Here is a 288,358-nt window from a genome sequence, read left to right as displayed (position 1 = left end):
ACTGCCATGCTGCGATGTAAGCCCGGGATGCTTGGCCTGAAGGGCAACCAAATTAGACGTAGAATATCTCCGACGTACCGTTGTGCTGTAAGCACGCCGCAGATGGCAACCGAAAGCGTCGTGTTATGAAATGAAATAGCACCCCTGATCTTCATCCTGGTTGTCGGGCCGTATGGCGGGCGACAGTCATGCTGGCATCCCACCGCTGTCCAGTACGTCTACAGGAACGTCTTCGGCCTGGAATCACATTGACTTCAGTGATGAGTCACGCTTCGAATTGTGCCCCGATGACCAGCGACGACGTCCCACAATACTCCCCTGACAACGGCCAGTGGTGGTCTGGGTGCTATTTCTTTTCATAGCAGGATCTCTTTGGATGTCATCCGTGGTGTCCTTGTAGCACGTCGACTACCCTGAAATTGTAATAATTTATTTGTCAGCGTATGCACACCGCACCTGCCGATTTTCGTCCTATTACGATAATTGAATCGTGGTGCCTCGCCTTATTTCCCCACAGTGTATATTACAAGCTCATAGTCAGCGTTAAAATTATTTCTTGGAGTACTGTAGCACATATGGTACTGTTTGCTGTACCGTCAACCAGATATATTATTTTGACATTCGTAAATCGGTCGTACTGTCTATTAATAAAGAAGAAATTCAGTATTTAGTGTTTGTTCGGAAACAGACCAATTAAAGTGGAACTGGAGCGTGTCATTACTATAGTAGCACAGTGCAGGACGAGCATTTGTGTTGGCAGGCGGAGTGCGAGTGTGAAAGGCAGTCCATGTAGCGCTAGTAATCGAACACAGTCGAAACAATAGAATCAATGCTGTGGAGGCATCACTCATTGAAGCCTCTTGCTGTCAGAGTGGACGCAAGTTCATACAGAAATGGCCTGGTATCTGCAAGTGCGCCCTTCGGTTTCGTGGCAACATGTTGTAGATGCATGTTTGGCCATTACGACCTCCAATAAAAACCCATCCAAACACCATAGAAAGGGTAATATCACTTAGTACTCTACATAGGAATCTTCATGAAATCTGTGTGAGTTCTGAGAGACCAGCTACCGATGTATTTAATATTTCTGGAGACAGAATTTGCTTTGTCCGTCCAACGTGTGTACATAATGTTTGCCTTTAAAATACTTATCAGCGGCGTTGTTAAGAATTATGAACATGACTTCAAAACACTGGATTACTATACTCTAAAAAAAGTTTAACTTGGTCAGTGCGGTAAATACTTGGGATTGATGAGAAGCTAGAAACTATTTCCCTACTTTTAACATCCATGAGTCAGGTCATCTTGCAATGAAGCAGTTTTTGTGTGGGATGGTGAACACTTGCTCAGGTACTCACGAGTAAAGAATCTTGTACGAGCCAAAACTAACAACAGCTTGTCTCAGAAACATGATCAGTGTAGTATATTCGAAGCAGAAAAGTTATAGTATGGCTGTAGGGTTCCGCAAAAGCAAAAAACTCAACGTACTAAAAGTTATCTGCTGTCAATAGCTCAATTCTGCGAGAACATAGAGAGATTGTGAGGTGATGGATGAAGAGAATAAGTCAGAAACATAGCTATGAAGACAAGTTGCGGAAAAAGAGCTGTTAATAGTTAACACTCTGGACCGAAGTAGTGAACACGAAGGCAATTAGTTACATCGATACCCATGGTATCAGCTCGGATATTGTTACTGTACTGCGGCTAAATTTGATGTAAAATTTTATAATATGGCGCTATAGTGTCTGGTGGAGTACATGTCGGACGTGAAACTCCGAAATACCACCTCTCTCCGTCCATCATCTCAGTCCTCTCTCTCTCTCTCTATCTCTCTCTGCCCCCCTCGTCCTGTCACATCTATCTGTCAACTGCTCCTCCCCGCCCCATCTGCCAATCTGCTCCTTCCTTCTTTGTCCATCTCCTCCACTTCCAATACCACTTCCTCCTCACCATCTCCTTGTCGTTCTCCTCCCTCTCTCTGTCCACCACCACGACCACTATGTTTACCTCCTTCCCTTTCTGTGTCTATCACAACCTCTCTCTGTCCATTTCTCTCTCACCTATCTTCGTCCATCTCCTTCTGCAATATGTGTCTATCGCCTCCTCCCCCTTCCCTCCGAGCCGTCTGCATTTCTTCTCGTCTTCCTTTCTCTCTCCACGTTATCACACTCATACTAATAGAAAGCTGATGGTTATCACCTCAACAATATTCTTCCTAGATTGTAATTAATATGTTTATCGGATTTTTTTAATATCTGTCCTCAGAGTTTAGGTTGCCATCATATAAACTTGTCAAATATATTTCACACATTTTTAATACATTTCACCCTTATTTGTAAATATATTTGATCTCAATTTTTAGAAAATCTCGCCCTTCAGTTTTATTTGCAGTTAAGTCAATGTTTATTACGTTGAATCTCGTTGACTATGAGCTTTACAATGTTGTAATTGTGTAAGTACATCAATTGCTATATGTGCCTACTGCTGTGAAATGTATTGTCAACAGAGTTAGTGGTAAATAATTAATAAATTAAAACGTCATACTTCCTGTGGCAGTTTTCCTGCGTGAACGGCAAAAAAATAATAAGAAATAAACAATCTTCCTTTCACCACATGGTGCAGTCGTCACAGACATAAATTTCCGTAAAGGTTTGAAATAATGTGCAAAGATTTTTTGCAAATCCCTAAATCGTCTCGTTCTCATATATTGGATGACTAAAGTATGGTTATTCTCGCCTAGTGGCCTACACTGCTTTTTCACACACATCCTAACCACTTTCACAGATGGGTAGTTCTCACCTCCACAGTGATTCTTTGCAGACGGTAAATGATATGTGTACCAAGATTGACTGAAATCGGTACATTGGTTTAGGAGCAGATGTAGAACATACATACCGACAATATACACACATAGATATGTACACCATTTTTAAAATTTGTGTAGGTATGGAAACTGAACATACTAAAGTCGCCTTTGTTATGAAACGCCCATGTTAAAATCAATGAATATACTTCTCTTGATACAGAAGTAAAGCACAAGGAACACATTGTTGTTTGAATTCCGAAGACCAGCGTGTACTAAACCTTAGCTGTAGAAAAGATGCAGGCGACAGAGGCCCATAACCTATTTCGAGATACGACACTACTGATGTGAAACAGATATTTAGCAGTTTTTTATTGTGTTGTTATTCCTGGTGAGACATTTTGAAAGAGCGATGCTAGTAAGAAACAGATTTGCAATATGCTTGATATTTATGGACAACAAATTCCTGCCTCATCAGTGCAGATGTGTTTACATGAAAAATATTTCACAGTCGTCTGGGAATTTTCCACAGTCGAGTCTAACGCCGCGTATAGTTCAATATAGTTGTCGAAAACAGAAACTTACGAGATACATTGAAAGATGAAAACCACTGTATAGTTACTTCAAAGCATCATAGGACGGAATCAATCTAAAATGTTCAGTTACACCTTTCTCAGTCTCAGATTTGAATAAATTCAATAAACATATACAGTCATAATCCAGAACTTTATGACCACTGAGATTTAACGCAGCGTAGCGACTACATCGACCGGAAAGAGATTGTATAAGTGGAGCAGAGTCGAATGGGGAATCGTTCTAGCTGTGATACGGACCACAATGGAGGAATTCACTGTCTTTAACAACAGGTTCCTATGCCGTCTAATTCTGGTGGCAGATCTCATGACAGAGCACAATGGTGTTGCAGGCGAGAGTTTTCGGAGCACATCGGTAAATGCATATGGTTGAAAATGATACTCCATATCAGACGAACCCTACATGTTCCTTGTTGAGTGAATGAAATCGTCAGTTACGCTAGAAGTGGACACAAGATCATCGACAATAGGCATTGGACCAATAGACATGTATCACCTGGTGGAGTAAATCATATTTCCTATTACACCAGGTCGATGGTTCTCTCAAGATACTTTCATGGGACTTGTGATAGTAATCGAACTCAATATGACAGCTGAGGACTACGTGAACGTTATTGCGGACCACCCGCACTCTTAACCCTATGCCGATGACATATTCTATCAGGATGTCAATTTCCCAAGGCCAGAATCGTGCAGCAGTGGTCTGAGGAGCATAATAGTAAAACTGAAGTTGATGTTTATGTCACCAAATTCATGTGACCTGAACGTCATGTAACAAACGTGGCGCCCTTCTGAGATGCGGAAGTAATAGGAATTGAGTGAATTGTGCGTAGCTCTCTCGTGTTCCCTGGTAGGACTTGTATAGTCCGTGCCATGCAGATTCCATTCTTTACAGCATTACAGAGTTGGACCAATGCGCCATTAATATGGCGGTTGCAATGTTTTGACTCATCAGTGTGTAACGAGGTGCCAGTTTCGCTAAGTTATGTCAGACAATATGGTGTATATTTTCTCATATTCAGCTAATGTTTAACGTAACAAGTTACAGAATTATAACATTTTTTGGTATGGAACAACAAATTATTTTCTATGGGTCTCGAGTCTTCGAAGAGGACCAGTGTCATGAACTCCATCTGGCATTCGGTGGACTTTTTTTCAATAACAGATTGTTTCTGGGGACCACGAGATTCAGTTTCATTGGATGTTAAGGTCATTCGGTGATATCCTGGTGTTGCAGAAATGGTCAGGAAACTGAAATGGGAATTCTTGTACGAAATAGATCGTAATTCTGGCGAATCTGTATTCGAAAAACCCTGTAGGGCTGTTTTGCTACGGTCATATGAAAAGCATATCAGTAAGTGTGCGTTTGAACACTTATTCTAATTAGAACAGTAACGCAGTGTTCGTCTTGAGCTACGGCCACACTGATGCGTCGAGCAGTCCTCTGTTCGATATGACGAAGGAATACAACGTTGCGAATGGCATTTCCAATTGGAAGTTATGAAATGCCGGCCCATCGTACCCGCGCAGCATGAAGCCCGGGTCCCACGTTCTATTGCATATGCAAGGCACGTTGAGTGGCATGTCATAAATTATGATTGTGTACCCATTTTTATTCCTTCGATTCCAGCGTCGTCTGTGGAGAAATGAAGTCATAGCTTCTGACAAAACGTATGTAGATTTTGCTGCAAAATATTAATCTTCAGTAAAAGACGGAGGCTCCCATTGAAGATCTCAAAGTAGCTCCCCACCACCCACGCATGGGGTGGGGTAGAGGGGTCATATGTAGCATCACTGGACGTCCCCTTCCGAGAAAAACAATTTGGAATTCCAACTATTTTGATCCGATGTGCAATTCTCGAGACATTTAAAATGTCTTCAGTTAAATTGAACACCTGTGTATACGACTGTAGTAGTCTATCGTTACTATTGAGGAAAAATTAAGTCGCCAAACAAGTGCTATCATGTTAAATTATTTTTTTTTTTATCTTTATAGGATAATACTGATTGTTTCAAGACTTTACTTTGTTAGGAGAAGAAAATTCTGTTACTTTATTGCATTACTAAAAGTTCAAAAAATGGTTCAAATGGCTCTGAGCACTATGGAACTTAACATCTGTAGTCATCAGTCCCCTAGAACTTAGAACTACTTAAACCAAACTAACCTAAGGACATCACACACATCCATGCCCGAGGCAGGATTGGAACCTGCGACCGTAGCGGTCACGCGGTCCCAGACTGAAGCGCCTAGAACCGCAGGGCCACACCGGCCGGCTTACGAAATGTTCGAAGTGTAGTATCTTTCAAACAAACATTCAAACATAAAGATGGATTACATTTTATACACACGTATCTAGTACACTTCATTTGACATGTTTTGCACATTCAGTACACCTTCTTTGGGCGGTCTTCTTTACAGATGTTCCTGGGATTAGCGACACAAAGTGGTGCTGGGTTAGGGGTCAGGAATTATCACGATCAGCCGATTGCCTTCTGTTTGTGGTCGGTAACGAATCGCTAAGATCTCCTTGATGGGCTAAAGCTGAAAGATCAGATACTGAAATATTTCTTCCCGTTTCATTTTTACACGACACATGCGCGTTCAGCAGAGAGAAAAAAATGGTTCAAATGGCTCTGAGCACTATGAGACTCAACTGCTGAGGTCATTAGTCCCCTAGAACTTAGAACTAGTTAAACCTAACTAACCTAAGGACATCACAAACATCCATGCCCGAGGCAGGATTCGAACCAGCTTGCGGTTCCAGACTGCAGCGCCTTTAACCGCACGGCCACTTCGGCCGGCTCAGCAGAGATAGATCCATCAAATGAAAAGATACTTTTTTATAACATTTTATAGTTTTTCTTACACATTCTACTGAACTTAGCATCATGTTGACGACCCCAATAGCTTCAGTGCAGATTACGATGCAAACTGGTTTCCATTTTCCTTCATTTCTGCTTTTCTATTTTATCAGTCACTGTAATTTCTCTTTTATGAAGAGCTGAAAGCATCGTCATTTGCCACTTGTCTTGCCACTTGAGGGCAAAAATTTTATCATTGATTAAATTAATTCACCTATTTTTCGGTTTTTTGGTAAAGCAAGGATGCCTTACCAATTATTCTTACAGTTCCGCAAGCATTAGTCACTGTAATGGTGATAACAAAATAACGCCATATTAGTGCGCCAATTGTCAACACACAAATATTTTCAACATTCATGGTGACGGATTCACATACAAGCTAATCGGCATCACTGCCTGTCCGACAATAACCAGCTGCATTAAGCATAATGAAGACCTTGTCGTCACCTTCATTTAGAAGACTGAGTCAGCTAACATCATGTCACTTTATTCGAGAACACGGAAAACGTAAACAAGGTGAAATTACGATATAAATGACCTCTAAAGCGTATTAAGCATTCACTATGATATTGGGGTAATTCCTAGTACTCCAACAATTAGAACGCATAGCTGTGCAACAATCATCTCCGACTCGTTGGCCAGATTTAGCAGACGTTATACGTATCTATACGAATGTAGCAGATAACTGCTGTTAATATTTTTCATAGCAAGTCTTATGTGTACTCCTGGAGCATTGGAACGGTTAGCAGTGTAGCAGTGAAAGGGTTAAGCTTTACACACCATTGTGTAACTGTACTTCGCTAACGCGAGTTTGTTGGCGAGTAAAGGAAAACCCTTCGTACTTATGTGCACTGGTGCTCATTAAAAATGCAACACCTGGAAGGACGGCTACTACAGTTTTATCTTTTTGAATGTACACTAAAGCAGTCTGTAGAAACATTCGGGTAGAGGAACAAATATATTGGTGATATAAAATGATTAGATACTGTAAAGCAACCACGTCAATAATGTAACTTCGTATATACACATATTCATTAAAAAATTTGTTGTTTCGTATGTAAACATTCATATTATACATATGAGAATTAATATTTAAGCATATTACTTACACTGCTCTAATTCTTTTTATTAAATGTTGTCTCAAAGTTGTATCAGAAATCATTATCGACAAAGCAGTAATATGTTTTATATTATATCTCTATTCTTCTTCGTTGTGCACAGACTTGGCCGGAAGTGATGTGTAATAGACTGTCCAGGCGGAAGAGCTATTATAAATAGAGAAATGTGTTTTTGTAAACCTACTAGGAGCTGAGGTATTTTGCGTTGATATTCCAGTGTGTGCAAATATTAGTGAATATAATAGTTTCAAAGTTCAGAAACTTTATTTGATTAAAGAAGCACTGGAAACCCCCTGCATAATACATTTCATTTTTCCCGTTAATTTTCCTTCGTATCAAAAATCGGATGCGGGTTCAGCTTCATGTGCTACAGATGACAACGAGGCAAACAACGAAATAACAAGGGAAAAATATTTTCTGGCTCTAGAAGTGGATGAGGCATTCGAGGCAACCCACTTAAAGCAAATAACCAACCTCTCTTTATAAGAGTTATACTATTGAAACGTATTCCAGTTGCACATAAAAAAAGTCTCACTAAAACTGTGGTGCACATGTATTAAAGGACCATTCGCAATCATAGCATCTACATCAACATGTACGCCCGACAATTACCTTTAAAGTTCATAGCATAGAGTACTTCACATTGTGCACCATATTATGATTACCTCTCTACCTACATCTGCCTCAATATAAACATACTGAGGACCACTATGAAGTGTACGCCAAAGAGTTCCTTCTATTGTATGATGATCCAGTCTAGTGGGCAGCTTGAACTGAATAACAGCTTACTTCCTCTTGCGAGTGCGCTAATTCGTTTGATTTCTCTTCGCTGTTATTTACAAGGGCAAGGTCAAGTAGGTTGTAGCATATTCCTAGAGTTCTCTTTCAGTACAGTGTCTTCAAACTTAAAACGTAGGCTTTCATCGAATTGTTGGTGTCTTTCTTCAAGTGTCTCCCTGTTCAGTATTCTATGACTACCGCGCGTTAAAAATTCGGACACAAATGGAGAACGCTACTGTGTATATATTCATAATCAGTTTGCTATGGGTGCCATAAATGTGAGCAGTCCCTTGGGTTTGTCACACCAATTCGCTTTAACCAATCACCGTTTTCAAGAGGTTGTATTTTCCCAATTTTTTGCCAGTGAACCTAAGTATACCAATTATTTTACCTACAACTAAGCCTATGTGATCACTGAATTTCCTATCTCCATAAATAGCTACACGCAAATATTTGAATGATATTCCACCTTCACTGTATTTTGTTGATACTGAAGTTACAGGACATTAACCTTTTGCGATTTGTGAAGTGCACCATTTTGTGGTTGCCAATCTTTGCACCAATTTGAAACCATATTAAGATCTGACGTAACATCAGTTCAGATTTTGCAGACAGTAGGCATTTATTAATAACTGAATCATTTCCGAAAATTCTGAGGTTACAATTAATTTTGTCTTCCACGTCATTGATAAATAAGAAGAACAGCAAAAGTTACAACAAACTCTTCCTTCTACATTTGTAGTTGACTCTCCATTCGTTAAAAATAGTGCATTATAGCTACCAACAAATCCTTGTACCAATCACAAATTTTTGATAACGTACATGATCCTGTGGCTCAGCGATACAGGTGGCCGTAGCGTAGGTGCTGCTTAAACGAAGGGGTATCTGTTGACAGGCCAGACAAACGGTTCATTCCTGAAGAGAGGCAATAGCGTTTTCAGTTGTTGCAGGACCAACAGTTGGTTTATTTTGGTTTATTGCCTGATCTGGAATTGTAACATCAAGCAAAACGGCCTGTCTGTGCTGTTGATGCGAACAGTTGATAGGAAACAGCAACTACAACCTTAATTTTTCCCGACGGCATGCAGCTCTTTCTATAAGGCTAAATGAGGATGGTGTCTTGTCGGATCTCCAGGAGAGGACTACTCAGGGGAATATCGCCATCGGGAGAAACATATCGGTGCTTCCACGAGTCGGAATGTGTAATATTAAATCCCTTAATTGGGCAGGTAGATGAGAAGTTTAAAAGGGAAATGACTAGGCTGTAGTTGTTAGGGGAAACGATAATTTTAACTGTGATGGGAGACTGGATTTCGATAGCGGGATAAGGAAGAGAAGGAAAGATGTTAGGGGAATATCTACCTGGGGGAAGGAAATGAAAGACGAAGAGACCTGGTAGAGCTTCGCAAAGAGCATAATTTAATCACTGCAAACACATTGCTTAAGACTCATGGAGGAAGGTTTGTATGCCTGGAAGAGACATGGCGGCATCGTATTGTTTCATATTGGTTATATAATGGTAGCACAGAGATTATAGAATCATAATTTAAATTGCAAGCCATTACCAGGGACGGATGATGACTCTGCCCACAGTTCATTGGTTATGAACTGTAGATTAAAGTTGAAGGTTTTGATACCAGGTCGGAAATGTGACTTGGATAAGTTGAAAGTACCACAAGTTGTTGAGAGTTTCATAGATATCATTAGGCAACCACTGACTAGAATAGGGGAAAGAAATACAATAGAGGATGAATCGGTAGTTTAGAGAGATGAAATAGTGATGGGACCAGAAAAATAAATAGGTAAAAAGGAAGGCCTAGTATGAATAATTGGATAACACAGGAGATACTGAATTTAATTGGTGAAAGCAGAAAATGTAAAAATTCATCAAATTAACAGATGAAAAGGAATGCAAACGACTAAAAGGTGAAAGTGACAGCAAATGCAAAATGGATTAGGAGGAATGTCCATAGGACAAATGTAAGAATTTAGATGCATATTTCACTGAGAAAACATACATAATGCCTACAGAAAAATTATTAAGGAAGCTTTTGGAGAAACGAGAATCAGCTATATTAATATCAAGAGCTCAGATGGATGCTAAGGAAAGAAGGGAAAGCTGAAATATGGAAGTAGTAAATAGTCTATACAAGGGAAGTGAACTAGAATACAATGTTATAGAAAAGGAAGGGACCGTAGATCTATACTAAATGGGAGATATGATACTGCGAGAAGAATTTGATGGAGCACGGACAGATCTAAGTTGAAACAATGCCCAAGATGTAGACGACATTCCATCGGAGCTAATGAGAGCCTTGTGCAACATGTAGGACATAGGAGGAGCACCCTCAGACTTCAAGAAGAATATAGTGAGTCAACTGCCAAATAAAACATTTCCAGTCCGTTGTGTTACTGAACTATCAGTTGAATAAGTCAGGGTAGCAAATTACTAACACGAATTCTTTACAGAAGAATGGAAAAACTTCTAGAAGCCGATCTCGGGCAAGATCAGTTAGGATTCCGGAAAAATGTAGGAACACGCGAGACAATACTGCCAGTAAGATTTATCTGCGAAGATAGGTTAAGGAAACGCAAACCTTCATTTATAGCATTTGTAGACGTCGAGAATGCGTTTGACAATGCTGACTGGAATATCGTCTTTCAAATTCTGAAGGTAGCAGCGGTAAAATACAGCTAGCAAAAGGCTATTTACGACTTGTACAGAAACCAGATGGCAGTTATAAGAGTCTATGGGCTGGAATGGGATTCAGTGGTGAGAAGGGAGTGAGGCAGTACTGTATCCTATCCCCGATGTTACTAAGTTTCTACACTGAGCAGGAAATAAAGGGAAGCAAAGAAAAATTTGGAATTGGAATTAACTTCAGGAAGAAGAAATAAATACGATGAGGTTTTCCAGTGACATAATTTTACCAGAGACAGCGAAGGTCTCGGAAGAGCAGTTAAACGGAATGGACACAGTCTTGGAAGAAGGATATAAGATCAAAATCAACAAAAGTGGAACAATTATAATGGAATACAGCAGAATTAAAACAAATGACGCTGAGGGTATTCAATTAGGAAGTGAGACACTTAAAGTACTAGATGAGTTTTGCTGTTTGGGCAGCAAGGAAAAAAAACCTGATGATGTCGGAAGTTGAGAGAAAGGCAAGAAAAGCGTTTCTGTAGAAAAAATAGTTAGCACTGAATATCAACTTCAGTATTGGGAAGTCTTTCGTGAAAGTATTTATCTGAAGTGTTGCCATGCATGAAAGTGAAACATTAACGATATACTATTTAGGCAAGAAGAGAATAGAGGCTATTAAAATGTAATTCTACAGAAGAATGGTTAATATTAGAAGGGTGGATCACGTAGCTAATGAGGTTGTACTCAACAGAACTGGAGAGACAAGAAATTTATGGCAGAACTGGACTAAAAGAAGAAATCAGTTGACAGGATATATTCTGAGACTTCAAGGGATCACCAATTTGGTATTGAAGGAAAATGTTGGGGGTAAAAATCGTAGACGGAGATCAAGAGATGAATACAGCAAGCAGATTCAGAAAGATGCAGGTTGCAGTTGTTATTCAGATTTCAAGAGGCTTGTACAGTACAGGGTAACGTGGGGAGCTGCATGAGACCAGTCTTTGCACTCAGAACCGCAGCAACAAGAACTTTATCACACTTTCTTAACAGTCGTTGATTTGGTGCTCAGATAAATCATTTTGGAAGGAGGAAATACTGGATCAACCTTATGATTACTTGAAACCATGTATTTTCTAAATGCACGTAACATAAAGGCACCGTACGTGGACATCAGTCAGGATATTCATTAGGTATGCTTACTCAGGTAACTGATAAGGTTGAAGCGAAAATGGATACGTGGGTGCCCTCTAATTTTTGTTCCTTTGAATGACATTATGCAATACACCTGTATCTTTGTTCAAGAGTAAAGTGGTGCAAATGACAGTCTGGCCATGTTGATTCAGATTTACCATGATTTCCTAAGCTGCTTTAGGCAAATTCTGGGATGACGTCGCTGTCCACGGTACAGTAACATTCATACCTCCCATTTTCCGCAACCTTTGAGCATTGTCCACTAAGTAAGGCTAATAATTGATGTCAAAAGTAAATTAGGTTACACCGCACAAATGTCGCTAGCAATATCCTCTTTCGAGTCCCCTCTCCTAGCACTATGAAAAGCGTACAAAACATATGAAATTTTTTACTCTTTGCTTTTGACGCGCCGCTTTCTAATGTTAAGATAACATTCTACATAACCTTCAAACACGGAACATGCTGTACGTCGTCAAGCCTAGAACCTCAAATAAAAAATGACAGTTGGAAAATACACTTCAAGCAGTTTGCGTTACATCACGCCAAACGAAAACACCAAGAACTTAAGTACCAGCTTATTTAAGACAGGTAAAATCTGTCGTTATGGTAGTTTCCATACTTCAGTATTCCTCGCGTAGTATCCTACATTGGCACTGACCACATTACTGTTGATGCTATATGGCGTCCACTTGAGCTATTGACGATACTTGTCGAAGAACATCAAATCACAATAACAATTTTTTTTATTCTTCATTTAAATTTGTGTCACAGTTGCGTGTAATTTACTTCGTACATAGCCGTTTATTTTCAAACATGTCCTAACTGACACTAATTATCAAATCGAGATTCAACTGACTGTCCGTTGTCGTCTGCACAGAGAGGAAATGCTGAAGCAATAATTTTCGTGATCAGGCAGTCAGCCGTGAGGCCTTCCTCAAAATCATTTACGGAAGGTTTTACTATCACTGGCGAGTAAGAACTTAATTTTTTGCACAAAGATCAGACTGATACCTTAAGCACACGAAAAGTAATAAAATTCTATGTTACTCCACATCTTTTCTGTTCGTAGCGGTGGTCTCATGGAATGGTGCTTGCTAAGTATTCCGACACTCCCTGTTCAGTTTCACCCAAGTCACAAATTTTAACACGCATCAGTGCACGTCCCTCTGCCAGTGGGTAAGCCAAGCGAATATCGCAGGGATTCACTTTTTTTTCCTTTATTGAGTTTCAATTCCTCCCGAAGGGGGCGGGCTGGCAGCAGCTTAGTATGCTGCTCTACAGCCTACAGACTTTTATTTTAAAAACGGAAGAAGAAAAGAAACAAGAAAAAACAGGCGATAAAACGGTGACGTAAAGTGTAAAATGGTGGAAAAATGCGGAAAGTTAAAACAGAAAGCAAAAGGGGTTGGCAATGTTAATAAAAGACACAGGAATCAGACAAGTAACATAGTACACACACAATTAAAAAACACGGCGACAGTCTAGTTTCTGTTCGCAAGAGATAAAAAGCACACCTAGCGACAGTATGATGTCCGTTCGCAACACTTTCCAAAAAACACAACACGGAACACTCACTGTAAAACACTCACTGTAAATCACTGCACGAAAAGGGCGGCACAAAGATGACACTCCCGAGCCAAAGGCAGATGGGGGGAGGGGGGGGACCTGGAGGAGGGGGAAGAACAAGAAGGGAGCAAGGAAAAAAACGTAAAGGGGGGGGGGGGGGGGGAAGATTCACTTATATCCGGAAACCCTTTATAACGTGACTCCCGCTTTACACTGGGGTGAAATCGGTTTAGACTAGACCACGACAGAGACCGGTGCCATAGTGAACAAATACTCTTGAATGTTACCTGCAAACATATTTTGTGTCGTTGCCGAAAAAACAAACTTTTGTGGTTTTTCACCGCGGTTTCTTTTTCTGCACACAAGAATTCAATAACAGCACGGTGCTTGTAACGTGAATCGTATGGAGGCGCCACTGTGACACCGTACTATTGCTCTGCCATCTGCCAGAACGGTTCGAAAGTTCACCGGCATACAGAACAAAAGTCAAATATGAAGCATCAACAAGGACGTTTAACAATGTATATTAATGGCTTTTTAAAAAAAAATGTGGGGCACAATTTACTGAACGACCGTCGTCAAAAAGCAATATGAAAGGCCTCTGAAAAGAGAAATAGATTAATCCTGTGACATGCAACGAAAAAATTAGCAAATGGAGTCACTGTAACGACATCTCCCTGCAGCAACCTGGAACACACGCAATACAAACAAAACTTGTTATCAGACTCGTCGCCACTTGTCTTGGCTGTGCCTTCTTGCAATGTTTTGTGGTTCCTGGCTGGATGAGGAGAGAGTGGTACGATCGGTGGGTGGTTGGTTTCCTCTCACTACAACACAAAATGCACACGTGGGTAAAGTACTCTTTATTCCAGGAACTAATTGAGTACTTAATTTCAATAATATCCAGTCTGAAGTTCCACGGTTAACAGTAATCAAGTAACACGTACTAATTCTTGACTCTTGTCCATATCATAATTATATACAATGACTAAAGTTCCTCACACCTAGCTAAGGTATGACGCACGACAATCACGGTCTCACTTCTCAACTACTGCTTCCCTTTCGAGTCCCTGACTCTTTTGACTGATATCTGGTTTCTGAACACATTGTACTTGGCCATTCGCTTCCTGTGCTTTACCCCTGATTTTTGAAAGAGAGTACTCCAGTCAACATTGTCAAAATTGTTCTCTAAGTCTACAAATGCTGGAAACGTAGGTTTGCCTTTCCTTTATCTTTGATGAGTCGTAGGGTTAGTATTGACTAGTTTGTTCCCACATTTCTACGGAATCGAAACTGATCTTTCCCGAGGTCGGCTTCTACCAGTTTTTTTTCTGTAAAGAGTTCGTGCAAGTATATTGCAACCGTGACTAACTAAACTTATTGTTCGGTAATTTTCACACCTGTCACCACTTGCTGGCTACGGAATTACAATTATTATATTCATCTTGAAGTCTGAGGTCATTTCGCCTGTCTCATACGATGGGAGTGTTTTGTCACGGCTGCCTCATCCAAGTGTATCAGTGATTCTAACGGAATGTGGTCTACTCCCCGGACCTCGTTTCGACTTAGGCCTTTCAGTGCTCTGTCAGATTCTTCAGGCAGTATCGTATCTCCCATCTCATCTTCATCTACATCCTCTTCCAATTCCATAATATTGTCCTCAAGTACATCGCCCTTGTATATACGCTCTACATAACCCTTCCACCTTTCTGCTTTCCCTTCTTTGCTTAAGACGTGTTTTCCATCTGAGCTCTTGATAGTGATACATGTTGTCCTATTTTCTCCAAAGGCCTCTTTAATTTTCCTGTGAGCTACATCTCTCTTACCCCTAATGATATATGCTTCTACATCCTTATATGTGTCTAACTATTCCTGCTTAGCCATTTTGCCCTTCCTGTCGATTTCACTTTTGAGACGTTTGTATTCCATTTCGCCTGCTTCATTTACTGCATTTTTATATGTTCTCCTTTCACCAATTAATTTCAATATCTCCTGTGTTACCCAGGCCTTTATACTAGCATTGGTCTTTTTACGTACTTGATCCTCTTCTGCTTTGACTATTTCATCTCTTATCCTATCCATTCTTTTTCTACTGTATTCCTTACCTCTGATCTTATCAGTCATTCCATATTCTCCCTCTGACGCTCTCTACAACCTGTGGTTCCTTCAGTTGATACAGGTTCCATCTCCTTAATCTCCTACTTTTTTCCGTTTCTACAGCCTTAATCTGCAGTTCATAACCAACAGATAGTGACAGAGTCCACATGTGTCCCTGGAAATGATACACAATTCAAAACTTGGTTTGTAAGTCTCTTTCCAGCCATTAAGTAATCATTCCAAAACCTTTCAGTGTCTCCAGATCTCTTCCACGTACACAACCTTATTCAATGTTTCTTAACCCTTGCGTTAGCTATGATTAGGCTATGCTCTTTACAGAATTCTACCAGACTGCTTCCTCTTTCATTATTTACCTCCAGTTCATATGCACCTACTACTTTTCCTTCTCTTCCTTTTACTGTTATCGAACACCAGTCCCCCATGACAATTAAATTTTCGTCTCCCTTACCTATCTGACTAATTTTTATCACTTCATAATACAGTTTTTCAATATCTTCATCATCTACGGAACTAGCTGGCATATGAACTTGTACTACTTTGGTGGGCGTGAGCTCCATGTCTATCTTGGCTACAATAATGCGTTCACAATGCTGTTCTTAATAGCTTATCCGCTTTCCCATTTTCTTATTCATTATCTAACGTAATCCAGAATTACCCCAATCTGATCTGGTATTTATATCCCTGTATTTACTTTATTAGAATTCATGTTCCTCTTGTAATCGACCTCCACTAATATCCACTACAACTAAATATAACCTATACATTGCCCTTTTTATATTTTCTAATCTAACTGTCCGACTAAGGGATCAGACATTCCAAGCTCCGAACCCTAGACCGCCAGTTCTGTTTCTTCTGATAACGACGTTGTTCTGGGCAGAGCCCGCCCGGAGAGTCGAATGGGGACTACTTCACCTCCGGAATATTTTACCCAAGAGGCCGCCATCATCATTTAACCGCGCAGTAAAATTGCATGTCTTCGGTAAAAGTTATGGCTCTATTTTCCCCTTCCTTTCAGCCGTTCGCAACACGAGCACAATAACGCTGTTTTGGTTGATGTTACAACGCCCCTGCAACTACTGAAAAGGTCGCTTCAGGAACCACCCTTTTCTCTGGCCTCTTGATAGGTACCCCTCCGTTGTGGTTCTACCTACAGTATGGCTGCCTGTAACGCTGAGGCACGCAAGCCTCCCCATCAAAGGCAAGGTCCATTATTCATGGGGATCATTAATTAGGTATGACTTGGTATACATGTACATAAGGGCGTACATAAAGTCCGCGAACAATTTCAATTATTTATTGCGCAAGAACCAAACATAGTACAGATATTATACATATATTATTTTGAAGAGAAGTAAATGGCTCTGAGCACTATGAGACTCAACTTCTGAGGTTATCAGTCCCCTAGAACTCAGAACTACTTAAACCTAACTAACCTAAAGACATCACACACATCCTTGCCCGAAGCAGGGTTCGAACCTGCGACCGTAGCGGGCGCGCAGTTCCAGACTGTAACGCCTAGAACCGCTAGGCCATCCGGTCGGCTTTGAAGAGAAACCTTGAAAGTTTTTTTTCATAGCGTAGTATGGTAATTTACCGGTAGTCAGCTCTAGTCGCAAACATGATGTGTTCAGGTGCGGAGCGAGCTTTCTGTTTGCTGGAGTTCGACGAAAACAAGTGCGCTACAGTTGTTCCACGAATATTTAGAACCACATACGATAAGAAGCCGCCAGCAAGGAAGGCCATTTTCCACTGGCACAACAAATGCGTTACGACTTGTTGATTATGCCTGGCAGAGAGAAGCGGACGTCCCATTGTGAGTGAATTGAATGTGGAGCGCCTACGAGAGACATTCACAAGGAGTCCAAAGAAATCGGTGCGTCATGCATCCCGTGAACTCGAAATAGCTCCAATGACAGTGTGGAAAGTTATGCGACAGAATCTGTCTGTGAAACCACTCAAATTGGAGCTAGTGCAAAATCACGGTCGACGATGCCATGCTGGAACGAGTATGGCAAGAATTCGATTACCGTGTTCACGTCCGCCGGGTCACTCATGGTTTGCATATGGAATGTTTCTAAAAAAAACCTTTCAGAGTATCTCTGCAAGATGCAGTATGTATGACATCTGTACAAAGTATAGTTCTTGTGCAATAAACAATTCAAAGTGTTCCCAGACTTTATGCAGGGTGTTTCACCTCAAATGTTTCTGGACCACCAATAGATATTCAAGAGCGATTTTCACCAGCATGAACGCACGGTAGGGGCTTAGGAAACCAAATGCTAAGCGAATTTTTAAAACGTAAACAAATACTATTTTTAATAAAAACTTATGTATTTTTAAATGGACACCACGTATTATTTCGTATGAAATCTATAGTACGAAAAATCACAAATATAGTGGCGTTGGTTGCATCGCAATAATTCAATTACATCCCGAGAAATGAAAGAAGTGCACAGCTAGCGCACTTCCTGAGACTAAAGCATGCACCTCACGCCGTCGGTAATAGTGATGTAATCGATGTACTACGTAAGTGGAGTGTTAATGTATGATGTGGTGTTGTATGACGACACATCATCGGCCCACATTTCATTGATGGCACTGCTAAAGGGGATTGCTTAGCCCCTTCTTGAATTGTACTTCACCTGGACCGGCCCACCTCTTATAGTGTGTCAAATAATGAGGTATCATAATCATGGATGCCCTGTGCATAATGTTTATTGTTGGGAAATGACTACTAGAGGTACAATTAGTGGTGTCACACATGGTTACCCGTTTCTAAACCTCATAAGTTCTGAAATATGTGGCTTGGAAAGGATAGCAACGGCGTCACAGTTTCTGACGTGGTACATCACATGTAGTACTGTGCTCAGAGCAGGAGTTGAGAGTTTGCAATACTCTCTTAGGATGTAAAGGTTGACTACAGCGCTCATACACAAGCTCTGGAATCCAACATATTGTTTTCGCGCCTCGCAGCGCACGGAATAACTAGTGGCAGTTTGGAAGCCAGTGCAGGAGCCTGCCTGCTGTGGTGCGCACGTGTGTTGGGCGAGGGGTCGTTACCGAGGTGCCGTACTGCTTTGTCCGCCAGCAGCGACACAGGATTTGATATTTAGTTGATATGATTTATAATATGCAGCGCGCTTATTAATTTAAAGAAAAGGATTTTCGTATGTGCGTAGCAGCAGACGGTAATTTTGATAATGATAGGAGTTGAATTCTTAAGGGGAAACCATTGTTAGATTAAGTATTGATTTTTGTCATTGATTTCTTTTGAAATTGTCAGGGAATTATTTCACTATGTATTCAATTGAGAAGTATTCCAGTGTGTCTCAAGAGTTTGATTAATCTGTAATATTGCTTTTATGCCACTGGAGGCAGATTTACAAACGAAGCGATTGTTCAAAGAGCTTCTAGCGTTTTGTTAATTGAATGAGAAAGAATCGCTTTCAGAATATAGTTTTTTGTTTGGGTTATCATTTATCGAGTTTACATTTGACCAAGCCCTTACTCTTGAATTATATGTAGTTGTAGTAAGCAGCAGCAGCCGCAGCAGCAGCAGGAGCCACCATACAGAACATGCATTGCAATCTGCATGAATAATGGGTTTTTTATGTTTTTGTTAAATAATGGAATGCAGCAGATCATGCAGCAGAAAGACCAAGTAAGTTATATGTTGCGCACAGGACCAATAAAAAAAATAAAGTTTTGGCGATCTTTGTAATAGTGAAGTTAACAAGAGTACAAGCACGAGATTTTCAGTAGAAAACACCAGATAAGAAGATAGAGCTCGCGACTTTCACCTGTCGACATGCCTGCCAGGATACTTTTTCTTGGATGAGTCGTAGTTAGAGCTACATCTACATCTACATCATCACTCTGCAATTCACATTTAATTGTTTGGCAGAGGGTTCATCAAACCACAATCTCCCTACCATTCCACTCCCGAATTGGGAAAATAATAATCCGCGGCGTGACCGTAAACGCGTATGGAACTCGGACGTACCCCACGCGTACAGGGCGGAAGAAGATAGGCATCAACCGTATAACACAGATCATAGATGCCAGAAAAATTATTTTTATGATCATAAGAACTCTCAGTACAGTAACAGAGATCGCGGACCGCGAGAGCAAAGGCGTTATGGAAATGAAAATTAATTTAGAAGGAATGGTCGCGGTAGGGCCAACCGAAATTGGCGCGGACACACAAATTACAATTCGGAACGCGGTGTTCATGCAGCATACAGAGCATCGATCCCACGTGATACTTATGGTCATAACAATTATGACATCCAAAACAGTTATGATGAGGGGACAAATCAAAATTGGCAGGATCGCAGAAATTCCAATTTAGAGCGTGGGGACAATGTAGAAATCAGACCACCCAACCCAAGCAATTATTCGCGGCAATACGAGCTGGCGCAACTGCTGCTAGCAGCAACGACTACAAACGAACCGTTTGTAGCGGCGGAAAGCCGACACACAAAATATGTTAACTTTGTTGGACTGGAGGGCATTAGAGACACATTATTACAAGAAAATGATAACAGCGAAATAATCTATGCTCATCCAATTATAAAAATCTCGGTAGGAAATTTTCCACTTTCAGCTGTACTTGATTCTGGCAGCCCTGTGAATGTAATTAGTGAGACAATGTTTAAGAAGTGTGAACAGGCATATATTTGTCCGAACTTGACATTATTAAAGACCATATTGACGGGAGTCATTCAAGGGAAGCGTGTAGACGTACGCAATCAAACTTCGTTAGCTTCCAGGTGTCAAGGACACGAGTTCTCTGCAAATTTCTTAGTAGTGCCTTTTTTATGAACAGAAATGATTTTGGATGAGGAATTGCTACGTGAATGTAAAGAAATGTTACACTTATGTAATAATGAAGTCATGTTACGAGTAAATCAAATGCTAGTCACGCTTAAATTTCAAGGATGGCTAACAAAAGAGGATGAGGCAGTGAAGTATCTGCGTTTTCTATTTCCGCTTGAGGCACAACATTCACTGAATCTGTCTAATAGTTGCACAGATAACATCACTACGTTTTACTGTGTAACAGAACAACCCATTAGTACACAACAATTAGTTAAAAGGAAAGTTTACTGAGACGAAGTAGATCCTAATGCAGGCACTGATGAGTTATTTGAAATATTACAAACAAATTGTGAAGTTTTTTCTCAAAGGACAGGAATAATACGTAACTTTCTTTATGAATTCAAGGTCACCACCATACGTCATCCCATTGACATACAGAGACAAAGTCAAACAGGAAATACAATCCATGTTAGAGCAGGGAATCATCACCCATTACACGTGGTTAAGAAAAGACTGGTTCTTAACTCCAGACAAATTAACACAGTAATGCAACCTGAAACCGATAGACCACAGGCACTAGACGAACTATTGCAAAAATTCCGTGGAGTGAAGATGATGTCATCTTTGGATATACGAAGCTGTTTGTGGCAAATTGAATTAAATCGGAGGTGTAGGAAATACACAGCTTTCCTCTGTTCTGGAAACTGTTACCAATTTCGAAAATTGCCATTTGGTCTCAACGTTTCGTCAGCTGCATTTATCCTTGGATTGAATACAATATTACCAACACACTTAAAAGACAGGATCACCACTTATGTTGACGACATTTTGATCGCAGAAAATTCATGGACAAAACACAACCAAGTATTAAGTGAATTATTACAAGCATTTCGGTAACATGGCATTACAGTCAATTTAGAGAAATCGGACTTCGGTAGAACACAAGTCAAACTTCTTAGCCACATTGTTACAACAAAAGGCATTCTACCTGATCCAGAAAAATTAAATGCAATGAAAGAAATGCCCCTACCAACAAACAAGCGACAATTAAGAGGAATTTTGGGACTAATAAGTTTTTATCGTCGTTTTATTAGCATACAAAGCTTGTCAACACCTAGATTATGTCAACTAACAGGTAAGAACACAGTTTGGGACTGGGATTATGACGATTCCAGGTTCACCAAACACCATTGCTGAAGCGCTTTCACGAGCACCTGTTGGTTTAGCTCAAAGTAATGAGGAAGATTGCCTAGAAAATAATTACAGCTTACTCTACATGCAGAAGGTTGCTTTTGAAAACTTCATTTCATCCTCATTAAGTGACATTGCTCGTGAACAAGAAAAGGATTCGATTTGGAAGGATATAAAAAGGAAGTGGGAGAGTAAGTCACATCCTGCTGTAGGACAGTTTTATATCATACGTGATAACATCTTATTCAGACGCAGACGTCCTGACAGTCCTTGTTTGGTTTTATGCATACCAGACGAACTTGTAAATAAACTCATTTGTTACACACATCTCAGTTATGCACACTTTGGTGCGAAGAAATGTTTTCAAAAATTACGAGACACATGATATTTTTACAATATGGAAAAGAAAATCCGTAAAGTCCTGGCAAAATGCAAGTTAGGTCAGAAAGCAGAACCACCAACAGTGACACACAGATCACCACTATATCCAATCATCCCAGTCAAATTAAAAGAGATGGCTGCCGTGGACATCTTCGGACCAGTAATAAGATCTAAACAGGGCCATTCATATGTTCTCGTAGCTGGTGAGCTTACTTCGAAATTTGTGTCATTCACACCTTTACGAAAAGCTACAGCAAAATCAATTTCTACAGCATTCGTCAAGAATTTCTTGTAGGAAGTAGGGCACGTTGACAAGGTGATTTCTGACAATGGCCCACAACAGTTGGCAGAAAACCTTGCTACGCAGGAAAATTAAACCAATATTTATATCACGTTTTATGCCATCATGTTACCCATCAGAAAGTATCATGAAGGAGTTAGGTAAATTTGCAGATTGTACTGCCATCGCCAACATAGAAACTGGGACCTATATTTATCCGATTTCCAAAACATTATTAATGAACTACCTAATGATTCCACTACCCTGCCTCCACTGCTTGTGTTAAAAAATAAACAACCACCAGATAACATAAAACTATTAGTAGCCATCCCTGCACAGCGACGTTTAAGACACCATGAAGTGGAAAGTATAGCATTACAGAAGATCAACAAAGCAGCAGACAGAAGAAAGAAGCTGAATAATCCACGAGTCAACGTCAAGACTTTACAGGTAGGTCAAAAAGTATTGCTTGTATCACATCGACTATCTCATAAAGGAAAATATTTGAGTAGGAAGTTTTTCTTGGTGTATGAAGGACCCTTCCGTATACGACGCATTGCACACACAAACGCTGTGGATATTGAGACAATACGAACACATAAATCGCGAAGTCTTCATCACTTATCGCATTTTAAAATTTTCAAGGAAAAATGCCCTAGAGGGTTTACTGATCTTTTGTAGATATATGTTTAGCAAGCATAGATGCCCCAGCCGTTACAGTATACTCTTCCGATCTTAGTTTTCAGTACTGTTTCATAATCTTTGAATAACCTGTTTATCTATTAATCTTTTACTATCAATCTATCCCGTGTGAAAGACCAAGAATGAGTGATTATGAATGATTTGTATTATTTGAGAGAGTGAGAACTTTGCAAAGGACATTTCTGACGAGAGGATTATACCAGCTGTTGACATCTTACGATTGTTCACTGGAAGAATGAAATTTTTGTGACTTATTTGAAGGAAAATGCAAGAAATAACCATGTACGTTTTTAGGGAGAAATAACATGAAATAACAGAAACTGTTGACATTATCTTCCGGTAAAATATAGTGTATAAGTGGCTCTGAATTGAGAAGGTATATTTGATACGTAATAGTATAATTAGGAAACCTTCGAACTGACACTTGTTCTGATTTAGTTTGAAGAGTGATGATTTATGTGGATTTTTCGTGTTTATTAGTTTTCCAGGTAAGGCGTATTAGGATTTATGGACCACTCATGATTAGTATGACACAATGAGGGAGCACTTTGCAGACATTTATAGAACAAGAGAAGGTAAGAAAGATACACTTCTAAACGAAGACCCCCACAACGGTATTCTTTGAAAGAAGAAATAGCTTATACACATTTGCGTAAAATTTAAGTCACAGTAATGTTAAGGTAGAGTACACACTTAAATAAAATCTAAGTCACAGTAAAGTTAAGACATGGCTATGAGTCACGAAAGGGGTTCTGATACAAATACACAGCAAGGTGTTGAATTATGTGATGAATGAGTGCCAAGATTTTTTTTTTTTTTTTTGTTCTGTGCGATTGTGGAATGGTAAGAATGATAGTGTTGTTTCTCTTCTTATTGTTGTTGAGGTTGGCTTTATTGTATTTCTTAGAAAAAACATGATCGCAACGGAAGTTTTCTCCATTGCAGAAACGAAAGCACTTAACGTGACGTAATTTTGTGTAGTAGACGATACTTTCATATCGGAGCGTAGCACGCTTACCATTACGGGTCGCGAGAAGAAAGACGTTCCAGAAACAGTCGGCCGTGACAAAAACACTGAGCTATGACCTAGATAATTATGTCGTGCATTAAACGACGTCTCTTCTCTTTTCAGAGCGAAATGACTCTTACGCCAAGAGGCGAGAGTATCTGCCATATTTTATGAAAGTGTAAATAGTAGTGTAACATAAGTCAATTTAATATTTATCTTGTGTTTTTCTATTTCATGATTGTAATTTAGTGATGCAGTGCCGATTCCAGCACGAGGTTAAATGGAAGGTGATGATTTTTCTCTTGTCATGTCAAATTTATTACTTGTCACCTTGATGAATAAACCATTTCTTTCAGTTTCTACTGGACAGTTAGGGGGTTTTGTGTGTTATTTTGTACATAATATTTTATTATGTAGTTTGTAGGTTTTTTCTTATTCTTGTTCTTTGTGACCGTCCAAGGTATGGCCACTCAGATTCATACAAAGACTAGGGAGGCCTCCAAACAGAGACAATGAGAACTCCATATAAAAACGATTGAGACGCTATACCACAGACATTGACGTTTGACATCAGAAATATTGACAGTCATTACAGACTAATAATTATAAATTTGGTGTAACTTAGTAATTAGAATGTAAAAATTCTGACGCAAAGTCACGTAATTATTCACTAAATTTGTACATATTCATGAATTCATTTGGCAAGCCGTTGGCTAGAGTTTTTCTAAATAATTCTGTAACTTTTATTATATATAGTAGCATCACTATGGAATTACTTGTCTATTTGTAGCAGTATTTAAATATTTTATAACCAAAATGTTCTTAACAGTTATTGTAACAAATATTGTAACATTCTTTTTCAGCATCACTAGTAATGTAAAAGTAGTAGGTAATTAGAGTTCGACGGCACATGATTTATGCCTTGAAATTAAAATGATATTTTTTGTGGTGCCACATTTGTAATGATTTGTGGTCACAATCAAAACTTTGCCACTGTTATTGGCCAAACTAATCGTAAGAAAATTAACTTGCCACCGTGCGGTGAGGCTCATATTATTCATGACTTGAGATAAATGCCACAAATCTGTAATTGCTGCGGCAATAGAGTTAAAGAAAACATTTAAATGAGCTCAGAGCTAACATGCCTGTTTAAATGATGTAACATTATTCCTTGCTTAATTTCTGTAATTAGGTTAGAGATATCGTATTTTAAAGGGAGAATCTATTTTCTATAAAATATGACGTTTTCAGTATAGAGAAATACTCGACCGAGACCTGTACTACATAAGTTTGAGGAGGTACTTATGCAATAATGCAGTGACGTGTGATTGTCACTCGACAAGAGGTCCCTGTGTCTGGCAACACTGTCAAACTGTGTCATCCTGGGAGAATGGACGTTACACAAGGTCCCTGAGTCTGCCTACGTTTTCAAACTGTCTCACCAGAGGAAAGTTTGACTTCAGGTTGGTTTGTCAGTGGATATGAAGTCCCTGAGTCTGCTTACACCGTCAATTAACTGTTGTTGGAATATTAGTGTGGTTGTAAGTGGATATGAAGTCCCTGAGTCTGTTGCACTTAAAATATGTAGACCTGGTTTCTTTTGACCAGAAGGAACCGCGAGCATAAAAACATAAAATATCATGTAGTCAGACCACTACTGATTAATTTCATGGAAACGTAAGTGCCCAAGTGCAGAAAATAAAATATTATTTTTTACTGGTTATTCGGTTATATTAGCTTATTGAAGACTATTCCATGCTTAAGTAGTTACTGTTACACATGTCTTAAAACCTATATAATCTTTTTTATCTACTTATGTAAGAAACTTGTTATATTTCCTTTGATGTTTTCTTATTACATACATACTAGGCTAGCAGCATTTTCGTATTATTTTTGTAAAAGGAGCCATGTTTTCTCCTTTCCAATCAATTAGGCAAGCAACATTTCTGCCATCTGGTATAAAATTTTGACATTTTTCTCTTGCCTATATGCCATGCAAGAAAATTTTCGTCGTTTTGTAAAAAAAAATTTCACTTAGATGCTAAGCAAGAAATACTTTTAGTCATTGGATGTAAATTTTAACATTTTTTCTCTTTGCCTATATTTTCGTCGTTTTGTAAAAAAAATTTACTGTTTGTTCCTTGCCAATAGGTTAGGCAAGAATCACCCCGCAAAATTTTCAAAAATGAGGTTGGGGGTTTTGAGAGTTGGCAATACTCACTTAGGATGTAAGGGTTGGCTACAGCGCGCATACACAAGCTCTGTTGTCGCGCCTCGCAGCGCACGGATTACCTAGTGGCAGTTTTGAAGCCAGTGTAGGAGCACGTGTGTTGGGCGAGGGGTCGTCGCGGAGGTGCCGTACTGCTGTGTCCGCCAGCAGCGACACAGGATTTGGTAGTTAATTGATATTTTTTATAATTTGCAGCGCGCTTATTAATTTAAAGAAAAGGGTTTGTGTATGTGCGTAGCAGCAGACGGTAATTTTGATAATGATAGGAGTTGAATTCTTAAGGGGAAACCATTGTTAGATTAAGTATTGATGTTTGTCATTGATTTCTTTTGTAATTGTCAGGGAATTGTTTCACTATGTATTCAATTGAGAAGTATTTCAGTGTATCTCAAGAGTTTGATTAATTTGTAATATTGCTTTAATGCCACTGGAGGCAGATTTACAAACGAATCGATTGTTCAAAGAACTTCTAGCGTTTTGTTAATTGAATGAGAATGAATCGCTTTCAGAATATAGTTTTTTGTTTGGTTATCATTTATCGAGTTTAAATTTGACCAAACCCTTTCTCTTGAATTATATGTAGTTGTAGTTAGCAACAGCAGCCGCAGCAGCAGCAGGAGCCGCCATACAGAACATGAATTGCACTAAGCGTGAATAGTAGGTTATTTATGTTTTTGTTAAATAATGGAATGCAGCAGCTCAAGCAGTGGCAGCAGAAAGACCAAGTAAGTTATTTGTTGCGCACAGGACCAATAAAAATAAAAAATAGAATTTTGGCGATCTCTGTAATAGTAAACTTAACAAGAGTACAAGCACGAGATTTTCAGTAGAAAACACGAGATAAGAAGATAGAGCTCGCAACTTTCAGGGTTTCCTGCAATGGCGCCTGTATCCTGCCGTAAACATATTAGTATCATCACGGCACGCCATACCTTCAGCGTACTATTGTCTCCTAATGTGGTCCACTGAACATACGTTGCCACATTAAAACCTGTTTTATTGCGGTTGTTACATTTGCCGTCATCTAGTTGATATGCCGGCCTTCAGTAATGAAGAAAAACTAGATATTATTTTAAATTATGGCGAATGTTACAGAAATGCAACCGCAGCTGTGACAGCGTTGACTGAACGCTACCCAGATGGGCGGTGTCCGTCACGTCGAACCATTGGCAACATCTGCTAGACATTCACGGAAACAGGAAGCTGGGCTCCCACGAAAGGTGGACGTACAAAGCCAGCGACTGGAAATGTAAACGAAATTGCTGTTCTGGCTGCTGTAGCGCACAGTCCGCAGGTGGGTGTACGAGAAATTGCACGAGTTACAGGAATAAGTCACAGTAGTGTATGTGTGCATAATCTAGCATCGGCATCGGTTTCATCCGTTCCATATCTCACTGCACCAAGAACTGTACGGGAATGACTTTGAAACCCGCATTACATTCTGTCGTTTTGCACTTCAGCAGTTGAAAGGTAATACAGTATTCCTAATCAATAAGTTGTTTACGGACGGGGCTTCATTTACAACTCATGGTAATGTGAATCTGCGGAACATGCACTACTGGTCTGTGCAGGATGCCCATTGGATTCGCCAAGATGCTCATCAACGACAGTGGAGTGTCAATGTTTGGTGCGGTATCATTGCTAACTGTATGGTAGGTCCCTATTTTTACCGTGGAACATTGAACGGACAGCGATATGCATCATTTCTTCAACACACATTAGCGCTCCTCACGAAGGATCTAGGATTGAAAACTCGTCTATCAGTGTCGTTCCAACGTGACGGATGTCCCTCACATAGTGAAATAGTTGCCAGAGACGTTTTAGATGTGATATTTCCAAATAGGTGGATGGGTTGGGGAGGTACTGTGCGATGGCCAGCACGGTCACCCGACTGGGCGGCACTAGACTTCTTTCTCTGGGGCGCAGTGAGGGACAGAGTGTATCAAGAGCCGCCAATGACAGTAGAGGATATGCGACATCCAATTAGTGTGGCGTGTGCGGCAATATCTGTAGAAACTCTAAAATCGGTGCAAAACTCTATCGTTACTAGTCTGCAAACGTGTATTGATGCCAACGGAGGGCACTTCGAACATATGTTGACGTAACAAAGTTCTATTGGTCAAGATGTGGGTGCATTTTCTATGCTGGATGTAATTCACAATAATACAGTTTCTGTGGGCGACCTGGCACTAGAAAATATGTTTAGCAAAGTGAATTCAAGTGTGTTACCTTAATTGTAGCCACAGTTGTCATTTCGCTAGAATAAACATACATTTACAATTTGCAAAACGTAACTTTACGTTAGACGTGTAACTTGTTTATTTTTGTAGATTGTGCATACCTTCCCATTGTGTGAGCTTCTGACACAGGCAGCGTGAGGTGCACACTTGAGTCTCAGGACCTGCGCTAGCTGTGCGTTTCGTTTATTTGAAGCGTCAATTTGGCTTCGCAATTTCTCGGGATGTAATTGACGTATTGCAATGGAACCAACGCCATTATTCTAGTGATATTTCATGCTATTGATTGCATACGAAATAATAGGAGGTGCGTATTTAAAAATACACAAGTTTGTACTGAAAATAGTATTTGTTTACGTTTTAAAATTTCGCATAGTATTTGGTATCCTAAACCCCTGCCGTACGTTCATGCTGGTGAAAGATGTTTTTGTATATCTACTGTTATTCCATATATATATATATATATATATATATATATATATATATATATATATATATATATATATATATATATATATATATATAAGGGGCTGTCACTTGCACTCGAACATACTACTTGATTCATGTGACAAACATTACAATAGTGAAGAAAACATTAAAATCAGAGCAAGCCAAACATTAATTTTAGAACTTAATTCCCGGCTAAATGCACCATTCAATCTCATGACCCTAGGGCAAAACAACTTTACTTTAAAACCGACTGAAGGCCAATCACTTAAGACTGTAAATCAAGAATTTGAATTTTAAAAGGCAGAAGGCCTTATCATAAAATTACTTTAAATCAGGCTGAAGGCCAAACAGTCTCATGCCTTAAGTGCAGAACAACATTAATTTAAAAACCATAATGACCCATAAATAAACAAACAACAAGGACAAATAAGAAAAGGCAGCACATCAAACGGCGCTCAGAAGTTTCCAAGGGTAGGCCTGGAATTCAAACACTAACGCTCGCTTAGGAGTGACAGGCAGTCGGCCCAACAATTCTCAATCCGATGGCAACCCAACCGACAGACAGTCAACGGACCAAGCGACAGAATAACTTCCGCTCCACCTGACCAGCACACAACAGGAAGTTCAATGGAACAACGCAGAATATTTCGGCACCCAAAACTAATTACATACTCAGCTGTCAAACTACATGCCATGCTGGACAGCCACAACACGATGATGATGATACACTGCCTGAATTTACGTCAATGGACAGGGCAGGTATTCCGAACGTTAATTGCCACTAGGCAGAAGATTCCGATGGTGTACCTCAATTCAGAAATAATCAATTTAAGTCAAACTCCACAGGAAGGCGGCTGGAATTTCGCCAACTTGAAAATACACGTTGCTGCTCGCAGGAATATTCCAACAGCCTATATCGAAATCCAAACGACACAACATGGACAGTTGGGGCTGGCTGGTAGATTAAGTAAAGACTCAACTTTCGTGTCAGGGATCAGTGAGCCACAGACCTCGCAGCAGTGAGAACAGCCTCTCACACGCTGACCGCGTGGGGACGCCGCCTGTGGCCACGGCCAGACACGCGCCACGCAGACGTCCTTGCTGCTGCACACATACCGACCAACTGCCCGCACACGGCACACCTGGAAACTATCAGTGCGAGGCCAAAGATAGTACAAGGGTGTGAATATCGATACACGCTGCTGGTGCGACTCGCGGAGGGAGGGGATAGCAGCATAATCACAATAACAGTGGGAGACTAATCACAGAATAGCAACCAAGGTTTAATGCATAGCATAACACGAGACAGCCACGGGTCATATATATATATATATATATATATATATTTATTTATATAATGTATGTGTGTAAAAAAATCAAGGAGAATAATATTAATTGCATTGATACACGGTCCAGTGTCCTGGTGTCAAAAGCAGTGCGAGCCTCTGAAGACATCTCTGAAGACATAGAGGAAGAGAGTCAAATGTACTGGAAGGTACCGGCAGTGTGCGGAGCCATGAGACACAATGGCTTGGCCAGCTGCGTTATATTTCTTTCATGAGAGACCATGATATGATCTACCCAATGGAGGAGGTCCGAAGAATTCTCGTTTGGGGTATAAATCATAGGAGTCTGCTGGACAAGGGAGTACGGTAAAGTCATCCGAGTGCTCTTTGAAAAACGCAAGTACTCTGCGAGGTGTGTGATGCGTTGCATTGTCCTGCTGGTAGATGACATCGTATCAAGGAGAAGCAAGCTGCATATAGGAGTGGCCATGGACCCCAGCGATAGATGGATACTTGTATAGGTCCATTGTGCATTCTAGAAAGACGAGATCATCCAGAGAAAGCGCTGGAAACCTTCTCCATATCATAATTGTCCCTCTTTTCACTGGATCCTTCCGACTATTGTTTTCTTTCAAATCTTTTACTCCATACCGGCCAATGGCTATTCCTCTGATGGAAAGTGGAAAGTGAATCATCTGGAAAGGCCACATTTCGCCATTCGGTTGAAGTCCAATTGCTGCATTTGCAGGGAACTTCCAGCCTTTGTCACCGATGAACAGGATTCATCATGGCCACATGAACGAGGCACCTGTTGCAGGGGCCAACACACAGCAACGTTCGCTGGACGGTCGTTAGCGATACACTTTTGATAACCCCTTGGTTCATCTCGGCAGTATGTTGCTTAACAGTTGCACCTCTATTCATCCGTAAACATCTGCGCATCCGTCGTTCACCCTTGTTGTCCGTGGCATTGGTGTACCAGAGATGCCTCGGCGCCCGTTTTGTATAGCGTCGTTTTACAATGCAAGGCATACTTTAGCCACAGCTGCACGCCAAAAATTTACATACTTGTCCCTTTCGGAAACGTTCCGGCTTTGGCCGGAAAGCCTATGGCGATTCTGTTTCTGTCATCAGATGACTCGCTCCGTGTCCGTATTAGAATTACTGCACTGTTTTCACTTTCACCCGACACTCTTTATGTAACGTCCACTTCCAGTGTTGACACCTGCCGTCTGTGAGTAGTTATTGCGCTCTGATAACGAACATATGCGGAGGTTACATTCAAATAACTGTACTGGTATTAAGTCATGTTTTATTTTTCACGGTCATATTTGTAGAAGCTTTGGGTCATAAATCCTTGTATACTTCGCTGTTTTTCTGTCCTTAAAATCGAGGCCATGCTATTGGCGTCTGCATGAAGGGCATTGTCAGCAATGGCATCACAGCTTGCTTATATCTGTTTATAATTAATATACCATTTAAGCTGTTATGTCTACCATAAATATTAAAAACTAGTGGAGATAACAGTTCGGATGAAATCGCCACTTTCGAGAAAAGCAGCATCGACCAGTCACACCACACAGCTGTCGTCTCCTAGAACTGGAAAGAACTGGATAAAGGAAACTGCCTCGTCGTTGGTCCGAGCATAGTGTGGCCCTTTGGCCTCTACCGATTCGTAACGGAGTTTGTAAAGTGGGATTCTTCTAGTCTGCCCGACAATGATGTTTATAGCAGTTCAGATGGTTAGTGGTTTTCGTTTAGTCAAATATTACAAGGGAAATGTATCTTCTCTGAACGCACCTACGATGATTACACTAAACATAACATGTTTTGCATGTACACATCAGATGATGTCAACTTCGTCTTTCTGATTCTACAGTTCTGATTAACAGGTCCTTAGGGACCTTGAGAAACGGTTGGCTAATATACTCGAACTCTGTTATCTCCAGTCTTTCTACTGTCCATTGACTAACACTAAAACGACAGAAATGTAGAAAAGCATGCGTTAGTAGTGCAGAGCATAAAACTCTTTGGGAATACTAACTCTGCAGTTCGGTTTGTAAATCCGTGTTACGAACTCCACAACACGTCATACAAATATGCAAGCATAATGAAGAAAGTTATTACTGGCTGTGGTGCTCGGAGAAGACTCTTTTTCTTCCTCGTACTGCGGTAGAAGAAAATGAAATTTTAGGGACAATAGTTTTATTATACGATCTATATTTGAGCCTTAGGCCATTTTTTAAGTGTTAGAAAGGTCAAAAATCATCCGAATTGTGTGGAACACACGTCTGATGATTTTTGATATTTATTTGATGTTTGCAACTGTTGAAAATTTTCTAAGGCTGGAATATGGATTGTGGAATAAAGGATCTGGTACATTGTAAAATGTGAACTTTCACGGCCGGAAATGTCACAATTAATAAGGTATTACAAGTTATTATCCCGTGGCCGAATGGAATTCACTTCAAAATCCAAAGTTTAGTTCCCATCAGTGGGGGAGTGATGAGTTCTACTGAAACCTTCCCGTCTCCTCCGTATCTCTTTTGTCACGCAACCTTCCCCTCTACAATAACCTATGAAACCTTCCCTTAGGATTTCTATCTCTTGCTTAATAATAAAAAATGAAATCTTCCCTTTGAAATTAATTCTCTTTCTCAATCTTCGAATACAAATTTAATTGCTGCTTATTAAAAATGATTTTCTGATTATTTCGACGAAACCTAGAATGTGTCGTCGTCGTGGCCCTCAGTCGTTTCCTGCAATAACCCAAAACTGTTCCTTACGTTTTTTTACTGTTACTGGATCGCCATCGGACTGCTACATAGAAATGCGACATGAATATACTTACTCTGTTTCACTATACTTTATTAGCTGCTAGTGGGCTGTCATAATAAGTGGCTGTATTTATTAACAAAGCTGACATTATTCTTTGATAGCAAATCTGACGTCACTCTTTAATTAATTTGACTTAAGTTACGTAATTCATAGTTAAACTTTTTCTTGACAACAATAAAATTTTACAAAGTTTTATGTTGATGGTTTTTGGGATGGATTATAATCAGTAATGCAATATTGCTAGCAAAAATTAATTACATTCTGAATGAAATTAGTTTACAAACGTTCAAATGGGACTTACTTTTTACAGTAATCTTACAACTAGCATAGCGCAAACGTACCTTCAGTAGTCTTGAGTTTCTCAAAAAAATAATTCAATAATACTAGTTCCTCTTATGATAATAGTTAGCTGATGTCTCTGTACATCCGTTTAAATCTCTTCTAAACCATAGCTGGTGGCTGGCAGGCACACCGCTCCTCTCAACCTATCGCTTCAGACCTGCTACCGACTCGCAGCACATCTCGCTTACTACTGACTTTCTACGAACGCTAAAGTGCGGTCTCTCCCGCCAACATTGCTTTCTGGCGCAGAAAATCCTTGCTGCCATTACAAAATGTATCAATGCGCGGTCTTTCCCGCTCTTTACTTAAAATGTATCCATACGCGGTGCCTCCCGCCCTTTTTAAAATTACAATAATTTGGTGCAGAAATTCCCTGCTACCACAGATATTTCCAACATGACAAATATTAATTATTCCTACTAAACACTATTCATAAAATATAAACCTCTTTCATAAATTGTCGTTTGACAATAGACTATAGAAATATACAAGTCTTACGCTACGAACAGATGGATGGTGTCTCTATGGGGAGCCCTTTAAGCCCGTTAATAGCGAATTTCCTTATGGAAACATTAGAAGAGCAGGCACTGGAAACCGCGAATAAGAAGCCAAATATTTGGTTCCGATGCGTGGATGATACCTTTGTTTTGTGGCAGCATGGCACGGAGGAAGTGGATCGTTTTCACAAACATTCTCAAAGGGAACAGTTCGCAGCTTCAGTTTACCATGCAGGACTAGGTGGAAGACTGAATTTTCTAGATGTGCTACTTTTCAAGAAAGAAGATGGTAGCTTCCGACACACGTTTTACCTAAAAATCAAATGGCTCTGAGCACTATGGGACTTAATATCTAAGGTCATCAGTCCCCTAGAACTTAAAACTACTTAAACTTAACTAACCTAAGGATATCACAGACATCCACGCCCGAAGAAGGATTTGAACCTGCGGCCGTAGCGGTCGCGCGGTTACAGACTGAAGCGCCTAGAACCGCTCGGTCACACCGGCCGGATTTTACCTAAGGCCCACACTCCCAGACCATCACCTACGCCGGGTTTCGAACCACCATCCATAACAAAAGCGAGACATCATAAAAACGTCGGTGGATAGAGCAAGGAAAAATTAGCAGACCAGAATTGCTTGAAGCAGAATTAAAACATCTCAACAATGCGTTGCTCAGGAATGGTTATTTCTTCTCTGAGGTGAAAAGAGAATTAAAACCAGTCCATAGAAATCATAGCAACGCTCAGGCGAGTGTGAAATGGCAAGTTTCCCTGCCTTTCATTAACGACGTTACTGACCGCACAGGACAAATCCTGAAAAAGCGGAACATCGTGGTAGTACACAAACTCACTCAGAAGATGCATGATCTAAAATCGGCCAAGGACCCTCGCCTACCGTTGGAATTTACAGGATTTCGTGTTTTTGTGAAAAGGTATATGGGGATACTACAAAGAGAGCTGTTGAGAAACGACTCGAAGGGCACAAGTTAATCGCAGAAGAGGGTAGATTGACCGATCAGCAGTTGCGGAATGTGCTTTGCAGCCTGGAAACCATCACTTTCATTTTGACCGGACTGGCAACAACAAGTGTATATGCTGAAAGGTTCTACAGAGAGGGCGTAGAGATTGTAAAACACCCCAGAAATTTCAATAGGAAGGAGGAGACCATGAAATTAAATGACTTCTTGATTACAGTGCTAAATAAGATGTGTACCAGTCGTCCACGACGGGATGGTAACATTTGCGGACGAGGGCAGTCGACAGCAGCAAATTGCGCTCGCGCATTCAAATCATGTGACGTCACGCCAGTGCGTGGAGGCACGAAGCGGAATTTTACTGTAGTCAGTAACGAGCCAGGATGTGAATCGGACATTCAAAGTAACTACGGTCCTTATTCAAAATGTCCTCCGCAGATGGGGACGAAACGTTGGGCATTAAGGTGTAATCAGTTCGACCACGTCATAACAGCCCGGTTCATTTTATCAGTTGTGGCATATCGTACAGTAAAATGGCTGTTAAGCTTTCTGCAAATTCTTATTCATGCCTTAGGAATATTAAATCAGACAAACGTTTGTATTTTTTTATGTGCTCCAGCATCTGCTAAGTGAACATCACGTTTCGAAACAATCGTTTAATTCAATGCCAATATTACGCAACAGCTTCCATTACTTACATACGATGAAATTTTACAAATAGACACCTGAGCTTGTCTGCCGATAAAGCTATTATCCTACTAGGGTCTCTGTTTGGTGGTGGTCCTCAATGCATGACCGAACAATATGGGTTAACGTGTTAAAGTGGTTTCAGAATTAGAGCTTTTTATGGATTGCATTACATCAGTGGAATTAGCAAGGAATCAAAACCATTTTACTGTTGCCAAATACTCGCCTTGCGTATCAAAAATAAGATTTTGCATGATATAAAATTTTTAGCTTGCTCAAACTATTTTTTGTTTGGTGTTGTAATACGTTTCCATTCGATAATCGAGTATGAAATTATGTCACAACGTCCCAGCTGAGATGGATATCGGTACTCTTCATGTTTTTATGTAGGACCTAATGCGATCAGTAAAGATATGGGATGAAACCCTGTCACTTCGATATGCCACTCCGTTTTCAGAGGCCAGTGTGTCAGCTGCTGCTCTACGCCCCTGCCGTGCAAACACTCGAGTGAGAAGGCCTGTGCCCTCTTCTGCGTTGCTCCGCTGACAGCGTGCTCCACTTCCCTTGACCCTAATCGGATCTCGCTCTACGTCTGGACCTCCTACCTATATCTCTCTTTCCCTCTCCCTCTCCTTCTGTGCCCGATACACCATGACCTGCAGAGTGCTACGCGACGCTAGTGCTGAGAGCACCCGAGATCTGCCGACGCAGTTCTTTACGCTCCGTCGGAAATAGATATCAGACACAGGAGGCAGGAGACTCGATCACTGACACAGATACCGTGACGCAGCCTCAAGTTTTCTTCTTCACCGAAGCTCAGTAACCGAAACGTTCTTCAGAGGAGGACCATGCTGCACGAAAACGGATGACTTTGGCACCGAAGATAAATTTCTAGGCTCTGGAATCACCAGGTGTCGTTTTTGGGGCGTTATATCAGTGTTACTTTATGGCAACCTTAAGGAATATCATCATAGGTCAGTTAGTTCACCACTTTTTCCGTCTAAATTGTGCAGTGTTCTTCCAACACAAAGTCAATAATCATTCACAACCCAAAGACGCCTAAACCGAATAATCCATTCTTAGGTCTCTACTCTCTTCTGCAAGAAGGAAGTCAGTACCAAGACTAAGTTATCTGTGCACCGTTCGATCTTTCGACCAACTTTGTTGTATGGGAGCGAAAGCTGGGTGGTTTCAGGTTACCTTATCAACAAGGATGAGGTTACGGATATGAAAGTAGCTAGGATGATTGCAGGTACTAGTAGATGGGAACAATGGCAGGAGGGTGTCCACAATGAGGAAATCAGAGAAAAACTGGGAATGAACTCTATAGATGTAGCAGTCAGGGCTAACAGGCTTAGATGGTGGGGTCATGTTACACGCATGGGAGAAGCAAGGTTACCCAAGAGACTCATGGATTCAGCAGTAGAGGGTAGGAGGAGTCGGGGCAGGCCGAGGAGAAGGTACCTGGATTCGGTTAAGAATGATTTTGAAGTAATAGGTTTAACATCAGAAGAGGCACCAATGTTAGCACTGAATAGGGGATCATGGAGGAACTGTATAAGGGGGGCTATGCTCCAGACTAAACGCTGAAAGGCATAATCAGTCTTAAAAGATGATGATGATGATGATGATGAGGTCTTGAATTATAAATCTAATCTCAGTTATAGTTTTACTTCATTTAATCATTTTCACTTCTTTCGAAAGATAGCCACAATTCTCACGTACTGTTATTACTATTATACCTCGATTTTTCACAGCAGAGTTTATTCTCAGGTATATTCCAACGTTGTTGTTGTTGTAGTCTTCAGTCCAGAGACTGGTTTGATGCAGCTCTCCATGCTACTCAATCCTGTGAAAGCGTTTTCATCTCCCAGTACATACTGCAACCTACATCCTTCTGAATCTGCTTAGTGTATTCATCTCCAGGTCTCCCTCTACGATTTTTACCGTCCACGCTGCATTCCAACACTAAACTGGTGATCCCTTGATACCTCATAACATGTCCTACCAACCGATCCCTTCTTCTAGTAAAGTTGTGCCACAAATTTCTCTTCTCCCCAATTCTAGTCAATACCTCCTCATTAGTTACGTTATCTACCCATGTAATCTTCAGCATTCTTCTTCATCACCACATTTCGAAAGCTTCTATTCTCTTCTTGTCCAGACTATTTATCGTCCACGTTTCACTTCGATACATAGCTACACTCCAAACAAATACTTTCAGATACGAATCTTGACACTTAAATATATACTGGTTATTAACAAATTTCTCTTCTTCAGAAACGCATTCCTTGCCATTGCCAGTCTACATTTTATATCCTCTCTACTCCGAACATCATCAGTTATTTTGCTCCCCACATAGCAAAACTTCTTTACTACATTAAGTGTCTCATTTCCTAATCTAATTCCCTCCACATCGCCCGCCTTAATTGGACTTCATTCCATTATCCTCGTTCTGGTTTTATTGGTGTACATCTTATATCCTCCTTTCAAGATACTGTCAATTCCGTTCAACTGCTCTTCCAAGTCCCTTGCTGTTTCTGACAGAATTACAATGTCATCGGCGAACCTCAAAGATTTTATTTCTTCTCCATGGATTTTAATACCTACTCCGAAATTTGCTTTTGTTTCCTTTACTGATTGCTCAATATACAGATTGAATAACATCTGGGTGAGGCTACAACCCTGTCTCCCTCCCTTCCCAACCACTGCTTCCCTTTCATGTCCCTCGACTCTTATTACTGCCATCTGGTTTCTGTACAAATTGTAAATAGCCTTTCGCTCCCTGTATTTTACCCCTGCCACCTTTAGAATTTGAAAGAGAGTATTAAAGTCAACATAGTCAAAAGCTTTCTCTAAGTCTACAAATGCTAGAAAGGTAGGTTTGCCTTTCCTTAATCTTTCTTCTAAGATAAGTCGTAGGGTCAGTATTGCCTCACGTGTTCCAAAATTTCTACGGGATCCAAATTGATTTTCCCCGAGGTCGGCTTCTACCAGTTTTTCCATTCGTCTGTAAAGAATTCGCATAAGTATTTTGCTGCTGTGAATTATTAAACTGATAGTTCGGTAATTTTCACATCTGTCAACACCTGCTTTCTTTGGGATTGTAATTATTATATTCCTCTTGAATTCTGACGGGATTTCGCCTGTCTCATACATCTTGTTCACCAGATGGTAGAGTTTTGTCAGGACTGGCTCTCCCAAGACTGTCAGTAGTTCTAATGGAATGTTGTCTACTACTGGGGCCTTGTTTCGACTAAGGTCTTTCAACGCTCTGTTAAACTCTTCACGCTGTATCATATCTCCCATTTCATCTACATCCTCTTCCATTTCAATAATATTATCCTCAAGTACATCGCACTTGTATTGACCCTGTATATACTCCTTCCAACTTTCTGCTTTCCCTTCTTTGCTTTGAACTGGGTTTCCATCTGAGCTCTTGATATTCATACAAGTGGTTCTCTTTTCTCCTTAGGTCTCTTTAATATTCCTATAGGCAGTATCTGTCTTACCCCTAGTGATATAACCTCTACGGCCTTACATTTGTCCTCTAGCCATCCCTGCTTAGCCATTTTACACTTCCTGTCGATCTCATTTTCCAGAAGTTTGTATTCCTTTTTGCCTGCTTCGTTTAATGCATTTTTATATTTTCTCCTTTCATCATTTAAATTCAGCATTTCTTCTGCTACCCAAGGATTTCTACTAGGCCTCATCTTTTTACCAACATTATCCTCTGCTGCCTTCACTAATTCATTCCTCAAAACTACCCATTCGTCTTCTACTGTATTTCCTTCCCCCATTCCTTTCAGTTGTTCCCTTATGCTCTCCCTGAAACACTGTACAACTTCTGGTTTACTCAGATTATGCAGGTACCATCTCCTTACATTTCCAACTTTTCACAGTTTCTTCAGTTTGAATCTATAGTTCATAGCCAATAGATTGTGGTCATAGTTCACATTTGCCCACGGAAATATCTTACAATTTAAAACCTGGTCCCTAAATCTCTGTCTTACCATTATATAATCTATCTGAAACCTTCCAGTATCTCCAGACCTCTTCCATGTATACAACCTTCTATTTTAATTCTTGAACCAAGTGTTAACAATGATGAAGTTATGGTTCAAATGGTTCAAATGGCTCTGAGCACTATGGGACTTAATGTCTCAGGTCATTAGTCCCCTAGAACTTAGAACTACTTAAACCTAACTAACCTAAGGTCATCACACACATGCATGTCCGAGACAGGAATCGAACCTGCGACCGTAGCGGTCGCGTGGTTCCAGACTGAAGCGCCTAGAACCGCTCGGCTACACTGGCCGGCAAGCTATGCTCTCTGCAAAATTCTACCAGGCGGCTTCCTCTTTCATTTCTTACCCCCAATCCATATTCACCTACTACGTTTCCTTCTCTTCCTTTTCCTATTGTCGAATTCCAGTCACTCATGACAATGTAATTTTCGTCTCACTTCACTATCTGAATAATTTCTTTCATCTCATCATACATTTCATCAATCTCTTCTTCATCTGCAGAGATAGTTGGCATATAAACTTGTACTACTGAGTACGCGTGGGCTTCGTATATATCTTGGCCACAATAATGCGTTCACTGTGCTGTTTGTAGTACCTTTCCCGCACTCCTGTTTTTTTTTATTCATTATTAAACCTACTCCAGCATTTCCTCTATTCGAATTTGTATTTATAACAATGTATTCACCTGACCAGAATTCTTGTTCCTCCTGTCACCGAACTTCAGTAATTCCCACTATATCTAACTTTAGCCTATTCATTTCCTTTTTTTAAATATTCTAACCTACCTGTTCGATTAAGGGATCTGACATTTCACGCTCCGATCCGTAGAACGCAAGTTTTCTTTCTCCTGATAAAGATGTCCTCTTGAGTAGTTCCCGTCCGGAGATCCGAATGGGGACTATGTCACCTCAGGAATATTTTACCCAAGAGGACGCCATCATCATTTAACCGTACAGTAAAGATGCATACCCTCGGGAAAAATTACAGTGGTATTTTCCCCCTGCTTTCAGCTGTTTGCAGTACCAGCACAGCAAGGCCGTTTTGGTTAGTGTTACAAGGCCAGATCAGTCAATCATCCAGACTGTTGCCCCTGCAACTACTGAAAAGTCTGCTGCCCCTCTTCAGAAACCAGACGTTTGTCTGGCTTCTCAACAGATACCCCACCGCTGTGTTTGTACCTACGGTACGGCTATCTCTATCGCTGAGGCACTCAAGGCTCCCCACCAACGGCAAGGTCCATGGTTTATGGTGAGGGGGGAGGGGGTTTATTCCAACGTAAGCTATACAAAATGAGTAGCAAGGTCAAGTATACAGGACGGAAGTTGTATTAATTTACAGGCACGGCAGTGATTCTAGAGCTATAATTTTCTTCTTGCAGATTGACACATGTAAAAATATCGTTCACCAAACATTAAATTTATTTCAGGTACATTTTTTCGCTAATAACAGGGAAGTCCTTGAAAATAATTAAATACGGACTTTATCTACAAGTGTCTCGAATAAACGTCTACGAATGTACCCTATAAGACGTAATAAATTGTGGGAACTGTCTGACTAGGACCGGAATCCATCGATGTAATGTTTATATACAAACAAATGATTACAATTTAAAAAAGAAAATAAAACGTTAGATTATTTAATCTGAAGAAACAGCTTGAAAACTGAGTAAGTCCATAACGCGTTGGTTCACCTCTGGTCGTTATGCAAGCAGTTATTAACTTTCATACATGGCTATACTTGAAACATTTTCAAGAAAGACTTCCTAACTTTTAAATCTATATTCGATGTTAACAAATTTCTCTTCTTCAGCACCACTTTTCTTGCCACTGCCAGTCTACATTTTATATTCTCTCTACTTTGGTCACCATCAGTTAATTTTCTGGCCAAATAGCAAACATCACGAACTGCTTTGAGTTTCTCGTTGCCTAATCTAATCCCCACAGCATCTCTAAATTTAATCCGCCTACAATCAATTACTCTTGTTTTCCCTCCTTTCAAGACAGTGTCTGTTCCGTTCAACTGCTCCTCCGAGTCCTGTGTTGTCTCTGACAAAATTACAATGTCATCGTTAATGGCTCCTTTTACCGACCTCCCGACTCAGCAGCATTAGTGGCAGAACAACTGAGAGAAAATTTGGAATACATTTCACATAAATTTTCTCAGCATGTTATAGTCTTAGGTGGAGATTTCAATTTACCAGATATAGACTGGGACACTCAGATGTTTAGGACGGGTGGTAGGGACAGAGCATCGAGTGACATTATACTGAGTGCACTATCCGAAAATTACCTCGAGCAATTAAACAGAGAACCGACTCGTGGAGATAACATCTTGGACCTACTGATAACAAACAGACCCGAACTTTTCGACTCTGTATGTACAGAACAGGGAATCAGTGATCATAAGGCCTTTGCAGCATCCCTGAATAGTTAATAGGAATATAAAAAAGGGAGGAAGGTTTATCTGTTTAGCAAGAGTAATAGAAGGCAGATTTCAGAATACCTAACAGATCAAAACGAAAATTTCTGTTCCGACACTGACAATGTTGAGTGTTAATGGAAAAAGTTCAAGGCAATCGTAAAATGCGTTTTAGACAGGTGCGTGCCGAGTAAAACTGTGAGGGACGGGAAAAACCCACCGTGGTACAACAACAAAGTTAGGAAACTACTGCGAAAGCAAAGAGAGCTCCACTCCAAGTTTAAACGCAGCCAAAACCTCTCAGACAAATAGAAGCTAAACGATGTCAAAGTTAGCGTAAGGAGGGCTATGCGTGAAGCGTTCAGTGAATTCGAAAGTAAAATTCTATGTACCGACTTCACAGAAAATCCTAGGAAGTTCTGGTCTTACGTTAAATCAGTAAGTGGCTCGAAACAGCATATCCAGACACTACGGGATGATGATGGCATTGAAACAGAGGATGACACGCGTAAAGCTGAAATACTAAACACCTTTTTCCAAAACTGTTTCACAGAGGAAGACCGCACTGCAGTTCCTTCTCTAAATCCTCGCACAAACGAAAAAATAGCTGACATCGAAATAAGTGTCCAAGGAACAGAAAAGCAACTGGAATCACTCAATAGAGGAAAGTCCACTGGACCTGACGGATTACCAATTCGATTCTACACAGAGTACGCGAAACAACTTGCCCCCCTTCTAACAGCCGTGTACCACAAGTCTCTAGAGGAACGGAAGGTTCCAAATGATTGGAAAAGAGCACAGATAGTCCCAGTCTTCAAGAACGGTCGTCGGGTAGATGTGCAAAACTATAGACCTATATCTCTGACGTCGATCTGTTGTAGAATTTTAGGACATGTTTTTTGCTCGAGTGTCATGTCGTTTTTGGAAACCCAGAATCTACTCTGTGGGAATCAACATGGATTCCGGAAACAGCGATCGTGTGAGACCCAACTCGCTTTATTTGTTCATGGGACCCAGAAAATATTAGATACAGGCTCCCAGGTAGATGCTATTTATCTTGACTTCCGGAAGACGTTCGATACAGTTCCGCACTGTCGCCTGATAAACGAAGTAAGAGCCTACGGAATATCAGACCAGCTGTGTGGCTGGATTGAAGAGTTTTTAGCAAACAGAACACAGCATGTTGTTATCAATGGAGAGACGTCTACAGACGTTAAAGTAACCTCTGGCGTGCCACAGGGGAGTGTTATGGGACCATTGCTTTTCACAATATGTATAAATGACCTAGTAGATAGTGTCGGAAGTTCCATGCGGCTTTTCGGGGATGATGCTGTAGTATACAGAGAAGTTGCAGCATTAGAAAATTGTAGCGAAATGCAGGAAGATCTGCAGCGGATAGGCACTTGGTGCAGGGAGTGGCAACTGACCCTTAACATAGACAAATGTAGTGTATTGCGAATACATAGAAAGAAGGATCCTTTATTGTATGATTATATGATAGCGGAACAAACACTGGTAGCAGTTACTTCTGAAAAATATCTGGGAGTATGCGTGCGGAACGATTTGAAGTGGAATGATCATATAAAATTATTTGTTGGTAAGGCGGGTACCAGGTTGAGATTCATTGGGAGAGTGCTTAGAAAATGTAGTCCATCAACAAAGGAGGTGGCTTACAAAACACTCGTTCGACCTATACTTGAGTATTGCTCATCAATGTGGGATCCGTACCAGATCGGTCTGACGGAGGAGATAGAGAAGATCCAAAGAAGAGCGGCGCGTTTCGTCACAGGGTTATTTGGTAACCGTGATAGCGTTACGGAGATGTTTAGTATACTCAAGTGGCAGACTCTGCAAGAGAGGCGCTCTGCATCGCGGTGTAGCTTTCTCGCCAGGTTTCGAGAGGGTGCGTTTTTGGATGAGGTATCGAATATATTGCTTCCCCCTACTTATACCTCCCGAGGAGATCAAGAATGTAAAATTAGAGAAATTAGAGCGCGCACGGAGGCTTTCAGACAGTCGATCTTCCCGCGAACCATATGCAACTGGAACAGGAAAGGGAGGTAATGACAGTGGCACGTGAAGTGCCCTCCGCCACACACCATTGGGTGGCTTGCGGAGTATAAATGTAGATGTAGATGTAGAAAATTCAAAGATTTTATTTCTCTTCCCTGGACTTTAATTCATACTCCAAATTTTTCTTAGATTTCCTTTATTGCTTGTTCAACGTACAGATTGAATAACTCGGGAGAAGTCTCAATGCTGCTGCACTTCCTTTCCAACCACTGCTTCCCTTTCATGCCCCTTGACACATAACTGAAGTCTGGTTTCTGCAAAAGTTGTAAACAGACTTTCACTCCCTGCATTTTACCCCTTCTACCTTAAAAATTTCAAAGACAGTATGCCAGTCAACATTGTCAAAATCTTTCTCTAAGTCTGCAAATACCACAAAACTACGGTTTGCTTTCCATAACCTAACATCCAAGATAAGTCGTAGGATTAGTACTGTGTCATGTATCCCTACAGTTCTCCGGCGTCCAAATTGATTGTCCTCCAGGTCGGCTTTTACCTGTTTTTCATTTCTACTGTAAATAATTTGTGTTATTATTTTACAACAACCTCTTATTAAACTGATGGTTGGGTTATTTTATTACTTGTCAGAATCTGACTTCTTTGGAGAAGGAATTATACGTTCGCCTGCCTTATACACTCCTGGAAATTGAAATAAGAACACCGTGAATTCATTGTCCCAGGAAGGGGAAACTTTATTGACACATTCCTGGGGTCAGATAAATCACATGATCACACTGACAGAACCACAGGCACTTAGACACAGGCAACAGAGCATGCACAATGTCGGCATTAGTACAGTGTATATCCACCTTTCGCAGCAATGCAGGCTGCTATTCTCCCATGGAGACGATCGTAGAGATGCTGGATGCAGTCCTGTGGAACGGCTTGCCATGCCATTTCCACCTGGCGCCTCAGTTGGACCAGCGTTCGTGCTGGACGTGCAGACCGCGTGAGACGACGCTTCATCCAGTCCCAAACATGCTCAATGTGGGACAGATCCGGAGATCTTGCTGGCCAGGGTAGTTGACTTACACCTTCTAGAGCACGTTGGGTGGCACGGGATACATGCGGACGTGCATTGTCCTGTTGGAACAGCAAGTTCCCTTGCCGGTCTAGGAATGGTAGAACGATGGGTTCGATGACGGTTTGGATGTACCGTGCACTATTCAGTGTCCCCTCGACGATCACCAGTGGTGTACGGCCAGTGTAGGAGATCGCTCCCCACACCATGATGCCGGGTGTTGGCCCTGTGTGCCTCGGTCGTATGCAGTCCTGATTGTGAGCTCACCTGCACGGCGCCAAACACGCATACGACCATCATTGGCACCAAGGCAGAAGCGACTCTCATCGCTGAAGACGACACGTCCCCATTCGTCCCTCCATTCATGCTTGTCGCGACACCACTGGAGGCAGGCTGCACGATGTTGGGGCGTGAGCGGAAGACGGCCTAACGGTGTGCGGGACCATAGCCCAGCTTCATGGAGACAGTTGCGAATGGTCCTCGCCGATACCCCAGGAGCAACAGTGTCCCTAATTTGCTGGGAAGTGGCGGTGCGGTCCCCTACGGCACTGCGTAGGATCCTACGGTCTTGGCGTGCATCCGTGCGTCGCAGCGGTCCGGTCCCAGGTCGACGGGCACGTGCACCCTCCGCCGACCACTGGCGACAACATCGATGTACTGTGGAGACCTCACGCCCCACGTGTTGAGCAATTCGGCGGTACGTCCACCCGGCCTCCCGCATGCCCACTATACGCCCTCGCTCAAAGTCCGTCAACTGCACATACGGTTCATGTCCACGCTGTCGCGGCATGCTACCAGTGTTAAAGACTGCGATGGAGCTCCGTATGCCACGGCAAACTGGCTGACACTGACGGCGGCGGTGCACAAATGCTGCGCAGCTAGCGCCATTCGACGGCCAACACCGCGGTTCTTGGTGTATCCGCTGTGCCGTGCGTGTGATCATTGCTTGTACAGCCCTCTCGCAGTGTCCGGAGCAAGTATGGTGGGTCTAACACACCGGTGTCAATGTGTTCTCTTTTCCATTTCCAGGAGTGTATATCTTGAACACTATATGAAAGAGTTTTGTCATGGTTGGCCCTCCCAAGGCTATCAATAACTCTGGCGTAATATCGTCTATTCCACGAGCTTTGTTTCGACTTTACTCTTTCTGTGCTCTGCCAAATTTCGTCTCGCCGTATCATATCCTTTATCTCATCATCATCTACATCTTCAACCATTTCTATAATATTACATTCAAGTACGTCTTACTTCTACAGACCGTCTATATACTCCTCCCAACTTTCAGGTTTCGCTTCTGTGCGTAGGACTAGTTCTTCATCCGAGCTCTTAATATTCATACATTTACTTCTCCCCAAAGGCCTTCTTAATTTTTCTACAGGTGGTATCCATCTTTCCCTTAGTAAAATGAGCTTCTAAATCATTACATTTGTCCTCTGTCAATACTTACTTACCCGTTTAGCACTTTGCGTTCGTCTCATTTCTTTAACTTCTGTATAACCACTTCGTCTACTTCATTTGCTGCATTTTTATGTTTTCTCGCTTCACCAAATTCAGTATTTCTTGTGTTATCCAAATATTTATACTAACCTTTGTCTCTTTACCTACTTGATCCTCTGCTGCCTTCAGTATTTCATTTTTTAAAGGTACAGACTTGACTTCTTTTCACCTGTTCTAGTCAACAATTGCCTAACAGTCGCTCAGAAACTATCAGCAACCTCTAGTTCTTCAACTTATCCAACTCCCACTTCTTTAATTTCCTACCGTTTTGCAGTTTCATCAGTTTTAATCTACAGTTCATGATCAATATATTTTGGTCAGAGTCCACATGTACACCTGGAAATGTATTATAATTTACATCTGGTTCTTAAATCTATGTCTTGCAATTACTTAATCAATCCGAATCCTTCCGGTGTCTTCAGGTCTCCTCTACGTATACAGCCTTTCTTTAAGCTCCTTTAACCAAGTGTTGCCGATGATTCAAATATATTCTGCGCAAAATTCTACCAGACAGCGACAGCTTCCTCTTTCATTCCTTTTCCCTAAACCATATTCACCTACTATTTGTCCTTCTCTTCCTTATCTTTCTATCGAATTCCAGTCCCCCATCAGAATAAAATTTTCACCTCTGAATAATTTCCTTCATCTCATCGTACATTTATTCAATGTATTCATCATCTACGGAATAAGTAGGCAGATAAACTTTTATTACTGTGGCAGGCGTGGGCTAAGCGTCTATTTTGGCTACAGTAATGCGATCACATTGCTATTCATAGTAGCTAACCTGTATTCCTATATTCTTATTCGTTATTAAATCCTCTCCTGCATTTCCGTGATTTGATTTTATATTTATAACCCTGTATACAAAACTTCCTGGCAGATTTAAACTGTGTGCCCGACCGAGACTCGAACCCGGGACCTTTGCCTTTCGCGGGCAAGTGCTCTACCAACTGAGCTACCGAAGCACGACTCACGCCCGGTACTCACAGCTTTACTTCTGCCAGTACCTCGTCTCTTACTTTCCAAACTTTACAGAAGCTCTTCTGCGAACCTTGCAGAACTAGCACTCCTGAAAGAAAGGATACTGCGGAGGCATGGCTTAGCCACAGCCTGGGGGATGTTTCCAGAATGAGATTTTCACTCTGCAGCGGAGTGTGCGCTGATATGAAACTTCCTGGCAGATTAAAACTGTGTGCCCGACCGAGACTCGAACTCAGGACCTTTGCCTTTCGCGGGCAAGTGCTCTACCAACTGAGCTACCGAAGCACAACTCACGCCCGGTACTCACAGCTTTACTTCTGCCAGTACCTCGTCTCTTACTTTCCAAACTTTACAGAAGCTCTTCTGCGAACCTTGCAGAACTAGCACTCCTGAAAGAAAGGATACTGCGGAGACATGGCTTAGCCACAGCCTGGGGGATGTTTCCAGAATGAGATTTCCACTCTGCAGCGGAGTGTGCGCTGATATGAAACTTCCTGGCAGATTAAAATTGTGTGTGCCCGACCAAAACTCGAACTCGGGACCTTTGCCTTTCGCGGGCAAGTGCTCTACCAACTGAGCTACCGAAGCACGACTCACGCCCGGTACTCACAGCTTTACTTCTGCCAGTACCTCGTCTCCTACTTTCCAAACTTTACAGAAGCTCTTCTGCGAACCTTGCAGAACTAGCACTCCTGAAAGAAAGGATACTGCGGAGACATGGCTTAGCCACAGCCTGGTGGATGTTTCCAGAATGAGATTTTCACTCTGCAGCGGAGTGTGCGCTGATATGAAACTTCCTGGCAGATCAAAACTGTGTGCCCGACCGAGACTCGAACTCGGGACCTTTGCCTTTCGCGGGCAAATGCTCTACCAACTGAGCTACCGAAGCACGACTCACGCCCGGTACTCACAGCTGTACTTCTGCCAGTACCTCGTCTCCTACTTTCCAAACTTTACAGAAGCTCTTCTGCGAACCTCGCAGCACTAGCACTCCTGAAAGAAAGGATACTGCGGAGACATGGCTTAGCCACAGCCTGGGGGATGTTTCCAGAATGAGATTTTCTCTCTGCAGCGGAGTGTGCGCTGATATGAAACTTCCTGGCAGATTAAAACTGTGTGCCCGACCGAGACTCGAACTCGGGACCTTTGCCTTTCGCGGGCAAGTGCTCTACCAACTGAGCTACCGAAGCACGACTCACGCCCGGTACTCACAGCTTTATTTCTGCCAGTACCTCGTCTCCTACTTTCCAAAGTTTACAGAAGCTCTTCTGCGAACCTAGCAGAACTAGCACTCCTGAAAGAAAGGATACTGCGGAGACATGGCTTAGCCACAGCCTGGGGGATGTTTCCAGAATGAGATTTTCACTCTGCAGCGGAGTGTGCGCTGATATGAAACTTCCTGGCAGATTAAAACTGTGTGCCCGACCGAGACTCGAACTCGGGACCTTTGCCTTTCGCGGGCAAGTGCTCTACCAACTGAGCTACCGAAGCACGACTCACACCCGGTACTCACAGCTTTACTTCTGCCAGTACCTCGTCTCCTACTTTCCAAACTTTACAGAAGCTCTTCTGCGAAACTTGCAGAACTAGCACTCCTGAAAGAAAGGATACTGCGGAGACATGGCTTAGCCACAGCCTGGGGGATGTTTCCAGAATGAGATTTTCACTCTGCAGCGGAGTGTGCGCTGATATGAAACTTCCTGGCAGATTAAAACTGTGTGCCCGACCGAGACTCGAACTCGCGACCTTTGCCTTTCGCGGGCAAGTGCTCTACCAACTGAGCTACCGAAGCACGACTCACGCCCGGTACTCACAGCTTTACTTCTTTCAGGAGTGCTAGTTCTGCAAGGTTCGCAGAAGAGCTTCTGTAAAGTTTGGAAAGTAGGAGACGAGGTACTGGCAGAAGTAAAGCTGTGAGTACCGGGCGTGAGTCGTGCTTCGGTAGCTCAGTTGGTAGAGCACTTGCCCGCGAAAGGCAAAGGTCCCGAGTTCGAGTCTCGGTCGGGCACACAGTTTTAATCTGCCAGGAAGTTTCATATCAGCGCACACTCCGCTGCAGAGTGAAAATCTCATTCTGGAAACATCCCCCAGGCTGTGGCTAAGCCATGTCTCCGCAGTATCCTTTCTTTCAGGAGTGCTAGTTCTGCAAGATTCGCAGAAGAGCTTCTGTAAAGTTTGGAAAGTAGGAGACGAGGTACTGGCAGAAGTAAAGCTGTGGGTACCGGGCGTGAATCGTGCTTCGGTAGCTCAGTTGGTAGAGCACTTGCCCGCGAAAGGCAAAGAACCCGAGTTCGAGTCTCGGTCGGGCACACAGTTTTAATCTGCCAGGAAGTTTCATATCAGCGCACACTCCGCTGCAGAGTGAAAATCTCATTCTGGAAACATCCCCCAGGCTGTGGCTAAGCCATGTCTCCGCAGTATCCTTTCTTTCAGGAGTGCTAGTTCTGCAAGGTTCGCAGAAGAGCTTCTGTAAAGTTTGGAAAGTAGGAGACGAGGTACTGGCAGAAGTAAAGCTGTGTGTACCGGGCGTGAGTCGTGCTTCGGTATCTCAGTTGGTAGAGCACTTGCCCGCGAAAGGCAAAGGTCCCGAGTTCGAGTCTCGGTCGGGCACACAGTTTTAATCTGCCAGGAAGTTTCATATCAGCGCACACTCCGCTGCAGAGTGAAAATCTCATTCTGGAAACATCCCCCAGGCTGTGGCTAAGCCATGTCTCCGCAGTATCCTTTCTTTCAGGAGTGCTAGTTCTGCAAGGTTCGCAGAAGAGCTTCTGTAAAGTTTGGAAAGTAGGAGAAGAGGTACTGGCAGAAGTAAAGCTGTGAGTACCGGGCGTGAGTCGTGCTTCGGTAGGTCAGTTGGTAGAGCACTTGCCCGCGAAAGGCAAAGGTCCCGAGTTCGAGTCTCGGTCGGGCACACAATTTTAATCTGCCAGGAAGTTTCATATCAGCGCACACTCCGCTGCAGAGTGAAAATCTCATTCTGGAAACATCCCCCAGGCTGTGGCTAAGCCATGTCTCCGCAGTATCCTTTCTTTCAGGAGTGCTAGTTCTGCAAGGTTCGCAGAAGAGCTTCTGTAAAGTTTGGAAAGGAGGAGACGAGGTACTGCAGAAGTAAAGTTGTGAGTACCGGGCATGAGTCGTGCTTCGGTAGCTCAGTTGGTAGAGCACTTGCCCGCGAAAGGCAAAGGTCCCGTGTTCGAGTCTCGGTCGGGCACACAGTTTTAATCTGCCAGGAAGTTTCATATCAGCGCACACTCCGCTGCAGAGTGAAAATCTCATTCTGGAAACATCCCCCAGGCTGTGGCTAAGCCATGTCTCCGCAGTATCCTTTCTTTCAGGAGTGCTAGTTCTGCAAGGTTCGCAGAAGAGCTTCTGTAAAGTTTGGAAAGTAGGATGCGAGGTACTGGCAGAAGTAAAGCTGTGAGTACCGGGCGTGAGTCGTGCTTCGGTAGGTCAGTTGGTAGAGCACTTGCCCGCGAAAGGCAAAGGTCCCGAGTTCGAGTCTCGGTCGGGCACACAATTTTAATCTGCCAGGAAGTTTCATATCAGCGCACACTCCGCTGCAGAGTGAAAATCTCATTCTGGAAACATCCCCCAGGCTGTGGCTAAGCCATGTCTCCGCAGTATCCTTTCTTTCAGGAGTGCTAGTTCTGCAAGGTTCGCAGAAGAGCTTCTGTAAAGTTTGGAAAGGAGGAGACGAGGTACTGCAGAAGTAAAGTTGTGAGTACCGGGCGTGAGTCGTGCTTCGGTAGCTCAGTTGGTAGAGCACTTGCCCGCGAAAGGCAAAGGTCCCGTGTTCGAGTCTCGGTCGGGCACACAGTTTTAATCTGCCAGGAAGTTTCATATCAGCGCACACTCCGCTGCAGAGTGAAAATCTCATTCTGGAAACATCCCCCAGGCTGTGGCTAAGCCATGTCTCCGCAGTATCCTTTCTTTCAGGAGTGCTAGTTCTGCAAGGTTCGCAGAAGAGCTTCTGTAAAGTTTGGAAAGTAGGAGACGAGGCACTGGCAGAAGTAAAGCTGTGAGTACCGGGCGTGAGTCGTGCTTCGGTAGCTCAGTTGGTAGAGCACTTGCCCGCGAAAGGCAAAGGTCCCGAGTTCGAGTCTCGGTCGGGCACACAGTTTTAATCTGCCAGGAAGTTTCATATCAGTGCACACTCCGCTGCAGAGTGAAAATCTCATTCTGGAAACATCCCCCAGGCTGTGGCTAAGCCATGTCTCCGCAGTATCCTTTCTTTCAGGAGTGCTAGTTCTGCAAGGTTCGCAGAAGAGCTTCTGTAAAGTTTGGAAAGTAGGAGACGAGGTACTGGCAGAAGTAAAGCTGTGAGTACCGGGCGTGAGTCGTGCTTCGGTAGCTCAGTTGGTAGAGCACTTGCCCGCGAAAGGCAAAGGTCCCGAGTTCGAGTCTCGGTCGGGCACACAGTTTTAATCTGGCAGGAAGTTTCATATCAGCGCACACTCCGCTGCAGAGTGAAAATCTCATTCTGGAAACATCCCCCAGGCTGTGGCTAAGCCATGTCTCCGCAGTATCCTTCCTTTCAAGAGTGCTAGTTCTGCAAGGTTCGCAGAAGAGCTTCTGTAAAGTTTGGAAAGTAGGAGACGAGGTACTGGCAGAAGTAAAGCTGTGAGTACCGGGCGTGAGTCGTGCTTCGGTAGCTCAGTTGGTAGAGCACTTGCCCGCGAAAGGCAAAGGTCCCGAGTTCGAGTCTCGGTCGGGCACACAGTTTTAATCTGCCAGGAAGTTTCATATCAGCGCACACTCCGCTGCAGAGTGAAAATCTCATTCTGGAAACATCCCCCAGGCTGTGGCTAAGCCATGTCTCCGCAGTATCCTTTCTTTCAGGAGTGCTAGTTCTGCAAGGTTCGCAGAAGAGCTTCTGTAAAGTTTGGAAAGTAGGATGCGAGGTACTGGCAGAAGTAAAGCTGTGAGTACCGGGCGTGAGTCGTGCTTCGGTAGCTCAGTTGGTAGAGCACTTGCCCGCGAAAGGCAAAGGTCCCGAGTTCGAGTCTCGGTCGGGCACACAGTTTTAATCTGCCAGGAAGTTTCATATCAGCGCACACTCCGCTGCAGAGTGAAAATCTCATTCTGGAAACATCCCCCAGGCTGTGGCTAAGCCATGTCTCCGCAGTATCCTTTCTTTCAGGAGTGCTAGTTCTGCAAGGTTCGCAGAAGAGCTTCTGTAAAGTTTGGAAAGTAGGAGACGAGGTACTGGCAGAAGTAAAGCTGTGAGTACCGGGCGTGAGTCGTGCTTCGGTATCTCAGTTGGTAGAGCACTTGCCCGCGAAAGGCAAAGGTCCCGAGTTCGAGTCTCGGTCGGGCACACAGTTTTAATCTGCCAGGAAGTTTCATATCAGCGCACACTCCGCTGCAGAGTGAAAATCTCATTCTGAACCCTGTATACACTTTTCCAGAAGTCTTGCTCCTCCTGTCAGAGAAACACTAATTACCACCATATTTAACTTCATCTTTTCAATTTCCTTTTTAAATTTTCTGAATTAACTAGCATATTAAAGGATTTAACATTCCATTCTCCGATTCGAAGATGCAATCGTTGTTCCCCCTAACGTCATCATCCTCCTGAGTAGCCTCCGCCTGGAGATCTGAGTGGGGTAATATTTTACCTCCTGAATATTCTCTCAAAAGGACGTGGTCATTATTTAATCACACAGTAGAGCTGCATGCTCTTGGGACGAATTAAGGCCGTAGTTTCCCTTTGCTTTCAGCCGTTAGCAGTACCAGCACAGCAAGACCGTTTTCGTTCACGTTACAAGGCGAGATCACTACATGATACAGACTGTTACCTCTGAAACTACTGAAGAGGCTGCTTCTCTTCAGGTACTACATGTCTGTCTTTCATCTCAACAGATACTCCTCCGTTTTGGTCGCATCGGCGACGGAAGCCAACCCACCAATGACTAGGTCCATGTTTCATGGGCCAAAGTGTGGCTTTAGGGAAGATAAAGGCACCAGAGAGGCAATTCTAACATTGTGATTAATAATGGAAGCAAGGCTGAAAAGGTCAGGACAGATTCGTAGAATCTGTCGGCCTGGAAAAATGTTCAACAATGTTGAAGGGTGTAAAATATTTGAAATTTTCAGAAAAATTGAGGTAAGCTGTAGGGAAAGATGGATAATAGACCATAGGTACAAGAGTCAAGGGCGAATGAGAGTGGAAGACAAAGAACGAAGTGTTCGAATTGAAAAAAGATGTAAGACAGCTATGTAGTCTTTCGCCCCTACTGTTCGAAGAAGCAATGGCGGAAACAAAAGAAAAGTTCTAGAATGGAATGAAAATTCAGGGTGATAGAATAGGATATCAATGAGAAGAATTGCTGATAACATGACCGTCCTCGGTGAAAGTGAAGAATTATTACAGACTCTACTGAATGGAATGAACAGTCAAACGAGTACAGAATATGGGTTGAGAATGAGTCGAAGATAAATCGAAAGAGTAGTAGCAGAAACGAGGAAAACAAGAAACGTATCATCATGACTGGATCATGAATTAGATGAAGTTAAGGAGTTCTGCCACTAAGCAGCCAATAACTCATGATGGACAAAGCAAGGAGACCTAAAAAGCCGACTAACACGCTAAACGGGCGTTCCTGGCCAAATAAATCTGCAAGTATCAAATATTGATATTAATTTGAGGAAGACATTTCTGAGAATGTTCATTTGGAGAATATCATTTTCTGGTAGTGAAACATGAACTGTGGGTAAACCGGATCAGAGGAGAATAGAAGCATTTGAGATGTACTACAGAAGAATGTTGAAAATTAGGTAGACTGGTAAAGTAAGGAATGAGGAGGTTCACCAGAGACTCGGCGAGGAAAAGAATATACGGAATACACTGACAAAGAAACGGGACAGGATGGCAGGACATTTGTTAAGACGTCAGGGAAAAATCTCCATGGTAATAGAGGGAGCTGTTGAGGGCAAAAACTGTAGAGGAAGACAGAAAGTGGAATACATCCAGCAAATAATGTACGACGTAGGCCAGAAGTGATTCTCTGAGATGAAGAGGTTGGCACAGGAGAGGAAGATGTAGCGGGACGCATCAAACAATTCAGAAGTCTGATGCCTGGAAGAAAACAAAGTGAATTCCATTCTCGCATCCTATACTAACAGATCTCTAACAGCCCCGAGTGCACGTCATATAATTTATGGCTTTCATTGATCAAGGGAGTTGGTATGTTTCATACGATTTTCTGTAATATACTCGTATCTATTTCACAGTTGCATGTCTCCTCCGATTGGCATTCAATACTATTATTTTATTGAAGAGTAATATCGCAAAATGCACACGATATCTTCCTATAGCTATTGGCAGAAGACCATATTGCTGTATAGTAAAAGGCTAGTGTTGTGTGACAGTAACAATGAGTGTGGAGTGTTAATTTCACAGTCGATCCTCACTGGTCCGTATCCTATTACACGCATTGTGAACTATCAGCAGAGACCTCAGTCAGAAAAGGCACAGCTAGTGTTACACACAACAACTAAAGTAATCGCTATAATCCTGTCATACGACACTAAGTAGTGATCATTTCTTATGTCTACCACTGTTATGAAGGTACCAGCTCTATTCCATGAAAAAACGGATGTAGGTGAAGGGGGGCACCCCATGTGTTTTACTGTCACTGAAGACCTCTCTTGGAAAAACGGACGTTGCATACCATTCATTGTTGTTCAGGATATTGTACGGAAGTGCAATACGACTATCACAACAAATCACAGCAAATTATTCTCGAATTTTTAAGAAAAACGTGGTGAAAATTCAACTACATATACACAGAACTAGGAGATAGAAGAGATATCAGAATTTATGTAGTCGGAACAAGTTTCCTGAATCAGATATGTAAAAGCTCACGTTGACATTTGTATGAGGAAAAGTCATAGGCAGTTTACCTGTTCTGAACTGAGGCGGTAGAGTTAGTCCCGACAGAGGTTTGGGAATGTCTAAAATCATTAACAAATAAACTCAGTGGCTAAACAAGAAATATAATTCAGTTGGTAATATCCCTTTAAACTTCTGGACATGAAGGGTACAATTTGACGACGGCTGTTTATTTTTCAACATTTCATCAGAACAGCGTTATATAATATTTAGTTCTGCCATAATGTAGCAGAAGACGAATTCGGCATTAATCTAAATTTTTGTATACCACGGTATGTGTTCTCTCTCTCTCTCTCTCTCTGCTCTCGCAACACACTGACACACACACACACACACACACACACACACACACACACACACACACACACTAATAGAGCTGCTTCGGTGAACCAGGGATTTCTCTTTGGAAAGTTATGGCATATCTCACCTGAACAAGAATAGTGCCTCGCGGAACAACTTCGCTGAAAGCCATATTAGTATTCGCAGGACGTGGCGTCGTGCACACTTCGATCTACCGTAGATATTCATTGATGAGCCAAACGCCGGCCTCGGTGACTCAGTGGTTCTAGGCGCTTCATCTGGAAACGCGTGACCGCTACGGTCGCAGGTTCGAATCCTGCCTCGGGTATGGATGTGTGTGGTGTCCTTAGGTTAGTTAGGTTTAAGTAGTTCCAAGTTCTAGGGGACTGATGACCTCAGATGTTAGGTCCCATAGTGCTCGGAGCCATTTGAACCATTCTTGATTGAGCCATATCATTATCACCACCGGCTTAACGGCTTGTTTGTCTTGGAACGAAAACACTAATTCTGCGTATCAGGGATCCGACTGTTTTTCGTAGGTTTGTGGAGGTATGTGGCGTCAGATGCCTACGCACAGGTTATGTACCTCGCGTAAATAACGGTGCATTGATGTCGCCCCATGGCAGTTCACGTGGGTTCCATAGGATTTACATCAGGCGATTTCCGGCGCCCAGACATAATTAAGAGTTCAGTATAATGCTCCAGAAATCACTGTTGTATGGTTATGGCTCCGAGACACGGGCAGTTATACTGCTCAAAGATAACATCGATGTCGGGGAAGACATCAGGCATGAAGGGCAGCCAGTGGTTTGCAGCTACCAGCGTGTCTTCTATTACTACCACAAGTCCCATGCAAGCGCAGGAGAATGTCTCCCACAGCATAGCCTGTGTCCGTGGCGCGCTGCAAGTTTCGAGCAGCGGTTCATCTCGATCACTGAGTTTCTGGAGACTACCAGCGACGTAGTGTAGCAAAAATGTGATTCACCCGAAGAGCCGACAAGTTTCCGTTGATTGACGATTGAGTCCCGATGGTCTCTTACCCACAGCAATCATAATTGACGATGTAGTTGAGTCAACATGTGCACACGTAGGTGCGGCCTTTTGCGAAGCTCCTTGTTCAACCATGTACGAATAATGGTGTGCTAAGAAATACTTTTACGTGCACCAGCATTGTGCGTTTTCGGCAGAGATGTCACAAATCACCATCTATTCTACTCTACAGAGCAGATAAGCCTCCGAATCCCAGGTTCTGTGATGAGTTGTAGGCGTCCAAATACATATAGCTCCTAGTGGTAGGACCTAACTCTTTGCGTAGATGCTCACGACAGTATCAAGTGAACATTCGACCAGCTTCGCCGTTTTCGACATATGCGTTCACAGGCTCGGGGTAATAATAATCTCGTCTCGGTCAAAGTGACCTACCTCAATCGATTTCTCCATTTGCATCCCATATCTTCGCTAGGGTGATTACCGTCCGTGTCTGATCTACTTACATGCTTATGTTACAGCGTCACGTGCCCGCAAATCCACGCGGTGGCATCCAGCGTCGCCGTGGGCAGTAGTCATAATGTTTTGGCTTATCGGTGTAGACTGTGTGACGGTACGTCACATAAATGGGTATTTGGAGAAAGGGAAAAGAGGTTTTGGCTATGAGACGTGTGAAACATAAATTATCTAAAGACAAAGTACCTCTGCTCGATTTGTAACAAATAGTAAAAATCGTAAGTTATTATTATCAAAACACAAATATCGATGTAATTTACACAGTTTTGTGGTATAATCTCTGTGTAACATAGGACAGGAAGATCAGCGACAATGCTTTGATTGAACGGATTCTCCTGTTTTGTTTCGTCTAGCGGTAGGCCGCCATTTTAGTGCTGTCTGATAATTAACGTAAGTTTTATCTGTATTTTTGAGAAATATAATAGAAATTGTTATTAGAAAGTGTGTATTATTGACATAGTTGTCACCTCTCATAATCGCAACCATTAATTATAATTAACGAAATTTTTGCAGAACTTTGTAGTGCAGGGAGCTCATCTCCCCTAGCAGGATTTAGTCGGCCATTACGCTGACTGTATTATTTAATTAAAATTTCGTGTCATAATATTTAATGTAAACGCGAGAGACTTCTCAATTATGATCTTCCGTTAATTTCAGAGTTAAAAAGCGTAGTGATAAATTTCATTTACTAAAATTCACAGCACAGGGTGAGTTCAGTATGTTTCATTTTGGCCGCCTTACGGCAGATAAGAGTCTCTCCAGTTTTGCCTTGCAAATAATGAACAAGAAATATTGCAAATCATTACATTCCGCAATATCTCTGTTAATCTTTGTGTAGTTTGGTACATACATAACCAGTAGCCCCTCAGATCCATATTAATAATTACAGTTTGCGTAAGAATACGGATATTTTCTTTTCTATATAGCAGCACTCAAGCAAACTATTTATTAGAAGGCGGTGAGTCGCACGTTGTGTTTAAAAAATATCATATTGTACGTACTTCGGGGCAACCGATGTCCGTACGAGTGTTATGGAGGTATAAGTTAATTAAAATTCTCATGCTAGCCGACAATATTTAAACCCACCACAACCAAAATCATAAAATAAGTAATTATAAAAATAAAAATATATAATTGTCCCGTGATAAGTGGCACCACACACACACACACACACACACACACGCACACGCACATATGCACTTATACCGTTATAACTGGTTCGTGTGGCAGGAACTGATTCCATTACTAGTTGATGATGTCAGACGCAGCGAACATCGAGTGGGGCCAGTATCATGAGACTGCATTTTTCGCAGTATATTTCTGTCGTGTCTCAGTTATGCAATTCCCTGAGTATTAGTGTATTAGCTGCCTGAAGAAGTGTCGATTTGCATTTCACGCAATGTTAATTTCCGATTTATTTGCTCCTAAAATTTGTAGTTCTCCTGCACATACGAACTGGATACGTGTACACTACTGGCCATTAAAATTGTTACACCACGAAGATGACGGGCTACAGACGTGAAATATAACCGACAGAAAGTCGATGCTGTGATATGAAATGATTAGCTTTTCGGAGCACTCACACAAGGTTGGCGCCGGTTGCGACACCTACAACGTGGTAACATGAGGAAAGTTTCCAACCGATTTCTCATACACAAATAGCACTTGACCGGCGTTGCCTGGTGAAACGCTGTTGGATGCCTTGTGTAAGGAGGAGAAATGCGTACCGTCACGTTTCCGACTTTGATAAAGATCGGATTATAGCCTATCGCGATTACGGTTTATCATATCGCGACGTTGCTGCTTGCGTTGGTCGAAATCCAATGACCGTTAGCAGAATATGGAATCGGCGGGTTCAGGAGGGTAATACGGAACGCCGTGCTGGATCCCAACGGCCTCGTATCATTAACAGTCGACATGACAGCCATCTTATGCGCATGGCTGTAACGGATCGTGCAGCCACGTATCGATCATTGAGTCAACAGATGGGGACGTTTGCAAGACAACAACCATCTGCGCGAACAGTTCGATGACGTTCGCAGCAACATGGACTATCAGCCCGGAAACCATGGTTGCGGGTACCCTTGACGCTGCATCACAGAGAGGAGCGCCTGCGATGGTATATTGAACGATGAACCTGGGTGCACGAATGGCAAAACGTAATTTTTTTCGGGTGAGTCAGGTTCTGTTTACAGCATCATGATGGTCGCATCCGTGTTTGGCGACATAGCGGTGAACGCACATTAAGTTGTTGTGGCCATCAGTCCTGAGACTGGTTTGATGCAGCTCTCCATGCTACTCTATCCTGTGCAAGCTTCTTCATCTCCCAGTACTTACTGCAACCTACATCCTTCTGAATCTGCTTAGTGTATTCATCTCTTGGTCTCCCCCTACGACTTTTACATTCCACGCTGCCCTCCAATACTAAATTGGTGATCCCTTGATGTCTCAGAACATGTCCTACCAACCGATCCCTTCTTCTTGTCAAGTTGTGCCACGAACTTCTCTTCTCCCCAATCCTATTCAATACCTCCTCATTAGTTACGTGACCTACCTACCTTATCTTCAGCATTCTTCTGTAGCACCACATTTCGAAAGCTTCTATTCTCTTCTTGTCCAAACTAGTTATTGTCCGTGTTTCACTTCCATACATGGCTACACTCCATACAAATACTTTCAGAAACGACTTCCTGACACTTAAATCTATACTTAATGTTAACAAATATCTCTTCTTGAGAAACGCTTTCCTTGCCATTGCCAGTCCACATTTTATATCCTCTCTACTTCGACCATCATCGGTTATTTTACTCCCTAAATAGCAAAACTCCTTTACTACTTTAAGTGTCTCATTTCCTAATCTAATTCCCTCAGCATCACCCGACTTAATTCGACTACATTCCATTATCATCGTTTTGCTTTTGTTGATGTTCATCTTATATCCTCCTTTCAAGACGCTGTCCATTCCTGTTCTACTGCTCTTCCAAGTCCTTTGCTGTCTCTGACAGAATTACAATGTCATCGGCGAACCGCAAAATTTTTATTTCTTCTCCATGGATTTTAATACCTACTCCGAACTTTTCTTTTGTTTCCTTTATTGCTTGCTCAATATACAGATTGAATAACATCGGGGATAGGCTACAACCCTGTCTCACTCCCATCCCAACCACTGCTTCCATTTCATACCCCTCGACTCTTATCACTGCCATCTGCTTTCTGTACAAATTGTAAATAGTCTTTCGCCCCCTGTATTCTACCACTGCCACCTTCAGAATTCGAAAGAGAGTATTCCAGTCAACATTGTCAAAAGTTTTCTCCAAGTCTACAATTGCTAGAAACGTAGGTTTGCCTTTCCACATTTCATCTAAGATAAGTCGTGGGGTCAGAATTGCCTCACGTGTTCGAACGTTTCTATTCGTCTACAAAGAATTCGCGTTAGTATTTTGCAGCTCTGGCTTATTAAACTGATAGTTCGGTAATTTTCACTTCTGTCAACACCTGCTTTCTTTGGGATTGGAATTATTATATTCTTCTTGAAGTCTGACGGTATTTCGCCTGTCTCATACATCTTGCTCACAAGACGGTAGAGTTTTGTCAGGACTGTCTCTCCCAAGGCTGTCAGTAGTTCTGATGGAATGTTGTCTACTCCCGGGGCCTTGTTTCGACTCAGGGTTTTCAGTGCTCTGTCAAACTCTTCACGCAGTATCATATCTCCCATTTCATCTTCATCTACCTCGTCTTCCATTTCCATAATATTGTCCTCAAGTAAGTCGCCCTTGTATAGACCCTCTATATACTGCTTCCACCTTTCTTCTTTCCCTTCTTAGCTTAGAGTTGGGTTTCCATCAAAGCTATTGATATTAATGCAAGTGGTTCTCCTTTCTCCAAAGGTCTCTTTAATTTTCCTGTAATCAGTATCTATCTTACCCCTAGTGAGATAAGCCTCTACATCCTTACATTTGTCCTCTAGCCATCCCTGCTTAGCCATTTTTCACTTCCTGTCCATCTCATTTTTGAAACGTTTGTATTCCTTTTAGCCGGCTTCATTTACTGCATTTTTATATTTTCTCCTTTCGTCAATTAAATTCAATATTTCTTCTGTCACCCAAGGATTTCTACTAGTCCTCGCCTTTTTACCTAGTTGATCCTCTGCTGCCTTCACTACTTCATCCCTCAAAGCTAGCCATTCTTCTTCTACTGTATTTCTTTCGCCCATTCTTGTCAATTGTTCCCTTACGCTCTCCCTGAAACTCTGTACAACCTCTGGTTCTTTCAGTTTATCCTGGTCCCATCTCCTGAAATTCCCACCATTTTGCAGTTTCTTCAGTTTTAATCTACAGTTCATAACCAATAGATTGTGGTCAGAGTCCACATCTACCCCTGGAAAAGACTTACAATTTAAAACCTGGTACCTAAATCTCCATCTTACCATTATATAATCTATCCGATACCTTTTAGTATCTCCAGGGTTATTCCATGTGTACAACTTTCTTTCACGATTCTTGAACCAAGTGTTGGCTCTGATTAAGTTATGCTCTGCACAAAATTCTACCAGGCGGCTTCCTGTTTCATTTCTTAGCCCCAATCCATATTCACCTACTATGTTTCCTTCTCTCCCTTTTCCTACTGAGGAATTCCAATCACCCATGACTACTAAATTTTCGTCTCCCTTCACTGCCTGAATAATTTCCTTTCATCAATTTCTTCGTCATCTGCAGAGCTAGTTGGCATATAAACTTGTACTATTGTAGTAGGCGTGGGCTTCGTGTCTATCTTGGCCACAATAATGCGTTCACTATGCTGTTTGTAGTAGCTTACCCGTACTCCTATTTTTTATTCATTATTAAACCTACACCTGCTTTACCCCAATTTGATTTTGTATTTATAACCCTGTATTCACCTGACCAAAAGTCTTGTTCCTCCTGCCACCGAACTTCACTGATTCCCACTATATCTAACTTTAACCTATCGTTTTCCCATTTTTAAATTTTCTAACCTACCTGCCCGATTAGGGGATCTGACATTCCACGCTCCGATCCGTAGAACGCCAGTTTTCTTTCTCCTCATTGGAAGCGTGTATTCGTCATCGCCATAATGGAGTATCACCCGGCCTGCTTGTGAGGTGTGCCATTGGTTACACGTCTCGGTCACCTCTTGTTCGCATTAACGGCACTTCGAACAGTGGACGTTACATTTCAGATGTGTTACGACCCTTGGCTCTTCCCTTCATTCGATTCCTGTGAAACCATACACTACAGCAGGATAATGCACGACCGCATATTGCAGGTCCTATACGGGCCTTTCTATATACAGAAAATGTTCGACTGCTTCCCTGGCTAGCACATTCCCCAGGTCTCTCACTAATTGAAAGCGTCTGGTCAATGGTGGCCGAGCAACTGGCTCGTCACAATACGGCAGTCACTACTCATGTTGAACTGTGGTATCGTGTTGAAGCTGCATGGGCAGCTGTACCTGTACACGCCATCAAAGCTCTGTTTGACTCAGTGCGCTGGCGTATCAAGGCCGTTATTACGGCCAGAGGTGGTTGTTCTGGGTACCGATTTCTCAGGATCTAAGCACCCAAATTACGTGAAAATGTAATCACATGTCAGTTGTAGTTTAATATATTTGTCCAATGAATACCTGTCTATCATCTGCATTTCTTCTTGGTGTAGCAATTTTAATGGCTGGTAGTGTAGGATGCTCAGGTCAGTCTGTCGCCAAGTTTTTTAATCGAGGTGATGGACAGTTGACAGTAGTCCTACGTTCATATAATCAGAGAAAGTAATAGGTGATGCCATTCCAGACGAGAAATTTCTCCAAATTTGATTTGAGCATTGTGCAGTTCACGTGCGACAGGATGTGGTAAGTTCAGTTGTCATTTGAAGTAGTTCTTTGTACATGGTCAGCGTTGATCTTAAAATGTGGGACTCCTGTACCCTTGAATTTTCCTGTTATGTACTACGAATGTGTAAGCATCATTAGCTACAACATAATACTGAAATACACGTGGGCACCTATGACAAAAATCCTTGTCAAAGTCTTTCGAAGTCGACCTTATAGCGCACCGTCTTTATTTAGTATATTTTTAATATGATTCGTTTCTGGGATAAATGTACGCTGCCTTCACCTCTAAATATGGTGGTCAGTTCATAGCTGTATGTTGAACTATCTCAAACCTTTAATTATTAACGTCTAGCATTAACCGTTGTGCTACTGCGTATTTTAGATTTGAGTGCTGTCTGTTCTTACGGACGAGTCCGAAAGAAGAGACACCATTTTGATCCAGCAACCACTATGAATTGAGGCACAAAGGAATTACAGACACTGACTGCGAGCGAACATTGAATGAAATCAATGGGGAAAATTGAAAACGAGGAAAGTCGAAACCGGGGCTCCTGCTTAATAGGCAGATCTTCAGACCTTTAATTTTACTGGGCCCCATTCTCACCTCTCAGCCCATCCGCACGCTCACCTATACCATCTTTGTTTAGCTTCTTTGATTTATTTCTTTATGTATAAATTAATGTGCACGAAAAGAAATATCTGTGGTTGCATCACCGCATTATTTCCGTCTATCTGGGCGCAACCACCTGAATCGTCGTATTCGCCGTCATTGGTAAGTTCTTGGTTTCTCGCTGTTGTTTTTTTTTCTTTTGGTGTCTGTTTGTAATTTTCCCTTGCGATCAGCCAAGTTCGTCATCTCGGGCTTCCCTGTCCTCACTACAATATATTTCCGTTGTTTGTCCTGTTTCTTGTTTCTTCGCTTGCTTCATTCGTCTTCTGTAACCTTATGCTCTCCAGTTCGCTGGGAATCCATTATTGCCCTTATAATAAAGTTCGCGTACCAAACACTGTGAGATTCGTTGAAGTCGATGATGCTGAGTTTTCAGGTATGTCCAAAGTTCCAAACACAACATACCGTATTGAAGAGATTATACGATAACTTGTCCTTTCAACCTTCTCATTAGGGTAGAGGTCACCTTCCGGGAATATTAGACTATTACGTGTGATGCTGGAGAAATGCCAAGCGTTTTCCATATTTTATACGCAGTTCTACATATAAATTGGTGTTCATCTGCACCTTCCATGTGACAGGTTGCACAAGGGGTTCTGATGATAGTGCTGCTGCTGCTGCTGATGATGATGATGATGTCTGGTTTGTGGGGCGCTCAACTGGGCGGTTATCAGCGCCCGTACACATTCCTAACCTTTGTCCAGTCCGATCTCGTCACTTTCATGAAAGATGATGAAATGACAAGGGGTTCTGTGCCATTTGTATCGTATGCAAGCGCGAATTCGTGGGGAGTTTTCTGTTGATCGCATAATACTACAAGGCCATAGCACTAGTTGACAAATGTGGATGGTGGACACTTTGCCATATGGTGTTCCAATCGATTTCGTGGTATTTGTCTTCTGTATCTTTCTTGGAGTACGCCGTAACCCGATATTTGTACAATGCTCGGACTGTGACTAGCTTCGTCTCGGGCATCCCTTTGCTGATGTAGCTGTATTCAGTCAAAAAATATTTGCGATGTTGGAGGTCATTTGGTATGTGGTGAACGTCCACAGGCGCTTAAAGGTTGGACCTAGTAATGTGTCGTTCAATGAAAATGTAGTATTTTTTTTCGTACAATCCTTCCACGTTTTGTATGTGGAACCTATACACAGATCCCATGTCTTCGTATATACGTCGGTTTAGTCCTCCTACTGCATTTGGGAGAGTCAGCGTAGAATATTTGACCTTGGAAATGTGGCCGAAGGCTGCTAGTAATCTATTTGATACTGTGTGGGGTGTTGGGACAGTCGTGCCATATAGTTTACTTTAGATATGAGATATTCACCAACGCCACCCGTTGTAGTTCGTCCAGGGATGAGAGGTTATTTTGACAGATACAAATAAATGGTTCAAATGGCTCTGAGCACTATGGGATTTAACATCTGAGTTCATCAGTCCCCTAGATCTTATAACTACTTAAACCTAACTAACCTAAGGACATCACACACATCCATGCCCAAGGCAGGATTAGAACCTCCGACCGCAGCGATCGCGCGATTACAGACTGAAGCGCCTAGAACCGCTCGGCCACTAAGGCCGGCTGACAGATACAGGCAAGTACTTTATTAAGTAAATCCTTGTCAATGACCGCAACCGTGAATCTAATGTCTTCACTGAATTTCACTCCCAGGCACTTTATGAACGTGACCTCCTTTATCTGTCCTAGTATGGAAGGCCCTAGTCCGTGGCCGATCTTCAGAACCCCTGACATCATCACATTCATCTTAGACCCCGCCACCTTTTTATACTGTTCTTCTATGTTCATAGCAGTTTGTATCTAACTGGTGATTTTGACTAGAAAGGCCACGTCATCAGCGTGTCATGATTCCTTTGAGTCGTCTGTTTAACGCAGTTAACACTGGCTCGATGGCTTTTTTCAAGTAGTGCTACTGACATCAGACATCGTTTTCTGACTGCGCAACTGACTCATATCGGCCCCACCGGTCGATCCTCTACCAACATTGTGGACAGCGATTTTCGTAGAAGACATGCGATGATTATCAAGGAAAGTTGTCCGATGTTCATCACCTGAATGGTCTTAGTACGTACCCTTGTTTTACCCTTTCAAAGAATTTGTTGAAATCGAGGGCAACCATGGTGCACGAAATGCGACAGGCGACCGTTATATCGATTATGTTATAATAATTGCACAGAATATAGTGAATGTTTCGGTCTTTACTGACACAGGTCTTTTCTGGGGATGTGACTGTTCATTACCGGTTTCACATTCCCTTCTGTAATCCTAGAAAGTATCTTGCAGTCACTGTTTAAGAGGATTAACGGACGGTAATATTGCGTCAATTACCCCACTGCCGTCCTAGGAACCGGTATAATTACAACTTCGCTAATAAGTTTTGGGCTTCCTTTGTCCGGATCCATCGATTCCTGGCGTATTCACGGTAGTTTAGGTAACATCTGACGTTTAAATTTGAGGTAGAATTCCATCTGTATACTATCTGGTCCGAATAACTTGTTCTCAGGGCCCTTTTTCAGTGCGTCGTCCACTTCCTCTTGCGTGAGTTCAGACAGCGAAGTAATTTCCTCCTCCTGGTCGATTTTGCGAGTTATTCCCCACAGCACGTCTTCCATCGCCCCCCAGTCCACAAGGGTAGATGCGTAAAGCGTTTCATAATATCTGTTCAGCTCAGCTCTGACCTGATCTCTTGATGTAGTAGGAGCAGTTGTCCACCTGCAGTTCGTTATGCATTGGTGAGCTTCCTGTGGCTACCTATTCGGTCCTTAACCACCTCGTGTATGGAAGATTGTTCGTTTTGGTCAGCGTATCGAAGTCGCTCTCTACGCCGTCACCCTTCCTATTTTTTTCGGTATTAACTCCGTAATCATGGCCCTTACCAGTTGTATTGTATGTTGATTGTCGACGACAGGTGCGTCAGGCCGGAATAAGTCACGGGGGCCTGGATATAGAAGTTCATAGTGCGGCGTATCTAACGAGGGCCTACCCGACTGTCGGTACTGCACAATTTAACCACCTCATTACCACCGTGCCATATTGAGGAAACTTTCTTTCATAAGCAGCACCTGTCTTGTGAATTATTTCATATCATCCCAATTCGGCCAATTGCGAGACGTCCAGATTCCAGTATCCCCTCCCACGATTCGTCCCTTATCTTTGGAGGCTGATGTAGAAATTTTCGCCACGTGATAAGAAAAAATTGTCTGCCTTATCTCTGTCGGCAAGATTTTGTGACTCAAGCTTTTGTCACTTAAATGCAGTCAAGTCCTCTTCCAGAGTGGTTCGTCACGTGTAAAATCCCTGACCTATCGCCATTGACGTGTCCCCAAGTATCAATGAAACGCGGGTCCGCATTGTAGTGATTTAGTTCCGGGTAACTGTTTAAATGTGAACTCTGTTCCTTCGGTGATAGGAAGCTATAATGTGGTCGTAACTACCAGAGAATAATGGGACCATTACTTTTTTTGAAAAATAGTGCCCGTTGGCGTGTATTTCCAGAGCCTGAAGGGGCGTACACGTTACTGGACAATGTATCCTGTATCATGTACCCCAAGACTTTTGCCAATATTCCTTCCTTTGTAAGTACTGCTGTCCCAATGTCTTGTGCAGTTTGTGGATGAGTGAGACCTGTGTAGACACTAATCTTGTGGAGGTTGCTCTTCGACACTTCTTGCAGCAGGACAACACCTGACTTGGCGGTGCACTCCATCAGCGGTTGGCTGTCGATCCGTCGATTCAAGGGTGATTCTGTCGCCTTTTCCTGACCCGTGTCCATTGGGGTGACGTTTTTTTCCAGTAGCTATCATTTCTAGATCTTCTTCCTCGGCTTGTAGAAGCTCTATTCCCATTCCTGCAGCCGCTGCCGTGTAAGTCACCAACAGCGTCGACACCTGCTCCTCCCGCTGGTAATAGGGCCATCCACTTCTGCTTATGAACGCGAATCCCTAGATTTCTGCCGTCCCCCCCCCCCCCCCCCCGCCCCAAAATTCCCGTCATAATAGTCGACTTTATATCGTCCTCCCGTTGAGGCTATGACTCGTTTACAGCATTCTGTGGTAATGATCTTCACATACACGTGGCGGCTAACTATCGACAAGTCAATCCCGATCGTACCGTGAAACCTTAGTTTCACCACATCTCGCAAAAACATCTCTACTTCGACAGACTTTGGTCGTGTATACTGGTCGTCAAAAACAAATATCACAGCGTCTTTGCAGAACTCGAATGCCATCGTTACATCAATATGTACGACTTCTACTAGCATCCGCTCTTTCTACCACATTTACTCGGAACACGCCTCGGCGCTCAGTTCCGAGCGGTGGGGACGTAAACAGCGCAAGTCTGCGCAGGTCGCCTTCAACAAGCAGAGTGACCACTGCGCCATCTGGACACACCTATCAGCTCAACTGCACGGACTGCCCTAGCACGTCAGATGGGATTTCTCAGCCTATTCACACACTATAATTATCCTCATTACTCTCAACATCTCGCCGATTCCCGTGAGCGTTCGAGACTGGTGTGCATCTGCACTGAAGAGCCAACTGGCCATCTCGGCTTAATTATGTATGTGATGTCAGTTCTTTCGGACATGTCTGTTGATCCCGCATCAGGCTTGAATTCTTACGGGAATCGTTGAAACGCCGCGAGTAATGAGGACGATGAGCAAGGGGCGCTACATTAGTAGTGTGTGGATAAGTTTAGAATTTCGCTCTGACGGGAGGTGTGCAGTTGTGATGACCACTGTGCCCTGAGGCATTTGTGGTCAGAGCATCTAACTACTAAGCAGAAGACCAAGGTTCGAATCCTGGTCTGGCATAAACTTTCAACTTTCCCAATTGATTTCATTAAAAGCCCGCTCGTGCTCAATATCTGCCATTCCTCTGCGTCTTGTTTAATATTTTCTTTGTGAATTTTCCGCACAGTTGCTAATACTTTTTGAATGCATGGTTGTGGGAGTGCCTAAATTCTAATTTTCATTGTGGTCATAACCATTTGCCTACCCCAAATCTAATGCCTTTCTGTTTTTGTATCAAGAAGCATTCCCCTTTTATGTACAAATCTGGATACCGATTGTACACCTGCTTTTCAGCTCTTAGGTAAGTAAGTCGCAGTGTGGTGAAGTCACAGCTGGAGAGCAGAGACGCGCTCACATTAACTTCATTGTATATTCATGATTTAAAGATATCTCTTGTATAACGAGCACCATTGAAAGTTCTTAACTGTACAAGGTTTAACTGAAGAGCATTAAGGGCATAGACTCACATGAGTCAGATACAGAAATTAAATTACTGTAGAATTTTGAGGAAAGTGTTTTGTGGCCACTGTCCGTAGTGGTAATTAGATTGAAAATCGATTTATTACACGTAACAGTTCACTTTCAGTATCAACGAAGCAGGTATCCAGCAAGGTATGAAATGACTGTTACTACTGTGAATGGATTTAAAAAATGATTCTAGGGTACTATTGCTAAACAACTATCACTTCTCAAAAGCCGTTTTGAAAGCACTAATAAGAATTTGTCAAACCTATCGCCTATGAAAAAAATTTTTAAAGTCACAGAACTTTCCATCACCCACTAAATCAAATGTAGCAAGATAAAGCTGCTGCCCATAAGCAAGACCGGTCCAGTTTTACTATAAATTATAAACGCGAATATGCAACACTTTTTTCACATTAAACCCACTCCAACCTCAAATTAAAACATGCTTTTATGTTTGCTATAATAACCTGGAGCGAGAGAATCAATTTTCTTCAGACAATACGTGTAAAGTATGTACATGTACATTTCAGTATACAATATACTATTAACAGTGGAATGCTACTAGGGGTACACTTGCACCCCATTGCTTCCAAAAAGTGTTGCTAATGGCCAACAGCACTACAATTCTGCGCTTCCAGTAGTTTCATGCCTTGACAGGTCAGTACGGGTGATACCTTCTGAGAGTCCGCAGTGCTTATCCTCTTCATGTTAGTTAACGTTTGGGATGCAGGTTCTAAGAAATTCCAAGAGTAACATTCTTTATATCTGTAAGTATGGTGTCATGTATCGTATAAATGAGGAGCTACTGGACTGCAACTTGCTTCAACAGATTTTCTCGCATCGTTCTCCTCACCCTCATTCTGAACCCAAAGTAACATTTCACGTTAGAAGAAACTACAGTCCTTACTTATAACGTCAGCCCCAACATCTAAGGAACTGACTGACTTCTCATAAAACTGTACAGATAATACGAGTGTATGGTAGGACAAAAATTGTATAATTTTACCGTGACATACTGGCAGGAAAAGACTTAGGAAATTCACGGAGAACTTGAGAGTTTGTTACCTAAACAAGCACACACAGTGAAAATAAGAGAGTACCACCGAATAACTTTACAGAACACCGACTTTCAAATTTATGCGCGTCTCTTCAACAAGAAACAAAAAGAATTCAGAGTTCAGGTTTCAGGATTGTCCTGTCACAAAAGCATCAGTTACGTACAGTCCAATAATGGTCCAACCAACGTTTCGCAATCCAATGCTTCCGACGGTATACTCGCCTAATACCATGTGCATTCTCAACGGGTCGCCTAATGCATATTTCCTGAACCTTTCTGCTCAGCGACAAGAGTTCGCAAACCTGATTTCTCGAAGCCAGCGTAACGAAATCAGTTTCACATAAGCCTATCTGCACGACGACATTAGTGTGGACTTCAGCTTCGACGTTTTGTGATTGTCGGTGCAAGATAGTAGGATCTGAAATGAAAGTTGTGGCACTTAATGAATAGGAGCGAAATTCATAAATGTCTACTTGAAATCACCAAAAAAGAGAACGAATTAAATTGTTTGTATTCATAATTGGATAAAAGGAAGATTTCAGTTCGTATCCTCAGCTACCATGATTGAAATAAATTGTTTTGGAAAGGCCCAGGAGATTATTCAGTTACCTAATAATGATGTAATAAAAATGTATATTCCTCAACAAAGTTCACGGTACGAAAATCGAAGAAGGTAGTATAATGCACGAAACATTTTCCATTACTCTGAGATTGGTATATGTCTCTACATGTCCATTCGGGTTCCCGCACCCATGTTGCCAAATCAGTTCCACCTGCTTGGGAAGTTTCTTTCCTCCAACCTTGGGACATTAGAGCTTTCAATTTCACTCATACTAGCTTAAGGACGGGTATTTCCGCGATTAGCGCCGCATTCTGTTTGTTGGATAGCTTCCACATTGATTCAGTTGCGTTATTTCGTGCATCTATTGCCTCAAGCCGTCTACAGCATTTTATAAATGCAGAAACGCTTCTTTATTAATCGTGGACGAATGATTATTTCTTGTATTTCAATATTGTTTAGTAACTCTAACATGGTCAATACTTGGATGTTCATGTCGAAATGAAAAGTGCATGTCTGAGTAGCACATTGTTTTTGTAATAATTATAAACAACTTTCTCTGTTTCCGACATCATGCCACTATTATTGTAAAACTAGCTAACCTAAAAACATACGCAACTCGGTTCAAATGGCTCTGAGCACTATGGGACAACATCTGAGGTCATCAGTTCCCTAGAACTCAGGACTGCTTAAACCTAACTAACCTAAGGACATCACACACACATCCGTGCCCAAGGCAGGATTCGAACCTGCGACCATAGCAGCCGCGTGGTTCCGGACTGAAGCGCCTAGAACCTCTCGGTCACAAATGCCGGCACGTAGTTTATAGCAAGAGACTGAAATTGCTAATCATATTGTACTGAACAATCCAAATTGCAACACTAAAGCAAATTTCGAACTTAAACGTCAACCATTACAATAGAAAAATGTACATTTACTTAGTAAATCAAATGTACAATCAAATGCGTCGCTTCTGAATTCCAAAAACAGACACGCTTGATAATTGTTGATTACAGTGTCACCTACAACTTACCGAAAACAAAGGTTTGAGTAAACCATATGTATCTCTAAGCGTGAAATCCGAAAATGGAATAAAAATCAGGGTAGGGGGTGGTTTCCACTTGAAAAAAAGAAGTTGAACCCACCCACGCAGGACGGGTGGGTAGGAGATGGACAGATAAATCACCGATGTTCCCTTTCCTGATATTAACTTTCCACCTAGAAATTTTTTCAGTACGATACGTCGTTTTCAAGATATTCATTTGTCTCATGTTCAAACAAACACCAGTTAAATAAACAAAATAAAGTATGTACCAACTAATCACAAAGTACTTTTCACGTAGAACATTATTTTCGTATAATGAGTCATTACCGCAATATTTAGTTGTCCCATGTTGCAACAAACGCCGTCTACACTTAACGATTTATGCTCTTCTTTAGGACGCTATAACTGATTATTATGAAAAAAGCAGTATATAACCAACTAAATGGGGAAGGCCTGAAGATTACCGGGCTTTTACCATGGTCTACGAGAGAAATTGCGTAGTATGAGGTGCATTCAAGTTCTAAGGCCTCCGTTTTTTTTTTCTAATTAACTACTCACCCGATATCTATGAAACTGGCGTTACTTCTCGACGTAATCGCCCTGCAGACGTACACATTTTTCACAACGCTGACGCCATGATTCCATGGCAGCGGCGAAGGCTTATTTAGGAGTCTGTTTTGACCACTGGAAAATCGCTGAGGCAATAGCAGCACGGCTGGTGAATGTGCGGCCACGGAGAATGTCTTTCATTGTTGGAAAAAGCCAAAAGCCTCTAGGAGCCAGGTCAGGTGAGTAGGGAGCATGTGGAATCACTTCAAAGTTGTTATCACGAAGAAACTGTTGCGCAACGTTAGCTCGATGTGCGGGTGCGTTGTCTTCGTGAAACAGCACACGCACAGCCCTTCCCAGACGTTTTTGTAGCAGTGCAGGAAGGAATTTGTTCTTCAAAAAATTTTCGTAGGATGCACCTGTTACCGTAGTGCCCTTTGGAACGCAATGGGTAAGGATTACGCCCTCGCTGCCCCAGAACATGGACACCATCATTTTTTCAGCACTGGCTGTTCCCCGAAATTTTTTTGGTGGCGGTGAATCTGTGTGCTTCCATTGAGCTGACTGGCGCTTTGTTTCTGGATTGAAAAATGGCATCCATGTCACATCCATTGTCACAACCGACGAAAAGAAAGGCCCATTCATGCTGTCGTTACGCATCAACATTGCTTGGCAACATGCTACACGGGCAGTCATGTGGTCATCCGTCAGCATTCGTGGCACCCACCTGGATGACACTTTTCGCATTTTCAGGTCGTCGTGCAGGATTGTGTGCACAGAACCCACAGAAATGCCAACTCTGGAGGCGATCTGTTCTACAGTCATTCGGCGAACCCCCAAAACAATTCTCTCCACTTTCTCGATCATGTCGTCGGACGGGTTTTTGCGAGCCCGAGGTTGTTTGGGTTTATTGTCACACGATGTTCTGCCTTCATTAAACTGTCGCACCCACGAACGCACCTTCGACACATCCATAACTCCATCACCACATGTCTCCTTCAACTGTCGATGAATTTCAATTGGTTTCACACCACGCAAATTCAGAAAACGAATGATTCCACGCTGTTCAAGTAAGGAAATTGTTGCCATTTTAAGTATTTAAAACAGTTATCATGCTCGCCGCTGGCGGTAAAATTCCATCTGCCGTACGGTGCTGCCATCTCTGGGACGTGTTGACAATAAACGCGGCCTCATTTTACAACAATGCGCATGTTTCTATCTCTTTCCAGTCCGGAGAAATAAATCGGAGGCCTTAGAACTTGAATGCACCTCATAAGCAGACGCAATGGTCAACACTGATTTAGGTTTGGAAGGTGGGTTGTATATCTCCGTTTCGGGGACGCCTTTTCTATGGAAAGAGACGTAGAGCAGATAGACTAAACCGGAAAAGGTAACCAGCTAGCAGTGATCGACTGAAGACGCGTAATGACGCATGCTTCGAGATTTTATTATTCTGTGTTAACATCGGTGCAGTTTGTGGCTCTGAGCACTATGGGACTTAATATCTGAGGTCATCAGTCCCCTAGAACTTAGAACTACCTAAACCTAACGAACCTAAGGACATCACAAACATCCATGCCTGAGGCAGGATTCGAACCTGCGAACGTAGAAGTCGGGCGGTTCCGGACTGAAGCGCCTAGAACAGCTTGGCCACCGCGGCCGGCGCAGTTTATGGAAGGTGGCGGTAATTAGTACTTGAGCAACAGTAGAATATGTCATGTAAATTGTAGCTGTGGATGCAAGACACTTTCAGGATAAATTACGGTGTTGCAAGTATTATGTCGCCTTACTTCAAGAATAATTCCAAAAGGTAGACGTTTGGCATGTTTGGTCTCTCTACTTAGTATCAGACACGGAGAATCTATTGAAGCTTTTTTGCATCATCTTCGTAACTGAACTGCTTCTCATAGGGCAAGCTACCGATGGTTTAATTCCTTGCTATTTTTGTGAAGGAAGGCCACATTTGTATTAATATAAACTACGATGAAAAGTGCATTTGGATTATTATATCTACAGATTATCCGAAAAAGTTTTACCATCTTATTTGAATTATCTATCGCTTACTTACATAAAGCCTTATTAATGTTTTTATTAAGTAGAAAAATAGTTGTATTTAATGTCATATTTACATGGTTCATTAGCGTGAGTAATTGAAGACACGCGACTGTGATGGTGACATTGTAGCAGTACTTAATTAAATTCACTCTCTTATTTGCTAAAGTTCTGAAAGCTAAATCAAATTTAATATTATGATAATCAGTAGCCTGATTTTTCTTTGTAAAGTTCGTAAAGTAATGTTTGAGTAAGAAGTCATTTAAGATCTTGTTAATTTCATTGTGGTACTCAATACAATATTTATATTTATTCAGTTATAATAATTATTGAGAATATGTCTCTTGGAGAACAGAGTTTCTTTTTATTACTTAAAAATGAACGTGTTTTTTAATAATTCCGAATTTAATAGATATTTTTACTTCTAAAATTTGTCCCTTCGGGAATGGTGACAGGCAATAGGCAGACTTATCGATTTTCAGGAGGAAAGCTGTCTAGGCGAATTAGTGTTGGTTCCCCGCTCAGTGGTAAATAATCAAACAGAGCTTCATTGGGAAACTTTAAATATCTAAACGACAATTAGAGGTAAGATGTGAACTGGTGTATATACTTTGTTTCTGGAGTCAATGACTTCCTATTTTTCCAATAAACATTCCGGAGGAAATACGACGGGTACAAAGGCGATTATCATTTGTAAGAGAGTCCAGTTGGCCTTACAACAGTACGCAAAGGCTATGGCAAGGCCGAGCAGTTTAGCAAGCATGACGACTATCCACTCGTAATTAAAGACAGTAAGAGTAAGCAGTATTTCTCAATAGAGTAGAGGGCACAGGGACGATATATGCTAGTTGAAGCGTTGCCCGTTATGTTCTTCATATAATTCCACTACACTTCGTAAAACAGTTTTCGGCACATTCACTGATGAGTAACTCCTTTTGAACATACACTGTGAAGATTGTGTTTGTACCTCAAACATTTCCCTACTACAGCCTCCAAAAAATGAAGAATAACTTGTCTTCTTGTTTTGTGAAATATTCTTGTTTTTCAGTGTATCCAGCACGTGGTACGTAAATTAGTCTGCAGAACAAGATGCTACAATTACTTTCACTTTTATACTGATACACAAGCGTGGCCTAACACAGTTTCTTTCTGTATACCACGTGACGTATTTCGTTATTTAGGTATGAATTCTAGGACATCTGTAACACATGTAATTTTTAAGATGGATATAATTTCGAGTTCTAAATATTGTAACTACTCAGTAAAGGGAGGGATGGGGGGTCGGTTTCCACAATATACGAAGTAGCAGCAGAAATCCCATTTAAAAAATTAGGGAACCAAAACTTCCTTAATTAATCTAATTATGACAAGAGATTATAAGTCGCTTCGTTCAATGAAAACTCACAAACAACTTACGAATCTAGGTGAAAAAATATTTATGATAGTCAAACGATTTTAGAACAAATTGCATTTAACAGTTTAAATTAATCACTCTGTAAAGTCTCCAAGATGTACCTTGTCCTAGATCTGTATTATCATTGATGATTTCTTCCCGGGTTATCTGCAGTGGTGGCGTCATCTTGTCGCAACGTTTCAATGATAACCCAAGAAGAATTCATCTGTGGAATACGCCGAGAAAGACTGCAATCTGTTTTATCATTGTTTCGCAGTAATAAAACAAAAGAAAGACAACTAAACTTAAGTCATCCTGAAAAATCAGAGGAGCTAGGCGATTACAATCATCCCACTTAAAATTTGATGATGCTGCACGCTATATTAGACTTCTTGCATTCGTGTGGATTTTTCTGTCCTTTTAAATTTTTAGTTACACTGTTTGTCAGTTTATGTTGTCTTATTAGAACAAGGAAATGTTGAGATTGGTGAAATTCGCCAGTTAAAAAGCGTTTCTTTAAATATCATCCAACTTAGGAACAGACATCAATGAACCGTTTGGTTTGAACCTCACTTCTTGTTCTTCTACTCCCTGCCCTCTATTTCATCGCTTTACTGACCTCTTTTTCCATTCCTCTTTCCATCTTTCTATCCCTGCGTTTCTCGTACTTGCCAAATGGTTTCTGCTGCACCTGAAACTATATTTAATATTATTTAATGCTCTTGCTCTTTTACTCAACGACATAATGTCAATGACGTCCCTCTGCGTAAATAAATGTGGTTACGTGCGTGAGAGGCTGAACGTGTGCTATGGACGGCCGCTGTGAAATTCTGCCTCACAGAGGACTGAAGCCCTTGGCAATCACATTAGTGCTGCAGGGCACGACGGCCCTTGTGGGACTGGACTGATTTTGCTCGTCCGCCTGTAGGAGACGCTCATTCAATTATTGCTTAATTTCACTAATCGCATTCTGGTAACGGCGCTTACATAAAATGGAGACCTTCCTGGAAGCGTCCATTACCAGTCCAGCATCGTATAATGGCAGAATGATTGAGATCAGATCATACTTGGAAATTTAAATAAAAGTGGAATTCATTTGTGAAAATAAGTGGTAGGCTTGTCGTAAGTTCACAGTAACGAAATGAATCTGAAACTGTACGTGTTATGTTAAATCTCTAGCTACAAAAAAAGGTTTGTATTATATCAGCCTCCACTCACATATGATCGAAAAATGTAATTTTGTTCCTGTCGTCCACAGATCCTCACGTCTACAATCCACTCTTCACACCCCTTTCTGTCTCTCTGCCACTCTGCTTCTGTATGCCTTCACTCAAGATAAGAAACTATGTATTTTGTACGGTTGCACCACAAATTTAGCTTTTCGTTGCTAGTTTTGGGCAACATTGTTAAAAAGTTTCTTAGTTTTTAATTCTAACTGTGTACCAAAATTTTGGCTATTTATGACTAACGCGCTATTCAAAGTTCCCAAACGTGTCTCCCATCTTTCTGGTATAATATACAGCACTTAACATTGCTTTACCACTTTCTTATGCTAAATGGGATCATAGCACTAACTTAATTTTTATCACGTAGAAATTCGGAAGACTCAAAGAGGCGAAATGTGTAAATAAAGCTTCTGCCGTCATTTGCAACCTAGTCTGTTTTCTTGGCGAAAATATATTAAAATACGTAATTCTAGTAATATGAGGTAAAAGAATCATTAACCTTACCCGAAATTTTTTCTAAAACCCAATGAGAATAGACAATAGTAGAGCCCTGGGGTATAATAAAATGTACAGTTCAGCGACAACCTGGACAGACCGACAGAGTCGACAGCATCTCTTGTTACGTATGCAACGCGTAACGCTCTTGTCGTTGTGTTACTCTTGCTGTTGGCTTTTTGAAGATGGAAATAATTCAAAAACGGGTCATGCGTAAATCCGCTCCTGCTGTACGACGTTCTATGCCATCTATCCAGCTTAACTTTAGGTCTACGCTTATTTACTAGAATGGTCGCTAGCTTCCTACGGGAATGACAGAGTAATCATTTGTTAGCTAAGGTCACACAAGTCTCTCGGCAGCAACGTCTGCTTCAAAATGTCCCTGTCCCGATTCAGTCTTCCTCGTATTTCTACCACGGTGCACTGACTTGAAGGAAGCATCGGTTAGTGCTCCATGGGCTTGTGCTATCCGTCTGCAATTAGCAGGCTTGTCTCATGTTCGGAGACGAGTCCTCTCAGCTACAGTAAACCTAGTGCGGGCCTGCAGCGGTACCTCAAGCCGACAGAAAAGTTATCAGAATATCAGTCGTCGTCTTCAAACACAATACAAGTGCTGCTCTGTGTCATTGGCACTATTTGTATCAAGGCGGCAAGTTACGGTCCACCTCACTCCGAGTAACACTCCCTGAGAGGGCGGAATTGCGAAAGTGGCGCTCTGTAGTCCGGCCAGTGGGCCATGCTACGCCCTCTAGCGGGACGCCGTAGCACTCGTTGCTTGGTAACGTGGTTCAAAAACAGCACACAGGTAAGACCTCTGTCGATAATCGATCCGTGAGCCGATAAACGGCCTACGGACGGCGATAGCAACTCGAAGTAGGACAACATCTGCCTCTACATATGTACCGTACTGAGAAGTTTAAGACAAAGGCACACGGAGTGGCCGCGCGGTTGAAGGTGCCATGTTATGAATTGCGCAGCCCCTCCCGCCGGAGGTTCGAGTCCTCCCTTGGGTATGTGTGTGTGTGTGTGTGTGTGTGTGTGTGTGTGTGTGTGTGTGTGTGTGTGTGTTGTGTATGTTGTCCCTAGCGCAAGCTAGTTTAAGTAGTGTGTAAGGCTAGGGGCCGATGACTTCAGCAGTTTGGTTCCTTACGAATTCACACATACATTTTTCTTCAAGACAAGGAATGTATTCCATTGTTCCACATACCATTGTCGCATATGGTTGCAATCTCTTACTGGGCTTGCCGAAAATGATTCTTTCAATGTCACTGTGCGCACTATAATTAGTATGATGAGATATTTGTGATCCTTGGCAGTAACACATAGCTTTTTATAGAATGTTACTCGATTATTCACTTAAGGATGTTCTTTAAAATTTGATGAGTAAGGTTTCATTGGACAGTTGACGTCTGTCTTCAAGTTCCTACCGGATCATGTTATTCAAAATCTCCGTGATGCTCCCCCTTGAATAAAAAATAACCTGTGACCATTCGTGCTATCTTCCTGGATATTAGTTAGTCGTGTTTGGTGAAGGTACCACATTTTGGAATACTTTACTGTGTTTCGCACATTTTGCAAGCAGCATCGTTTGTAAACTGATTGTTATTATTATCTTAACCAATGAAGCGAAGTCGGCCTCCACCATGTATAACTTGACCCGCATGAGTATGACTCACTGATACTCGTAGGAATCAATACTTTGTGGGTCGGGAGGCGTACTAAATGTTGCATTTCTGGGTATTAAAATTTTTCCTCACACTTTACACCATTTCATATACTGTGAAATCTTACTGAATATCCGTACAACTATTTTCATACACAATAGACAGTATGTGATCAAAAGTATCCGGACACCTGACTCAAAATGACTTACAAGTTCGTGGTGCCCTCCACCGGTAATGCTGGAATTCAATATGGTGTTGGCCTTCACTTAACCTTGATCACAGCTTTCACTCTCACAGGCATACGTTCAGTCAGGTGTTGGAAGGTTTCTTGAGGAATGGCAGGCCATTCTTCACGGAGTGCTGCACTGAGGAGAGGTATCGATGTCGGTCGGAGAGGCTTGGCAAGAAGTCGACGTTCCAAAACATCCCAAAGGCGTTCTATAGGATTGAGGCCAATCCATTGCAGTGGTGTTATTGTCGTGTAACCACTTCGCCACAGGCCGTGCATTATGAACAAGTTGTCGACCGTGTTGATTGTGTTGAAAGATGCAATCGCCATCCCCGAATTTTCCTTCAAATATGAGAAGCAAGAAGGTGCTTTTAAAATATCAATGTAGGCCTGTGCTGTTATAGTGACATGCAAAATAACAAGGAGTGCATCTTCCCTCCACGAAAAACACGACCACACCATAAGACCACTGCCTCCGAATTTTACTGTTGGCACTACACACGCTGGCAGATAACGTTCACCTGGTATTCGCCATACCCACACCCTGCAATCGGATCGCCACATTGTGTGCCGTCATTCGTCACTCCACACAACGTTTTTCTACTGTTCATTCGTCCAATGCTTACGCTCCTTAGACCAAGCGCGGCGTCGTTTGGGCCTGCCACTGTTGTCAAGCGGTTCTAGGCGCTTCAGTCCGGAACTACTCGGCTGTTACAGTCGCAATTTCGAATCCTGCCTCGGGCATGGATGTGTGTGATGTCCTTAGGTTAGTTAGGCTTAAGTAGTTCTATTTCTGGGGGACGACCTCAGATGATAAGTCTCATAGTGCTTAGAGTCATTCGAACCATTTTTAAGCGTCGTTAGGCGTTTACCGGCGTGATGTGTGACTTGAGAGCAGCAGCTCGACTATGAAATCCAAGTTTTCTCACGTCCCGCCTACCTGTAATAGTAACTGAAGTGGATTCTGATGCAGTTCTGAATTTCTGTGTGATGGTCTGGATAGATGTCTACCTATTACACATTACGACCCCCATCAACAGTAGGCTGTTCAAATATGGTTCAAATGGCTCTGAGCACTACGGGAATCAATTTCTGAGGTCATCAGTCCCATAGAACTTAGAACTACGTAAACCTAACTAATCTAAGGACGTCACACACATCCATGCCCGAGGCAGGATTCGAACCTGCCACCGTAGCGGTCTCGCGGTTCCAGATTGTAGCGCCTAGAACCACACGGCCTCTCCGGCCGGCAACAGTAGGCCGTCTCATTCAGTGAACAGACGAGATCGGCCTTTACGCTTTTGTGCTGTATGTGTCCCTTCTTGTTTCCACTTCACTTTCACATCGGAAATAGTGGACCTAGGGATGTTTAGGACTGTGGAAATCTCGCGTACAGACGTATGACACAAGTGGCTCTCAAACACCAGACCACGTTCGAAGTCCATGAGTTCCACGGAGCGTCCCTTCTGCTCGCTCACGATGTCTAATGACTTCTGATGTCAATAATATGGAATACCTGGCAGTACGTGGCAGCACAATGCACCTATTATGAAAAATGTATGCTTTTGGAGGTGTTCGGATACTGTTGATCACATGGTGTAGATAGGTACGTATTCAAACGTATTTCCATTATCAAACATCCTTCTGTCGTTGATAGTGACCGGACGTCAGCGAACTAAAGAAATACGACTGCATTAATGACCTAAAATTTCTATAAATATAAAAATTTAAATACGACTTTATAAAGTCTTGTAGTTAGCTCTGATTCACAGCAGAGGATGAGGCACGACGTACCAACATCCGCTGAAAATAATGTAGTATTAAAGCGCGTAAAGCTATTTCATCCAATAAAAACCTTGGCTAAATCAATTGAACTCTCAAGTGGAAAATGGCCACTGCATCTTATATTGCGTTTTTGCACATTATGAAGATTTTATAAAGCTATATTTGAAAACATTTTTTGGTTTGTTTAAATACTATGTAATACAAAATTCACTTCTCAACAAACTGTGACTATTGTACATACTTTCCTCAGTTTTAGAACCTAACGAGCAATAATTTTTTAAATCTCGGCATGTGACTGGAAGAGAAACACCAAGTAGAGCAGAAAAACTATCATTCATCCAATCAATAAACCCTTATCATTACTGTTGTGCTCCACTTGTTTAAGATATTCCACATTAGTTAACACGCCTTGTCAATCTTCAGTTTCTATAGAATTCCATTGGATCACAAGATATTTTCTCAGGTTTTCCATTTTCAAAAATCTACGTTTATAGCTGAGGATAGTTTCGTACCTGGCAAAGCACCTCTCCACAGCACAGGACGTCGCAGGAGCGTGTTTGATGCACATTGAAAAATGCAGAACACTTTGCTGTCTCTTGATCGCTCTTTCAGCTACTTGAGCACGAACTCGACTCAACTCACGGTGCACGTGTTGCACAGTACCAGGGCGCCACGTCATTGAATACCAGCAGTTTCCAGTCGAGTGATTGCTTTGATACCACTGAAATGTGTAGATGTATCCCAGGTTTTCAGACTAGGTAAAAAAATTTTTCACAGTTTTCGTATCACTTGATTCATCACTATCAGGCTAATGAACGATACTCTCTCTTTTGATTTAGTGGGTGCAGTAATACTCAGCAGCACGAAGGCAGGAACACTATCGTGTAAGAGAAGGCTGAAGGGGGGGGATGAGGGGGGGGGGGAAGGGGAGTGGAAATGGGAGGGGTAGTGAAGGAACTTGTTCCTTTAATTTCTGCATCCGTACCGGAGCTTTCATATAGATTTTCTTGCCACAGGAAATTCATCTGTCCACATCAGGATAATTTGATTGCAACTCTTCTGCAATTATGGGTAATGCATGTGCAATGCAAGTGGTATGCTCCTTCATGGGGTAGAGAATCTGAAGCCTAGCGGCTGTTGCATCCATGTATGAAGCACCATCAGTTGGTAGCAACAAAAGTTTGTGTCTGTTTACGCCATCCGTCCACAGTAGCATCGTGTAGCTGTCATATAAAGTGATAGTTGTTGGGCTGTTTACTCCCTCGACAGTTTCACACGCTGGGGGAAACATTTCTCCAGGCCCATCATCTCTTAGAAGACCAATAAAAACTTATGCAACATAGAGCCCACCCACACTGCCACACTACAGGTTTCATCTACACACACACACACACACACACACACACACACCTTTTGTTTACTTGAGCACCTGTTTCTAATACACAGGGAAGTAGTTCTTTTTTAATGTAGATAAATACGGAAATGGAAGGATTGTGTACTTCTCCAAGAAGTGTCTCAGACGTACATTTTCCAGTTTCTGCAGTGGGACGCTGCAAGCCACCATCATCCTACCCAAGTACTTGAAGAACGTCGATTGCTGTAACTATCAGCACTTCTCTCGACTCAGCTGCTGCATTCGGCGGTATTAAAGCATTATTCCACATGAAAGTGCTTTTCTGCACTAACTTTAGTTGCCCACACTTAAAAAACCAATGTTTCCCCGTCAGGGCTAAAGATTTTTCCCCAAAGTCACGAGCATGGCCTCGCTACTTCATGCTTTTGCAGCACTTTACTTTCGGTACATTGAACCAGACTGTTTCTGTTCTTAGTGAATAGTGTGACCATGTGTACAATACGTCTGAAGTCGCTTTGTTTTGGCTTGAAGGGTGTTTTGTCGATCACGAAGAACAATATCTTCCTTCAGTAAAATGAATAATGAGTTAGCTGCTCCTCTAATGCAGTCTTAATAAATAAATCTTTTTAGTAATAACCACAATTACAACAATAATTGTTGTGACAATTTCTGATAATTTCACTTGAAACACAGTCATCTCAGCATCATTTTCATATTTTAGATTAAATGAGATTCAGTTTCCGTTCCGTGGACGTTGAACTTATATGATTCTTGTTGGTCTGGAACATGTCAGAAAGAAATCCATAGAAATCACAGAACATTTGGATACAACACATGATTTAATACTCACTTCCATGATCATTTATCAAGAGACTGTCAAAAATGTGATTACATTACAGTAAACTGGAACTCCTAATATTTACAGACTTAATGCACTGACAGGATGAAACACAATTCGGCGCTTCTAATAAGTTTATCATAACACAGATTACTTATTCTGCTGCCGGAACTGAAGTCTAGCAGACGTTTCTACTTAAGCGGTCGAACAGTGTTTCAAACCCTATTTAAACTGTGCTTTATCTGAAACCAAAATTTTTAATGGCTACTGGCAATTCATTGATAATTTGTGTTCCAGAATGAGGCACCCCTTTTTGGGGGAAGGTAAGTGATTTTAGGTATGTATGTACATTGTTCTTATTCCCAGTATTGATGATAGGTATTGAGCTTCTGGTTCGAAATAGAGAAATTATTTACAAGAAATATCATTAAGAAGTAAATTACTCAGAAGTACTGGTTGGAATACACAGTTCCTTGAACAGGTTTCTAAATGACGTTCTTGAGTTTGCACCACAAATGAGTTTCATTACACGCTAATGCACTCTAAAAAATGTTTCCTCAGTTTGACGAATCTGATCTGATCTAAGTTTATTATTGACCTGTAATCCCAGAAATTTAATATTGCCAACCTCTTTCACCTGAATGTCTACACATATTATACAAAGCTGGAAGGAGATCTCTCACAGGTTCTGAACTGCTTATAGTGTGTCTCTTCATAGTTTAATGGCAGTGAATTAGCTTTACACCATTTATTAATGTCAGTGAGAATCTGATTAGCAGCTATTTCGAGATTTCTACTTCACTTGCTATTTAATGCAAAGTTTGTATCATCTACAAACAAAACAAACTTAGAATCTGACAATGTAACACTTGAAAGGTCATTCATTTACACAATAAAAAGGAATGAACCTAAGACGGAAGCTTGAGGAACACAACATTACATTAAATTCCACTCAGATGAACACACATAGCTTACTCCACGGGTGTTTCGCCACGACTTCCTTTGTTTCCTGTTAGTTACGTAAGACATGAATCATTTTGAGGCACTGTCAGTGACACCATAACACTCTTATTTACGCAAGAGAATGCAGCGATTTACGTGGTCAAAGGTTTTGGACAGGTCACAGAAAATGCCAGTAGCCTGTAATTTGTTACCTAATAAATTAATCACAGTATGTATAAATAATCTTCCCTGTACTGGAACTTTTAAGGAACCCAAACTCTGACTTGGACAATAAAACATTTGCATTCAGATGCTAAAGAAATTTTGGGAAAAGCCAGAAAAAGTTAAATTGGTCAGTAGTTTTGCAGTATCTCTTTATCCCTCTTCTAGCAGCAGGGCTTTAACTTCAGCATAGTTTAGCCAGTCTGGAAATTTTCCACTGATATTAAATTGATTACATAAAAAATTTCAACATAACTCAGCTGAGTTGAAGACTTGATTTACTTGATTCATATATTATCACAACTACACTGCTGGCCATTAAAATGGCTACACCAAGAAGAAATGCAGATGATAAACGGGTATTCATAGGACAAATATGTTACTCTAGAATTGACCTGTGATTACATTTTCACACAATTGGGTGCATAGATCCTGGGAAATCAGTACCCAGAACAACCACCTCTGGCCTTAGTAACGGCCTTGATACGCCTGGGCATTGAGTCAAACAGAACTTGAATGGCGTGTACAGGTACAGCTGCCCATGCAGCTTCAACACGGTACCAAAGTTCATCAAGATTAGTGACTGGCGTATTGTGACGAGCCAGTTGCTCGGCCACCATTGACCAGACGTTTTCAATTGGTGAGAAATCTAGAGAATGTGCTGGCCAGGGCAGCAGTCGAACATTTTCTGTATCCAGAAAGGCCCGTAGAGGACCTTCAACATGCAGTCGTGCATTATCCTGCTGAATTATAGGGTTTTGCTGGAATCGAATGAAGGGTACAGCCACGGGTCGTAACACATCTGAAATGTAACGTCCACTGTTCAAAGAGCCGTCAATGCTAACAAGAGGTGACCGAGACGTGTAACAAATGGAACCCCATACCATCACGCCAGGTGATACGCCAGTATGGCGATGACGAATACACGCTTCCAAAGTGCGCTCACCGCGACGTCAACAAACACGGGTGCGACCATCATGATGCTGTAAATAGAACCTGGATTTATCCGAAAAAAAAATGACCTTTTGCCATTCGTGCACCGTTGAGTACACCATCGCAGGCACTCTTGTCTGTGATGCAGCGTCAAGGATAACCGCAGCCATGGTCTCCGAGCTGATAGTCCATGCTGCTGCGAACGTCGTCGAGCTGTTCGTGCAGATGATTGTTATCTTGCAAACGTCCCCATCTGTTGACTCAGGGATCGAGACGTGGCTGCACGATCCGTTAAATCCACGCGGATAAGATGCCTGTCATCTCGACTGCTAGTCATACGAGGCCGTTGGGATCCAGCACGGGGTTCCGTATTACTCTCCTGAACCCACCGATTCCGTATTCTGCTAACAGTCATTGGATCTCGACCAACGCGAGCAGCAATGTCACGATACGATAAACTGCAATCGCGATAGGCTACAATCCGACCTTTATCAAAGTAGGAAACTTGATGGTACGCATTTCTCCTCCTTACACGATGCATCACAACAACGTTTCACCCGTCAAAGCCAATCAACTGCTGTTTGTGTATGAGAAATCGGTTTGAAACTTTCCTCGTGTCAGCACGTTATAGGTGCCACCACAGGCATCAACCTTGTGTGATTGCTCTGAAAAGCTAATCATTTGCATATTACAGCATCTTCTTTCTGTCGGTTAAATTTCGGGTCTGTAGCACGTCATCTTCGTGGTGTAGCAATTTTAATGGCCAGTAGAGTAGTACTACACATTGATTTTAATGATTTTATGATTGATGCTACTTCCTTGGCTGACTTGAATGCCATTTCAGTTTTACTCAAGTCATTTCTAGAGATTGTTCTCAGATATTTCATTGCACACTTTAATGAACCTGATAAATCCAACCTGTCAGTAACAGAAACAAAGTATTTTCTTAAGAGTTTTGCGACACTACATGCACTTATTATCAGTGTCTCATTTATTTTTAGAATTATCTATTCCATTTCTGGCCTCACCTATATGTCTCCGCTGTACCCCTTACAGTTTTGTTTAGTTGCCAGATTCCTGATACTTAAACTGCTTATGTTTTCTGGATCATTTACGTCAATATTTTGCACTATTTTTGAAATCCAATACAATAACATTATCAGAGTTGTTCTTAGATAGTAGATAGTGTTTAGTCAGAAGTATTGTAAATATCTATCCATATTATGTCTTTGAGCAGTCTCCTTAAATTCTCCATTTTTGATTGATTTGTTCCTCTCCTGTACTCAGATCACATATGATCAATTAGTAGAACCGTGTATATATGGCATTATGCACACAGTAAAAATACATTTTTCTACAGTTCAATGTCTACATTCGCGTACAAATAGTTGTAAAATTTACCTTAATATTCAGAAAAAATATAATAGTTGTCATTACAATCCGGGCCCTAGTGATTACTGCTTTGTTATCTTAGGAAATACTGAAGTATCCGACGGCCGAAGCGTCAGATATTGAATTACTTTAGAATTTTCTTCTTTTATAACATTACGCTGCAGTATCTCCCGAAGAATAATAACGATGTTGACAGTAGCAGCAGGGGTCTACTTCTGCACAAATTTCCATTTTTTATCTGAATTTATATCTATATGTGAAAGACAGACAAACTAATAACGCAACAGTACTAAGACCTATGCGCGTAAACAAAGCGTCGAAAATGCCATCTTCCCTTTATGAAACAGTAACGCTATTAGAGACCACGGAGGCTTCTTTTCCGTCTTGTGTACCGATATTCACTCAAACAGATCAATTACAGACGAGGAGATGTTTTCTATATGCGACTCATCAGTCAAAAGAAAAAAACTAGTAGATCGGAATTCCAGATGTTTCCAGCAGGCCTAGAGAATCCTAACCGTGTTACGTAGGATACACAATCGCCTAACTGCTGTGCTGCGAATTCGTGATAAGTTTTGCACTTCTTTTGCTTTGCGTCATCAAACTTGAGTCTGGTCCAGTGCGTCTGAGACTTATACCTGCACACCACCTCAATTATATGTTGGATGTATTGCAATCTCTGTCTTCCCCTACGGGGTTTTTAACCTCTATACCTCCCTCTAGTACCACACAAGACATTCCCATTCCCTGATACAGGTCGTGGATAATGATACGGACACTCTGTTAAACCTTTAGACCAAATGAGCAGGTTGGTCAGGAGACGGGATTCCTTTGCTGAATGCTCTTCAACTTTCTCTCGAGATACTAGATTTATTACCACAGCCATTATTATAATAAGCATTACTTCCTTCGCACTTAAAATGAACATTAATAATCTTTCAGCTCAATGACAACATTTATTCGAAGGAAACATACTTCACCAAATCCCAGTAATATTAACAATAACGTAAAAATCAATAAAATAATCAAAGCAAACTGTTGGCCTACAGCTACCTTACTCTCTTTTCTTAATTACAAAATAAGGAATATTTCACTTAACTGCTTGAACATCAGATCACATAATGCATCTTAACATTATTAACTTTCATGTGACCTCTGTCCATAATAAGAAATTACTGCCACAAATTCAAGCCCTGATGCAAAACTTTTATCGTCAACAAATATCCACAGGCCGCCATGAGAGATATGCATCAATCATATTTTAAGTAATACCTTACGTTAGAGTTTACAAAATATGTGGGCATTAATGAAAGCTTTAGCCCAATAAATACATTCATTTAAATGAAACATACTGAACCAAACCCCAGTGTTAACTATCATGTAAAAGGCAATAAAATAATCAAAGAAGCTGTTAGCCTACATTTATGAAATACAATGCAGAAAGGAAATATTTCTAGAAATTGTAATCCCTGGAAATTAAGGTACCAGAATTTCAGAATTGCAGCCAGAAAGTGCACCATTCCGTCACCTCGACAAGACAGGTCAAACCCGCCCCAGGGCGCTTACAATTATAAGGTCGTGCTAGCACGAGTACCAATGCACAGAGAACAATCAGGCTTCTACAAGAATGAGATAAGTTAAATTATTTATCTAAAATGACTTACACTTCCATATGTACCTTTATTATCAGCTGCAATATGCCCAGTGGACAATAACACAGTCTTATATCTATTTTTACAAATTCAAACTTGGCGACTAAATATATGCACGCTACCTGAGCGTCTTCCTTCTGAATTTCAAACCGTAGCAATGAAATATGCCGCCGACGTTGTAAGGTGAGACTAACACTGGAACGTCCAGAAGAACGGAAATTCTGAATGCAGAGCTGCAGCGACGTCACTGTATAACATTTGTAACGAGCCATAGTTCCAACACATTGCCCCCAAAGTTCATTGTTACAGGTCACCTTAGTAACAGTCGTCCGGGGCTGCTACAGAACACCGTGCACCTCAAAAGAACGTCCGCAAACTCCATCTCACCACAACAAGGCGTCCCATTTTGCACGCAATGCTCACTAGAGGCCGTACATCGCACTTACTCCCACTGCCACAGAGCCACCGCCGGCAGCACAGTCTCCCGCACCACTTCGCAACTCGTTCCGCAACTTCTGTCCCGCGCTCTCTCTGTACCATGCCGCTTAATAAAAACTCCACCACGGGGCACATGTCAACAAGTCACCCACCACTGATGCCGCGGGAATCGATGTTGGTAAAGCAAATTCGATTGTAAAACTTCAACTTCCCCCACCCTTAAAGATAAGCGTCCCCTGTGGGTGGAGGAGGATAGGAGCGGGACTGGGGCCAACCAACCCAATAAATTGTCCTTACCGTCACTTCAACACCTCACGCGTCCAATTCTGAGCTGGATCAAGTGGGTCTGGATTTCCCTGTATGTTTGCAGGTCTCAGACAAGGAAGCTAATCGGTTTGAGGAATTTAATCGTCTCACACTGACCTAAATATTGTGACGATATTTCAGTAGATGCAACATTTTTGCCACCACTCTGCCCCCACACATTTTTCGCGTAGACTTGTTAGCCCCCCACAATCGGCACTATAAGTAGAGGGGTACTGGTGCTTCAAAACCACATTTGACATCAAATTAATTATTCAAATTAAGTAACTGATAATCAATTACCCCCCACCTCCTGATTACGTCATGGGTTTTCAAAAGTCGGCACATGGGGCCCCCCTCAGGGAACCACCAGAGCACTCCCATTGCCCTGACCTAACCCTTCCCTCCTGTTATGTTATCCAGGATGGCAACCTGGGGAAAATGTGACTGGAAATTCTTCGAATCAGTGTATAGCTGCCGGACTGGGAGGACTTCATGATGATGGGCTAATACGGCATCCATGATGCGTTGTTTAATCAGCTTGTTTAAGCATATTTTTATTTCTGAAATCGCAATACAGCTCAGAATGGATGCTAGTGTTTAAATGCATTAGACAATGATAAACAATTGCGGTACTTTTTTATTCGAAAAGCTAAAGGAACCGTGCAATTACAGTCACATATCGCACTAAACAAATCTGAATAATTTCTCGTGCACACTTCACCAACCAGAGTCGTGCCGACCGGAAGGGGCCATGTGCCAGGTTCGCAGCACTTGCCAGGGTCCAACAATTAGCAGCTGCAGGACCGCTCTAAATACTCGTACTTTCTGCTATGTGGGAAATACACTCCTGGAAATTGAAATAAGAACACCGTGAATTCATTGTCCCAGGAAGGGGAAACTTTATTGACACATTCCTGGGGTCAGATACATCACATGATCACACTGACAGAACCACAGGCACATAGACACAGGCAACAGAGCATGCACAATGTCGGCACTAGTACAGTGTATATCCACCTTTCGCAGCAATGCAGGCTGCTATTCTCCCATGGAGACGATCGTAGAGATGCTGGATGTAGTCCTGTGGAACGGCTTGCCATGACATTTCCTCCTGGCGCCTCAGTTGGACCAGCGTTCGTGCTGGACGTGCAGACCGCGTGAGACGACGCTTCATCCAGTCCCAAACATGCTCAATGGGGGACAGATCCGGAGATCTTTCTGGCCAGGGTAGTTGACTTACACATTCTAGAGCACGTTGGGTGGCACGGGATACTTGCGGACGTGCATTGTCCTGTTGGAACAGCAAGTTCCCTTGCCGGTCTAGGAATGGTAGAACGATGGGTTCGATGACGGTTTGGATGTACCGTGCACTATTCAGTGTCCCCTCGACGATCACCAGTGGTGTACGGCCAGTGTAGGAGATCGCTCCCCACACCATGATGCCGGGTGTTGGCCCTGTGTGCCTCGGTCGTATGCAGTCCTGAATGTGGCGCTCACCTGCACGGCGCCAAACACGCATACGACCATCATTGGCACCAAGGCAGAAGCGACTCTCATCGCTGAAGACGACACGTCTCCATTCGTCCCTCCATTCACGCCTGTCGCGACACCACTGGAGGCGGGCTGCACGATGTTGGGGCGTGAGCGGAAGACGGCCTAACGGTGTGCGGGACCGTAGCCCAGCTTCATGGAGACGGTTGCGAATGGTCCTCGCCGATACCCCAGGAGCAACAGTGTCGCTAATTTGCTGGGAAGTGGCGGTGCGGTCCCCTACGGCACTGCGTAGGATCCTACGGTCTTGGCGTGCATCCGTGCGTCGCTGCGGTCCGGTCCCAGGTCGACGGGCACGTGCACCTTCCGCCGACCACTGGCGACAACATCGATGTACTGTGGAGACCTCAAGCCCCACGTGTTGAGCAATTCGGCGGTACTTCCACCCGGGCTCCCGCATGCCCACTATACGCCCTCGCTCTAAGTCCGTCAACTGCACATACGGTTCACGTCCACGCTGTCGCGGCATGCTACCAGTGTTAAAGACTGCGATGGAGCTCCGTATGCCACGGCAAACTGGCTGACACTGACGGCGGCGGTGCACAAATGCTGCGCAGCTAGCGCCAAACGGCCAACACCGCGATTCCTGGTGTGTCCGCTGTGCCGTGCGTGTGATCGTTGCTTGTACAGCCCTCTCGCAGTGTCCTGAGCAAGTATGGTGGGTCTGACACACCGGTGTCAATGTGTTCTTTTTTCCATTTCCAGGAGTGTACATCAGCATTTTTCCTCCTCTGTGGTGCTATTTCTTTGTGGGACATGGTTACCGCATGTCACAGAACACGAACTGGTTCAGAAGTTATTAAAACCGATGTGCAAGCAATGTACAAAATATTGTCACAAACATATCTTGAAGATGTCACAAAACTCTGCAAATGCTGCTGCTTCAGTAGATGTGCTACAGGCAATACTAAACGACTCGCTTCACAAATTGAATATTTCACGAAACTGCCACTCGAAACACAGTTGCACACAAAGCATTGTGAGAGAGGTAGTTGGATCTTCGACTATCTCGAGACTCTGGAATTACGTGAATATTTAATTTATAAGCTATGTAAATGAGATCAACGAATCAATCACGAAGTAATTTACAGATCCAGACATCGCATAAGCTGCAATATTCGATTTTACACGCCAAAACGACGGTCTTTGGAAGTCGAAATAAATATCTCTATAATTCCAAATAGGACGCCGACACTTTTTGGGTACTGTTGTGTACATAGTTCCGCGTAGTCAGCGCGTACAAAACTTTCCCAAACTTTCCCAATAGAGCGCGTCCCGCTAAGCTCATCAGTGCAGGCGCAGCGCTCGTCCCTCTCCGCACTACGAGATGGCGCTGCCTTAGAGACTGAGCAAATTCTGCTTCCGCCGATCCCCGTATTAATATGTAACGCAGCCAATGAGATTGCTGCTAACGTAGAACCTTTTCTCTTCGCGGATCACACTCGCGCAGTGATACCTGAACGCGCGAGGTATTATAAGAGTGTACCGACCTCCGATCAGTCAGTCTGCATCAGTCTGCATTAGTCTGCACCAGTCTATAGTCAAGTTTGAGTTTGCTCATAATAAAATTACCATATTCCGGTACGTAGCCATGAAGAGAAATGTACAGACACTTTGTCAAGTATCAGAGATACGTGAGAATAAGATTAACGTACCAAGACCAAAGGAACTTCAGATTGTCAATTCTAAATAGCATCCAGAATCAAGGTAAGTAAGGTTTATGATTTTTATTATTTTAATAAATGTGCGTGGAAATTAATAAAGTTCTGTTTAGAGTTGGTCACCGTCAATCTGCTACTCCAAGCGTGCAAGTGGCATTTCTATCGTCTGACGTAACGGTAGAAGACAAACACGCCTCGATAAGACCACAAGACATTTTGCTGACACTCGCCTACTTCGTTAGAGCGACAAGTCAAATAATCTGATGCTGTGTGTACCGAAGGTCTTACAGTACGCACACCACAGGTATTAACTGCTCGTCTGAAGGTCAGTGGGTGAGAGAAAAATGCCTGAGTCCTACGGCTTCTGTGGTGTTCATTACTTCTCTGAAACGTTTAATGGGCTTGTTTTTGCAGCTGAAGTCAGGGATGTAAAGGTTCTTTATTTTCTGCACTTTTCGAGGCACACGAGTATCTAGGAACAGATGGGAAAATCAGGACAATTACATGTCTAAAAAGTTCATGACATTATGAAATCCACAAAAGATCGTGAAAAAAAAGGAACTCAAACAGAATTCGAAGCACTGTCCCACACATGAGAGAAATGGCTGGAATTTTCGATGTCCTACAACTGCTGGTTTGCCATGCTCTTAAGTCACAACAGTTTGTGCAGCGCAGCATCACACCTGTCTGAGCTAGAGGAGGCTGGTCTGCTTGTACTTGTCTCAGAAAACTCAAGCAAAGTAGATATTACATGATTCTCAGACATCACGAAACTTCCCATGGATACTGTGCCCCTGTCTTCTTCAAACCAGTGTGTAGAGGTTCGCATGCCCTGCACAAATGATGTCTTGTGACTCTCAGATGTCATGGAAATGTCTGTGAATAGAGCATTCTTATTGGTTTTTACTGAATGTACCTATCAAATTGGTGCCACCGGTGTGGGAGCGCTATTAGCCATTTTCTGCCGGCAGAGAAAGTACTACAATTTTATCGGAAAACTATTTTGAACAAATTGAAAACCACACAGCAGTCATATTGCATATTAAACCATGCAGAAGTGATCTACAGAGTTTCACTGCTCTGCTACTGTCGAGGAAAACTTGAATTTTTCGCCGGGAAACCAGTCCAGGACCGGAAGATATTACTACAAATGATTGAACCACCACACTATATCGATGTAGCAAACACAATTCATACCTTGCACCATGCAAAATAAAAACATCTGCATCCTGCATGTAGCTATGACCACCAGACAGTTGTAAGTATAACGCGAAACAGACAGATCGCACAGAACATAAGCACATATACTGTATAGTGTCGCAGCACAAGATAGTACCCGCGAGGTCGATCAGTAATCAACCAGAGGCAATAGCCAGTAGGCAACCACCCCAGCACTCTCCGGTCTGATGCATGACCAGAGTGACCTCCACGGACAACAGTCACTCTCCAAACTGGTTTAGAAGGGCTGGGCCGGTGCTCCCATCACAGTTGCACCCGTTAACAACACTGTTGAACTACTTGGTGCTGTGGTTTTTGCAACGAGTTGCGATCATCTCCAGACTCTGGGATTATTAGACTACTTTCTGAGCATTTTCTATGAGAAATGCTTCGTCAGTCACAAGTAGCCTATAAAAACTTCCGGAATTTCGTCTATTTTCACGTGTTCTGCCATAATATTATACCATTTACGCAACTCTTCTCTACATCAACCACGCAGCACTACGCTACCTATTGCTTGCGCAGTACAATTCCGAACATAAGGACTGGAAAATAGGCTGAAACGCCAAAGAAACTTGTATAGGCTTGCCCGTTCAAATAGAGATACGTAAACAGGCAGAAAACGGCGCTGCGTTCGGCAACAGATGACTGGCGCAGTTATTAGATCGGTCCTGCTGGTAAAATGGCAGTTTATCAACAATTAAGTTAGTCTGAAAGTGGTTTTGTAGGGGGCGCACGAGCGATGGGACACAGCATCTCCGAAGTTGCGATGAACCAGGGATTTTCCCTTACGACCGCTTCACGAGTGTACCGTGAATATCGGAAATTTGGTAAAACATCAAATTTCCGACATGACTGCAGCCAGAAAAAGATCCTGCATGAACGGGACCAACGATGACTAAAGAGAATGTTTCAACTTGACAGAAGTGTAACCTTTCCGCGAATCGCTGCAGATTTAAATGTGGCCCATCAACAAGTGTCAACCTGCAAACCATTCAACGAAACATCATTGTATGGGCCTTTGGAGCCAAAGGACCACTCGTGGACCCTTTATGACTGCGTCACACAATCCTTTACGGCTCACCTGGGCTCATGAGCACTGACATTGGACTGTGATGACTGTGGATACGTTGTTTGGTCGGACGAGTCTCGTTTCAAACCGTATCGACCGGATTGACATGTATGTGTGTAACGATAACCTCTTGAATCCATGGAGCCTGAATGTCAGCTGGGGACTGTTCAAGCTGGTGGAGACCCATGGTGTGAGGCGTGTGCAGTTGATGTGGTATGGGACCCCTGATACATCTAGATACGACTCTGAGTGGTGACACATACGTATGCATCATGTCTGATCACCTGCATCCATTCATGTCCACTGTGCGTTCCGCCGGACTCGGGCAATTCCAGCAGGACAATGCGACCCCCTACATGTTCCGAATTGCGACAGAGTGGCTCCAAGGAACTCTTCTGAGTTTAACCATTTCCGCTGGCCACTAAACTCCTCAGACATGAACATTATTGAGCATACCTCGGATGCCTTGCAACATGCTGTTCAAAAGTTATCTCCACCCCCTCGTAGTCTTACTGACTTATGGACTGCCCTGGAAGATTCATGATTTGTTCCCTCCAGCACTACTTCAGACATTAGTCGGCACTTCTGCATGCTTTCCGGGCCCCTTGACGGTATTAGGCAGGTGTACCACTTTCTTTGCCTCATGACCGAAATCTTAGCAAGGTGATTACATGAGGCGTGCGCCAAACCGCAGATTAACTAGAAATTTGTCTCGTCTGCAAAAATCTTAATGTGAAAACTCGAACATAGAAAAAACCGGTAGTTCCACACGTATTTTTGAAGAAATATCGATGCCAATGAAATAAGAGATTCCATACGATCCTTGCACTTTACAAAATGAACTAAGATTTTAGTACATATAATAGTATGTGTTCCTCATGTCTTGAGAACCTGTACCTCTCTCTTCCACCTGCATTTACTTTCTAGATGGAACCATCATGCAACTACAGTTATCTTCACAAAATCAAGGCAAGACACGTGTAAAATTTACATGGGAGGGAACAATTGTCCAGCTGTAACACTACCGCATTCAATCTTCTCAATTTTACACATCAAATATGGAGAGTACGTGCAAATAAGCGATCACGAAGGCTGACCAACAGAAACTGAGTATTAGTTTGCTATGCACCTGCCCAAAGGGCCACAAAGTTTGGTCAGTTGGAGGTCTGTAACCCAAATCTCCACTTCTGGCGTACCTTAAGCTAGAAATTCCAATTCGTGCCGGCCACAGGCTACCTCTGCCGCTCATCCCACACACCAAACAGTGTCGTCCTGGGAAACGAAACACATGTTTATTAAAGTAATTACAACTAAATATTATATTGTAGCCACAATCTCAATGGCATTAGACAATGAGCGAAGTATCAGAAATACCCTCTCCTTACCCCTGTGGCTCTCGAAAATATCCATATCGTACTTATTACTAGACATAATTAACCTTGTAAGACGTTTCTTCCCCATACGGCTATCGATGTGTTGAAATCACAATCAGCCTGCCGCTGTGGTCGAGCGGTTCTAGGCGCTTCAGTCCGAAACAACGTGGCTGTTACGGTCGCAGGTTCGAATCCTGCCTCGGGCATGGATGTGTGTGATGTCCTTAGGTTAGTTAGGTTTAAGTATTTCTAAATGTAGGGGACTGATGACCTCAGATGTTAAGTCCCATAGTGCATAGATCCATTTCAACCATTTATAATCGTAATCTACCACGTCAGACCCATACCTAACTTACGACAGGATACAATCATTTTCTGTCCAAATATCGGAACAATGAGCACAATAACCTAACAACTTGAAACAAACTTCATAAGCCTTCCGATCACCGCGAGTCTCTCACACATCATCTAATAAGTATAATACTTCGCCAAAAACTGAAGCCGGCTGGAGTGGCCGAGCGGTTCTAGGCGCTACAGTGTGGAACCGCGCGACCGCTACGGTCACACGGTCGAATCCTGCCTCGGGCATGGATGTGTGTGATGTCCTTAGGTTAGTTAGGTTTAAGTAGTTCTAAGTTCTAGGGGACTGATGACCACAGCAGTTAAGTCCCATAGTGCTCAGAGCCATCTGAACCATTTGAACCGAAAACTGAATGCTAGCGGCATCAAAAGGTATTGAGTGAAAACGCGCAATGAATGGACAGGCCTCATTTGTTTTCCTTGCGAGTGGTACCAATGTGTCTCAGGAAGACAGACGTAATCGTCTGAGAAGCGACGTCAAAATCGCTATCACAACAATTATGTTATGGTCAACTTGAATAAAAGCAGTCTTGTTTCTGCAGGTGCACACATGTATCAGTAATGATATCGGTGTTAAAAACTATACAAGCTTTGTTTTTCACACAAAATACCATGACAACGAATACAGTTGGTGATCGCTGGACTGTCTATTAACAGACTGAAACCACGACTACATGTCGCCAGCAGTGCAAGCTCGTAATAAAATCACTCTTATCAACGAATTTTGAAAGTGATTCGACTAAGGAACGTAGTATTAAGCCGATATTCGCAACTCTCTCTTCCCGCTGATGTATATTTTCCACTCTAAGAAACAGTATTTGCTACACAGTCTACCTCAAAACCATATAGACAGTCTAACAGAGGTTTTGCGATGTATCCACGTGACTGTAGGTGAGAAAGGGTGATGGTTGACTGATAATTATCACATACATCAGATGATGTCCTATGCGATGAATCACTTAAAAATCGCATAGCCAGATCAAGATTGTAAGAAATGTACAAAAAGCTATGACCAATATCTATATATCTGTGGCGTTACGCTTTCTGACACATATGTTGTCTGCAGTTTATAATAAAGTATCTACATTCAACCACACACATTCATTGAATCCTATGAAAATTTCTTTTAATGATTACAGCCATTAGTGAATAATTTTCGTGGCACTCTCATATCTTGAAATGATTCATCATATTCGAACCTATCCGCTAAGAACCCCATACAGCAACATTCCAGCGTAGTCTCAGACAGTCCCTTTATATCTTGTAGCTGTTCCTTTGTCTCTGCAACTTTCCCCATGTGATGATTCCATTTTAATTTGTAACTGAGAGAAGGTCAGAGTGCACTGTAGGTAGCAGCTTCTGCGACCCGTGGAGGAATGGGGTGAGCTGAGTTAACCAACAGGAGCATGTCTTGAGCACTCTGTGGAAATGAGAACATGCAGTTATAGTTCCACCAGCCACGTACAATATGTAAGGCTAGCGCAAAACAAAGGTTTCTCCTGCAACAGCATCTAGTAGAAAAGACAATTCGAGCAAATATCAGAAAAATTTGGAAGACACGACAACATACAGGAAATGGAATATGGACAAGGGTTTTACTACTGCATTTGTAGTGCATTTCCCAACTACATACAAGTACAGCAGTATTAAGGAGATACGCGTCGCTCATGGTGAATTCATGTCAGTCAAACATACATTATCTCTGTCTTCTTTACTTTGTACCATTCAACAGAGAAAAACTATTAAAAGCTCCACTAATGTCAACCAGTGGAGAACACTGCATTACTGAGTCCTTCTTCTCCAATATAACAATATCATATAATGTCTTCATGCAGATGTCGAGCATATGCGGTGATCCTATTAAATATACAGAGCATGGTCCACTGGAGTAGGTTGGCAGTGATCGAAGTCGCTTGCACAGACCCAGTGTAAAGTTTTATCACCAGTACCTTAGGGGAACCATTTCCCAAAGACTATCTGTTGCAAGAGAGGGTCCTTGTGTTGTTCTTTGATACTTTGTTTTTTTTTTCTGCTGTAACACATCCAAGCAGTGTATGACTTCCATGTTGCACTGTCATACATTTTGTTTTCCCATCAAGAGTCAGGTGCTAAGCCAACATTAACATGTTTCTATCCACTGGCTCCCACAGAAAGCTGGATACGTATGGTGTAAACTGTGCTGCTGCTCCCACAACACAAGGGATTATTCAAATAATAGACAGAGGCAGTGTTCCTTATTGATAAAAATATAGAAGACATCACAGTATAAGAAACCTGGAAGAGACTGTGGCCCTGTGGAACATTTCATTTTTCATGCTGAGAGCGTAGCAGATTTCTTGATAATTCGTTTTGTTTGGTTCCTGAAATTGAAGTCATGTTACAGTCACTATTTTGGTGCTGGCCGTCCCCAGAAGGTGTTTCTCCCACCAAGACTCTCTCCATCTCAAACAAGTGGAGTCAGTCTGTTATCAGCAGTGTACCAGTGGACAGATGAGATGGAAAAGACACTGTTGATATGGGACCAGGATCAGTAATAAGCACCATATGTTATAATGCGATCAATTCTTGTAATTTCATCAGTTTTTGGGTAATTTCAAAGCCAACAAATAACTCTTCATCATTCTTTCTGGTTTCTGTATCATCGCTAAGCCACCCGTCCACTACCTTGCGAGTACCATATACTTGACTGTGAACGTAGTTAAAAGACTGTGTAGTACTTACATTTTTTGGTAGTTCTCTTACATATATGCCAAAGTATACCAGAGAGTGTAATATAACGATGCAGTTAGGTTTTCACAATTTTTCTAGCATTTCTATAATAGGGCGTAAATAACGATTACGATTGCCCACCTTTCCCTATATGGACAGGAGTCACATGGCATTCTAGCTTTCTAAGGATAAAGTTGGAGATTGGAAGGTCTCCCTAAATTGTCTTTGACTAACCGTCCCTGGAACATTGTTAAAGATTTAATCTTCAGCTCACCAGAAGTAGGAGAGTTGCCGCTGCCGACCCGAGAGGGCGTGCAGCAGACCAGCAGCAGCACTTGTCTGATAAACTGTAAATTAATTTAGTCTTTGTTTTTTATTCATGTGCTTCTGCAAAGAAGTGAACTGTAAGTGTGTATTTTACTGTGTAGACTAGTGGTTAGAAAATTAATCATAGTTTTTGTTGTTGCGTAAGTCTTGTGAATATCCGTGTGGACGGCGGCTCCCTAGTCTAAATTCTCACGTCACCAGAAACTCCATCACGCCACAAAGTCTTAATTTTGTGCTAGTAGACAGCACACAGTTTAGGTCAGTGCATTCTAGTTTGAATATGTGTCTCATGCAGTAACGTTTCAGCAAACAGGATTTCAAATAACAGATATCTACAAATAATCAACTTCAGTAGAGAAATATATTTCTGTTCAATAGCTTGCGGTGCCAGAGTACAGCAAAAAATCTGCACAGCAACTTTTAGTGTTACTTTATTCTGATTTGGTATATTTTCCAAATCAGTAGTGTCATTTGAGATGTTTTATCTATTTTATACACAGCATACGATATTGCTAGGGACTGTGCTTGTTGTGAGCAGATACAAGGATTTGGCTGCTGTCCGTAAACAGCTGGAAGCTGCATTGGCTACCATCGACAAGCTTCTAGCTAAAGCTCAATGTTGTGGTGACGACGTGGCGCCAGTGACGAGACCTGGGACTTCTTTGGTACAACTGTAATCCTCTGGTGACCAGGGCGTCGCTGCAGATTCTGATACACAACATCTCACCGGTCTGATCTCACTCCACAGTGGGTGGCAGACAGTTGTGGGTTCGCGTGTCGTTAGGCAAAAGGCGAAAGAGGAGGCAAGCCATGCGGATGGATCCCTGTGTCTTAGCAATAGGTAAGAGGTGTTACACTGTGTTGATGATTGCTCTGAGCCAGCACTGGATGCCTCTCATGTTGGGCCAGCGGTCGACTTTCCTTCCCAGTCTGGACAAGTACAGAGGGTGGGTATGCTGTTCATTGGGAGCTGCAATGTTAGGTGGGTGATGGAGCCCCTCAGGGAGATGACATGCAAGGCGGGAATAAATTCCAGTCTGCATTAAGTATGTTTGCTAGGAGGTCTCTCATCCCTGATGTGGAGGAGGCCCTGCCGGCGGCTTCGAGCGCACTGGTTGCAATTGGCTACGAGTAGTGGCACATGTCGACGCGAATGATGCCCGCCACTTGGGTTCTGAATCCATCCTCGTCTCCTTTCACCGGCTGGCTGGTTTGGTGAAGGCAAATAGCAACACACGCGGGGTGCAGGCTAATCTGTCTATTGGTAGCATCGTATCCATGGTTGATCGCGGTCCTCTGGTTTGGAGCAGAGTGGAAAGTCTAAACCCGAGGCTCAGAAGACTCTGCGACAGTATCGGGTGCGAATGTCTCGATCTCCGCTAGTGGGTGCCAAATTGTAGGGTTCCCCTTAACAGGACAGACGTGTACTACTCACAGGAAGCGGCTACTAGGGTAGCCGAGTACATGTTGCAAGTACATGGGGCTTTTTTAGGTTGGAGAACTCCTCCCTTGGGAGCAAAGTCTAATTGCCTGTTAAATCAGCTACAGCGACCTCAGAGGACCTTGGTCCTTGCAGATCAGAAATAGAAAAGATTAAATTGATTTTTGTAAACTCCAGGAGCATCCTAGGGAAGGTCTCAGAATTAGTATCGCTTATTGAAAGTTATATCTCACAGATAGTATTGGGAACAGAAAGCTGGTTGAAACCAGACGTCAATGTCTACGAAATCCTAAGTTCAGATTGGAATGTTTATTGTAAGGATAGGTGGCGGCGTGTTTATTACAGTAAAAAATTCAATGAAATCTAGCGAGGTTATCATGGATTCCTTATGTGAATTAATCTGAGTGAAATTGAGTACGAAATAACGGTCAAAAATGGTGACGATATGCTTTTATAGACCAACTGGGTCTAGATCTGTTGTTGTAGAGAGCTTCAAATAGAACTAGCATAATACCGTTAGTAGGTTTCCTGATCATGCCTTTGTCATAGTGGATGACCTCATTTTGTCAGGTGCAGATTGGATGTGTTATGCCATCAAAACTGGTGCCAGAGACCGGGAATCGCGTGGCATTTTTCTGGATGTCTTGTCCGAAAATTACCTTGAGCGGATAGTTAGAGGCCGGACAGTGTGGTCGTGCGGTTCTAGGCGCTTCAGTCAGGAACCGCGTGACCGCTACGGTTGCAGGTTCGAATAATAACTCGGGCATGGATGTGTGTGATGTCCTTAGGTTAGTTAGGTTTAAGTAGTTCTAAGTTCTAGGGGACTGATGACCACAGATGGTCCTCAGAGCCATTTGAACCATTTGATAGAGAACGAGCTCGACAGGGTAAAGTGTTGACCTCCTGGAAACAAACAGACCTGAACTTATCGAATAAGTGAAAGTATAGGAAGATATCAGTGGTCATAAGACTGTCACAGCATCTGTGACTACGGGTCCTAAGAGGAATGTTAAGAAAGGAGATGATGATGATGTGGTCTTGAGACCTGAGACTGGTTGATGCAGCTCTCCATGCTACTCTATCCTGCGCAAGCTTCTTCATCTCCCAGTACCTACTGCAACGTACATCCTTCTGAATCTGCTTAGTGTATCCATCTCTTGGTCTCCCTCTGCGATTTTTACCCTCCACGCTGCCCTCCAATACTCAGTTCCTAATCCCCCGATGCCTCAGATCATGTCCTACCAACCGATCTCTTCTTCTAGTCAAGTTGTGCCACAAAATCCTCTTCTCCCCAAATTCTGTTCAATACCTCCTCATTAGATATGTGATCTACCCATCTAATCTTCAACATTATTCTGTAGCACCACATTTCGAAAGCTTCTATTCTCTTCTTGTCTAAACTATTTATCGTCCATGTTTCACTTCCATGCATGGCTACCCTCCATACAAATACTTTCAGAAAAGACATCCTGACACTTAAATCTATACACGATGTTAACAAATTTCTCTTCTTCAGAAACGCTTTCCTTGCCATTGCCAGTCTACATTTTATATCCTCTCTACTTCGACGATGATCAGTTATTTTGCTCCCCAAATAGCAGCCCTCCTTTACTACTTTAAGTGTCTCATTCCCTAATCAAATTCCCTCAGCATCACCCGAGTTAACTCAACTACATTCCATTTTCCTCATTTTGCTTTTGTTTATGTTCATCTTATATCCTCCTTTCAAGACGCTGTCCATTTCGTTCAACTGCTCTTCCAAGTCCTTTGCTGTCTCTGACAGAATTAAAATGTCATCGGCGAACCTCGAAGTTTTTATTTCTTCTCCATGGATTCTAATACCTACTCCAAATTTTTCATTCGATTAATTTGCCGCTTGCTCAATATACAGATTGAATAACATCGGGGAGAGGCTACAACCCTGTCTCAATCCCTTCCCAACCACTGCTTCCCTTTCATGCCCCTCCACTCTTACAACTGCCATTTGGTTTCTGTACAAACTGTAAATTGCCTTTCGCTCCCTGTATTTTACCCCTGCCACCTTTAGAATTTAAAAGAGAGTATTCCAGTCAACATTGTCAAAAGCTTTCTCTAAGTCTACAAATGCTAGAAACGTAGGTTTACCTTTCCTTTATCTTTCTTCTAAGATAAGGCGTAAGATCAGTATTGCCTCACGTGTTCCAACATTTCTACGGAATCCAAACTGATCTTCTACGAGGTCGACTTCTACCAGTTTTTCCTTTCGTCTGTAAAGAATTCGCGTTAGTATCTTGCAGCTGTGACTTATGAAACTGATAGTTCGGTAATTTTCACATCTGTCAACACCTGCTTTCTTTGGAATTGTAATTATTGTATTCTTATTGAAGTCTGGGGGTAATTCGCCTGTCTCATACATCTTACTCACCAGATGGTAGAGTTTTGTCATGAGTGACCCTCCCAAGGCCGTCAGTAGTTCTAATGGAATGTTGTCTACTCCCGTGGCCTTGTTTCGACTCAGGTCTTTCAGTGCTCTGTCAAACTCTTCTCGCAGTACCGTATGTCAAATTTCATCTTAATCTACATCCTCTTCCATTTCCATAAAATTGTCCTCAAGTACATCGCACTTGTATAGACCCACTATATACTACTTCCACCGTTCTGCTTTCCCTTCTTTGCTTAGAACTGGGTTTCCATCTGAGCTCTTGACATTCATTCAAGTGGATCTCTTTTCACCAAAGGTCTCTTTAATTTTCCTGTAGGCAGTATCTATCTTACCCCTTGTGAGATAAGCCTCTACATCATTACATTTGTCCTGTAGCCATCTCTGTTTAGCAGTTTTGCACCTCCTGTCGATCTCATTTTTGAGACGTTTGTATTCCAATTTGACTTCTTCATTTACTGCATTTTTATATTTTCTCCTTTCATCAATTAAAATCAATATTTCTTATGTTCCCCAGGGATTTCTACCAGCCCTCGGCTTTTTACTTACTTGAATGTTTGCTTCCTTCACTACTTCATCCCTCAAAGCTACCCATTCTTCTTCTACTGCATTCCTTTACCCCATTCCTGTCAATTGGTCCCTCATGCTCTCCCTGAAACTCTGTACTACCTCTGGTTTAGTCAGTTTATCCAAGTCTCATCTCCTTATATTCTCACCTTTTTGCAGTTTCTTCAGTTTTAATCTACAGTTCATAACCAATAGATTGTTGTCAGAGTCCACATATACCCCTGTAAATGTCTTACAATTCCTTTTAGTATCTCCAGGGTTCTTCGATGTATACAACCTTCTTTCATGATTCTTGAACCAAGTGTTAGCTATAATTAATTTATTCTCTGTGGAAAATTCTACCAGACGGCTTCCTCTTTCATTTCTTACCCCCAATCCGTATTCACCTACTATGTTTCCTTCTCTTCCTTTTCACCCATGACTATTAAATTTTCGTCTCCCTTCACTACCTGAATAATTTCTTTTATCTTATCATACATTTCACCAATTTCTTCATCATCTGCAGAGCTAGTTGGCATATACACTTGGACTACTGTAGTAGGCGTGGGCTTTGTCTCTATCTTGGCCACAATAATGCGTTCACTATGCTGTTGGTAGTAGCTTACCCACACACTTTTATTTTGTTCATTATTAAACCTACTCCTGCATTACAGAAGAAATGTTTGTAGTAGCTTACCCGCACTCCTATTTTTTTATTCATTATTAAACCTACTCTTGCATTACCCAAGAAAGGTAGGAAGAAATATTTGCTCAGAAAGGGTGACAGGATACAAATTTCAAAATATCTCGGCAGTCACCATCAAATATTCGGTGATAAGGACGAAGATGTGAAGAACAAATAGAAAAAAATTCAAAGTCATCATTCAATATGCAATAGAAATTTATGTTCCGAGTTAGGTTTTAAGGTATGGCAAAGATTCACCATGGTTTGATAGCCGTGTTAGAAAAGTACAACGTCAAAAAAGAGCACTTAATCTCAGATTAAAGAGACGTAAAACCTAGTTGACAAACAAAAACAGAACGAAGCGAAAATGAGCGTAAGCAGAGCCATGAGATACGCGTTCAATGATTTTGATTATCCTAAGGACAAACACACACACCCATGCCCGAGGGAGGACTCGAACCTCCGCCGAGACCAGCCGCTTAGTCCAGGACTGCAGCGTGTGAGACCGCTCAGCTAATCCCGCGCGGCGACCTCAGTAAAAACAATAAGAGATTTTGGTCGTACGTAAGCTCAGTAAGTGGGTCAAAATCATCTATTCATTCTCTCAGCACCAACGCCGGCACCGAAATGGAAGATAAGAGAGAGAAGACCGAAATACTGATTTCGGTCTTCCGAAGTAGTTTCACCGCGTAAAATCGTAACACTGCCCCTCCTTTCAATGGTCGTGCTAACACCGAAATGGCAGATACTGAGAGAACCGATCGCGAACCTGGTAATCGGCTACAATCGCTTGGTAGTGGAAAGGCTTCAGGACCACATGAGATACCTATTACTTTCTATAAAGATTATGCAAAAGAACTTGCTCCACTTGCAGCAGTAATTTTCGTAGATCTCTTGAGCAACGACTAATGACTGGAAAAAAGCGCAGGTAATTCCAGTTTTTATGAAACGTCGTACGACAGATGCACACAATTATAGGCTTACATCGTTGACGTCAATCTGTTGTATGCTCAAGCATTATGACAGTTTCTGAAAATGAACATCTCTTCTACAAAAATCACCATGGATTGCACAAACGGAGATCCTGCGAAACTCAGCTCGCTCTGTTCCTCCATGAGATCCACAGCCCAGTGGATAACGCCGCTTAGGTTGATGCCGTGTTCCTTGATTTTAGTAAGGTGTTTGACACCGTCCCGCATTGCAGTTTAATGAAAAATAAGAGCTTATGGAGTATCGGAGCGGACCTGTGATTGGGTTCAAGACTTTCTTGCACATAGAACTCAACACGTCGTTCTTGACAGAACTAAATCGACAGATGTAAAGGTAATATCCGGAGTACCACAGGGAAGTGTGATAAGACCGTTGCTGTTTACTAAATACATTAGTTGTCTAGTAGAAAGCTCGAATGCCCTTTAAGGCTATTCGCAGGTGATGCAGTCGTCTGTACCAAAGTAGCAACCCCAAAAGATAGTAAGATTTTGCAGAACCACCTGCAAAGAACTGATGATTAGTGCAGGCTTTGGCAGTTGACCCTGAACCTAAACATACGTAACATATTGCTCATACATAGGAAAAGAAATCCACTGCTGTACAGCTACACTATTGATGACAAAGAGCTGTAGACAGTGTCTGCCGTAAATTATCTACGCATAACTATCCAGAGCGACCTTAAGTGGAATGACCATATAAAGCAGATAGTGGGAAAAGCCCACAATAGACGCAGATTTATCAGAAGAATCTTAAGGAAACCTAAATCGTCCATGAAAGAAGTGGCTTATAAGGCGCTTGTTCGCCCGATTCTTGAGTATTGTTCATCTATCTGTGAACCCTATCAGGTAGGACTGATACAGAAGATCCTACGAAGAGCTGCGCGTTTCGTCACGGGATCATTTAGAGGGCAACAGAGCGTTACGGAACTACTAAGGAAACTCCACTGGCAGACGCTACAAGAGAGGCGTTGTGCACCACTGAGAGATTTACTATTGAAATTTATGGAGATTCCTATTCGGTAGGTGTCGGACAAAATATTACTTCCCTCCACATACATCTCGCTTATAGACCACGAAGAGAAAATTTTAGAAATTAGAGCCAATACAGAGGCTTATCAACAATCAATCCTCCCACGCACTATTCGAGAGTGTAACAGGGTTAGAGGGATCAGATAGTGGTACCGAAAGTACCCTCCACCACACACCTTTATGTGGCTTGCGGAGTATGATTTGGTCATAGATGTACTATATCTGCTACGTTCCATGTCTCATGAAGGAACAGAGGAAGTCCAGTGTAACTGCTGTTCTGTGAACACAGCTTTTATCTAGCGGCACTCACCCAAGTGCAGAAGGTCACTCCAAATGCGCGCATGTCAAAGAGGTTTGCACCACGTATTATTGTGTAGTAGATATGAGACTGTTGTGTAGATATAAAACATGGTTAAGAAGAAACGTACAGTTTATGCATGACCGAGATGTATGGGGTTTAAAGCACAATACTGACATATTGTTCTAGTGTCTGGGGTCAGTACCAAAAGGGTATGGGCAACAGACAAATGCTCATAAAATATAAACACATGTACTCCTAGGGCTACATGGTTCTGCACTTGAACATGCTATAAATTTAAAGCCAGGTGATGTCTAAAATATTATTCATGAAGAGTGCAACGCTCTTAGTACTCCAGTATAGGATATATATGTCCGACGTCGGACATTCATCTACCCTGCAAGTTTGTATCCCACTCACTAAAACAACAAACTTCCTCCCGTATCAACGAGAAACTTAGAGTGAAATGATAACGAAATCGACATCCTAGTTGTAAACATGCGTTGATATACATTATTGGGGAGATGATGAAAATGTGTGTCCCGACCGGGACTCGAACCCGGGATCTCCTGCTTCCATGGCAGACGCTGTATCCATCTGAGCCACTTTTTTTTCCTTCTTTTGTTCATTTTTTCTATCACTTTTTTCCTCTTATTTTAAAGCCCCTTAGGAAAATGGAGCTACAAAAGAAAAAAACTAAGAGCCACGCCACTTTTCATCCTAAAACAAAAAAATTAGGTCCATTTCAGGCGTTGGCTCCTGACTAAACCTACCCTAGAGAGCGGCCTATATACCAGGGGAAACATGGGAATTCAAGGTTAGGGATATCCTTACATACAAAACAAAATCTTCCGTTTTCTGAATTTTATTTTTATTTTCAGTTTTTATTTTTTATTTTTTATTTTTTTCTTGTGAAATTGATCAGAGGCCTTCAGCGCCCTGCTGGTAATACGTTGAGTCACGTCTTCTTGATATTGATGTGTTCCGTTCAATTGTTCAGAAATGTTCATTGGTTCAAACAGGAAATCTTTCTCTCTTGGCTTAACACATTGCAGCTGCGAGGCGGGTCGTGGAAAGCACACACAAGGAAGTTCGAGAAAAATTGTCTGTATTTTGGATGACGGACAACGACCTAATGACGGTCATGGAGGTATGCCCAAAAATCGAGTACAGAGTCTACAGTTTGTCCAAATAGGTAGTGAATGGCATGTACGCGAATCCAATTTACAGCATTGGTCTTTGTCCGAGGAAAATATTCATGTTCCGGAAATAATAATGAAAGGGGAGTAATCCGATCCGGAATGTCCCGCGTTAGAGAAGCCAAAATACGACGAATCAATTGCCAAACCTCCGCCGCCGGTCCGCAAACAAACCGATGTTCGTCATTGTCTGGAACTCCACACGTGGAACATAGAGGTGATTGGGTGAGGTGGATACGATGAAGGCGAGATTGGTTGATTTTCTTACCATTGACAGTTAGGTACCAGACAGATTGAACATTCGTGTCAAGGTAACATGCGTACACCGCGCGCCATACATGACGCCAGTCAACCTGAGGAAACTTTCGTTCAATCGAGTTAGGTGGGCGACCTAATTGAAGGACATTGTATACTGCCTTTGTGTTGAGTAAAAGCTGTCTTGGTAAAGTGAGGCGTAGATAACTGAGTTCAAGAAAGAGCTATCTTTCTAATGGGACTGGTCCGGAACATCCGAGATCATCACTGGGGCTGACAGTGATACCGGCGTATATGCCGACAGGAGGAGACCAGTGAGGCTCGTTGGGCAACGTGTCCATACCGTCACGTGGGAGCTGACAAATAGGACACGAGCTCTATCCGGCACGTGAAACAGAGCTATCCCACCTCGTTCACGTGGAAGAGTAAGAGTTGCATAGTTAACTTTGAACAACAGCCCAGAGCTGACGAAAGATGCCATCGCTGCCAACATTCGACGTGCCATAGTAAGCGGGAAAGGTAGGACTTGTGCTACATGGGGAACTCGGGATGCGATATATATATTGACATATGAAGCTCGTTGGAGGATATCTAGGGATCGAAGGCGATGGTCCATAAATCCTGCTCTGATCATTACAAGAAGGCGTCTGCAGTTGATGGTGGCTGAACGCCGGAGACAAGATGAAAAATCTATTTCCAAACAGCGAATGGTATCAACGGTGGTGAGAGGTGTAACGAACTCCACGGGAAGTCCGGTGCCAATTAACATAACTTGTGACTTACGTACGTTTAAAGAGCTACCCGACGCCTCACCATAAGTCGCTACCCACGTCAAAACAGCTTGAACACCGTCGGCATTACCTAAACCTACATCGTCAGCATAGGCCGTGCTACAGAATAGGCAGCGATCTATGGACAACACTACCAAACGTTGTCTTAGTCCACATAGCAAGGATTCCAAGGAAAAGGCGTACAAAATCGCTGATAGAGGGCAACCTTGACGTACGGATCGACCCATAGTTATCCGAGGAGTGAGTCTGCCATTGTACATAATCCTGGATGAGGCACCCCGCAGAAGGCGCATCACTAACGTGTAACGGCGATTGGGAAGCCCATATGGTGGAGAACGGCCATAAGGAACGAATGGTCAACCCTATCAAAAGCTTGACTAAAGTCCAAACACGCAAGTACCCCAGAGAGGCCTTGTGCCTGGGTAACGGCGATAAAATCCCTGTAGCGGCACAAAGCCGTGCGGATATTATTATCCCCTCCCGAAGATGCTTGGTATGGCGACACAACATATCGGGCAACGTTTCTAAGTCGTGCCGCCAAAAGGCGAGTGAAGATTTTCATATCACTGTTAAGGAGGGTGATGGGCCGATAATCACTGATATTGTTGCCACCATGCGGTTTATGTACAGGAATAATAATGCCTTCCATGAAAGCGTCCGGCAAAGGTACTTCCGGAGACATCAGTTCCCGAGAAATGGAGGTGAAGGTGGACTCTAACAAATCACGGAAGGTGCAATAAAATTCGAGGGGAAGACCATCGGGTCCTGGGGAGCGATTGATAGTTCCTGCCCAGATCGCATCGCGGACTTCCTCATCAGTCGCCAGTGAGATCAAGTCAATCGCCGCATCTCCTGGGATACCACCGAAGTTGAGCTGAGAGACTTCCTCGATCAACTCTTGGGAATGTGGATTTGCGGCGTAGAGGTGCTGGTAGTGGGCGTGAAGCACATTCCCTATTGCAGATTCGGTTACGTAGCGACGCCCTTCTTGGTCTGATAGGACGTGAATCACTTTTCGGCGTCGATTTTGGCGTTCTTTGATTATATGGTACATCGACGGATGTTCATGAGGCATGCGATCAGCAGTACGAGATCGTACTATCGCTCCTTCCTAATGCCTTCGCATGAGATTCGAGATTTGGGCCTTAGCATGGTTCATCCTTGTATGGCGCTCAGGGGAGGCTGGCATCGTGGAGCATTCTCGTAGGATCCTGTAGTAAAAGTCCATAGTGCTCTTCCTCCAGGCGACAACATCTTTGCCATTCCGGAGCAAAGTTTTTCGAAGAGCACGTTTTGCACACTGGACCCACCAGGAGATGGTAGACGGATACGCGGGACGGCGTCTATTACATGTGATAAAAGTGTCTTCTATTAGAAGACGACAGTCAGGTGAATTAAGAAGTGCCGTGTTCAGTTTCCATAAACTACGTCCGAGCCATACTGCCTGTCTCGTGAGAACATCACAGAAGTAAGCCTCATAATCTGAGAAAGCAACAGGCCAGATTTCAGCCTGTCGAGTGTGTTGAATTAGGGATCGCGAGATGTAGATGCGATCCAGTCGGCTAGAGGAGTGCGCATTGTAGTACGTAAAGCCCAAAAGAGCAACGTGAACATGTCTCCACGTGTCGACAAATTGTAGTAGCGTGACGACTGTCTCCAGAGCTGCGCATGGTGAGTGACGCGGCAATTGATCCTGAGGTCGTTGGGTGCAGTTGAAGTCTCCACCCATGACCCAGTCATCGTGTGGTCCCATAAAAAGGGGTGTAACTTCATTCGCGAAGAAGGCATAGCGTTCACGACGGTAGCTGGAGCCCGACGGCGCATAAATGTTGACGATGCGGACACGAAAGAGAGTAAGGGCCATACCCTTGCCGTTGGGGAGGTATAGGACATCTTCGGCAGGAAGGCCTTCTCGTAAGATGATGGCAACGCCACTACCAGTGTCCGAAGTGGGAGAATGATGCGCCGTGAAGCCATGTGGTGGTGAAAAATCGGCGACATGCACTTCCTGAATAAGCGCAATATCTATGTCCGCATCATAAATCATATCGCGGAGCAGCGCTAGTTTGTGTGGCGCACGAATGGTCACGACGTTAATCGTTGCGACACTATAATGCTAGTGTTGGAGTCCCAAGGGCACAGGTTGGGCTCCTTTTTCAGGAGCGAGAGGTCGTCGATCTAGCAGGTCCGCTGAAGAGACTGCTATTGTGGAGAGTTTGCCGGCGCAGGCGCAACCGCTGGGGGCGTCCCATCATCAGCACCGTCCACCCCAGTCCCTTCGATTTCCACGTCGTCTACCCAGGAGACTGATACTGCGGTAGGGCATCGGCTGTTCCCATCATCCACGTGGAGAGGAGACGTAGTTTTCGGCTCAGCGGATAGGCTCTCTTCATCGTCGACCTGTGGGGGCGACGGCGCCAGTAAGGAGGGGTGTTCGTTGCCAGTAGTCGCCTGTGGCGGGTCGTTCGCATCAGACTTTTGGTCATCAAAGAGCGGTTTGTCGTCCATCTTCGGGTCTGCATCCCTGGTATCCATCCGTAGAATGGTCTCATCATGGGGTGTACGGCTACGTTTTTTTCTCTTTCGTGGCGATCCTTGTTTTCGAACATGTCGTTCAGAGTTCCATTGTGAGTGGCTTTCGTCAGACTCCGGACCAGTCTGAAGGAAGGCAGAAGTAGGTACCACTCCCAGATCAACGTCCATCTCAGTAGCATTTTCAGTCACCGCGATGTGAAGATTCGGCAGGTCAGGATTTGGATTCTGTGACACCTCAGAATGAATCTCAGTAGCGGTTGCATTTACCTGATCAGACGACGTCAACTGAGCAGGAAGACCCTGTGCAGAGGTTCTACCTTCATGGGCAACGTTGGCATATGTGACAGGGATCTGAGTGATCACCGCTGGGGACGCTTCCTCGCCGACCGGCGTCTGGATCAGGCCGCGTCGCATGCAGGCGGATCTGACGTGGCCTTCTTGTCCACAACCCGCACATGACCGGGGTTGGCCCTCGTACATGACATTGGCTCGCACCCCGCCAATTGTCAGGTATGATAGTATATGTCTTTTCAGTTCAATTTTGACCTGACGCACACCATTAAGGACTTGGTAGGTCGTGAAAGTTTGCCATTTTTCTCTACGTAACCGATGACGTTACCGTATGCTTGTAACGCAGAGACACCTTCGCCCTTCGGCACTTCAAAAGGTAGTTGAAACACCCGAATCGTACGTTGACCGTACTCTGTGAGTTCAAGTGCTACAGCTCCGACGTGGCCATCAGAGTATTTGAACTTAAGTCCATTGCCATGTCGGCGAATAATATCTTCACACACCTCGGTGTTTGTCATTTTAATATAAACTACACTACTCGTGTAAGTAGGATGCTTAGGTTTTTTTATTGGTAACGCCACGTAGCGCTCTGTATGAAAATCACTGGCTGTGCTGTGTGCAGTCTGTGGCTGGTTTGCATTGTTGTTGGCTATTGTAGTGTTGGGCAGCTGGATGTGAACAGCGCGTAGCGTTGCGCAGTTGGAGGTGAGCCGCCAGCAGTGGCGGATGTGGGGAAATGAGATGGCGGATTTTTGAGAGCGGATAATCTGGACGTGTCCCTGAGAAACAGTACATTTGTAAGAATGGATGTCATGAACTGCTATATATATTATGACTATTAAGGTAAATACATTGTTTGTTCTCTATTAAAATCTTTCATTTGCTAACTATGCCTATCAGTAGTTAGTGCCTTCCATAGTTTGAATCTTTCATTTAGCTGGCAGTAGTGGCGCTCGCTGTATTGCAGTAGTTCGAGTAAGGAAGATTTTTGTGAGGTAAGTGATTTGTGAAAGGTATAGGTTAATGTTAGTCAGGGCCATTCTTTTGTAGGGATTATTGAAAGTCAGATTGCGTTGTGCTGAAAAATATTGTGTGTCAGTTTAAGCACAGTCATGTATAATTTCTCTAAGGGGACGTTTCATATGTCGACCCTTAGCCGAGGATACCTCACTGGAATCCTCGAGTTTTTTCTTGTAGTTTGTGTAATTAGTGTAGCTATTGCTTATTGCTAGCGCGTAATCAAAATGGCTCTGTGCACAATGGGACTCATCATCTGAGGTCATAAGTCCCCTAGAACTTAGAACTACTTAAACCTAACTAACCTAAGGACATCACACACACCCATGCCCGAGACAGGATTCGAACCTGCGACCGTAGCAGTCCCGCGGTTCCGGACTGCAGCGCCAGAACCGCTAGACCACCGCGGCCGGCCTAGCGCGTAATCATAGAGAGAATTTCCGTTGTAGTTGTAGTTTTTCGTTGTTGTACAGTAAAACAGTTGTGGCATGCATGTAGATTTGCACCAAGTATTTCGCAGCCGCGCTTGCAATTAACTAGATATTATTTTCAGTGCTATGTCAATGTGTTCTCTTAATTTTGCTCTTCATATCTTCTGTGTTATCGTGTGAAATATTGTGACAATAATGGCCTGTGAAAAACGTAACGCTAGGCTCCGAAGTAAACTGAGAAATAATAGTGACGACGAGCGTAGCTTATCAGCACCACTGTGTAATGAATTAACAGACATTCGAAGTAGTAATTTGGTAATTGTGCATAGGGAAATGGAGCGGGGGGCAAATAATGGTGTAGACAATGACACAAGTAGTGAACAGGGAAGCATTATCTATCGATCGGTCGGCAACAGCTCGCCTCAGGAATCCGAAATGACAGACACAATATTGCAAGTACTGTAGACTCAGGTTTTGGGTCCTCACCGTTTTCTCAAATGAGTCAAGACACATTTTCTGCTTGTCGAAATGTGAATGTTGCCGGTGAAAATGCACTGCCAAAAAGCATAGAGAAACACATTCCAGACACAAATATATTACTATTGCAATTAATGCAACAAATGGAACAAAATCAGAGAGAAAAACAGCAAAAGCTTCAAAAGTTAGACACAATGGCACAAAATCAGAAACAAACACAGCAAAAGCTTCAAAAGTTAGACACAATGCTTGAACAAACACGTGAAGATTTAACTACTGAGTTACATAACATTGAATCGAAATGTCAAAAAGCCTGTAATGACATAAAAATACAAATTTGTGAGCATTTTCAACCTTTTCTTTTGCGGCATGAAAATGCATTACATAATCACAAAGCAGCCATAAAAGAAATGCGAACTATTGTTCATGAAAATCATGAGACCTTGCAAGCTAATAGACCCAGTTGCATTTACCGATTTGGTTACGCAACTTGCAAAAACGCAAGAAAACTTAAAGGACACAGTATATACTCTGAAAATTGGTTCAGAAAGACATATGAAGGAAATTAGTTCATAATCATAGAAAGTAGTTGAATTTTCTAATCAGCTAAATAATTTATCTGCGAAGGTAGATGATAATCTGAATGACACAAAACCAGTAGAGACAGAGGAGTGCGAACAAATTAGGAAATTCAAACAACATCAGAATCAAATTAATACGCAACACCAAACAGAAATCCGGGAAGTACAAGAACAGATGACACAGGTAATACAAGAATTACGTATTTCAGAGGACACTCGCGCTCCAATACGGGAAGAGGGACATAGAAATATGGAACAGCCACAAAATAATAACATGGGGTACTTCGGAAATTATGAAATAAATTGGCAAGGTACACCGAATTTTGAGATGGAACTGCCGAAACAACGTAACAATGACTGACATGCGACTCGCTGACATGATGATTTTGACTATAAGCTGTTTATTACTACACGTATCGGGTTCCCGGGTTTGATTCCCGGTGGGGTCAGGGATTTTCTCTGACTCGTGATGACTGGGTGTTGTGTGATGTCCTTAGGTTAGTTAGGTTTAAGTAGTTCTAAGTTCTAGGGGACTGATGACCATAGATGTTAAGTCCCATAGTGGTCAGAGCCATTTGAACCACACGTAATTTCAAAACATTTAAGAAATCTGGCAACGACATTCATCCACAAGCGAGGCTTCATCAATTCTCTCATTGTTCTCCTCCCAACTGGTCATTAGGGCACAGATTGGAATTTGTGTGTGGCTATTTAGAGAATGAACCAGCTGTAGGAATGCGATCGGTCATTCACGATTGTCACAGTGAAGGAGAATTTTACCATGCCTTCCTCTCAGCATATTGGTCTCAGGCTACACAAGACCGAGTAAAACATAGCATCATATTGATGAAACATTTCGAACAATCTGAATTTTCCAGTCTTGTGAAATATTCTGAAGACATGTTGCACAAGAATCAGTACCTGTCAAACCCATACAGCCCCTCCGAACTCATCCGCATTTGCTTAATCAAATTGCCTGAACATTTACGACGCATTATTTTGCAGGACGTTGCAAAGACGACATTGAAGCTTTTCAGGGACTGTTACAAGAGTTGGAGCTTGACACTTACAATCGCGGAACGCGAAAACCACAACACAACAATTACAGGTCACATCCGTCACAATTCTGCAATGAAAGAAATAATAACTGGACACAACAAGGCTATTCTCACAACGCAAATTGTAAACAAAACAGACACGACCCATATGACAACCACTGGCAGAGTAACAGTTACAGATAAGGATCGCATTTCCGTAGTAATGAATATGACAGAGACAATCATAGAAACAGACAATATGGCAACCAGAACTATTATTATCACGGGAGACAGAATAACTTCAGACGCAACGGTCCACTGTTCAGTGATAATTCTGGGAGAAATTCTCCACCACTTAACCGACAAGAAAGAAACTACAGGAACTACTGCCATGACGACAGACGGTATAATCATAACGAGAGACCTGAATTTCATCAGAACTGGCGGGATTCAAACAGGGCTGGGCCCTCTCGGCAAGGTGAATTTGTAGAAGTTAGGTCTCCTAATCCCAATAATGACGCATGTCAACAAAGAGACAGCAGACAATGACTCGCACCGCAGGCAGCCACATGCACTGGTTGGTCTTCAGAAAAATAACATAAGCTAACCTTGAGAAAAATTCCAGTATCCCTTACCGACCTATACAACATGATAATTGCATTGAAGCTGAAAGTCTGCGTACTAGGAAGAGTAAAGGATTGCACCACATTTCACATGTAAAACCTTTTACTGAGAGATAATCTGTTTTTTTTTTAAACTTAGTCTATGCCATAAAATTTTTCACTTCATACTACTAGTACGCGTTGTCACACATAGAAACTGTTATCATGCAACAATGTTTTGAAGCTAACTATCCAATCTAGAACCTAGGGAACATAAACTGAGAGTCATTACCACTGCATTGTGATAGTGAACAGAGGACACAGTGTTACTGTGTGTGTATATTCTTGCTTGTTAGTGGCACGATTACGTAACGACTATAAGGCTTACATACTTAGAACATATACTGCTAATGAGATCTTAATGCAACATTTAGGTTTACTTGAAAATACATTCTTTATTTGAAGTACTTTCTGTGAGATTAAAGATGACTTAGTATTTGGTTTCTTTGACAGCTACACGATTATATCATGATGCTACTAATGAGTGACACAATTTACATTGTTGCTTTTGTGCTGTATCTGCTTTATATCTGCACAGTTTTTCTGAATTCTTCTGGAAGGTAAAACATGTTTTAATAGTAAGTTTTGTGGTATAGCTACAATGAGACAGCCTTTTTTGTACTACAACAATACGTTACAGTGTAGTGCTTTCTTGATCATGGAATTGTACGTAATAACTACGATATCTATACGCATAGCATATTGCTTTTGTTTATTATGAGGTAAGTAAATTGACTTCCACAGAACTTTGCTACGGACGACGATAATTATAACACTTGGCACATTTTTTACCCTTAAGTAATGACAGAGATTATGTTACAACAAGACGCACAATTTAGCGCGGCAGTACATGCATTTGAGTGATTAATTTTGTACTTGAACCATTTAGTTTTCAAGGTTTTTGAATTACAAAGAAAGTTTTCTGTGATACATTTCATTCCATTGCTCTAATCTGTAACACCTGAGGGTATAATTACATTAATCCTCAGGGAGTACATGCTTACTTTGTGTATCATGCGTTTGGCAAGAACAAGGAGCCCTAGCTAATATGGTATTTGCTTACACAGCTTTACACATCGGTACCATATTTCTCTAACACATAATTACACAGCTATCTGATCATTTAACTGAGAGAGACAAACATTTTTTTTACTACGTCAGTGACACATGTTTATGTAATAGCACAGTAGGATAACTTCACACTTATGAAATTGTATTTTGTCTGTACTTTGTGAACTGTTCATATGCTTTTTGGAACCATTGTGTTACTATGAGAGCTTTGAATGATGTATTTGGTATGGGATTATGATTTTTAATGTACCTTTGATGTAGATGACACTATTGAAATGAACACAGAATTTTTTTTTTAGGTTTTGAAATTATTGGAGGAAGCTAAGACGATTTTGAGATTTGACTGAGGTGTTGTGATGTTATTATTACGACGACTATGTGTATTATGCTGCTGAGGTATGTTTATGATCAATAAGCTGATGCTATATGAAAAATTTGATTATGCTACATATCTGTTGTGATGAAATATTGAAGAAGTGTAGACGAATATGTATATGTGTAATAATGTAAGGAATAATGAGTAGTGGTTAGGGACTGTGGTTTGTGTAAAAGGTTGTTGGAAACCAAGAATCGTACTTTAAGAGTTATGAAATGTATGTAAATGCGTGAATGTATTAGAATGCTGACGAAAATTTTTTGGACACTGTTATATTAATAGGATTTTGTTTCTACACATTTGTAACGGAAATATTTTGACCTGCGAAATTTTATTTGTATCAAACTGTCACTGTAGAGGAAACTGATGTTGTAAATAATTTGGTAAGGAAGGTAGGTCACTGTAAGCACCCAGCTGCATGACGGTTGCCTGGAAAAAAGCCATTAGTGTGTGCCTTTCAGAGGCACAGGTGGAGAAAAAAGGATGCCATTATCCTCGCTATTGACATTTCTATGTAGAAAGCATCGCAAATAAGACACGCTCAAACTTGAAAATATATGATTACACTGTGGAGCTCTTAATTTATGATATTTACTAAAATGCCTAATGAAATGATGAGAAACATTTTACATCTATTGTCTTTCTAGTTGAGAGATTTTTTTTTTTGCCTTTGGAGACGCCATTTGCCTAGTGAATGACGTTTCATATGTTGCTTTATATACATATTCGCTCATTTCGTTTAATATTTAGTTTCTAGCTGCACTGCAGCATTGGTTAAAATAAAATTTAATAGATATACTAATATAAATATTTCATGCCTACAGATCCAGTAAATAATCATTTTATGATCTACTTCCAAAATAAAACGAGGGAACACAAAAAGACATTTCCCTTCATAGGAACTGCATACATAATTTTTGTCAATGACTGGATAACTTGTTTCGTAGATAAATCAAGGTGATGCATCACTCTAGTGTTAAGATGTGACATAGGTATTAAACATGGCCATTTTTACTGTAATATTTTTTCTGCTTGAGCTTTGTCATGTTTAGATATTAATTATTGCATTTGCTGCTGCTGTTTGCCAGGCACTGCGCTACTAAATTTCGCTTTGTATTACTCTGTTAAGCCAGTTTTATTGTTGATTTATTTTTCTTGTTTGCTGCAGATTGCCTTATATTAGTTGTAATGTTGCATTTGCTTTCCTAATTTATATTTATTGCAGCTTGCTTTGCCAATTTGCATTTTTTCTCTTTGCTGTTTATGTTAATTGTTTTGACTGCTGCATTGCCTCGTCCCTTAGTATATACATCTGAGCTCAGTAGATTTAAGTTAGCTTAAGATGGGGTAGGCTATATAAGAGAACGAGTTGTGATGAATTGGAAGAAATGCACTGAGAAGCTATAAGAAAATGGTTTGGCCAAAAAAGTATTTTGAAAGAGAATATGAACAAAAAAGTAGGATTTAGGGACAACAGGTTTAGGTAGGATTTTCTTGGCAATAAATGATGAGGTAAGATAATGGAAAATAAATAATGAGGTAAGAAATATGTGAACATATAAATACAGAAAGCATGTTTTGATAGGATTTTTGGCGGAAACAAATGTTGAAATAAGACGAAAGTTCTATGGAATGAAGTTTTGGATTGGACTGCAGTACCAAATGTTACACTGAAACCAAACCCTGCCCTTAACTCTTGTGTTATTCTGCTATGTGTTTGTGTACCCTTGTGTATTTGTGTTTTTCCTGTCTTTATGTGTTTAGCTGATGAGAGTTATGTTGTAGAATTTTTCTAGTACTATGTTACTTACTTTGTAAAGATGTTTAGATATTATTTATCTGTTCTGTTTTGTTGCTCATGTGTGAAGTTGATGTTTCAAAAGTTATTCTGATCTTCTATGGATGTACTTATGTCATAATTCCTGTAACACTGATGTATATGTTATTTCGATTCTTTTGTAAAGCCCTTATTACTACAAATTTTATCTGTATTGTTATGTTCTTTAATGATGTATTTTGTACCTTTGTTATTGTATTCTTATGCTATAAAATTGTAATTGACACCAGTTCATCAAATTTAGTAACTTGTAAGCATTAATTTCACTGCACATATTTCTGTTGGTCATAGTATATGCACAAGATATGAAAAAAAAGAGGACTGTTAGTGTTTGGATGTGTGTTAATAATTCAGCAAGGGACTGATTAATGGCATTGCTGGTTCAAAGGACAATTCCAAAAACTTGGTGAGTGCACAAGTGGTTTATGGACTTGCTATATTCTCCGCAAGACTCTTCGATGGTGATTGTGCACTTGCACAGTCGCAATAGATGGCTACTAGCCATCTCTACAAGGACCACAGTGGGTCTACACCTTTGATGACTCACCAATACCACTATTTCTACAAGGACTGCAGTGGGTCTGCACCTCTGGTGGCCCACCAATACCATACTCTCTACCAGGACTATGGTGGGTCTGCTCTGTGATGACCTACCTACCAATATTCTTCAAAGCTTCGACTGACTCTGCTGTGGGTTTGCTCTATTGTGGCCCATAACCTGTCAGCATGTCAAGAGTGAGCGCTGTCTTTCTGTTGGAAGGACAACACTACTTCTTCAAGACTGCGCTGAATTCCGCTACTTCCGTGTGCGTTCTCTTCTACTGCTCAGACTTTGAGAAAAAGAAAAACACTGCAATTTTACTGTGATGAATGATCAGGACTGTCTTCATGGACTGTGAGAAAATTTTAGCTTTTGACCAACATTGTATCAGTAAGTGTGTGCATTTGATACCTTTGTTATTGTAATTATGCAAAATTGTATCAAATCATTATTGGCCACTGCCCAAAACAATTTGTAAAATTTTTTGTGGGGAGCATGGAGGCTATGTAAATAGGCTCTTTAGGTTTTTTTATTGGTAACGCCACGTAGCACTCTGTATGAAAATCACTGGCTGTGCTGTGTGCAGTCTGTGGCTGGTTTGCATTGTTGTTGGCTATTGTAGAGTTGGGCAGCTGGATGTGAACAGCGCGTAGCGTTGCGCAGTTGGAGGTGAGCCGCCAGCAGTGGTGGATGTGGGGAAGTGAGATGGCGCATTTTTGTGAGCGGATAATCTGGACGTGTCCCTGAGAAACAGTACATTTGTAAAAATGGATGTCATGAACTGCTATATATATATTAGGACTATTAAGGTAAGTACATTGTTCTCTATTAAAATCTATCATTTGCTAACTATGCCTATCAGTAGTTTGTACCTTCCATAGTTTGAATCTTTTATTTCGCTGGCAGTAGTGGCGCTCGCTGTATTGCAGTAGTTCGAGTAACGAAGATTTTTGTGGGGTAAGTGATTTGTGAAAGGTATAGGTTAATGTTAGTCAGGGCCATTCTTTTGTAGGATTATTGAAAGTCAGATTGCGTTGTGCTAAAAAATATTGTGTGTCAGTTTAAGCACAGTGATGTATAATTTTTCCAAGGGGACGTTTCACTCGTGATCGAAAAATGGTTTCCCATAACGTGGTTAGGATCTTAACGAACTTCATGTGCACGTGGTCGCGCATGTTCAGCTGGGAAGGAAACTTTAAGGGTCGCAAAGCGGTAAGCGCTCGACGTGTTGTTTACTGTTGACGGACACAAGCCTTAAAGCTACGACGCGGAAGTAAACAACGCCTACAGTGGAGCACTGGCCGACGCGCGGGGCCGTCCGCACGCTGCCACGGCTGAGAGCCGACTGCGTCACTACGGGCACTGAGGATAGTGCGCCTGCAGGGACTTATCCCTTACACGCTTCCCACGAGACCCACCTTCCCAACATGTCCACACCACTACATTCGTAGTGCGCCTAATAGATGTTTGCTCATCACACTCATTACTCGTGGTAGATCAATCTACCAAGTCCCATACGAGTTGCGACATAGCTTGTGCATTCGCACAAGGAGGTCAATGGCCAGGTAGCCATATCTTAACTATATATGAAGGTAGTATCTGTTCCTGAAAGAACCGATACCATTGATGAGCGTGCAGCTTCTCAAAAATGAAATACTAACGAAATCGACACCCTAGCAGCCAACAGGCGTTGATAGTCGTTGGTATACATCATTGGGGAAATGTTGACAATGTGTGCCAAGACCCGGGATCTCCTGCGTACATGGCAGACGCTTTATCCATCTGAGCCACCGAGGGTACAGAGGATAGTGCGCCTGCAGGGACCTATCCTCAGCATGCTCCCCGCGAGACTCACATGCGTCGGGGCACTCATTTTCAACATGTCCCTAATGATGTATATCAACGCCCTTTTGCAGCTACGGTGTCGATTTCATTATCATTTAATTCTTGAGAAGCTGCACGGTTATCAATGGTATCTGTTCTTTCTGGAACAGACTACCTTCATGTAAAGAAACATAGTCTTTATGACACATGTAGAATATAGGTTTCCAGAGGTGTAAAGCACCCACATTTCACATCCAATAATGATCCAAAAATAGTGCTATGCTCACATCAGTCCTATAAAATGATCATCAGCAACGTAGAAGGCCAATTACAGGGAAACAGGAGAATGCATAACAGCAGTGTTTGACATGTGAAATTACTTTCCATCCTGCTCTAGTTGTGGGAGCAGTACACAGTCTCTTCCACACACAAAATCTGTCTGACAAATGTATATATAGGGATTGCAGTACCTCACAAACACCTACCACTAACTTAGAATCACTGAAAACTCGATTTATGTCCAAGCTGCAGGAGGAGAACGGCATGCATTGCATAACTCTTAGTTTGTCCACAGGAGGGTGCTGAAACAGGTTTTGGATTGATCAACATGTTTCATCACTTAATGCATTGGAATTCCTTTGCTAGCTGTGGAATGGACAGGTTTTCTGTTAGCAATCACAGGTAGGTAGTTCCGTAAGTTAAATGCAGAGCCCACTGTTGTACACGAGTTGAATGCAGCTTATACCATACATCTGATTCAACCTGAGAGAAAAATGGAAGGAAGTGGTTAAATGCGCAATAAATGACCTGCAGCAACATCTCACTCTCTCTAGAATGCATCGGTCTACCATTAAATCGTGCATTGTTACAACCCCATTTCAACTGATCACATCATTGACTTTCTATCATCTCTTAACATGGATCCAAGTCAGTTTAGAGACAGATGGTTCTCTTTTCAGAAAAGCATTAAAGGCAGCAGTCAAGTTGCTTGTTTCATTATTACCTCAAGAGACATACAATGGAATGTTGTTAAAGAAACCATACAGCAACTGTACTGTGAGGTATTTGTTATCTGACACTGCATGGCTGTGGTTGATGGAGAGTACAGAGACGTACATTGGAAATACTATTTCTTATTGTTTAAAACACATAAAGTGCCCTGCATAGGGTCTAACACGTGATCCATTCCGTAGTTGTATATTATAGCCCCTCAGCTGGTAATACGATGCTCTTTAACTAAGTAACTATTGTATCTCGCCGTCCACCAGGATGTACGGGTTTGTAATAATCCCTCCCCGAACAAAAGCACACTTCCTGCCTCGTGGGAAATTCCATAAGCCCTCCTCCTCACAGGTACACTTTCCTTAATTGTGGCACACCTATCACGCCATGTGGTTCAAATGGTTCAAATGGCTCTGAGCACTGTGCGACTTAACTTCTGAGGTCATCAGTCGCCTAGAACTTAGAACTAATTAAACCTAACTAACCTAAGGACATCGCACACATCCATGCCCGAGGCAGGATTCGAACCTGCGATCGTAGCGGTCGCTCGGTTCCAGACTGCAGCCCCTAGAACCGCACGGCCACTCTGGCCGGCTCACGCCATGTGCCACTAGCAGCAAATCTGAAGCAATGCCGCTTTCCTCCCTCAGCCACCTGCAACACACGCACAGACACACAGAAAAACAGAAAACAGAGCCAATTCACTGCAACTGTAGATTATGTGGTTGTAAGTGACTAATGCTTTTGAGTACAGTGCTATACTACACCATCCAACCAGAAAAATAATGTATTTACAAGAAATTTTAGAATACATGACGAGAAGTGATGTCATGTTTGCGTCAGCAGAAGTAACACAAAATCGAAAAAATTAAGAAAACTAACGGAAAATACGTATAAACTGAGGGAAAATACGCAGAAATGCAGCGAAATTGAGGGAGTACTTGCATTTCTTCTGCTTGGTGCAGGACAGTTCCCATATATGTGGAAGAGAATGTAGTAGCTAGAGGAATACGAGTATAAGTTGACATAGAAGCATCAAGATTCAGCAAGAAAAGGCACTTTTCCTCGACAGGTATAAGGCAGCTGGAATGGAATGTTTAACGTAGGTGATCACCAAATGTAAAGACGGATCACAAGCTCAGATGTGATCCCAAATTGGTTGACCACCACCCTATAGTTTTTAAAAAAGTGTCCACAGCTAAAGAGCGTTGTATTACCAGCTGTGGGACCACAATACACAACTACAGAGTGTATCGCGATTTTGAGCATGTGCAGGACTGTTTAGGTGTTTTAAACCCTAACAGACAGCATTTACAATATGCTTCTCTGCACATTGCAGCTGTTACGACCTAGCGGTTTCAGCTAACAAAAACCTTACAGAACAGTTGCTGCATTTGTCTTTAGCAACATTCCACTGTATGTCTATTGAGGTTATATTGATACATGCCAGATCACTGCTGTCTTTAATGATTTTCTGGAAAAGAGAACCATCTGCTTCCAAATTGTCATGGATCAGCATTAAATGATGATAAGAAGTTGATAGAGTAATAGGTTGAGATGTTGTAGTAACTACTATGATTCAATGGTAGACTGATGATGCATTCTAGAGAGAGGGAGATGTTGCTGCAGCTCATTTAAGTATTTCCTTCCATTGTTCTCTTGGAGTGTATCAGTTGTGTGGTATAATCTGCATTCAGCTCGTATACCACAAGATGTTCTGGTGTGACTTAGAGCACTGTCTACCTGCAATCGTTAACAGAAAACCTCTTCATACCACAGTGATCAGAGGACTTCCAAGGCATTAAGAGATGAGACATGTTCATCAATTGAAAACCTGTTTAAGCACCCTTCTCTAGACAAACTAAGATTTATACAATGTACTCCATTCTCGTGCTGCGTCTTGGACATAAATCGGTTGTTCAGGTTTGTAACTACTGTGATTCTAAGTTAGTGGCACATGCTTCTGAAGTACTGCAATCTCTGTGTAAATATCTGCATGACACAAGTTTTGCGTGGAAGAGACTGTGTTTTGCAGCCAGAGCTATAACAGCATGCCAAGCAATTTCACATGTCAAACACTGCTGCTGTACATATTACTATTTCCTTGTAAGTGTCATTTATTATTACTGACGATTATTGTATAGAACTGACGTGAGCATAGTATTATGTTTTACCCGTAATTGGATATGTAAAGGGGTTGCAATACACCTCCAGCAAACTACATTGTGCATATCTCACAAAGGCTGTGTTTCTCTTTGGTGTAAGAGGAAGTAGTTTTATCTTATTAAAATTTGTCATCGTAGTGAGAGGGGCACAAAACTTGCAGGGTGGATGAATGTCAGTTATTGGACTTGAATTTCCTGCATTTCAATATTAAGCGCATTGTACTCCCCATGACGACTGTTCCGGAAACCACCTGGCTTAAACATTATAGCGTGTTTAACTGCAGAACTCTGTAGCATCAGGAGCGCCTGTGTGTATGTTTTTCAATCATTTCCTCAGTTACCAATACCTTATTTTTAATGAACCCAAAAACTAGAACAATACTTCAGAACTGAAAGTGCAGTAGTCGTACGTAAAATGCTTCAAAGTCTTTCCTTGTGGAGCTCCATAATGTATGAACCACTCGTTCCTCCTTACATATCTGTTATATATACACAACACTGTCATATCTGCTATTCACCGATAAGGAGCCCTAAGCTCCTCGACATGAGCGTATCTGGAAATACACTACAGGCCATTAAAATTGCTACAACAAGAAGAAATGCAGATGATAAACAGGTATTCATTGGACAAATATACTATACTAGAACTGACATGTGATCACATTTTCATGCATTTTGGGTGCATAGACCCTGAGAAATCAGTACCCAGAACAACCACCTCTGGCTGTATAAACGGCCTTGATACGACTGGGCATTGAGTCAAACAGAGCTTGGATGGCGTGTATAGGTACAGCTTCCCATGCAACTTCAACACGATACCACAGTTCATCAAGAGTAGTGACTGGCGTATTGTGAATGCTCTGAAAAAGTACTCATTTGCATATCACAGCAACGTCTTCCTGTCGGCTAAATTACGCGTCTGTAGCACGTCATCTTCGTGGTGTAGCAATTTTAATGCCCAGTAGTCTATCTTGTACACTTTAATGGGTGACATGAGTAAGATTTGAACAGTCTTTGCTGAACAGCAGTTAATAATTTGGTTCGCTCTGTTACTTCACAAGATGTGGAATGCAGCAGTCACAGCCCACTACTTTTTGTCAGCTGAAAATTAAATTGTTGACAATGTTGCAGGGAGGGTTGGTCAGATACAATGGAGGGCGGTCTTCCAATCTCCAACTTCATACTAACAAAGAAAGAATGCTCTGTGACCCCATCTACATAGGTATGTGTTGGCAATTATAAGTGTAAATTTGGCACTATGATCAAAGTGCTAGAAATATGTAGATAGCCCGACTGCATAGGTGTAGGATGCGGAATGGTATACTTTGGTGTATATGTTCAAGAATTCACAATGAATGAATATATTGCACAGTTATCAATCTACATTCACCACCTAGTACTCCTATGTGGTTTTCGCAAAGTAGTGAAAGGGTGATTTAGCTATGATACAAATATTGGTAAGTATGCTGCCATATCATTGGTTGGCATTGAAATAACAGAAAAACGGCTGCAGCTGCTCAAACTGGTAGCACACTCGTATGTGGTATTTATTATAGTATATTTGACCTTATGGACGGTATCTTTTCCACTCCAGTTAGTTATCATCTAATGTCTGACTGACGCAACTTGTTTGAGGTGGAGATTTTTGGTGGGAGCAATACATTCTGAAGATGGCCAGCTCCAAAGCAGTGATCACGTGCATGACCACTGTATCGACTGAAATAGAAACCGAGACATCTGCTACCCCGTCACCGTGAAATATGAGTTTAAGTATAGAGGTAATCACTTTTGGGTAGCTGCTTGGAAATACTCCACAGCCTAGCAGACTCGTCAAGTTTTCATACGTTGTGATGTCTTCCACAGTTTTTTAATAAGAAGCACCACCTCTGTCTTTTATTTCAACCATCCTGTGTGTTGTGGGAGCAGCAGCTTAGTCTTCCCTATGCAATGTTCTGCTTTCTGTGAGAGCCAATTGATCGAACCATGTTAACGCTGGATGTGAACATAGGCTTCTGTGGCTGTTGTCACAGTGAATAAAATTCTTCTGTGTTTGTGACCACATCGGCTACTATAAAATTCCGACGTTTCAGCCAGTTTAAACTAGAACCCATTGAGCAGTCAACAATACACGCCAATGAGTGTGTCGCCGGAAAGTCGGAATGTTATAGTTGAGAATGTGGTCACAATCGCAGAACAATTTTATTCACCATGTTAATGTTGGCTTAGCACCTGACACAGACTTTGAAGTCATGGTGGGAAAACAAACTGTATGGCAGTGTATAAAGCTGTAGTCATACACCTCTCATTGACGTGTTACAGCAGAGAAAACAATCTATCAAAGAACAACACAGGACCCCCTTTTGTGACTGATAGTCCTCCTACTGTAAGTTTGAAAAACCTCTACTGTGGTATCTGCAAGCGACTTCGATTACTACCCACCTGCTCAGATGGACCAATACATTGTAGAGAATCACCACGTATGCTCGATGCCAGCGCACAGGCAACATTTGTTGTCTATATATCTGAAGAGAGGTTCAAGGTAATATTTAATCTAGTTCTCTACCGGGTGACATTAGTGGAGCTTTTATATTTTGTAGTTTTCCTGTGTTGGGCGGTTGAGAATATCAAGCGTAGATAGAATGTTAGGCTCACGGTAACAAATCCACCCTGAGGCATACGTATTTCCTTCAGACTGCAGTACCTGAATGTAGTGTAGAAATGCACAACAAAGCACTAGCAAAATCCTTGTCCTTCTCCCAATTGGTGGTCTGTTGTTTGGTTTCTTGGGGCGAGGGGTGGGGGGGGGGGGGGGGATGGGGAGACCAAACAGCAAGGTTATCAGCCACATTGGATTAGGGGAAGGTAGGGAAGGAAGTTAGTCTTCCCCTTTCAAGGAAAAATCCTGGTGTTTGCCTGAAACGATTTAGGGAAATGAGAGGAAACATAATCCAGGATTGGTTGTCACAGCTTTTTACTGTCGTCCTTCTGAATACAAGTCCAACGCGCTGACCACTGTGCCACCTCACTCATTTCCAGTTCATTTATGATGTGGAGTCTTCCAGATTTTCTCTATAAGAAATAGCACGGACACTGCTTGTACAGCCTTTCCTTCTACCCAGTTTTACAGGAGAAAGCTGAGCTAGGCGCTGGCCATACATGCTACATGTGATGTGGTTGGTGGAGCTATAACAAAATGTTCTCTTTTCCACTGAGTGGTCAAAACTCGGCCATGTGGCATTAACTCAGCTCGTTCCGTTTCTCCACAGATTGAAGATGCTGATAGGTATAGCGTTCCCCGACTTTCGCTGAGTTTCGAAAGAAATTGGTATAATCAAATACAAAAAGTTTCAGGAAGGTTGGGACAGAGACTTAGGAACAGTTATAAGATGTAGAGGGACTGTTTTACACCACGCTGGAGTTTTACTTGTTTGGGGTTCCTGGCAGATGGTTCGAAAACGGTGACTCGTTTCAAGAAATGAGAGTACCCCAAATATGATTCATTAGTGGCAACTATTATGAAAAGTCGTCTTCATAGGATTCAACGCAAGTATGTGGCTGAATGGTAAGACTTGACTCCAAATCGCTGACAGCATATCAACCAGAAAGTATAACACTATCGACCTGGAAAGCCAGTGTATTGGTCATAGGATTTTGTAAATTTCTGCGATCATAATTCAGTATTGTATTTTTTGAGTGATTCATCACATAGCACATCATATAATGTATGGGCTCGTGCTCAATGAACCACCACCCTCCCTCACCTGTAACCCTGTTTATATATCGCAGAACCTTTGTTCTACATCTACATCTACATAAATACTCCGCAATCCACCATACGGTGCGTGGCGGAGAGTACCTCGTGCTACAACTAGCATCTTCTCACCCTCTACCACTCCCAAACAGAACTTGGGAAACATGACCGCCTATATGTCTCTGTACGAGCCCTAATCTCTCTTGTCTTACCTTGGTGGTCTTTCCGCGAAATGTAAGTTAGCGGCAGTAAAATTATACTGCTGTCAGCCTCAAATGCTATTTCCCTAAATTTCCTCAGTAGCGATTCACGAAAAGAACGCCTCCTTTCCTCTGCAGACCCCCACCCGAGTTCCTGAAGCATTTCCGTAACACTCGCGTGATGTCAAACCTACCAGTAACAAATCTAGCAGCCCGCCTCTCAATTGCTTCTATCTCCTCCCTCAATCCGATCTGATAGGGATCCCAAACGCTCGAGCAGTACTCAAGAATAGGTCGTATTAGTGTTTTACAAGCGGTCTCCTTTACAGATGAACCACATCTTCCCAAAATTCTACCAATGAACCGAAGACGACTATCCACCTTCCCCACAACGGCCATTACATGCTTGTCCCGCTTCATATTGCTCGACACTGTTATGCCCAAATATTTAATCAACGTGACTGTGTCAAGCGCTACACTACTAATGGAGTAGTCAAACATTACGGGATTGTTTTTCCTACTCATCTACATTAATTTACATTTATCTATATTTAGAGTTAGCTGCCATTCTTTACACCAATCACAAATCCAGTCTAAGTCATCTTGTATCCTCCAACAGTCACTGAACGACGACACCTTTCCGTACACCACCGCATCATCAGAAAACAGCCGCACATTGCTATCCACCCTATCCATAAGATCATTTATGTACACTCCTGGAAATGGAAAAAAGAACACATTGACACCGGTGTGTCAGACCCACCATACTTGCTCCGGACACTGCGAGAGGGCTGTACAAGCAATGATCACACGCACGGCACAGCGGACACACCAGGAATCGCGGTGTTGGCCGTCGAATGGCGCTAGCTGCGCAGCATTTGTGCACCGCCGCCGTCAGTGTCAGCCAGTTTGCCATGGCATACGGAGCTCCATCGCAATCTTTAACACTGATAGCATGCCGCGACAGCATGGACGTGAACCGTATGTGCAGTTGACGGACTTTGAGCGAGGGCGTATAGTGGGCATGCGGGAGGCCGGGTGGACGTACCGCCGAATTGCTCAACACGTGGGGCGTGAGGTCTCCACAGTACATCGATGTTGTCGCCAGTGGTTGGCGGAAGGCGCACGTGCCCGTCGACCTGGGACCAGACCGCAGCGACGCACCGATGCACGCCAAGACCGTAGGATCCTACGCAGTGCCGTAGGGGACCGCACCGCCACTTCCCAGCAAATTAGGGACACTGTTGCTCCTGGGGTATCGGCGAGGACCATTCGCAACCGTCTCCATGAAGCTGGGCTACGGTCCCGCACACTGTTAGGCCGTCTTCCGCTCACGCCCCAACATCGTGCAGCCCGCCTCCAGTGGTGTCGCGACAGGCGTGAATGGAGGGACGAATGGAGACGGGTCGTCTTCAGCGATGAGAGTCGCTTCTGCCTTGGTGCCAATGATGGTCGTATGCGTGTTTGGCGCCGTGCAGGTGAGCGCCACAATCAGGACTGCATACGACCGAGGCACACAGGGCCAACACCCGGCATCATGGTGTGGGGAGCGATCTCCTACACTGGCCGTACACCACTGGTGATCGTCGAGGGGACACTGAATAGTGCACGGTACATCCAAACCGTCATCGAACCCATCGTTCTACCATTCCTAGACCGGCAAGGGAACTTGCTGTTCCAACAGGACAATGCACGTCCTCAAGTATCCCGTGCCACCCAACGTGCTCTAGAAGGTGTAAGTCAACTACCCTGGCCAGCAAGATCTCCGTATCTGTCCCCCATTGAGCATGTTTGGGACTGGATGAAGCGTCGTCTCACGCGGTCTGCACGTCCAGCACGAACGCTGGTCCAACTGAGGCGCCAGTGGAAATGGCATGGCAAGCCGTACCGCAGGACTACAACCAGCATCTCTACGATCGTCTCCATGGGAGAATAGCAGCCTGCATTGCTGCGAAAGGTGGATATACACTGTACTAGTGCCGACATTGTGCATGCTCTGTTGCCTGTGTCTATGTGCCTGTGGTTCTGTCAGTGTGATCATGTGATGTATCTGACCCCAGGAAAGTGTCAATAAAGTTTCCCCTTCCTGGGACAATGAATTCACGGTGTTCTTATTTCAATTTCCAGGAGTGTATATAGAAAGCACCAGCGGACCTACCACACTTCCCTGGGGCACTTTAGATGATACCCTGACCTCCGATGAACACTCATCAGCGAGGACAATGTACTGGGTTCAATTACTTAAGAAGTCTTCGAGCCACTCGCATACTTGGGAACCAATCCCATATTCTCGTACCTTAGTTAGGAGTCTGTAGTGGCGCACCGATTCAAAAGCTTTCCGGAAGTCAAGGAATATGGCATCCGCCTGATACCCTTCATCTATGGTTCGCAAGATTTCATGTGATAAATGGGCGAGTTGCGCTTCGCAGGAGCGATGCTTTCTAAAGCCTTGCTGATGCATGGATAGCAACTTCTCTGTCTCAAGGAAATTCACTATATTCGAACTGAGAACATGTTCGAGAATCCTGCAACAAACCGATTTTAAGGATATTTGGTCTGTAATTTTGAGGATCCGTCGTTCTACCCTTCTTATATACAGGCGTCACCTGCGCTTTTTTCCAGTCGCTCGGGACTTTACGTTGGGCAAGAGATTCGCGATAAATGCCAGCTAAGTAAGGATCCAATGCATAAGGATCCCATGCAGTAGAGGACATTCTGTAAAACCGAATTAGAATCCCATGAGGACCTGGAGAGTTATTTAATTTCAACCCAATCAGCTGCTTCAGGGATTTCTATCACAATGTCTTCACAAAAAAAAAAAAAAAAAAAAAAAATTAGGTTCAAATGGCTCTGAGCACAATGGGACTTAACTGCTGTGGTCATCAGTCCCCTAGAACTTAAAACTACTTAAACCTAACTAACCTATGGACATCACACACATCCATGCCCGAGGCAGGATTCGAACCTGTGACCGTAACGGTCACGCGGCTCCAGACTGTAGCGCCTAGAACCGCTCGGCCACCCCGACCGGCACCATGTCCTCCACGCGCGAATCTGTACGAGACTCAAACGGCGGTATGTTTGTATGATCCTCCTGCTTGAAAGATTTCTCAAATGCTAAATTTAAATATAAAATATCAGCTTTCGTTTATTATTGATTAATAACTTAGTTACATAAGCCATAGATAATCTGATTGAATCTTTCATTTAAGTATGTGGTACGAGTCAATTTACAGGATATGTATATCAATGTTACCATTATTACTATTATTATTAGTGTTATAACTTTTACCAAACCCCTAGCCGGAATTCTCTAAGTAATATTTGACTCTAAAGAAAGTATGCTTAAGAGTCACTTCTTTACTACACTTTCAGGTACGTTAGTTTTAGTAACATGTACAATTTCCTTGTGCAATTTATCACATCTTTATAGCTTAGTACCAAATCCTGTTTTGAGTTTTATATTTATTCTTTCTTGGTCAAAGTAAGACCAATGTAGATCTTGTTCCATGGTCATGAGCAGATGTTTGTGCAGTAATTAAGAAGTTTGTTATTATGTGCAGATCTAATTGATAAATGTACGCACATGGTGTGGTTAAATGCCTCGTTGTTTTAAACAGATCTTGAAATTATGCTCGACTGCTGTTTTTGGTTATTAATCATATGGCCCTTTCCTTTAGTTTGAACATGATGTTCGTATTTTGGCATTTGTTTCCCAGAATAGCTAGGAATTGTGTTCATACGAATAGTTTATAACTAAAAGACACTTGCTGTTACACACTGATGGCAGGACTAACATGCTGATAACATTCACACCACTTCAACTGACCTTCAAGGTTCTTCCCTAGAAATTTTTGTGTTTTATGCAGTGTATAAAGGTTTCATTTTCTCTTTTCAAACCCAAATTCACCACATTTGTTCTTATTATCTAATATGTCTCTTTATTCTGTATTGATTAACCAGCTGTAAACTTCCTTGAAAGTTTCATTTGATTTCTCTGCAAGGATCTCTCTTGTTTTTCCAGTGATCTAATATTTCTGCAATTAGCAAAGGAATTTTTCCCAGTGACTAACACTACCGTGAAGGTCATAGACATAAGCCAAGAACATACTGGTTCTAATTGCTACCTCTAGAAACACCTACATTCATATGTTTCGATTCTGACAAGTGTTTCACTAGAAGTTTAGCCTTATTTGTGGTTTGTGTCATCTCTCCTCTTAGTACACTGTCTTCATGGTATGACTGGAACCAACGATTAGCTAGTTTATTTAGTAGAATCTTACAGCCAACAGTATCAAAAGCCTTAAACAGATCTAAGAATACGCCTGTGCATACTGCCGCCGTTGGATAAGCAGCTACCAGCAGCAAGTCGTATACTCTTAGCTCACTTATTTGTTACATAGTTTAATTGTTAATTTCTTTGCGTGTTTTTGGTACTTGGCATTGTTTAATTCATAAATTTCTGCCGTATTATAGTATTTGAGAGTTGTAGCATCGCGTTTTAGTACCTGAATAGTGTAAATTCGCGTAGTCGTCTGTCTTCCGTTTTTGTTTTGAACGGCCAGTGTCGGTTGGTCACAGCCAGTGTGCTCCCTGCCGCCGTTGGATAAGCAGCTGCCAGCAGCAAGTCGTATACTCTTAGCTCACTTATTTGTTACATAGTTTAATTCTTAATTTCTTTGTGTGTTATTGGTACTTGCATTGTTTAATTCATAAATTTCTGGCGTATTATAGTATTTGAGAGTTGTAGCATCGCGTTTTAGTACCTGAACAGTGTAAAATCGCGTAGTCACCTTCCGCCGCCAAACAGTGTGTCAGCAGTGCGCAAGTAGCAGCATTACTGCATCTACTAGGCAATCTTGTATTTTAATAACCGTTTAAATTTTGTGTCGAATTGTTTGTGCTCTCTGTAGATTGGTTCAGACGTTCTTTGCACAACAGTTTTTAGCAAAGATGGGGACTGCAACTGCTGTGTTCGGATGCAGGCTGAGTTAGCACCCCTTCGCTCCCGCTTCAGGCAGTGTTGGCTTCGGTCACACAGCTTGAGGCTGTTGCCAATGGGCATCACTGTGGGAGTCCGGATTGGGGTTTTTCAGGGACGACCAGCTCGTCCCACGCATCCCCCGATCGGACTACGACTGTGGCTGCCCGGGATACTGCCCACATTGAGGCTGATCCCTCACCTGTGGTAGAGTGGGAGGTCGTCTCAAGGTGTGGCAGGGGGCGAAAGACATTCTGGAAGGCTGAACGGAAGGCCTCTCCAGTTTGTCTGACGAACCGGTTTCAGGATCTGTCTCCAGCTGATACTGATCTTCAGCCAGACATGGCTGCTTGTCCTGTTCCAGAGGTTGCCCCCAGTCTGCAAGATCCGGGCGGTCGCAGAGGGTGGGCTTACTGGTAGTTGGGAGCTCCAATGTGAGGCGCGTAATGGGGCCCCTTAGGGATATGGCAGCAAGAGAGGGGAAGAAAACCAATGTGCAATCCGTTTGCATACCGGGGGGGAGTCATTCCAGATGTGGAAAGGGTCCTTCCGGATGCCATGAAGGGTACTGGCTGCACCCATCTGTAGGTGGTCGCTAATGTCGGCACCAATGATGTGTGTCGCTATGGATCGGAGGAAATCCTCTCTGGCTTACGGTGGCTATCTGATTTGGTGAAGACTGCCAGTCTCGCTAGCAGGATGCAAGCAGAGCTCACCATCTGCAGCATCGTCGACAGGACTGACTGCGGACATTTGGTAGAGAGCCGAGTGGATGGTCTTAATCAGAGGCTGAGACGGTTCTCCGACCATGTGGGCTGCAGATTCGTCGACTTGCGCCATAGGGTGGTGGGGTTTCGGGTTCCGCTGAATAGGTCAGGAGTCCACTACACGCAGCAAGCGGCTACACGGGTAGCAGGAGTTGTGTAGCGTGGACTGGGCGGTTTTTTAGGTTAGATGGCCTCGGGCAAGTACAGAAAGGGCAACAGCCTCAAAGGGTGCGGTTCAAAGTCAGGACATGAGGGGACCAAGCAGCAATCGGTATTGTAATTGTAAGCTGTCGAAGCTGCATTGGTAAAGTACCGGAACTTCAAGCGCTGATAGAAAGCACTGAAGGTGAATTCGTTATAGGCACAGAAAGCTGGATGAAGCCAGAGATAAATTCTGCAGAAATTTTTACGAAGGCACAGACGGTGTTTAGAAAGGATGGATTGCATGCAACCGGTGGTGGCGTGTTTGTCGCTGTTAGTAGTAGTTTATCCTATAGTGAAGTAGAAGTGGATAGTTCCTGTGAACTATTATGGGTGGAGGATACACTCAACAACCGAGCTAGGTTAATAATTGGCTCCTTTTACCGACCTCCTGACTCAGCAGCATTAGTGGCAGAACAACTGAGAGAAAATTTGGAATACATGTCACATAAATTTTCTCAGCATCTCATAGTCTTAGGTGGAGATTTCAATTTACCAGATATAGACTGGGACACTCAGATGTTTAGGACGGGTGGTAGGGACAGAGCATCGAGTGACATTATACTGAGTGCACTATCCGAAAATTACCTCGAGCAATTAAACAGAGAACCGACTCGTGGAGATAACATTTTGGACCTACTGATAACAAACAGACCCGAACTTTTCGACTCTGTATGTACAGAACAGGGAATCAGTGATCATAAGGCCGTTGCAGCATCCCTGAATATGGAAGGTAATAGGAATATAAAAAAGGGAGGAAGGTTTATCTGTTTAGCAAGAGTAATAGAAGGCAGATTTCAGACTACCTAATAGATCAAAACGAAAATTTCTGTTCCGACACTGACAATGATGAGTGTCTTTGCAAAAAGTTCGAGGCAATCGTAAAATGCGTTTTAGACAGGTACGTGCCGAGTAAAACTGTGAGGGACGGGGAAAACCCACCGTGGTTCAACAACAGAGTTAGGAAACTACTGCGAAAGCAAAGAGACTTCACACCAAGTTTAAACGCAGCCAAAACCTCTCAGACAAACAGAAGCTAAACGATGTCCAAATTACCGTAAGGAGGGCTATGCGTGAAGCGTTCAGTGAATTCGAATCAGTAAGTGGCTCGAAACAGCATATCCAGACACTCCGGGATGATGATGGCATTGAAACAGAGGATGACACGCGTAAAGCTGAAATACTAAACACCTTTTTCCAAAGCTGTTTCACAGAGGAAGACCGCACTTCAGTTCCTTCTCTAAATCCTCGCACAATCGGAAAAATGGCTGACATCGAAATAAGTGTCCAAGGAATAGAAAAGCAACTGGAATCACTCAACAGAGGAAAGTCCACTGGACCTGACGGGATACCAATTCGATTGTACACAGAGTACTCTAAAGAACTTGCCCCCCTTTTAATACCCGTGTACCGCAGGTCTCTAGAGGAACGGAAGTGTCCAAATGATTGGAAAAGAGCACAGGTAGTCCCAGTCTTCAAGAAGGGTCGTCGAGCAGATGCGAAAAACTATAGACCTATATCTCTGACGTCAATCTGTTGTTGAATTTTAGAACATGTTTTTTGCTCGAGTATCATGTCGTTTTTGGAAACCCACAATCTACTCTATAGGAATCAACATGGAATCCGGAAACAGCGGTCGTGTGAGACCCAACTCGCTTTATTTGTTAATGAGACCCAGAAAATATCAAATACACGCTCCCAGGTAGATGCAATTTTCCTTGGCTTCCGGAAGGCGTTCGATACAGTTCTGCACTGTCGCCTGATAAACAAATTAAGAGCCTACGGAATATCAGACCAGCTGTGTGGCTGGATTGAAGAGTTTTTAGCAAACAGAACACAGCATGTTCTTATCACTGGAGAGAAGTCTACAGACGTTGAAGTAACCTCTGGCGTGCCACAGGGGAGTGTTATGGGACCATTGCTTTTCACAATATATATAAATGACCTACTAGATAGTGTCGGAAGTTCCATGCGGCTTTTCGGGGATGATGCTGTAGTATACAGAGAAGTTGCAGCATTAGAAAATTGTAGCGATATGCAGGAAGATATGCAGCGGATAGACACTTGGTGCAGGGAGTGCAACTGACCCTTAATATAGACAAATGTAATGTATTGCGAATACATAGAAAGAAGAATCCCTTATTGAATGGTTATATGATTGCGGAACAAACACTGGTAGCAGTTACTTCTGTAAAACATCTGGGAGTATGCGTGTGGAACGATTTGAAGTGGAATGATCATATAAAATTAATTGTTGGTAAGGGGGTACCAGGTTGAGATTCATTGGGAGAGTCCTTAGAAAATGTAGTCCATCAACAAAGGAGGTGGCTTACAAAACACTCGTTCGATCTATACTTGCGTACTGCTCATCAGTGTGGGATCCGTACCAGATCGGGTTGACGGAGGAGATAGAGAAGATCCAAGGGTTATTTGGTAACCGTGATAGCGTTACGAAGATGTTTAGCAAACTCAAGTGACAGACTCTGCAAGAGAGGCGCTCTGCATCGCGGTGTAGCTTACTCGCCAGGTTTCAAGAGGGAGCGTTTCTGGATGACGTATCGAATATATTGCTTCCCCCTACTTATGCCTCCCGAGGAGATCACGTATGTAAAATTAGAGAGATTCGAGGGCGCATGGAGGCTTTCAAACAGTCGTTCTTCCCGCGAACCATACGCGACTGGAACAGAAAAGGGAGGTAATGACAGTGGCAAGTAAGGTGGGCGTTGGGTGGCTTGCGGAGTATAAATGTAGATGTAGAACCTTTTCAAGAGCAAGTTTGTAAATTCTACTGTCACTGATTCTGTAGCTCTGCCACTTCAGAACCCAAATTATGATTCACTTACAAGGTTGTATTTATTTATGTAATTCACTGATCTGTCTTTCATAAATGATGTTATTATTTTTTAGAGTAATAACAGCAGAGCAAATGTCTTTTACATTTCTTTAGCAGTGGCAAAACTCTTACCTTTTTTAAATACTCTATAAATTTCCCTGATGTGAACGACTCATTTATTACGTTTGTTAAGGTAGATTGCGTACTCCGTGTGCGTTGTTTCTGCACACAGACTGATACTTCCTCTGTGGCTGCTAACTATCTTTCAGGTTTTGTACAGTTTTAGTTAGTTCATGCCCTGTGGTTGGAAGTAACATCATTACATTTAGTATATAATTATTTTAAGTGGCTATATTTGTATTTGGAAATTTTTTTTGCAACTTGCTCTTTCACGTTAGTAAGTCATGTGGATCATTTATTTTATCACTCCCTTATTAGTATGTTATTATGATTCTGTCTACATGGATTTTAGATAGAATGTGTAGCAAATACCGTTTGTTAGTGCGGAAAATATGTATCAACGACAAGAAGGATTTGCTAATATAGGCTTAATATCATATTCCTTAAGCAAATTACATTCTACATTCGGTGATAAGGGGGATTTTATTATGAGTTTACACTGCTGAGACGACGGCACCCTCGCTTTCTGTCTATCAATACACAGTCCAGCGAACACCATCTGTATTCAGTGTAGCCATGTGGAAGGTTACTTTAGTCGGAAGCAACACCATACATCGATTTATAAAGCGTATATAGGGCTAGAAATGGATATAGTTAGCGATGCTTGTGTGCGCCTGTAGAACCAAGGCCTCTTCTTATGCAGATTGACAGTAACATAGTCGTTGCGATCGTGTTTTTGACATCAGGTCATGATAAGACGATTGCTTCTCTTTTTCTAGGACACATTCATAGCACTCACAGGAAAAACAAATGAGTCAAGTCGGTCCATCGTAGATTTTCGCTCAGTATTAGTTAGTGCGGCTAGAATTCAGTTATGGGCGAAGTATTATGCCCATTAAGGGATGTGTGTCAGATTTTCTGTGATCGGCCAGCTTATTTAGTTCACATGGTGGTGTAAAATTACTGTAGATATTGTTACGACATCTGCAAAGAAAATTACTATGTTCTGGCATAAGAAAGGTATGGTTTTGACGTGAGAGAATCCGATTTCAACACATCCAGAACTGTAAGGGGATAGAAGATTTTACGTTGAAAATTATGAACAGTCAAAAGGAGGATAAAGATACTGATATTTCTAGAGGCACAGGGCTCGGGAGGGGGTATTTCTGATACTTCACTTATTGGCCAATGTCATCAGATTGGGGCAGGAAATCGTGATATTTAGCTGTGGTTACGGTGACAAGTATGTGTCTGGTTTCATAGGACTACACCATTTGTAGTGCAGGATAGGTAGCTGAGGTAGCGTGTGGCTGGAAGAAATGGAAATGTTCGGCTTACTGTACGACCTGTACTCTACTATAAATAGCGTGAACTGGAGATGCGGGGTACAAACTTGCAGCTGACCTAACTGTGTTGCCTTCTAGGCAGGTAAATAGCGAACTAAAACTCAGTATGTATTGGGCAGCCTTCGTGATAACGTGTATTGCGAGTGCTCTCAATTCTGATTTGGAAATTTGAGAAGATTCCGTATGGCGAGTATTCCCTCCCATGTAAATTCACTGGTTGACTACTTGTATTCCCTTCTTTAGCCGGTTGAGACAAGATGGATTGTGATGTGTGTTGTTTGCATCTAGGTGGTGAAAACAGTTCTATAGACATGAGAAATACATATGATTATATATATTAAAGCCTTGGTTGATTTGGGTATTCCTTAATTTTCGAGTTTTCACATAAAGACATACACAGACGACATAATTTACTAGCTAGTCAATGGTTTGCGGCATATACCAAATAATGACCTCGCTACATTTTAAGGCTTTTAAAGATATAATTCCACTCTTTATCTTCAGAATTATACTATGCAAGCGGTTGGCAGCGTACTGATACTTGGTTGATATCGCAAACACTTGCGTAAATTGTATGATATTCTGGCGAACCACCTGAAAATAATGGAATTCTGGATATTTCCAAAAGCTGCTGTGTGATTTCAGCATAAAAGTATCCTGATAAGTCGCTTTTGACGTGTTGAAGTGGATATTGTAGCTGACATCGGTTTCAAGATCGGAAAATTAATTCCTGACTGACGAAGTATTTCTCGTTGATAGTGCTCAGAAAGTAAATCTTGTGATCTCAGAGTCTGGACATGACAACAACTCGTTGCTGAAACCACATCACCAAGCACGCTAGATAGGAAGCAGTACCGTTAGCGGATGCCATTGTGCTGGAGGAACCAGCCCAGCCTTTGTACAACAGTTCGGAAAGTGACCGCTGTCCACGGAGGGCACCCTGATCGCACATCATACCAGCGGGTGCGGGGTACTTGACTCTTGACCGTTTGCGTGGTGGATGACTGATCGACCTGTCGGGTAATATCTAGTGCATCGACATTAAACGGTGCATATGCTTATGATTTTTGAGATCTGTGCGTCTCACAGTGTATGTACGAGTGTCTGGTGAACGATAGCTATATGCCGGATGCAAAAGTGATGATTTTGTATGGTCTAGGATACGAATCGTGTTTTCTCAATCGATACAGTGAAGTATTACAATCGTTGTGGTGATATAGCCTCGTTCGAGACAGGTTTCACGCTGAAAAATTCGAACTTTCCTCGACAGTAAAAGAGCAGTGAAACTGAGGAAGTGTCTTTGGCGTTAGTTTCTGTATTTCATGATCTGCAGTTTAATTTCTCAGAGTTTAACTGTCAGTGCAATATGACTGCTCTCTGTTTTTCGATTTGTACAAAATGGTTTTAGACCGAAATTCTAATAATTTGTCCGTCTGCACAAAATGGCGGACAGTGCGCCCACACCGGAAGCAGAAACGTGGCGGGTTCATTCACTTAGAATCAATCAGTATGCTCTATTCACCTATTCACAGGAAGTGGCTGCCACGACTTCTGAGAGTCACAAGACCTCCTTTGTGTGGGGCGTAAGAGCCTCTACAGAGTGGTTCGAACAAGACAGGGGCTCTATGGAAAGATCTGTGACGTCTGAGAGGCACATCATGTCTTCTTTGTTTGAGTGACCAGAGACAAGTCCACGTAGACCAGCCTCTTCAAGTTTGGACAGGTGGGATGCTGTGCGGCACCCGCCGTTAAGGCTTTAGAGCTTCTCCAAACTAGCAGTTCCAGGACAGCGAAAATTCACCGATAATTCTAGCCACTTTTCTCATCTGTCGAACACTGCTTCTCATTCTGTTTGCGTGGCTTTTTTCCACGATCTGTTGTGGGTTAGGTAATATTTCATGAACCTTTAGATATGTAATTGTTCTGATTTTCTCATCTGCTCCTTGACAGTTTGCTTCGAAAAGCGAGGAAAATAATAAAAATAAGAGGCTTAACATCCCTGACTCCAGCAGAAAATGTAAACTAATCCCACTGATGTTTCAGAAAAGTGATGAACACCACAGCAGCGGTAGTACCTAGAAATGTTTCACAAGACCGTAGAGCCTAAAAAAAGAGTCAGTTAAAACTGGAAATGTGGTGGGCGCCTTATTTCGAATTACAGGGGAATTTATTTCACCTATCAAAATCAGAAATTGTAATTGATATCAGTTTCGGGATCGGTAAATTAATTCACGATTGACGAATCGTTTCCGATTCACATAGCTTAAAAAGTAAGTATTTATGTAATTCCAGCGTCTGGATATCGTAGTAGTTCCAACTACAGCTCTCTCGGTGCTTTGTGTACAAGTGAGTTTGGAGTAGTAATTTTGTGGTGTATTCAATTTGTGAAGCGAGTCGTTTAATATTGCCTGTACCACATCTTCTGAACTGCAGAGGTTGCATTTTTTGTTGCGTTTTCCAGACATGTATGTAACAATATTCCGCTTATTGCTTTGACACCAATTTCAATAACTACTGAAGCAGTTTGTGTTCAAAGACCAGGGATATCCGCGTGCCACGGAGGAGTGCCATGGAGGAAGAAGAGGAAGGCAGGGATATATCCCGCTCTCAGGAAATACATAGCTCGGCCTTGCGGCTGTTGCGTGTTGGACCCTGCCTAATCTGTGAGCCTTGCACATGGCTCTTCCAGCAGACGGGACTCTGGTGGATTTAGGCGAGCGAGAAAGTTTTTCAGATATGTTTAGTGCGATCTGTGACAGTGCAATTATATGGTTCCTTTCGGAAAGAAAACATCGCAATTGTGTAACATCGCGTCAATTATTTAAACACTAGCGTTAATTTGGGGTATACTGTGATTTAAGAAAAAGATCAGTAATATTCTTGAACAAATTGTTTAAACTGCACCGTAATGACGCTACGTTAGCCTGCCGTCGTGAGGCCCTCCTAGTCCAGCAGCTCGTCAAAGACGAAGCGAATTTCCCGACTTTTCTTCCCTGGCCGCTATATTGGATTGCGTCTCAGGAGGGGAGGGCCTGAGAAGGGGAGAGAATGGGACGGGTGAGGCCGAGAGTTCCCTGAGGAGGACCCAAGTGCAGGCTGGGGAAAACCCATGACGCTATCAGGTTGTGGCGGTAATTATTTATCGATTAATTAATTTCGTATCAGCTTTCTATCAAAAGTATGCTCGGCGACATATTACAACTATCGCACGCCGTTCCTTGTAATAACCTGGGGTATCCCGTTCGTGCGCCAGAATGTTGTTGTTCTAGGTGGCTTACCACTTAACCTTCAGGTTGCTGCGATCTACACGCTTTGGCCACAGGTTACTTAGCGGGGTGTTGACTCCATAATGAGACATTAACCTCGCATTATTGGTTTTGGGGGTTTCATTGCGAGAGTAATTAAACGCAAGACTGAACCTGTTCAACAAAGGGTCCCACTTGCTTTGGAATGTCGAGTGATAAATTATCAGCGCTGACTAAGATTGTGGTTAATCCACTCCGCGAATGAAGGTTGCGGCATGGTCATAATATGTCTTAATCCGCGCCCAAAGCAAAACTTGTGAAACTCACGCTAAGTGAATGTGGATGCATTATCGCTAACCAAACATTGTGGCGGCCCCAAATACTCAAAATCGGCGATAAATCTTGAAAGCTCATATCAGTGGTGGTACCAAAACTAATGCTTCTAGCTCATATACAGAATATAGCAGTTCAGGACGCTCGAAGCGTCAGCCGATGGGTTGCGTTCTCCACTTTGCTCCTGTAACAGAACCGCCCCGGTGCCCACACTCGAAGCATGGCAGGTTAAAATCCGTAATGCCCAGGACAGGATTATTATTAACAGCCCTCTTCAGTGCCTCGAAGGCGGTCTGCTAACCATCACCCTTGTTAAACTTTTCGCTCAAGCCCACCAGCGTTACACACGAATTTGCGAGAAAAGTTGCACATTCCGACGAACCGGGCAACTCTTTCTTACTACGGGATACTGGAAACTTCTGGAAGACACTGGTACTAGGCCGATTATTTCTCACTTCTTTCTCCGACACGATGTGTTTTAGAAAACGAAATTTTACCCTTCGCTACCGTTACCTTGCCTGCTTTGACCATAAAGCCTGCTTCTCGAAGCCGTATCACCACCTGCCTAATACGATCTATATGCTCTTAAAATTTTTGGTATAAATCATCACTTTAATTGATAATTATATACGACTTTGAACTTGAAATCTCCCTGTAACAGAATCCTTACAGTGCGAAGGGCACACGATTAAATTCATAAAATTTATAGTCCGTACAGAAATATGTCAATAGTTTAGATTCTTCTGTAAGCCGGATCTAATAGTATGTCTGTTCTACATCGAATACTGAGGAAACACGGGCGCCGGCAAACCATACAGAACAGTTGTACAAGTCAGGGAGGGGAACAGATCCTAAAACGACATTTTGGTTAAGCTACCGTTTGTCGACTACCGCCCTCTTCAGTGCCTCGAAGGCGGTCTGCTAACTATCACCCTTGTTAACGGTTTGATTTTAGTACAAGGCAATATGGAGAAGCACTGTGAGTGACCGACGGCTAATAAGACCACCCTTCAACAACCTGCCTAAGATCTTAGGCAACTCTTTCACCCTTCAACAACCTGCCTAAGATTTTATGCAACTCTTCCAGTATTGGAGGGGAAAGCCGATAACGTGACGGGCAAACCGGCGTCTCGTCGGTCGGCCTGATTTGATAAGATATCTTGCATGTAACTCCCAATTTGAGCTTCCGGTAGACGTTTAACATCAAAGCCAAAGTCACCTCCCTGGACTTTGACACATATTGTCATTTACCCAACGCTTACAAAATTTAAATGTTTCTTCAGGCCAAAACCTGAAATTAAATTCTATCCTTCAGAGTCCAAGATGTAACACACCTGCGCAAGAAAGTCGTTCCCCACCCATCCCTCTGCCAAAGAGAAAATAATCTGACAAATTAATTCTTGGTGAAATTTCATAACAAGTGCCTGATTCTACAGCTTAACAATTAACTGTGAACTTCTTTAACAGATAAAATACTAAGCATACTAAATTGTCCCTACAGACACGCTGTCCTATTTGCGCCTACATTTCCTGTGAAGTTTATCTTCCCTTAATCTTCATGCCATTTGAGAAGAGAAAAGGGCCTCTTTATGAAAATAGTAAATAATTTTCAGCTGCAACGCTGAATATCTGGCCAATATTTAGTTTCCTTATTTAAAAAAAAAATCTTACTCGCACGAGTGACAACGTCAACTACCAGAGTGTAGGTGCAGTAACTGTGCTTGGGAAGGGGAGGAAAGGGAGGAACCTTGTAAAATGTCAACACATTCTTTAACGACACCGAGCAAGGAAAGACATGCGCCGCATGCGGTGCTCACCAACCCTACCGCGTTTGCTGTGATGTGGAACTGCTTGTCTGACGCTCACCGCAAACGCTGGCACAGTTCAGCCGCGCTGCCTTCATTCGCTTCGCTTCTGGTGCGTAACTCATACTGTAACGGATCCATCCCCAAATGTTTCTGTCCCAATACGGCTCTAGACGCCATGGAAAGGTCGCTGCAGACACACAGAGTAGTTAGAAAATGACCAGAAAATTTACCCTGAACTACTAAATCAGATTAACTATTCAACAGCAAGGAATACAACCTTTCCAGAGTAACCAAGCTCTATGCTATCATTATGAAACGGATATACTGTTAAAACCTTTAGGCCACTTAAGCAGGTTGGTCAGCAACTAGGGTTCCTTCGAAGAATGGTACTGAACCGTACCTCGAGATGTTGGATTTATTAAGCCAAGCTTTCTTACAATAGTTAAAATTGAAATTTAAAACAGTCTTGATCGCAATCTTGTTAAAATATTTGTTATTGGAGTGAGTGACCGGTTTCGACTCTATGAAAGAGTCATCTTCAGACTCCAGAGCGGTGGATGGACACTACTAAATGAGTTACACGAGCAGTTACACGGGCGTCGAGGATCGACGGAACACATCTAGGAGTGTCCATCTACCGCTCCGGAGTCTGCACATGACTCTTTCATAGAGTCGAAACCTGTCACTCACTACAATAAAAAATATTTTAACATTATTACGATCAAGACTGTTTTAAATTTTAATTTTAACTACTATTTTGAAGATCGCTGACCATGTTTTCAAAAATTTCAAAAATCTTGGATTACAATAAAACTTTCATTCCTTGATAATTAAGAAAAATACTAATAAAACTTCAGCTAAGAACCAATACTCATTTAAAGGAAAGACATTGGACAAATCACAGTAATACTAACCGTAATGTAAAAGGCAATACATTAATCAAAGAACACTATTAGCCTACATTAAAGAAACGCAAAGCAGAAAATATATTTGTTGAAATTCTAATCTGGGGAAATTCGGTTAACACCATTATAGAAACCGGAAAATGCACTATTCGTCGCCTGGACAACAGAGTCGTACCCGCCCCAGGGCGCTTACAGTCTCAAACAATCCCTTCCTAACAGGGGAGCCAATGCACGGAGTATGACTCTTCTACAACAAACAGAGAACTAAAATGATATACACTTCCATACGTGCACTTATTATCAGCTGCAATGTGCCCTATGGACAATAACACCGTCAGCCAGAACAGTCTTATATTTTTTTATATAAATTTAAAGTTGGTGGCTAAAGATGTGCACGCTGCCAAAACAGCTTCTTTCTGAATGTCAAATGTTGACCATGACACGTACCCTCGACCTTTTAAGGTGAGATTCACATTGTCAATTAGAACCTTGGAATGTCCAGAAGAACAGAAATTCTAAATTAAATCGTTGCAGTGAAGGCACTGGATAACATTTACAATGAGCCGCAACCCCGGCACAGTCCCCCAAAGCTCAATGTTCCGGATCACCAAGTTAACTGTCGTCCACAGCTGCTACAGAACGTCCGGCAGCTCACAAAGACGTCCGCCCACTTCACCTCACCAAAGGAAAGGCGTCCCATCTGGCTCAAATTGCTCGCGTAGGGTCCGTGTGTCGCGCTTACTCCGCACCGCCACCGGGCCATTGTCAGCACCGCAGTCTGCCGTGCCGCCTTGCGTCTCATTCGCAACCTCTCCCGCTGTCTCTGTAGCGTGATGCTTAAGAAAAACTCCGCGAGGGTGCATGCGCCCACACGTCACCCACCAACTATCGATCGTTGCCTAGCTTTCGAATCATCTTCCATTTTTCTGGGGTTTGGTAAATACAGGTTGTGTATATAGAGGCCAGTTCAAGTAACAATTAGGGAGCGATCGTGGACCCTCCTATCATCAGTAGACCGCAAATGGTCAATAACGTTGAGCTCTGGTAATGGTAGATTACAGGAGACATGCCACAATTCATTCTTGTTCTCACAAGAACCAGATCTACACGATGCGAGCTGTGTGAACTGGGGCCCTATTGACTCTAAACACAGCATCACAGTTGGGAAGCAAACATTCTACCATGGGACTGAACTGTTCAGCCAAAATGGTCACATAAATTTTGGCAGTAATACGACCTTTCAGAGTACCCGAGAGGCAGATGAAAAACCACGATTTGGCTGCCCAAATAATCACCATAATCGCGCTGCGCTTTTCGGACGTAAACTCGGCCAGAAGTTGGAATCTGTATGAAACAAGTCTCTTCTGACCAAACGGTTTTCTTCCATCGGTTCATGGTTCACATTTTATGGCTTCGGTAGAACGTTTTCCTCTTACGGGCTTATTGCATCGCTGATGTGTCGTTTCGGGATCGCAGCTCGCTCTGCAATTCCTCACTTATTGAGCACCATTCTGGTTGTTTTGGTACTGACAGGATTCGTGAGTGTGACATTCTGTTCTACAGTGAATACTTTTGTCTCAGAGCTCTTCGATTATCGTGTGCCACGATCACTCAGCGTGCACTTTCGGCCCCATTATGACTTAATGGGAGACCTTTTCCCTCTCTCCCTACATTCTGAATAAATTATAGATATGACAGAGATGTTCCATGCCTTTTTACGCATGTCGCCTCTCAATTTCATCAATTTTTTAATGCTTTGTATCATTTCACGGTGTGAATGGTCCCGAATAAGGTTATTTTTATGAGACTATTTGTACTGAGAGCTCAAATAACTTTCCACTTGATTGCTATGCATGTTGGGAACTGTATATGGTCTTGCTTTTAGTTTTCACTGCTACTTCCCCACGTGGCATGTTGAGAGGTGAGCGCCGTAGAACGCAACACACTGCGTTTTCGTGAGGGTCTGCACTTCTGCGAATACAGAGAGGGTCGTACATCAATGAGCTGGTGGGGCGACGGACCTTGATCGATTTCGCCTATTGTATGGAAGGCGAAACGACCTGCGAGCCATATAAATTTCGCCACAAGTTATGTGTTTACCGTTCCGGCGCGTCTGGAATGAAGACTACTAAACCCGCCTGACTGTATTGTCTTCATGATTCTGAGAGTACAAGTGGGCTGTGCCCTGCTGGGTGCGAATGTCTGGCGCCGGTGGCCAGTGGTGTTCGCATGCTGTTTTTGTAGCTGGGCAAACTGCAAGTTCAGTGCCTGCAGATAAATAGCAGAGGCATGATTGGTCAACTCAAACTGAAACCAGTTGACGTCATAAAGCCCTGCATGAAACTGGAGCGAACGATCGCAATTGGCGTCGATGATGCTCCGAGACAGTGTGGGTGAATTTTGGAATCAGTACTGAAGGCAGATTCGTGGCTTTTCGAAGGTAGTGGGGAGTTGAGTAACGATGGTTCGCTCTTGCGTTCCGCTGGCACATGGCATTCTGGATCTGATCTTCGTTGGAATCGGACGGTTTTGCGACTTAGTCGCACTTTTTCGGAATAGTGAAGGAGCATGTCTTTGGTCATAGCCCAGTTTCATTCTACGACTTAAGACCCACATTCTTACTCTGCGTTTCCGCACCTGTACCGACAGGGTGAGTTTAGGCGGTTTTGCTTTGTTTATTCCTAGAGATACATCGTGTGCGTCAAGGAGTTTCCCTGCTTCGGCCATGCGAGCAGAACTTACAAATCCTGGACAGTATTCGAGGCCACAGGTTGGAACAGAGTTGCTGCACAGCAGAAGTCGGCGCCTACATTATCAAAACGTTGCCTACCGACGATATGCTGCAGAATTCAGGACTGGTAAAGTATTTTGCGGCTCTGGCATTGTAGGACCTATCATTTTTATACTGAAATCCTCAGCAGTATGCGGGATTGCTTTGCTACAATCCATCTTGTTTGTTTCTCCTTGTGTTCCCATTTGAGCTCTCATTACTAATTGTGACACTGCATTACAGTCGGAGTAGTAATATTTTATTCATTAGAACCTTCAGTCATTATTGTCAGTCTATTGCATTACAGAGAGTAGGAGCTCCTTGTTCTCGAGCCAACTCTTATTCTCATAAGCATGTTTGTATCGACAATCAAGTACCTTTGTGTTCTGATTTATAATAAATATCACTGTAATATTTAATCAGCTTATCATTTCGTAGATAAATGCAGAATTCCATTTACGGTCGTTATTATGATAAAATTCCCTTTTTTTTACTGAGTAGATTACAATTTTTACTATATTATTGTGTGTGCACTCCTTATTTTAACAACTAGCAGTGTCCACCACCAATTCATTTCGATACCGTTCTGCACTTAATTAATTAGGTGGTAGGTAAGGAAGGGGTTGAGTGAATGTCTAGTTTTAATGCAAAATTCGCCATAAGTGAAGGGGTACAAACCCTTCTCCACCCTGGCACCTCGCAAGACACCTCTTGAAACACGGAACGCTGCAGTTACCTTGGTTACGTAAGTAGACACTATACAAACATCACGAATTTGCCCATGTTCACATTCACTTAGCTACGACATAATGCACTAAAAAATACGTAGAACAGTGTTCTGATCATGGCTAATACTTGTAACGTTGTCCTCATAAATTTATTCCTAATATTAAGGCTGATGTGGTGAACATGTTCAAAATGGTTCAAATGGCTCTGAACACTATGGGACTTAACATCTAAGGTCATGAATCCCCTAGAAATTAGAACTACTTAAACATAACTAACCTAAAAACATTATACACATCCATGCCCGAGGTAGGATTCGAACCTGCGACCGTAGCGGTCGCGCGGTTCTAGACTGAAGCGCCTAGAACCGCTCGGCCACAACAGCTGGCCGGTGAAATTGTACAGTGCAACCAGCACACTTGGGAAGCACCTGTATTTACGTTTCGGCACGTACTCCTCAGACTGTTTCGATACTTTTGTCCACCCCCTATATAGTATAATCCTGTCCCTTCTTCCTGTCAGTACCTTCCATATATTCCTTTCATCGCCGATTCTGCGGAGGACAACCTTATTCCATAAAAGTCCATATGTTTTTTAACAAGCTTCCGTAACACCACAACTAAAGACCTTCGATTCTTTTCTTCTCTGGTTTTCCGACAGTCCATGATTCCCCGACATACAGTACTGTGCTTCAGAAGTACATCCTCATAAATTCATTCCTAATGTTAATGCTGATGTTTGACACTAGCAGAATCGTAGTGGCCTGAATTGACTTGTTAGCCAGTGATAATCTGCACCTTATGTCCTCCTTGCTTCGTCCTGGGATTCAATTCCTACGGACGCTACAGCAATCCGCACGAATCACTGAGGAATATCGAATACCTATTAAGATGTTCGGGGAAATCCTTGAAGTCCATAGGATTAATCTTTTGATTTCAAAGATTTTATAGGAGAGGGAACGTTGCTGAGTCCCACCATTAGTCCCATAATAATTTTTGCTCTTATGTAAGATCTTAGTGGATGCCCTAGGATCCGACAACAACCTCACAAGCGGGACGAAAATAGAGGGTGAGTTTACGGTGAGCCGTTTGTTGCTCCTCAGTAGTTGATAATTCTTTACTTAGCAAGCCATACTTAAAACATCGATAATATACGAATCAATAGTTGTAAGTAGGCTGTTTAGGTTTTGTTATTGGTAACGCCACGTAGCGCTCTGTATGAAAATCACTGGCTGTGCTGTGTGCAGTCTGTGGCTGCTTTGCATTGTTGTAATACTCGTCATTGTAGCGTTGGGCAGCTGGATGTTAAGAGCACGTAGCGCTGCGCAGTTGGAGGTGAGCCGCCAGCAGTGGTGGATGTGGGGAGAGAGATGGCGGAGTTTTGAAATTTGTAAGACTGGATGTCAATTATGACTATTAAGGTAAATACATTGTTTGTTCTCTATCAAAATCTTTCATTTGCTAACTATGCCTATCAGTAGTTAGTGCCATCAGTAGTTTGAATCTTTTATTTAGCTGGCAGTAGTGGCGCTCGCTGTATTGCAGTAGTTCAAGTAACGAAAATATTTGGTGAGGTAAGTGATTTGTGAAAGGTATAGGTTAATGTTAGTCAGGGCCATTCTTTTGTAGAGATTTTTGAAAGTCAGATTGCGTTGCACTAAAAAAAAAAGTATTGTGAGTCAGTTTAAGCACAGTCTTTTATAATTGTTCAAAGGGGACGTTTCATATGTCGACCCTTAGCCAAGGATACCTCACTGGAATCTTCTGATTTTTCTTGTAGCTTGTGTAATTAGTATAGCTTTTGTTTATTGCTAGCGCGTAATTATAGAGTGAATTTCCTTTGTAATTGTAGTTTTTCATTGTTGTACACAGTTGTGGCAAGCATGTAGATTTGCACCAAGTATTTCGCAGCTGCGCTTGCTATTGACGAGATATTATTGTCAATGCTATGTTAATGTGTTTTGTTATTTTGCTCTTCAAATTGTGCTTTTCTGTGTTGTCATGTGAAATATTGTGACAATAATGGCGTGTGAAAAACGTGATACTAGGCTTCAAAGTAAACTGAGAAATGACAGTGAAGACGAAAGCGGTGTGGTAGCGCAGCAGAGTAATGAATTAACTAATGTTCAAAGTAGTAACTTGGTAATTGTGCATAGGGAAATGGAGCTGGCTGCAAATAATGGTGTAGGCAGTGAAACAATTAGTGAACAGGGAAGCATTATCGATCGATCGGTCGGCAACAGCTCGCCTCAGGAATCCGAAATGACAGAACACAATATTGCAAATACTGTAGACTCAGGTTTTGGGTCCTCACCGTTTTCTCAAATGAGTCAAGACACGTTTTCTGCTTGTCAAAACGTGAATGTTGCCGGTGAAAATGCACTGTCAAAAAGCATAGAGAAACACATTCCAGACACTAATACGTTATTATTGCAATTAATGCAGCAAATGAAACAAAATCAGAGACAAACACAGCAACAGTTAGACACAATGGAACAAAATCTTCAAAAGTTAGACACAATGGAACAACACCAGAGACAAACACAGCAACAGCTTCAAAAGTTAGACTCACTGGAACAAACTCTTGAACAAACACGTGAAGATTTAACTACTGAGTTACATAAAATCGAATCGAAATGTCAAAAAGCCTGTAATGACGTAAAAACACAAATTTGTGAGCATTTTCAACCCATTTTTTTGCGGCATGAAAATGCATTACAGAATCACAAAGCAGCCATAAAAGAACTGCAAATTATTGTTCATGAAAATCATGAGACCTTGCAAGCTAAAATTGACTCAGTTGCATCTACCGATTCGGTTACGAAACTCGCAAAATCTCAGGAAAACTTAAAGGACACAGTAGATACGATTTCAACAGAAATGGACACTCTGAAACTTGTTTCAGAAAAACACACAGAGGAAATGATTTCACTATCGGATAAAGTAGCCGAACTTTCAGATCAGTTCACTAACTTATCTACAAAGGTAGATGATGATCTGAATGACGCAAGACCTGTAGCCTTCACGGACACTGAAGAGTATGAACAAATTAGAAAATTCAAACAAAAACAAAATCAATACACGGTACAAAAGATAAATCCGGGAAGTACAAAATCAGTTGGCACAAGTAATACAAGATTTACATGTTTCAGAGGACACTCGCGCTCCAGTACGGGAAGAGGGACATAGAAATACGGAACAACCACAAAATAATAACACAGGACATTTCGGAAATTATGAAAGAAATTGGCAAGGTGCACCGAATTTTGAAATGGAACTGCCGAAATGACGTAACAATGACCGATATGCGACTCGCCGACATGATGATTTTGACTATAAGCTGTTCTTTACTACACGTAAAGTCAAAACATTTAAGAATTCTGGCAACGACATTCATCCACAAGCGTGGCTCCATCAATTCTCTCATTGTTTTCCTCCCAACTGGTCATTAGAGCACAGATTAGAATTTATGTGTGGCTACTTAGAGAATGAACCATCTGTAAGAATGCGATCGGTCATTCACGATTGCCACAGTGAAGGAGAATTTTACCATGACTTCCTCTCAGCATATTGGTCTCAAGCCTTACAAGACCGAGTAAAACATAGCATCATGATGATGAAACACTTTGAACAATCTGAATTTTCCAGTCTTGTGAAATATTTTGAAGACTTGTTGCACAAGAATCAGTACCTGTCTAACCCATACTGCCCCTCAGAACTCATCCGCATTTGCTTAATCAAACTGCCTGAACATTTACAACATATTATTTTAGCAGGACGTTGCAAAGACGACATTGAAGCGTTTCAGGGACTGTTACAAGAACTGGAAATTGACACTGACAATCGCAGAACGCGAAAACAGCAACACAACAATTACAGGTCACATCTGTTACAATTCCGCGATGACAGAAATAATACACGACAAGGCTATTCTTACAACGTAAATCGTGACCTAAACAGACACCACCCGTATGACAATCGTTGGCAGAATAATAGTTACAGAGAATGATCGCATTTCCGTATTAATGAATATGACAGAGACAATCACAGAAACAGACAATATGGCAACCAGAACAATTATTATCACAGGGGACAGAATAACTTCAGACGCAACGGTCCACTGTGCAGTGATAATTCAGGGAGAAATTAAAAAAAAATGGCTCTGAGCACTATGGGACTTAACATCTTTGGTCATCAGTCCCCTAGAACTTAGGACTACTTAAACCTAACAAACGTAAGGACATCACACACATCCATGCCCGAGGCAGGATTCGAACCTGCGACCGTAGCAGTCGTGCGGTTCCGGACTGCGCGCCTAGAACCGCTAGACCACCGCGGCCAGCAGGGAGAAATTCTCCACCATTTAACCGACAAGAAAGAAACTACAGGAACTACCGACATGACGACAGACGATATAATCATAACGAGAGACCTGAATTTCATACGAACTGGCGGGATTTAAACAGGCCTGGGCCCTCTGGGCAAGGTGAATTTGTAGAAGTTAGGTCTCCTAATCCCTATAACGACGCACGCCAACAAAGAGGTAGCAGGCAATGACTCGCACCGCAGGCAGCCATGTGTGGCGGCTGGCTCAGAGAAAAATTACATACATGCTAACCTCAAGAAAAATTCCAGTATTCTTTACCGACATATACCACTCTATGATTCCATTGAAGCTAAAACACTGCGTACTAGGAAGAGTAAAGGTTCACACCACATTTCACATGTAAAACCGTTTATTGAAAGGTAATCTACTTTTTAACTTTGTCTTTGCCATAAAACTTTTCACTTCACATTTCTAGTATGCATTGTCAGACCTAGAAACTTTTACCATGCAACAATGTTTGAAGTTAAATATCCAATCAAGAACCAAGAGAACTTATTTAAACAGAAATTACGAATGCATTGTTATAATGAACAGACGTCACAGTGTTATTGTGTGTGTACATTCTTGCTTGTTAGTTGCACGATTATGTAACGACTATAAGGCTTAGATACTTAGAACATATACTGGTACTGCTAATGAGATTTTAATGTAACACTTTGGTTTACTTGAAAATACATTCTGGATTTAAAGTATTTCCAGTGAGATACCAGATGACGCAGTGGTTAGTTTATGTGACAGCTACACGATTGTATCACGACGCTACTAATGAGTGACAATTTACGATGTTGCTTTTGCAGTGTTTCTGTTTAATATCTGCACAGTTTTTCTGTATTATTCTGGAAAGTAAAACATGTTTTAGTAGTAACTTTTGTGGTATAGCTACGATGAGACAGCCTTTTCCATAGCACAACAATACGTTACAGCACAGTACTTTCTTCATCACGGCAATAAGCGTAATAACTACGATATATATCCGCAAAGCATTTCACTTTCGTTTATGATGAGGTATTACATTGACGTCAGCAGAACTTTGCTTACAGAGGACGATAACTACGACACTTCCACAGAATCATCTTACAGCAAGACGCACATTTAGCGCTACAGGACACGCATTTGAGTGATTAATTTTGCATTTAAACCATTTATTTCTTAAGATTTTTGAATTACGATGAAAGTTTTCCGTGATATATTTCATTCCATTGCTGTAATCTGTAACACCTGAGGGTATAATTACATTAATCCTCAGGAGGGTACAAGCCTACTTTGTGTATCATGTGTTTGGCAAGCACAAGGAGCCCTAGCTAATATGGTATTTGCTTATACAACTTTACACATCGGTACCATATTTCTCTAACACACAAATTACACAGCTATCTGATCATTTAACTGAGAGATAAACATTTTTTTAATACATCAGTGACACATGTTTATGCAGTTACACAGTTGGGTAACTTCACACTTATGAAATTGTATTTTGTCTGTACTTTGTGAAATGTTCATATTTTTTTGGAACCATTGTGATACTATGAGAGCTTTGAATGATGTATTTGGTATAGGGTCACGATTTTTCAAGTACATTGGAGGTAGATGACACTATTGAAATGAGCAGAGGAATTTTTTTATTTTTTGACATTGTTGCAGAAAGCTACGACGTTTTTGAGATTTGGCTGAGTTTTTATGATGTTATTATGATGACAATGTAGATTATGCTGTTGAGGTATGTTTATGATCAATAATCTGATGTTATATGAGGAATTTGATTATGCTATGTATTTATAAAGATGAAATATTGAAGAAGTGTCGACAAATATGTATATGTGTAATAAGGTAAGGAATAATGAGTAGTGGTTAGGGACTCTGACTTGTGAAAAAGGATGTTGGAAACCAAGAATTGTACTTTAAGAGATGTGAAATGTTTGTAAATGAGTGAATGTATCACAATGCAGGCGAAAATTTTTTGCACACTGTTATATTCATAGGATTTTGTTTCTACACATTTGCAACACAAATTTGGACCTGTGAAATTTTTTTATATGAGACTGTCACTGTAATGCAAACTGGTGTCATAAATATTTCAGTAAGAAAGTTAAGTGACCACCTTCACGTAATGAGTCATGGGCACCCAACTGCATGAAATTTGCCTGAAAAAAAGCCATTAGTGTGTGCCTTTCAGAGGCACAGGTGAAAAAAAAGGGGGCCATTATCCTCGCTATTGACATTCCTTTGTAGAAAGCATCGCAAATACGACATGCTCAAACTTCAAAACATATGATAACACTGTGGAGCTCTTAATTTATGATATTTACTGAAATGACGAGAAATATTTTTATGTCTATACACCGGATTATGACTACTGTCTTTCTAGTTGAGAGATTTTTCTACTAACTTATGAAATGCCTCTTGACTACTGAATGATGTTCTTATGCTTTACTTTGTACATAGTTCCTTATTTCATTTGATATCTGGTTTCCATCTGTCTTGCAGCATTGGTTTCATAAAATAAAATTAAATGCATTTTCTAATGTGAACACTTTCTGTCAACAGATCTATTAAATAATTATTTTATGATCCACATTCTTCGAAAAAGGAGCTCTTGGAATGGAAAGAACAATAAGAAGGGACTAATATCAGAAACTGCATGTATAATTTTTTTTCAAGTACTTGGTAATTTTTTGTAGAATTAGTTTTTGTGGTGCACCGCTTTAATTACATAGACATTACGATGTGAATATACATTTACCTTGTCTGCATTGTTGTCTTTAGTGTAATATTTTTTTTTTGCTTGAGCTATGTCATGTTTAGATATAAGTTATTTCATTTGCTGCTGCTGTTTGCCAGGCATAGTGTTACTGAATTTGACTTTGTGTTACTCTGCTAAGCCAGTTTACTACTGATTTTTTTTCTTGTTTGCTGCTCATTGCCTTATATTAGTTGTAATATTGTTGCTTACTTTGACAATTTCCATTTTTTTCATTGCTGTTTGTATTAATTGTTTTATGCTGCTGCATTGCCTCGTCCCTTAGTTTAGCATCTGAGCTCAGTAGATTTAAGTTAGCTTAAGAGGGGGTAGACTATATAAGAGAATGAGTTGCAATGATTTGGAGAAATGCATTGAGAAGTTTTACAAGAAGGTACAGAAAGCAGGTATAGATAGCACTTTTTGAAATAATGAAGATCAAAAGGGAGATCTCCAAGAAGTAAAGAGAGTTTTGTTTGCAAGATACTGCAGTAAAACAAACCCTGTCCTTTCCCTTTCTGTTATTCCGCTATGTGTTTTTGCACTCTTGTATATTTGTGTTCTTCCTGTCTTAATGTGTTTAGCTAATAAGAGTTATGTTGTAGAATTTTTCTAGTAATGTGTTATTTACTTTGTAAAGATGTTTAGACATTATTTATTCTGTTCTCTTTTAATGCTCATGTGTGAAGGTGATGTTTCAAAAGTTATTCTCATCTTTATGTATGTACTTACTTATGTCATAATTCCTGTAACACTGATGTATCTGTTTATTTCTATTCTTTTGTAAAGCCTGTACTACTACAGATTTATCTGTATTGTTAGGTTCTTTAATGATGTATTTTGTACCTTTGTAATAATATTCTTATGTTATAAAATTGTAATTGACACCATTTCATCATATTATTAACTTGTACAATACATTTCACTGCACACGTTTCTGTTGGTCATAGTATATGGACAATAAGTGAGAAGTAGGGACTGTTAGTGTTTGCACGTGTGTTAATAATACTGCAAGGGACTGGATAACAGCATTTCTGGTTCCAAGGACATTTCTAAAATTTTTGTGAGTGCACAAGTGGTGGTTTATGGACTTGCTATATTCTCCGCAAGACTCTTCGATGGTGATTGTGCACCTGCACAGTCGCAACAGATGGCTGCTGGCCGTCTCTACAAGGACTACAGTGGGTCTACACCTTTGCTGACTCACCAGTACCATTATTTCCATAAGGACTGCAGTGGGTCTGCACCTCTGGTGGCCCACCAATACCACCATCTCTACCAGGACTACAGCTGGTCCACACCTCTGGTGGCCCACCAATACCGTAATCTCTACAAGGACTATAGTGGGTCTACTCTGTGATGACCTGCCTACCAATATTCTTCAAAACTTCGAATGACCCTGCTGTGGGTTTGCTCTGTTGTGGCCCATTACCTGTCTGCATGTCAAGAGTCAGCACTGTCTTTTCGCTGGAAGGACAACGCTACTTCTTCAAGGCTGCATGGAAATCCGCTACTTCCTTGTGCATTTTCTTCTACTGTTCAGACTTTGAGAAAGAAATTGCTATTTTACTGTGATGAACGATCAGGAATGTCTTTATAGACTGTGAGAAAATTTTAGCTTTTGGCCAACATTGTATCAATAAGTGTGTGCCTTTGATTTCTTTGTTATTGTAATTATGAAAAATTTTATCAAATCATTACTGGCCACTGCCCAAAACAATTTGTAAAATTTTTTGTTGGGAGCATGGGGGCTATGTAAGTAGGCTGTTTAGGTTTTCTTATTGGTAATGCCACGTAGCGCTCTGTATGATAATCACTGGCTGTGCTGTGTGCAGTCTGTGGCTGCTTTGCATTGTTGTAATACTCGTCATTGTAGCGTTGGGCAGCTGGATGTTAAGAGCACGTAGCGCTGCGCAGTTGGAGGTGAGCCGCCAGCAGTGGTGGATGTGTGGAGATAGATGGCAGAGTTTTGAAATTTGTAAGACTGGATGTCAATTATGACTATTAAGATAAATACATTGTTTGTTCTCTATCAAAATCTTTCATTTGCTAACTATGCCTATCAGTAGTTAGTGCCTTAAATAGTTTGAATCTTTTATTTAGCTGGCAGTAGTGGCGCTCGCTGTATTGCAGTAGTTCGAGTAACGAAGATTTTTGTGGGGTAAGTGATTTGTGAAAGGTATAGGTTAATGTTAGTCAGGGCCATTCTTTTGTGGAGATTTTTGAAAGTCAGATTGCGTTGGGCTAAAAAAAATATATTGTGTGTCAGTTTAAGCACAGTCTTGTATAATTGTTCAAAGGGGACATTTCATATAGCGACTGTCTGAATTGATTTCAGGGCGACCACCCAGAGGTAAAAAACTTGCCGTAAAGTAGCCCTGGCGGGGAAAAGAGACGGACAGATATAGAGTAGGAAGGAGGGCATAGATAGGGGGAAGTAGGAGATGGAAGAGAGGGAACTGGAAATGGACAGAGAAAAGGGGTGATGGAAAAAGAAAGGAAACAGGAAAAGATGGAGACACAGAGGAGGAAGGACGACATGAGAAGGAGCGGAGGGGATGGACAGGGAGAAGGACGGAGGAGTACATGGACCAAGAGAGGGGGAAGGAGTAACTGACTAATAGGCATCCTGCCTCCATCAAGTATGGGGTGCCTAGAAAACCTGCCTTCTGTGATCGCTAGACAACAAATCAAACAAATCGTATTAATGATGTTTATTACAAAAAGAAATGATTACAATACTTAACTTTGTGAAATTTGTCGTAAGCAAATGGCGACAGATAAAATTAGAAATCTCATCAGTGTAGACGATTCTACATAGCAGAAGCGAAGTGGCTAGTCTTTATGCTATTCTTGAATTCACTGCTGTGAAACTCGCAGAACTGGCAAAACTCGGCGCGGCCAGTCGACGCGGCGCTTATGTTGTCTTCGCCTAGAGCAGGGCTTCACAACATACGTGCTCGTGGAGCAAGCTGTGAGCAGCAAGGCGCAAGAATGGAGCAGCACGAGCACGCTACCCCCACTACCGGACCAGAGCGGAGAATGGGGAGAGTCACGTGGGGCACACAACAGCTGCCGCCAGTCAATGTAAATCCACGGCCACCTGCAGGGATATCACTCTCGAATTATTACTGTGACAAATGAAACAAATAAAGGAGAATCTACACATGCCACACAATTTTATTAGCCTAGTGTATGCCTCTACATTCGTATTAATTTGTGAACTGTTACACAATAAAAGGTGTCACTGAAGTGTGGGATTCTCTGTTATCTTGTACTTTTTGTCCTTTACAATTGCGTCTATATTCGGAGTAATTGTTCTTGCGCATCGTAGGTGCAGCGTGCAGTTTAAATTTCGATCAGACAATGCGTTTCTCAGGCGCGTCTTGTTACATTTCATTGCAGAGAACAGTTACTCACAAACATACATGGAACCGAACATTGATATTATTGTAGCCGCCAGTTTGTTCAAATGAGGAAATCTATCCTGAGGGAAGTGTCTGTAAAATTCCAAAATGTTCTTCTTGTTCTGAAATTTGTCTCTGTATTCTCTGTCACACTGCAGGTAAATAATTTCTAGTTGCAGCTCAGGACGAATCTCTTCAATATTCGCTGAATATGGAGAGGAGAACAGATCAGAATCACTGTCTAGTGCTGTCAGATCTTGAAAGTGTTGATGAAATTCTTCCTTAAGGGCAACTAAACTATGTGAATAACGTTCACAGTCTTTGTGGACATCTTGCATAGATGACAATTTAAGAAAATGAGCTAGATTTCCTGTTTCCAGCTGACTCACCCAAAGTGTAAATTTCATTTTAATAGCTCATATTCGATCTATGAAATGAGTAATTAGCAGATCTTTACCTCGTAGTGAAATGTTCAAAGCATTCAGATGGCTAGTTAAATCTGCTAAGAACGTGAGATCAAATTTCCATGAAGGCTCTTTCAATTTAGGAACACACATGTTATTTATTTCCATGAACATACACTCCTGGAAATGGAAAAAAGAACACATTGACACCGGTGTGTCAGACCCACCATACTTGCTCCGGACACTGCGAGAGAGCTGTACAAGCAATGATCACACGCACGGCACAGCGGACACACCAGGAACCGCGGTGTTGGCCGTCGAATGGCGCTAGCTGCGCAGCATTTGTGCACCGCCGCCGTCAGTGTCAGCCAGTTTGCCGTGACATACGGAGCTCCATCGCAGTCTTTAACACTGGTAGCATGCCGCGACAGCGTGGACGTGAACCGTATGTGCAGTTGACGGACTTTGAGCGAGGGCGTATAGTGGGCATGCGGGAGGCCGGGTGGACGTACCGCCGAATTGCTCAACACGTGGGGCGTGAGGTCTCCACAGTACATCGATGTTGTCGCCAGTGGTCGGCGGAAGGTGCACGTGCCCGTCGACCTGGGACCGGACCGCAGCGACGCACGGATGCACGCCAAGACCGTAGGATCCTACGCAGTGCCGTAGGGGACCGCACCGCCACTTCCCAGCAAATTAGGGACACTGTTGCTCCTGGGGTATCGGCGAGGACCATTCGCAACCGTCTCCATGAAGCTGGGCTACGGTCCCGCACACCGTTAGGCCGTCTTCCGCTCACGCCCCAACATCGTGCAGCCCGCCACCAGTGGTGTCGCTACAGGCGTGAATGGAGGGACGAATGGAGACGTGTCGTCTTCAGCGATGAGAGTCGCTTCTGCCTTGGTGCCAATGATGGTCGTATGCGTGTTTGGCGCCGTGCAGGTGAGCGCCACAATCAGGACTGCATACGACCGAGGCAAACAGGGCCAACACCCGGCATCATGGTGTGGGGAGCGATCTCCTACACTGGCCGTACACCACTGGTGATCGTCGAGGGGACACTGAATAGTGCACGGTACATCCAAACCGTCATCGAACCCATCGTTCTACCATTCCTAGACCGGTAAGGGAACTTGCTGTTCCAACAGGACAATGCACGTCCGCATGTATCCCGTGCCACCCAACGTGCTCTAGAAGGTGTAAGTCAACTACCCTGGCCAGCGAGATCTCCGGATCTGTCCCCCATTGAGCATGTTTGGGACTGGATGAAGCGTCGTCTCACGCGGTCTGCACGTCCAGCACGAACGCTGGTCCAACTGAGGCGCCAGGTGGAAATGGCATGGCAAGCCGTTCCACAGGACTACATCCAGCATCTCTACGATCGTCTCCATGGGAGAATAGCAGCCTGCATTGCTGCGAAAAGTGGATATACACTGTACTAGTGCCGACATTGTGCATGCTCTGTTGCCGGTGTCTATGTGCCTGTGGTTCTGTCAGTGTGATCATGTGATGTATCTGACCCCAGGAATGTGTCAATAAAGTTTCCCCTTCCTGGGACAATGAATTCACGGTGTTCTTATTTCAATTTCCAGGAGTGTATTTATCTAATCCAATAGCCAAAAATTCGATTTACTAATTCGCCACAACTAAGCCAGCGGACCTCGCCGTAATAAGGCAGGCTACCATACTGGCTTTCTGCATCCACAAGAAAGCTTTTAAATTGTCTGTGTTGTAGCCCATGCTTCCTTATGTAATTGGTTGTACGAACAGCAACACTCATCACAATTTTTAGAGTGATACTCTTTGCACATAAGTTTTCCTGGTGGATCGCACAGTGAACGCCCCTTATTTCATTCGGCACGATCAGTTTTTGCATTTTCTCCTTCAACAGCGCAACGAAACCTAATTTTTTCCCTGTCATCGCTGGTGTACCGTCTGTAGACACTGAAACTAAAGAATTCCACGACAGTCCTAAATTTTCAACACTTTCTTCAACACTACTTAAAATATCACCTCCAGTTGTAGTGTTCTTCATGGCTACTACATCGAGGAGCTCCTTCCTCACCTGAAGATCTCTACTAACACCTCTAATAAATATGGAAAGCTGCGCTGTTCCAGTGATATCAACACTTTCGTCCAGAGCTAGAGAACACGCCATAAAATCTTTACAGACATTTGCAAGCTGGCTCTGGACGTCGTCTGCCATGTCCTGTATGCGACGCATAATGGTCATGTCAGATAATGGCACAATCCGAAACTGTTCAACTTGAGATGGACACAAATGTTCCGCTGCAACTATCAAACATCTTTTATTAAATCGCCATCAGTGAAGGGACGCAGGGATTTTGCTAAAAACAAAGCAATTTTGTAGCTCACTCTGCGAGCTGTCTCAGTTGATTTTCCTTCGTCATCCAGATCTTCTTCGGATAGCTTCCTTTTAATAACTTCCTGTGCACGATCTGGTCCATCACATTTTCCACTTCCGTAGCCTTTCGCGTGGTACGACATATAATGTCGCTGCAAATTAAATTTCCTAAAAGAATTCAGTGTTTTGTGACATACTAAACATTTTGCAACACCATCTTTTTCAGTAAACAGATACAATTCCTCCCAATGGGGGTTGAACTGCGAAAGCATGGTTGGGGTTACACAACGGTGACTTGACATGATTCTTAACCAGCGAAGTGACTGTTAGAGCTGATCGTAGTACTTTTGAACGTTAAACAGTCGGCGCGAATTCAATAGGCACGCTGCGGTCCTATTCATACGTGCGCGCGCATTTCCCCTCCCTTCCCTCCCTCCCTACTCCGCGACCGCGACCTTGCGCCTGCTCGCGAGCACGTGCCTGAGCAGACGCGAGTACTCGCGCTCAAAACCGGCCAGTTGTTAAGCCCTGGCCTAGAGGCACCTGCTCTCCCGTTGTCGTCCTAGAGAGGGGTCTGTCAGCGTGGTATTGGCTGACGTCTTCTTCACCGCCCTCTCTGCTCTAACGAGGGCGCGTCGGCTGTTTCGCACAGCACACACCACGGATCAGGCATTGCAACTGTTTCTCTCCTCCTATCGTTCGTATCAACGAGATGGATCATCACCGGCGGAAGTGCTTGACGGCCGCCGCCATCGAACACTGCACCACATGCTCTACTCTGCCCAGCATCCGGCGCCGAAGTATGGTCACAAGGATCGCTTCGCGCCTGGTGATATTGTCTTTTTCAGGGTTTTTAGCGGCAGCAGACGGTGGGCGCGAGACGAGATCGTTCTTCGACTTGGCCCATGTGTGTCTTTCATTTCAGGCCCAGACGGATTTCAGCGCCTACATGAAAACCAAATTTGCCTCTGTCATGTGCATGGTAATCCTTCTGCATCTCTTCCCCTGGATTCACAGATGCCGAGGACAGCGCGGCCATAGCAGCCACCAGATGATGTCATCACGACAACGCAGGACGACTCCATGGAGACGGAGCCTTCACCTCCTCCGCCTCCTCTCGCTCTACCGTTGGAGCTGGACCTGCCCCACGTGAACTGAGGGCCGTTGTCCGCCACTATGACTTCAGGCAAACCTTAAAGGCAGAAAAGAGAACACAACGCCTGAACTGTGCTACGTGACGTTGTCGAGTTCATTGGCACAGCAAAAGGAAACTTATTATAAGAGAGTGCCAAAATCAACCAACGATTGTTCCAAAAAGGGTTCGGGTGATTGCAGCTTAGGCCTAACAGAGAATTTTCGTGGGGGTTCATATCTAGCCAAGTACAGTGTCGACGCGCTGTTTCGTTCGAACAGTCCATTTAACGTCCGTGGTGAAGTAACTGCAACACTTCTTTTTGCAAAGCTTTGAGGATCAACACATGCGAATGTTCAATGTCATTTCGAAAAAGAATCACACCTTACTGTATAGCGAGGCTATGTCAACGTGCAAAGTGTCTGTGCACAACGGAGTTCTTTATGGTATGCAATGAGCGCGGCCGAGATGTGCGAATGTGTTTTAGCAAAATGTTCAAATCTACATCAGCATTCGTGGCCTGTGTAAATTTCCTACAGTTCAGAGGAAAGGATTGAAGAAATTCAGAACCCTGCACATCGATGCGACAACTAGATGCAGCAGAACCTTGAAAGTCTGTATCTGGGCCAATCGGAAGCAGCGAAGGTGCGTCTGCTTTACCTTGTTGACCTGTCGGACGATACACAATCTCGTACTCGTATTGAGATGACAACGAAGACCATCTCTGAAATTTTTGGGCACTTCGTATGGGAACCGGATTCATCGGATGTAACAAGGACTACAATGGCTTGTATCCGTTACTAAGTAGAAGTTTTTCCAAAACAAATAGTGGTGGAATTTGGTGACACCATACACAGTAGCCAATGCTCCTTTCTCTATTTGTGAATAGTTACACTGAGCTTTGGACAACACTTTTCGTGCGAAAGCAGTAGGCCTATCTTTATCACCAAATCTGTGCGGAAGCACTGCACCGATTCCGTAAGGGAAAGCGTCAACTTGCAACACAAGAGGTTTGGCAGGATCAAAGTGAACCAAGCATCGATCACTGAGCAATGTATCCTTAAGTTTTGGAAAAGCTCTTGGCACTCATCTGTCCAAACAAAGGAGACATTCTTGCGACACAAGCGATGCAACGTATCAGCGATTTGTGCAGCATTCGGCATGAACCGTATATAGTAGTTCATTTTCCCTACACCTGATTGTAGTTCTGTGACATTGCGAGGAACTGGCAGGTCACGTGCTGGTAACAAATGTGACTGAACAGCATGCACACTTGAATGTTTATGACATGAGCAAGATACGGCAACCCAGGTTTTTAAAAGTCACACTTGTCCAGTCTACACTTTAGTCCTGCATCAGATAGCACACGAAACAAAGCACGCAAATTTGCAGTATGTTCTTCAGGTGTTCGACCTGCTACGAGAATATCATCCAGATAATTTGAACAGTTTGGTAGTTAAGCAGTCAGCAGTTTCAAATACACTTGAAAAGTTGCGAGTGCAGAAGCACTGCCAAAAGGCAAACGCAAATATTTAAACAAACCCATACGAGTGTTCACAAACAAGCACTATTTGAGATTCTGGTATTTGAAGATATGCGTTGCGCAAATCAATTTTTGAAAATTAATGACCACCGCCTCATCTGTCCATGAGATCCTCTGTGTGTGTCAGTGGATAAGAATCGATCACAGGTTGTTCATTGACTGTATACTTAAAGTCAACACAGAGGCGAATGAGAGCTCAATGTTTGGGAACCAAAATCAGTGGATTTGCCCATAGACTTTTGTTGTAGAGGTGCAATAGCTCCTCTATCTTGCAGTTCTTTAAGTTCCGCAGCGACTGTGTGCCGTAATGCAATGGGAACAGTTCTGGCTCTGTAAAATTTCGACTAAGCATTGTCTTTCATAGTAATATGTGCAACAAAATTGTTAGGCTTGCCTACACCTTCAGAAGAGGTTCAGAGAATTCTTTCAGCAACCTAGTGACACTGTCGTTTGCATTGAATGCATTCACTGACAACCCATTGTCATGAATGTTAAAAGCCAAACAAATCAAAAAAATCAAAGCCAAATCTGTTCTCACAATCGCATGATTGTAGCACAGTGGAAGTTACAAGTCACATATGTGAGCGGTACACGCAGGTAAGGTACAGTTTCCGAGAACGGTAATTTCTTGTGCATTATAAGCTGTCAGATGTGTGCTACTTTTAGACAGGTGAGGGGAGCCTAACAGTTCGTATGTGTACGATTTAGCAATGTAACAGCGGCACCCGTGTCCTACTGAAATTTCACGAGTTTTCCACTAATGTGCAAATGTAGAAAAAGTTTGTTGCACTGGCGTAGGACTGAGGAAATTGTCTTCTTGCTAGTTTTGCTAATGCCTGCAGCAGCCTTTGAATATACTGCATTAATTACATGAGCCTTGTGACAAGAATGATGTGAGTTCAGTGGGAAAAATTCTTATGGTTATTTCGTTGCAAACACACGGATTGTTCATGTTCTTTCTTGCCACAGGTGTATCACTGTGCTTGTTGGAACGGGCAGTCATGTCGTTTGTGCCGTGGCAAGGGCCATGCTAAAGGCAATGCCAAGGGCATGACTTAATTCTGTTCGCCTGTTTAGAGAGTTGTTTACGTGGTTTGGAGAACTGGTTATGTGGCGTGGCGCATGCAAGCTGTTGCTGCCTAATGCGCCAGTCACGAACAAGGAGGAACTCGACCCGACAAATGTGTGGCTGCTGAAATTTATGAGCTGACATGACACCTCAATCTTACTGATCTAGTATTTGTGCTACATGCTGGAATGATGGATCGGACTGTTTCAATATCTGTTCTCTAAGTCCTACGTCAGTTACACTGTACACGATCGCATCACACATCATAACATCTGAATATAGGGCACCACAAGCACATTTGAATTTCCATTTCCTCGTCATACCCTACAAATCTGTTACCCACTCGCGATGAGTTTTTTCTGACCATTTCTTGCAATTAAAGTATTGGTACCTAGCTCGCAGCACATTTACTTGTTGATCTTAGTAATTAGTTAGCGAATCTACAACCTATTCATAGGAAAGTTCCCTCGTAGTGGTTTTAGGGAAGAGTTTGTGAAGGAGATGGAACACTGCACTTCCTACTGTGGACAAAAAATAACGGACCTTAATAGTACCTCGTACGTTGTGAGCAATCACGTGGGCTTCAAACTATGGCCACCCCTCGAGCCACTTCTCTTGTTGTTCATTAAACTGGCGAAAAGGCGGTATGGAACTCGGAGTCACTGTAGGTGTAGTTTGTTCTGCCGAGCTTGCAGCGTTGGGCAGTAGCTGCTGCACCTTGTTTGGTAGGGTTCACATTTCTTGGCGGTGAAACTGAAACATCTGTGTTAGCTCCGTTGCATGTATCGCTTGCAGCTGAGACGCCTGAGTAAGGGGTGGGAGAGGTGGGGTGGGCATGTTGGATGAGACAAATGCAGTAAACAGACAAGGCAGGCAATAAAAATAAGTACGCAAGCAAAGAAAATTGCTGCAACGCCCACCTGAAAACACTGAGTAGCAAAAACACTATGAAAGATACTGTTAAAGCAACTAAACATACTCCTGCAAAGATAAGACATTTTAGAATGAAGGCGTCAGTAACTGTTGCTATGGGATCCGTTGGCCTCCTCATCGCCAATGTTACATCCTGCCCACTCGTCAAATAGGGTGTGCCAATGAAACCTACTGTGTAGGATCGTTAGACAACAATTCAAGGAAACCGTAGCAATGAAGTTTATTACAAAAGGAAATGATTACAATATTTAACTTTGTCCAATACAGATGCGTCAGGCAACGGCCTTGCCGCAGTGTATACACCGGTTCCCGTGAGATCACCGAAGTTAAGCGCTGTCGGGCGTGATCGGCACTTGGATGGGTGACCATACAAGCAGCCATGGGCTGTTGCCGTTTTTCGGGGTGCACTAAGCTTCTTGATGCCTATGGAGGAGCTATTCGACCGAATAGTAAGGGCTTCGTCCAAGAATACCATCATAACGACCGGGAGAGCGGTGTGCTGACCCCACGCCCCTCCTATCCTCATCCTCCACTGTGGATGACACGGCGGTCGGATAGTCTCGGTAGGCCACTCGTGGCCTGAAAACGGAGAGAAATACAGATGTGTCGCAGGCAAATGGCGAATTGACAAAATAAGAAACATCTTCAGAATAGACAGTTCTACATAGTAGTTGCGAAATGACTAGTCTTGATGCTATTCTCGAACTCGCTGCAACAGCACTCGTAGAAATGGGCCGCAGCCAGTCGCCTTGGCGCTTATGTTCTCCACGCCTAGAGGCACCTGCTGTCTCGTTGTCGTCCTAAAGAGGGGTCCGGTCAGCGTGCTGTTGGCTGACGTCTTCTTCACAACCCTCTCTTCTCTAATCTTCCCGCATGGCGTCCCGACGCTTGACTTTACGCTGGAACAATCAGAAGACTGGAATAAATACATGCGCACGCAACGCCGGATACTCAGCTAGTAAACTCAGTGCAACAACATTAGTTAAGATCTAAAGAACACATAAACCGTATTCCAGAGGTAAGAATCACTACATTAATAAAACAGTAGTACCGAGAGGCCTAAAGCACTTAGGAAGAGATAGTATGTGGCTCTCTAAAGTATCTCATAATTCTTAAGGAATCTTATTTTATCCAGGGGCCCTGCTTCCCTTTAAATATAGCCGGCCGCGGTGGTCTAGCGGTTCTAGGCGCTCAGTCCGGAGCCGCGCGACTGCTACGGTCGCAGGTTCGAATCCTGCCTCGGGCATGGATGTGTGTGATGCCCTTAGGTTAGTTACGTTTAAGTAGTTCTAAGTTCTAGGGGACTGATGACCATAGATGTTAAGTCCCATAGTGCTCAGAGCCATTTGAACCAACCCTTTAAATAGTCCACTGATCTGTCTTCTGTCTCTCACGTTTAAATTACGTTTACAAACTGTTCTCTTCTGTAATGTTGCTTTATATCCCTTGTACAGACAGGCTAAATACAGGTAGGCTATACATAACCTCCACGTTGCAGACTTTCATTCTATGTTTAGTACTGGCATGTCATCCGAAAATACAGACGCTTCTCTATCCATCAAAGGCTTCTTTAACTTTTTCACATGTGCCCTCTGTCTTGCTCACAGTCAAGCGTGTTTCCTCGTTCCTGCTTCGCTATTTCTCACTGTCTGTAAAGCACAAATTCTTGACAAATGTATTCAGTTTTGCTTGCATCATTTGCTATATTATTAAATTTGGTCCTTTAATCATTTCGACTGAAAAGTCGTGTCACTCAAGGATGTCTATTGGACCTTGAAGACTTCATTATTTTATGTCTCGAAGCTATCGATTCGTCCTATTGAGTTTTCCCTTGAAATTCTTAACAATCACGTCTTCTGCATACCTCGCTCCTACCTTCTTAATTTTCAAGCTTTCCTTAATTGCAAGATTTCGAGGGAGGTACCGATCTCTGCCGTAATTGGGTATTGAAATAATTCAATGGCGAAAGTTGAAAATTTGTAGCGGACTCAGACTCGAAACAGATTTCTCTCATTATGCGGTCACTTTACCAACATTGGCTACCTCAGCACGCTTTCCGGCCTATCCGAAATCTTACTTTATGACACACTACTAGGAACCGCTCCGGCATGGACGTTGGTTAGTAGTGTGGGTTCAGAATTTGTTTCAGCTTGAAAGGGTGCTCATATGCCAGGTAGCTGAAGCGGTTTAGGTGATCGCTCGCATGAAGTGACAAATAGGGATTCGGATACTGTTATGGTACAAATTTTCGCCTTTCGTCACTGAATTATTTCACTGTCCAACTGCGGTTGTCGTAGGTGCCTCCCTCGAAATACTGATACTTACGGCTACTGTATCGAAAACAGTGGTGTCAGTTCTATTGGAGGTGTCTGACAGAACAGGCCCGAGTCATATATAATACAGGGTTATTACAAATGATTGAAGCGATTTCACAGCTCTACAATAACTTTATTATTTGAGATATTTTCACAATGCTTTGCACACACATGCAAAAACTCAAAAAGTTTTTTTAGGCATTCACAAATGTTCGATATGTGCCCCTTTAGTGATTCGGCAGACATCATGCCGATAATCAAGTTTCTCCCACACTCGGTGCAGCATGTCCCCATCAATGAGTTCGAAAGCATCGTTGATGCGAGCTCGCAGTTCTGGCACGTTTCTTGGTAGAGGAGGTTTAAACACTGAATCTTTCACATAACCCCACAGAAAGAAATTGCATGGGGTTAAGTCGGGAGAGCATGGAGGCCATGACATGAATTGTTGATCATGATCTCCACCACGACAGATCCATCGGTTTTCCAATCTCCTGTTTAAGAAATGCTTTTGCTTTAGCCTTTTCTATAAGATTTTCCAAACCTTCGGCTGTGGTACGTTTAGCTCCCTGCTTGCTTTATTCGTCGACTTCCGCGGCTATGCGTGAAACTTGCCCGCACGCGTTCAACCGTTTCATCGCTCACTGCAGGCCGACCCGTTGATTTCCCCTTACAGAGGCATCCAGAAGCTTTAAACTGCGCATACCATCGCCGAATGGAGTTAGCAGTTGGTGGATCTTTGTTGAACTTCGTCCTGAAGTGTCGTTGCACTGTTATGACTGATGTGAGTGCATTTCAAGCACGACATACGCTTTCTCGGCTCCTGTCGCCATTTTGTCTCACTGCGCTCTCGAGCGCTCTGGCGGCAGAAACCTGAAGTGCGGCTTCCGCCGAACAAAACTTTATGAGTTTTTCTACGTATCTGTAGTGTGTCGTGACCATAAGTCAATGAATGGAGCTACAGTGAATTTATGAAACCGCTTCAATCATTTGTAATAGCCCTGTACTTCTAAAACTTCTTTTGTTTCGTAAATGTGACTCCATCCCATGTATGGAGTGCGGGACTTCGGCTGGTCGATTTCCAATAATAAAATACCAACAGTGTAATAAATAAAACCCAAATAACGGCTATTCGTATTTTATTATTGGTGTTCTATCATTGGTGGTCTTCTGTTTTAGTTTGCAGTTCACATCCACGAAATTATGGTCTGAATCCGTGTCAATCTCTGGACATGTTTTGGTCTTTAAATTCTAATTTCTAATGGTATTACCTTTATGCAATGTATCTGAAATCTTCTGGTGTTTCCCATCTCTTCCACGTATACAACCTTATTTCATGATTCTAAACGAACTGTGTATAATCGTAAACTTATATGCCGAGCAAAATTCTACCACGTGCCCACCAGTTTTATACCTCACCCCAGTCTATTTCCTCCTACTCCTTCCTCTTTTCAGTATCAAATTCTAGTCTCCCATCGAAATCAAATTTTCTTTCTACTTTAATATCAGATTACTGTCTTCAAGCTCTTTATATATTCTTTCTGTCTCTTCGTCATTTGTGAAGTTACTAGGTATTTAAGCTTGCACTAGTGTGGTGGACGTTCGCTTTGTGACTCTCTAGGCTACAAAAATTTTGTCACTATGTGGTTCGCCGGCCGGGGTGGCCGAGCGGTTCTGGGCGCTACAGTCTGGAACAGCGCGATCACTACGGTCGCACGTTCGAATCCTGCCTCGGGCGTGGATGTGTGTGAGGTCCTTAGGTTAGTTAGCTTTAAGTAGTTCTAAGTTCTAGGCGACTGATGACCTCAGAAGTTAGGTCCCATAGTGCTCAGAGCCATTTGAACCACTATATTGTTCACGGTAGCTTACCAGCATTTCTACTATTTAATTCTATCCGCTACTCCTTACAATGTTTGCTGAGAGTGTTGTGCAATCTGATATTTAAACAGTTAAACAGTTAAACGGAGGGCGGTTAACGAAATAAATTTATACTGAAGAAAATCAAAATGTATTTCTTTTAATTTATAACTTGATAACATTCCCGATTATAATGGTAAATTTAGACCAAATAACTCGCCGAGGTACTAGGAGGTATCAGATAGACTATATAATGGTAAGACAGAGATTCAGGAGCCAGGTTTGAAATTGTAAGACATTTCCAGGGGCAGATGTGGACTCTGATCACAATCTATTGGTTATGAACTGAAGATCGAAACTGAAGAAACTTTAAAAAGGTGGGAATTTCAGGAGATGGGACATGGATAAACTGACTAAACCAGAGGTTGTACAGAGTTTCATGAAGAGCATAAGGGAACAATTGACAGGAATGGGCGAAAGAAGTACAGTAGAAGAAGAATGGGCAGGTCTGAGGGATGAAGTAGTGAAGGCAGCAGAGGATCACGCAGATAAAAAGACGAGGGCTAGTAGAAATCCTTAGGTAACAGAAGAAATATTGAATTCAATTGATGATAGGAGAAAATATAAAAATGCAGTAAATGAAGCAGGCAAAAAGGAATACAAACGTCTCAGAAATTAGATCGACAGGAAGTGCAAAATGGCTAAGCAGGGATGGCTAGAGGACAAAAAATATCTCACTAGGGGTAAGACAGATACTGCCTACAGGAAAATTAAAGACACCTTTGGAGAAAAGAGAACCACTTGTATGAATATCAAGAGCTCAGATGGAAACACAGTTCTAAGCAAAGGAGGGAAAGCAGAAAGGTGGAAGGAGTATATAGAGGGTCTATACAAGGGCGATGATCTTGAGGACAAGATTATGGAAATGGAAGAGGATGTAGATGAAGATGAAATGGGAGATACGATACTGCGTGAAGAGTTCGGCAGAGCCCTGATAGACCTGAGTCGAAACAATACCCCGGGAGTAGACAACATTCCATTAGAACTACTGACGCCCTTGGCAGAACCAGTCCTGACAAAACTCTACCATCTGGTGAGCAAGATGTATGAGACAAGCGAAATACCCTCAGACTTCAAGAAGAATGTAATTATTCCAATTCCAAAGAAAGCAGGTGTTGACAGATGTGAAAATTACCGAACTATCAGTTTAATACGTCACAGCTTCAAAATACTAACACGTATTCTTTACAGACGAATGGAATAACTGGTAGAAGCCGACCTCGGGGAAGATCATATTGGATTCCGTAGAAATATTGGATCACGTGAGGCAATACTGACCCTACGACTAGTATTTGTGGACTTAGAGAAAACTTTTGACAATGTTGACTGGAATACTCTCTTTCAAATTCTAAATGTGGCAGGGGTAAAATACAGGGAACGAAAGGCGATTTACTATTTGTACAGAAACCAGATGGCAGTTATAAGAGTCGAGGGGCATGAAAGGGAAGCAGTGGTTGGGAAGGGAGTGAGACAGGGTTGTAGCCTCTCCCCGATGTTATTCAATCGGTACATTGAGCAAGCAGTAAAGGAAACTTAAATAAAATTCCTAGTAGGTTTTAAAACCCATAGAGGTTCGCCGATGACATTGTCATTCTGTCAGAGACAGCAAAGGACAGAGTTCACTCATGTAAAGGTCATGAAGATAAGTCAGTCTCTCATGGTAGTCATAACGGTTCTCATTTTTGAGAGTTTTGCATTGACATAGTATTTTCAGAAAACTGAAGTTTCCAAACGGATTCTATTTCTTGAATTTTTCCAAAAATTCTACCCAGTGGTCAAAGCCCAGGAAATTGACCGATTACGTTATGACACCTTGTCGATACATTCAATGGAGATAGGTTCTTCCACCACTTTAAATAAACAGTTTCTCCGTAAAAATATGTGTAAGAATCATAATTTCTGCTAAAACTCACAATATATTCATGATTGCTGCCACTATCGCTACCACCAATAGGTCTACATGCCATCCCTGGCAAGTTATCTAACCTTTCCTCAGAATCTGAACGACAACTGCTTTCCGTTTCGTAAGTTCTTTCCACGTCACTATTATTGTCTAGATACTCAGCAAGCCAAGCTTGAAAACGAACCTCAGAATAAAAGTAATTTCCTCTTAGACTGCTCGATGTCGGCGGTATTTCTGCCGCCATATCTGTAATGATACACCTAGAGCTAAGTTCCTTTATCCCACGATATTTGTAGCTATAAATTTTTTGGTTGTTTAAATATATGGAAAAAAATTTATCTGAGGAAATGTTAGAATTTAAATATGTAGAAAACAAATTATCTGAGGAAATGTTACGTAGCTGCTACGCCGCGGTCTCACAGACCGTTCCACGCAGAAATGATGGAACTAACAGTGGTAGAGCCGCGCGGAGTGGCCGAGTGGTTTGAGGCGCCATGTCAGGGAGTGCGCGGCTCCTCCTGCCGCAGGTTCGAGTCCTCCCTAGTGTATGGGTGTGTGTGTTGTTTTTCGTATAAGTTAGTTTAAGTACTGTGTAAGTCTAGGGACCGATGATCTCAGCAGTTTGGTCCCTTAGGGTAAAAAAAGGTAGAAACGCAACCTCTTCACTGCAGGGCCTCCACATTCAAACTGAAGGGTAGAGGTTGTACCTCGAATACTTCAACAATGGAAAGTGATAAGAAAATTTGCAGGTCTATGAGACCACTGCATGTTAGTTATGGTTTGGGGTTGTTTTGGGGGAAGAGAGCAATCAGTGTCGTCACCGGTCTCATCGGATTGGAAAGGAAAGGGAAGGAAGTCCGCAGTACCCTTTCAAAGGAACCATCCCGGTATTTCACTGGAGCCATTTAGGGAAACCACGGAAAACCTAAATAACGATGGCCGCACGCGGGAATTAACCTCCCGAATGCGAATCCAGTGTGCTAGCTACTGCGCCACGTAGCTCGGTCAGTTAAGGGTTAAAGTACCTCCGTAGTAACTTGTATTCACCTTCTGGAGCGAATTTTTCAGATAAATCCTTTTGGAACAAAGAAAATAGTGATCAGTGTCTTGATGCATGCGCAGTTTTTTCTGTCTCTGAGATTCTTAACATTTACACTCCAAGCTTTCGCCTTTGTAAGTGATTCCTACACAAATTACCGTGGTTCATTACCTGTTACGATGATACACATGAAGGGTGGGCCTCTAACGGCCGATCTTTACATGTATCTGCAGTGTTCATCTCAATACTGCAACCAAAATTTTTACTCACTTACCAAGTGATAAAAATTTTCTGACTGACTGCAATATTTAATTGGAAATCAAGTTAAGAAAATTTGTCCTTGACAACTAGGTAACAGGGGGATGGTGGGAATTACTGACAACTCTTTATCATTTTCCTTTTTGTAAAATAAATGGAAAATAGAAATTTCAGAATTCTACCATATGTAGATATTAGTTTGTAGTTTGAATGTAAGACTCTGCATTACTATCTATCGTCCAAAATGATTCGTGGGACATGTAACTAACTACTCAACTAACTGATATTGCTTTTGATGGTAAGTGCTTGAATCGGGCAAAAAGCGACAACACGTCTTCTTTTTGCGCAAATTTTCTGTTAGAATGAGATTCACAGTTGATTTAGGAATTCCAATGAGCTCCTCAATTAAGCTGGTAGGTGCGCAATGATTATTTTGAATAAATTCAGCCATTATTTAAATTTTTTCTTGATTCTACCGATGGTACTCCTGATCGCGGATCATCTTCTGTGCTCTCATTACTATAATGGCACCTTGCATAACCCATCCAAACGTTTTAATCACACACTAATTAACTAATAAAACAGTTTGTGTCATTTAAGAAGTGTGTGTTTCACTTTTACCGGAGTTGAATCAAAAGCTAATGGTTGCACGTTGCTTCATTGCTCCTGTTACAACCGAAGTTCAGAACATACTGGAGAAAAAAGAGGTCAAAAATTCCTAATGATATATAGGGAGAAATAAATGGTTAATTTTGGGTTTAGTATTTCAGTGTGAAATTGTCATCGTCCTCATCACATGCAGCGCACAGTTCATGAGCGCAGCATTTATTATCCACCCAGTCTTTGCCTGCAATTTCATAATCTGTTGAAACGATGTGGTATTTTGTTGTACTCTGCCAACTGAAATGCTAATCTCCGCAGCTCATTCGCTGTAATTCCATAAAATTGCTATTCTATTTCTAAAATGTGATTAAGAATTTCTTCATTGAACACTGGCTTTAAGCTGCGTATAACCTTTTTACAGCCAACTACACCTCAGTCCTTCCCGAGAACTCTTCGTTTTAGCGTATTTCGTGGAATACTGAATTGTTTTGGTGCTGCTAAAAAGACATGTTATCAATTTTTCCTGCTTCAATTATGTTTAGCATCGCAACAGGGTCCCATGTTGCTCTTTTTTCTGGATGTACACTCCTGGAAATGGAAAAAAGAACACATTGACACCGGTGTGTCAGACCCACCATACTTGCTCCGGACACTGCGAGAGGGCTGTACAAGCAATGATCACACGCACGGCACAGCGGACACACCAGGAACCACGGTGTTGGCCGTCGAATGGCGCTAGCTGCGCAGCATTTGTGCACCGCCGCCGTCAGTGTCAGCCAGTTTGCCGTGGCATACGGAGCTCCAGCGCAGTCTTTAACACTGGTAGCATGCCGCGACAGCGTGGACGTGAACCGTATGTGCAGTTGACGGACTTTGGGCGAGGGCGTATAGTGGGCATGCGGGAGGCCGGGTGGACGTACCGCCGAATTGCTCAACACGTGGGGCGTGAGGTCTCCACAGTACATCGATGTTGTCGCCAGTGGTCGGCGGAAGGCGCACGTGCCCGTCGACCTGGGACCGGACCGCAGCGACGCACGGATGCACGCCAAGACCGTAGGATCCTAGGCAGTGCCGTAGGGGACCGCACCGCCACTTCCCAGCAAATTAGGGACACTGTTGCTCCTGGGGTATCGGCGAGGACCATTCGCAACCGTCTCCATGAAGCTGGGCTACGGTCCCGCACACCGTTAGGCCGTCTTCCGCTCACGCCCCAACATCGTGCAGCCCGCCTCCAGTGGTGTCGCGACAGGCGTGAATGGAGGGACGAATGGAGACGTGTCGTCTTCAGCGATGAGAGTCGCTTCTGCCTTGGTGCCAATGATGGTCGTATGCGTGTTTGGCGCTGTGCAGGTGAGCGCCACAATCAGGACTGCATACGACCGAGGCACACAGGGCCAACACCCGGCATCATGGTGTGGCGAGCGATCTCCTACACTGGCCGTACACCACTGGTGATCGTCGAGGGGACACTGAACAGTGCACGGTACATCCAAACCGTCATCGAACCCATCGTTCTACCATTCCTAGACCGGCAAGGGAACTTGCTGTTCCAACAGGACAATGCACGTCCGCATGTATCCCGTGCCACCCAACGTGCTCTAGAAGGTGTAAGTCAACTACCCTGGCCAGCAAGATCCTCGGATCTGTCCCCCATTGAGCATGTTTGGGACTGGATGAAGCGTCGTCTCACGAGGTCTGCTAGTCCAGCACGAACGCTGGTCCAACTGAGGCGCCAGGTGGAAATGGCATGGCAAGCCGTTCCACAGGACTACATCCAGCATCTCTACGATCGTCTCCATGGGAGAATAGCAGCCTGCATTGCTGCGAAAGGTGGATATACACTGTACTAGTGCCGACATTGTGCATGCTCTGTTGCCTGTGTCTATGTGCCTGTGGTTCTGTCAGTGTGATCATGTGATGTATCTGACCCCAGGAATGTGTCAATAAAGTTTCCCCTTCCTGGGACAATGAATTCACGGTGTTCTTATTTCAATTTCCAGGAGTGGTTTTTCTTGGGACCTTGAAGGTTTTGCAAACGCTCGCAGAAGAACAGTATAGTGTATATTTGTTTTGTGTGTAAAACGATTTCTAATGTTTTAATTTCATTTGTCACACTAAGCATAAAATGTGGAATCAGCTACTTCTCGTTGGGACAAACAGATTGAAAATGAATTATCGGGGATAGTAGCCATTGTTAGGAAAAAGTCCACCTTGGCACTTTTCCCGACGTGCTGGCTGGCAAGTTTTCCCGATCTCAAGCCATGTCTGTAACAGTGGCTCACACGCGAAGCTTTACAGCTGAAGGAAACGACAGTGATTTATATTTTTAAACCAAAAAGCATTGCATGAACCTTGATATCGCAAAAACCTGTTACTCAGCATAAAGTTAGTAGAGTGATATGAGTGACTTACCTAACATCAAACAATCGAAAAATCGAAATGTTTCCACAGAAATATGACGGAGAAAGCTTTCTTTGTCTGTGTCACTGACAACACAAATGGTTTCGATCACAGCTAATTTTTCCGCTTCTCGGTAGGAAGCAGCACATCTTCAAGACATCAAATAAGCAGTGACCACTTTTCCCAACCTCGCTAGTTTATCCATCTTTAGGCCATATTCTAAAATACGAAGTTTCACGGGTTGGCAATGCTTACAACCTACACAAAAACTAAGGACGCAGATAAAACCTATAATACTGTGCTCAGTGAGAACAAACGTAACTTGAGTTCGATCTTCAAAACTTAGGTAAAGCGTAAATAACGCAAATGTACCGTAAGAAAAAGTGCAGAAAGGAAAACCAAGTAAACACGCGACATGAACGTCTGCTAACAAAGAGGGAAGAAGCAGTTGTTTGGAGAATATGTAAACAACAAGCAAAAATATCGTAAGTGAAGTGCACACTGACTTCATAAACAAAAATCCCGTTTTTAACCCAAAAAAAACAATAAATGTACATAATATGTATCCAATTTGCAGAGTAACCACAGGACATACTCTATAAATAAAAGTGTAACGTGTCTGGTGTACAACTCTCTTTCACGAGACTGCTGTAAACTTAAGACGTTGTTGTGGTCTTCAATCCAGTCCAGAGCCTGGTTTGATGCAGCTCTCCATGCTACTCTATCCTGTGCAACTTTCTTCATCTCCCAGTGCGTACTGCAGCCTACATTCTTCCGAATCTGCTTAGTATATTCATCTCTTGGTCTCCGTCTATGATTATTACCCTCCACGCTGCCCTCCAGTACTAAATTGGTGATCCCTTGATGTCTCAGAAACTGTCCTACCAACCGGTCCCTTCTTCTTGTCAACTTGTGCCACAAACTCCTCTTCTCCCCAATCCTATTCAATACCTCCTCATTAGTTATGTGATCTACCCATCTAATCTTCAGCATTCTTCTGTAGCACCACATTTCGAAAGCTTCTATTCTCTTCTTGTCCAAACTATTTATCGTCCATGTTTCACTTCCGTAAATGGCTACACTCCATACAAATACTTTCTGAAACGACTTCCTGACGCTTAAATCTATACTCGATGTTGAAAAATTTCTCTTCTTTAGGAACGCTTTCCTTGCCATTGCGAGTCTACATTTTACATCCTCTCTACTTCGACTATCATCAGTTATTTTGCTCCCCACATAGCAAAAATCCTTTACTACTTTAAGTGTCTCATTTCCTAATGTCATTCCCTGAGCATCACCCGACTTAATTCGACTACATTCCATTATCCTCGTTTCGCTTTTGTTGATGTACTAACCAATAATAACTGATGATAAAGTTTCGATTAATATGAGCAGTCTGTGATGCCGGCACTGTTACATTTATAACAGAAGGTCGCGGAAATACCAAAATAGTTAAGGCAGGCATTCGTTCACAGATGGCATTAATGGTTTCGTGAATATAAAAATCGGTCACCACCCCTGTGGGACGGACTGTGTCCGAGCTTCATGTTGCGGTTGGGGTAGATCATTATCGGGCAGGTAACTGACCTCCCAGAACCGGCGAGCCAGAATTCGTGCAATAGAGAAGATCGTGAAACCGCCGCCCGGATGCGCTGGCGCAGGTAGTGGATGAGCGCCTCGGCGCCGCTGGGGCGGCGGCCGCTCTCCCCAGGGAGCCCTCCGCCGCCGCCTCCACTAAGAGGGGCCCGAGGCCGCCGCAGCGCGCGCTGACGCCACATCCCCCGGGATGCCGCCTCCCGCCAACACAGACTCCTGCCAGGCTCCTCTCGCCGTCTCGCTTCTGCACACTGATCTCCGACTTACATTGTCCAAATTCCGTGTAAGGTGTCTCACGGGAAACATAATTGAAAACATAACGAGTGTACCGTGACAAATTGTAGCTATAATGAGGACACGTCATAGTGTTACATGATTGCAAGCAAAATTGATTTCGACTTTCGTTATAGGTGACCCTCCAGCATTCATTTATTGTGAAGCTTAACTAATCAGTATGGTGAGGATTCAATGTTAACTTAATCGTCATACTTCCGATGAGATTTGTTCACGCTAATTAGCTGGTGGATCTGACAATGCCATTTAACAAACTTCCAAATCGGTTACACTTGAATCTTTACCTGGGTGATAAGTTGCGTTTCACAGTAACTGCATGCTCGATCTGTAACAAAAATTGAAACTGCTAGAATTTCAATATTTTCCATTTTACGAGCTACTATCGACAGCAATTAAATTTTTACTCTGAGAATGACATGTAACAAATGTAGAAATCGATTAAGACATAATCTTTACACGAATGTCGAGTTTCGCTTCACAGTAATTATATGTTGAAAGTGAGGATGAGCTGTAGCAATGATCTAAATTGGTTAAAACGTGCGTTCGCCCTGCTGAGGAATGACGCGTCACAGTAATTAGATGCTGCATCAGAGGATTGTATCTAACAAAGATGTAAATCGATTACAACTAAACCTTCAACCCACTAACTAAATTCCCTTTTCAGTAGATCCAAGTCGGTTCAATCCTAATGTCTGAGCCAGTGACGAGTTGAGCTACACTGTAATCACATGCTGAATCTGAGCATGACATCCAACAAAGATCGAAACTGAATGTTCGCCCGTTCAAACCGTTTAAAACTGAATGTTCCCCTAAATGACGAATTATGCTTCGCTGTAAATAGATGTCTAATTGAGAGTGACTTGTAACAAAGACTGAAGTCGGTTAAACTGGTTTTTCTCTCTGCTGTTTGTTAATTCTTTAAGATTTAACTTATCAAGCGTCCTTTCCTTTAGGCTGCACCGTGAAGATACACCTCCCCCCGCCAATTCATATTAGTTACTAGTTCAAGGAAACCGACCGAGGTGGCGCAGTTGGTAGCTCGCAGCACTAGCATTCGGGAGGACAAGGTTTCTAACGGGAGCCCAACCATCCCAATTTAGATTATCCGTGCTTCTTCTAAAGCCGGCCGGTGTGACCGAGCGGTTCTAGGCACGTCAGTCTGGAACCACGCGACCGCTACAGTCGCATGTTCAAATCCTGCCTCGGGCATGGATGCTTGTGATGTCCTTGGGTTAGTTAGGTGTAAGTAGTTCTAAGTTCTAGGGGACTGATGACCTCAGATGTTAAGTCCCATGGTGCTCAGAGCCATTTGGTTCTTCTAAATCACTCCAGGAAAATTGCAGGAAGGTTCTTTTGAAAAGCCACGGCCGGTTTCCTTCCTTATCCGTGTCACAATCTGAACTTGTGCTCGGTCTCTAATGGCGGGACGTTAAACCAAATCTACCTTCCTTCCTTAAATCAAGAAATGTGTTGTGGCACATTTCAGAACCTTCCGTCTAATTTTTACTGTAAAAAATTACTGTCCTCTCTTAACTTACCAACACACTGTGAAATTCGCCATGAAGTGCATGAAGCAAAATGTTGAACTTTTGCAGAAACTTGGTGTTAGTTACAATTGTTGTGCTTGAAAGTGAATCAGTTATGGAGAAAGGAGTGAGGGAGATTTGCAGTACCCCTCATATTATCCTTTGTGTATAATGAGCAATAATAAGAGAAAACAAGGAGAAATTTGGAAATCGGTTAAAGTTCAGAGACAAGAAATAGAAACCTTAAGGCTCTCTCATGACACTATCATTCTGTCATAGGTGGTATAGGACATGGAAGCAACTCAACACAGTGGACAACTCCACAAAATGATATAACTGAACTTCAGAAAAGTAAAAAAAAGGTGATGCAATGATATAGATTTAAGGCAGGCGATGCTGAGAGAATTATATTAGTAACTGAGATAAAGAAGTAGCAGTTGAGTTTCGTTGTTTGGACACAATAATTGCTGATGGTACCCAGTTAGAAAGAATATAAAATGCAAAGTGGCAAGAGCAAGAAAAGTATTTCTGGAAAAGAAGAAGTTTATAACATCTAGTGGATCAAATGCAAGCAAACTTAACGTTTAAAAAATAGTGTCACAGGGCAAGACTACCTAGCCACCATTGAGATTACATGTGCCATAAGATTTGGATGCAGAATGGGGAAGAGGTTCCAACAACCCTACCACAACAGAGGTCAAAAATTAATTATGATTGTAGTGTTGCACACGCTACTAAATATTGCATTTTCGAGCAACAACACAGTTATATTACGTGGCAGGTGTCATTAGAGCACAGTTAATAAAGTCATTTCTTGAAATAATGGATATATGTACTAGGTACTCATCTTATCGTGTTTCCCACGCTGGTCTCGTTGTGAAAACATGGCTCAATCGTCGAAAATCTAGGTAGCGATGATTCTAAGCTCGGATGCAAAGAGGCCTAGGTGTTATTCTGCGATATTCAAAAGCTTTATAGATGTGTTTCATAAACCATTCTTGAAGATGAAACTCTTGCAAGTTAGGACAATAGTGATGTAAAAAAGTAATTAGCGCTCCGAATTTAAGTTACACTTCTCTTTTTTTTTAACTTTTGTTGCAATATCACGTAACTCGTTCCAAAACATCAGTTCACAATATAAAACATACTTGAAAATATCTTCCTCACTGGTATAGTTCACATTTCTTTTTAACATGACCACCATTGCTTGACTCTCTAATAACCGCTTACGCGCCCAAAAGTCAGAGTTACAAGTACGTCAATAATCATAGTGACAAAAGAAAAAATACACATAAGAATAATATCATTGCAATATATACATATCGATGTATCGAAGTACCTCTACATTAATAAATTCAGATCTGAATGTTGTCAAGAAATACGTTAACTATTTTACAGAAACATAGTAGAAGATTGCTGGTATCGAGAGGTTGAGGTAAGGTTCCGTAATGGTCAAGTAATTCAAGTACCACTACAACGTGATGTATATACAGAGAGGCGGCAGGAGGAGATGAAATGTGGAAAATGGAGTAGGAGATGGACAAAAAGACGGGCAAGGACGAGTTAGAAATAAAGAAGGACAGAATCCGACGATTATAGGAAGTGTAGAGAGACAGGGATGAAGACTAGATGTATGTAGAGGGAGGAGGGACTTGGACTGAGAGAGGTTGGAGGAATGATTGATAGTCAGTGGACAGGAAGAAGAAAGAATGAGAGATGGACACAGGCAAGGGAAGGACGTTAATTGGTTGAGAGAGGGGGCGAAAAAGAGTTGGACAATTAACTGGGGCAAAGGGGTTTGAGGAGAGAGGGAAGAGGGGAAAACGCACAGAGAGAGAGAGAGAGAGACAGACAGAGAGAGAGAGAGAGAGAGAGAGAGAGAGAGAGAGAGAAGGGAGATGAAGACAGAACTGGGGATGGAGGAGATTTAAAGAGATAATGGAACTAAGGGAGATTTATTATGCATGTGGAATAGTTACATGGATTGTGGGCTGGTTGAACAATGTATGAGTGGGGGGGGGGGATGTTTGTGTGATATAAGAGACAGAGGTTGTGAGTAGGCTGGTAGAAATGTATGTAGGTGGAAGAGGGGCAGGCTTGATGAGGCAATGGATGTGCATTAGTCTGGAAGGAGGAAAGTGGAAGAGATCAGGGCAGGTGGTAGAAGGACTGGGTTAGCTGTTGGATGAGATTTAGATTTTGATGATGTACCGGGGAGAGTTACAGGGTGTGAGGAGGTATCTCGGAGAGTTACAGAGTGTGATGGGGTAGGTGGTAGAAACACAGTGTGAGTGACAAGCAGAAGTATTATTTAGTGGTGAAGCAGATGGAACAGGGGACAGAGAAAGAGAAGTGTGAGGGTAGATTTCAGGAAAGATTTAAATATTCCTTGAATATTTTGATGAAACAATTTGAGTAAGATCGGTATATACATAACACATTTGTCAAAGTGTATTGAAACCAAAGATAATGCCACATGACTGAGTACCACAGAAGCTTTCACCAGCCTTCTTGCAGTCATATGGCCGAAAACAGCTGACGTTTAGACCTTTATGTGTGCAATTTATGTGACATATATGTACATGTCTCCCCATGAACCATGGACCTTGCCGTTGGTGGGGAGGCTTGCGTGCCGCAATGATACAGATAGCCATGCCATAGGAGCAACCACAACGGTGGGGTATCTGTTGAGAGGCAAGACAAACTTGTGGTTCCTGAAGAGGGGCAGCAGCCTTCTCAGTAGTTGCAGGGGAAACCGTCTGGATGATTGACTGATCTGGCCCTGCAACACTAATCAAAACGGCCTTGTTGTTTTGGTATTGGGAATGGCTGAAAGCAAGGCGAAGCAACACCCGAAATTCTTCCCGAGGACAAGCAGCTTTACAGTATGATTAAATGATGATGGTGTCCTCTTGGGTTAAATATTCCAGAGGTAAAATAGTCTCCCATTCGGATCTCCGAGCGGGAACTACGTAGAGGACATCGTTATCAGGAGAAAGAAAACTGGCATTCTATGGATCGGAGCGTGGAATGTCAAATCCCTTAATCGGGCAGGTAGCTTAGAAAATTTAAAAAGGGAAATGGATAGGCTAAAGTTAGATATAATGGGAATTAGTGAAGTTCGGTGGCAGGAGGAACAAGACTTTTGGTCAAGTGAATACAGGGTTATAAATCAAATAGGGGTAATGGATGAGTAGGTTTAATAAGGAATAAAAAAAGTAGGAAAGCGGGTAAGCTACTACAAAAGGCATAGTGAACGTATTACTGTGGCCAGGATAGACACAAAGCCCACGCCTACTACAGTAGTACAAGTTTATATGCCAACTAGCTCTGCAGATGACGAAGAAATTGATGAACTGTATGATGAGATAAAAGAAATTATTCATGTAGTGAAGGGAGACGATAATTTAATAGTCATGGGTGACTGGAATTCGACAGTAGGAAAAGGAAGAGAAGGAAACGTAGTAGGTGAATATGGATTGGGGCTAAGAAATGAAAGAGGAAGCCACCTGGTAGAATTCTGCACAGAACATAACTTAATCATAGCTAACACTTGGTTCAAGAATCATGAAAGAAGGTCGTATACATGGAAGAACCCTGGAGATACTAAAAGGTTTCAGATAGATTATATAATGGTAAGATAGAGATTTAGGAACCAGATTTTAAATTGTAAGACATTTCCAGGGGCAGATGTGGACTCTGACCACAATCTATTGGTCACGAACTGTAGATTAAAACTGAAGGAACTGCAAAAAGGTGGGAATTTAAGGAGATGGGACCTGGATAAACTGAAGGAACCAGAGGTAGTACAGAGTTTCAGGGAGAGCATAAGGGAACAATTGACAGGAAGGGGGAACTAAATACAGTAGAAGAAGAATGGGTAGTTTTGAGGATCACGTAGGTAAAAAGACGAGAGCTAGTAGAAATCCTTGGGTACCAGAAAAGATACTGGATTTAATTGATGAAAGGAGGAAATACAAAAATGCAGGAAGTGAAGCAGGCAAGAAGGAATACAAGCGTCTCAAAAATGAAAGCAACAGGAAGTGCAAAATGGCTAAGCAGGGATGGCTAGAGGACAAATGTAAGGATGTGGAGGCGTATCTCAAGAGGGGTACGATAGATACTGCCTACAGGAAAATTAAAGAGACCTTTGGAGAAAATAGAACCATTTGCATGAATATCAAGAACTCAGATGGAAACCCAGTTCCAAGCAAAGTAGGGAAAGCAGAAAGGTGGAAGGAGTATATAGAGGGTCTATACAGGGGCGATGTTCTTGAGGACAACATTATGGAAATGGAAGAGGCTGTAGATGAAGATGAAATGGGAGATATGATACTGTATGAAGAGTTTGACAGGGCACTGAAAGACCTAAGTCGAAACAAGGCCCCGAGAGGAGACAACATTACATTAGAACTACTGACAGCCATGGCAGAGACAGTCATGACAAAACTCAACCATCTGGTGAGCAAGATGTATGAGACAGGCGAAGTACCCTCAGACCCGAAGAAGAAAATAATAATTCCAATCCCAAAGAAAGCAGGTGTTGACACATGTGAAAGTTACTGAACTATCAGTTTAATGAGTCACAGCTGCAAAATACTAACGCCAATTCTATACAGACGAAAAAAAAAATTGGTAGAAGCCGACCTCGGGGAAGATCAGTTTGCATTCTGTGGAAATGTTGGAACACGTGAGGCAATACTGACCCTACGACTTATCTTAGAAGGAAGATTAAGGAAAGGTAAACCTACGTGTCTAGCATTTGTAGACTTTCAGAAAGCTTTTGATATTGTTGACTGGAATACTCTCTTTCAAATTCTAATGGTGGCAGGAGTAAAATACAGGGAGCGAAAGGCTATTTACAATTAGTACAGAAAGCAGATAGCAGTTATAGGAGTCAAGGGGCATGAAGGGGAAGCAGTGGTTGGGAAGCGAGTGAGACAGGTTTGTAGCCTCTCCCCGGTGTTATTCAATCTGTATATTGAGCAAACAGTAAAGGAAACCAAAGAAAAAATTCGGAATAGGTATTAACATCCATGGAGAAGAAATAAAAACTTTGAGGTCCACCGATGACATTGCAATTCTGTCAGAGACAGCAAAGACTTGGAAGAAAAGTTGATCGGAATGGACAGTGCCTTGAAAGGCGGGTATAAGATGAACATCAACAAAAGCAAAACGAGGATAATGGAATGTAGTCGAATTAATTCGGATGATGCTGGGAATTAGATTAGGAAATGAGACACTTAGAGCAGTAAAGGAGTTTTGCTACATGGGGAGCAAAATAACTAATGATGGTCGAAGTAGAGAGGATATAAATGGCAGGCTGGGAATGGCAAGGAAAGCGTTTCTGAAGAAGAGAAATTTGTTAACATCAAGTATAGATTTAAGTGACAGGAAGTCGTTTCTGAAAGTATTTGTACGGAATGTAAGCATGTATGGAAGTGATACATGGACGACAAATAGTTTAGACAAGAAGAGAATAGAAGCTTTCGAAATGTGGTGCTACATAGGAATGCTGAAGATTAGATGGGTAGATCACATAACTAATGAAGTGGTTTTGAATGGAATTGGGGAGAAGAGTTCTTTGTGGCACAACTGGACAAGAAGAAGGGATCGGTTGGTAGGACGTGTTCTGAGGCATCAAGGGATCACCAATTTAGTACTGGAGGGCAGCGTGGAGGTTAAAAGTCGTAGAGGGAAACCATGAGATGAATACACTAAGCAGATTCAAAAGGATATAGGCTGCATTAGGTACTGGGAGATGAAGAGGCTTGCACAGGATAGAGTAGCATGGAGAGCTGCATCAAACCAGTCTCAGGACTGAAGACCACAACAACAACAAACATACGTACATTGATGTTGCCATGGATAAATAGGTAACAACATGTGAAAAATGATACACACGTCGCTGACAACAAATCGTACGACAGTTTCTTTCCATGAATAATAGAAAAGAGTGCTGTCAGAGGAATACCATACGATTTCCCCCGCCTTTCCACACCCTCCACCTACACACACACACACACACACACACACACACCAAAATAACGTGGGGTGATTGTTCCCCATGTAGTTGCCTAAAAAAATTAAAATTCAGTAAAGCTTACTTACACTTGAAGACAGTTTTATTATAGTATCGGTGCTCTATGAACAAAACAATTTACAAATGAACAAATTGAGCCAGCCGGTGTGGGAGAGCGGTTCTAGGCGCTGCAGTCTGGAACCGCGGGACCGGTACGGTCGCAGGTTTCAATCCTGTTATGGGCATGGATGTATGTGATGTCCTTAGGTTACTTACGTTTAAGAAGTTCTAAGTTCTATGGGACAGATGACCTCTGATATTAAGTCCCATAGTGCTCTGAGCCATTTGAACCATTTTTGAACAATTTGAAATATCCAGAAACATACACTAACAAATTATTCCAGACATCACTGTAGGAAATACTCCCAATAACTGTGTTTCCCCAAGCAATAGTCTTGCCAACTTCTTAAAAAAAAATATTATCTTGGTTGTCATTTACCCTTGTTTGAGTAGCTATGTTTATCACAGTAAGTTAGAAAATAAACAACATTTATCTACAGTCTCCAAAGGAAACAGATTAATACTTTGGAATGGATGTTCATACGAGACAATTAGATACACAACAACGTTCCTTGCAAAATCTGTGCGCGACCCCTTACTCCCACCCAGCACAGATCATACTAACATACTCAAAAATGGCTCTGAGCACTATGGGACTTTACATCTATGGTCATGAGTCCCCTAGAATTTAGAACTACTTAAACCTAACTAACCTAAGGACAGCACACAACACCCAGCCGTCACGAGGCAGAGAAAATCCCTGACCCCGCCGGGAATCGAACCCGGGAACCCGGGCGTGGGAAGCGAGAACGCTACCGCACGACCACGAGATGCGGGCTAACATACTCAATCGCACCTTTCAGACGTAGTGAAACGCTGGGTCATGGGACATCTTACCTCTTCGCTTATCATTCGGTTATATTCCGTAGTTCCCGGGTCTTCCTAGACACAGGACACTTTTGCCTATATGCATTGACATGTGGAAACTATGTAAGTTCGAATTTTGCATGATATAACTCAAAGAATTTCTTGGTCTCCTCATCGATATCATTTGATTTTCCTTCATGCGGAATAACATCATTTCTACAACTTCATATTCAATAGGACTTTATCGGCTATCATGCACCTTTAGATTCTTTCTGCCACTTTCTTCTTCATGCGGAGCATTACTACATCCTCTCTTTTTGTTGTTAACTTTGATATAACTTAATAATTTTGACCAACTGAAAAGCGAACTTTCCTCCAGTCATCTACCCATAAGGAGATAAATTAATGGAAAGTTTTTTTATACTGTTCAGCAATAGTCCGGATAAGTGCATGTAGTCCACGAAAGTTGCGTCTTGAACAGGTGCCAATTTCACCACAGGCTGCCAATCTTTCACACCTACCTATGGGTAGGATTCCTGGCTGTGTGGTAAACGGATATTTTATTGTGTTTATTGAGTTTATTGTGACGTTTTTCAGTTTTATTGTCGGAATATTGTTGGTTACCCTTCACATAGGTACATTTTTATAAATTTCAAAAAAATCGTTTACAGCTAAAAATAGGTACTTTATTCCACATCTAGCAGAAGGAAAGTGTACAGAACTATCCAAAAGAAACAACTCTCGTACACTGCAATGATTAATACTCTGTATTTCTTCTTGACACGATACCATGGAGTGTTTAACGCTTTGACACTTACCACACGCAGACAGCCGCCTGCAGGCTCTCCGTGGGACATTATATCACATACTCTGAATATCTCTACCATTTTTGTCCTCTGTTGGGACTTCAACTCACAATAAATGTAACTCCATTTCCTGGAGTATGGGACTGCGACCGTTCAATGTTCAATAAAAACAATACCAATCGCCATTATATAGGTTTATTTCTAGGCAACCAGTTTCGATGTTACACTACGTCATCGTCAGGCCAAAACTGGGGAGGATATAACACAGTACTAATTACATATTCAAATACAGAGCATATTGACTAAAGGAATCTAGTGTTGCATATTACTTTACGTAATGAGAATTATACAGTGAATGCAGAGCAATAAATCACATTAAAATACAAAGGGTATTGCTTCCAAGCTGGAAGTGTTACATGTAAATTTACTTAATTAAAGGAACTTAGTCTTAATAAAATTCCACAATATACTGTAATATACACTATTAGATTTAATTAATTATTCATACATACTGTAAAATCTTCAGTATCATCATAGACGTATTAATGAAACAGAAGTAACGTAACCACCAGTCCAGCATATCTATTATCTTCAAAACGTATGACTGTACGTGGCAGACGCTTGGTTGTCAAAAGGTAAAAGACGGCTAAGAGGAACCGACAAATCATATGTAAAACAGTACAGTGATCATATTTCAGGTGAAGTAAAGAAAAAGGGAGGTGGGGTTAGCTATAAGGACTGGGACTATTTAATGTAAGTATATACAAAGGATGAACCAACAAAAGGCATTGAAATTACTGAACCGCTACAGTTGTACTCAAAGGTTGTAGATAATATTCTACATGGGGGAAACACAGGAATACCCTACTATGACGACAGTAAGAGGTAAAAATCTAAATACGCAAGGTAAAAAGTATCTTTTCGTCTTTGCAAGAGATAGGCCTTAGATACCACAACCTAAATTATATATTACGTACATTAAACATTTAACATTTTGTAAATTTTTGAACCACCCTTTCCAACAAATTCGTTCCACTATACTACTGGGGAGTATCTATGGAATGCAGAAATCAACATTAGTCTCATTAGACGAAATCGCGCAAATACCATTATTAGACTAAATCACTATGGATATTAAGTATCCAATAGTGCTCAGGCAAACCAGGACGCTGACTGTACCAAATAGATCACAGGGGAACGCAAGACAAGAGGTCATCTGAAGCTCATCCACAAGATGTAAGTCTGACGCCAATGCACATTAGGTCCAATATAACGGCAATTGATATTGTTCATATTGAAAATTTAACGCACGATGGATATAACATGTCAGAGCGTCTACGTGATCACAGGGAAAGCACAGCTTCCAGTGATTTGTGTGCTTATTTTGTCTCCTAAACAGAATATTTTTATGAATTTTATTCAATCTGCACAACTTCTCGTACTTCTAGAATTTTATCCTCAGCAGATTCAGTATATGATGCCCCTTCTGCAGCCTGCTGTAAAGGATTTCCTTAACCCTAACCACTCCATTTTATATACTACATGTAGCTCCTTGTCAATAACTTCCTTCCCACCATCGTCTCATTCCTCAATCTCCCGTCTATACAAAGTGAGAGGCACCCACATGCCTTGCTCATACTGTGGCATCAAGCAGTCAGGCCTGCAAGATTAGTGGTCTGCCAAACGAGTGGATTCATTCTTATTTATCGAGTAACATGAACTCTAGTGCTCACACTTAAGTTACAAGTTATCCTCCTATATGATTAATACGCAACGGAAACAAGCATCTGACTATCAGTAATTTACAGAACTCTGACTGTACACTACGCACTGGCAATACCACATTTTCTTTTTGTCTCTTATTTAACGGCTTTTGTCAACACGTAGCCACCACACTGAATTTGAATGGCGCACACACTATAAATTTGGGACATTATGACAACATACAATTCGAAGGAAAAGTCCACCAACATTTTTCTTTTCAATATCTTATTTATTCCGATAAATTCTCCAACCTAAACACACAAATTCTACAACCTGCAACAATAACACACGAGAAATTCCGCCCAGTGGGCATGGCTTTAAAATGTTGAATCTCTATATTATGGTCTCGTAATTACTTTTAACGCTACAGTGCACTTTCTGGATAGGATGGTGGATCTTTTATTATACCTCACATTTCGACTCTCACAATCATCGTCACTAAACTTTCCTCCAGACCGAGCGGTACCGAAGGAACAAGCATAACCCAATGATATTTTGAAACTACCTCGCTACTCTCCCATGCAAACCACACATACCCAAATTACATGACATACACCACACTACAACATGAAATACTACACAGAGAATAGTCACAACATTATCACTTTCAGCTTTCCCACTTCAATTAATATTTATCCCAGTTTCACACGACACTGCCCCACTTCATAATTCCACTTTCCTACTGTGAACTCTGGAGATATATGCACGTCTTCCAGTGCAATGCAAGCCAAGTGGCATTGCTGGATAGGCGGCCGACTCACCTTGCTTCTCTCTCACAGTTTGAATCTAGTGTCACACGGAATCATATCACGCAGAGTAATATTAAGAACGTATTCATCACACATGCGAGACCTTAACTGATACCATGGATGAGTACTTCTCAGTATCTTTTGTCTCATACACAGTTTCAGACTCACACAGTTCTCACCACGTGGAAGTACTCGTCACTAATTTCAAGTCCTGCACACGCCATTTCTTAAATATTTCAACTTATGGTACACACGCTAGTAATTCAGCTTAACTTAAGCACACGGAAGTATTTCAACTTATTGCTACACGTGGTTTCATTGTGACCGTTGGTCACTTCCGAAGATTACTACAATTCCATTAATATTACCTGCCTGACATTTAATTCTCCCCACAAAAGTTCCTGAAATAGAGAAATTAATATTTCAAACAACTCTTAAATATTCCACAAGCATACCATGTCTCCACTCTTTCGTCATTACGGAGCACAACTAAAACAGGTCTTAACAGCACAAGATCCAGGGGCAGAGTGCTGAAACATGGCCGTTCTCCAGGTCATCTCCTATCTCTGTCGAGGTGGGGGAAGCACCTTGCTATCGTATTGGTCAGCCACATTTCAGGCGCTCAAAGCTCAGGTAAATTTCATCTCTTTGGTCCCACCAAAGGTGGCCAAAGGATCGACTCAAAGATGGTCATATATTCACATTCACTATCTGTGGTTAGCAGACGACCATACATTCATTCATTTCACAGATCTCACCAAACTGGATGTAGGGATTTACTTTGTGGGAGTGCACATTTGATCAATTAAATAAATAAGTTGTCATTCTTTCCCACACTGGTATCCAGCTTCGCTGTATTAATTGAAATTGAGTTATTTTACAAAAAAATGTGTTCTTCTGACAAAAATAATGAAGTATGTTGTACCTATTTTCAATGTCAGGCGGTACTGTACCCTTTCACCACCGGCTACCCATGCAGAAAAAAATGGCACGGTACTATCCTTGCAATGCGAGGGTAGTTCCGAACATTTTTTTAGGAAAGCTGTATTAGAACAAACGTAGCAAGTCATCAAAATAACCAGGAGGAGACCTTAGCCCCTGGTGACCTCAAATAGACGACCAAATGCTGTTACTTTACCGAAGTATTGACACAGTTGTTCCATTATTGTACTCTCCACAATCCGGAGTAACGTACACATACAAGTTTGCAACAATCCACATGACAAATAAAACATTACATCACACAAATAAAAAATAATGTTGAGATAAAAATTTGCTTAGTTACTGGGATCTTCGTTATATTTATGAGTAATCCAAACTTCACTAATTCTATGACAAATAAAATAAATACTAATTGTACTCATGAAATTTTAAGTAGCTCACCGTCCAAACACAGAACAAGTAATCTGACATTCAGAAATTGCGTTGTAATAATCTTTACACGGCAATGTCTAAATACAAAACAAAATCAACAAAAGAATAAATTTCGTACACTAGTTACACGTAGAATGTCAGGGTCCATACCATTACTCTAAAATATACATCAAACCTACAGAGAAATAAAACTGAGAAGAAAAACAATGAAATATACCACAAGTTACATACTGGTTACGTAATATAGTTTGGCTAAGACATAATGTCATACCTCATTAACTGTCATCACCTAAGCAATTGCCACAACTACTCGACAGTGAGTTTAACCTTATCCTTATCCACCAGTACAAATACCTGCTGCTGAGCCAGTCAGTCCATCAACTTTGATCAAAACACGCAGTAAATAGTTTAGCAATAAGTGCTTGAATCCACCAGTAGCTCTCGTATCTTACTCTACTGCTCATTTCTCTGTTGTCACACATTTAGACGACAAGAACTTGCATTTCGACTAGCCTTCGTTACACTTTAATGTGAAATATCACCACTGTGATATCGAAAATAAGTGGCTTCAGTCAACACACCAACAAGATCATTACTGTCCACGACATCAAAATGCATCAATTAATTCCGATATTTGTTGTGCAATGCAAACTCTTGTCCCCTGTGACAACCTTACTGACCAATTCAACAAGAGCCGCTACGTTAGTATTACGCCACCGGCTAATAATTAAAGCATAATTGTACCAAATATTCTAATAAACAAGCTACGTGAACTTGATAACTCAGAACAAACAAAAAACAAACACTAACTATTCTAAACACAAATGTTAATGAAATACAATTACACTTGCTGTCCCTTCAGGAATGAAACATATAAAAGAACATTTACACAATAACAAATACATTATTCCCTATCTTGCGAGTCACACGGAAACATTTCATTCTGTGATTTTCTTGGGGTCAAAAAGTTGCTGATAGTTTTCCTAGAAACACTGTCTCGGTATCAAAGCTCTCTTATGGTTTCCCGAACGAAAGTCTTTAAGTCACTCAAATTGGCATTTTGAACACGCACTGAACAGTAAACTGTATCTCACATTAAACACAAATGCCATAGTCACTCTCAGCGTACCATCCACACGAATCTGGTCGTCCAGAAATGGCCCTACAACTACTATTACCCACGGTTCTGTCCTTTCAGTTCATGGTGTAATTAAAAGTCGTAAGTTCCAACAAACAGCACTTATTCCCACACCAATTAAAGAAATGTCTCCTACTACAGACGCAAATGTCAATGTCCCACACTAGATTCTTGCGTTCATACAATAATTAGTCACCAAAAGACAACTGTCCTCTTCAAGAATACCAAGCGTCCCACATGCAATTTACAAAGCACACTTCACAAGTGACTGCCAAAAGTTTATGGATCCCACCGTCCAGTGGTCAAGACAAAACAAAACAATCGTCCTGTCTGCTAAAGACAAAATCTTTTCCACTACTCACAACGTGGAAACACCAGTCCTTCACTTTCCACCTTATGGAGACATACGAGTAGTCGTCTTGTATCACAGCTCCACAGTCCAGTACTAGTTAATAGTTGCTGGTAACAAATGCCCGCCGGACTCTGCGCCGCGTTGTTCATTCTGCCGTGGCGCCGCCGCGCGACCCGTTAAGCAGAAGAAACCACCCGCTGTTGCCTCCGCGGGATACTTTCCCCAGTCGTAAGGGTGGCAGAACTTATGAATGGCCAGTGGTACGTGCGTGTCGTCCCAGGCCGTTGACCTGCTGTAGCGGGCGCGTGGAGTGTACCCCGACCGGCTGTGGAGTGGGGAGTGCCGCGGCTCTGTCGCCCGCCGCCATGGCGACGTCAGCTCGGCCCGCTAGCGGTATGGGCGTTACGACACCCAATCAGTCAGACCCTTCCGTGCATCTCACAACATTACAGACAAAAGGATATATTTAAATACTCATTGATTACATGTATGATCTATTAGATACATTGGTAATAAAAGACTCTTTGTTCTAAAAAAAACATAAAATCGTACACCCTAGTTTTCTAAACATACAACATCAACACTTATCCCTTTTCTATACACAGCCCACACATGTGCTATTTATTGTACCTGTCATCCCTCATACAAAACATGAAAGTGTAAAAAAAAACAGAAAACAAAAGGAATAATAAACAATCTATACAGCTCATAATTACAATATCAAATAGTAGGCTACTCTAACATCTTATCACAGTGAAAATATTAGAAACTGTTTAATCTAAAACTATAATACACAGTGAACCTTTGTGCTTGTGACAGACTGAAATTAATACCCCTTGAAAGTGTTCTAACAAGAAAATAAGAAATAATCTACACAGCTCTCAATTACCTACCACATGTTATTAAATAGTAAACTACTTTAACATCCTAACACAATAAACATTTTAGAAACTGATTACTCTAAATCTACAACATACAATGCACCTTTGTGCTTGTGACAGACTGAAATTAGTATCTCTTTATACATTTTACTATATATAACAACATTTCTAAGACACGTATGTGCCATCCACATATCAGATGCTGACCTGACATCGAGGTTCATCCCAGTCAAACAATACACAATAATGTTTTAGTTATGGATCGGTAGCATCCACTTTACAGGAGTGTGCGCATTGATCACACTACTCTACGACTCTCACTCACCAGACATCACATTTTCCTTCTCGTTCAATCCATTTATACACTAACAGAATAGGTCTAGAAGTCAGCTAACCTTAACACCACCACACTCACGACAACATACCATACCTTTGCTCCCTTATACTCAACCACATAACACATGAAGCTGTTTCGGAGATAGCTTTCCAGTCTCCGAATTCGTCCTTTCACTCTGGCACCTCTCTCCATCGGCTTACCTCTGCATTCACTTCACCGATTATTCATCCTGCTAAATATCACTTAGAATTGCGACATTTCATCGAAGAACAAAAAAAACACAAATTATTCCTCCTGCAAAATAACTGTACACATTCTTGGTACCGTTTTGGTTAGTTATACTGGTACCAGACTTCAACAACAACAACAACAACAATTTTGCCAAATTGCGTATCTTATGGTAAGAATTAGATTTACACTTATATTACATCTTACGTCAGTATTCCACAACGTTCACCATCTGGATCTCATACTCCCTTTATATCCTTTCACATTGTGCAGTTGTCCTCATCTCTTCATTCGTATTTCGGCTCTCCGTCCGTCTATTACTCCATCATTTCCTGGTCTTCCTTCGCCATTCGCATCTATCTCGATTGCAGCATACACCGGCCTCTCTGTAACATACATCTAAGACATCTCCACATTATTCAATTCTACTCACCTTTATTTACCACTGTTTCATCTCGTCGAATCTCTCTTTATTAATCACACTGCTCCACGTCGCTTCTCTCCTTATATATATCACCTTTATCCACTACTATTTATCACGTCGTTTCTCTATCTACCATCTTTATCCACTCATTAATCATCACGTCGTTTCTGCTTGATCCTTATTCATATGACAAAAAATACGTACATACACCACTCTGTCGACTCCTGTTCATGACTCATTCGACCAGTCTATTCCGTCATACTTCCTGACATCCCGCCTGAAAATTCTTATGTTCGATTTTGACCCTGCACAACGTTGCACACCACAAATAAATACACTGACTATCTACCATAACTTGCCTACTTTCGATCTATCCTTAACTTTTCCATAATTTGATGTTAGAAATGTGATGAAGCCCATGAGATTGTGTTCCCTTGATCGTCTCAATCAGTACAGCATTTTCATGGACAATCCGCCTCACTCTGAATGGTCCACTGTACACAGTAAAGGATTTGTTAGTTAGGAATCTGTGCTTACATGAAAATTAAATGTGTGCAGAGAATATACAAGCTGGGAGAAATGGGCAGCCCAAGTGTTAGAAACTTTGGTGCTAGTGGTCTCTTTCCCTAACACCAGATTCTGAACAACCATACACAGCACCTCATTATAACAGTCACCTCGACTATGACATACTATAGATCAGATGGCAGCTAATCTAAAAACTTCAGTCACAATGTTGACCTTTTACATTACCTGTTAAGCACATGCCATAGTCAAACCGCACTAATTAAACTGGCCTCATTGGCATTATTACATAACTTTTTTTTTTCTGGCAACTGGTTTGTTTGAGGAAACTGTCCTTTTACTTTACTGTTCGAAATAAAAATTTGGAAATTTTGCTCTGAGAGACCAGCCTAACAGATGCCATTACTGGTGTTTTATTCTCTGATCAGAAGTAAGGTATTTGCATTCCTACATATTACTAGAGTTTGTCTGCTACATAGACCACTTTCAGTGCCAGCTGCATGTGTTTTAAGCAAGATGCTAAGGGCTGATATGTTGAATTAGTTTCTCCTATCCTTCAATCCATTACGACAAGAAAGAAATGCCTGGATTCCATGGTCTCCTGTAATTCTGATAGTTTCTGCTGTTCCTATCCTCGACACTATGTGACCTATGAGTCGTGTCTCCATTCACAATGTTGCTCTCAATACCCAGTTCCTGTGACAATTGTTCAAACGACGCAGAATCGTCTACGCCTCTCCCTGCTATCGCTATATCTCTGTGCAATTTCACTCGCAACTTCGTTATACAGATCCTAATGAACTCCCAGGTTCGTATAGCACATCCAAATATCTATTTCGTCTCAGCATTTCCTGATAGCACGACACTGGATCTCTTATACCACCTTCGTTACGATTTGGCATCATCAATATGCTTTGCTTAACCTGGTCCTGCCTACTTTTCGACCAGAATTCATTTAAAAACTTGTCACAAAATATATTGTAGCTACTACAGTCTTTAATAACTTCCTGCATTTTGGCCCTAGCCTCGTCCCTCAAATGGTTACACACAAACTTCATTTTGAGGAGCGGTCCCCACGATGAAGGTAATGAATCTTGAAATTGAGACAGCCACAGGCATCGATGATGGTATTTATCAGGATCCGGAAAACAAGTGTACGTTTGTACCGACACGAAGTGCCTCCTACATTCTTCTTCCGCATTTATGTTTTCCGACCTTGGACCATACCCAGTTGGGTTTGCCACCTGTTTTATCCGACACAACCGTTCTTCTAACACTCTGAGTTCGTCTTCCTCTTTCTGCCTATTTTTGTTTTTTGAATTTATCTCACTCTCCCTCTGCAATCGACCTGGTGGTGTTTCACCTTCGCTTCTGGACGCTAATTGCAACTGTGCTAGTTCTTCCCTATGTTTCCTATTTGTTTTTAATTGTGCCTCTTTAAACTGTAATAGTGATTGTATCTCCTCCTGGTCGGCATAAACCTCTCGCTGCCTACTATCAGAGCCTGTTTCGCCTCTTGTACCGCTCTTTTCTACATCTGCGCTAATCGTATTCATTCTGACCACTACCTCCGCAACTTCATCCCTGTGTTTATTTAACGCCACTTCCTGCCGGGTGATTTGAGCTTCCACGCTGTCTAATGCCCCTTGTTTATCTGCAAGTAAGTCCTCCACTACCTCTTTGATTCGCTCATTTGGCAACACGTCCCTATGTTCTGTAATATCACTCTCTATTGCAATTATTCGTACCTCCAAATTATTGGCTTTTTCTTTCACGGCGCCACATACTTGCTTCAACGCACCCAGATTTTTCTCCCCCTCATCTAACCGATTATTAACTGCAGGCAGACGATCATCGATAACTGTGTGTGGCTTCCTCATCGCCTCTTTATTTCCCTTATCCATTGCCTCCAATCTTTCCTTATTTGCTTCCAATCTTTCCTTAGTCTCCCTATCTCTCTCTTTATTATCTCTGTTCATCGCTTCGAATCTTTCCTTAGTCTCCCTATCCATCGCTTCCAATCTTTCCTTATTATCTCTATCCGTCGCTTCCAATCTGTCCTTACTTGCTTCAAATCTTTCCTTATTCTCCCTATCTCTCTCCTTATTCTCCCTATCTCTCTCCTTATTATCTCTATCCATCCTGTGTAAAAACTGCAGTAGCACACTGTCATTTGCTACTTTCGGTGCGCTCACCTCGTTCGCCTGAGAGACCGTAGCTTCGCTAAGGGTAGCTGCACTTTCACTGCATTCCTGACCTAGTCCCGGCTCGCCCGCATCGTCGGGAAAAGCCCCTGATTGTGAACAAAGCCCGCCGCTCAAAGGATCACCTTGCAGCGGTCCACTGAACAATTCAGCCCCTTCTGAGTGCTTGCGTCCCCGCTCATTAACCCATGGTCAACAGCTACTTCCTGCTGCACTGCTACGTCCACCCCAGCATCGCTATTCTCCATGGTGGCTACACTTTTCGACTGCGACCTAGTTACTACGGACATTACGCAAAAAAAATTATATCACGATCTTCCAGCCTAGGACGATATAGCAATTAATTACATAAAAAAAGTAAAAGATCTTCACCAATCCAGAAAGAAATTGCAAACCGGAAAAAATTTTACTTCCTATCGCTATCACAATACAATCCATTAAAAAAATCTTAACAGCAAACCCTAACAGCATGGAATCCTGGCAGGGTCGAAATTATGAGAGGCACCCACATGCCTTGCTCATACTGTGGCATCAAGCAGTCAGGCCCGCAAGATGAGTGGTCTGCCAAGCGAGTGGATTCATTCTTATTTATCGAGTAACATGAACTCTAGTGCTCACACTTAAGTTACAAGTTATCCTCCTATATGATTAATACGCAACGGAAACACGCATCTGACTATCAGTAATTTATAGAACTCTGACTGTACACTATGCACTGGCAATACCACATTTTCTTTTTGTCTCTTATTTAACGGTTTTTGTCAACACGTGGCCACCGCACTGAATTTGAATGGCGCACACAATATAAATTCGGGACACTATGACAACATACAATTCGAAGGAAAAGTCCACCAATATTTTTCTTTTCATTATCTTATTTATTCCGACAAATTCTCTAACCTAAACACACAAATTCTACAACCTACAACAATAACACGTAAGAAATTCCGCCCAATGGGCATGGCTTTACAATGGTGAATCTCTATATTATGGTCTCGTAATTACTTTTAACGCTACAGTGCACTTTCTGGATAGGGTGGTGGATCTTGTATTATACCTCACACTTCGACTCTCACAATCATCATCACTAAACTTTCCTCCAGACCGAGCGGTACCGAAGGAACAAGCATAACCCACTAATCTTTTGAAACTACCTCGCTACTCTCCCATGCAAACCACACATACCCAAATTACATGACATACACCACACTACAACATGAAATACTACACAGAGAATAGTCACAACACTATCACTTTCAGCTTTCCCACTTCAATTAATATTTATCCCAGTTTCACACGACACTGCCCCACTTCATAATTCCACTTTCCTACTGTGAACTCTGGAGATATATGCACGTCTTCCTGTGCAATGCAAGCCAAGTGGCGTTGCTGGATAGGCGGCCGACTCACCTTGCTTCTCTCTCACAGTTTGAATCTAGCGTCACACGGAATCATATCACGCAGAGTAATATTAAGAGTGTATTCATCACACATGCGAGTCCTCAACTGATACCATGGACGAGTACTTCTCATTATCTTTTGTCTCATACGCAGTTTGAGACTCACACAGTACTCACCACGTGGAAGTACTCATCTCTAAATTCAAGTCCTGCACACGCCATTTCTTAAATATTTCAACTTATGGTACACACACTATTTCTTAAATATTTCAACTTATTGTACACACGCTAGTAATTCAGCTTAACTTAAGCACACGGAAGTATTTCAACTTATTGCTACACGTGGTTTCATTGTGACCGTTGGTCACTTCCGAAGATTACTACAATCCCATTAATATTACCTGCCTGACATTTAATTCTCCCCACAAAAGTTCCTGAAATAGAGAAATTAATATTTCAAACTACTCTTAAATATTCCACATGCATACCATGTCTCCACTCTTTCGTCATTACGGAGCACAACTAAAACAGGTCTTAACAGCACAAGAACCAGCGGCAGAGTGCTGAAACATGGCCGTTCTCCAGGTCATCTCCTATCTCTGTCGAGGTGGGGGAAGCACCTTGCTATAGTATTGGTCAGCCACATTTCAGGCGCTCAAAGCTCAGGTAAATTTCATCTCTTTGGTCCCACCAAAGGTGGCCAAAGGATCTACTCAAAGATGATCATATATTCACATTCACTATCTGTGGTTTGCAGACGACCATACATTCATTCATTTCACAGACCTCACCAAACTGGATGTAGGGATTTACTTTGTGGGAGTGCACATGTGATCAATTAAATAAATAAATTGTCATTCTTTCCCACACTGGTATCCGGCTTCGCTGTATTAATTGAAATTGAGTTACGTTACAAAAAAAATGTGTTCTTCTGACAAAAATAATGAAGTATGTTGTACCTATTTTCAATGTCGGGCGGTACTGTACCCTTTCAAAAGCATCACCGACAGTATTCTCGCTTCCTTCAATTCAGCGAATACTATACTGTTTCACCTTCACATCATGTACAGCAGCCTTATTATTGTTACTGTTTAAAATCAGTCGTAGGTTGCACAATACTTCGCCAGTATAGGGCGTTAACAGGATATGTTGTACAAGGAAAAGTTTTCTGCGAAAAAGCATCAGTCGAGAAAGGTACGGTACCGAATAAGTCGTTCATGGTGTGGGTTCCTGTTGTCATGTTCTAGTTTATGAACCACGGGCAACGTAAGAGCGGCCATGTAAGTGGCCCTGACAGTAAGGATACTAGTTATTTTGGAATAAGGCTGGGCATCTCGTACATATTCTGAGTCGTGGTCACCTTTGTGCTCAGATGGCAAAGATTACCAAATCCACCGGTTAGTCCCTTAACCGTTAGGGTAAAACTCAATGGGACCTGGGCAAGTAAGGCTAGCAACCTGCTTCCCTGGTACTTTAACTATGATGCTGGCAACAGTCAGAGCTAAATGCCTCGGACCTTTAGAGGCGACGGAATCCCACGTCTAATTGACAAACCAGGGACTCCTAAGATACGACTCGGCAAACGAATGGTAACGAGATGGGGAGCTATTAATATCAATGGGGGCTACTCTGGTAAGAAGGTAGAGCTGGCAGAGGCTGCAAGTAAGATGGGGTTGGACGTTTTAGCTGTTAGTGACATTCGGGTAAGGGGTGAGAAAGAAGAGGAAGTGGGAGAATACAAGGTCTACATGTCAGGAGTCAAAGTAGAATAGCACAATGGGGTGTAGGGCTTTACATCAAGAAAGAAATGGAACCCAGCGTAGTTGCAATAAAGTATGTAAACGAACGACTGATGTGGATAGATTTGACAGTGCCTAGCAAGAAAATTAGGATTGTGTCAGTATATTCGCATTGTGAAGGGACAGATCAATATAAGATGGATAGTTTTTATGACGCACTAAGTGATGTAGTTGTTAGAGCAAAGGACAAGGACAGTGTTCTGCTCATGGGTGATTTTAATGCCAGGATTTGAAATCGAACAGAACGGTATGAAAAGTTATGGGTAAATTTGGAGAGGATATGGAGGCCAACAGGAACGAGAGACAACTCTTGGATTTCTGTGCCAGTATGGGCTTAGTTATCACAAACTCCTCTTTTAAAGGTAAGAACATTCACCGGTATACTTGGGAAGGCAGGGGAACCAGATCTGTCATTGACTGTATAATAACAGATCAGGAAATTAGGAAGGATGTGAGGGACATACGTGTTTTCAGGGGATTCTTTGGTGACACTGATCACTATTTAATCTGCAGTGATATTGGTATTGTGAGGCCGAAAGTGCAGGAGTTCACGTCCATATGTGGGAGGATAAGAGTGGAGAAACTTCAGAACATGGAAACCAGGCACAAGTACATAACAGTGATCTCAGAAAGGTACTAGGTAGTTGAATGTAGTCAATTACAGTCATTGGAAAAGGAATGGACAAGGTACAGGGACACAGCACTAGAAGTGGCTAAAGAATGTCTTGGAACAGTAGTGTGTAAAGGTTGGATGAAGCAAACAGCTTGGTGGAATGACACAGTCAAGGCAGCCTGTAAAAGGAAAAAGAAGGCGTATCAAAAATGGCTACATACTAGGACTCAGGTAGATAGAGAAAGTTATGTTGAAGAAAGAAACAAAGCCAAACAGATACTTGCAGCATCCAATAAGAAATCTTGGGAAGACTTTGGAAACAGGTTGGAGACTATGGGTCAACCTGCTTGAAAACCATTCTGGAGTGTAATTAGCAGTCTTCGAAAGGGAAGGAAGAAGGAAATGACAAGAATGTCGGACAGGTCAGGAAAACTGATGGTGAATACTGTTCATGCCTTGGGCAGATGGAGGGAATATTTTGAAGAGCTCCTCAATGTAGGTGAAAATACGACCAGTAATGTTTCAGATTTCGATGTACAATGGGATAGGCATAATGATGGAAATAGGATACATTTGAGGGAGTGGAGAAAATGGTCAATCGATTGCAGTGCAATAAAGCGGTTGGGGTGGATGATATTAAGTCGCAACTCATCAAATACAGTGGAATGTCAGGTCTTAAATGGCTACACAGGAAAACTGAAATGGCGTGGGAGTCGGGACAGGTTCCATCAGACTGGACGAAAGCAGTAATCACACCAATCCTTAAACATGGAAACAGAAAAGATTGTAACAACTACAGAGGTATCTCTTTAATCAGCGTTGTTGGTAAAATCTTCTCAGGTATCGTTGAAAGGAAAGTGCGAGTATTAGTTGAGGACAAATTGGATGAAAATCGGTGTGGGTTTAGGCCACTTAGAGGTTGTCAGAACCAGATCTTTAGCTTACGGCAAATAATGCAGAAGTGTTACGAGTGGAACAGGGAATTGTATCTATGCTTTATAGATCTAGAAAAGGCATATGACCGGGTTCCTAGAAAGAAGTTATTGTCTGTTGTACGAGAGTATGGAATAAGAGGCAAACATTTGCAAGCAATTAAGGTATTTACATAGATAGTCAGGCAGCATTTAGAGTCGACGGTAAATTGAGTTCATGGTTCAGAGTAGTTTCAGGGGTAAGACAAGGCTGCAACCTGTTTCACTGTTGTTCATATTATTAATGGATCATATGTTGAAAACAATAGACTGGCTGGGTTAGATTAAGAAATTTGACCACAAAATAGGCAGTCTCGCATATGCGGATGACTTAGTTGTGATGGCAGATTCGATTGAAAGTTTGCAAAGTAATATTTCACAGCTAGATCAGGAATGTAAGGACTATGGTATGAAGATTAGCATCTCCAAAACGGATGTCAGTGGGAAAGATATATAAACGGATTGAGTGCCAGATAGGAGGAACAAAGAACAGGTGGACGGTTTTAAGCACTTAGGATGCATATTCTCACAGGATGGCAACATAGTGAAAGAACTGGAAGCGAGGTGTAGCAAAGCTAATGCAATGAGCGCTCAGCTACGATCTACTCTGTTCTGCAAGAAGGAAGTCAGTACCAAGACTAAGTTATCTGTGCACCGTTCAATCTTTCGACCAACTTTGTTGTATGGGAGCGAAAGCTGGGTGTATTCAGGTTACCTTATCAATAAGGTAGAGGTTACGGATATGAAAGTAGCTAGGATGATTGCAGATACTAGTAGATCGGAACAATGGCAGGAGGGTGTCCACAATGAGGATATCAAAGAAAAACTGGGAATGAACTCCATAGATGTAGCAGTCAGGGCGAACAGGCTTAGATGGTGGGGTCATGTTACACGCCTTGGAGAAGCAAGGTTACCCAAGAGACTCATGGGTTCAGAAGTAGAGGGTAGGAGGAGTTGGGGTAGACCAAGGAAAAGGTACCTGGATTCGGTTAAGAATGATTTGGAAGTAAGAGGCTTAACATCAGAAGAGGCACCAATGTTAGCATTGAACAGGGGCTCATGGAGGAATTTTATAAGGGGGACTATGCTCCAAACTGAAAGCTTAAAGACATAATCAGTCTTAAACGATGTTGTTGTTGTTGATGATGATGATGATGATGATGATCGAATAAGACTTAGAGCTGGTGACAGACACAGCAGCACAGAGGAAGACCTCGCGCGATACTGTAAACGCAGCCGGAGTCTCGTCCGTTTTCTCATACTGCATACATATGAAAGACAGGTACTTAAGAAAAATATTGGGTTAGTAGTAATTACAGGCGCCAGGCGGCGCTGCTGTCGTTTGTACCGTGTGATGACGGTGTAAAGTTGAAATACTAATGAACAAATTGAGAAAAAAAGAAATAAAAGCATAGTAAGGCGTATGGGAATGTACAAAATTCAGGGAGTGCTAGATGGTAAACAATGTACAGAGGTACAGAAAGACCTTAGGCTCAAATTCAAATGATGTAATAAAGTAAAATTTGCAGGGCAACGGAATGGAGATTAGACAACAAATTAAGGCTAAAAGATAACAATGAATAATACCGAAAAGAGAAAGTACAATAGCACACACATGACAAGCGACCCAGGCCCTGATAAAAAAAGAGCTAAAAAGTAATATATTTTTTAACAATGGATAACATATGTTCATAGAAAATTTGATTTTTTCCGGATAACTTATCGTTGAGTAACATGTGCATTTTGGCTTGTTAATGTAACAATTTCGGTCCCTTCAAGGAAATTGAGCATCTTTCCTGTGGGAGCTTAGTGAAAGGCCTTCAAGTTTCCGACTGTAGGTCGCAGGTTGCCATTGAATTTAAGGTGCTCAGCGAAGGCGGGAGCATACTTAACCTGTCTCTTCTTAGTGAATACATGCTCCTGCAAGCTGTTTTATAGGTCTTCCCGTCTGGCCGATATAAACTGCTTGACATTCTCAGCATTTCAGCATAGATACGCTCGAGGCGACGTATTTATCTTTCTGAGGTCTTCCAGTGTGAATCTGCTTATATTTTGACCACAAAATAGTTTAGCTTTGGCACAGGGCACCTTACCTAAGATGTACGCTTAGCAAGTCTTTAATTTTGAGGTGTAAGACTTAGAGAGAAGTAACTCACTCTCATCAACCCTCACACCCCCGCCCCCATAACTTATCCCTCTCCTTGTTTACACCGAGGTGGCGCTGTAGTTAGGACACTGGACTCGCATTTGGGAGGACGATGGGTCACAAAAACCCACGTCTGACCATCCAAAATTACATTTTCCGTGATTTCCCTAAATCGCTTAAGGCAAATGACAGGATGGCTCCTTTGGAGGAGTAATTCTGATTTCTTTCCCCGTCCTTCCCTACTCCGATGGGACCAATGCCTGGTCCCCTCCCCCAAATCAACCATCGAACCTTGAGCACAAAGTTCTCTATAGAAATTATCTTCTTCCTACCAGGCGTTGTAACTTTGTTTCATTATCCCTTGTAATATCAAACAACGCTTGAAAAGTGCTAAACTAATTAATATCAGTCCTAATACCTCCATTATTTTATTATTATTACTACTGGTGTTACTGTAATTATTATTATTATTGCCAATTACTATGGTTATTAATAATAAAAGGTATTACGCAGACGTAAAATATCGCAACACCAAGAAAAAGTTGTTCGACATAAACGAAATATAGTGGGCGGGTGTGTTAAAAATTTTCGCCAGTCGCATAAGAGTGGCGCTAGAAGCCCCACTATGAGAACGCATATGAGGTTTTATTTAAATACACGTTGTAACGGTCGTGAGCGTTAGTTACATTTCAGACTGGACGTGGTTAATTGATGTTAGTCAAGAATGCCTTTAAGGAGACAGAAGCACCTTATCAGCATCTCACTGAGTTTGAACGAGGTCGCTGGCTGCTGTGGCCGAGCGGTTCTAGGCGTTTCAGTCCGGGACCGCGCGACTGCTACGGTCGCAGGTTCTAATCCTGCCTTGGGCATGGATGTGTGTGATGTTCTTAGGTTAGTTAGGTTTAAGTAGTTGTAAGTTCTAGGGGGTTGATGACCTCAGATGTTGAGTCCCATAGTGCTCCGAGACATATTTTGAACAAGGTCGTGTTAGGGCTACGAGAAGCTTTCTGTGATACCGCAGAAGGACTTGGCAAGATGTATCCTCTGTACATGATTGCTGGCAGCAGTGGTCACGAGAATGAAGGGTACCATGAAGACCAGGTTCCGGATGGCCAAAGGGCACTACCGAGAGTGAAGACCATCGTGTTCGGGGTATGGCTCTAGCACATCGTACTGCATCTGCAGCAGCAATTTGAGCAGCAGTTGGCCCCACACTGACACAGCGGTCATAAATCAGTTACTTCAAGGACATCTCCCAGCCAGACGCCCCGTAGCGGGCTATACATAATCCAGAATCATCGCCATTTGCGACATCAGTGATGTTAAGAGAGATATCTTTGGTAGACAGAATGAAGGACTGCTATGTTTTCTGAGGAAAGCTGGTTCTGCCTTGGTGTCTGTGTAGATCTTGTGTTGGTTAAGAAGCCTGCAACCAACCTGTTCGAGTGCCATACACACTGGACCTACATCTGGAGTTGCGCCATAGCGTGGGATTTCGTATGACAGTAGTACTCTCCTGGTTGTCCCGCGCACCCTGACTGCAAATTTGTACGTCAATCTCCTGATTCGACCTGTAGTACTTCCATTCATGAACAGCATTCCAGGGAGTGTTTTCCAACAGGATAACGCTATCCCACGTAACGCTGTTGTAGCCCAACATACTCTACAGTGTCTCGACATGTCACCTTGGCCTGCTCGATCACCGTATCTATCTCCAATGGAGCACGTATGGGACACAACTCCAGCGTCATTCACAGTGACCATTAACCGTCTCTGTATTGCCCGACAAAGTGCAACAGCCATGGAACTCCATCGCGAAAAAGGAGTACGAACATTCTCATCCTTGCGTTCAACACTCTCGTGGTTATATGGGGCGTTAATGCACCAGAATTTCACATTTTCAATGGCCTGTCTCGTGCATAAATTAGCCTGTATTTTTCAATGTTAATGATTTACATATTGTACCTAGACGAATGACTTCCCAGATGTTCATAACTCTATATTAATAATTTTTTGGTTTTGCGACTTTTTCCGTCCTTGTATTATTGAAATACCATTTTATTTTATTTTGCATTTTATTTTATTTTATTTTGGTTCGTGGTTTGAGGGGGGGGGGTTGTTTGGGGAGGAGACCAGACAGCGAGGTCATCGGTCTCATCGGATTAGGAAGGGACGGGGAAGGAAGTCGGTCGTACCCTTTCAGAGGAACCATCCCGGCATTTTCCTGTAGCGATTTAGGGAAATCGCGGAAAACCTAAATCAGGATAGCCGGGCGTGGGATTGAAGCGTCGTCCTCCTGAATGCGATTCCAGTATGCTAGCAACTACTTCACCTCGCTCGGTTTTGTTCGTGGTCAGATGTAAGAGAGCCTTAAGACTCAAATGTGGTTGGTATCAATAGGCAGTAAATAAAAAACTGTAAACCATAAATATTAACGTAAAATTACGATCTAAGAGTCGCCACAGCATGCTATCGAATAACTCTGCTGAAATTGACAGCCCAAGGAGAACAACCTTGTAATGGTAAACTCTGCCCTTATACGGGAATGAATTGTACCACCGTACGTTCCACATTTCTCAAGTTTGCCGCGATGTGTAGCCGCGATGTCTCAGGCATCTTGTCACGGTTCGCACGTTTCCTCGCGTCGGAGCTTCGAGTCCTACCTTGGGTATGGGCGTGTGTGTCGTCCTTAGCATAAGTTAGTTAAAATTAGCTTAAGTAGTGTGTGAGCTTAGGGACCGATGACCTCAGCAGTTTGGTCCCATAAGACCTTACAACAGATTTCCAAAAAATAATTTTCCCTTTTTGCCTGAGTTCCTCCTGTTTCCCGATTGATCTACATCTACAGATAGAAAGCTACCTGACGGTGTGTGGCGGAGGGTACTTTGAGTACCTCTATAGATTCTTCCTTCTATTCCAGTCTCGTATTGATCGCGGAAAGAAAGAGTGTCGGTATGCCTCTGTGTGGGCTCTAATCTCTCTGATTTTATCCTCATGGTCTCTTCGTGCGATATACGTAGCAGGGAGCAATATACCGATTGACTCCTCGATGAAGGTATGTTCTCGGTACTTCAACAAAAGCCCGTACCGAGTTACTGAGCGTCTGTCCTGCAGAGTCTTCCATTGGAGTTTACCTATCATCTCCGCAACGCTTTCGCGATTACTAAATGATCCTGTAACGAAGCGCCGTGCTCTCCGTTGGATGTTCTCTATCTCTTCTATTAACCCTATCTGGTACGGATCCCACAGAGCTGAACACTATTCAAGCAGTGGGCGAACAAACGTACTGTAACCTACTTCCTTTGTTTTCGGATTGCATTTCCTTAGGATTCTTCCAATGAATCTCAGTCTGGCATCTGATTTACCGACAATCAACTTTATATTATCATTCTAGTTTAAATCACTCCTAATGGCTACTCCCAGATAATTTATGGCATTAACTGCTTCCAGTTGCTGGCCTGCTATATTGTAGCTAAATGATAAAGGATCTTTCTTGCTATGTATTCGGAGCACATTACACTTGTCTACGCCGGCCGAAGTGGGGAACTGTGTCAAACGCCTTGCGGAAGTCGAGATACACTGCATCTACCTGGGAACCCGTGTCTATGGCCGTCTGAGTCTCGTCAACGAATAGCGCGATCTAGGTTTCACACGATGTCTTTTTCGAAACCCAGTCTGATTCCTACAGAGTAGATTTCTAGTCTCTAGAAAAGTTATTATACTCGAACATAATACGTGTTCCATAATTCTACAACTGATCGACGTTAGAGATATAGGTCTATAGTTCTGCATATCTGTTAGACGTCCCTTCTTGAAAACGGGGATGACCTGTGCCCTTTTCCAATCCTTTGGAACGCTACACTCTTCTAGAGATCTACCGTACACCACTGAAAGAGGGGGGCCAAGATCCTTCGCGTACTCTGTGTAAAGTCGAACTGGTATCCCATCAGGTCCAGCGGCCTTTCCTCTTTTGAGCGATTTTAATTGTTTTTCTATCCCTGTGTCATCTGTTTCGATATCTACCATTTTGTCATCTGTGCGACAATCTAGAGAGGGAACTACAGCGCAGTCTTCCTCTGTGAAACAGCTTTGGAAAAAGACATTTAGTATTTCAGCCTTTACTCTGTCATCCTCTGTTTCAGTACCATTTTGGTCACAGAGTTTATGGAAATTTTGTTTTGATCCACCTACCGCTTTGACATCAGACGAAAATTTCTTAGGATTCTTTGCCAAGTCAGTACATAGAACTTTACTTTCGAATTCATTGAACGCCTCTAGCATAGCCCTCCTCACACTACATTTCGCTTCGCGTAATTTTTGTTTGTCTGCAAGGCTTTGGCTATGTTTATGTTTGCTGTGAAGTTCCCTTTGCTTCCGCAGCAGTTTTCTAACTCGGTTGTTGTACCACGGTTGCTCTTTTCCATCTCTTACGATCTTGCTTGGCACGTACTCATCTAATGCATATTGTGCGATTGTTTTGAACTTTGTCCACTGATGCTCAACACTGTCTGTACTTGAGACAAAACTTTTGTGTTGAGCCGTCAAGTACTCTGAAATCTGCTTTCTGACACTTTTGCTAAACAGAAAAATCTTCCTATCTTTATTGATATTTTTATTTACGGCTGAAGTCATCGATGCAGTAACTGCTTTACGATCGCTGATTCCCTGTGCTGCGTTAACTGTTTCAAATAGTTCGGGTCTGTTTGTTACCAGACGGTCTAATATGTTTTCGCCACGAGTCGGTTCCCTGTTTAACTGCTCAAGGTAGTTTTCAGATAATGCACTTTAAAACTATTCACTGGATTTTTTGTCCCTGCCACTCGTTATAAACGTTTGAGTTTGCTAGTCTACCCAGAAGTATAACATGGCCGGGAAATCTACTCGAAATAAATTCGAAATTTTTCTTGAGGTGCTCTGCCACAACAGCTGCTGAGCCAGGGGGCCTATAGAGACAGCCAATTACCATGTTTGAGCCTGCTTCAACCGTGACCTTCACCCAAATTATTTAACATTTCGGATCTCCGTCAATTTCCTTCGATACTATTGCACTTTTTATCGCTAGAAACACGTCTCCCCCTTCACTGTCCAGCCTGTCTCTGCGGTATACATTCCAATCAAAGTTCAGAATGTCATTGCTGTTTACATCTGGTTTCAGCCAACTTTCTGTCCCTAGTACTATGTGAGCATTGTGACCGTTTATTAATGAGAACAGTTCTGGAACCTATCTATAGACGCTCCTGCAGTTTATTATTACCACATGAATATTGTTACTCCCTGTTGCGTTTTGCCTACTACTGCCTTGTCGCGTCTCAGGAGGCATTTCTCTTACCTAAAAACCCCACATGTGCACTCCACACGTACTCCGCTACCCTTGTGCCCCTTCCTGGGTGTAGTGCACGACAGCCCTATTCAGGGGGACCCTATATTTCTCCACCCGATAGCGGAGGTCGAGAAATTTGCACCCCAGATCTCCGCAGAATCGTCTGAGCCTCTGGTTTAAGCCTTCCACTCGCCTCCAAACCAGAGGACCGCGATCGGTTCTGGGAACGACACTACAAATAGCTAGCTCAGATTCCACCCCGCGAGTGAGGCTTTCCATCTTCACCAACTCTGCCAACCGCCTGTATGAACTGAGGATGATCTCTGAAGCAAGGCGGCAGAAGTCATTGGTGCCGACATGAGCAATAATTTGCAGTCAGGTGCACCCAGTGCTCTCTATCGGCGCCGGCAGGGCCACCTCCACATCCCGGATGAGCCCCCCCCCCCCCCCCCCCCCCCCCCACGGCAAGCAGACAGAGTGAACACTGGCCTTCTTACCCTTAAGACTCTAATGTGGTCGATATAAATAGCCAATAAATAAAAAACTGTAAACTATAAATTTTCACGTAAAATTAGGATGTAAGAGTCGCCTCGGCATTCTCTCAAAAATTTTGTTCTGCTCACATGCATCTTAAACAGGTCTCATTGACTTATCCGTTTCCTTTAAATAACACAGCTTCAACTGGGCTCCACGGCATCTCATTCCAGTATTTTGTTTAAACTGAAACGAACACCCACCCTATTCGCAAGTGTAAAAGGAAATGGTTTTACTTTAATTGGTTCGTGTTGGTACAACTTTAAGCTTGTATTCGATATTCACCAAATTAGCCTGTATTTCACAATAAACATCCTCATACCATCTAAAGAAATCAAACAGTTCTCCCTTTTGAGCCCCCGTTAAATTCTCGACTGAGTCGAGATTTCTCATGATTTGTCCGCTCATACACTGTGCTCTGACCTGTGTCTTCTCCATGTGTGCGATACTCTTTCTGCCTGAGACGATGTGTGTACGGTATCTATCGTTTTCTCCTCGAACACCCTGAACCTCTCCCCTCTATTCATAGCAGTTCTGCATTTAATCCTGATATCTGTGCAAAGAATTGCTTTCCAAACTAGACCACTCAGCACAAAACAACTTACCCTAAATTCTGCTTTATTACTCGTAAAATACCAAAGAAAGTACCTTGTCTAGCAGGCTTACTTCACTGGTAGCCATTTTTATTTTATTCTTATAACGAATAATAACTTGACCGTTACTCCTTGTTTTGTTCAAGAAATTATTCTGGTGTTTATAGATTGCTTCCCAAATCTAAAATAGTTTCAGATTCCACTCCGTGGACAAAAATGTCAGTGACTCATTTGTCTCTCTCACCAGACATTTCAACTCCAAGTAATAGTTTTCAGGATCAGGACCTTCTTTATCTGTTCCTATTACACAAGTCTCAATACAAGCTACATACCTGATCTCCACATCCTCTTTAAATAAGTCACTGAAAATTACTTGAACATCACGACCACTCCTGAAACTCTCAAACTTTCTAGCCGTTCTACACAAATTTTTCCCGCTATTTATAAAGTAAAGACGTAATCATTACGGCACAGCATTTGTAGTCTGCCGTAGCGAAATTTAGTACGTCTTTCCACATCCATGTCGTATTGACGTGCTTGTCAGTAACTGACGTCTCACCTACCTCTACGGAAACAGAAGTTCGCAAACCATCATCGATAATATCAGTTTCAGTAGTAATTCTACACATTCATCATTTACTTCAAGACGAGTCCTGCACGAGAGCAATTCGTCATTAATGATACTCGTGGTATGAACCGCCTCAAATGAAGCATGAATCTCGTTGACGTTTATACCAGACAGCTGCAACCTACTGACAACTATCTCGCCTCTAGCAGATGTGCCAGCATTCACGCTACCATCAACAGCGAACCACTGCTCATCCGCTTTTTGAATTCATCGGTTTCACCTCCAACTCCATCCAGCTTAGCAGAGCAACCCGACAGAAACTTCAAACTAAAATTTTCACATGATCTGCCTCTTTGAAAATGAAAATCTTTCGAAATATTTGCTTCCCTTTTTGCCACAGATTTCTGTACTACCTGCTCAGATATTTCATCCCTACTGCAATGCTCCGCTCGTCTTGTTCACAATTTTGCCATCTTGGATCGCGTCAATGGATACTTATGGTTTTCCTTTCATCCACTTAAGTCTTCTGCCGCTCGTTTTATTATTCTGAGTCCGTCATGCTTTTTGCAGATGTTTTCCTCCTCGGAACCTGGACGTGGCGCATCTTAGTTTTCCGAAATTCTGTTGCTGTTTTGAAGTCATTTCTTAACGGAGCCGACAGATTTGTTATGCTGTCCGCTTTAATTCACACTACGTGAAAAACAATTATCCTATTGACCACGATTTTGTAGCCTACTCTTCCTAAGACTAACGTGTTTATTATTGTGATCATCTTGGACATTATACCCTGGCCGATTATTAGAACTACGTTGCCTGATCTGGTGCCAACTTCGCCCTAGTTCTGCCCTATTATTACTACTGATCTGAAATTCGGAGCATGATTTTGCTGTGAATTGTGATCTGGTTTCTCAACGAAATCGTGTATTTCATCGAACGAGTTTGACCTGATTTTAGTATCTGTGTCCTGACATGCACTCGATTTCCCCAATGATGTTCTACTCAAAATCACTAATCTATTCATAGAGATCCTTTCTACCTTGTTAACTTTCATACAAATTTGTTCCATGAGCTCATTGATGGTCTTCATGTCTGTTGTAATAGACATAACGTATTGTCTAATTTGTCCTTGTTCTCTGTTTTCAATTGATCCACATCAGTTCTTATACAAGTTTTCATATAATGGCTCTGACCACTATAGGACAACATCTGAGGTCATCAGTCCCCAAGAACTTAGAACTACTTAAACCTAACTAACCTCAGGACATCACACACATCCACGCCCGAGGGAGGATTCGAACCTGCGACCGTAGTGGTCGCGCAGTTCCAGACTGAAGCGCCTAGAACTGCTCGGCCACATCGGCCGGAAAGTTTTCACATAAAGCAACTCTTATTAATATTTCGCAACTCAGTATTCATGTTACTTACCTTCGTATTCATATCTTATTTCAGGTTCCTGAGACTAACAAGTAAATTATTACATGCTTTGCAACTGCTTGTAAGAGTAATATCATTTCATCACCATGATCCCCTTTCCGTGCTAGTTCGGATCCTTTTACAGTCACTGTTCTTACGACACGTTGCATGACAACGAATTCTACGTGTTTCCTGGTATACACGGTTGGGAGTCCGCGTTGATAGATCAACAAATGGAAGAACTTTATAAATGGTGAGATCGTGGGCACGTGATAATCTCTTTTTGGCATCTCAAACTATAAAGGGCAAAATTATCAACAGATGTGGAAAAACAAAGAGTAAACGAAGAACGAGGAAAATTTACATGGAAGAGAATAATAAGAGGGATTGGAATGACGGAAGACACCAAAAACAGTACAAGTTACCAGCAGATAAGGAAGATTCACAGGAAAACGGGAATGTGGAAATGGTTCAATCTGTATCTGTCCTAAATCTGATCAATCGAAGAAGAAGAAACTTATATTTTCTTTTCTGATTTTCCTTAACTAGGTGCATAAATTTAAACTGAATTTCATACACACTTACGGAAACCGGCAAGCTACACTTTGATGTCTGTACGTGATTGCTGTACTTTAAGGGGAGGTTACTATCTTTGGGTCGAAAAAAGCATGTTCTTTGAGAATTTTTTTTCTCGGGATGTGTTATACATAGCAATGTGAAATTTGGTCAAAATATTTAATGATATTTGCTCTACAAACTGAAATTTTTTTGACCGGAAATGTCGAAGAGCAAAGGCGAAAGTGCCGTCGGAACGAAACAAAATTTCGATGTAGATCACCACGCGCGTTATGTCACAGGTCAGCCGGCTCGTCTGAAATCAAAATTGAGTTGACGTTAGCGAAGTATATAGGATTCTTTAGGAGTTGTAACTCGCTTCAGTTATTTAGACCATAGGAGACAAAATGGCGGCTATTTGAAACAAAATAGGGTTTTCTTTAGCGATTTTTCAAATTCGTTGGCCAAGTAAAAATATTTATAGTTGATGGATCGGAATAAAAGTGGTAAAACTCCTACAAAATTTAGTTAGCTTCGTCGGAAATAAAGAATCATGCCAATCGGTTCACTAGATTTGAAGTTACCACACCGCACGATAAAAAAAAGTAATTTTGAGAACAACTCGTTTATAGTTTTGACTACATATAAATGCAATATTATGCAACTTACGTTCAATCTGCTATTCCGGGTCCATAAACTAGTCCTTCCTCTTCCTCATAGTGGGCGGTCTGCTCGATCAGGGCCATCCTGCGCTACTCCAGAGATGCTCGTACGGACGGTGACAAGCGGTTTCCGGCGGCTTGAATACGGTGGTCGTCCGAATGCTTGGCGAACTGCGTCGAATAGAGTCCCAGAGTGACGTCCATGCCCGCATCTCGTGGTCGTGTGGTAGCGTTCTCGCTTCCCACGCCCGGGTTCCCGGGTTCGATTCCCGGCGGGGTCAGGGGTTTTCTCTGCCTCGTGATGGCTGGGTGTTGTGTGCTGTCCTTAGATTAGTTAGGTTTAAGTAGTTCTCAGTTCTAGGGGACTGATGACCATAGATGTTAAGTCCCATAGTGCTCAGAGCCATTTTTTAGTGACGTCCATTGTTGTCATCGTCTTCACAATTGCTGAATACCCTTCGTTGAAACTGCTCACTGGCAGGAAAGTGGCAATCAGTCTTCGCACCAGTATGAAGATGCTTGGAGGCTAACTCCCAAACAGACGCGTTCAACTTTCGTTTTAATTTTGTGTGTTTTCTCCCAAGTGCCGGTACAATAACTCGTCCTCCGAAAGGACCTCATAGATCGGATAAATCACTTTCTGAACTTCTTTGGAGAGCGGCTGGTCGTGTTTATATTCGTCCGGATGTGCGGTAGCCTCTGCAATGCGCCACTTGCACCAACTAGTTTTCCCAGCCGGACAATTTAGGTGTTGTGGGTGGTCATCCGTCCAACACTTGAGGAAATACGTTGCCGAAATTGCCAACTTTATCTGTTCCACTGAATTGGAAAGCCGTCGTATTGCTAAGCCATCGTACGTCGTAAGCTCCTTGATCACTGGATCACTTGATCCTTGGGCAAGAACATACAATAATCTTCCGCGGCCGCAAAGTTGAAATTCCCGAAAAAAACTGGTGCGTGAAAAAGGCCGATTTCAGGCAGGTGTATTTTTTTTTTTTTCAACCACGAATAACAAACATTTCTGTTCCGTATTCGGAAAAACCGTTTGAGGGGTGAATTCAAACACTTTTAAGGACCCAAAAATGCAATTTAAAAAAATCAATTTTTTGGACCAAGAGGTAGTAAACCTCCTCTTGAATACGTGACATTCTTTCGGACGGTCGTCACAAAAACAGGACGGGAAGAAACCCTAATATTTGGTGAAGTGGGAAAAGGCCTGCAGCGTACTTTGCACAGTGATCTATACTGTTCTATGCAGATGAATGTCACCCGACTCGCACCTTTTACATTTTTAAGCTATTTATGTGATAAATTTAATGTTCTTAAGTATTAATGTTCTGTACATTTACCAAAATAGTTAGGGAATGTGGTGTCATGTGCTTGAAGATTTTTCACAAGCGCAAATGTGTTTTAGTGTAGGTCATTCGCCTCATACGTAGAATGTATCCGTGCTGTGCTGCGAGGCTATGTGTTTTTCGGCACATAATGTGACCTACTTAAACGGGCTGCATGGCGTTAATAATGACGGGCCGAAACAGATTACGCATTACCGGGGCGGCTGTCATCAGTGGGGAGTAATTGACCCGGAGCAGCAGTAAACAACGCAGGTGCAGCCAGTGCGCTGTTTACTGTTTGGCAGCTGTCGCTGCGTGCGCTGTTCGCAGTTTATCTTCCAGTACTCCGGTACGCCTGTTTCCCAGTAAGAGCCAGAAAGAAGGCAGGGTAGGAGTTTGTTGCTCTAGTGTATGAATGCCTACCGCGGTAGTTGGAGCACAGATTACATTTTCTGTTGCATCGCTCATCAGAATAGTCATAGATATCCTGAAACCCAAAGTACAAATCTTATTGTGGTATCACTGATGATACAAATGATTATTTCAACAGTGCCTGAAAAAAGTGATTTTCAACAAACTTGAAGCCGTAATAAATTTGTGACATTGATTCGCAATAAAAAAAATCCATGCCACGTTAGCTGCATTAGGTATGAAGATATTACCTGTTGATGAGACACGAAAATTTGTGCCAGACAGTACTCAGTCTCCGAATTCCCTTAACTCCTTAGACTGTCCGAGCATTCTTCAACAACTAAGAGAAACTACCGTATTTCATATTGTCTGCAACTCCATTGTTCGCAACTTTATTGGTATAACTACCAAAGGGATTTGAAGAGACAAACGTATTCAACGTTAGTATTATGAGCGTCATTTAGACCATTCCTGCTTGTACTACTTATTTTAAACATTGGGGGAACAGATATAGGCAACGATCTTGCAGCTATACAGCATTTATGAAACTTTTCTCTTTTTCTCACGTTACTTGCGTTTGGTATGTTGATATTACCTATTGACGACACATGAATGTTTGTGCCAGACTGGGACTCGAACCCGGATTTCACACAACTTGAGAACAGTCAGACTTCAACTACCCAAGAACACTTCCCGAACTCACCAAACCTAACATATGTCATAGTGTCTACAGGTCAGTCCTGGAAGCATCCTCGGATAGTCGAAGTCCTTAATGTATGGCAATCCTCCATCCACCTCCCACTCGCCCACCCCGTGACAGGCGGGATATCCATGTTCGATTACTGGACTGGCACTAATTTTTGTGTGTCATAAATAGGAAGTATTTTCACATTGAATGAGTACTTATCTTGAATATACGTAGTATTTACATTGAGCATGTTTGTTTCGATAAAATACTGTGGTGGGAATCCAAATACAATTGCGAGTGATGCGGCTGTAGGCAGTATGACACACAGAAGTTTGGGTCAGCCGTGGAAGTGTGTTCGGACAGGCAAAGAAATTAAGGCGAAATCCGGTTTCGATTCCCCTGTGGCACATATTTTCATGTATCATCAGTGGTGATAAGTTATATATCTAATGCAGGTAATATCAGAAAGATTCCGCAGTTGCAAGTAAGTTTCATGTATATAATTTTCTGGACAGTTTAATACGACACTAGGATATAAACAGTAAGTAAGGTGGTGGTGGTAAATTCCTATGGGACCAAACTGCTGAGGTTATCGGTCCCTAGGCCTACACACTACTCAATCTAACTTTAACTTACGCTAAGACGACACACACACATGCCCGAGGGAAGACTCGAACCTCCGACGGGGGAGCCGCGCGAACCGTGGCAAGGCGCCCCAGCCAGCGTCGCTATCCCACGCGGCGGTAAGTAAGGAATGAGAACATATTACTCTATAATAATTTGGGAAGGCTTACATAACAACTTACAGTGTTGTCGCAAGAGATTTATTATTAAAAATTGCCCTGTACAAGTAATTGCAGAATCTCTGAAACCGAAGATGCAGTTCTCGTAACGGACAAACAAAACTAAAAAAATTCTTACGTGTGACTGCAGTTAGACTAGACTGTCGCAGTATTCTGGCAGCGAGATGGTGTCGCCATATGAGCTGATTGATAAAAGAAGAAACCATGTATTTGGGCGTAATGCCTAGTGCCGACATGTCAGTTTGAAACGAGAGATCAGAGAAGGCTGTGAAGAAGACGTCACCCAATTGCACGTTGACCAACCTCTCTCTAGGAAGACAACGTGACGTCAGTGCCCTCCATTCCAAGAGGAGGTAAGCGCCACGCCCATTAGTCGCAGCCCACTTCTACAGCAGCATCAAGATCAGGCACTACAAGACCAGCGACTTAGGAATTGAATATAGTGAAGAGATTTCTTATTTTCATGCCACCCTTGGCTTGCGACACTTCAGTGTTTTTGTCAAAAAGTGGTTAAAATGGCTCTAGGCACTATGGGACTTGACATCTGAGGTTATCAGTCCCCTAGACTTAGAACTACTTAAACCTAACTAACCTATAGACATCACACACATCCATGCCCGAGGCAGGATTTGAACCTGCGACCGTAGTGGTCGCGCGGTTGCAGACTGCAGCGCCTAGAACCGCACGGCCACAACGGCCAGCTATTTCTTTGCGTACTACGGGAATATGCAATAAAAATGTGGGTTCCTATTTTAAAAAAAAACACAGTTGATATCGTTTGACCTATGGCAGCGGCATCTAGCGGGCCAACCGTAGTGCCATCTGGTTTCCCCCTTCAAGCTAGACGAGTTTGGTTCTTTGTAGTTTTTTCGTTTGATGCTTATTTCGTGAGATATTTGGGACGGTCACGATCTATTCACCAAACAATAATTAAGTAAAATCTTCCTGCTTTATTAAATTAAATTAAAGTCTCCATAATTTTCACTTTTCTAAGGTGTATTGCCTAGTTCATCTCTTAATTCCCCACTAGCTTACTTTTCTTTGTTTCAAGCTATGCTCAACAACTGTAAGTGTCGTTTCGTTGAAGATGTGTGGCCTGCATTTGAAATAACAGGTGAAGCCTAATAATTACGAGCGTAGGGCATTTGGAGCGAACATCAACTGAGTTCGGAAACCTAGGTGGCTAAGCGTCTAGAGTGTCAATAAATTCTCCATTATTAATCATTCATTTATTAATTATCACAATACTGGGAAACAGTACTGCTCTTAAGATGTATCTCCACAGTGTTGTGTATGTAGTATATGAGACAGCTTAACACATCGGACATTTAACATATTTACTTACAAAATGTAGAAATTTAAAGTTCTCGGAATATTCCTCGGGAATGCTATGATATATCCAAGGCTGAACTGGCCTTCACTTTCTAGCGGTTATAAGACCCAATCACTGGTTACTTGTTAACACTAATAGCTTCTTATGATATAGATGTATTCTCACTGCAGGTCTTCAGAACGTACGGGGGGGGGGGGGTGGGGGGAGGGGGGGTGAAGCTAGGGTGAGCGACGTCTTAACCCTTTGTGCGTTCACATTTAGAAATAAAAATTGGAGAAATTTTTTTGCGATGAATATTTACTGTATATGTTGCACATATGCCATATCCATTGGAAAAAGTTCTTTTGAAAGCTATTGGTTAATAAATAAAAATAATGATTCACAAAATGGCAATCAGTAGAAAATTACAATAATAATTACTGAAAAAAAAATGCATACATAACTGTAAGTTGGTAAACTTACCTTATCTTTCTTTTCCCTTCGTCCTTGAGGAAACTACGTAAAGTTGGTTCCATAACCAAGTATTTCACTATACACAGAATAAAACTAAACACAAACAGTTATTGTTCAGCTCGCAAATGCAGTAACATAACTCACGTACACTTCTGTTCTGCACTTCTAACAAACGGCGAGTCACGAAAGCAAACCGCCACTGTGATCTGTTGGCCAAACTTGGAACTTATGTGAAGCGATGCTAAACGCTATCATTGAAGCATTGGGAAGCTTAAAAAATGCCAGGAATACTTAATCATGCCATTTGGAATCGCAGACCGCAGAAAAGGGATAAAGGGAACTTACCACTGAAGCAATCGAATACAATGACTAATTCGCAAACGATGGTCCTCCGATCGAGTTTGTGGCCCCAACACTTCGGAGTCGGCGAGCGTTGGGGGAGAGCGCGGCTCGCCGAGGGTTCGCTGGCGGGGAAGCTATCGACTTAACGGGCTGCCGCCGAGATATGATCTGTTCTCCTGAACTCCATATACGCTCAACGATGACACAGTTGCAGAGTCGACACCGCATCTCCCCCTCCCCCCTTCCCTCTCCCTCAAAACTACGAATGCGAGAAACCGATTGATTAAAGCCGATACCGGTATTTCAGTTCTGCAATAACACCAGTGGTTTGTATTTGTTTAGTTCATAAAGGGTTATTTTCAGTCATTATTACTAACTAAGAGGGGAAAAATAACGGCATATCAGTTTCCAAAAGCAGCCATTTGCTAAAATATTTGGGTTTTCAAATAGAAAACGGGTCTTTGCTTGATGTCTAGGAATTTTACTGGAAGTAATTAGCAATAAAGTACCGAAAATCGGTTTTTTTCAGAAAACATGCTACTTTGAGCGGTTTTAGCATCAGGGATAAACTGGAGACGAGAACAAATGGGGGGCAACCGGAAAGTATTTGTTTCACAGTGATAACCACCATCCCCTACCCACAAACTCCAAAAATTGCTCACCATCGTCAAATAATGCGGGTGCTTACGACGACGTGGGAGGGATTGTGGAGGTCTGTGCCACTGTGGAGCTGATGGAGCCTGGCTTGTTGTGCAATGGCAGGTAACTCCTAACAACCCACGTTCCGACATTCGCCTTGGGAACCTGCGAGACCATCTGCAAAGAAAGCCCGATGTAGGACGTCCATTCCAATGGCACAGGACGGATGCAGCTGTGGAGCTCTGCTGAGGACGCCCGAAGACTGTACAGCTGATGCATGCTTGATGTCTGTCCACTGACATCACTGTTAACGGCGACGGGTGCTGTGTCTGCGTCAGCAGCTGCCCTAGGCGGCCAGGAATCGTTCTTCTCTTGCAGTGACAAAATTTACTAGTAACGAAAGTAAAATTGCAAGATACCAGCAAAAGTGAAAAACCAGTTATTAGTCTACACAGCATTCCATTAAATGAATTTCTTTCCCTAATCACTTACAGAACTAAATTTCACTTATAAGCAGTGCTGTACGCTGCTGAAGAGTTACATTAATAACAGACTTAGGCAACATGCTCATAACCAGCGAGCGTAACCTACTGGCATCAGTTGACGAAATAACTTCAAGTCGCTTCGACAAGGAACATCTTAGCCGTAAGATACACAACGCTTTTCAGCCATCAGTACAAGCTCCAGGATTTACGAGCATAATTATGAAGTTATCTAGGACACATGGAAGAAAATATAAGCACACTCTCAGAACAAATGAACGGACAAAGTTTATAAAGGAACCTGTTCAGATTTCCACAAACGAACAAAATTTAACTACTTGACCTAGACCTCTAGCAATTACCCGTGCTGATTAAGGTAGCGACTCAAAAAAACCATTTAAAATGTATCAGAGCATCTTATACCTGTCTTACATAATTAGGGAATTATTTAACTACTATGAAAATTCTCAGTCACCAAAACATGTCCGCACTCAGCCCACTTTAATTACTTCAGTAGTATAAAGCACAAATTTTATCACAGCCTGGGTAACTACACACCAACTCGTTCCGGTCTCTCTCTCCTTTCATTTATTTTCTTTTTCCCTTTAAATCCTCACAGTGCCAGACAACGAGAGCGCGCTAAGGCGGCTACGTTTTCTTCCCGTGAAAATAACAGTACTCCGGAGGAAATTTATTAGAGATAGACTCAAATGGCTCTGAGCACTATGGGACTTAACATCTATGGTCATCAGTCCCCTAGAACTTAGAACTACTGAAACTTAACTAACCTAAGGACAGCACACAACACCCAGTCATCACGAGGCAGAGAAAATCCCTGACCCCCGTCGGGGAATCGAACCCCGGGAACCCGGGCGCGGGAAAGCGCGAACGCTATTTCATCAGAGCTCATCATTAACCAAAAAATGTCACCGGAACAAGCAGACATATCAAGCTGGAACCACAGGATGTCACGACCCAGGTGACAAGCCCATTATCGCACTCGCGTATGACAACAGCCACGTCCTCCTCCCAATGCTAACATTAGGAGTTCGGCAATATGGGCATGCTCCATCCGTTCGCCACTCCACACCGCAGCAGGAACACAACTACCAGAGGAGCACTCCAGAGCTCATGCCTTCTGAACGGACGGCAATTAGCTGTGATTTTTCTCTGCTGGTGGCTAAGCAAGTGAGGCATTAAAGTGAACATTAATGAGCCTCCACTCCCCTCCGTCATACACCCCCCCGGTCGCAACCAAAACGTTGACCCCTATCGCATATGAAGCAAAGAGGACACTCGCTTTTGTTGTAAGACATGCTCATCTTACGCTGTCCTCACGCACAAGATTTCAAGTAAAGTCAGAATAAAGCGAACATGTTTTACAACAGACTTTAAGACCTCAAGATGACAGCGTAGTCTTTTGAGACCGGTTGTGTGAAATTAAAAATATTTTATGCGATCTTAGCTGTTGAATAGTTTTTAACAATTAAACAGATAGCCCTTCAGTTCTCTCAAAATGAGAAAATTTAGTCAAAGGTGAATTGCTCTGCCGCATCAGGCCTCAATTTACTCGATAACAACATCAACATGGACATCTCCAGAAAGCCAGCCACGAGACAAAACTATTCCAGCGTCTTCTTGCCACTACCCCAACAACATAAGCTTGCCTTCTTTGAGTCCATAGCTTTCCAGGTAGCGGAGTTGCCACTTTGTTAAGCATCCATTACCGCAGAAGTTGGAAACCTAAGATATTTTTGCTAAGTATGGTTGTATTATTTGCATTCTAAACACTCTTTACGAAGCAAAATAGTCAACAAAGGCAGATAACATTTTAGTAGCTTGTCTGATTACGAAATTAATTAGGTACGATTGCCCTTGTTGGGGAACTTTCCCTGTGATCTGGCTTTCCTCTACTGGGGGACGGACGTGTAAGTCGTGTTATCTGCAAGAACCATACATGCGTAACGAGCAGCCGAACAAGAATAAGTTATTGAATTCTAGTGCTCACCCACTCCAAAGCAATGACTGTCGAGCTGCTTACACTATCGAAATTGGCAGGACTTTTAAAGTCAGGTTCCATGAACATGTGTTGAACAAAAACGACCAAGTAAAACATAACTAGGTCTTCCGAGAACATCTTAAGGCTAGGGGAGATCTGGCACCTACGCTAGAGAATTTGACATGGCAGATACGCAATGTAGATGTATTCCATTTCGTCCACTCAAAATTACTTCCCAAGGTCCATACATACATTTTATTCCTCTGCATTATTTTAGAGTATACTTTACACACTTGAAACATTAAATTGTACTTACCGCACTCATTAAACCCCGTTTTATATCAGCATATTACTTATATTTCTAATAAGAAATTTTATTGATTTCAAACTGTTCGCTTCTATAGCTTATGACTATATTTCACTGTTAAGATAACTCCATTCTAATTCTCTTTTCATGGCGCCATATTGTGTGACAGCACAAGTACTGGGGCAGTGTACGTTGTCAAGCATTTCGTTAGTAAAAGTAGCATTCATTCAGGGGCAAACTTCAGCGATTTATGACTTCCTTCAATTCCCCTTAACGTATTGTCAATGCTAATTTATTTGTGACCTCATAGTGACTGATTTATGATAACCCCTGAGGATAATCCATCTTTGAGAGAAACACCCCCACCTCTCCCCTCTTCTTCCACAAACATCTGGGAAGTCCTTAACCCCTCTCCCATCCCCATCTCAGAGACAAGAACACTTTTGCTACCAAATCAACTGACTAATCAAATAAATCGATAAATTAATGAAGTCATCCCCTGTGATAAATCCCACAGCTCCATTCCCACCACCATCTGCGAACTTTTCGAAATAGGACTCAGTCTGTGTTGGAGAGGAAGAGCTTCATGATATGAAATTGAAGTCAATGTCAATTACATAGCAGAGGCTATACTGTTTACTTATAAAATTCTGTTTTCATAGGTTAGATCTCCTTATTTGGCAGGAAAAGTTCACATCCAGAAACTACATGTCCTAATTATGTAATTACACAGCTAGAGATCGGAGATGTTGATTTATTGGAAAATTTTCGTGTTTGTGCTCATCCTGACAGGAAGGGATTGACTGAGCTAGTGCACAATGCCACAACCAGAGGAGATCTTAGCCCTCTGTCCCCTTCCCCCATACCTCATCCTTCCCCACCCATCCCAAAAAAAATTGGCGGGAAGGAGACTTAGTGCTGCAGAGGCTGAATCTTATGACACAAAATTCAGATCAATTTTGATATCATATTTATGGATACTATTATTCTTGGAAGAGGGGCATGCAAATTTTAGAATATGTGGCAAGATGTGATGTCATGATGTCATTGGCAGAAGTGACATAAAATCGACAAAATTAGGAAATTTGACGGAAAATACGTATAAAGTGAAGGAAAATATGTCAAAATGCGGGGAAACTTAGGTGGAGTGAGGGAGTACTTGCATGGTGCAGAAGAATTCTCATACATGTAACAGCAAGAGTAATACAAGAAAAAGTTGACATGGAAACACTGGGAATGAGAGACATTGATAAGACAGCTGAAATAGATTGGTGGACATGGATGAGAGCCAAATGCAGAGTAATAAATTTACATATGTCGAGTCACAAGCTTAGGTGTGACCCCTGAGACTTCAGCAAACACTTATAGATTTTTATAAAGTATCCTTAGCTAAATAGCGTTGTATAACCAGCTGGGGAACGACAATACACAACTACAGAATCAATTGCATGTGTGACCCTGTGCAAGAATTTTTAGGTGTTTTTAAACCCTGACAAACAGTACTTAACAATGTGTTCTGTGTACTCTACCAATCAATACCTTACAGAACGATTGGTGTATGGTTTTTAACAACATTCTTCTGTAGGTGGTTTAAGGTAACAGGGATATGTGCAAGTTAACTTCTGTCTTCGATGCTTTCCTTGAAAAGAGAGCCATCTGCCTCTAAACTGACATGGATCTGCATTAAAGAATGATAGAAAGCAGATAGTGTGATCGGTGGAGATGGTTCTTAATGAAGTGTAATGGTAGACTGATGTACTCTAGAGACAGGAAGATATTCGGTAGGTCATTTATAAGTTCATCATTTTTATCCATTGTTCTCTCACAGTCCTTCTGTTGTGTGGTATAGCTTGCATTTGAGCCAGAAACAATTACATGATCTGTATGTGACTCAGAGCACCCTCTACTTGCAATCATTAAAAGCAAATCTCTCTATAGCATAGTCACAGAGATCTTGCAATGCATGTGTGATGAATCACGTCCATCAGTGGAAAACTTATTGCAACACCCTCCTCTAGAAGAATGAAGATGCATGAGAAGTACTCCATTTCTCTGCCACATCTTGGAGTTATATCAAGTCTTCAGTTTCATAGCTTCAGTGATTCTGAGTTAGTGGCAGGAGTTTGACATGTAATGCTATCCTTTTGTGTATTCGCTTGACTAATATTGTGTGTGTGTGTGTGTGTGTGTGTGTGTGTGTGTGTGTGTGTGTGTGTGTGTGTGTGTGTGTGTGTGCGTGTGTGTGTGTCCGTGTGTGATTGTGTGTGTGTGTGTGTGTGTGTGTGTGTGTGTGTGTGTGTGTGTGTTTGTGTAGTGTCTGTGTGGAAAGAGTGTGTTTTCGTTCACAGAGTTAGTGCAGCATGTCATGTAATTTCACATGTCAAACACTGCAGCTATGCGTTTGTGTTTATGTTCTTTGATAATTTCTCTTTTCTCAGTACCTTCTTGGTAGGGAATCCAAACAATACAACAGTTCTACAGATTAGATATCAAAAATTATGTATGTAACATGTTTCAAACTCCTTCTGCATAACTCAAACATTCCTTCTTCTTCTTCTCCTTTTTCTTCTTAATCATTCCCTATATCACCAGAAGACTCTCAAATTTATCACGCTTATGTATACTATGTACCAATAAGGGGTGGTAAACTTCTCAGCATTCAATCATCGAGAGAGATCATTTTTAATTTACGTAATTGATCAGGTAACACAGATAAGATTGGTATGCAACAGTCTTCGCCGAAGGGCAGTTACCAGTATTGGAATGAAAATACCGGTCTATATCTCTAGAGCTGGTCAGTACAAGTTCGGAACAAGTTTTATACTCTTTGCAAAAGCAAAATATCGTAATGCATTAATTACCTGGAACTCAGCTCGTTCAGTTCTTTCACGAGACATCGAATGTAGCTTTATAGCACCCTCCAACTTCTGATCAGTTCGAAGTTAAATAGGAGACAGTGTTGCAGTGGGGGTCAGTTGAAGACAGAGGAAGAGATATGAGTGCATAGACAGGATATGTAGAGTTTGCCCCAGGGTCCTTAGCCTGTAGGTTCAATAAAGAGGTAGCTCGTTTCGAAATAGAGGGCTGAGTGCAAGAGCTTTGAATCCCCAATTTTATTCCACAAATGCGAGAACACTATTTGACTCCATTAACACAGTGGAGTGGAGGAGGAGGCGGTATGGGATATCATAATAAAATCTTACCGAATTTATAAAGCGTTTCTGATAAGGAACACAGTGTTTGCGCTTCCTCTCTGCTGATGGCCAGACTAAGAAACAGTATTTCTATCATGCGATGTACACTGTGTCACAGGGTTCATAATGTTTCCACATGTATATGACCTTCTAAGAGTAATGGATGGGGTGTTTTAGCAGTGATATGGAAATTGAGAACCATGCTTCAGTGTCATTGACTAATAGTGCCACGAGACTGACTTGATGAGACGTATTGTTAACATGACAACCCTTCGAGAATGGTGGTTTGAACCTTGAGCAATGAGTAAAATGCGTTGTGAAAGACAAGGTAAAATTACCAAAGTTTAAGGAAAATATGTGGAAATGATCAAAATATGACAAAAATTGTGGGCAATGAGGCTACCTAAATGCTAGCCTGATTGTATGAAAATCATTCCATTTCTCAAGTGGTGGGAGTGATAACTGATGGTGCATACTGTCGATGCTCTATGGGCTTAAGTCCTGTAGAATACCCCCTTTGTCCCACTTATGACTAGGCAGTGTAAGTCATAAAAATGACAGATGCAGTATACAAAACTTTGGAGGTCAGGATGACTACCACCTAATGCGCTGGAACAGCAGAAACACATACCTAGGTGCAATATGTACCACCAAGATTAGGCATCAATGCTCAGGGTCTCTTCGATAAATCGAACACCAAGTCATCGGCTACCCAGTCACTGTGCAAGATAAGGTTAAATTTAGAGATCATCACCTTCAGACATTTGTTTGGAAACACTTCACAATGTTGTAAATTCTTGTAGTTGCACTATGTTGCAATGTCCTCCACATTTTTGTCGATAAAAAACACCACCTCTGTCCTTTATTTCAACCATCATGTGTGTTGAGATAGAAGCATAGTTTATACTATGCGATGTCCAGCTTTCCGTGAGAGCCAGTGGACTGAAACGTGTTAGAGTCAGTTTAGCACCTGACGCAGACTTCGAAGTCATGGTCGAAAAGCGTAATGTATGGTTTATTACATTTAAATTAATTAATTTATTTATTTAAGAAATTTTAAGAAAATTCTCTGCTTCTTATTTATTTTTGTCATTTTTATGTTTTCCAGTGGTTGTATTTAGGTTTTAGCTTCAGTTTTTTAAAAGTTAAAGAATATAAGTCTATGGTTTTAAATACCACAGGAGAGCTTGATATATGTCCCGCAGTGTCGATCTTACTGATACTCCTCGTCAGAACTGCTCCACCTGAAATCTCAAAAATGTTTATTTCGCTACGAAGATCGTTCGGCAGAACTAGGTGCTATGTTGTATGATGCGTATGAACTGATATGTCTAATTCTTTTATGAATCAAATGTTTATTGCTTCTGAGATATTTTCTCAAGAAATATTGACCATGAGAAGATGCAGGCTCGCACTATCCTTCCACACTGCACTTTCGATCGATCTACGTCATGTGATATCTGAAGAACATTTGTCAAATCTTTTACAAATTTATAAAGACACACCCTGAATGCGTATTATTTTCGTGAATTTGCTTATTGTGCCATTGACTAACTAATCATTCACAATGGAGCATTATAGCTCAAAAATGGTTCAAATGGCTCTAAGCAATATGGGACTTAACATCTGAGGTCATCAGTCCCCTAGACTTAGAAACTACTTAAACCTAACTAACCTAAGGACATCACACACATCCATGCCCGAGGCACGATTCGAACCTCCGACCGTAGCAGCAGCGCGGTTCCGGACTGAAGCACCTAGAACCGCTCGGCCACAACGGCCGGCAGCTTAATAGCATCACACAACAATAGCAAAATCTCTCCAACATAAAAAACGTCCGATCACTGTAGTCGCTTAACACAGAGTCCTCCAATATACATCTTTGTTTACTTATTACAGAGAGATTCGTCCGTAGCACAGAATGTCCAATTCTAGCGGAAAGCTATTAGTACTCTCGGCATTAATAACTCACCCCACATGAGTCAAAGTTTTTCACCATTCACGATCAGTTACAATGGTGGTGTACAAAGCTGAAGTCATACACTGCTTGGGTGTGTTATAGCAAAATGAAATGAAACTGCTTATGAAAAAAAAAAAAACGCAGAAACTCTCTGTGGTGATTTATAGTCTGTGCAATATGGTCCTCCTATGGTGACTTTGATTACTGGCCACCTGCTACAGTAGGCAAATACCCATATGTCTAATAGGATCGCCTCCATGTCACATGCTGGCAGTATTTATTTTCGATATATCGGCAGAGAGGCATGCAGTAATATTTGTCGATATATCGGCAGAGAGGCATGCAGTAATATTTATCAAGTTCTCTATCAGGTGATGTTAATGAGGTTCTTATAGTTCGAATTTTTACTGTGTTGGATGTTACAATATTAATGAGGAGAGAGAGGGAGAGAGTGAGAGAGAGAGAGACATTGTGCTGTCAGTGAAGTCTTTGACACTATTACCCTGTCATATTTCTAATGTAGTATTCGTGGGAATACGATGAAGGAGATCAGCACCAGTACAGGGTGGTATTTATAAACAGTTATTTGATATCGATGAGTTGTAGGTGTTATACTTCTAACTTTTTTGTGCAGTACATTGCAAATTTCCTTGTGTACCTTCGTGTGTATTTTTCTTGTACATTCAAATGCTACATATCGCAGACTAGGAGATTTGTGAGAATACGATAGGTAGGCGATACCCTGACGAAAAAGGAGAGATGACCTGTATCATTTCTTCTAAGTATTCCTGCTGAACATACCACAACCTCCCAGATACTTCCCGTGAAGTGACTGAAATGAAAAAAATTGGAGCTAATATGATGAATTTTACTGAGATACCGTCAGTAGAAGAAGTTATATCTTTTGGAAGTGACATGTTAGTAGGCAGACTAAATTTACATTTACATCTGGAAGTCTTCTTTGCAAGCCATCATACTGTGTGAGGTGGAGGATACCCCATATAACTACTAGTCACTCCCTTTTCTATTCCACTGGCAAACACACCAAGGAAAGAAGACTGCCTATATGCCTCTCTATATGTGTTAATTTCTCATGTCTTCTTTTTTGGGCCCTTTTGTGAAATGTATGGTGGCTGCAGCAGAATCCTATTGCTGTCAGCTTCAGAAGTCAGTTCTCAACAGTGTTCATAGAAAAGAACATTGTCTTTCCACCAGGGATTCCATTTTGAGCTACCTGGTGAGTGTAATAGAGGCGCACGGTTTCTAAAGCCGCCTATCCATTTTTGCAAATTTTCAGGAAACGATAAAGCACATTTCTTGCTCGCTTTCATTAAAATAAATATATTTCTTCATATTTATTGTACTGTGGCACTTATATATATTGATATATCTGAGAGCTGCATATACTTGTGACATGTAAGGAAGATATTTACAAATTAAGATAGGATAAGGTGTGTTTTGGAACTCAAAGTTGGAGAAGGAGGGTTTTGGAACTGTCATCATGGATAAGCGCCGGTTTTGCAAATGTAGCTAAAATATAATAATGATAATTTTCGTTGTTTAATTGGAATTATTATCGACGTTATTTTATTATTTATATTATTTGAAATCGCACCAAGTATTTCAGTCATAGTATACAAAAATATGAAATACCATTAATGAAACTCAATCTCAATCACAATGTAACAAAATTTTCTAAAAATGTCAATTAATTGTTGCACAATACACATTACTTTCCTTCATGTTATTAAAAGTGTAATAATGTGTACCCAGAAAATAATGTAAGTGCTGATTTAACATCAAATCATTCATATTCTGAAGTCAGTTTCTTCTTCATCACCACATACATTTTCCCCTTCGTCTAGCTCTTCAGCAAGATCTTCATTCTTTGCAAGTTCCATTTTCATCAGGCTGGAATTCAAGATGACGTCCTCATTACTTTGCATGCCCTGCCAAACCGTTTCGAGAGCAGTTTATCGGTATCATTTAACTTTTCAGGCTTTAGTGGCACACCTTTCGGTACAGTATTTAGGTAATATTGTCAATTTTATGATGTTTCCCCAAGGGAGAACGGAAAACACAAATTTCTCATCTATAATTGAGGTCACCTGTAGCGAAAACTGCAGATCTACCTTCTTTAATGATAATTCTTTTACGATGGTGAAGTTGGAAATGCCATCCACTTGGAGGTTTATTTCTTTGAGATACACGATGTTTCCAGTTTTGTTCGGGGAAATCACTTCCGAGCCTTAGAACAGTACCTCCTTCTTCAAACAGTTCAATGTATACTGCCGGATTCACAATGATATTTCTTCTCGGCACCTTCATCTCTATTCTTCCAAATACATGCTCTGTAAGCAAGAATGAATGTACAACAACAGAAACGTCAGATGTACTTTCTAAATGTTACTGGGAGCTTCAAGACTCTAACTGGGAAGTTAGAAGAAATTGTAGAAATGATGGAAAGGAGGAAATTGGACATCTTGGGACTTGCTGAGACTAGGTGGAGAGGAGTTGGTGGAAAACCACTAAGTAAAGGATGTAAACTGTACTGGATGGGGAATGAGAGGGGAAGAAATGGAGTGGCAATAGTGGTCAGAGAGGGTCTGCAGGAGGAGGTGGAAGGTATGAATGATCGAATGATAAAAGCCAGAGTACGAGTGAAGCGAAAAAGCATTGAAATCATCCAAGCATATGCCCCACAGGTGGGGTGTACAAAAAAGGAGAAGGAGGAATTTGAAGATGACATGCAAAAGCAGCTAAATGGAGGTAATCAGATTATAATAGGGGACCTCAATGCACATGTTGGCACAGACAGGAAAGGGTTCGAGGAGATAATGGGACCAGAGGGCTGGGGGAACCGAAATAGAGAAGGAAAATTGTTGCTGGAATTCTGCAAGAGGAATGGGCTGGCAATCGCAAATTCCTGGCACAAGAAGAGAAGTAGCCACAAAATAACTTGGTACAGTGGAGACTGGTCCCAAACTTCAGTAGTAGACTATGTACTAGTGGATAGGTAGATGAAGAGCAGCCTCACAGATGTTAAGGTCATTCCATCTGAGGCCTTAGACAGTGACCATCGGCTGTTGGTAGCCACCCTGAGAGAGAAAAAAGATAGGAGGGCAACAGATATACAGGAGAAAAGGTTGAAGACATGGACGCTGAAAGAGGATGAACGGAGGACCCTGTACCAGACACTGATCAGGAAGAAGCTGCCAAAGAAAGGTCAGAGAACAGTGGAAGAAGAATGGGGAGATTTTAAGAGGGCTGTAGTTGAGGCAGCTGAGACTGTGTGCGGAAGAACTAGAGGAGAAGTAAGGAAACCCCATGGTGGAACAACATATGTAAAGAGGCAGTACTTCGAAAGAACAAAGCCTTCAGAGAATGGTTCCAGACCCGAACAGAGGAAGCTAAGGTAAAATATAAGGAAAGCAAGAAAGCAGCACAGACCATAGTAAGGGCGGAGAAGAAGAAGTGGATGGAAAAATGGACAAGAATGTTAGAAGAGGACAGTGAAGGGAACAAAAAAGTACTTTACACCATGGTAAGAAATAAGAGGAATGACAGAAGCGAGTGCCTGAGGATCATGGATAATAATGGAAGTGTTGTGGAGGAAATGCATGAGCTCAAAAAGATTTGGAAGGAGTACTTTGAAGATCTGTTGAATGCCGCCAAGCGGGTAACTAACAGCGATGGAGAGCCTAAGGCAGCAGACGATTATAATAGTGGGGAAATTGATGTTCTAACTTGGAATGAAGTGGAAGAAGCCATAAAGAGGATGAAAGGGGGCAAGGCACCAGGTTGGGACGAAGTAACAGTGCATATGATACGAGCAGCAGGAGTAGTATGAACCCAGTGGCTATACAGAGTGCTGAGGGTGGTGTGGAAGGAGAACAGAATTCCTGAGGATTGGAAGAAAGGAAGTATAGTCCCGATCTTCAAGAAAGGGGATAAAAGGAGATGTGAGAACTACAGAGGAATCACCCTGCTATGCCATTGTGGAAAAATCTATGAAAAGATCCTGGAGAAGGGAATAAGAAGCAGTATCGAAAGTAGACTGCAAGAGGAGCAGTACGGTTTCAGACAGGGAAGATCAACAACGGACCTCATATTTGCGGTAAGGCAACTGCAGGAAAGGCACTATGAGTACGGGAAGGACTTAATCATGGCCTTTTTAGATATCGAGAAGGCGTATGACAGTATCTGTAGGGACAAGCTCTGGGATGTGCTGAACGCAAAAGGGATAGATGAAGAGATAACACGAAAAGTCAGAAAAATGTATGAGGGAAGTGAGAGTTGTGTGAAAGTGGGGAGGGAACGTACTGCATGGTTCAAGCTGGAAAATGGGCTGCGACAGGGAAGTACACTTTCGCCTTTATTGTTTATTATTGTTATGGATGAAATCCTACAGCAAATATCAGATGCAATTGGAGATCATAAAATGAAAGCAGTGCTTTTTGCCGATGACCTGATGTTATGGGGAAATTGCGAGAAGGAGGTGCAAGAGCAGTTAGATGTATGGGAGGCCACGGCAGCACAATATGGAATGCATTTCTCTGCAAAGAAAAGTGAAATAATTGTCACAACAAGGAAGAAGAATAGGCCAAATGTGGATATAACTTGTGGAGGGGAAAAACTACAAGTGGTAGAGAACTTCAAGTACCTGGGAAGCAATGGAAATAAATGAAAGGTGCAGAAAAGCAGGACAGTTCTACAAATGCATTAGGGGGCTTATTTGGAGCAAGGAGGTGCCACAGAAATCCAAGGGAAATATATACCGAACCTACTTTGTCCCCATATTGACATATGGAAGTGAGACGTGGGTAATGCACAAAAGCGACAAAAGTAGAATACAGGCTAGTGAAATGAAGTTGCAGAGGAGCAGGTTGAGTGTAACAAGACGAGACAGATTGCGAAATGTGTATGTGAGGGAAAGACTAAAGGAGGAACCAGTACAGGACAGGATAGAAAAATCAAGACTGCAGTGGTATGGACACATGAAGAGAATGGATGAGGGAAGAATTCCAAAGAGGATGTTTGATCTGCAACAGGAGGGGAAGAGGCCCAGAGGAAGACCAAGAGATAGATGGGTGAAGGGAGTGAAGGAATGTGTGACAAGAAGAGGAGAGAACTGGACGAAGGTGGAAGAGGGGGAATGGTGGAAAGACAGAACACGATGGAGAGGCTTGTGTTCCCGACAGACCCAGCCAGTGGCAGGAAACTGTCCAAGATGATGATGAATGAATGAACTGGGAGCTTCAAGCTGCAACCAGTAACACAGCATTCCAGCAACTGCAGAATTCTTATTTTAGCCAGGGCATCCATCAGCATATGGGTAAACAGTTGTAACCTCCCGTAGATTAGATAGATTCAGGTGACAGTGCAGAGCGGAAACAATTTCATAGCACCTTTTGGGCACTCATGTTCAAGATAGTCATAGATCGTAGCTGTTTCTTTCTTCTGACAAGATTTTGACTCATCGCAGCAGATTGTAAGGTCGTATGAATATAACTGCCTGGAATAATACGCCGTTTGATCTGGTAGTTAGGCAAAACCATGTTCTCCTGACATTCGATAGAAAATCTGATCTCCGCTAACTACTCTTTCTGTAACAGGGCTTGAAAGACAGCCGCTTTGAGCTTATGCACATGAAACTGTGTCATTGCAGGTAACTTTTCTTTCGGTGATAGGTGGGCTGATTTCATTTGCAGGGCGAGGAACTGACATTAAGGGCATACATCAGTAGCTGGTGTCTTGAAACTAATACTATAATCAGTCACAAATACTGTTCTCAAATAATTGTACTTCACCTTCATATCCGGGAGGGCTTCTGAATTATAATTTCGCCATAATTTGCCAATACTTAGTTCCGTGGGCGAGTGGTCTCGTAGATTTGCGTCTACAGTAGTGAGAATCTACTGGCTGTGCTTTTTCAATGAATACTTTAACCTCTTCTCATATTTTCAGACCGAGCGAGGTGGCGCAGTGGTTAGCACACTGAACTCGCATTCGGGAGGACGACGGTTCATTCCCGTCTCCAGCCATCCTGATTTAGGTTTTCCGTGATTTCCCTAAATCGTTTCAGGCAAATGCCGGGATGGTTCCTCTGAAAGGGCACGGCCGATTTCCTTCCCCATCCTTCCCTAACCCGAGCTTGCGCTCCGTCTCTAATGACCTCGTTGTCGACGGGACGTTAAACACTAACCACCACCACCTCATATTTTCAGATACTTGGGAGATGTCGTGTTAACCTTCTCCATTCTCCTTTGGAGACAGACCTGTAGTGAATGAATTCTTACACAATACTTTCACTCTGTCCTTGCATATGCCTGAAATTGATAAGGTCTTCTGACAAATCTGCGCTAATGTGGATCCACTGCTTGCCTTGACTCTGACAAAATACTTGACAGAGATGTATTTCCTGGAACTGTTCGGCTTAACAGCGCTCTATCTTTTAGGCGTTTCTTGAGTTGTGTATTTCACTTTGTCACGAAGCTCATAATACGCTTGCTTAAATCGCCTTAAATCCTGCATTTTAAGTTCATTGCACTGGAAGACAGTTTTTGCAGTTGTTGTTTGCAACTGGGCATTGTTGGCAGGCGATTTGAAACATACCTGAAACGAAGGGTTAAGAGAAAGGCGGTGCTGTGGTTTACAAAATAAATCTAAGCATTTCAACAGTTTTTATAGGGAAAGACTGAGATAAACAAAAGGTTATGTTGAAGCAAAATATAGGTAAGTGTCTTCACCTGTTCCGGTTACCTCTATTCTTTTTCTGTCTTAATGGATTTCTCGTCTTCTTCCTGCTATGTATATGGCTCCTCTCCAATGCACTTCCGTTTTACAGTACTACAGAAAATAAGGTAGACCGTTTTACTGAAACTCGAAACACCACTGGCATGTCTCACAAACACGTGCATGTGACAAATTGGAGCGAAATAATCGGGATGGGATAAGGTGGATTTTGGAAACTACATCATAGGTTATGGCGGGTTTTGGAAATGTCATCTGAATTTGTGCTATATTTACATGGGACAAAAGCGGGTTTAGGAACAGTTGTCTTATTGGAAAAGATGCCAAATAACATGAGCTATAGAGATAAGGCAAAATCTCAATTTTCATAAAAAAAAAAGGATAAGGCGGATTTTGGAACCATGCACCTCAATTACTCACTGTGAAAAGTGACTCTCATGATCAGTTTAATTAATTAGGCTATGAATTTGATATCAATGACATGCCGCTGGGTGGAAAAAATTTATGCCTACTCATAAGACGGATATAGATTTACGCGGGCAATTGGTATTTCCAGAGAAACAGTCGTTGGGAGGAGGTATTTTCGATACTTCACCCATTGTCAAGTGTCATCAGATTATGGCTGCAATTGTAATACTTAATTGAAATTACATCGATAAGTATTTGGCTGGTTTCCAAGAACGACTCTGTCTGCTGTATAAGTGAGCGTCGGAGGTTGCCGGTGACCAGAACGAATGGACATTTCTGACTTAAGGCTGCTGGCGAGTGAGAGGTACAAACAAAAGTTCCAGCTGTCGGATGGCTTGTTCTTGCATGCAACCGTGAGGACAGGTTCTGGTGGTGGCCCTTGTTGCATCCTCTGGATAGCTAAATAGTGATTTAGCCATTATGCTGGTAGAGTGGCGACAGAAGCCCATGTGTGTGTCGGATGAGAAGATTCAATATGATAGGTGTTTGCACTGGATGATGTAAATTGATTGACTGACTACTTCGTGAGAAGCGGGCGTGTGGTTGCCAGAGAATGGGCGGGCAGCTGCCGGCATGGCTGGCGAGAGTGCAGGTGGCGGCTACCCAGCAGTCAGCGGATGGAGTGCACTTCACGTTTGCGAGTGTTGTGTGTATTCTCTGTGGAGAATTGAGCCATTCAATACCGATCACTGAGAAGTGGTCCCTCCGTAACTGGGGAGGTGCACTCTTGCAGACACAAGCGTCCATGACTGAAGCTGCAATCACAGAAATAGTTTTCTATGGCCTCTGAGCTTTGGCACTGACAATGAACAAGGAGACAAGTGCGCTGCATGTGGACAACCTGGGAGGTTAGTGGCCTGTATAAGAGTGATTTCAGCGATCTCAGGCATCTAGCCACGACAACTACTAGGATACTGCTTTAGTGATCCTCAACACATTGTGGTGCACTCTGTCTTGGTGTAGTATTTGCTGTTGTTACTGTCCTTCCTCACTCTTTCTTCATAATGGATTAGATGAGAGAACAAACTTAGGAATTCTATAGTGCTTTGTAAAATACACTTAGCACACCTGTGGTGGTCAGGAAATCAACAACTATGACAGTATAAAGTCAAGGCGAAATTTGAAATAATTTTATACAGCACCACTTCCAGTCGAGAGATCAAATTCCTGAGTGGTCAATTTTTTGTTTCCAATAGTGGTACTGTGAGTACACGCATCAGTCCAGCTCCTCCACCGATTGTTTAAGGAGATAGCATGCAATTGAGCTGAAATTTGAAATTGTCATCTACCTCCACTATAATGAATTTACTACTAAACGATATAAATGTGCGATTATCTACCAGCTGGAGGTGAGGGTTCAATGGTTCAAATGGCTCTGAGCACTGTGGGACTTAAAATCTGTGGTCATCGGTCCCCTAGATCTTAGAACTACTTAAACCTAACTAACCTGAGGACATCACACACATTCATGCCCGAGGCAGGATTCGAACCTGCGACCGTAGCAGTCACGCGGTTCCGGACTGAATGCCTAGAACCGCTAGACCACCGCGGCCGGCTGGAGGCGAGGGAAAAGATTTGGAACCGAGTAGTTGTGGGATCTAATATCACCAAACATACCACTCCTAGTATCCACCAACTGGATGCAAGGAAAAACAGTCCCACACAGAGGGTATCAATTTAATTAATTAGTCAGACAATATCTCCAAGATATCCACAGCTGGGGATTTACCAGGTATCCACTACTTCGTTCAAAACAAATAGGGGTTAGTGCAGCACACCATAGGTGCCACCTACTTCTTCTCCAAAGTTTTTTCCATCTGCTACAGGTTTCCATATCACTGGAAATGTGAAGTGGGTCTGGTATCAAATTTCATAGGCATGCCGCCACTTGATAATTTCTTTGGGGTCACAAGATCAAAGGAGGCAGACATCCGACACTTGGCCGGTAGCATTTAGAATTGTGATCTTTAATTACATTCTTGGGTGGCTTTTGGCCTCCATGGCAGCCTCCAGACGACACAGACACGCAGGAGACATCAAATGGCGGCTTATATACCGCACTCCATTCCGTTCCTCGGTGTTTAGAGTTATTACATCAGGGGAACTTGGGGTGTCTCCCTCGGGGATGGGGTTGTGTGTTTTCTTAGTATAAGTTAGTTTAAGCAGAGTGTAAGTCAAGGCACCGATGACCTAAGCAGTTTGGTCCCTCAGGAATTCACACACATTTGAACATTTGAACTGGGGATGGGGGTACAGACGGGAGCTCTAAGCAATTGGGATAGCGCAGTCTCCCACAAACTGATTTAATAAAGAATATGAATTGATATAAAAGTATTATTGAGAGTGATTTGAATTTCATGTCATGAGTTTTGTTCTCTCCAGCAAAAACTGAGTCTTCTCCTGCCATTTTGGTTTATGGCGGAGTGGGGAAGGATGGGGCGAGGCTTGAGAATGGGACATCCTCTGTGGTGGCATGTGCGCTAACGTAGTCGATCTCTGGATGTCAAGGTGAGTACACCCATTAAAATTTTTCAACAGAAAAAACACCTCCAATCTGCCGAAGTGTAATTGCATAATTAGGGCATCTAGTTACTGGATGTGAGCTTTTCCCACCAAGTAAAGAGATACAACTCCTGGAAATTGAATTTTATCACTAAGCAATGTTGTCTCTGCAATGTAACTGACATTGACTTCAATGGTGTATCATGAGATCCCTCCTCTCCAGCACAGGCTGAGTCCCTTCCCTCCAGTTTCTATATCGGGGTGTGAGTAGGGAGTAGGAGATCTACCAGATGTGGAAGGGCTAACTCTGATGTATTTAATTAATTAGTCAAATAATTTGATATCAAAAGTGTGCATGAACTGGCGAGTGGGAGGACAACTGGTTCAGAAGGAGAGAGTGTCATAAATAAATCTAATTTGCCCCTGAATATATGATATCCACACCAAAAAATATGCCAGAACGTACACTGCTCCACTATTAGTGTACACCGGCTGTACATTTTTGAAGTCCAGTACCCAGTGTTACTTCCACGTCGGAACATGTACAATACCATTTCTTCTTGTTTACATTTTGCGATGTAATTTGGAGTGCGCTATGTACTCAGCAATGCAATCTACTGCCTCAGTATTTTGCGTTACGTAGCTTAGAGGCATAAGCAGATTATTCACCTTGAACGCCTTTCAGGCTATCTTTTCGTATATTTTCATCGGGCAGTGTTCGATTTCTCTTAAAACTCGACAAGGATAACTACTTACTGCGGTCTTTCACGTAGTTTAGGTGTGACTTCCCGTACAATCAGCACTACTCTGTATCGGTAAGATGTTTTAATTTTTTCTGTTGTGTGCATTCTGAACACCCTCGGCTATTATATCTCATTTACTTTTGTTCAAAGGTGCATCATGAAATGTTCTTACAATTTTGAGAACTGTGTTTCGCTACTAAGACGTTTGCGTTGATTCCAGAATATGTATTTAACATCTGTTGTGCCAGTAAGTCGGCTTTTACATTTCCCTTCATAGTCCAAACTTTTACTAAATCCGGGTCAGGCTATTTTTAAGAAAAGTTTGAATCTCTTTGTAGTTCAACGTAAAGTTGGCTTAATCAATGCGAAACACTCCATCGTCAAAACATAAAATAATACAGCGTGTTTTGCAGCCAAGACTATTCATCTGTTCAATAAAACCTTAGATTTATTCGTTGCTGATACAGACTTTCCTCTTTCTACCCTTACATGTTGTATCTTAATTATAACCTGCATGCACACTATAACGTTGTCTATAACTGATTTTATGTTCCATGTTAGATTGGTCCAGGAGTACTTACGTATTTCTTCATGCTGGAAGTTGCTATTCATAGTAGTACAGTTCCGAACCTTACAGAAGTAAATAAACTTCCTCCCACTCTCATTCTTTAGATCCTCTCCCCACTGGCCTACATTGTCTTCATTTACACTTTTTTCCACTTAGTCGATTTACGTCCCCATCATTATAACGTCCGTCTGGATTTCGACAACCGTTTCTTATAGGTCGCAGAAGAATTCCCATCTTTTCTCATCAGGTACATGTCCCTAAGGGACACATAAACCAGTGAATTCTATTTTTATCCTCTTAGTTTTAGGACTGATTATATTCTGTAACGTACATCCTTCAGATTAATTATTTCATTACCCAATCGAAAAATCAGCAGCAAATACTTATTTCAACAGATGGAATGGAAAAGGAGGAGAGTTAGTATCTAAAAATTTTCGTTATTAATTGCTGTAGAATTCGCAGCGGAGCATCAGATCTCAGGTCTCTGATTCAAAGCAATTTCTTCAACACCTAGAAGTTATAGGAAGCATTAGGTCTATCAATCTGTTGGAAACCAATATTGAAAGCAGTAACCGGGGTCTTTGGACTTAGATTAAGTTCAGGGTGTCCCTACCAGCTATCAGATTCAAACACATCGACCGTAGAAGCAGTCAAATATAGCTTGAACTAGACAACTGTTAAATACCTGGAGAACATTGTAGTAGAAGGTGTCGACATTAATCTTAAGTTTGACACGAATCCGTCATGCGCTGAAACTGAAGGGAGAACATAGGAAATAGAAACAATAAGTTTCGTATTTCAAAACTTACTCAGTTAATAGGATACTACTGTATCGATGGGCACAGATGAGATATACCTACGCTATCACCTTTCCCAGATGATATTTATTGAAAATATCTTTCGCAGCGGATGGTCCTGTGGTACTGGAAAACAGCGCTGATAAAATTTGCTTGCAAAGGGACTAAAAGATTCGATTATCTTGATTTTCTGCATTTACACATCACAGGCATCGGGTTCCAGGTAACATCAATCGACTTATAATAAGACAGAGGCTATAAAAGTTCCACATTGAATGCAGCACTCAGCCATGTATTGGCGATGAAGGTGATGTTAACCTTTGAATAACCGAGTTATCTGAAGAGTTAAATATGCAAACAGATGTCACACATCTTGAGCGAGAAAGTCATATTAATGGATGCGACAGCAGATACGTCTGGAGCCAATATTATCAGGCTATAAGGAATTAAAAGTGACGAATATGGTTTGCCTTACCAAAGTTAGTTGAACATAGTTAAATTGGGGAACAAGCTATCTCAGTGCTACTGCCGCAACTTTATATACCGGTACTTGTAACTAGATTGTTACAATTCTTCCTAGGCTACAGGTTTCAGAAGCAACAGAACAGCTCTTACAGCAACTTCACAAAGTTGTCTAATCATAACAGGCTAAATGTTTTCTTTTTAGAAAAGATTGTGCATTAGGAAACCACGTACAGCCACAAGTTAGTAGTTTCGTAACGAAAAACTGACAAAACTTCGGTTACACAGTTGATGACATATATTGCAGATCAGTGAAGGAAGAGTACAGTGCAGTGTGAGCACTTGCCCACTCTGGCTATCAGACTTTCGAAAGTAGGTAGCTGCATTTTAAGAAGCTTTCACTTTTCATTTTACATAATTCTGTGTGGTTGGCCGATATTTCAACTTATAATACGGACTTTTCGTAGCCGTGACCTTCCTATTGAGTTATTATCGTGTTTATCACAGCCTGGCTACCCCTGAGGGCCAAATCATCTGGAATTCCATAAATATTAAGTGAAATTGGCCCCTAGTTTCCACCAAAAAAAAAAAAATGCACGCACAACGGAAACATAACTGCTGAACCTAAGATCCACCGATCTGGCTTTACACTTTACTAGTTGTGTGAGGTCAACCGATCAGGGATTATACTTTACTAGTTGTGTCTTAGTTCGTAATCCAGTGTGGTTAATGTGACCACCGTCTATGTTAGACATCAAAGTGCAATAACCACTCACGGACAGCCCTAGAGGTGGAGAGTACATAAAGCGTATCGCCGGGAAGGGGAATAAGTGCCGTTTTACAAACGTCTAAGTTTGTAAACTCTTTGTTTACCGCCATGGTTATAGCAAACAGTGAATCCAAAACTGGCACGGAGGCCACAGTGTTGCATCACAGTCTATAGACATCTGCGCTGAACAATGGCTGCGGAGATGTGTATAGGCGAATAGACGTGAAACTGTTGAGCAACTGACCGCCAGATGAACCAAAGGGCAACCAACAGTGTTCTGCGAACGTTGCTGCGTATGGACCTCCACAGAAGGTGCTTGGTCACGCACCCACGCTGACTGCTGTCCATCAGCAATGAAGTCTGTAATTTGCACGCCAGCATTACAACTGGACAACCAGCCTTTTCAGATAAATCATATTTTATGCTCCATTGGACAGATGGCCGTTGGCGTGTACGGAGTGAAACATCTGAAAGCAAACACTCTGCAAACAATCGCTAGAAGGGTGGAGGACAGGGTAATGTTTTTCCTTGGCAGAACGGCATCTTGCTGCAGGATACTGCAACTTTTCGCACAGCCCACAGTGTACGAATGTGGTTCAGAGAACACCAAGATGAGTTTACCATACTCCTCTGGCCACCAAATTTCTTGGACTTGAACACAACAGAGATTCTGTGGGCTGTAGTTAGCATAGATCCTGAACCAAGAAACCTTGTGCAGCTGGCACTGGAGTCTGCGTGACTACATATTCCTGTCGATACCTTCCAGAACCTAACGGTCTCTCTTCATCATGTTTCGTAGATGTCCGCTTTGCAAAAGATGGTTATTCAACCACTGACAAGTGGGCACATAATTGTGACATAACAGTGTGATTCTGTCATGCAGGTGATGTGGGGTTAGAGATCATAGGAGGAGTGCTTGAATGCACTTTGTGGCGAAATCTAACGCTGTAAATAGCTACATAAAACACATTTATAAACAAAAGGGGAGCGTGCCCCTGAACTGCATTTAGCAAAGAATACATAAAAAAATTTTAACAATCCAGTTCCCTGCAATCCAACTGTAACAACTTAAAGATCATAATTACACTGGTGTTCAAAATTGAAGCAACAAACGAAAATTTAGCAAGGTGGCGTTTATTTTGCCACAAAACAGTGCAAACAGGCGACAATAAAGTAGAAACAATGTAAACAATACACAACATAAACAACTGTAACATGCATAACGGCAGACAAAAATATTCTTCGTCTTTTCAACTTAATGGATTTGCACACACATTCCGGCAACTGATGACTGTACTCCGTCTGGAGTGTAACCACCTCTGGCAACAACACAATCCTGGCAGCGATGGAGCATGCTGTGACTGATGTCATCAATCTCATTTGAGACAATTGGGCCCTTTCTTCTTGCCGATCTGCTCACAAGTCGTGGTGGATGCTGAAGTGGTGCAACACGTCTCCCTAGTGCACCGAGGCATGCTTTATGGGATTCAAATCGGGAGAGCGAGCAGGCCACCTCATCTTCCATTTACATGAAAAAGTCAGCCACTGTTGCTATGTGAGGTTGAGCATTATCGTCCACAAGTATGAAGTCGAGGCCCACACTACGTAGAAGCTACCATTCATGACGCCCCAACTTCTCGTCAGGATACCTGAAAGCAGTTAAACATTGCCGATTCATCCATACAAAAACAGGTGTTCGAGAAGTCAACATAATCCCTGCCAAAATCATTAGGGATTCACATCGATATCGGTCTCTTTTCACAGTGTCTTGGTCCCGAGATGGTGTTCCACGTTCCCTCCAGATGCGAATCCGTCTAGAATCACTCTCCAGACCAAATGATGGTTCATCCGTGGAAACAACATTGCCCCTCAGTTCGACGGTCCAGGTGGCATGTTGACAACTCCACGTTAGACGTTCCCTTATGGGAAGACGCACCTGAGGTACAGCAGCTCGCCGACAATAAAGGCTATTCCACCGAAGCTTTCTGCACACCGTCTACCGGATACAACACGTCCGGTGTATGCTATGAGGTCAGCTGACAGTTGCCATGCAGTAATAAAGCTGTACTGTCGTGCCCTTGCAGCCAAATAATGGTCCTCTCTTTGTGAAGGAACATGTACTCAGCCCTGCTCTGGTCTTCAGGAGACAGCTCCAGTCTCTAGAAACAATCGCATATCCAAAAAACAGCAGAACGTTTCACATTAAGCCATCGGACCATACCAGTTTGCGACTGTCTTCCTTCCATTCTTCCTAACGCCTTCTACCGCTAAGAGTCTGATAGGTGTCTTCTATGTGCCATAATGCACCGTCTCTCACTGTGCACACAGCGACTGTGGATGTGAGATTACACGGCAAACACTAACCTGATTGATAGGTGCCCTGACGTCATCGTTGGCGTCGTTGTGCGTTGACCAGAATGCCATCGTTCATGCAGAAAACGATCGCACGGAAATCAGTTGACAATTTGTACGATTATATCGTCAGTTAGACACAAGACGGGGAAATGGCAGTTCTTGCTTTAATTTTGGACGGAAGCACATTTAGTAAGGACCTGTTTGGTTAAGGTATGCATCATGGAAGCACAATTACTTACACAAAGATTCACACTCACAGAGAAGGTGAGAGCGAAATTCACTATTTTGAAGTAAATGAGCCGTCAAATGCGACTTGTGACGTGCAACAAAAAGAGTTGTAAAATTTAACTGGCCACACAATGCATGAAGTGAATCGTAGCCGAAGAAAAAAAAAGAAATTGTCTCCTTCTGAATGTAAAATAGTAGCGTTCATCACTCACGAAAATCTCGCACTACTCCTAACGGTATAAATTAGTCCTTTTCGAGAATCCTTCCTCAAAACTGCGCTAAGTTCCACCCGAAATCGCTGTTCAGGTTGGCACTGAAGTAGAACATCATCATTATGGAGCATCAACTCCGTGCTGCGACTCGTCTTGTCCGTGCCTCGCTAGCTTCAGTCTACAGTCCATACTGCCTTGCCTCTGAGTGCAGAGAGGGAACAAACTTGGTTGGCCGCACTGATCATGCAGCAAGATGAGTTTAACTGGAATATTAGGCTTATCCTACAAGCTGAAGACAGGAAAGACAATGCGTTGCTCTTTCACCTCAAAAATTTCCATTTGATGTAACATTCGAAATTCGAACGGAAGCGTCCTTGTTGGGTGGTATGTGAGAGCAATGCAAGAGAGCCTCCGGTACGAAAATCCGTGCAGTTAGTGCTACCACGCCCATTATACCGGAGCCTGTAGCGAGTTTTGATATTTCAGCTGCCATTCCCAGGCTTTAGATTGAGTGACACCTTTCTGCATTGATGTGTAACTGGAAATCACTAGGAGATGATAAAGTACCATATGTACCGTAAGAAAGGTATCAGCGAAACATAGTAGTATCCGAGCTGTGGCGCTCGATTTGATATATCGATAGCAGGTTGGTTCACGATCCTTCACGGTGACTGGTTTGTGTGATGCCGAGAAGAGGGACAATGTCCTGGTCAGTGGGGCTGCTGCTTTCGTGTTGGCACGTGTGGTGATTGGAGGCTGGTGAGCGACAACTTTTGGGGCTGGCTGATTTCCGTCCAGGACTCCTCGGCAAACCATGTGGCCAATTCCAGTTTCTGAAGTTCTCTGTTGTTGAGTTCATCCTTGAGCCTGTGTCATCTCTCCAGCTGTCGGTTCTCTTAGCAACCTACCTACTGACGTGCCGGTGTTAGCACATGCTGATCCATCTCATGTCAGTCCTCTGACGTTTCGAGGACGGACTGTCAAACAATAATAACTCTATTGTATGAGTCTTACTTTCTTACTTACATTTGACCTTAATCTGATGATCTTTCACATATAAATTCGGAGCTTACTATCGATGATAGTGGCGACCTTTGATCTTAAATATCTGGGAACCTGATTCACTATCAGTTGAAGAGTTAGAAACTGGAGAACGTTTCTTAATTACAGTTGTTAATAGGAAGGTTACTAACAGAACAGAGTTTTGTATGCACCAGACTCGCATTTTTTTCTAAAATTGCAAATAATATTGAGATTGTTTTGGAAAGATAAATTGTTATTGACAGATGATTTACTAAGACACAGGTGGGCATTTTTCAGCACTTGAAAATTTTGTGTCAGTTGTTTTGGCTCTAAGCACTATGGGACTTAACATCTGAGATCATCAGTCCCATAGACTTAGAACTACTTAAACCTAACTAACCTAAGGATATCACACACATTCATGCCGGATGCAGGATTCGAACCTGGACCGAAGTAGCAGCGCGGTTCCAGACTGGAGCGCCTAGAACCGCTGGGTCACAGCGGCCGGCCAATTGTTTTGAAAAGATAAATTGCTACGGAAAGACAGTTCAGTAAGCTCTAGTCGCATATGTTCTTAAATCTAAAATTTATTGAAATTCTTACGAACATCTGCTTTACTGAGTGTTGCGACGAATTTTTCGTAACTACAAGGTGTTTACTGCGAAATCAGATTTTCATCCGAGTATTTCATACAGGAAGACACTGGATTGTGTCCATGCATTCACTAGTTGTACTTGTAAAATCAAATTGCTACCATGCAAGCTGTGAATGATGTTGCTCTTACTGGGCTAACCCTCCCACTCCACAACATTGTGCGCTGACTCTTGTGACCTGTCCCTATGACTGTCACCCCAAAATCAAGATTATAAGCTGACTGGACTAGTAAATGATCTGTTTGAGAATCTTACAAATTCACTGAGCGGTGGCTCCTTTCGATAGAAATTTCGATTCTAGCGTCTGTTTGACTCTGTAACGTTGCAACAATCACTATGGCGCACTTTTTTAGTGCACAGCGTGCCCTGCCTGCCGACTTCTAGGGTGCTATCTGGCTAGTCTTTCCTCTTTAAGTTCCTCTGAGTCTTCGTACTGCAGCTGCCCAATGAAGACGTCAGGACTGCATGCCTCTGCGATGAGCCACGCTTTTCACACTATCTTCTTGGAGGAAGCATCGCGTGACTGCACGTTGCTAAGCTTCAACTGTTTTTTCTGTATTGCGACATCCAAATCACAGCCAGTTTTTGATATATGTATACCCACCCTACTTTATGTGTTAATCTTATGGTATCTGTGCTTATTATTACGTGTTCTACATTTTCTTGAAGTTTATAGCATTTACTGAAAACTTGTGGATTTTTCTCAAATATTTATTCATAGCTTTGGAACATCTGCCATTTACAAATTCTGTAAGTAATCTAAACTGTTCTAACACCTTCTGTTATTATATATTCTCTATTCATTCCCACCTTCAAAGAGAATTACCTTGTAAATGTCGTAGCTTTTGTGTTTGGCCAGTTGCTGGTGGAAAGTGTCGAGTATGCCAAGCGCACTGCACGTCCGGTCCGGACAGTAAATCGCCAGCGCTGATATTAATGTCATAAATTCTTTTAAGTGCCGACTTGTGCGTGATTAATTTCTGGCCTTCTATTGTTAAACCTCATGGCAGTCTCATTCATTCTGTGCGTTATTGGCTTCACCAAACAAAATAATTTGTTTATGGGGATAAATACACTCTAAGACATAATAAAACTATGCACCACACATGAGTCATAGAAATGGGTCGCAGGTTGATATTTATACACGTATTGACGGAAAAGGCAAAACTATAGACCTTAGTGGCCGATAGATTGATGTGTGACGCTGCAGCGCTATTTCACAGCTCAGCTGGCCTGGATACTTAACAGGAGACATGTCTATACAAGGGCATAAAGTCTTTGGGAATCTCATTCCGTGTACTCTGTAGGAGAGTTCCTGTATCTCGCAGAGACTTGCTTCAAGAATATAAGCAGAAGGAGTGTTTTTCACAGGGGATATGTAGCTGGCCTCAGAGAAGTTTGTTGAAGTAATCGGTGAATCGCTCGATGTTTAAATAAGAAGCGATGACACTGTTCATATATAATGGCAGGAATTGGTTAACAATGGCTGCACACAGCGACAAGCAGGAAGTGGTCTACCTAGGGGACAACACACCATGAGGGCCGAGCAGTCAATCAAACGTGCAAACTTGCAACGACCACAAGGACCACGAACTTGCGGCTCACAGAAAGGGTGCTCAGTTCGCGGCTCCCCTTGCCCACACTACCACTGACCTATGTACCACATCAAGCCCGTTAATAGCAGTGTTGGCAGCATTCGTAATTGAAGCTCACTGTCTACTGTCTTCGTTTTGGTTTCTTCCGTGGCATCCGTACAGCACGGGGGGACCCTGACGATCTAACGCACGAGTAGGACAGAATTTGGCACAATCCAACACCTCTGTCTATCAATGCCAAGCCGAATAACTGTTTCCATAAGGGAAACAGGTGAACCAGCACGTTATTGAGTGCTCAATTTGTGAACCTCTTTCTCTTGAATAAATCATCACATTTTTCTGAAATTTTAATCGTTAGTTCTCTTGTACATGTACATCATATATACCAATTTCCGTGGCAGTCGAATAATTCCGTCATCGTGCGTCCTTTTTCTTATTTTTTAGTGTATTTTGTTGGCTTGGCTACTCTTAAGCCCAGTTGCTTGCACTTATCCTTTCCGTCGCATCACGTTTTGACACGAGCTATCAAACACTGAAGGGCTCTCAACACGACAAGTATCCTATAGTATCACAGCCTGTTGCCTGTCTGTCAACCCTGTAGTAGATATTTAGAACACGTTTGTCATTACAGATTGGGATATACCTCGATAAATTTATTATAGTTTAAAAAAAATCTGGTGTTGTTATAAAATGTCAAATGCCCGTAAAGGACTATCACTGAAAGACGCAGTAGTCTCAGCTTGTTCATCTCATGTAGCAACCACAAGGAAGAATTCAAAACTGCCAAATGACTGGTAGCATAATATTGTCCAACACTGAAAAATAAATTCCAGAACCATCGTATTCCTGAAATAAGGTGTGTCATGTTAGCATACTAGAAACATGTTTGCAGGGGACATTGATACTAAGAAGATTTCACTCAAGATATTTTTAAAGAAGAACCGCTCAGTTGTTTCTGAATAACATCACACAGGTAAGGTGCCTCACTTTCTCAAATAAATTGTGACCCTTTAAAGACAGTTGTAACCTGTTTTCACACTAAAAAACTGTGATCAGGAAGTTATGAAACAAAGAGGAAAGCTTTCTCGGAACTTCATTACTAATCCTTATCCAGATACTGGGGTCATATTTGGATTATTAAACGGGAAATATGCCATATTTTGCCACCAGATTAGCAGATATCAGTTGGACGAATTGAGCGTTTTAACTCTTGTATAGATCTACGACGAGACATCGAAATATAAGTTACATGTTATTATGGGAGGCCACGTAACATTTGCAGAATGGTGCATAATGAAGCGAACGACATGCTTGACACTGTTTTTCAGTGTAATCACCATGTACCTGTCGGCAACTGTAGCAACATTTTACCAGTCCTTCAAGTCCTCGACAGTAGAGATCCACTATTTCGTCGCAGAGCCATTCCAGAACCGCTGCGCGAATGTCCTCATTGTCATTTGTGTTGGATGTTCACGGCCTTTCATCCTGATCAGCATCACCTATGTACTTTTGTGTCGATTGTCACAGTGTTGGCACCGTTTCACTGTGGCTTGACGTCGTGCCGTTTCGGTTCACTACCAAAATTTAACAGTGAATGTGTGTTCAATTCATAGCTTTTCCCCACGAGAATCTTACAGTCACCTGTGTTTCAGTTTTTGAGTACGTACACAGGAGCAAAGCCATTTGATTCTCGCACTGTTATGCACTTGTTATCTGTACAAAAAGGAGAGCTGTCTCTGCAAGAAACCCAAAGCATGTACTATTTTCTCATAGTGTGTCACTCTATCTGCAGATTGGTCTTCGTTTGGCACAACATGAGTGTCACTCCAGTGTCTCATTATTTGGTATGCACTTCAGGTGACCACCGGTATTCGGATTTGCAGTTACCGAAAGATCGAAGATGCTGGTGATGGAAAATTCAAAAATGCGCGATATCGTTAACGGCAAATTTCAAAAATATGCAGGATGGAAGTAATAGGGAAGTCAATAATCCAAGATGACAGTGGTGAGAATTATAGATTGTGGACCTACAACACTCGTGCTGGTGCTCTTAATGGTGATAAGTTAAATAATATCCGAATGATTTCTTCAACAATTTCTGAAATATTATAATTATTTATTAAAAAGTGTGTAGTGCTTGTAGCTTAACGTATTTCAGTACCTCTAATATTTATTAGAAAAAGTAAATTTCAATTTAACTGGGTAAAATGGCACCATCTCCAGAGGTTCCTCTACAAGCTACGATAACTTCTAATTTTTTCAGGTGGATGTCATAACAGATGTCTTATCATTCTGTCGGTTCTCCCTGTCAGTGTTTTCCACATATTTCTCTCCTCTTCGATCTTGCGCAGAAACTCCTCATTGGTTACCTTATCATTCCACCCAATTTCCAACATTCGTCTGTAGCATTACATCTCAAATGCTTCGATACTCTTCTGTTCCAATTTTTCCACAGTCCATGTTTCATTACCATACAATGCTGAGCTCCAAGCGTACTTTCTCAGGAATTTCTTCCTAAGATTAAGGCCTATGTTTGATACTAGTAGACTTCTCTTGGCCAGCAAAGGCCTTTCTCCCAGTGCTAGTCTGCTTTTTATGTCCTCCCTGCTTTTTTCGTCCTTGGATATTTTTCTGCCTAGGTAGCAGAATTTCTTAACTTCATCTACACCGTGACCATCAATTCTGATGTTAAGTTTCTGGCAGTTCTCATTTCTGCTACGTCCCATTACTTTCTTCTTCCTTCGATTTAATCTCAATCCATTTTCTGTACCCATTAGATAAAGTATATATTCTTCCCTCAGGATAACAATGTTCTAAGCGAATCGTATCATTGGTATTCTTATACCTTGAATTTTAACTCCACTCGGGAACCTAGCTTTGATTTCCATCATTGCTTCTTCAATATACAGATTGAAGAGTAGGTGCGAAATATTACATCCTTGTCTTACACAGCAGTACGTTATTGGTCTTTCACTCTTACTGTTCCCTATTGGCTCTTGTATATATTTTATATTACCCGTCTCTCCCTGTAGCTAATCCCTAGTTTCCTCAGAATTTCGAAAATCGTGCGCCACTTTACACTGTTGAATTCATTTTTCAGGTCGACGAATCCTATGAACATGTCTTGATGTTTCTTTAGTCTTGCTTCCAATATCGGCTGCAACATCATAACTGCCTCTCTGATGCCTACCCCAACATAATCCCCTTAAAAATACTCTCAGCTACAACAAATACTTCCCCCCAACTTGTGCTTCTACTGTCCGAAATATTTTTTGTATTCAGCTTTAGAAATGGCTGACAGCTCTTTCCTCATTTGCTCCTTGATTTCTTCAATGTTGTCCAAATGATGTCCTTTCATGCCCCTTTTCATGTCTGGAGATAAGAAAAACTCACATGGAGCCAGTTCAGGAGAGTAAGGTACGTGTAACAGCGCATCCATACCATTTTTAGCCAAAAGTAGTCAAGCAGAGATGGCTGTGGCGGAACAACCAGTGTCCTGTCTACCACAAATTGGATCTTTTTCCACGAACACTTGCGCAATCTTAAAACTTCCAAATAAAAGGCTTTATTTACGGCCTCACCTTTTCAGTATTTTCGTCGGTTCGGGCAGTTGATGGACGTCCAGTAAGAGGTTTGTCATCAGCCGACATGTCACCATTTGTAAATCGAGCAAACAACTCGCGTTCTAAAGTTCTTCCTATACAATCATCTTTGTTAACTGTTTTCTACAGTATAACGTTTTAAGCAGTATTTTTACCGACTAGAAAAAAAAATCACAGCTGCACGTTGTTCAGTTAAGCCTGCTATCATAAAAAACGAAACAAGAACAAAACACTGTTATCGAAACAGTCAGTGCATATGAATAGAACAAACCTGGTCGACAACACAGGTGGCACTGAAGTGGCAACGAGTTGCGCTATGCACGCCTAGCCTAGCGGCAGAATGCGTACCGCACAAGCTCTGCCCGTCACATGGCAGTATTACTGGGTTTCTTTCCTTTTTTTTTCTTTTCTTTTGGGTGCCTCCTCATGTAATGCCCTATTCAAAAGTAACCAGAAATTCAGTGCAGACACACACACGCACAGCTGAAATTGGCGCCGTGTTCAGTACTATTTCAACAACTTCAATATGCACAATGATCAAATGTATCCGAATGATTTGAAATTTTCATAAATTGAGGCCAAGTTAAAAAGTATTTAAAGGATTCCAATTCTGTGACATGTTCAAATGTATTTCATTTTCAAAAATACTTGAATACATGACAGTGTTGGTGCACTTGGAACTATTGATCACAGTTACACCTTAAGCATCACCAGCTAATGAGACTAGGTCGATCTCTGGACCACATTTGGCACAAGGCACAGAGGAACACCCAAATGTTTCCACATTTAAGTAGTCTGTATTATTTGTCAGACTTATGTAAACAGAAACACACACATACATACATACACACACACACACACACACACACACACACACACACACACACACACACACACACACATGATGGTTATGTCAAGTGTCACAATGTTATTTCCACATATAAAATATTTATAAAATTTGATGCCTAAAAATGACTTTGGTCTCTCAAATTAAGTGCCTCGTACTATTTCCATATCTAGATTGTTCTGCAACAGTAAAAACAGTGGCTAAAAGTATAATGCAACGCAAACAGTTGACAACTCAGTTTAGGCTTAAATGGCGCTACATACACAATTGAAACTGTCCAGTCAATAAGAGTGCAAAAACACATGATAGCTGAAACACTGTGCTAAGCAGCCAATCAGTGGTAGTTGACACCAACAAATAGGGAGTCTGAATTACTATTCTGTAACTGTCAGATACTGGTAGAATGCGATTCAGTTGTAATACTTGATGCTTAAGCTTAATTGTCAATTCTCAAACGAAGCACTGTATTTATTTCTGTGTCTCAGTTGTCCATAATGTTAATCAAAATATGTAGAAGTATTGCCATTTCAATCTTAGGCCTACTTTATGATACTGATAGTACAATTTGTGAACTATGGTCATTCGATGTTTTTAGTTATTTTTCACTAATGCTTTGCCTTACCAAACACGATTTAGGACGAAGTAGTTAATGTATCATATTCCACACCATAAAAAGTATTACTGATGTTACTGACAGGCAAACTGAGTTTTCTGTTGCATTTGATCTTGGACACTCCTGTGGCAGCCCGTTTATCCATTAATGTTACATTTTTCTGGAACCTCATAACAACAAACCATGAAGTGTTTTGTTGAGATTTTTCATGTAGTATACCACTTAAAATACATACATCTGTAACACGTAACGATCATTTCATAATGTTTCAAAACTGAAATGTTAACACACACAATGCATCCAAAGACAATAATGATAAGGCTCCACATCTCTTGAAAATGTCATCTTTGCTCCAAACGAGAATCAAATATGTTTGGATTTCCAGTGCATATGAAACTGTAACAAATTGCCCCGTACATTAACATCTTAGAACAAAATTGTAACAAACTGCTCCTTAGCTCAACATGCCATTGCAAAATCGTGATAAAATAATTCGGTTGTAGGAAAACTGAAAGATACACATGCATATTCAATAAATTGCTCTACACGTCACCTGCTGGTTTGAGGCACTGGATTTCAAATAGTTTTCTAACACCAGAAACTGGGAGTGTATGAACTATAATTTGACAGTGGTAGTTGGCTACCAGATCTCAAATACTCTCCCAAGCATCATACAAAATTGTAAGATACAAACCTGTGCACTGTCACAACAAAACGATAAGAAATAAATTAATATGACAAACTCTGTTTTAAAAAAATTTAACGATTTTCCTTTATGCCACCACTGTTATGCAAAACTGTCACATGTTGTCCCACATGCCACTGAGTAAGCAAACTGTAAATTGTTTTGGTAAGCTGCATCTGGTTCCTACAAGCAGATGTGTTTAGTCATCAAGTTGAGATCTGTCATACTAGCAGGCCAAGACTTATTCTAACAAAGAAAAACGTTTAGTGAGAATTGTGACACCATGCAGCCAAGGCAGTACCATGTGTATGACATTGAAATTACATCATAGTATAGGGACATGACAAGTGAGGTCATAGATAGGGTACTGATCTGTGAATCTGACACCAGTGAATAATCATACAGCTACAGGAATGTCAAACATCAATTGAAATAAAAGAATATGCGTCTGTCAGTGTCAGACTATATTTTCAAGTATCGTATATGATGCATTATCTTTGTGTCCCATAGAAAGGTGCTTGGTAAGGCGAAGCATTAGTGAAAAATTTGAAGAACATGAGGTGAGCATAGGTCAAAATTTGTACCAGTGGTGAGATAGCCAGAAGTAACCATTAGATCTGAACACCAATATAATTCCATGTTCTGATAAATTTTACAACTATTTTTGCATAGAAATACATGATATAAAATTTTGGTGTACATACACTCCTGGAAATTGAAATAAGAACACCGTGAATTCATTGTCCCAGGAAGGGGAAACTTTATTGACACATTCTTGGGGTCAGATAAATCACATGATCACACTGACAGAACCACAGGCACATAGACACAGGCAACAGAGCATGCACAATGTCGGCACTAGTACAGTGTATATCCACCTTTCGCAGCAATGCAGGCTGCTATTCTCCCATGGAGACGATCGTAGAGATGCTGGATGTAGTCCTGTGGAACGGCTTGCCATGCCATTTCCACCTGGCGCCTCAGTTGGACCAGCGTTCGTGCTGGACGTGCAGACCGCGTGAGACGACGCTTCATCCAGTCCCAAACATGCTCAGTGGGGGACAGATCCGGAGATCTTGCTGGCCAGGGTAGTTGACTTACACCTTCTAGAGCACGTTGGGTGGCACGGGATACATGCGGACGTGCATTGTCCTGTTGGAACAGCAAGTTCCCTTGCCGGTGTAGGAATGGTAGAACGATGGGTTCGATGACGGTTTGGATGTACCGTGCACTATTCAGTGTCCCCTCGACGATCACCAGTGGTGTACGGCCAGTGTAGGAGATCGTTCCCCACACCGTGATGCCGGGTGTTGGCCCTGTGTGCCTCGGTCGTATGCAGTCCTGATTGTGGCGCTCACCTGCACGGCGCCAAACACGCATACGACCATCATTGGCACCAAGGCAGAAGCGACTCTCATCGCTGAAGACGACACGTCTCCATTCGTCCCTCCATTCACGCCTGTCGCGACACCACTGGAGGCGGGCTGCACGATGTTGGGGCGTGAGCGGAAGACGGCCTAACGGTGTGCGGGACCGTAGCCCAGCTTCATGGAGACGGTTGCGAATGGTCCTCGCCGATACCCAAGGAGCAACAGTGTCCCTAATTTGCTGGGAAGTGGCGGTGCGGTCCCCTACGGCACTGCGTAGGATCCTACGGTCTTGGCGTGCATCCGTGCGTCGGTGGGGTCCGGTCCCAGGTCGACGGGCACGTGCACCTTCCGCCGACCACTGGCGACAACATCGATGTACTGTGGAGACCTCACGCCCCACGTTTTAAGCAATTCGGCAGTACGTCCACCCGGCCTCCCGCATGCCCACTATACGCCCTCGCTCAAAGTCCGTCAACTGCACATACGGTTCACGTCCACGCTGTCGCGGCATGCTACCAGTGTTAAAGACTGCGATGGAGCTCCGTATGCCATGGCAAACTGGCTGACACTGACGGCGGCGGTGCACAAATGCTGCGCAGCTAGCGCCATTCGACGGCCAACACCGCGGTTCCTGGTGTGACCGCTGTGCCGTGCGTGTGATCATTGTTTGTACAGCCCTCTCGCAGTGTCCGGAGCAAGTGTGGTGGGTCTGACACACCGGTGTCAATGTGTTCTTTTTTCCAATTCCAGGAGTGTATTTATGGTTCAGGTATCAAGCATTACTTGTTAATTCCCGTCTGCCAATAGCTGTAAGCTATAAGTATAATGAAACTTCCTGGCAGATTAACACTGAGTTCCGGACCGAGACTCGAACTCGGGACCTTTGCTTTTAGCGGGCTAGTGCTCTACCAACTGAACTACCCAAGCAGTGTGCTTGGGTAGCTCAGTTGGTAGAACACTTGTCCGCGAAAGGCAAAGGTCCCGACTTCGAGTCTCGGTCCGGCACACAGATTTAATCTTCCAGGAAGTTTCATATCAGCGCACACTTCACTGCAGAGTAAAAATCTCATTCTAGAAGTATAATATTTGTATGTGTCAAATACTGCTGGTTGCATACTTAGCAGTGTATTTTACACAAAGTGTCTCTTCACAGTTATAGAATTAATGAAATTCGTTTTTGTATATAGCCTCACTTATTCACTAAATAAACTCTCAGCTGGCCGCTTAGCATGATATTTTCAGCCATATCTGTTTGAAAATGTTATAGAAAGATTTTGATATGGAAGTAGTATTGAGGCATAATCATGTACAAGAGGAAACATTCACACTGAAAGACCAAGAATTAAGTGTACCAATCAGAAAGCAGTCCTCTGTCGCGATCTTTATCTATACACCTAAGAAGGAATGCTACATATACAGGAAAGGTTAAAGAGTGGGTTTCAAATTCAGGTAAAAAGATGTGAATGATAAGATTCGCCGATGACGTTTTCATCCTCAGTGAACGTCAAAATGAATTACCACAAGATCTGTTGAATCGAATAAACAGCCTAATGAGTATCGGATATGGATTGACAATAAACTGAGGCCGGCCAGAGTGGCAGGGCGGTTGTAGGCGCTACAGTCTGGAACTGCACGACCACTACGGTCACAGGTTCGAATCCTGCCTCGGGCATGGATGTGTGTGATGTCCTTAGCTTAGTTAGGTTTAAGTAGTTCTAAGTTGTAGGTGACTGATGACCTCAGAAGTAATGACCCATACTGCTCAGAGCCATTTGAACCATTTTATTTGACAATAAACTGAAGGTAGATGGAAGTATAGAGGAGTAGCAGAAATGAAAATAGCGAGAAGCTTAACATTAAAAGAGGTGGCATAAGGAAGTATACATAAATATTATGCTACCTAGGAAGGAAAGTAATCCATGATGGACAAAGCAAGGAGAATAGAAATAGATGACTAACACAACCAAACAGGCCATTTCAGGCTAAAGAAAGTCAGCTAATAAGGAGCATAGGATTCAATCAAATTTCTCATGATATACATTTGGAGCATAGCATTGTATGGTAGTAAGTCATAGTCTGTAGAAAACCTCGAAAGAAAAGATATTCAATGCCTTTGAGTTGTGATGAAAATTAGATGAGGTCAGCAGGTAAGGAACGAGAAGGTTGTCGTCAGACTAAACGAAGGAATAAACACATGTAAAACAGTGAGAAGAAATAGAAGCATGGTTATAAGACATCAAGAAATAACTTCCATAGCACTAAAGGGAACTGTAGAGGGTAAACTCGGTAGAGGAACACAGATAAATTGGAATATAACCAACAAGTAAGTGGTGACATTGGGTGTAAGTCCTAAATTCAGTCGAAGAGGTTGGCACTACACAGGAATTGGTAATGAGTCATATCAAACCACTGAGAAGACTGATGACCCAAGGGAAGAAAATAAAAACGTAAAGGAAAGAGAGAGAGATTGAGGTATGTTTTAAGCATCAGTTTTTATGAATGTTTTATATGTGTATTTAAGACAGTGGAAAATATTGGTATAGTTTGGAAGGATAGGCCTCTGATAAATTTTGATGACTGCCAGAAAAAAGAAGAAATTCATCTAAGTATGAACATTAGCCGTGTTTTTTTTAGGTACAGATGTACAGTGCAAGTCGCTTTTGTCCTTAAGAGGTCATACACATTAACAAACTGCAGATTTCACGCTCACTGATTATAAATGGGAGGTGAAAAGCGACACAGTCACGTTCCATCTGTAAACAAACGCGCAAACGCCATGTTTAGGGATCCTCAAACGTCAAGCAACCTGAAGTTCCAGTGTGCAGAAGAGTCGACAGTAAAAAGAGTCTATGAAGCACAAGAGTTCCAGTGGGCAGAAAAGTTCCAGCAGTCTCAGACCAGAAAGCCTACAGCAGACACGGTGAGTGACCATTATCTTAAGTTAAGCTTGCGTACTATGAAGGATTTGCACAGCTTGCCTCTACATACCCCTGAACTAGAACTGTACACCTGTCTACATAACTTTCATTGGGACGAGTACTTGAACTTATGGGTTAGATTAGAGCTGTAGAATTTGACACTACCGTTGTCCGTGATCTGTAGTACCACAAATTTTTCTAGATACTGAAATCTTAAAGTGACAGGAGAGGGCGACATTTAGTTCTGGTAACTGGCTGGAAAATCTAGTAAGACTCATCTCTGTGCTCTTCTACATGCTCACTGCAACTCGTAAAGAAGAAACAAATTGTGGACCACTAAACCACTAGTCATCACCATACCTACCTCCTTAGCCTAACATCTGAATCATTCACTATGGTCGCCTACCATAGAGATCTGAAGTATCTCAGGTCGATCCTGTCGCCATTTCAGTCCTTTATGCAGCCACTCATATACCAGGAAACGGATGATCAAAATTCTCGCGTCATGTCTGATCTGAGCATCAGCTACTGAGTATATATGTTGTGACTCATGTTGGGCCGCGACAACGCAACTCTATATGGGACAGAATGTGGTAGTTCAGGTAGAGAGTTAACTTGCTCGCCTGTTAGTTATTTCTTCTTTACTTGTTTGCAGTGAACATGCTGAACATGCAGAAAAGCACATAGATGAGGCTTGCCGGATTTCTCAATCAGTTACTAGAACTAAAGATCACCGTGGCCCGTCACTTTAAGATTTCGGTAATCATAAAAAGATGAAGATGATACCGAAGAGGTGGATACTCGAAGAGATTTAAGACAGGTTTGCAGCATGTCACAAGCAGTTTTCAATATACTTACTGATAACCTTATCAATAAAGTCTTCGAAATACCAAAGGATTTTAGAGTGGGAGGGGGGATAATAAAATAATAAAGACCAGACGTTAGCCAAACGTGTGGTATGCAGTGGTTCTGAAACCTGGACCCTCAGACAGAAAGAACAGATGTAATTGTAAAGTTTTGTAATGTGGTTATGGAGAAGAATCGTGAAAGAGATGGATCGACAGATTAAGAAATTAGGAGATGCAGAGCCGGACAGGGAATGAACGGAACTTCATGGGGGTAATATAGGTGAAGAAGACATCTTGGATGGGACACATTTTACATAGGAACTGTCTACCATAGAGAATCTTCGAGGGGACAGTAGAAAAAAAGAGGGAGAAGAAGAAGATTTGGAATGTTAACATACGTGAAGAGAAGAAGGAGTTAAAAGCAAACGAAGAATTATGCTCTGGACAGAGAAATTTAGGAGGTACAGTTCACAAATGTCTAGGACAGTTTTACAGAAAGAAGACTTGAGATAACTGTTTTGTATTTGTGTGTGTGTGTGCGTGTGTGTGTGTGTGTGTGTGTGTGTGTGTGTGTGTGTGTGCACGCTTAAGTGCTTTTGGTATATAATACGTAACATATGGACGTAAAAATATTTACTTTGGGAACTCCATTGTGCCATAACCAGGTGCAGTGCAGAGACTGAACTAATCTTCTCGACAGGTATTGCTTAAGGTGTAACTTAGATCAATAGTACCAATTTATATATTTTTGAAGCTGAACAGAATACTTCTGTACATGGCACCGAATTCATAGCATTTGGGTACTTCTGAACAAGGTGCAAAATCCATATCGTTACGCTAATTTTAAACATGGCCAAATTCAGATCATCTGCATACTTTTGAAAATGGCGCCGTTGTGGCTGCAAGCAAAAGAAGGCTACCACAGTCATATTGGAATTCCACATGCAACAGTAGCAGTTTATCTTTTCCTGCCATCGCTCGCTTCTTGCTCCTACCGCAATCTTGCATTTTAAATTTCCCACCTCTGCCATCTTGAATTTTTCGGCAGCTGCAGCTGTGGATAGAGACGGCTGTGTACCAAATAATACTTTACCATACTACTACACATCTAAGTAGTTATCTCAAGTTCTTACACAAGAAGAAATTCCGGAAGAATAGTATACTGAATATAGGAACTTTTTCTACTGTTGGTGCGGTCATTCTATGGAGTGAAACTCTGAAATCTCTGAGACTCTCTAAGCAAACTTGTCTTGTTGGGGTAAGACTCAATGCCCCGCTTGTGTGAAAGACTTTACAGCTATTTACCTGGGAAGTGATTCAGCCAGCATTAAGACAAGATAATTTTCTTGGCTTCCTCAGAACCTAACAAGTGGTAAGATATCCACGAGAATAAGTGATATAAAGGAATGTTCATTCCTGAGATAATTATTGCAGACTGAAGGATATAATTTGTTATTATAATGAAGACGAAATTATTTCTTCCCTTTTTAGTATTCCTTTGTTATCGCACACCAGTAAAAGCTCATAACATTAAAATAATACCTGGGAATAAATAAAAGGTAATTTTGTAAATAGAAAATAACGAAGACGTTGTTTTCTGAAGTCGCATTCTTGTCGGGGGATTCTTTTAAGAGTATGTTCAAAGGTAGAACCTTTTGCATCACGACGCTTTCGTATTTGCTACAGCATGGCAGCACTCACTACTGTGGGCTAATTGCTTTGCACGCTCAGTAATCCGACCTCAAGTCCTCCACAATCTTTAGATCTTCCTCGTAGGCCACATGCCCCAGACGATCGTAAGTGATAGTGCTGGATACCACCGAACAGGATTGATTCTTCCGGTCAAACGATTTGGAAATAATCGGTCTGCTGCCTCTATCGCTATTGAAGATATTCCTCCTGTTGGAAGCACATCACATAATGGGCTCATAGGTGCATATTTTCTAACAACAACGGTAAAGTATTTACCTCTACGTTGGTGATTCGGATTTAGGTTTTTCATTGTTTCCCTATACTGTTTAAAGCGAAGGAAGGAATGGTAGGTCTCAACAGTCTTCCTGTGTCTAAAATATTGCCCTTTCTATAATGACTTCGCCCATAAAATCCTGAACTTTCTTTTATATTATATTAGTGGTACATTTCGCATAAGGAAAACGGTTAGCAGACTTCAAACACCCGAAAGATTTCGGTACTATATCCTATGCTGATATCTGTCATCTCACTGATTTCACGTTTCTGGTAGTGAAGAGAAAATTTACGAACGTTCTTTCCTTTAACATCAACTGCAGTAAATATCACAACCAACATCTGCCGAAGTATTACCGAATTACAAAATCGGGTTTTTTGGTGGTAACTCGAAATCACTAACACCTGAAGCTACGTTGAGCAAGACATAAGGTCTTTGATAATTCCATGGGACCAAGACATTATACCACGAAAATTTTAGTGTGTTTAATTGTTCTGACAATAAATGTTTGCATTTTCTAACAAATCTGTGTAAGAAATCATTCTTTACACTCGTGCATTTAGAAACTTTAAGTTGCAGAATTCACAAGCTAGTGATTTTGTAAATGGACCACCTCCGTTATATAGACTAGATTGTAGGGTTTCAATATATGGAACAGATGTGATGTTTGTGTATGATTCACCAAGTTATTGAAGAGTCAGATCGTCTTACCTCGTTAGGCATGCATCTCACTTACGTATAAGTTCGCTAGAACTGAATCGAGTAGTAAGTATGAATACCTACATCGTTAACAGTGGTGTCCTCTCCTGTTGATTATTTTGAAAATTAGTGTTGCGAACTCCGATCGGCGGAAATGATGTGAACGTGAACGCTGGGTTCCGAACGACTCGAGACCACACTCAGGCTGAAGCTACACGCATCATCCTGACTTCTCTTACACGAGTATCGAACTACTGGCAAAGTTAAACCTCATTTCTACTCGTCACACAGTTTCACCTGATTTAAACTCGTGAGGAAATGTGAAGAAATTTAATTTACTTCTGGACGGTTTCCCGTTTATACTGCCATGTTTGTAGTTAGCTGACAGTTCCGCTTTACACTCACCTCCTCCACTTTCTCACACCTAAGCTTTATCTAAAACGTTAAAACAACTGTATTGGTCTTATGGCAGCTCACAGAAATTTAGGCTTCTGCATACTGTTGTGATAATTTCTCCGTCTCCTACATATCGAAATTCATGTAGCTGCTGAAATACTGTGGTGACTTATTCCGCTTACTTCCCACTCGCAGTGGAAAGAGCACATGGTGTTTCGTAATGAAACACTAGTAAATTGTTGTCTGAACATGACCAGTGTCCTGTTCTGAGCAAGCCATATCGTTCTGGATATTGAACCAAATAGAAATGAAAATGAAGTTCTGTAATCTGGATCACAATTTTTTAACTCCCAGTGAATTCTTAAGTAAAGTCGCTGAATTAACTTTGAGCTATGGGAAAGGACGACACAAACGAAATGAGTTCGTAACGTATCGAATTTCAGCCAGAAATATAATAACTTGATGAAAGGTTTAAGTGAAGTTGGCAGTAGCTTACTTCATCTGTACAGGATGCATTAATCATTATATATGAGTTTCCATATTTGTAGAGTTAACATTAGGGGGATCCTTTGATCCTTTAGTTACATAAAAGCACCTGGTGTAGAAACAGCACACAGTTACCTTCAAACGTTTGTAATAATTGAGATCAGTATACATACAAAATATTTCTCTCAATAAACAATAATTAAGTAAAATGTTCCTGCTTTGTTAAATTAAATCATTGTCTCCATAATTTTCATTGTTCCATTTTCTAAAGTGTATTGTCTAATTCACTCTTTTAAACCCACTAGCTAACTTTTCTTTGCTTCAAGCTCTTCTGAACAACTGTAAGTATCAATGGGTTGAACATGTGTGTCGAATAATGTCCATTAAATAGCGCATATAAATAATGAAATTCAGAAGTGCCTCACGTCATACGCAGTGCCCTTAACAGGTCACTGACCTCTGCCTTGACGGTTATGGCAGTTCTAAGAAGCAGATAATAAGCATGTCAGAAAATATATTTCACAAGGGTTCTTGATGCATGTCTCCCCACAGAATTTCAGTTACCTAACTGAACCGCCCCCCCCCCAAATATCATGGGAGGTGTTTAAAGGCACATTTGCATGCTGAGCTTTTATTAGCAAAAGAAGAACACGTAATTATAAGTAATGAATTAAACAAAAGTTTGAGCCATAGATGTAGCCTACGGCTGTAAAGATATAGTATGCAGCCGCTGGAAACATTTGAAGATTTTTGATCGTCATATTATTGGCGAAAGAGGAAGAGTAACCTTCTTTTTCTAGGTATTTCCAGGTTGGACGTATGTGACACACCGCCATTAATACTACATTATTTTATTAACATATTGAAGTGCTGCAATTACATAATTTAAGAGTTCCTTAATTTCTACTTTTATTATTGTTATTCCTAACCTATGTATGTTTTATTTTGTAGCTTTAGTCATTGTAAGATTGTTGGGCGACTTGACATGGCAAAAGGTTCCATACTTTTAAGCGGAAAGTCGTCCAGATCGATCCACCGTCGTCTTCGAGTGCTGTTTTTCACTCGAAGTCCGATCCACCACACAGAGAAGAAATATGGTTAAAAATACATGAACGTACCTTTAACGAAAATGCCATGCTCAAGCGCCGAGAGTCTGTATGAAACATATTTTACCATTCTGTAAACTTAATTGATACATATTTAATATTCATTACTATAATTGAATTTAGTGTCTCGATCCAGTTAACAATGAGCCTTAAAATACCTTAATTAATGGTGGAAGGGGCTGGGGATTTTGTGCCTACCTTTTGAAAATTTTGTAATCTACTCAGTTACCTTATACTGCACTTCAAAGTTTTTAAAAAAATTTGTTTGTTTGTAATGATACCTTCTACCGGATTCCGTAAATGTTTTGAGTTTATCAGTTCAACTAGAGCCACAAATTTAGGTCCCAGTAGTAGATGTAAGTACTTACAGTCAAAATCGTATTCAATGTTTTTACGTTCAGGACTCTACTTACACATCAACATCTGCTTGAAAAGTATATTGAGAGTAAAAGTCAATAATAAGTAATGGAATTAGTATTTCTTTAAATTTTGTGGTCATCAAGAAGAACTCCCCCATCCTGCCGTTGATAGTATGTTGGTATAGCTAAGACTGTGCTGAAGGATATTTTCGAGTTCTGGACATGCTTACACATCAGGGCAACTTCAAAAAAGCCTCTTTGTAATGTAAAACAACAACAAGGAACTAATTTTGTTATTTCTTAATTTTTGCGTGTGCATTAATTACTCCCCCAGGGTTGTACGCATTATTGACCGTACTTTCTCATTACGAGGATGAAGATGAGCAGTAGCTACTACATAGAGTTTTCATTGACATAAGTGTGGAGTTTGTCGCATAAATGAAAAGATCAGAGAGTTGAACGAAATAGTGGCAAGGGGACGGCCCAATCCGACATGTCGAAACTTGCCCTGATAATTTTTATCCAGGAAGAATGCACCAAAAGAAACAAAATAACAGTTTTAGTCCTAAGACTAAAATTACCAAGGCCGTAACTCGACAGGCAACGGGAAAATGAGCATTCTTACCGTAGCAGTAGCAGACAGCACATGTGCGACACAGCAGGCACTTATCTTTGATTAACCGCCAATTAGTAAAATAGGTAACACGGTACAACTCGTTAGTAATTTATAAAGCAAATTTCAGTTGCCATTGATAATTTCACAGATGTTGCTTCTCATTAAATATTCATCATAATTAGAAGCTGCCTTGCTTTACCTCCGTGTTAAAACATAGATAAAACCAACAGAATCTTCTATGTGTTATCTTCATGTATGCTTGTCAGTGACATCTACCTTTTTGCAGGTTCGAGTAGTTCATACTAATTAATATTTTCAGCCTTGCAACATAAAATAAGAAGAATGTGGTACGCAATCAAACTCACCTGCTTGTCCTACAGACCTACATATGTATTATTTATTAGGTAATTTCTTAGTCATTCATTCGAATGATGTCGATTTTCCGTTGGAAATTGTGGAAGTATTATAATGAAGAGGAAGTAACCCGGACACTTCTGTGAATTGTGTTTGAAGAATGATTTTTATACTAAATACAGTCCAGAACAGAAATGCAGTACCTCACTGACGCAAAGAAAGCAGGGAGAGAGATAACGTTCAGTGATAAAATTTTTTTTTTTTTTACGTGAAGAAGGAGGAAGTGCTACAAGTTAAGTTCCCTCCTAAGGCAGTTTTATTTCGCAAAATCTTAGTCAGTTGTGTAAACGGTACAAAGGGTTACATGCAGTACGAAATATGTGCCAAAATGAAACTAGTTCAGGTGTGAAGGAAAAACTATTCAAAAGATTTAGAACTGCTCGTTTAGCATTACTGAGGGAAATCTACGAGACTAGGCCCTCTGAATTGCAAGTACTGCTCGTTTACGATTACTGAGGGAAATCTACGAGACTAGGCCCTCTGAACTGCAAGTGAGACCAAAATTACTGATTTTCATGATTCTTCGACCTGGTGTAGCAGATTCAAAAATTGTACGGGAAAGTCTTTCATAAAATTATGAAATTTACGTCAAGTGAACAGGTAGAGGAGATGTGGTTAATAGGGACTACTATAGACATAATCTTAGCTTCGGTTTATCACGAAAGTCCACTGTGTGAAACCCGTCAGGCAGATTTCGTTCAAGAACTGTGTGCAAACCGCACTTTTTCATTTTGATTTTTGAGCGAAAAAAAGGAGTCGCTTGTGCAGTCGTTGAATACTATGACACATTTGTTTACATCAATACCAGTGACCAATACCAGTGAACTATTGTTTCTACAGCTTAGTATCATCATGAGGAATTTAAAAGCAAATTGGTCCCGAAAATTAACAAAAAGACAGTTTAGCAGCCAAAACTAGTAATCGAAGAAGAAAAATCTGGTAAAATGGGAGAGAATAATTTTCGATACCTTAAAAAGCACCTTTTTACCAGTTTCATAAAATAATCCATTGCTCTTGTTGGATTCTTGCCCTGGACATAACATCATATCTGTCTTTAGTTGGAGGACGAAACGACTGTTAATATAATTTGACTATAAACAAATTCCTTGACAGTGTGCAACATTTTCAGAAAATTATCAGGCAGTACAGTATCCATAGCTCATTGTCATTTCATGTTTTTTAGCGTAATAATATTGTCAAACTTCAGTCTTTTGTGTATTGTCAGAGTTCATCACGTTTTACGACTTTAATTAAGTTTGCCTTGTATGAAGTACATTATGCAGGACAATATAAACGATTATTTCTTTCTTCATCCCAATTTTGTCTAAACAAAACTAGTAATTAGTGTAAGTTCCTAAAAGTATTAATTTCTCTTTTATCAGATTTGCTTTATGAGAGGAAAATGGTTTGTTACGACTACTGGGGATAAATTAGGAAATGCTTCATTGACAGTAAAAACTCATGATTCAAAATTAATCATAAGAACTCCACGTCAACAAATTAAAACCCGATTGAGAGAAGTCATCTGCCATGTAACATAAAACGCTGCCTTGATCTGTTTGCGCTGCCAGTCACTTTTGTAACAATTAAATAAGCAACAATCTAGTTGTCAATATAAACTGCAAGTTATTAAAAAAAATAACGGTTGGAGAGGTTTTTGGTATGGTTGAAGTGCTTAAAATTCGCTTAGATATATTTCTTGGACTTCGTGTTACATGGCGCTACGTCTTCTTGTCACGGTTGTGTGTGCTCACCCACCAGATCGCACGCTACACAGGAAGGACTGTACAAACCATTGTTGTGAGCTGTTCTTCGTCCGACAGATTTCAGTAACATACATTTTTTTAAATATTTACAGTCAACCTTAGCAGCTAAGATTTATACACAGCGTTTGTTTCGCTTTATTCTTCCTGTGTGAAAATCTCAGGATAAGTTTACATTGGTACATTCCATTGTGAGCTTGGACTTCCTAAACTGTTTTACTGCTGACGAACGTAATAAGATTTTTCATATCAATCATTGCATGGACGAAGAACAAATATGACACTGAGATAGCCGGTAACAGTGTACAAAATAAACTGTGATTGTTCAACGTTGTAATGCCGCCGGAACTGACGAGACACAGATATGATTCTGCATAGGTTATTCTAAATAACGGTAATTTATCGTATGATGCTGGAGTAAACTTGGCTCCCAATTGATTAGTAGTAAGTTAGTTTTTACCGTATGAAACGAAGATAATAGGACAGGTGCATGCTATTCTAGGCGTTTAAACGAAATTATATCCGCTATAAAAATGTTGCACATGTTCAAAACAGTAACATCAGCTATTAACATGATGGAAACCAGCTCTGTAGGAATCATTATGGATTCGATAAACAGCGATCTGCGGGAACACTTCTTCTGTTCGTTCGCGAGACCTGTAAGTGGATAACAGTGTAGATAACGGTGCCCTGGGTGATTCCGTATTTCTTGATTTCCGGAAGACATTCATTACAGATCCGCGGTATCATATAGTGGAAAAGAAACGAATACTAGCTTACAAAATACAGAAACAGATTTCTGAGTTGATGCAGAACTTCCTAGCTCATAAGTAAACAAGTACAAATCATCATGTAAATACAAAGAAGTCTTACAGCTCTGTTACTGTTCACGTTATACAACACCACAAAATTTGAAAGAAATTATGAGAGACCGGAGGGTTATTGACGCTTTATAAAGGATCTGGTTGCTCATTTTCTGTTAAATGCATTCCGTATAGAAAGGGAAAACATTGTTTTTAGATTACAGTGTTTGTCTTAAATCACTGGGAACCTTCAAAATCCGTGATTATACTGTAATCTTCGGCAGGTAATTTGAGTAGAACGAGCTCATGGAGACTACTGAAATATTCCTGATCTGAAATTCATAGTGACACTATTTCACCGATAAAAGAGGTAGTTTACAATGAGAAACTTCGTGGCAGAATAAAACTGTGTAGCGCACCGGGACTCGGACTCAGGACCTTTGTATTTCGCGTGCAAGTGCTCTGTCGACTGAGCTACCCAACGTCCTCACAGCTTAAGTTCTGCCAGTACCTCGTCCCGCACCTACCAAACTTCACAGAACGACTTCTGGAAGAAGGATATTGCGAAGAAATGCAGGGAGAGCAGTTGCCTGTGAAAGGCAAAGTCTGCAGGAAGTTTCATATCAGCGCACACTTCCCTACAGAGTGAAAATTTTACTATAGCAACTTGCCCTGGCTGTGGCTAAGCCATGTCTCCGCAATATCCTTTCTTTCAGGGGTGCTGGTTCTGCAAGGTTTGCAGGAGAGCTTCTGTGAAGTTTGGAAGTTAGGAGACGGGAACTGGCCGAAATGAAGCTGTGAGTGCGCTCGTGAGTTGTGGTTGGGTAGCTCAGTTGGTAGAGCACTTGCCCGCGAAAGGCAAATGTTCCGAGTTCGAGTGGCGGTCCGACACACAGCTTTAATCTCCCAGGAAGTTTCATATCAACGCTGCAGAGTGAACATGTGTGTATTGTACATCATTAAAAACATAAATTGAATTTATAAGAGCGCTTGTAAGTAACCAAGGCAATTACTTTTAATGCAAGTACAGCTCACATGCACAAACATAAAAGAACATACGTAATTTTTGTTGTTTTTTGTAGTCATCATGATCAAAGGCGACAGATTTATGAATAAAAGAAATATGTTTTACATTATGTTCGATGAAGTACTGAGGTAATATATATATATATATATATATATATATATATATATATATATATATATATATATTTGCGGGTTCCTTTATTTTACACTTTTGTTGAGGAAATGTTGTTTCGTAGCGCTATATGAAGAAATCTGCATTGTTTTTCTTATTTTTACTACCACATCCTAATGTTACAAGTTACAAATTAACATTTCTCCAATAAAACCTGAATTAATGTTCAAAATTTCAATTTTTCTATACATACTGTATACTTTTAAGTAAAAGACGTAGGGTACCCTGCCCTTACCAAATCCTCAGTCAGTTTCTAGACAGCTGAACGCTTCTCGTTCGTTAAAACACTGATGAGATACTCAAACAAAGCGATATTTATCAGGTAACTCCCGACAGCTTTGAAACACACCTAACGTACAGGTAAAGCGGGTACGACTTTAACTGAGCAAAGCTAGTAGCAATAATACTGCAATATACGTTTGCTGAAGATAGTCTGCGTTAGCCTATAGTAGTTTTACAACAACGTGTGGACTTCACTCAAAATCTGTGCTTCGTATAATGCGCATTTCATTTGCCATGGGTATTAAGGGTTTCTTGCAATCCTCTACAATATTAGCTGTAGCATGTTATTCCTGAGCAAATTAGTTCCTGAAGCGAAAATTTTCGTGTAAGTTAGAAGTGTCGTGTTATAATAACGGTGAAGATAAATCATTTAATAATGTCTAAGTCTAGACGGTGCCCAGTTCATTCTTCACAACGAGCCATCCATGAGCAAACGACACCGCCAAAGATACGTGTCTCTCTGAGACTTTGTTGTCTCTGTTGTGGTGGTCTCAAGAACAAAAATGATTTTAACGCCCACAATTCGTGTCCATTCTGACGACTTCGTCTTACAAAGACTGTAGAGTTAGCCCCTGCGACGCCGCGGTCACTTGCGGCGCGGCTGGAAGCCGTTTGGTCGCCTACAGCTGCTGCTGCTGCTGCTGCTGCTGCTGGTGGTGGCGACGTAACGATCGGTGGGCGTGGCGTGGGGTGGCAGCAGCTCCGGACGGCCTGCGGCGGCCGGGTTCGAAGCCGGAGGTGTGCGGCGGAGGTGACACGGAGCCATTAAATTCCCATTAGCAGACGTTTCCCACCGGCGCTAGGTGCTGGAATGTCTTAATTTTCTTCTCGACTCTTCTACCGTCACCTCCACATCCATATCGGAATGTCAATAACGCGGATATTAATTACGCTGCCCCTCTTTATTTCCTGGGTCGATAAAAATGAGGGTTCTCATCCATTATGGGTAAATGGTGCGGTAAATAACAGGAGGACAGAAACTGATAAACTATAAATATTTTTGCCTTTAGTTATGTTGCACTCGATGCACATTTGATGAAATTCGCAGCTGAAGTGGTGGACAACACGACCAAGAAATTTAGAATTATACTAATACCGACAGCTGCGCACGGGCGTTGATATAGATCGACGGGGACAGGCGAAAATGTGTGCCCCGACCGGGACTCGGACCAGGGATCTCCTGCTTACATGGCAGACGCTCAATCCATCTGAGCCACCGAGGAGAGACGAACAGCGAGACTGCAGGGACTATCTCGCGCTCGCCTCCCGCGAGACTCACATTCTCACCTTGTATGTTCACACATTATTTTCGTAGTGTCCCACCCCAACACACTCATTACTCGTGGAAGACATTCTTCGAAGTTCCGTAAGAGTTGTGGGAGTATGCGTGCATCCGCACAGAAGAAGTTCATGGCCGGTATCGCCAGAACTATATACTTATATGGATACGGTGCCTGTTCTTTCGGACATCCGAGTATGTTGCACACTGCAAATGCGCAGAGAAGTGATCTGTGGCCATGTCTACAAACATTGAAAGCTGACCTGCTCACGCTGACATCACTTTATTATAGAAATGAGCTCAGTGCTTTCGTGTGTTCTTAATTTTTGGCGTGTTGTTTGTTATCGTACTACTGTTCTCCTACAAGAGAAGCCGTGCGCGGTAGCCGCGCGAGCTAAGGCGCCTTGTCCTGGTCTGCGCGGCTTCCCCCGTCGAAGGTTCGAGTCCTCCCTCTGGCGTGGGTGTGTGTGTTGTCCTAAGCGTAACTTAGTTTCAGTTAGATTAAGTGGTGTATAAGCTTAGTGATCGAGGACCTTAGCAGTTTGTTCCCACAGGACCTTAACAAAAAATGGTTCAAATGGCTATGAGCACTATTGGACTTAACTTCTAAGGTCATCAGTCAGATAGAACTTAGAACGACTTAAACCTAACTAACCTAAGGACATCACACACATCCATGCCTGAGGAAGGATTGGAACCGGCGGTTCAAGACTGTAGCGCCTAGAACCGCTCGGCCATCCCGGCCGGTGGACCTTATCACAAATTTCCCATTTCCTACAAGAGAACGAACTATCTGTTAGCAAAAAGTTATTTACTTTTTACAGAGGAGAAGGCCTACATAATGCATAAATAGGAACAAAAGTAGATAATCCTGTTTTTGTGAAAAATATTTCGACATTCGAAAAATCGGAATTATTTTACCATAAAAAAAACTGTCGACGTCATTTAGCACTTAGCAAGAACGCAAGCTATAGAAGATGAAGAAAAAAGGTGTTATTTACTATTCGTCCAATCTAACTTCACATTCGGCGCGACTGTAAGTGAGAGCGACTGTAAATGGGAAATGCGTTAACGGTCGCTTCCATCATCCATGGCGCCGCCTTTGAATTTAGTTTGTGCAGTTGTTACTGCATCCTAAAAAAATTTTGAGGCGTTTCTAGTTACATATTTTCTCCAGCACTTATAGTAACTCACATAGTTATTCGGAAACTCACTAATAAGTTGCCATTGCGACATATTGGTCCTATGGACCAAAGATAATACTGTAAATGCAAACTAGTTATTAATATAATTGTCCTACAGAGTCAAAACCACTGTGAAAGCTTTATGTTTAGGAAACAAGGGACAACCTTGGAACATCCGAACGCCGTCGACGTGCGTCAACGAAGTTACTCGAACAATCTCAGTTGTCCTGGAGAAGTCGTGTGTAGAACAGCCGCGGACAGTGTGAACGTAAACATTCAGCGAGGTAGAATGCTGTGTATGGTTGAAGCAACGATGTGCTGCGTAGGAGGAGTGAGCCCATTAGAAGAGCAGCACCTAGTAACGTATCACCATACTAAAGGCCAAAGTTGTCAAATAGCAGCAATATTATAAATGAAGAAAAGAACAGTTTCCGATATAATCAGAAGATTTCTGGAATAAGGTATTATTGATAATCTACCGCATACACGACGTCCAACAACGTGTTCTCTGTTGCTCCATAGTGGATGCGAGACAGCGGTTGGTCAAATATTTGCCACGAATGTCTCCAAATAACTGTATGTTCTGAGAAATTATTTTATTTACACAATCAGTTTCGACATCTCAATAATGACATCTTCAGGCTACATATTCACTACCTGTATAGACAATCATATGTATCGATACTAGCGTACTGGAGCCAAAAGTATCTAGATACCCTGAATTCGTTATTCGAGTGTTTTTCGTGGAAGACTTGACAGCAGCTGTTGTTCTAAGGTATGCTACTACCCGTGAGAAACAACTTGGTGGTTCCATGAACCCGGTTCAGGCACTTAATTGTGAACTGCAGAGTAATCATGTAGATGCAGCTGCTCTGGCGAGCGCGAATCTTTCAGAATCGTCACAAGCTTTTAATACAGAAAAGTAATATTTTCCCTCGTGAAGGCGGCGAAGTTATGTGTATGACTAGAGGAAAGGCGCGCCTCCTGTAGACCCCAAAAGCTTTCCGAACTTCCAGCAATATCGCTACCATTAAAGAAAATTTATGCCGCCACACGTTTAAGTTTTGATCGAGATTTAAGACCTCGGTTCCAACGGCATTCAAAAGTTTCTGTTAACGCACAGCCACTTTAAAAAGTTATTGGCATTTAAGCGGAAGTATTTACTTTTTATGCACACAGTCTCACGCATTCTTTTGTATGTTTCTACCTTACATCTACATCTACACTACATTTATACTCCGCAAGCCACCCAACGGTGTGTGGCGGAGGGCACTTTACATGCCACAGTCATTACCACCCTTTCCTGTTCCAGTCGCGTATGGTTCGCGGGAAGAACGACTGTCTGAAAGCCTCCGTGCGCGCTCTAATGTCTCTACTTTGCATTCGTGATCTCCTCGGGAGGTATAAGTAGGGGGAGGTAATATATTCGATACCTCATCCAGAAACGCACCCTCTCGAAACCTGGCGAGCAAGCTACACCGCGATGCAGAGCGCCTCTCTTGCAGAGTCTGCCACTTGAGTTTGTTAAACATCTCCGTAACGCAATCACGGTTACCAAATAACCCTGTGACGAAACGCGAAGCTCTTTTTTGGATCTTCTCTGTCTCCTCCGTCAACACGATCTGGTACGGATCCCACACTGATGAGCAATACTCAAGTATAGGTCGAACGAGTGTTTTGTAAGCCACCTCCTATGTTGATGAACTACATTTTGTAAGGACTCTCCCAATGAATCTCAACCTGGTACCCGCCTTACCAACAATTAATTTTTTTATGATCATTCCACTTCAAATCGTTCCGCACGCATACTCCCAGATATTTTACAGAAGTAACTGCTACCAGTGTTTGTTCGGCTATCATATAATCATACAATAAAGGATCCTTCTATCTATGTATTCGCAATACATTACACTTGTCTATGTTAAGGGTCAGTTGCCACTCCCTGCACCAAGTGCCTATCCGCTGCAGATCTTCCTGCATTTCGCTACAATTTTCTAATGCTACAACTTCTCTGTATACTACAGCATCATCCGCGAAAAGCCGCATGGAACTTCCGACACTATCTACTAGGTCATTTATATATATTGTGAAAAGCAATGGTCCCATAACACTCCCCTGTGGCACGCCAGAAGTTACATTAACGACTGTAGACGTCTCTCCATTGATACCAACATGCTGCGTTCTGTTTGCTAAAAACTCTTCAATCCAGCCACACAGCTGGTCTGATATTCCGTAGGATCTTAATTTGTTTATCAGGCGACAGTGCGGAACTGTATCGAACACCTTCCGGAAGTCAAGAAAAATAGCATCTACCTGGGAACCTGTATCTAATATTTTCTGGGTCTCATGAACAAATAAAGCGAGTTGGTTCTCACACGATCGCAGTTTCCGGAATCCATGTTGATTCCTATAGAGTAGATTGTGGGTTTCCAAAAACGACATGATACTCGAGCAAAAAACATGTTCTAAAATTCAACAACAGATTGACGTCAGAGGTATAGTCTATAGTTTTGCGCATCTGTTCTCCGACCCTTCTTGAAGACTGGGACTACCTGTGCTCTTTTCCAATCATTTGGAACCTTCTGTTCCTCTAGAGACTTGCGGTACACGGCTGTTAGAAGGGGGGCAAGTTGTTTCGCGTACTCTGTGTAGAATCTAATTGGTATCCCGTCAGGTCCAGTGGACTTTCCTCTGTTGAGTGATTCCAGTTGCTTTTCTATTCCTTGGACACTTATTTCGATGTCAGTCATTTTTTCGTTTGTGCGAGGATTTAGAGAAGGAATTGCAGTGCGGTCTTCCTCTGTGAAACAGCCTTGGAAAAAGGTGTTTAGTATTTCGCACAGAATTTTACTTTCGAATTCACTGAACGCTTCACGCATAGCCCTCTTTACGCTAACTTTGACATCGTTTAGCTTCTGTTTGTCTGAGAGGTTTTGGCTGCGTTTAAACTTGGAGTGAAGCTCTCTTTGCTTTCGCAGTAGTTTCCTAACTTTGTTGTTTTACCACGATGGGTTTTTCCCGTCCCTTACAGTTTTACTTGGCACGTACCTGTCTAAAACGCATTTTACGATTGCCTTGAACTTTTTCCATAAGCGCTCAACATTGTCAGTGTCGGAACAGAAATTTCCGTTTTGATCTGTTAGGTAGTCTGAAATCTGCCTTCTATTACTCTTGCCAAACAGATGAACCTTCCTCCTTTTTTTTATATTCCTATTAACTTCCATATTCAAGGATGCTGCAACGGCCTTACGCTCAATGATTCCCTGTTCTGTACATACAGAGTCGAAAAGTTCGGGTCTGTTTGTTATCAGTAGGTCCAAGATGTTATCTCCACGAGTCGGTTCTCTGTTTAATTGCACGAGGTAATTTTCGGATAGTGCACTCAGCATAATGTCACTTGATGCTCTCTGTCCCTACCACCCGCCCTAAACATCTGAGTGTCCCAGTCTATATCTGGTAAATTGAAAGCTCCACCTAAGACTATAACATGCTGAGAAAATTTATGTGAAATGTATTCCAAATTTTCTCTCAGTTGTTCTGCACTAATGCTGCTGAGTCGGGAGGTCGGTAAAAGGAGCCAATTATTAACCTAGCTCGGTGGTTGAGTGTGACCTCCACCCATTATAATTCACAGGAACTATCCACTTCTACTTCACTACAGGATAAACCACTAGTAACAGCGACGAACACTCCACCACCGGTTGCATGCAATCTATCCTTTCTAAACACCGTCTGTACATTTGTAGAAATTAGCGGCAGAATTTATCTCTGGCTTCAGCCAGCTTTCTGTACCTATAACGATTTCAGCTTCGGTGCTTTGTATCAGTGCTTGAAGTTCCGGTACTTTACCATCGCAGCTTCGACAGTTAACAATTACAATACCGATTGCTGCTTGGTCCCCGCATGTCCTGACTTTGCCCCGCACCCGTGGAGGCTGTTGCCCTTTCTGTTCTTGCCCAAAGTCATCTAACCTAAAAAACCACCCAGTCCACTCCAGAAAACCCCTGCTACCCGTGCAGCCGCTTGCTGCGTGTAGTGGACTCCTGACCTATCCAGCGGAACCCGAAACCCCACCACCCTATGGCGCAAGTCGAGGAATCTGCAGCCCACACGGTCGCAGAACAGTCTCAGCCTCTGATTCTGACACTCCACTCGGCTCTGTACCAAAGGTCCGCAGTCTGTCCTGTCGACGATACTGCAGATGGTGAGCTCTGCTTTCATCCCGCTAGCGAGACTGGCAGTCCTTACCAAATCAGATGGCCGCCGGAAGCCAGAGAGGATTTCCTCTGGTCCTTAGCGACACACATCATTGGTGCTGACATGAGCGACCACCTGCAGATGGGTGCACCCCGTACCCTTCATGGCATCCGGAAGGGCCCTTTCCACATCTGGAATGACTCTCCCCGGTATGCACACGGAGTGCACATTGGTTTTCGTCCCTTCTCTTGCTGCCATATCCCTAAGGGGCCCCATTACGCGCCTCACGTTGGAGCTCCCAACTACCAGTAAGCCCACCCTCTGCGACCGCCCGGATCTTGCAGGCTGAGGGGCAACCTTTGGAACAGGACAAGCAGCCATGTCAGGCCGAAGATCAGTATCAGCCTGAGACAGAGCCTGAAACCAGTTCGTCAGACAAACTGGAGAGGCCTTCTGTTCAGCCCTCCGGAATGTCTTTCGCCCCCCGCCACACCTTGAGACGAGCTCCCACTCTACCACAGGTGAGGGATCAGCCTCAATGCGGGCAGTATCCCGGGCAACCAAAGTCGTAGTCCGATCGGGGGGTGCGTGGGACGAGCTGGCCGTCCCCGACAAACCCCCATCCGGACCCCCACAGTGATGCCCATTGGCAACAGCCTCAAGCTGTGTGACCAAAGCCAACACTGCCTGAAGCTGGGAGTGAAGGGATGCCAACTCAGCCTGCATCCGAACACAGCAGTTGCAGTCCCTATCCATGCCAAAAACAGTTGTGCAAAGAACGTCTGAACTAATCTACAGAGAGCGCAAACAAATCGACACAAAATTTAAACGGTTATTAAAATACAAGTTTGCCTAGTAAATGCAGAAATGCTGCTAACTGCTGACACACTGTTTGGCGGCGGAAGGTGCCTACGCGATTTTACACTATTCTGGTACTAAAACGCGATGCTACTACTCTCAAATACTATAATACGCCCTAAATGTATGAATTAAACAATGCAAGTACCAAAAACACGCAAATAAATTAAGAATTAAACTATGTAACAAATGAGGGAGCTAGGAGTATACGACTTGCTGCTGCAGCTGCTTATCCAACGGCGTCAGGGAGCACACTGACTGTGACCAACCGACACTGGTCGTTCAAAACAAAAGCAGAAGACAGACGACTACGCGAATTTACACTGTTCAGGTACTAAAACGCGATGCTACTACTCTCAAATACTATAATACGCCAGAAATTTATGAATTAAACAATGCAAGTACCAAAAACACGCAAAGAAATTAAGAATTAAACTATGTAAGAAATGAGTGAGCTAGGAGTATAGGACTTGCTGCTGCTGCTGCTTATCCAACGGCGGCAGGGAGCACACTGACTGTGATCAACCGAGACTGGCCGTTCAGAACAAAAACAGCCAAGCATATGAAAGACACACAGAATGAACAAATCGCCAAGGAAGCTTCGTTTGACATAAGACGCCTTGTCGTTTTATAATGTAAGCAATGGTTGGTAGTGTTACATTCTAACTCTTTCTTATCAATTAAATGTTTACACAGTCATAACAATATATTATTTTGCAGCAGTTAGTTCTCAAAATTAAAGTCAAATATTTACACTTGAAGCAAAAGGATTCAGTCGGTCGCTAAATGGAATTACAGCTCAGTTCTTTGTAACTGAGCTCGCATTCGGGAGGCCTATGATTGAAAACCACGTCCGGCCGTCCAGATTATTTTCTCTAATTTCCCTAAATCGGCGAAGGCAAATGTCATGACGTTTCTTTTGAAAGGGAACGGCAGATTTACCAACCAATGGTACCTTAATCCGAGCTTCTGCCCATTCACTAGTGACCTTGATGTCGATACAACGCCAAACCCTAATCTTCCTTCGTTTTTCCTTCGTATCGCTCTTTTGTATTCAACCGGCTTTATTGTATTGCTTTTTGTATTAATCAGAATAGTACAGTGGCTTTATCAGTTAGCTCTCCTAGGGACACGTCTTTCTTTATATACAATCAAAACAATCAGAGAAAGCAAGAAATCAAAAGCCACTATTTGTTTCGACAGCTACATTTGTGTATGCTATAAATGGAATTGTCGTATTAATATTCACATTTTATTCACAAGTTTCAGTGTTTTTTACATAAGTTAAGTTTCCGTTGCGTGCCGCTGACGTAATGTAGCAGATGCGCGCTCCTTCGTACACCATTTAACTAATGGCAGAATAGCCACTAGCAGCTGCTAACTTTGTGGCCACGCGCAACTGCTAACCGTGCCGAGAGCTCCAACCTAATGGGTAAACTCCACGCTATAGCATTTCTGATCTTTTGTGCACGATATGTAAAGCTCCATCTAAATATCACACTACAGTATCTCTGATATTTGCATATGGTATGTAAGGCGGACATCCCTAATGAACAAGCACTTCTGTATGTTTATGGTGCTATTAATCTGAAGATGGCTGTTTAAACGAGCCAAAAATAGTATTTTTAATAAATGTCTTGCTATCTTTATTGCCTTCTCTAATTGATCATGAAGAACAGAATGCCGTTACCTCCTTGCCATGACGTTAAAAATTATTTTGGCTTTGTATTTGTTTTCCGTCCATTCTCCAAATTAATGTAACGTGAACTCCTTCATCGAAACAGACAAATGTCGGCGATTCGTTAGGGTGTCCGCAGGCTTTCTTTATTTGAGAATGTACGTCGGATGTCAGAACCTAAATACTAACGAGTTGACGCAGATAAGATAGAACATATAGTATATATTTACATATGTTTCATTGTCTACTAAATTTTATAAGGCGTGTGCGACCGACGTAGAGTTTTCAAGCCAGTCATTACTTTAAACTTTAACCTATGACATCATGTGAGATTATGACCCTGCTTTTCAATTCCCCAGAACATTCTCCTTCATATGCAATCTCACCCATAAGTGAACTAATGTAATGCGACTATCTTTCAGATGTGTACTGTCCACGAAATTTCTCGTAGCTGAACAGAATAATTTATTTATTCATTTATTGTTCCGTGGGACCAAATTAAGGAGAAGTCTCCATGGTCATGGAACGAGTCAATACATGAAATTATAACACGATATTAGAAACAGATAAAATGAAATATAAAAAAACATATTCAGGTGACAAGTCGTAAGATTAAATGAAGAAAATCAACAATGTAACACTGGAATTTGCTTCATTTTTTAGCTCTTCCAGGAGCTCCTCGACAGAATAGAAGGAGTGAGCCATGAGGAAACTCTTCAGTTTAGACTTAAAAGAGTTTGGGCTACTGCTAAGATTTTTGAGTTCTTGTGGTAGCTTATTGAAAATGGATGCAGCAGAATACTGCACTCCTTTCTGCACAAGAGTCAAGGAAGTACATTCTACATGCAGATTTGATTTCTGCCTAGTATTAACTGAGTGAAAGCTGCTAACTCCTGGGAATAGGCTAATATTGCTAACAACAAACGACGATAAAGAAATTATATACTGTGGGGGCAATGTCAGAATTCCCTGATTTTTGAATAAGGGTCGACAAGAGGTTCTCGAACTTACACCACATATAGCTCGAACAGCCCGTTTTTGAGCCAAAAATACCCTTTTTGAATCAGAAGAATTACCCCAAAAAAAATACCATACGTCATAAGCGTATGAAAATATGCGAAGTAGACTACTTTTCGTGTTGAAGTGTCACTTATTTCAGATACTGTTCTAATGGTAAATAAAGCAGCATTTAGCTTCTGAACAAGATCCTGGACATGGGCTTTCCACAACAGCTTACTATCTATCCGAACGCGTAGGAACTTGAACTGCTCTGTCTCGCTTATAATATGCCTATTCTGTCTGATCAAAATATCGGTTCATGTTGAATTGTGAGTTAGAAACTATAAAAAGTCAGTCTTACTGTGATTTAGCATCAAATTATTTTCCATAAGCCACAAACTTATTTCATGAACTACATTATTTGTTACTGTTTCAGTATTACACACAAGATACTTCCCAATCAAGCTGGTGTCATTAGCAAACAGGAATATTTTTGAATCACCTGTAATACTAGAAGGCATATCATTTATATAAATAAGAAACAGCAGTGGCCCCAGCACCGACCCTTGGGGAACGCCCCACTTAACAGTGCCCCATTGGGACTGAACATCACTACCACTCTCAATAGTGCGGAGAATTACCCTCTGCTTTCTGTTCTTAAAGTAGGAGGCGAATCAATTGTAAGCTACTCCCCTTACTCCATAATGGTCCCACATCTGCAGAATTATTTTGTTGTCAACACAGTCAAAAGCCTTCGTTAAATCAAAGAAAACACCTAGCGTTCGCAACCTTTTATTCAATCCGTCCAAAACCTCACAGAGAAAAGAGAATGTTAAACCATTTTAAAACCAAACTGAACATTTGACAGCAAATTATGTGAATTTTAATGCCCCAGTAACCTTGTATATACAACCTTCTCGATAACCTTAGCAAACACCGATGGCATAGAAATAGGTCTAAAATTGTCAACATTATCAATGTCTCCCTTTTTATAAAGTGGCTTCACTACCGAGTATTTTAATCGGTCAGGAAACCGACCACTCCTAAAGGAAAAGTTACGGATATGGCTGAGAACTGGGCTAACATACATAGAACAATACTTCAGTATTCTGCTAGATACCCCGTCATATCCATGAGAGTTCTTGGTCTTTAGTGATTTAATTATTAACTCAGTCTCCCTCTTGTCAGTATCATGGAGGAGCATTTCAGGTAACAGTCTCGGAACACTCTTTTATAAGAGCGCTATATGACTCCTTGTTGGGACTAAGTTTCTGTTTAGTTCACCTGCGATATTCAGAAAGTGATTATTAAATACTGTAGATAACACGGACATTCCCACTACGCACTGATTCTATATCCTCGACTTGACTCTGCAGACCAGCAACTTCCTTTACGACTGACCATATGGTTTTAATTTTATCCTGAGACTTAGCTATTCTATCTGCATGCCACATACTTTATGCCTTTCTAATAACATTTTTAAGCACCTTACAATACTGTTTGTAATGGGCTGCTGCATTTAGATTTTGACTGTTTCTAACGTTTTGATATAATTGCCACTTTGTTCTACAAGATACTCTTATCCCTCTAGTCAGCCACCCAGGCTGCCTGTTTGTGCTAGTACCCTGTTTTAAACGTTCTAACGGAAAGCAACTTTCAAAGAGCATGAGAAAAGTTTTGAGAAAAGCATTATATTTATCGTCCACTGTATCAGCGCTATTAACATCTTGCCACTCTTGTTCCTTTATAAGGTTTACAAAGGTCTCTACAGCAACTGGATCAGCTTTCCTCAACAGCTGATGACTATATTTAACACGTGTTGCAGCACAAAAATCTTTTAAAGTTAAAATTTGTGCATCATGATCTGAAAGGCCATTCACCTTTTTGCTAACAGAATGCCCTTCTAGTAATGAGAAATGAACAAAAATGTTGTCTATGGTTGTTCTACTGTTCCCTTGCACTCTCGTTGGAAAGAATACGGTTTGCATAAGATTATATGAATTAAAGAGGTCTACCAGCATCCTCTTCCTTGCACAATCACTTATACAATTAATATTGAAGTCACCACATATAACTAACTTTTTGTATTTCCTATAAAGTGAACCAACAACCTCCTCCAGCTTTAGCAAAAATGTTGTGAAATCGGAGTCTGGGGATCTATAAATAACAACAGTTAGAAGTTTAGCTCCGTTAAAATTAACCAAACCTGCACAACATTCAAACACCTTTTCAGCGCAGTACTTTGAAACATCAATTGACTCAAATGGGATGCCGTTTTTCACATACATGGCTACTCCCCCACACCGCAAAGAGCTCCTCGAAAAGCTGCCAGCCAACCTGTATCTTGGTAACGGAAGCCTCAGAATTATCTCCTTATTTATGAAGTGTTCAGATATACCAATAATTTCAGAGTCAACATCTATAAGCAGTTCACTAACTTTATCTCTAATACCTTGTATATTTTGATGAAATATACTAATTCCCTCATTACTCGGATACCTAAGCTTTGTCAAAAGTGATACCCTTGTTAGAGAGACTTCCCTTAAGCAGGACTACCTATCAGCTGACTTCAATCTAAAAAAGGTGCTGCTCTAACACCCACTACTGCAGGAATTTTCCCATGAGTGATCCCACCAACCCCACCTATGCTGTCACCTACAAGCTTTGCCAACCCCCCCTTCGCATACCTGTTGAGGTGCAGGCCATGTCTAGTGAAACCCGTCCTGCTGATAGACTCCACCGACACCACTGAAATGTGACCCATGCTTTCTGTCATTAGCGCACCCCCAAGTCTCATGTTATTTCGCCTGACGGCTGTATTAAGATGAGGCCGATCGTGACGCTGAAACAGTTCCTCGAAATGCACATTCGTGTTGCCAGTCTGAGTGGCTATCTTTTACAGGTCACCATCTATGTTATACTACCCATCCCTATCAATACTATTACCAGCCCCACCCACAATCACTACCTGATCCTCTTTAGTAAAATCCCTACATAACCCCCCTATGTTAACAGTCACCTGAGCCAACCCTGCATTAGGCTTCACAATGCTGGTGACCTGGTACTCACTCCCCAGCACTCCTGCAGCTGCTGGCCTACACCTCTGCCATGAGAACTACCTAATTAAAGGGGATTTAATGTAAACTAAGGCAAGACAAAACAAAATCCATAATCCTTACAACAGATATTTGCTATTTCACTTGTGTAATTCGTGCAGTGCTGATGTGCTATCACTCTACATCCATCCACAAATAATAAATAGAAAAGATTTGAGCTAGTGTGATAGCAAAATATCGAAGTCTTCGTTGCATCGACTACATGCTCAGTACAACACGAAATCTCTTAGCTATCTTTCAGAGGAGTGTAAAATACGCTCATCAAAAAAATAATCTCGTACTAACGACAAGGAAGATCATCCGGCATACGTACTGACGTCAAGTTTATAATGTGAAGAGTGGAAAGCCGGCCGTTGTGACCTAGCGGTTCTTCAGTATGGAACCGCGCGACCGCTACGGTCGCAGGTTCGAATCCTACCTTGGGCTTGGATGTGTGTGATGTCCTTAGGTTAGTTAGGTTTAAGTAGTTCTAAGTTCTAGGGGCTAATGACCTCAGATGTTAAGTCCCATAGTGCACAAAGCCATTTGAACAATTTTTTGAAGAGTGGAGGAACAATGAGGTATCGAACCTACTAGCCAGGATGTCTGAACTGAATTTAAATATAGTTTCCTAGGATTGTAACCAAATTGTTAACTCGAACAAAAATTCAACTTTGCTTGCGCTGAGCACGACTGTAAAACATCTCGTGTAAATAATTCTGATGTACCTTAAAGTACAACTTCGAAGACGCAACCGAGCGAGGTGGCGCAGTGGTTAGCACACTGGACTCGCATTCGGGAGGACGACGGTTCAATCCCGTCTCCGGCCATCCTGATTTAGGTTTTCCGTGATTTCCCTACATCGCTTCAGGCAAATGCCGGGATGGTTCCTTTGAAAGGGCACGGCCGATTTCCTTCCCCTTCCTTCCCTCACCCGAGCTTGCTCTCCGTCTCTAATGACCTCGTTGTCGACGGGACGTTAAACACTAATCTCCTCCTCCTCCTCGAAGACGCAGGGCAAGCTAGGTTATGTTTCACCATAATCCATAACGATATCGCTTCGACGTGCACATTTCCTTATTACAATAGTGTCTGCATTAAAAATATCGGCACATAATGAAAGCACCAAACGGAAGAATAGAGTGTATCACGTTGTCCACTGACCACGCGAACTTCGTTAACCGACTGCACCCTCGGCCCCCCCCCCCCCCCCCCACATCAATCACTTTCATTGTATGGCTCAGCTCAGAGTGTAGAGCGTAGGCCACTTATTTAACACATGCCTTGCATGAAACTTCCTGGCAGATTAAAACTGTGTGCCCCACCGAGTTTCGTAATCGGGACCCTTGCCTTTCGCGGGCAAGTGTACCACGGACTGAGCTACCCAAGCACGACTCACGACCTGTCTTCACAGATTTACTTCTGCCAGTACCTTGTCTCCTACCTTCCAAACTCCACAGAAGCTCCCATGGGATCCTTAAGGAACTAGTACTTCTGCAAGAGAGAATATTGCGGAGACATCGGTTAGGCATAAGCTGGAGGATGATTCTAAAATGAAATTTTCGCTTCGCAGCGGAGTGTGCAGTGATGTGAAACTTCCTGGCAGATTTAAACTGTCTGCCGGACCAGGACACGATATTGGGGCCTTTGTCTTTTGCAATGGACAATGGCTCTGAGCACCATGGGCCTTAACATCTATGGTCATCAGTCCCCTAGAACTTAGAACTACTTAAACCTAACTAACCTAAGGACATCACACAACACCCAGCCATCACGAGGCAGAGAAAATCCCTGACCCCGCCGGGATTCGAACCCGGGAACCCGGGCGTGGGAAGCGAGAACGCTACCGCACGACCACGAGATGCGGGCTGTCTTTTGCAGGCAAGTGCTGTACCGACTGAATTACGCAAGCAAGACTCACGACCCATCGTCACACGCTTACTTCTCTCAGAACCTCGTCTCCTGCCTTCCAAGCTTCACGAGCCACTGCCTGATGGATGTTTCCAGAATGAAATTTTCACTCTGCAGCGGAGCGTGCACCGACAGCTGTGACGACTGTTTGTAAGTCGTGCGAATGGCGAAAGGTCCCAAGTTCGACTCTCGGGACCGAAACGCAATTTTAATCTGCCAGGATGTTTGATAATTAGACTATTGATTTGCGGTACAATTGACCCAGACAAAATATTAAGTTTTAGATCATGTTCAAGCAATTTAGTAAATTGTAGTGCATTTATAAATACGCTAAACAGTTTCTTACCAGATATTTTGTATGTTAATACTGTCAGTCAGTTGTAATATAATCGACAGAAAAGGCATGACGAAAGAAAAATGATATAAATAACTTTGCAAATTTCTCAATTGCTATTTCGGTTAAGTTATTTTAGTACGTATCTCTGTGCAACAAGGTGTCCTTCACCTCAATAAACACGAAAATTTGAGAAAAATCAAACACTTATGACGAATACGTCGAATCAATGGAAACCTGAAGGTTGTGTAAAACAATGTGTTACATTAAGCGCTGTTTTTGAAGAGGGATACACTACCTAAAGGTCGAGATGCGCTATTTTCTTCTTTCTTTTTTGTAATGTGTAACACCAGTGTTACGCCTGTTAATGTCAGTGCGGTTGTTAGACGTCAGAGCACATATACAAACCTCTTCATTTGTGCAGCCACGTTGCCAGCAGTTGCTTTAAAATTTTCGTTCCGTCGTTACAACTACAAGAAAATGTACGTTTTTTTCCTTCACCAGATGTATCTCGCTTTATTGAGGTGCAGCAGCATCAGTGGTCTGTCATTAAAATATTTAGAATTTGATTTGCTTTTAAGGTCAAAAAACAATTCGTTAACCTTTTTTGGATTTGTGTGATTCCTGCTTGGTTTCTCCCCTACGTCAGGAAATGCTGTCTGCTAGCACGTCTGCCGGCCGCGGTGGTCTATCGGTTCTAGGCGCTCAGTGCGGAACCGCGCGACTGCTACGGTCGCAGGTTCGAATCCTGCCTCGGGCATGGATGTGTGTGATGTCCTTAGGTTAGGTTTTTAGTAGTTCTAAGTTCTAGGGGACTGATGACCACAGATGTTAAGTCCCATAGTGCTCAGAGCCATTTGAACCATTTTTTTTTTTTTTTTTTTTTTTGCTAGCACGTCTTTGGTATCTTTCTTCATTAGCCACTGATACTTGTAGTCTGTGCTCTGCAGAACTGTGCATTTCGTAGGTTTTACACATTACACATTTCGTACAGTGATTTTTACTGGTAATTTTTATACTTATATGTGTGTATAGTGTTTCTGGACCGCCCGGTTAGCCGTGCTGTCTAACGCACCGCTTTCCGGCCGGGAAGGCGTGCCGGTTCCCGGCAGGGATCCGCCCGGCGGATTAGTGTCGAGGTCCAGTGTGCCGGCCAGTCCGTGGATGGTTTTTATGGCCGTTTTCCATCTGCCGGACGAATGCGAGCTGGTTCCCCTTATTCCGCCTCAGATACACTATGTCGGCGATTGCTGTGAAAACACTTTCTCCACGTACCTGTACACCATAATTTCTCTACCACGAAAACATTTGGGTGACACTCGTCTGGTGTGAGACGTTCCTGTGAGGGGGGGTTAAGCCGCACAATAACGCTCGGTTCGGTGTGGGGCGGCGGTGAGGAGAGTGAACCGCTGTAGTCTTGTTGTGCACCACTGAGGGCTACAGAGGGAAGGAAGCTCCTCTGTCGTTTCTAGGTCCCCAGTTCCATACAATATGTATTTTTTAACGTTGTCAATATAACTTGCCGCTAGTCTTTGACCTGTATTTTTTTTAATTGTATGTGTATTATTTCTAATTATGTTGCTGTGTAATATATACCGCGTAAGAGTAATGAATCAATAGTGATGGAGTGCTTCTCTTAAAATATGTGTCGGAGCAGGAAGCGAAGATGAGTGGACATAAATTAAATGAAATGAAGTTGGAGGGTGTCAGATGGTGCTGGGTGGGAGAGGGTGAAGAATGGTAAAGACTCTTTTCTGTCTTTTCATATGATTTTCTCAATTATTCTTTATAGTATCTGGTTTCCAATATTTATTTGGTCATTGCCTTGGATTCAGTATATATATTTATGTGCAGTTTCTATACAGCAGTAACGGAAAGACATAAATCCAGTATACAAATAAACAGAGCTTACACCAGCAAAAGAACAAGATAACTAACTCAGCTTTCTACGTATAATCGCAAGTCAAACAAAGAAACGCTCATTTGAAATATTCAGAAAAGCAACAACAAGTGACACACTACCTTAAACGAAACCTCAGACCACCTGCAGAAACAAGAACACGCTGCAATCACATACATGTTAAACAAAATTAACAGAGTCCTCATAAAATTTTAATTACCAATTATAGCCGACCATTATAAAACAAACAGCCTTAAAAATGCATTCAAAGACATAGTGGTAGACAAACTAACCAGAACAATAAAGACACAAATAACGAAAAAAATAACCAAACCACCCCAACACATAAATCTACACTACCACAGAAAATGGCATACAATGATATACCACAACAAATTCACACATATAGTAGAAAACATACTAAAAATCATGGCACTAACACTGCTTGGTAAACAAATACCTCAATACGAAAGCACATATAAAACCTGAAATCTTTAGCACACAGGTACCAACATTCTGTTATCTATCAGCTCAGTTGCAGAGATTGTGAAAAAATATGCACTGGAATGACTGGCAGGACAATCGACACAAGATGTAAAGAACACGTCAGAACACCAAAATGTGGTACACACCATTCAACATTTTCACATCGTCTAAAACAGGGTACCAAAGACCAAGGAGTCATTGAAAAATATACGAACATCAGAAGAATCCGTAAAGAAAAATATCTCCTCCCTTTCCATGAAAATCTCCATGTACACAAAGCATTAACAGTTGTTCAATGACCAAATAAATGTTGGAAACCAGACACTGTGTAAAGTAATTGGAAAAAATCACATAAAAACAAAAGATCCTTTTCCATCCTTCACCCTTTCCCACCCAACAGTTTTCTCCCGAATTTCATTTCACTTCTTGTTCTCCCTTTCCCATCTATTTACAGAAAAAGGAAGAAATAAACATTCCTTCACCATACCTTCATTACTCTTATACTTTACATAGACTACAACAAAATAAAAAAGAATAACACATACATTTAACTAAACAAAGAAAGGTGAAACACAAATTAGTGGCAATGTTATGTTGACAACACTACAAGAAACAATACAGACTTAGAAATAGAAAATTAAACAGCAAACAACTGTCTGAAAAAAAGTGTGTAATTAATGCATAGCCTTGCAGAGCCAAGGAGAATTAGACTACATGTGTCGGTGTCTAAAGAAGAAAGTCACCGAACTTACGCTAGCAGATGGAATTTACAGATGTAGGCGAGAAACCAAGCAGGAATCACTGTAACTAAAACCCAACAAATTGGTAACGAACTACTTCTGGATCTTAACAACAAATCAAGTTGAAGATTAATCAGACATCACTGATGGTGCTTTATGGCTAAATGCGTCTGATGAAACCGGGAAAAAAGCGGTCGTTTACTTGTAGTTATAACAATGAAACGAAATTTATACAAACATGTTGGTGAAGTAGGATAGTCGAACACGTAGTGAGATGTGTATGTGGATGCCGAATTGACACGTCCTGCATGCAACCTACAAGCACTGGTCTGTGATCTGACTGAGTCCTAACATGCATCGACTCACCTGACCTTTACACATCTTCATTAGAGGTACTACGTTTGTGGCTTAAATCGCTGACGTCAGAATCGGGATTGCCAGAATTGCACCTACACCCATTTCCTGGAATTCCCTCCCTCATCCCTTTCCCCAGTGGCTAATGGAGTTCCTATGTGAATCGAAGTCATCGTGCT

The 288,358-nt window shown here is 42.1% G+C and overlaps 1 non-coding gene and 1 pseudogene across 1 annotated transcript; one reads left to right on the top strand and one right to left on the bottom strand.

Moving 5' to 3' along the window:
• Window positions 1-48,432: 48,432 nt before the first annotated feature.
• On the bottom strand, window positions 48,433-48,507 carry Trnas-cga. Its single transcript has one exon. It is a non-coding gene; the product is annotated as a tRNA-Ser (tRNA).
• A 118,735-nt stretch (window positions 48,508-167,242) lies between these two features.
• LOC124791123 lies at window positions 167,243-167,360 on the top strand (annotated as a pseudogene).
• The last annotated feature ends 120,998 nt before the right edge of the window (window positions 167,361-288,358 follow it).

Source organism: Schistocerca piceifrons, chromosome 3 (genome assembly GCF_021461385.2).
Source record: "Schistocerca piceifrons isolate TAMUIC-IGC-003096 chromosome 3, iqSchPice1.1, whole genome shotgun sequence".
Lineage (NCBI taxonomy): Eukaryota > Metazoa > Arthropoda > Insecta > Orthoptera > Acrididae > Schistocerca > Schistocerca piceifrons.
Note: the sequence above shows the minus strand (reverse complement) of the source record. Positions and strands in the feature narration are given on the sequence as shown.